The 266,077-nt window shown below is 40.3% G+C and overlaps 1 protein-coding gene and 1 pseudogene across 1 annotated transcript; one reads left to right on the top strand and one right to left on the bottom strand.

The window, feature by feature from the left end:
* Positions 1-40,444: 40,444 nt before the first annotated feature.
* Positions 40,445-240,133, bottom strand: PELI2 (pellino E3 ubiquitin protein ligase family member 2). Its single transcript, XM_036268352.1, has 6 exons — positions 239,784-240,133; positions 172,394-172,523; positions 55,951-56,052; positions 48,982-49,179; positions 47,300-47,488; positions 40,445-41,247 (listed from the first exon to the last, which is right to left on the bottom strand). Exons 1-6 carry the CDS (start codon positions 239,858-239,860, stop codon positions 40,681-40,683), a joined length of 1,263 nt encoding a protein of 420 aa, XP_036124245.1. The 5' UTR covers positions 239,861-240,133; the 3' UTR covers positions 40,445-40,680.
* Positions 240,134-250,664: 10,531 nt separating this feature from the next.
* LOC118623419 lies at positions 250,665-255,330 on the top strand (annotated as a pseudogene).
* Positions 255,331-266,077: the final 10,747 nt, after the last annotated feature.

Raw genomic sequence — 266,077 nt, 5'->3', positions numbered from 1 at the left:
TTGGGGGCATTTCTCAGGCAGGCTTGAATTTACTTACTGTTCATAATATTTCAAACCTCCCATTAAACCCAGGCCATTTAAATTTCTAATTATCTGACCATTATACATCACCTTAGTACTAATAACTCAGGACGCTGTGATTCTCTAATGTGCTAATAAAAAGAAAGTGTGAATCATTTTCATATGTTCCCTTTTCTGGGAGATGAATCAGAGACTCTTGCCCCAGTGCTTGTGTTCAAAGTTTATTTAAAACATAGAGTAATTGGAAGCATGTCTCTGTGGAAAATGTAAATGTTCTTATGCTGGAGCAGAAACATAAGTAAGTGTCACAGGGCGGGGAGCGGGGACCGTATTGGCTTGAAGCTGGGAGAGTCGGACCCGGCAAAGGGAAATGCTGTGCGCGCCTGCTCGGCGGGTCCTCGGCGAGTGTTCTCTCAACGTTTCCTTCACTTTCCTAAATCTTTTTTTATTTTTATTTTTTTACCCACCATACCCACTAGACTGCCTGCCTCCTTGTTGAGAGACAGTCCTCTCCAAGGTCTAGGTTTCTGTAAAGCAACATTCCTGAAAGATGGACTTTCATCATTGCCGTGTGTGGGATAGAAGCCCATGTCAACCTTGCAAGTTGAAGGAGTATTTGCATGAAAACGAGCAAGGGGCCTCGGTTCATATCCTTAGACTCAGTCCCGCAGGACCCTAACTGTGCCCTCGATGCCTCACCCTGCTCAGTCCAGCATGCCAGCGACCCTTCCGTAAGGGTCGTTGAAAAAAAATTCCAGATAATTGAGGAAAGGCAATCCAAATGATTAATAAACAGATGAATAATTAGCATGTGATTTCATCAGGAATTAAAGAACAGCAAATTCAAACAAAATTAAGATGCTCTTTTGCATGTGTGAACTGATTTGGAAAAGGTTTTTAATAATTATAATGCTGGTGCTCCGGTTAGAATGCTTTTAGGCTGTGGTAATGAAAACGCCAAACTTCTTGAATAACATGTGTAATGTCGTTTCAAGTGAAGAAAGTCTCAAGGAAGCATGGATCCTGGGTTGATTGTTTCAACAGTTCAGTGAATCCGTCCTTCACTGGCATTCTTGCTGGGCTGGCCTAGTTCAATGTCCAGTGAAAGAAGGGCGAGTGTTTCTTGCCTTTTTTTGAGAATAAAAACATTTACCCAGTAAACCTCACATCTCATCTCATTAGCCAGGACTGGGTCATGTGGCCACCTCTAAACCAATCACTGGCAAGAAAAATGAGATTACTGCAATTTGTTTAGACAAATCCAGATTGATCCCAGGGTGCATGGACGGCTGAACAGAGCAGGGTTCTACCAACAGGGAAAAGGGGAAGATAACAGCTCCTGGGTAGGCACCCTGTGGTGTCTCTTCTGACAGCTGAGGGTGTGGTGAGACAGGCCACAGACCCATAAATCTGGGTGTGTACACTGTCCATACCTTTTGACGTAGTAATTCTACTTCTGGGAATAAAGCCCATGGAAAGTGTACCTAAGTGCAGATAAAGCTTTATGTTCAAAGATGTAGCATCCTTTATAATAGAAAAAAACAAACACACAACAAATAAAACTCAAGGGTCCCAAGATAAAGAGACATGTATGTAATTGCAGTACATCCTTTTGATGGACTAGTCTAGCATTTTAAAATGATGTTTACAAAAAGTTTTGGAGAACAAGGAAAGATACTCATATTATATACAGTGTTGAATGAGAAAGCAGAATGTCAAATTGTATATATAATATAACTCTGTCTAGGTAAAATATTAATAGCAACCCTCTCCTCAACATCTACCATGAGCCAGGAACCCACACACTACCTCTGCCCTGCAGCAACCCTGAAATGCCCACTCTGCAATCTAGGCATCCAAGGTTCAGAGATGTTAGTAGGTTTTCCAGAATCACTCAGCTAGAAAAAGGCAGAACAGCGATTCAAAGTCTAGGTCTCTCTGGTTGTTTGAACCATGGCCTCAGAATTTAGGAGCAATCCTCTCTCTTTCCCTGTTTTCTGTTCTCCCTTCTCCACTTGGATGGGTACATGATTCATGAATTTAGCTGCATGAATGAGCCATACAGAATAGATAAACACAAGCATCTAGTGATGTGGAGTTGCAAAGGACAATGGGAAATTGTGGGGGACAGACAGATTGGAAAGCAGGATAGAGAGAAAAGAGAGGTCACTGGCGTGACCAGCCAGAGAACCAGGAAGTGACTATTCACCACACCTACCAGCATTCTTTGATTTCCCTTTTAGGTGAAATTGTTCTCCAAGTGCCTCAATCAATACACGGCCTTGCTGCTGTGGATGGTGCTCACCAATTCACCAATCACCAAGAGCCTTTCAGGCCTCCCGGTGCTTCCCCAGATGTTGGATCCTGGTCTAATTCATATGTGAATCAGAAATCTCTCCTACATTGCTGGTCAGGTTAGGAGGGGACAGTGTACATATGATCAGAGGGATACAGGTAGCAATCGATAACTCTGTGAAAAAGGGGGGTGGGGAGCCAATACATTAGAGATCACACATTATTTCCCTTAGAATAATACTCAGAGCCCTAAGCTGGGGGGTATGCTTGCAACTGATAAATGCAAATTATTGATTTAAGGAGTAAAAAAGGGAAGACATTTGTTGTGTCCATTGTGTCTCTCAGCTGTCTCTGCTAACCCATATCTACACGGAACCCTGTTAGGCACACTGGCTGGAGACACAGTCTGTTACTGCAGAATTGATCTAAATGCAGACAAGCTTTGTTTTAGTATTTATCTGATGACCGAGAGGACCCTCCATCAGGCCTCAGCGCTGTGTGTTTGCCACGGTTCCCAGACTGAAGCTGAAAAGCCTTGTGTCTCGGTGTGAGGGCTGCGGAATGATTAGCATCCCCAGCTCCCCTGTTTCCTTTGTTTGTTTGAGAAATGCAAGAATAAAACAACCATGCAAGAATAACGAGCATCACGTCTGATTTCAGAAAGCCGATTACAGTAACAAATCAGAACTGTCTTCAATAAAAATGCCTAGAGATAAGAATCACACAAAGATCAGTTCTTTTGCAGGGAACAATGTATACTTTGTGGGGATTTTTTTTTTTTTAATGCTGTGGTTTTTAAAAGCCTGTTTTTGCTTTCATTTAATATTCTCAGGTTTATTTACTATATCTGATATTTCATATCTAGCAATGCATTAAAAACGGGAAGAGAAGAAATCCTCGTGTGGCAAAATCGTCCTCTTGGCCGGCTTTCTATGATATGTCTGTGCAAGTCATCCTCCTGGCCAACTTTACGTGATATGTCTGCGCAAATCTCCCGGTCGGCATTTTATCTGCAAAGCCCTTCACAGGCATCCACCCAGACGTCACCGAAGCAGCACCAGAGTTCAGGCCTCCCTCCCACAAGTCCAAAGGAACATTCCCGGGAGCTTGGGAAAGTGCGATTATTTCTGGGCTCCCGACTTTAGGGATGTACCTCATCCCTGCCCTGGAGAAGAACTATGTCAGGGCCAGCGACTTGTGGAGAAGAGTGGTGGTGACCAGAGATGCAGACAGAGCCAGAGACTCGGAGCAAACCAGCTTGAGGGACCTGCCAATGGACAGCAGGGGAGGCCAGCTCAGCTCAGGTCCAAGGGCAAGTTTCGGGCCAAGAACAGGAAACCAGCCTGAAAGGCCGAGAGACACTGAGTAATGGCAGTGATAGGGCGGGAGAGGCGGGAATGAACCTCGAGGGTCCAGGGCTGGGCCCCCCGAGCTCCTTCTCATCATGTATCGATGACAAAGAGTGTGAGCGCGTCCCGCTGATTTAAAAGCCCCGTGTTCTCAGAGGAAACCTTTAAAACCACATTTGAAAAGCCAGGTGCTGGGTGCTCACTCAGATAATGTCCAGAGAGGATGGAAATGATGCCGACTTCTCCTCCAGAAGCTGTCGTAACTTGTCCTTACACTTTTAGTCTCCCTGAGGTTGTGCTGAAATGAAAACGTGCAGGTGAGCAGCAGGCTCCGCGACAGACGGCAGTGAGCAGCAGCTCAGGCCCGAGCTGAGGTGTTCTGTCAACTCCCGCCTATGTAAATTGTCACCACAGTAAGATTTTTGACATTTTCGCCTCAGAAAGGTGTGCTACCGTCAATGACTGCCATTCCCCATGAGTCGTCGGCTGTGAGGTGAATGGAATGATTGGGTGTGGAATCTGAGAACCAGGGCTGTTCCCCAAAGGGTAGAAGCCAGAGGGAGCCCCTCTCCCCCTGCATTTCTATCCCTGTGGGATCTGTGGAAATGAGCAATGCTGGCCGCCTTGACAACACACGGGGTGAAGGGGCAACACAGAGACGGGAGGAAAGGCCGCGAGGCAGGGAGGTAAGGCGTTATTACCCAAAAAGTGGTCTTTTTTTTTTCTTAATTGATTTTTAGAGAGAATGGAAGAGAGAGAAACATCAATGAGAGAGAACACTGACTGGCCGCCTCCTGCCCCCCACTGGGGATCGGGCCCACAACCTGGGCATGTGCCCTGACTGGGAATTGAACTGGTGACCTCTTTGTGCCTGGGTCAACGCTCAACCACTGAGCCACACCGGCTGGGCCTGAGAGTGGTCCTTGACCTCCCTCTCCCGCAGCCTGTGCAGAAGAAGCCTACCACGGCTGTTCCAATTTCCCCTCCACTCTGGTCCCGAGGAGAGTTTTTCTTTGCCAGACAAGTTCTTCTGGCACTTCCGACGTGGATCAGCAATAGTAGGACAAGCCTGGAGAGGTAGAAAGGGCTTCTTAGAAGAAGCGTAGTGACGACATGCACTGAAGAGCTGGGAAAGGGGAGAAGAGAGGTAGTGACAGTCACGGGCTGGGGTGGCGGAGGGGCTTCTGTTCTGCTCAGTAGTGAAGTCTACGGGAAGGGACACATTTCTGAGGGTCTGGTATTCCACAGAATTGGGAAAATGAGGGAAGGGGGTGCCTGAGGTGGTCACTTAGGTGTTCAGAGACTCAAGTCTCTTAAACAATAAAATTCCTTCTTGGGTAGAGCTTCTTTACATGTGTCCTGGCTCTGCGGCTGGACCACGTGGGCCGTAGCTTCAGTAAGGTTATGAATCCAATGATGAGACCCTGCCCTGTTCCAGCTGCTGACAAGCTGATCTTAGCCAAGTCACTTGACTCTCTAAGCTTCGGTTTTCTCATCTGTAAAATGGAGCAGCTAGATAGAATTGGTGTTTCTAAGTTATGCTCTGTAGGAACTTAAAAATTATCTGGGGGAAAAAGTATCCTAAATTAAATACATTTTGGAAACCATGGGTTAAACATATTTAGACCCGCTTGTTACTTCAACAGCTTCTGAGAGCCTTTGAAAGTTAGCCAGCGAGACTTGGGAATTGACATTAAACTTCCCCAAACTTGTTTGATTGTTGTTAACGGGCTGAATTGTGTTCCTTCCAAATTCAGACATTGGACTGTTAACACCCAGTACCTCAGAATGTGACAGTATCTAGAGATATGGTCTTTAAAGAGTTTAAGTTAAAATAAGGTCATTGGAGTAGGCCCTAATCCAATTTGTCTGGTATCTTTAAGAGAAGAGGCAGTGGTGTGGCTCATTAAATAGAACATCGGCCCATGCCCCAAAAGGTTGCAGGTTCGATTCCCAGTCAAAGGCACATATCTGGGTTGCAGGTTCGATCCCCAGCCCCGGTCTGGTGAAGGAGGCAATCAATTGATATGTCTCTCTCATGTCAATGTTTTTCTCCCTCCCTCCCTCCCTTCCACTCTCTCTACAAAAAAAAAAAAAAAAAAAAAAAAAATCAATAGAATAATATTCTTGGGTGAGGATTAACAAAAAAAATAGAGAGGAAAGACTGATGTAAAAGTCAGGGAGCAGATAAGTCAAGGAGAGAGGCCTCAGAAGAAACCAACCCTATTGATACCTTGGTCTTAGACTTCTAGTCTCTAGACCTGTGAGAAAATAAATATTTATTGTTTAAGCCACCGAGTTTGTGGTCCTTGGTTACGACAGCCCTGGAAACCTAATAGTTGTGGAATCCTTTCTCCATAACAGCCCTTTCTTCAAGGTTTCTTAGATTACACTTTGGGTAAATGCTGAACTAGATGTTCTTTAACTTTTTTTTCAGCTCTAAAATGCCATGATTTTAATCATGTCAATCAATGTAAGACATCATATAACTGATCATTCAGGAAATATATTTTCTGAGAAGTCATCCAAGTTAGAGATTGGTGTTGCCCTAGTTGTTAGTTAGGCTTCACGAAGCACATAGCAGAAAAGCAAGCCTGGAAGGGAAGGCAGGCAGGGAGGGTTCAGAGGACTCGGCAGGCGTCAGTAATTCTCCGAGTTGCTGAGTGCACCTGCCTTTGGAGTGGCCAAAATCCTCATGTGCATTTTGAAGATCCTAGTTGTGAACATTAAGAACCTGTATGTCTTCCTGGGATGGTAGTTGTTGTCAACCTACTGTCCATGGTCTGTTGGTACCAATCAGCACCAACAGGAATCCCCAATTTTGGGTGCGGTGAAAAAGAAAACTATTTAATGTAAAACAGCTCAATTGTGATACAGCATGGCTATGAGAACAGCACAGCTACGAGGCAGCCCTGGGGCCAGGCCCCTCTCTGGAGAGCCAGCTCGCTCCCTGCGGTCTGCTGTGTGCTGCAGTGGTCTGCTCAGCTCTGCTCCAGATAGACCTCTTCAGTGTCTCATATCAGCTGAGGAAACTCAGTCTTTGGTGGAAAGGGAAAGAGCTCTCTCCAAACCACAGCAGAGCTGGCTTATATAGACAGAAATCCCACCCCTGCTCCCTGATTGGTCTGTCCTCATGCAAATGAGGATTCCAAATCCTCACAATTTGATTGGTCCAAAAGGACTTGTCAGAATAGAGCCACTCTGATTGGCCAGTGAAGCAGCTGATGGGGCATAGAGGTGCACAGCTCCCACCGGATGAGGAAAGCTTCAGTCTTATTGGTTGAAATAGGATTCCAAGAACTCCTTTATAAGGACTGACTCAGAAGGCAGAAACAGTGTAGGCAGGCAGTTCAGAGGCCCCTGTGTAGAAATGGGTTCTAGGTTTTTTGTTTTTTTTTTAATTTGAGCCCTATTAGCCACCGGGAGCCAGTTTTACTAGGTATTTTCTTTCTCAGGGTCCACATTGTCAAGTAAAGGAAGAATGTATCTTACAGGGTCAGGAACTCTGCCACCAAAATCTTCATTTACAAAATAACACAAAGTGAGCAATGAATAAGACATCATTTAAGGTGCTGCATAAGCAGCACAGAGGGATGAAGGTTCTCAAAAAAAGAGGGATGAATTCCCATACCTCTCTCGACACCTTCATGCTTAGAAATCCACCACAGGAATCTGGAGGCCCAGGAACGTCAAGATTTCTGGAGTCTAGAATCAAACCCTGACAGGATCAATGTAAATGGACGGCAGGGACGTTTATTTCCTGTGGGACACCACAGCTTCATATTGGCAGCTCTAAACAACTAGACTTACACAAGAAAACAAAAACAAATCAGGGCAGAAGTGGACACAAGCTGCTTTATGTACTTCCTACTGGAGTCTCCTTCCTTTTTTTAGGGGTTTGATTAGAGGCCACTCCACAAGAAAAGATAAGCCAGGTCCCTGATGTTTGTTACGAAGTAGTTTTTACTTACTTAAGTCCTTGTTATCAAAAGTAATTTTTTCTAAAATGCATGTACTACATAGCTTCTCAGTTGTAAAATCTGGCGAGATAATCAGACACAAGTACTCTCCTCATTTGCTCTGTGGAAAGATCTTGTTTCTAGCATTCTGAGGGCCTTGCTGAGCCTACAGCACATCAGATACTGTACCACCCTCATTTGCTGCTTTGCAAACACATGCCCTTAAAAAAAAGACAGCAATTCCATAACATCGTTAAAACAGCAACTGAGGAGCAAAGCCCCATGGCCAGGACTCACCCAAGCAGAATGCATTGCTATTTTTATCCCCGGAGCAGAGCTGCTGAGGGAATACAGAATTACTTTTGTGATTAAACGTGGCCAAAAACCTCGCAAGTGTTAATCTCTGGAAATCTGTTACAAGTTGGATGGCAAGCGCAGGCAAACTGCTATTTTTTAAGTCTAAAAATAATTCTCCACACTCTTGTGTGTAAGTAATGCAGCAGGAAGAAAATTTAATGTAAATGGCTGGAGGGGTTTGATTTTTAGTAGTCAATTCCTCAATTCCTAAATAGAACAGTGGGAATGGCTCTGTAAGAGCCTACAAATGAAGAGAGGGTCAGATGGGGGTATGGGCAGAGGTCCTGGCAATTCTTTGCATTTATAAATCCTAGTCATTCTGGCCCAGAGAGCTGGGCTCTCGAAGCTGAAACACTTCAACTTCATTCTTTTTTTTTTTTTTAATAATTTGTGTGATTGTGATGGAAATAGGGTCAGACCTGGGCAGTCAGGATGGAGGATTCACAGAGCAGGGGGTACTGTCTGAACCAGTGGTGAGTGTGTTGGCCATCTAAAGTCAGCCTGGTCCCATTTTCTCTCGTTTTGTCCTTTTGGAAATCATATTCTATTTGTCCTGTCACAGAAAGGAGGGGGATTTTCAGTCAGGGTCCATGGCAAGTGGCTGGTGCCAAACCAGCGGAGGCATAGTCATCTTGGCACCCCCATGGGACAGCACAATCCTTCAACCGTCCGAGTGCAGGCCCGTCACAGGCACCTTTCCAAACACCTGCTCCGGGGCTCAGCCCCTCATTACCTCTTCGTTTCCCGTCCACTTCAAGGAGCCCAGCCACACTTTGACAGCTTCCTTTTTGCTTAGGTCAAGACCCTAGACCCTCTCATGTCCACTGATGTTCTTCTTCCTCCCTTACTCAACCACTTCCAGCGTGCCTGGTCCATCTGCCTGGGTTTCTGTTCTGTTTCTGCACCACACTCCCATTCTGTGCCTACATTAGCTTCCTGGGATGCACCTGAAGCCTACCTAAACTCTGGCAGCCTTCTCTCCCTACGGCTGGGCCCTACCTTCTCACTCTGTCTTCCAGCAGGAGTCCTGCTTCAGTCTGGATAGACTCCCTTGGGACTTAAGGACAAGGATCTCCCCTGCCTGGAGCCTCCTGGTGCCAGTCCCATCCAGCAGCATTTTCTCAGGATAGCGCAGACTTTACAGCTACCCTGCCTTTCTGGTATTAGATGTATTTTAGGGCTTCCAACTAGTTGACAAGGGCAAGCTTTTCTCTATAGAGTTCCAGCTAATAAATGTAGAAGGAACAATGGAAGTAGAAAGTCATCATTTTGGAACACCCAATTTAACAATGGGTCTATTTTGGACAATGACCAGTGATGGGGAGTTTTATAATGGATGGATCAAGTTGGCAACGACTGATTTGAATGATCAGTCTTAAAGGCATTAGTGGAAAGACAGGCAGACATGATGAGCCTTTTGATGTGATTCATTGGGAAGTCATAGGCCAACCTACCAGGTATATTAAAAAAAACAACTGAATCTGAATTTAATTAAGCCTTTAGATGTAAATTCCAGTTTACAAAATTATGGGGAATAGAGAAATATGTTAAATGTCATCATGTGGACTCATCAGCCAAGTCTAGATTGAGATTCTATCACAAAGTGAATGACCTAGTTTCTTTAATAAAAAACAAAAACAAAAAAACCCAAACAAACAGGTTAACTGTGAAAGATTTTAAAAGACTTAAGATTGCATCAACCCAATGGAACATATGAGTGAATGTGCTTCATAAATGGTCATGTTGTTAAATATTAGGTATTATCACTATGACTGTCGTCCTGCATCTCAGTTCCAGATTCCACTGTTGGAAAAATTTGTCATTAAAATAAACGTAAAAAAAAAATTGTGCGCTTTATTTTTCAAAACTTGTCTAGAGTATTTGAAGAACCTTAGACCTGAGGAAAGCATCGTTCCCTGCTGGGCAAGGGAAACTATGACAAACAGATGAAGTAATACCTAGCCTAAACCACCAAGCAATGGCAAAACCGAACTTCAAACCAGGTTATGATATGTTTGTAAACCTTCACATACTTTTTAAAAAACGTCTGTTCACAGAAAAATTTGGATGACCACATATACACACCCATAAGTACTCACTTCAAACAGTATGGAAATGTTCTATGCTTATATATGAGCACACATATGTTGACACAATTTGCTAACATATGTTCACGTATACACTTACCTCGTAGCCATCAATAGATAATAAATATTTTTATTTTTTACTCTTTCAAGTAAAATCTCACATAGTAAAACAGGGGCTATGGGATACTCATGGGAAATGAGTTCATCTGGACGATTTTATCTCTTTGATCGCCAGTTTTAGTTTTTGTCTTTCTGGATGGCAACCTTTCTAAAATGTACGTCCCTCTTCCTTGAATCTTAAAAAGAGAATTTCAAGCACTTCCTTGATACCTTGGGGTGGTCACTGTGAACTGATCATACTAGAATGTAATACATGCCCTTGAAGTTATTTGAAGTGCTGGCTGTTGTTTTCCAATATGTGAAATGACCTCAGCCTACTGTGTTCTTTCAATTCTTATTTTTACATTTATAACATTTATTTCTACTCCTGTGTTTCTGCTTGCATCTATAGTAGCTGCCTAGCCATCCCTTCTGATTGCTGCTTCCAATCTGTTTCATAACTAGAGAATCAAGCTCATTGATTGAGTAAAAGAGGGGTGAAGAGGCGCTGCTGAGCACCTGAGATTTTTTTTGTAGGTAAGTGCACGGCCTTGAGTACCTGGACTTGGTGAACATTACTTTGCTGCTAAGAGGTTTGTTTGTTTTCTATCAAGTTCTGAGCTATGTTTCACATAACTGAAAGAGGCTGCCAAAAAAAAAAAAAAAAAAGTTCAGAAACACAAGATAAAAATGTATTCTTGGAGCGTACTTGAATTGGAGGCTTCCATGAATGCCATTTAGGAAAACTATGACTTAGTCCCGTGGAAAAGTGAATATTGCTTTTCTTAAATTCACAGTGAAACTCTATAACACCATTATGTGGAGGCCTCAAACTCAGATTACAAACTATCCTTTTGAAGTGAAAACATTTAATATCTTCCTTAGATCTTATTTGTATGAGTTCCCTGTACATACCAGACCTTTGAAGAATGCAAGTTTACAATGGCTATACATATTTGAGTCTCCTTCACATGCGAATACCTGGCAGTAATATGAGCATTTGATACTCTTGAATGATTTTCTGATTAAAGAGAGAGAATTTTCTTGGTTCAATTGGAGTGATGCTGGAATATAGTTAAGGTAGGCCTGTGGAAGGGATTTTCATGAAGTACCTGGTTGAAGTGTATGATTCTCGCCCTCTCACCCTGTATGGACCTCCCTCCCTCTCTCTCCCTCGTCCACTGTGTGACTCAGCAGAGGTCCCCACATCATATCCCCAAACCCAACTGCTTTCAAGTAGATCTTGGTGCCCTTAGTTCATCCAGACTAAATACATGAATAGTGTAAGTGCTGGGAAGTAACAACCAGAACTCTTCAGGTCCTCTCCTTTATATCCACTAGTGATTTCTGCTACATCAGACCTTCGTACTCATCCCACTTACAATGGGCTCACATCGTTCCTTGTCTAAAGTGGAGCGTCTGTGACTTTCGCGTGTGCACAGAGCAATGGCTGTGTGGCTTAAGAGCACCGGCTAGGTAATCCCTAGGCTTCTCTGAGCTCAGCAGCTCAAACGCACGCAGAATCCTGAGCACATAACTGCAGGATCAAAGCACCTCCATGTAAAATGAGATGTCCATGAGCAGCACTCTCTCCTCTCACAAGACTGGAGAACTCACCCGGCCGGTGTGGCTCAGTGGACTGAGTGTCATCCATGGACTGAGAGGTCCCAGTTTGATTCCTGGTCAGGGTACATGCCCGGGTTGTGGGTTTGATCCCCAGTAGGGGACGTGCAGGAGGCAGCCGATCAATGTTTCTCACATTGATGTTTCTATCTCTCTCTCCCTTCCTCTCTCTCTAAAAAATCAATAAAAGCAAACAAACAAACAAAAAACTGGAGAACTCACAAGAGGAAGCTGAGCTGATTTGATAAGACCTAAATCTCTTTTAATTAAGGCGAATACCCTAGCTATTTTTTTTAATCCTCATCCAAGGACATTTTTTTTTTTTCATTTATCTTCAGATAGAGCGGGAGGGAGAGAGAGAGAGAGAAACATCAACGCGAGAGAGACAAATCAACTGGCTGCCACCCACACAACCCCAACCGGGGCTGGGGACAAACTGCAACCGAGGTACGTGCCCTTAGCGGGAACCGGACCCAGGTCTCTCTGGTCTGCGGGCCGACACTAACTACTGAGCCAAACTGGCAGGGCCCTAGCTCCTATTAGTATCTGAGTCAAACAACTGTAAAACAAACACCACTCAGAAGCCCTTTCTCTTAAAATGACAAATACCTTTATAGCAACAGACTGTTCTTAATCTGGGGAAATAGAAATTCTCAAAACATATCTCCTGCATTGTTGGCTCACCTCTGGGACATTCTGCTTTTACTCACATTTTAATAATGTATAGTGGGTGATGAGAATATGAAAATTGCAAAAGATTTTTGTTTTCAGGATCAAGAGTATTCCCATTATTTTAATTTCAAAAAGAATTTTCAGGCTCCCAGTTACCTGTCTGCACATATTACACCAAGTTAACTGAATTTACTTTTTGAGATCTAGAGAAAATTCTGAGCTTGTAGAGTGATCTGAAGGATTGGAATTACCTCATTCAGAGCACCTTGGTTAAGGAGATCAAGGCAAACGTTTAACCTCGGTAGAACCCGTGGTCCTGACCCACTCATCCCGAAAGCCTATGTTCTATCGCTGGTGGCCACATGTCAGGTCTACCCTTGAATACTAAGGACTGCACAGACCTCATTAGTATGAGCCGATTTCAGATGGAGGACAAGAATCAGTAATGTGCAGCTGCTGAGCACCTAGACCTTGCTGTCTCTACACCCAGCTTCAAATTCAGCTCTACCCCTTAGTAGCTGGGTGACCTTGGGTGCGGCATTTAACCTCCTTGAGCCTCATTTGCCTCATCTATAAAGTGGAAATGAACATAGCATACGTGAGTATAATATAGGAAAAAAACCAACATTACAGTATTTCAAGCAGAAATGGCTCTAATACAGGGAAATAGTGCTGACAAGACTGGAGGGTGGGCCGGAGGGTGGTGGTCGGGTGAGCCACCAGCGGACTGCAGACTCCAGGGCACACCGCGCTGCAGGAGTCCAGGGGCTCCGAAGACACTGCTGCGGCCACCACTGTGCTCGCCCCACAAAGCAGGTGACCTGACGTTTAAATATGAAATTCCCAGTGGCAAATACACGCATCCACCTGACCTTACTCGCTAAAATAGTCACCACACCGCTTCCACCCTCCAGATCTCGGGCCGTCGCCTCTCACAGGCGGAATGTCCTTGCATCCAGAATCCTAGCTTCACGGGAATCTGGAACAGGCAGTTTTCATCATTCCCAGACCAGCAACATAGGAAGGCACATAGAACAAGATGTAAATGATGTTAAATAGCAACAGACCATATCTAGCTCATGACATGGGCCTCCTTGAGTTAGTTGGTGCAAGATTATATAAGACAATCGTGTACAGTGCCTGGGACACAGTGCCTGGGACACAGCAAACACTCAGTAGTTACACGGCTGTTTCTATGTATACGGTTGTTGTATTATGGAAGTGAGGCAACTCCTGAGCATGAAACGCCCCTACTACACAGTTCTTCCCTACTCGCAGGATCTCTCCCTTCGTGGACAACTTTCCCAGCATCATTTCCTCAGCGTCCAAGGTCCTGCCTCAAAGCCATCTCGTTTCCCCGGCCCTAACCTGCCCCGGGCTTTTCTCCATACCCAGCTGGACCTACCTCACCTGGCAGATGTATCTGCTTGTTCTTTACCAATACAGTCCCAATTATTAGCAACCAACCCGCAAACAAAAAGGGATCCCCCTTTCTCAAGCCAGAGCGGGCTTAATCTTCAGTGTTCCCAGGGTGTGGGAAATACTTACTTCCTATCTGTCTAAGGCCGGAAAGAGAGGGGAGAAACATTAACCCGTTTCCTACCGAAGCATACTGAAAGGTCACATCCGCCGAGCAGTTACTGTCAAATCGCAATGGGCCAGCATTTCTTTTTCTTTTTTTAATTTTTAATTTATTTTTTTTGTTACAGATTTTTCTCCTTGTTTTACCCCATTGGCACCCCCTCCCCACCCCACGGGCCAGCATGTCTAAGGTCTCTAAATCAGACCCTGACCCAGGCGCCACCCGCCACCCTGCCCGAGACTGCGAAGCCCGAGATCATCAGGAGTTCAGGTGGTGTCTCCCAATTCAAGATGGTAAATTGAGCATATAGAATCTCCTTCTCTTCCTCTCAAGATTTGATTTAAATGGTGGCAAAGTGTAACGGGGGAAAAACTGTGGCAGTATTGAAAACAGTAAGGCACTATATGCAGATCAGAGACTTTCAATGAATTCCTGGAGAGAAAGTAACTGGGGATTATGTGAATGGATACACTGAACCCACAGAAGAGCAATGTGGAGCGTGGATGGAGGGCTGGCAGGCAGGAGAGCTGTTCGGGCAGAGCCGGGCCCACCTGGGACAGCCAAGGCAGGGGTGTGCTTCCTACATCTTGGCACTGCCCTGCCCGCCCCCCTACCCCCGGCTGGAGCAGAGACCTGCAGGAACTGACAGGAAACAGGTGGGGAGCTCTGCTTGGAGGAGGACGGTGTGAGAGGGATCCCCAGGGAACTCCGGATCTGCAGCAGAGGAGGACAGAGACGGCACCTCTCTCGAGGGAAACCCACCAGAGAACTCCCACACCTTCGACACAGGCGTCAAGTCGGCTTTATTCTGGTAGCTGTGCAGGTGTTCTCTGCCCTCGCTCCTTCAGTGGGGCCATGTTGTTGGCATGACCCCTCCACTTTCAGGGGCGCCGAAGTCAGCCAGCCACTCAGGTGAGAAGCCAGAGGACAGAGAGGACCTCACACATCATGGCCCGTCAAAGGTCGTCAGGCATTGGAGGAAACCAACAGCGTGGACTAAGAAGGAATATTAAGAATAAAAAGAAGAAGAGAGGGGAGTAGGGGAGGAGAAGGTGGAGGGAGAGGAAGAAGAGGGAGAGGAAGAAAAACACCTGTTCTGGAGAAAACAGGATACTATCAGATACAGAAAACAGTTTGAAAATTTAAATTTGTATGTCACAGTGTTGAGAGAACTTTGCATCCATAAAACAAGAATATTCCGCTATGGAAAAGGGAGCAATGAAGAACAGGAAACAGTCTTGGGAAGTAACATTATTATTAAAATAATGTATTAGAAAATTCGGAAGGCTATCACCTGGAGCACAGTAAATACCTAAAGATGTAAAATATGACAGAAAACAATAAACATGGCAGACTACTCTGAGAACTTCAATATTCTACTAGTAAGAGTTTAAGAAAGATGTAACAGAAAATTAGGGGGGGGTGATTCTTTTTAAAAATAATACAAGAAAGCCCTGGCCTGTTTGACTCAGCGGTTAGAGCATCGGCCCGTGGACCAGAGAGTCCCGGGTTCAGTTTCCACTAAGGGCACGTACCTCAGTTGCAGTTTGTCCCCAGCCCCGGTTGGGGTCGTGTGGGTGGCAGCCACTTGATGTGTCTCTCTCACATCGATGTTTCTCTCTCTCTTCCTCTCTTTCTCTCTCCCGCTCTATCTGAAGGTAAATGCAAAAATGTCTTTGGGTGAGGATAAAAAAAATAATACAAGAAAATTTCCCAGACTTGGAGGTTATTGAGGATTTCATACCATCAGAAACACCGCCAGCTTGGACGGACAGAGGAGATGAATAAAAGGTTCTCAGACTCCCATATTGTGATTTATTCTATAATGCTAGTATTTTTATAATAACCAGCTAAATACATGTTTTATGCTTTAACTTTTACCCTCAAATGTAAATAAGTTCAGATGAACCTGGTGGAGCAAGTTCTACTCCTGGATCCTAAAAGGCTCCCACCCAGCTCTTGCCTCAAACTGGTGAAAATTTCCTAGTCTTTCTAGACCTTTCAAAGGTAGCCTCATGCTCTTGGCTGTGCTGTCTTCCTGCACAAAAGCGCTGCAGAGATGAAACAGAAATGTCTGAGAAAAAGCACCGCATCCCAGCTGACCGTGGCCCATCACAGGTTCAGACACATTCATCCTTCTGCTGAAATGTACATTTCCAGCCCACTGGGTTGCTTGATTAGCCCTCAGTTACTTCCAACCCCGACTTCAAGAAGAATTAAGCCCCAGAGATGTTGGACGAGTATCCAAAATACACGGTGAATTTCCTAACAAGTAAGAATGAGCCAACGCTGCAATGCTGACTCCCAGGCCCGTGTTCTTCTTAATGACTGTCGCTTTTCAAGGCCACTGAGTAGTCTTGGCAGTCAGAGGAGTCTGGGTGCTAGATTTTTGGGCACCTGAACCTCACACTTACTGTAGCCCGCAGTTAAGACCTCACATTCATCCAAGCCTTGGCTCTGAGTAGCTGGTTTGAAATAGAAACATAAAGGGTGCGTTGGGCGACTGGGGTCCAGAACCGCAGGGCTGACAGGCTCTAGGGTGCCATGCCCCACACCACGCTCAGCGTGGCTCACTGGCTCAGGATGGGGCTCTGGGCAGACAGGCCCGAGTTTAAATTCTTGCCTGCTATTTCTGAGCCATGAGATTGTGCGCGAGTCACGTAGCCTCCCTGAGCCTCATTCTCCCCATCTAGAAAATGGAGACTATTAATAGCATCGATGGAACGAATTTGTTAGGATTAAACAGAATAATGTTTGTATGTGCATGCAAAGTGGCTGGCATACAGTCATTGAATGGTAGCTTTTAGTACCAACAATGTTATTTTTGCTGTTATTACAACTGGCATACTGATTAATCAGATTTATTAAATTGCCCAGGAGACAGAAGAATGCATAAGCTCCTTAGAAACAGGGAGAGTTAAATCCAGAAATTGATCCCTTCAATGGGGAAAGCGTCTCCACGCAGATGGTTTGGAAAGAGCGCTGCATCATTTGGATCGCACCCAGCTTTCCATAATCACAGCGACTCTGCACGGGTCATGCGAAGGCCATCCCAAAGGAAGAGCGAGGGGGCCCAACCCCAGCCAAAGCCAGGGGTGATGCTCATGGCACGGAAAGGCCCTGGGAGGGGGTCGCCGTCCGGGGGGGCAGACAAAGCACTGGGGCTTCCCAAGCAGCTATTTTTATCTTGTGTTTTGAACATCTGACTCAAACTGGGTAAAAAGGTTTATTTTCTCACTTGGAAAGTTTTCAAAACACCAGAAGGATTTGGTCAAAAGGGAAATACACCCACTCCAGCCGAATCTTTTTCAGTGGTCAAAACAAACAAACAAACAAACAAACAAACAAACAAACAAACAGCAAAACGTGAACGGCAGACCTGCGCGGGCACTACACGGACCGTTCGGGGAAGCTGCCTGTTTATCAGGAGCAGACAGCAGCTTCCTGCAACCAGCAGCAGCTGCCACCCTGCAAAGGACGCGCTCCATTTCCACGAAGAGCAGTGAGAACTGTAAGGCAGAGCAAATGACAAAATATTTGACTGCATTTATCTGTCTTTTGGCTATTTTTACCCCTCTGCCATGCAAACACCTTACACACTTCGCTGACTTTTTATCCACATCTTGCTTAGCAGCCAAGGCACAAGTCTTGCATTGACATTTTACAGATGGAGAAGCCGAGACCCTGAAGTTTAAGTAACATGAACACAGGAGGGCCAGGCAGAGCGAGACACCACATCGTGGTCCACTTAACACGACCCCAAGTCCCATGGGAGAGACAATGACCTCGAGGGAAAGGGGACAGTTCCGTGACTGCCGTCTTGGAGCAGGGCAAAGTGGTAAGTGTGGTGACCTAGAAAAAGAGCCTAATCGATGCTCTCTTCCCTGATGAAGGCTTGGGGAGCACTCACAGCATCATCTGTTTGCAATGCGTGACTTTTGTTTTCTCAGCTAAGAATAGAGTAGGAGAGCCTGCGTTTCTTGGTGCTGTTTAGTCCCCATAATTCCTTAAATTTTTTTTAAAAAGTGTATTGATTAGAGAGAGAGAGAGAGAGAGAGAGAGAGAGAGAGAGATTTGTTGTTCTACTTATTTATGCATTCATTGGCTGCTGCTTGTATGTGCTCTGACCGGAGACTGAACCCATAGCCTTTGTGTTTTGGGAAGATACTCTACATAACTGAGCTACCCAGCCAGGGCCCAAAATTCCTTTTTATGTGTTCATAATCTGAGTAGTGTTTTTCACAAGTTTCTGCCAGGCTATGGAGTTCTTTCTTGAACAAGATTTACCCTATTTTGCTAAAGTGCCCAAACCCATTCATTCATTTATTGACTTTATACTGTGTCCCTGCTATGGGCACAGGCTGGGAACCTGGGGACACAAAGATAAATGAGTCTCCATTCTTGCCATCAAGGGGTCAAAATCTACCAGGCAAACTGATGTGGAAAACGTAGGTAGATTTCTAAGGAAATACTCTAGGACCAGCGGAAGTGACCGCCTCTGACAGGCGAGGGAACGAGGGAAGGCTGTCCTCTCATTGGGCAGTCTCGGGGTCTCACTTTGACCTCTCACCTCTGCCCTGCCCCCCTTTGGTGTTGCTGTTCCCTCTCACATCTCCCTCACTGCACTTCAGACCTCCAGCACCCCTGCAAGTTTTCGTTCCAGGCCACAGAGGACAGGTTTGTCCACAGAGGACAGACGTTTCCAGATGTCTTCCTCATAAGTTCTTTCATTGAGTAATCAGTGCCAATTCTGTTTTTTTTTTAAATCCTCACCTGAGAATATTTTTCCATGGATTTTCAGATAGAGGGGAGCATTGGGGTGGGGGAGAGTGAGAGAAAAACACCCATGGGAGAGAGACACATCGACTGGTTGCCTCCTGCACGACCCCGACCAGGGCCGGGGGTTGAACTGCAACCGAGGCACGTGTCCTTGACTGGAATTGAACCCTTGGCCCTATGGTCTGCAGGCCGACGCTCTAACCGCTGAGCCAAACCAGCCAGGGCAGCGAAATCTTTTTTCCTTGAGCACATCAGAATCCAAAGATTGTGATCTACGAAGAATACTAACCGGAGAAAGAATTCCTGGGCCTAGCTTGTTACTAATTTTCAGGCGTCCGATTTATAGCATTGATAGGTGTGGCAACATCCTCCTCCTCTCTGGACCGAGGACGTGCTTGACAGCCCATCCGTCAAGCAAGCTGTCAGAGCACAGCGCCTCACAGAGCGGCTGAACAGAGGTCCAGCTGGTTAACACTTCCAGGAGATGAGGAAGGAGAGCGTTCACCTCAGCGTCCATAGAAAACCACTTCTCTCGCACATAGCAATCAAGTCAGAGGTAGTCAAATGTAAAGACAAATTCCAAACCTCTGTAATTCTGCTTCCTTTATGATCCTGGAATTGACCCCTGGTGAGACACACTGGTAAGTAATCTCACTGAAACGCGAATCTATCTTCATTAGCAAATGTAACACAAATTTATGTGTAAATACGGGCAGAGCAAACAGCGGAGAGGTGATGCCAAGGCCACAGCTGTCCTGTCCACTGAGGAGCTGGACCGCAGCCAGACGCCTTCCGCACGCAGGGGCGCGAGAGGACAGCGGCCACTTACAGCCGCACGCAGTTTGGTTAAACAGTTTTAAGCATGTGCAAAAAAAGCAACTAGCGACTAGGCTTAATATATTTTATTTCTTTTCTTTCATCATCTTCAACACCTTTGAACAGTTTTAGATCTTTCTGAGTTGGAGAGAATGGAGTTCCTCCCGGACAGAAAGAGGTTGCATGAGGCCACGGGAGATTCGCAGAACGACCTCCCTGAAGCCTGGTTCGGGGACACAGCCTCCCCGCACAGTCTCCTGGGTTGAGTCTTCAGTGGTCTGAGAGATCCTGGCCATGCCTGGGGTCCAGAAAACAATTTCTAGGAAGAGGCCAGTGCAAAAGTAATACAACAAGACAAGTAGTAACAAGTGTCGGAGAGCTTGTGGAGAACAGGGAAGCCGCATTCACTGCTGGTGGGAATGCAGACTGGTGCAGCCACCGCGGGAGGCGATGTGGCGGTTCCTCAACACACTGAGAATAGAGCTACCGTGTGACCCAGCAAACCCTCTTCGGGTATCCGCCCGGAAGACATGAAACCATTTATTCAAAAGATATCTGCACCCCTATGTTCACTGCAGCACTATGCATGGTGGCCAAGACATGGAAACAACCAAAGTGTCCTTCAGGAGATGTTTGGATAAAGAAGGTGTGGTACATGTACACTATAGAATACTACTCAGCCATAATAAAAGTTGAAATACAGTGATACCTCGGTTCTCGAACGCCTCGGATTTCGACCAAATCGGTATTCGACCAGGAGATTCGAGAAACTTTTGTCTTGGAATCCGAACAAATATTTGGAACTCGAACTTCCGAGATGAGCCGAGTTGAGCCGAATGGCGTTCATTCGGCCCAGCGCCTTGCTCGCGTCATCAGTGTGAGTGCAGAGAGAGAGTCACGCTTTGTGGAGAGAGTCACGCTTTACACTGAATTTAACCCTTAGACATACTGTACACTTTTATTTCTTGTTGAGACTTATGTTTTTCTACATATTATATACAAATTAGGCCAGTAAGTAGGCATTTTCTGGGGCTTGGAACGAATTAATCCAGTTTCCATTATTTCCTACTGGGTTTCATTGCTTTGGTTCTCGAACAATTTGGTTCTCGACCGTCCTTCTGGAACGAATTATGTTCGAGAACCGAGGTATCACTGTACTGCCATTTGCAACAGCATGGATGGATCTTGAGAATATTATGCTAAGTGGAATAAGTCAGACAGAGAAAGCTAAGAACTATAGGATCTCACTCAGGTGTGGGATATAAAACTGCAACTCATAGGCACAGACCACAGTGTGGTGGTTACCAGAGGGAGGGGGGATAGTAAAGGGAGCCAAATATATGGTGACGGAAGATGATTTGACTTTGAGTGGTGGGCACACAATGCAATATTCAGATCATGTATCACAGAAATCCACACTTGAAGCATATAATATTAACCAATGTCACCCAATAATTTTAATTAAAAAATTACAACATTCTCCACCCCCAACAAAACAATAAAATGTCAGTCTGTGCAAAAAAAAAAAGTCCTGTAAAAGGGCCCCAGTCGGCAGGTGACAGTACAGACCCGGGCACACTCTATAACGGCCTTTACTCACCGCTCTATCCAAAATGTTGTCATTCCCTTTGACTGTCTTCTCTGCCCTCACTTGACTTGGCTGAGTCATTCTACACCGTGTCACGTATGTTGGGGATGCAGCAGGAGACTCCAAAGAAGCCGGAAGCCCTTCAAGCCCAGGGTCCAGGTTAACTCGTCTTCTGGGGACAGAGCGGCAGAGGAGGTCTGTGTTTTCAGGGGGTAGTCCCAACCTGATGATGATGTAGCTAAGGGTAGACCTCAGCCTCTCTAAGTGCTTGAGGATTTGAAATACATTTCCTGTCCTCTCCCAGTCAATGGCTCCAGGGTCCACATCGCCTCTCCAAGTGCATCTCCCTAAAAGGTTCCAGGGGGGCATGCTTCACCAAGGTGGCAGTGGTGGCCCCAGGGCCTGTCTGTGATCAACCTCAGAAAACTCAAAAAGAAGGAGACCTTCCATCTCCACCTGTGTCTGAACTAGCCTCGAGGGGAGAGGAGGGGGGTGTACCACACCCCCCAAAAGAAAACCTCCCCTAAAGAGAGTCTCTACCGGAGTGTGTGGCAAGGTGGGGGTCCCAAAGAAGACCCCTTAGTTGCTGGGGAAAGATGGAGGTGTTGGATGGCTTCAGGTCAAAGGACTCACATTGGTGGGTTGAATTCTAGAGGATCAGAGGAAGAGAATAAGAAAACACCGGTGGGGAGAGCAGGGGGCTGAGGACAGAGGGAGACAAGAAGGCGGGACTTGATGTTTCACTGTGCAGGTGATGGACTCTCCGCTCTGTCTTCCACCACGAGCCTGTAAGAGCGACACTCCCGACTCGAGCCTGAGCAGCTCTGTTGAGGGGCCGGGATGGAGTGGAGGGGCTCAGTCTTTGAGACGGTGCCTGTGAGTGAGCAAGGGCTGCCCAAAGGGCTAAGCCTGAATGGACAAGAGGGCCCAGCGAACAGGGGGTGAGGGCCGGCACCGCCAGGGCCTGTCATCGCTATGGCCTGGGAGACTCCAAGGACACAGGGCTGCTCTCCAGGTGAGCGAGAGACACACCACAAATGTCTCTCAACCACCTCCGCCACCCTGCTGGTGACCTGAGAACAAAGGGGCCTCTCAGGCGGGAAGCAGGAACTTCATAGATTCAATGGAAGCACTTCTCTCCATAGGCTGTTTTAAGGCCACCCAACGTTGGGTATGAGGGTGCCATGTGACTGTACGACTCAGGCTCAGATACTTGCTTATCTAGTGGCTCTCTAAGTGTGAGCCCTGGACCGTAAACATCAGAATCACCAGGGAACTTGCTAGAAATCCCAACTCGGGCCCCTCCCAGATCTACCAAACCAGATGCTTAGGAGGCAGACGCAGGGATTTGGTTAAATAAGTCCTCTAGGTAATCCCTACACATGTGACATTGGACAATAACTGGCTTACGTCATGATTCTCAATGTTTAGGGGCACCTGAACCCCCAGTGGAGCTTGTGAAGTATGGAGTCACTGAATTTCTGGCACAGACACTGTGGGTTTTGGCTGCATGGTCCTGGGGTGACCTGGGCAGCCTGTGTTTAATAAGCTGTGCTGAGGACAGAGTGCCCATCCAAGTCTGGGGACCAACAGAGTAGCAGCAATAAGAAAACCGAGTCCCATAGCCTGAAAATTTTAGCCAATATTAATGGCAAATTCAATAAATATTGAAGCAATTGAGGCCCTCCAGGGCAGACGAAGGGGCGTCATTAGTGATCCTAGCGAATACAGGTGTCCTGCAGCCCACGGGCAGGACTCTGGAGATCACACGCAGGGAAGAACTCTTCATCCACAAGCCCACAGCTCCACCCGAGAGAACTCAAGCAGCGATGGAATGGGAGCCCGAGAGCCACTCCGAGCCTTGCTCACGTCACACAGGGCAGCAGCTGGCCCGAGTGTTCGGCCCGGATGGGACAGGGCACTGTGCCTCAGCATTCAGTGCCCCAAGAGCGGTCTTCAGAGTCACACTGGAGATCGTTACAGGTTCAGATTCAGACCCCCTCCCCCATCCCAGGCCTGTTGAATCAGCTGTGGGATTGGAGACCAAGAATCTAAACTCTCCCCGAGTACTTCTGGTGTCTCTGGTGTCAGAGAGCCACTGGTCACTGAGTTTGCACAAGGACGAGTTGGCATCATTTACATTTGCGTAGACGGCACAGAGAATTGAAGTTCCAGGACCAGAAGCCTTGTCGCCTGAACGGAGATGCAGAGGATCCCTGTTTCTCAGTCCCACCCGGGGAAGGACAAAGGGTCACTGGTTGTGGTGAGTCCACTTATAAGTTACTGTTTCCATGTGTAGGCAAAGCACGGAAGCTGGGAGACATGTACTAGATAGTATTCTAAGCACATTCAACTTAAAATATCTCTGTGGGAAGAGTGCCTGTCTGGTATTTAAAATATTCCCAAGAGTGCTGGGAATGTAAGAAAAAGCCTGGCCAGCGACATGCCATAAAGTTTCCTGGGGGAAATTGCCGTGATGTCGCTATAAGTATGAGATTTCCCATAATGTTTAATTTCCTCATTTCTTGTTCTTTTCGTTAATCCCATTTCCTTCCGGTGCCCAATTGAAAAATTCATTAGGTATTTAAAAAGAAGTGATTGAGTGCACATTTTGGAGACAGCAAAGAAGGGGTGCGGTGGGGGAAGCGGGAAAGTGCGTTCCTTCTGGTGGGGTGTGCGGGAGGGCGGCCAGCAGCGGAGGACAGCACGGCCAGGGCAAGGAAGGCGTGCCCAGCTCCGGGGGCCCAGGAGGGAGAAACGTCCGAGCCCCCCACTGCTACCCCACAGGATTCTTTCTAGCAGTTGTGCTTGGCTGATCCGCAATTTAAATTTGTCACAAGTTACACAATTCTAACAGTAGGTGTTGGAATACACACGCCTGTCAGTGCCCAAAGTTTCAGAACCAACCAGACACCTTCCCTGTTTTCCCCTAAATATTTGCATGTCTACTTCTACAGTAGAAACTTGTAACGCCAGTTGGCCTTCTGACAAGCATTTCAGACTCTGATTATTCCACCAAAATCCATTAAACACATAAACTTTCGTATTGGAACCCCCAATTAAACCTCAAGTCTCATAAAAGAAAATAGGGTGGTTATGGGAAAGGGGTCGAACCCTGCAAAGTTTTGGAAATAACAATGCTGGGATTTATGCAGTGCCTTTGCTCAAGGAGCTGAAAGCATTTCCTGACCTTTGTCTGCTGGCCTTGGTTTTGATTCCTGTTTTGTTAATTATTTGACTTTGCATATATCCACATTTCTCCACCCGTAGAATGGGGACATGAATAACTGCCAAACCTAAGACCCAGAAATAATGGGTGTAAATGTTTCATACAATGGCAGGGAATAGTCACTGTTGCTGTCGTAAAAATCAAGGCCTGGCGGTTCCTTCTTCGTTAGGCTTCAGACTTGGTGGTGTACTCGGGGGCCACTTGGAGACGAGGGCAGCAGCACAGAGCAGCTAATGACAAGTCTAGTCTCTGCCATAACAATGGCCAAACCTGCAACGTTTCTGGTGCACTGGATGACGCTGTACCAACCGAGCCCCCTGGCCGGGGCACTGGGACCTGTTCTTTGGCCATAACATTCTAGTCTCTTTTCACTCAGGAACAATGGGTTCCTTTCGGACCTTCTCAGCAAGTGTGTCTGCTCCAATGCTCCACGTTTTTTGCTGTCCACATCTTGTGTATGGATTTCTCAAGGGACCCCCTTAACATCAAAGTTCTTTATGGAGAATGAGGAAACCCATCACCTGTTCCAGGGACTTTGGCAACAGAATATGTATGGATTTGACCTCCAAGGACCAGAAGATAATTAGTTTGTCTAGTTCTAACCTAACCTAAGGGTTTACTTGGAATGGAAATTAGTCTTGGATTGGACTTACTCCAAGTCATATTCATTTTCATTTCTACGTTATGACATGTGAAATGGGGGGAAATTAGCTTTTGTTAATGACCCACACAGCCTGTGGAATGAAGGCTCCATTCTGGAATGTGGTTGACTAATTGCTCTGAGTCCTTTGAGGTGTCAGTCCCAAGGAGGTACTGACACTGTGCTGACCCCGAGCAGCCGAGCACACGAGTCAGATGCACACAGCACGGCACTTGTTTGAAAGAATACTCTTCTTAGGTACAGTATCTTAAAAAAAAGGCTCAATGAGCAGAGCTGAACTATAAACAATTCATTTCACTCCAGCAAACCCTAAGTGTCCAAAGCTGACAAGAAGTGATTCAATGAGTGAACCAAAGGCAGAGCAGAGCAACAGGGCAAATGCATCTTTCAGTTAGCAGAGAAAATGAAGAACCAAAAAAATACCTAATAGATTTCACTGACAAATGTGTCTAGGGAGATGGCCTAGGTCACATTTCACTTAGTCCGTGCTTTATTTGTTGTGTGTGTGCTGGTTCCCTCCTCACGGGGCTGGAGGCGCCCATTTATTCTCCGCACTGAGCGTGAGACGGTGTGTTCAAGGGGAGGGTCGTCTCCATCTCCGTCTCCTCCCTCCTCTCAGTTCTCCAGCCACGTAGGAGTTTCACGCGTGATAGAAAAGGCACATTACTTACCCTAGAACATGTTTCCCAGCATCCAGTCAAGTCTCTGTCATTTTAATAGGTATTTTTATTAATCCCAGGGACCTTCCCACTCCCAGAAACTGAGTCTATGTGTATGTATTATGTTTGTAATGGGTGGCACAGGTAAGCATCTTGCTTTATTTTCATTTTTTAGAAGTAATTGCAAAACTTAAAGAAGTGTGTGATTTTTGGAGAAGTTTCCTCTTCCAGGTCTTCCAAGGGCCTCGCCTTCATGCACCCAGATTTTATGTGCACACATGCATGTCTAGCGTGCAGCCGTGTCATAGAACATTATACTGTAAATAATTTTCCAACTGTCACGCATTTTCACGTTAAATGTTACCACGTTTTAAGGCCTCATACCAGTGCAGAGTTGACATGCCACTGCAACCCGGGAAAGGGAAGGGATGTTTGTGAGCAGACAGCACGACAGTTTGTGGAGAGAGTCCCATTAACGTTCCAGACACCCAGGCTCTCATCCCTGGGCAGGTGCACTCATCAGAGAGCACATGACGCACTGTCTGGGTCTCAGCTGGTTTTGAGACCCCTCTTTCTTCCTTTCCTGTATCTTTTTTTTATTTTTTTATTTTTTATTTTTTTATTTTTTTATCCTCACCCGAGGACATTCTTCCACTTTTTGTTCAGGTAGAGTGGGAGGGAGAGAGAGGAAGAGAGAGAGAGAAACATCGACGTGAAAGGGACACATCGAGTGGCTGCCACCCGCACGACCAACCAGGGCCGGGGACAAACTGCAACCGAGGTACATGCCCTTAGCGGGAACCGAACCCGGGTCTCTCCGGACCGCAGGCCGACGCTCTAACCGCTGAGCCAAACCGGCCAGGGCCCTTTCCTGTATCTTTTAAGGGGCAAGAACCTCTGCAAAAAGCCCCCCAAAAAAACAGAAAACAGCTGAGATGAAACAACTCACCCTGCCTTCTGCACAGTGGCGGGAGTGAGGGCTAGGTGCCCTCTGACACCCCGACACACACGCACCCCACTTCAGTAGAGTCACAGCGGAGAGGGGATCCGGGACCTGACGCGAAGGGCAGTACTCGGGACCCCGACTTGGCCGCTGTGTGCTTGCGCCCTGACTGTCCTCGTTTGTGAAACAGGATGTAACAACAGCATTCACTCCAACCTCCACGTTGTGGGGATCACATGAGGTGCCATACACACATATAAATAACGGGGCTTGGCCCTGGTAACCCCAGATGAGGGTTCGCTGTTTTCACTGCTTTCCCACTCACAGGTCAGCCCCCCGTGGACAACAGTGCAGGGTAGAACTTCCAGGGCAATCCTGGCCCCTTTACCTGTATACACTTGTTCGATAAGAATTTCAATCCAGGGACCATGCCTGAGACTCGGCGTGTGCATTTTAAGCTCAGAACAATTCCTGACGGTTCAAGCCTTGGTTTCGACGTCATGCACCTGGCCTGTCTGAATGAGGCGGGCATTTGGTTAGGACAGGACTGTCATCTCCACTACTGCCTACGACGTATCATCACCGACCACACGCCAGGACGCTACCAGACACTCCACATACCTGCAGGTGGCGTTCCCAGCAATCGGATGGGCCAGGTATTATTATTATTAATCATCATCATCATCATCATCATCATCATTTTAAAGATGCTGGAACTTGGGGCCAGACAGGTAGTGATTTCCCTGAAGTCGAGCGGACTAGAACGTGGAGCTGAAGCCCAGTTCTGTGTCCCTCCTGTCCGTCCTTCCCGCGGCTCCGGTGCTGTGCGCTGGCACGTGGGCACCAGATGACCTGCGCCTGCGGCCGCGCTGCTGAGCCGGTCAGCGCCCCCCCCCCACACCCCTGCGTCTCCCCGCGCCCACCCCTGCCCTGCAGCCCCGGCACCCGCGTCCTGAGCCTGCCTCCTGCAGCCGCACCTGCCCGTGAAGAGCTGTGTCCCCGACCGCAGACGGTCAGATGTAGCCTGGGCCCTGCTCCTACCTGTCTACCCTTCCGCCCCTTCCCCAGGCTGCTGACCGGTGTCACGCATGTCCTCCTCAGCCCGCCTTACTTTGTTCTTGCTGAAAGATGGCTTTGGGGTGTGTGCAGGCACAGGAGGAAGACCCTTCCCGGCAGGCACTGGGCACCCCCGGAGGTGCGCGTGCGCACAGCGGCAGGGGCGCGAGGCGGGGAAGGAAGCGGAGGGGGGCCGGGCCGGGGCCGGGGCCGGGGCCGGGCTGCTCTGCGGGCTCCCGGCGTCGGGCTCTCACTCTGGCCCATCCTCACATCACAGGGCGAGTGAACGCTGCCGTTTGGGGGCTGACTTGTGCCCCTCCTCCCAAGTATCCATATGTTGAAATCCTAACTCCCAGCACCTCACAATGTGACCTTATTTGGAAGCAGGATCGTTGCAGATATAATTGGTCGAGATGAGGTCAGCCTGGCGTGGCCCCTAACTGAGTGACTGGTGTCCATGTGAAGAGACGACCTTTGGACACAGCCGTGCCTACAGAGAGACGAACACGTGAGGCGAAGGCAGAGGTCAGGGTGCTGCCACTGAAGGTTGGCACAAGAGTGCGGGCAAACCTGCAGAGCTGGGAGAGAGGCGTGGGGCAGCCCCTCCTCACAGCTCTGGAAAGCCACCTGCCCCCACCTGGATTCAAACTCTTGCCTCCAGAACTGTGGGAAAACACATTTTGACTGTGCAAGCTCCCCCGTGTGTGGTGCTTTGTGATGGCAGCCCTAGGAAGCGGCTGAGCTGGAGAGGTGCCCCAAAGTCCACCGTGATGGCTACGGGCTTCCGAGAGAATCAAGGTGGTGGGGATGCTTTCTGGACTGGCTCCGGGGCCTGGCTCATGGACAGCCCCACCCCCCCTGGCTCTCTGGAGGCAGTTCTAGACCAGGAACAGCTCACCCTCACCCGATGCCTGATGCCACCGCCCGTCTCTGGTGCCTGCCTGTGGAGGCAGAAGTTAGATTTTAGGCCCAGTTTCCTCCACCGTAGAGATGCTCTGTGACTTCCATAGGCCGTGGGCATTATGGTATTTGTGGGCTCCTTCCCCCACTTAAAAATAACATTAAAGCCCTGGCCGGTTTGGCTCAGCAGTTAGAGCGTCGGCCTGCGGACCAGAGTCCCAGGTTCTGTTCCCGCTAAGGCCACGTACCTTGGTTGCAGTTTGTCCCCGACTCTGGTTGGGGTCATGTGGATGGCAACCACTCGATGTTTCTCTCTCTCTCTTCCTCCCTCTCTCCCTCCCGCTCTATCTGAAGCTAAATGTAGAAAATGTCCTTGGGTGAAGATAAAAAAAAAAAAAAAAAAAGAATAAACTCTGTTTCACATACTCACAAATGTACCCCTACTTTTGCCCATCCTTGCCTTCATCACTATTGTATTCATTTTTATCTTCTGACTGGGAAAGTAAAACATGTCTGTGGGCTCCTGGCACTGTACCCACTGTTCCTACTGGATGTGTCATTCCTGCCCCACGGATGAAACGAGAGAACTGCTGGGGAGCAAGCCTCCTACCTCTGCTGGGTGATCTGCCACCAAGAAGCCGAGTCGGGAGGATCTGTGAACCAGTGTTGTACCTCAACTGTCCCTCCACCCTTTAGAAGAGTTGTAATCATGGCACAGGCTGCATTTCTTATGTCAAAAAGCCCATAGTTTGCCTTACACTTTCCCTTCACCCCAGGATGAACCAAAAAATAAATACTCCCAGGTATAGACAGAGAGCTCCAACATATTAGTGCCACCACCTGCACGGATGAGACCGTAAATCCACACCCCTCGGCGAGGCAGCCGCGGTACGCTGTCTGGACCATACATAAAACATGCCCCGTGCACTGTATTATCAGCCTTTCTGATTTACTGTATATACTGTCTCCAAGTTAAATACCAGCAGAAGCCCCCGAAAATATATTCTCGTGCAGTCCCTGTCGGAAAACCGCAATGCCCAAGTAATGTCTGCTCATTCATCACTGACTTCCCGATGCCCGAGTCTCATCCTCGGAAATACACCCCTACCAAAGTGCCCCGTGAAACTCGTGAGCACAGAGAGGGGGAAGCAGTCTCCAGATTTAAGGCTCAGGCATTTGAAAGTGAGCATGTTTCAAAAACAAGACTAAGTATTTCAAACAGTTGGTATCTGGCTCCCCCTTAGTGGGCCTATAGCGCCTTCCCTAATGTAGTATTTGAATCTCTCTTCCTTTTAGGCATCCCTCCTAGCAACAGGAGCAGTGATAACACAGTGAATGAAAAAGCCCCACACTAAACAGTTCTCCCCAGAAGCCACTAGGAAGTGTCTGTGTTTATGCAGAATTCCAATCGCTTTTTGAGGCAGATCCAGGAGCACAGATTTCTAGTCAGTACCACACACTGGAACACAAGAATCGGGGGCCAGGAGGCAATCCCCAGTTACAGGTTATCAGTACAAAAATGGGAGCGGCACGGTGGAAGTGTACTGCTTTTGAGGATTGAACTGGGTTTGAATATTAGCTTTACAGCAACTATTTGGATGACATCTTGGAGTGCCTGGCTCCTCATGGACACCGAGGTGGCCAGTGTCCATTGGGAATTCTGTCTCCATCTCCTCCTTTCCAACAGGCACCTGACCTTGTTTAGGTAACTACCCACCCAGAATTGACTTCATGGGCGTGTGACCTATGCAGTCTACAATCTTTAAAAGATAATGTATGGCCCTGACCGGTGTGGCTCAGTTGGTTGAAGCATTGTCCTGGACACCGAAAGGCCGTGGGTTCAATGACGTGTCAAGGCATATACCCAGGTTTCGGGTTCAATACTTGATTGGGGTGCAACTGATCAAAGTTTCTCACATCGATGCTTCTCTCTCTCTCCCTCAAATCAATTTATAAAAGATAATGTATAGAGGTTGCCACGGTAACTCATCAAGTTGTAATTCTGTACCTTCCTGGGCAACAGCCTAGAAAGGAGAAGACAAGCAATTTGGGAAGATAGCAGCACTAGAAGTCAAGTTCATCTGTGACTCAAGTACTCTGTGATTTTGTGTGCTAGCTACTCACCACGTGGAGGAAAATCAGCGTAAGGCGGCATAAAGATTTCATTTCAAAGCTCCCTAAAACTGCTAGCTCCGCTCTGTAGCTGATTCTCAGCAGAGTAGGAAATGGGAGAAAATGCAGGGAGGTGACGCTGTCAGAAAACTATGAGCTCGGAGGAGAGAGTGGGATCACTGCTTCTGAATGGCAGGAAGCAGGCGCTTCCCCAGGGCAGGGATGCGGTCTAATCCTTAATTAGAACTCGCCCTCCATTCAGGGGTTCAGGACAGCTACCAACCTGGAACAGTGCAGACGCAGAACAATGCAGTTGCAGACAACCCATCAGCAAATAGGGTAAATCATTTCTTAATTCCCAGGACAATTGCAGTTTTTATTGGAGTTACACTGGAGACAATTTCATTTAGTAGGAGTTGGTTCACAAGAGGAATTTATTCAGCTTCCTAACTTCGCACTGGGGAGTTATTTATGAAACAACCAATGGAGGCTGGGACGAGGCCTTGATGTGAAGTTAACTGGCCAAGGAGGGACCAAAGGGTTTGGGACAGTCGGCTTTGCAACACAAACCAGCAGCGACTGCTCTGAGCCCCAGCGGGAGTGAAAGCGGTGCTACTGAGTAGACGGCTGTGGCGGCCGCTGCGTGGGGCGTGGAAAGGTGCAGCAGGCGTCCTTGCAAGGGATCACTTCACCCTGGATTCCACAGGTACCCCCAGCCCCCTCTGACCGCATTCACCAGAGGAAAACACGAGGCGCATGGACTTCATGCCACTGAGTGATGCACTTAAACGTGACTGAAATGGCAAGCTTCACGTCATACATATTTTAACTCAATTAGAATGTACTTATCAAGCTTTTTAAAAAAGTGATTCTATGCATATGATATATAGGAAGGATATATATATATATATTCATATATTCCATTGGTATGTCTTTTTTGAAAAACTGTCTATTCAGTTCCTCTGCCCCCTTTTAAACAGGGTTGTTTGTTTCATGGCTATTGAGTTATATGACTTCTTTAATATTAACCCCAAATATGATTTGTATATACTTTCTCCCATTCCGTAGGTTGCCTTTTCATTTTGTTGACAGTTTCAAGTGAGAATCTGAACTAAATTTGTAGCCATACATTTTCCTCTGTTGTCGCAAAACCATTCAACCTTGCCAATTTTTAGTCTAGCAGGGGCTCAGATGATTAAGAAAGAATTTCCTTTTCTGTCACAAAACACGAATTCTCTGGAAGCTCAGAGGGAATGATTTCATGCACTCTGGTTTTTTGTCATCGCTGCTTCAAAGGTTGCGATACAAACTCCCAAAGAGAAGACTGTGTTTTTCCCCCCTAAAACCTTAGTAATGAGGGTGGGAGCAGCAGGGACAGTCCTTCGGCCAACCCTGGGCTTATTCTTCAAGTGAGACAAATGAGCCTCGGGTGGCCGGGACCGGGCTCCCAAGGCCAAACCACAGAGCCCGGCGCTGAGAAATGATCTCATTCTCACTCCAGAGCACTTCAGGGTGGTTTCCCCTCCTGCACACGATCTTTACTCTTCCTGGGAATGAATCCACCTCGATACTGAGGGTTCTGAGGGAACTGTGGAGGCCAGGCGTGCAGGCTCCGAGGCTGGGGGTGCTGTCTCCGCTGACACCCTCCGTCTCCTCTTTGACCCTGGCGATTCAGCCACACTGGCCAGAAACGGACGCACACCAAAGCTCACCTACGTCCTCACTCGAAGACAAAGTTATGCTTTTCACAAGCTACACGGTCTACAAGGATTTTAACCAGTCTCCCAGAGGCTGCATCGGAATCACGTAGGGTGGTTTTTTCCCTCCTAAACTATGACCAGTCCCCCCAGGGCGGGTAAGCACCGGCCCCTCACAGAGATGACTGAGGCACGTGTGGCAGAATTTGTATGGGATGACCAGTTCCCGGTGCTGGGATTTGCATCCCATCCACGCGGTTCCCTGGGTTTCACGGTGGAAACCAGGAGGTGGGGTCCATCCTGGTTCTGCCAACTCAAGGCCAGGTCACCTCACCACTCAGTCAGTGCCAGCATTTGGGGTGTTGGGAGGGCCGGGAAGACAACAGGGTGCAGGCAGATTGAGAAATGCAAAGCACTAAATGTAACTTGTTAGCATATGAGTAATAGTTGTATCCAATATGAGCACTTACGCAGGCGCAGGGCAAGGTCTGGAGACAGAGGAGGCTGGATGTTAAACAGTGACAAATGATGCCCTGCTTTATGGGGGGAAAGCTTTCATTTCTTGCTATAGAAGAGAGAGAACAAGTGGAATAAAGAACATGAGTAACTTTAAGGTAAGCTGCTCTCTGAGTTCAAAAACATGTATTGAGACAGAATCATCATACCTTGGTGAAAGAGAGGTGGCCATCTCCTTTCCAAAAGGCACTGTGAGCACCGGGGTTTTCTATTTGATTTCCTTCCTTCGTTTCCTTCTGACTTATTCTACTGGAGAAATTATGCGGGTTATCATAGAGAAAGGGGAAAAAGACAATACCAGTATGGAACAGGTTGTGATAACGGAGCAGTGGCATGTAGAAGTATGACCAAGCCAGTTAGATTCTGTTAAGGACTTGGCATTGTCTTTTGATGAGATGTCACACCCTATTTTCAAAGACAATTTCATGAGCTTTTCAGGAATTAAAAGAGCAAAGCAAATACATTAATGCCTACGCAGACGTGCTGGGGTTGTTTGGTATTCTTGGACTATTTTAAGCCCTCTGCATAATTGGATTAAACAACACCAACATGTAACTCCAGAGCTCAAGGCCACTGTCAGACCAGGAAAGAGACCAGCATTAGCACACAAATGAATTCCTGGGTGACCAGAGAGAAAGGAGTTAGGCTTTGATCCAAGGTTTATTATTTTCAAACCGTCTCCCACTTAAAGACGGATCTCCTGGAATAAATCACTGGAAACCAAGATATACATTGCACCCCCTTTGTCATCGCTAAGTGTCCCACAGAAGGTAACATACTGTTGAAGCTGCTGACCTGCCAAGTGAGAAAGAGCACATTGAACAAGCACGGGGAGAACTGACGCTCCATTTTGAAAGAGTTTGCCATCTTTTTCCTTTTCATGACCTTGGGTGAATGACTTCAGCACCTTTGAGCAAGGTGCTGCCTTTCCTGCACTATAAAATGGCTATTGTGTCTATCGATCATGCAGAAGTGCCACGAGGCTTAATTTATTAGTTAATGTTTGTGTTACATTCTGCAGCTCTCATACGGAAGGCGTTACAGAAACGCAGAGCAGCAATGGATTATCTAAACATCTGCCTCCTCAAATAGCTCTCTAGAAAGTGTTCATTGCTTCAGCACAAATGATTCCTCCAGAAATGGATGATTTTGTCCAGGTCTTTCTTGGCCTATAAATCATTTCCCTCTCCTTTCAGTACACAGACTCTCTGTGCAGACTGTACTTGTGTGGCTGTGCTTCTCGTTCCTGGAATGGTCACCATGGACGCTGCACCCTTGTGTGTTACTTACAGGTCACCCTTTTCACCACATCTGCCCTCTTCATTCTTGACTCCCAAAAGTTATTATAATTTGGCTTTTCTTTTGATGCTTACTTTTTCACCTGGGCATGTTACATCAGACCCAAGGGCTTGTTGTTTTCAAATCTGGCAGTTAAGAACGAGAAATCACTTAAAAGGTTCTTGCAAATACAAGAAAATGCAAAAAACAAAAAAAACCTAGTCTAAGTTTGAACATGTTTTGATAACATTAAACTAACTGATGAATTGTTAAAGATGATCTTGAAGATTATTTCTCCTACTCTGAATGCTGTTCATACTTTTGTTAAAACTCTGGCAAGTACCTGAGAACACATGGATATTTATTCCTACAGAAATTCCAGTCCCAATATGTATCTGCTTGGATTTAAGTAACTTCTTTTCCAAACACAAATAGACAAAGAAAATGAATAATAAATTATGTCAACATATTGTTTACAAGAATTTTCCTCTTCCCATCTTTTTACTTCCATTCCAAGTTTAAGAGTATATATTTCTTCTCTGCTTATTCTTCTTCAATGCTATTGCCTGTGGTTATGAGAGTATCTTAAAAGGTACCCAGGATGTGCTTAATCAGGTTATTGTCAGATGCCTGTTTCTGATATAATGTATGTGACCTTTCGTGTCTGGTTTTTTTCACTTAGCATGTTTCCAATTTTATTAATGTTATGATATGTATCAGTCTTTCATTAATTTTCATAGCCAAATAATATTCCATTGTATAGATATATTTCATTTTGTTTATCCATTCATCAGTTGATGGGCTTTCAGGTTGCTTTTTGGTAACCACGAATAATGCTGTTTTGAACATTCACACACGTTTTTGTGTAAAAACATTTTTAATTCTTTTGGGTATATACCTAGGAATAAAAATGCATGGTAATGGTATATTTTACCTTTTGAGGACCTGCCAAACTGCTTGTTCCAAAACAGTTGTACAATTTTATAATCTCACCACCAGTGTATAAGGTTCTAATTTTTTGACAGACTGCCAACACTACTTTATTTTAGTCATCATAGTCTATGAAGTGGTAACTCATGGCGTACAGTCCCCTGATGGCTAATGATGTTAAAACTCTTTTTATGAGCTTATTGGTCAACTGTATATTTTCCTTGGAAAAATATCTATTTGAATATTGGGACCATTTTTTATACTGGGGGGTCTTTTTATTCATAAGAGTTATGAGTTCTTCACATATTCTAATACAACTCTCTTATCAGACATATGATTTACAAATATTGTTTCCCATTTTGTGGGTTTTTTAACTTTGTCTCCTTTGATGCACAAGACATTTTAATTTTGATAAAATCCCATTTATCTTTTTCATTCGTTGCTTGCATTTTTTGGTGCACTTGAGAAATCATGGACTAACCCAAGGTCATAAAGATTTACCCTGTCTCCTTCTAAGAGTTCTTCCGTTTCAGCCCTTTGATCCGTGTGTTAATCTGTGTGTGCTGTGTAAGGCAGGTGTCCAGTGTCAGGCTTCTGCACGTGGATATCTCGTCCCAACTCCCTTTGTTGAACACTGTTTGTTCCCCATGAATACTGCACCCTTGCTGAATGGGATTATCTTACAATTTTAACTTTTTATCCATAATAACACATCTTACAATTCATGGCATGTTAGATTTGATCAAGTATGGAACACTTAACTCCTGAAATAAAAGCCCATATAAATATGCCTTTTTTTTTTTGGAAGTGAAAAATCTATTTGCCTCAACAATACTAAGATTCCTTAAATATCAATGTGATGGAAAAAATGATCATAAATACATATTTTCTTACATTGGTTTAAGGCTTACACACAATCCTTATGTTGCTAAATGTGAATGAAGATTGTCACAAAAGAAGCAATATGACTTTAATGATCAGAAAGAAAATCCATTAATTCTACAAGCCAGATTAAGATCTCCTGGAAGTTAGGTTTATTTGACAGTGAGGTAATGTCACAAGAAATAGTATATAAGCACCAATGAAGGTTTTTTCAATAAGAAAATTAAGGGGATTTTTTAGTATCCAGATTTTAATACGTATGCCTTGTGTGAAATAGAAAATAAGCTTAAAAGCAAAAATCAAAAGTCTACTTTTGTATTAACTTCCCAGTGAATGTCCTGATGAACCCATGCAAGCCACAGAGTCTGAAGACAACCACTCATAAACACACTGAGATCTGTTTAATAGCTTTTGAAGATTTCCCCTGTAAAATGGCTTGTATTTCCACAGGTACAATAGTGAAGAAATAAATTTTTCAATTTGACATGAAATATAAAAGAACAATTTTACAAATATAGCCATAAAATTTAACTGCTTATAACACTATACATGGTAAATATGACCACCCCTTAACTTCTAGACTATTTAATACAGAGAAGCAATCTGTCATCTCAGCTAAAAAAACAAAAAAACAAAAAACAAAAAAAACCCTTTCCTTTCATTGAGTTTATTTTGTTTAGAAACAGTTAAATAGAACTGGAAAAATATTTGTTTTTCCCTATCTTCCTCTAGGGATTGTTCACAAGGGCTAAAGTTTACTTCAGAGAATATATGTTTTTATAAAAAAGAAATACTGAAACTTCTTGTTTTACTGCTTCAATAATTCTTACATTCTTTTCAAAAGATCCTCGAGTTTTCATTGGCCTTTGACTGGGTCACAAAGAAACGATCACAGGGCTGTGCTCTGTTCCCAGCACTGAAGGAGGAACTGCATCCCTCAGCCCCTGGAGGCTGGGCGATGGGGATGTGATTGACAAGCAAGGACACAGAGCTGGACTGGCTTCCAGTCAGGGTTCTGTGGTTTGTCTATTAGAAATTCCACTGTCACAAGGCAGCACTGCATGATGGTAACTAGGTTTTAGCCAGCACTACCAATGGTGTGATCAGAACCCTGTCATGCAAATCTAGAGAACAGAATGGCTTTAAGAAAAAAAGCAGATCAAAACCATAGAATGGCAGGTAACAATTCTGTGACCTAGGTCACACATAAATTAAGAAGGGGGGAAACGGTTTCCATAAACTCTCAAAAGTGCCCAAACAAGACTGAGCTCCCACATAACAGGGGTCTAAGTTTTTCTGTATAAGCAAAAATAAAGCACTGAAGATTTATGAAGAAGAGTTCTCCTCAACTTTCCTGATACAGCATATGTAATAACTTAAAATAATCCCCCCACTGATACTGGAAATAAATTCTGCTACAATCATGTGTACGCTAGTTCCTGGCATACTTCTGCATCCAGACTCACTAGTCTCCTTAGTGGGGCCCATCGTTTTTCCAATGGCTTTCTCCTTTCCCTAAACCTTAACCCTGAAATTCTATAACCAGTTATATCACGTGGCTTCCCTGAGGCACAAAGGTACCAAACTCTATAACTATCGAGAAATGATAAATACACTCTCTATTTATATTAAAAGATTTTAATTCTTTTGGGCCACAGTGGGAAAAAAAACCCAGAAAGCTTAATACTTACTCTGCAGTGTAAACTGCAGCCCTTTTTGCAAAAAGCATAACCAAATAAGGGAAATGTTAAAAGTTACAGCATGCATGACCCGGCAGCACCTATTATTAACAAAAAAAAAAATTCTGGACTAGAAAAATATTGAGTTGCATCCCATTCATTCTGAATCATTTTTTTATTTTTGGTAGTAAACAACTGAGAAAAATAAAAAACCCTATTGGAAGACATCACTGGGGCTGGACTTCAGGAAACCTATTCTACAAAAGGCATTTCGGTCAGGCCAGGATGGGGATGACTGGTCAGTAATTTCCTATGAATACACATGGGAGAGTGAGACTCACCCTTTAATGTGATGGTAAGAAAAACAAAACAGAACAGAAGTGACCTTAGAGAAGTTACCTTTTCTGAACTATGTTACTCTACTTTGGTGAGCATGAGTTCTTTATTCTTACAAACGAACTTGTTCTCAACTCTGAAAAATAAATCTCAATAGCCAAAATTATAAGGGGATCTGAATGGAATTGGCCAAGACGAGCATGGTTTCCTGTTTACAGACTGCCCCCTCTGTGGTTTCTTAAGCAGGTGGGAGGTGACCTCACTTGGAGGTCAAAGGACCAGATGTAGCGCTGGCAGAGGGTGGTTCACTGTTACCCCTCTTCCAAGAGTTTGGAATTTATTACCCAAATTTCAACTTACATTTAGCTGAGTGTGCTGAAAGTCGGAAACTTTTCAGATTGAAGATCATTTTATTTTGGGGGCATATGTTATATGCAGAACGGCTGGCCTTATATACAGTTCTTAAAATGGAAAATTTTATCAGAGCATAACTTTCTGGAAAAAGAAATGTTTTTGATAGGTAAAATCCAGCCTTTCTGGACACAAGAGACCACTGACCTTACAAGATGCTTTCAGGACATCAAGAGTCCTCAAACCACCTTCTAGCTCTGTAGCAAGAAAAGGGATCTGTGCCTCCTTTATCCTTTTGTGGAGCCCACAGAATCACAGATTGAACAGACACACTCTATCAGTGAAAGCTAATCATTGGAGACTCTGTCTGGCTAAATCAAGAGGCATTTTGATGTATTAGTTAGGCAATTCCATTGTTTCCTTTTCTTTCTGGAGAGAGGACGATACACAGGGTGACAGGATACAGTAAGCGATCAGTAAGAGGCCCGTCAATGGATTTCCATATCGCTTAAAACCTACCAAAACAAAAACATCTCATCCTAAACAATAGTCTCCATTGAAAAGTAAAGCTATTTTATAACTGTGAGAATGAACTTTTTACATATTAAGTCAAATTAAGCAGCAGCAATCAAGAGTAATATATCTTACCACTTTAAGGAAAAAGACATTCAAAAATGGGTTAGAACAATTGAAAATAGGCAAAATATTTGCCAGTAGGCAAAACATGGAAAAACCAATTCAAGTACGGATATAGTATATTAGAACCATATAAATTAGGTATCTTTACAAAGGTTACAAAATGTAGCACGAGTGTGCAATGGTCAATTTAAGAGGATGTTAGTTTAAATAAACACTTTGTCCACATGGCAGAGTCCACCTCATCTCAGCCAGCTCCGTCCTGAAGTATCTGTCCATTCTGAAAGCGGTACTACTGGGATCACACAGAGTGAGCGCCCACAAATTATCATTCCAAGTGAAATGAAATGAAATTAAAATAACAGGGTGAAGGAGCACATCTGAAATGTTGATTTAATTATTCTTCAGTAAACACTCATTTGCTCTCTTGAAATCATAAATTTCAAATGATCTCTGCAGATGTACCACTTGGTATTGTGTATATCTAATGATCACATTTAAATGTAGTTTGATTTGCAAACACTTAAAAAACTTCCAGGGCTCTCTAAGCTGTGAGGGAAGGTGACAAATGGTGGGAAGGGAGCAAGTAAAAAGTGCCTGTGTCACTGTGATGTGTTGCTTTGAGGTTCACAGAGGTTTCACTTTAAGGAAAAAAAAGTTATGAAACCCCAACAAGTAGTTTCAAAAAGTAAAACCTCATTTATAATTTCTCTTAAATCTTAAACAATTCAGTAAGCAAATAAACTTGGTATTATAGGAGCTATGCCATGTTTACTGCTGTAACAATCACCTTTTCAGTAAATGAATTTTTTAAAGTTGCTACATTTTAATCAACTGCACAGCGTTGGCCATGCACGATGAGTATCAGGGTCAAAATATATTAGAAATGACAAAAGGCAGACTAAAAAGTTATAGAAAATTCGTTTGAAATGCCAAGGTGTTCGGTGAACATACGTATAAAATAATTAAACTCCAAAATTACTAAAAACAGGACAACGTATGAATATTATCCCCCCCCCCAAAGAAAAATAAATCAGAAAAAAGCCCTAGATTTCAAAACCACTACACGTGCCTACGGTCTCCTGTCCGCCAACAGCGTTCTGCAGAGCTCTCCTCTGGTGCCTGGTCAGCATCCAGCCTGTGGGATCGAGTATATCCAGGCACTGCATGTCTTTCAGGTAACACCTACACCCCACAGCACAGAACGTGGCATGTTATGAGCCCAAAACTTTTGAATAATTTTTTTCATTTGTAAAATATGATTTAAAGTTTTGTCCAAGGCTACAAAGGAAAAAAAAAACTTGTTTAAAAACCCAAGGTTAAAATAAAAGCATGGCGTTTTAAATTCAATCATTACAAAGATAGTGTGGTTGAACTAGGCAGACTTCAATGACGATGCAGCTGTTTGGAGCATGCAACACACCACCGATATCTGTTAAACTCCTAGCGTGTTTCATCACTGTGTTCCTCCCAGCCTCGAGATCCCCTCCTCTTAATAAACAACATTATAAAAAGGTAAAATCGAGAGTTAGTGGCAAAAATCTTCACAGTAACTTGTTAATAAAGTTGTAGATGGCTGTCAAGGGCATCAGTCAATGGGACCCTGGAAAATTAATTTGATGCAGTTCTGTTCCCCAGCCAGCTGCGTGGCACAGAAAGGGCAGGCAGCGTGAAATGCATGAGTTCCATGAGGCAGTGGGATCTGAGACCAGTATTTTGCAGACTTCTCTGAGCACACATGTCCACACGGGGTGAAAGCATGTGTTGGCGGTCCTGCGTCCACGTAAAATCCAGCCTCACAGCCGAGCCACAGAGGCACATAAGGGCCCACAGTCCTGCACATGGGACACTCCCTCTCGTTGGCCTCGGTGTCACTCCGGTGGCCCCAGTTGTGGTACCCGTGCACGTGGCCACAGCTGAGGTAGGCCCAGGGCTGCTTTTCCTCCACCACTTCCTTCCTGTTGATGCTGGGGAAGGCCAGGGTGTTGAGCCCCACGGGGCACTGTGGCCGGGCCGCGTTGATCTCCTGCCGCAGGGCTTCTATGTGTTTCTGTGTTGGAGCATGAAAAAGGCCATCTGCTGTTCTCCAGAGAAGAGTGGCCCCGCACAGGTCAATGAGGGAGCCGTCCTGCAGCACATTGGTCTCACTTTCCACCTAGAACAAGTGTGATAGACATGCCTTTAAAAGAAAAATTCGTGAGATCACTGACATTCGTTCCTCCCAAAACAAACAAGTCATTTTGGAAGTAAGGACAGAGAGGAGGTTCACCGCACTAAAGACAGGACTTGGGGAGTAACTTATCTCCCTGAGCCTCCATTTCCTCACTTGAACACTGGATGTAATAAATATACACCACAGATGCAAAGCCCGAAGCACAATCTACGTAGCTGGGTGTGTTTAATTAATGTAGTGGTAATCTCAATGAGCACTACTCTTAGATTTTTGTTTTTCCTCCTTAAATCAGTAACACAATTATTCTCTGATCTCATCAGGAACAGGAGATGTCCTATCAGTAAAGAACACACTCAATTTGCCACAGCAAATCCAGAGACCCACCCCCCCCCAGGGGCTCTGCTATCATGACTGCAGTGTGCATGTAGCTCCTGGTGACCCCGTGACCCTAGATTCCAACAATCTGTATTTTATCCTGCACTCGTAAGGCTTGGAGCAGAAGTGTTTAGTGAGACCCTCTGCTTTTGAGAGGATGGCTGGGCTAAGAACCAAGGTGCTCACAAGACTAAAGAACAGCTGACAAGAAGGACAGTTAAGGTCAGCAGGAATCTGACCGCTGCCTCCACCTACCACATGTGCTCTAAGCCCTGGGGTGTAAGACCAATAAAAGCTCAGCTCCATCCTGAAGAGCCTTGTTCCTTAGTAACGGGAACAGGCAGGCTCCAGCTGCAGGTCAATGAGGTGATGCATGTGCTATTCAAGGCCACATCACCACAGCGGCTGTGAGCGTGGATTCTGGAGCCCACAGCTTGGGTCTGAATCCTGGCTCAGTCACTTCCTAGCTCTGTGACCTTGGGCAGTCACTTAAAGTCTCAGTATGTCAATTTCCTCTTCTGTAAAATGAAGATTAGGGGATTGTGAGGCTTAAAAAAATTATTACAAATAAAGTGCTGAGAACAATGTCTGGCATGCAGTAAGCACCGTGTAAATGTTTGTTACTGTTACTTAGATGATGGCAAAGCCAGAAATGGTTTCTAAAAGGGTTTTCCTTGAACAGAGATTTGAAAAAGATATTGTCAGGAGTCAGCAGGTGGGAGAGGAGGCACACCAAAACAAAGCATGAAAAGGCCAAACACCATGTATGTTCAACAAGGTTCAACAGGTAGTTGAATGGGGCTGGATGGGCCACAGGGTGTAGGGGCAGGACAAGAGGCCCTGGAGAGGTTGGTTGGCCTCGGTGCCCAAAGGGAGCCAATGGGGAGTTTTAGGAAGCTATAAAATAACAGACTTGCTTTTCCAAAAGGTTCCTTCCAGAAGTGTGGAGGACAGACTGGATGGGTTTAAGACTGGAGGTGGGGCCCTGGCCGGTTTGGCTCAGCGGTCAGAGCGTCGGCCTGTGGTCCCGAGAGACCCGGGTTCGGTTCCCGCTAAGGGCATGTACCTCGGTTGCAGTTTGTCCCCGGCCCTGGTTGGTCGTGCGGGTGGCAGCCACTCGATGTGTCCCTTTCACATCGATGTTTCTCTCTCTCTTCCTCTCTCCCCCTCCCACTCTACCTGAACAAAAAATAGAAAAATGTCCTCAGGTGAGGATAAAAAAAAAAAAAAAAAAAAAAAAAGACTGGAGGTGGGAAACTGGGAGCTCTCTCTCCAGGTAAAGAGGGTGCATGCAGCTCAGCAAAGAGTGTATCGGTGGCAACAGACAAGAGGCACGGGTATTAAACATGGAAGAATTAAACTCACAGACCTTAGCTCCTGATTCAGAAAGAAAGACTTTTACGTATCTTGCTCCACTGTCTATACAGAATGGGGCTTTCCATGGAGAGATAATCTAGAACAAATGGCAAACTTTGGGGAAAAGACAGTAGGGTCAGCGATGGGTATGTAGGATCTGTGGTCTGTGCAGAGGGTCTGCAGTGTCAGAAGGCACGTGGGACTGCAGCCTCTGAGACAAGTGTGGCTCAGAGAGGCACATCTGGGAGGGAAGGGAGGCTGAGGACAGAGCCAGGGCAACCAAGCAGGAAAAGAACCATGTAAGGGGAAGAGAGGCACGGGATGATCAGAAATTTTGTCATTCTCTGGCTTAAAAGACTCTGCTAGTTCCCCATTGCTGTCAGGATGAAGCTCAAACTTCTTAACATTTATAATATGGCCCCTCAACTTCTGTCGTCGTAGCTGTGAAACAGGGTGCATGGAGTTTGAGTCTTTGAATGCACTGAGCTGATTGCCCATAGGCATGCACACAAGGGCCATTTGAGTAGAGTTCTCCATCACACCCCGCCCCTCTCTTGGTGAATTCCCACTCATCATTCGGGTCTCGCTGGGATGCCACTGATTAAAGAGTAAAGCTACTACGTGGAAGAACTAGGACTGGAACCTGTGGCCTGACTTCAGAACCAGTAATACATAGTGGCTGCTCAAAGAGTAGCCTGTTTCCCTCTTCCTGTTATTTCTTATGTGCTACCTCTATCTGTGAACAAAAGGTGTAGCTTTTCTCCAGAATACAGTGTGTGGGGGGCAGCATGGTGAAGATACCACTGTGCAAACACAAGGGTTTTTATTTTTATGTTTTAATTATTAAAAACAAAAAAAAAGGTGGGGGGCAAGGAACAGATAGGGTTGTGGAAGTGAGAGACAGTTAAAACCTAATGGCCCCAACACACCAGATGGCTAAACTTAGAGAAGGGAAATCAAATTCTCATTGGCCACTTATAAGCAAGCCCTGGTTTCCACATCTATAAATGGTAACAGTAACAATACTGACCTCACAGGGTTGCTCTGAGTGATGTCTGAGAGAGAATTAACAGGAGCACCTGGTACTGCCTACATGTAGTAACACTACAGTCATTTTTATAATTTCACCTAAAATTAGGTAAGTAAATCAACTTAACTGAATTTACCTAATTTTACACAAAGCCAATATAGTTTAATAAAATACCTCAAATATAATTTGATAAGATACTCAAGAGTCTACTAGAGTGATATTATAAATGTTACTATGTTATCATTAACGAGGTAAATAAGTAGGACACAATTCACAGTTCATTCGCCTATTTATTTACTCAGTTATTAATCTCCTGAAAAAATGTCTCTCCCACATTTAATTATGGGGATCAAGGGTTTATCATATGCTGTAACAATGAGCAACCGCCATGATTTGTATTAAACACATGAGTATATTCATGCACATTAAATGCGGAGTATGATGTTAATATAAAACCTTCTACTAGGAGGCATCGACTACTGTCATAACAAATATCCTGGACTTCTCGCTGAGCACTTTAGTCCTCATATTTTCATATTAAATTAAAATGATATCTCCAGACAGATATAATTTATATCAACTGCTACCAGTAACATGCATAGGACCAAACAGTCATACATTGGAACAAAACTGCAAAGAATCAGCAGGTTTTCACCTCAGAAACTGCTCTCCAAGTTAACAAGAGGGGATTGCAGGGAGGATGGGTCCCTTTATCCCCATGGCGTCACCCACAAACCCAAGATCGGACTGACAGAAGCTGGAAACCTTTATTGTTGGTTGGGTCAATCCTATATAATCAGATAGTACGGCACAGCTATACACAGGTCTAAGGGTCACTTACAGGGAAAACTTTAAAATAAGTCTATTTAATACAATCCATTCATACAAGTTATTTTTGGAACTGTTTCCATAGCACTGGAGACTTCTCTGGCACACTACAGAAGTGTGAGCTGGGTTACTACACAATTATCAGAATGGGCAGGACATGCCCTCCTGGACAAACAAGCCCTTCATGGATTGCTGGCTATGCTTTATATTATTTGCCCAGGAGGCAAATGCTCTGGTGTGAACCACGTCAGGTGAGAGCCCGATGTGACTCCCCACAAGATGGTACCAAGTGGTGCCCAAGAGTCCAGACTGTCAATAGGATGACTGAGTTTCAATCCAATCTGGTGCTTCCTTCTAACTCTGTGACACTGGGCAGTATTTAACCTCTCTATACCACACCTTCCTCATCCATACAATGGGGACAATTCCACTTCCCTAAATGGGGACAATTCCACTTCCCCGACAAGGCTACTATGCAGATTAAGCTAAGAGCTAATGATGTCTCTGAAATGTTAATGTCTTGCCTACACCCCACAACCTTTTACTGACTTCTCACTGTTGCTATGAGTGACTGACAACCAGTTGGCCAACCTAGGTTGTGTAACATTATCTGATGATCACAGACAAAAAGTTATTTGGAAAAACTGCTTGTACATTCTCTTCCCTATACATAATCTTATTGAAAGCATTTAGATAAAGTTTATTGAATTTGATTGGCCCTTCTTAGAAAACGGTTCTCATGTTTACTCAGCCATGATGCTCCAAGACTGGGCTTTATCATCAAACAAAGAAGTTGTACCTGAAGCTGAATAATGTAATAAAATAGAAATTTTTAAAATTCCCTGGGGGAAAAAAAAGCCAGTAGAGAAAAGCAAAGCAGGTTAGTGAAACAGTCCCCCATCTTCTTTTCCCATCTTAAAAATATTTGGTAATCATCTTTCTCTCTGAAAAATGCTACATCAATCCTCTATTTCCCTGTATTTTTTTCTATGGGAGTTTTGAAGGAAACATTTGTTCTCTCTTCTAACAATTAATTAAAAGTACTGGAGCGTAAAATTTACTAAGAACCTTTAGATAATTTGATTTAAAAAAAAAAAAAGCTGTGGCCCTGGCCAGTTTTGCTCAGTGGTTGGAGCATCAGCCTGTGGACCAGAGAGTCCCGGGCTCGGTTCCCACTAGGGACAGGTACCAAAAAAATAAATTAAAAAATAAAGCTGTGGTACATTTACACAATGGAATACTACTGAGCTATAAAAAAAAAAAGAAGAAGAAGAAAATCTTACCTTTTGTGACAGCATGAATGGACCTGGAGATTATGATGCTAAGTGAAATAAGGCAGTCAGAGAAAGACAAGTACCATACAATCTCATATGTGGAATCTAATCAACAAAATTATTTAACAAACAAAATAGAAACAGAAGCATAGATACATAGAACAGACTGACAGCTGTCAGAGGGAAGGAGGTTTGGGGGGCTGGGTGAAAAAAGGTAAAGGGATTAAGTTAAAAAAAAAAGAAAATATATATCTATATAAATAAAATACACAGACACAGACAACAGTGTGGTGATAGCCAGAGAGAAAGAGGGGTGGAGAGGTGGAAGTAGGCAAAGGGGGGATAAATGGGGACCAAAAGAGACTGCTTGGGGTGGCAGACTCATGATGCAGGGTGCAGATGAAGTTTTATTGAGTTGTACACTTGAAACCTATATGGTTTTATTAACCAATGTCACCCCAATAAATTCAATACAGAAAAGAACCTTGTATGCTTGCCCCACAGCTGTGGCAAGATCAGAAATCCAAAGCTTCTCATTTAAGGTATTATAATCATTCTCCACAGAAGAAAGGGTCAAAGAATCAACTGGTTTAGGGCATTTGGGATAAGTAGTAAGAGTTCCAGGAAAATATCAGCATGCTTAGTCAATGCATTATATAAATTATTTCAAGTAAAAAGCTGTAACTACAATTTTGGTGAGTTAGATAGGGAATTATGTATTTATTTCTTACTATAAACACAAAAAAAGCTAACTCAATTACCTTTTAGTTCCAGAAAGTCTAGTAAATAATTCTGTAAATCACAATTTTCACTAATTAGTCAAAGACTGCTTAAGATTTTCCAAATTAGTAAAGTTTTATAGTAAAAATAAGGTTATTCTTCTTAAAGTAAATTTAAGTAGAATTTTGTGGTGAAGGATGTAATAAAAGATTATGCTCTTAAGGTTGGAAAAAGCAAAAGATAATTTCTCCTGTTATGAGAAAAGTTTGTTAAAGGAAATAAGACCATTTCTCTCTTGCATCCAGGGGCTTGCAGGATTCTCATCCTCCTGGGTCAGTGGTACCCAGCACTTGTACCTGTACAAAGGTTCTGAATTGCAGAGGAGGAAAAGGACAGTCCTTGCATCAGGTTTTTGTAGTGTGTTGCATTTTTCAGACTGAAGTCTACTCACCAGCTTTCCCCTCTGCTGGGCTGACCTGGTTTCTCGCAAGGTGTACACATCTCCACAGACAGAGATCTCGCGCCAGACCCCAGGCTGGGACTCCTCAGTGAAACCCCCTCTGGGATGCATCACCAGGACCCCATTTGTAGTGAGCCCATCCATGTGGCCATCAGGGTTTTTCCATTTTGCTGCCTTTTCCTGGAGAGCAGAAAAAGCATGCTAAGATCATGTTCAAAATGAGGGATTCTAGAATCTCTTTAAAATATTGGGTAGGAGCGGAGGGGACTAAAGTGGTGAATTTTCATTTTCTATTTAAACCTAATAATCGGAAGGATGAAATAGGCAATTAGTCCAACAATATGAAAGAAGTGGTAAAATGGATGAATAATTTATCTCCAGAGACACATATGTTGATCTTGGGAGCTTAAAGAAAATAACCTTATGATGCCTGGGCCTTTCCCTCAGGATTCTTTCATACACCCCCACCCCCCACCAGTCTGGTGTGTCTTCTTCAGTTTATTTGTGCAGTGCTTTCATCTCAGAGTCTAAAGATGCTTTGCATGAACTCATTATCAGGAAAATGTGCAGACGAAGGGAAAACATTTCTACTAAACATACAAAATTTCAACAATGTGAGGCCAGCAATTTGTAGCCACTATGTGGAAGGCACAAGCAGCTTGATATAATGGCAGTACATTCACTTGGATGCCTGCACCATAGTGTTTCACTCTTCTCTCTTGGGGACAAAGCCAGATATTGTTCACATGACTCAGGAATAAATCCTGATTATGAAAAGCCAGTTATGATGATCCCAGCCCCTTCCCAATGACTGGTTTAGGGGTGTGCATGTGGCTGAGTTCTGGCCAATGGGACCTTGAGTCTTCTGGGAAGCTTCCTGGAAAGGTTTCTTTGCTCCCCAGGGATAAGGGAGAAACAGGGCCTCCGCCGCCTCTGCTCCAGCAGAGGATGTGTGGTAGTGCAGGACCATCTGTCACCCATGAGGAGACCTCGTGTGAGGAAGCTAATGTGCCCAGAGGGGCAGAGGGCAAGACAGACAGCTCCTTGGGTGTCACAGAACCACTGAATTAACCAGCCCTGCAGCTGGCCTTCCTTGGCACTTCTTGCAAAGTGGAATGATATATTTTTATAATGGTTTAGGCCATTTTGAGTATTTTTATTTTCCCTACAAAAATATCCTGATTCCAAAGAGAACTTTATGAAGACTGGATATTCACTAAAACTTTTGGGTTTAATTTACAAGGAAACCCTGTGAAGGCAGACATTTTTAACATTTTGCTCTCTGTGATATCACTTCTATGACTCAATATGGAACATAGCAAATACTCAATTTCTGAATGAATAATTAACATTTTCCTTTGAGTCCTAATTTTCTAGATTTGATCATTTACTTTTCCCTATGAAATAAACCTTCTTAAAACTACCATAAATACATTATGCATGATATTAAGATATATACTTTCTAAAATTACTGTAGCAAATAAAACAAATAACAAGCAATGATTATTTTTAGACTTTTAATAATAGCTTTTCAAACTGGCCATCTGAAAACTAAAATCTCAAAATTTAAATAGTGGCATCATGTCAAGCAAATCCTCTGGTCACAATTAAATGTCATATATGATAATAATGGGTGTTTTTCTTGAAACAAGGTACTTATTAATAGTACTTACTCCAAGAAATATGTTTTTGGAAGAGTCGAACCCAGCTGCGAATATCCGTGCGGTATAGGGTCCATTCCTGTCACAGACAATCCTGCAGGCAAACCTGGATATGGTGCTTTGTGTAATCTGGGCTTCGTCACTGTTCTGACCACCAGAAACAGTGTCTGTGACCACGAAGTCGATAGGGCTTTCGGTTGATCTGCCCACCTGAGTAAATCAACACACTCATAACTCACTGGAAGCATTCATGTCACCATACTTCGCTCAGATGGAGTGACTGTTCAGGACCCCTTCGGCATTCGTTATCTCTGCTCTGAAGGTCAGAACTTAAGGAAAAGATTCAGTCTGCTCCTTTTCTTGTTGAACTAAGGGAGATGTTATGGTAATAACCAACCATCAAATTTTAAATGTTAGAAGAAAAGCTCCCTTTTCTATTCTGGAGGAAGGAGCTCCTACCCCAAAGAGATTGTATGTCTTAGATCAGGCAGAAGCATTACTTTCATGGCAAAGAGTGAGTGAGTGTGAGTGTGTGAGAGTGTGTGTGTCCCAGGGACTGGTTGTGCCCACTAACTCAATTCACCAGTGACTCATAGCACAGAACAAGACAGCTCTAACCCAGATATAAGAGCAAATACCTGTTACTATTCCTCATTTTAAGAAGGATGTAAAGGTCTATACAAGTCAGCCCAAAGTTTGGATGCAGTCAAATTAAAGATTTAAAAAGCTGGTCTTAGCATTTCAATTTTGGGTTTTGAAAAAACTCTCTTGGGAAAGTCTAAAAAGTTGCTAGTAATATATTGGCTTTTTTTCCTTGGTAAGTTTAAATGCTGCCAGAAAGACTGTATTTCATTGGCCAGATCTTACAGTTCTAATAAAGCTTTTCATATTCAATAAATCCTTAAGATAGGTACTGCTCTGTCCTGTAAACTGGGACAAGTATTTGTTTACAAATAAGGAATCTCAAAACAAAATAGTAACATGTTCATGTAATGATGTTCTAACCCGAAAATGGTGATACATGTTATATATGCCAGAGACTTCTGAAATTAAAATCATTTATATGTAAACAACTTCTTCCTAAACATATTAATGTTCTAATAGTGACTCTGATTCCAAAGCTGCCAGTAGGAGGAACACAGATGTGTACATGTAAGGTCCCCAAAAGTCAATTTCCCAGGTATCTTTATACTGATCTCAAAATTCTATATTAAACATAAGCAATGTGATACACTTTTTATCCAAATGCATAAAAGGGAAAATATTAATGTATCTTGTATAATAATTTAGCTCTGCTTGCTTCCTGGAACAATATTAAATTTCTTTTGTACATCTCACATACACATTCTCATGCACAGACTATCTCAAACCAACCAACAACAGACATCTATTTTCTCCTGTGTTTTAATAAACGGTAATTTCTTGTCCTAATGACATGTGCCTGGAATAAACTAAACCACTGGGTTCACTGGGCTCACTGAAACTAATCATATTAACTAGATGCATATTGCTTGAATGTATGCATTTCAGGTTTCTAAAACCTGTAACTTGTTTAAAAATGCAACATAAAATGTAAATTAGAGATATTACAAAATCAGAGTATCATACAATTCATCTTTCTGAAGTTGCAGAATCTTCTCTCTGCTATATTCATTTAAAAGCTGGGTATGTAACTTAGAAGTTCTAATTCAGACCATTCTACTTTAAAAAAAAACCTTTTTTAAAGCTATTCTCTTATCTACTTTCATGTATATAATCAGTATTATTAACTATAATCACCATGCAGTACATTAAATCCCCAGAACTTATTCATCTTACATCTGAAAATTTGTACTGTTTGACCAACATCCCCATCCCTCCCCCACCCCCACGTAACCACCACTCTAGTCTGTTTTTATTATTTTGATTTTTTAAAGACTGTACATGTAACTGATATTATATAGTATTTGTCTTTATCTTATTTCACTTTAAAAAGCTTTATTCAATTAAAGAAGTAACAAAATACTTATGCAAAATATTTCACAAATATAGGAAAGTATAAAGGAGAAAATAAAGGCTACTCCAAACTCAAACAAACCCCTCCTGAACCTCTATTCCAATGAAACAGGAGTACGATGTGAAAAGCTCTAAAACTGCCTGGTCACCACACAAACCTCAGAGTTCTCACGACAGTCTCTGACCGAACTTCTGTCCCCTCCATGAAAGAGGGTAATGCCTTTTTAAACTCTGTTATAAGCTCAAAGCTAAAGCCATGCTCTAGTAGAATGTCACACAACTGCTCCTTGTCTACAGAGATTATTGTCTTCAAGAAAGGCCTTTTTGATTTTATCCCAATGTATTAAATTAATGTCTTGATGAATTAACTGTAATTTCAGACTGTAATACATGACATTTTATTCCGACTGGAACATACTGCTAGGATCAATTGTTTCAAGTCATGATACTTATCTGACTGGTCATATAAGATTTGTTTATCAATTCACTTCCACTTAAATTTAACCTGCACAGTGCTAGTATAATTTTATACTGTAGGACACAAACTTCATGGTGCTTTGGCCAGAAAAAAATTGAGCCACTTTCCTGTTGAAAACTCACCCACTGTGGAAAACTCGGTCCTGTCCTTTCTTTTGTTTACTGAATCAACTCTACATTATTTTAAGGGCAGTCATGTAGAAAAGTAATGTTTCTGTATTTCATCTGATAGTCATACAGTAGTGATATTCATACAGTAGCCACAGGGAGAATTTTAATCCCCATTACTGATACAGATACAGCATCATTCAGCATTGTAAATTTTAATATATATGAGAAAAGTTTGGGTTTGCCTGCCTGTCAGTCAGTCAGTACAGGGAAGACAGTACTGGAACACCTGAAAGGAAGGGCCTCCCTCACGTTTCCCAGACCAATCCTTCCCATGCCCCTGCACCTGTAATGTTTGCTGACTTCCCTCCTGTGACAAGGATGAAATATTGCTGCTGTTCTTCAGGACTAATCTCTCCACTAGCCTGAGATCCCAATATTCTCCAACTCCTAAGGATTTTGATCCTGATATTTGCTCCTGCCCTGTCCCCCTCCTCTGAATCATCAATTTCTCTCCTGAGACTGGATCATGCCATCAACTATCAAACACATTCTGAAGCTTCTCAGACTGTGCCTCTGTGGAGTAAAGAACCCATTTTGTTTGTTTGTTTGTTTTTTACATTTCAAGTTTCCAATACCTTATAAAAAATACAAAAATGAGTATTAGAAAATGATCACCTGTTTCGATGTTTCAGGAATACCAAACTGCTCTAACAGTTTCCAATTTCCTACGCATCTTGCTCTGTCCTGTTAGCAGACATTTCGCTGCTCTGCTGAGTAGTTTCAGTAGTACTATTCTAGACTAGTCTCTCATTTTTAAAAATCACTTTTCTTTACTTGCAGGCAACCCTCAAACTATTGCCTCATTTCTCTGATTCACTTAACAGCAATATTTCTTGAAAAACCTGCCTCTAGTTACTACCTCCATTTCCTTACCTCCCGTCACTTCTCTCCTCGACCCACTGCAACTGAGCTTCTCTCCCCACAGCTCTACTGAAATCACTCTTACAGAGGTTTCCAGGGCTTATAATCAGCCAGCATATTCTGGCACATTTGTACCTGGTATTCAAATAATGAAACCTTTCCAGGCTAGTTGGTAAATAGCTCCTTTCCCTTCTCTTTCTGTTCTCTCCCTGGGTAATCTCATGAAATCCCATTTATTAGCCACAAAGCCTTGATTTCTCCCCCAGGCTTCTGACTAGCACACCCAATGTCCACCTGGATGTCTAATAAGCATCTCAAATATAACATGTTCCAAACAGAACCTGGATCCCCTTCAACTTCTAGATTCCCTATGTCAATGACTGACATTCAATTGGCTCAAGCCAAAAATCAATGCCCAAGAATTATCCTTGACTCTTCCATCAATACCTACTTAGCCCTGTTTAAATCCTATCAACACTACCTCCAAAACACATCTTTCCCCACCTTAATTCCAGTTACCATCAAGTCTTACCCAAGTTGCATTACCTTAACCTCCAAACTGGTTCTTCAGTTTCACACTGGCCTCCTACATTCTCCTCTATAGACAGTGTTTGGAGATCTCTTTTAAGTACATAAATCAGATTATACCTCTCTCTCTTTTTTTATCCTCACTGGAGGATTTTTTTTTTTTTTTTTTTGGCATTTATCTTCAGATAGAGCGGGAGGGAGAAAGGGAGGAAGAGAGAGAGAAAAATCGACATGAGAGAGACACATCGATTGGCTGCCACCCGCACAACCCCAACCAGGGCTGGGGACAAACTGCAACTGAGGTACATGACCTTAGAGGGAGTCGAACCTGGGAATCCCTGGTCCGCGGGCCGATGCTCTCTCTAACCGCTGAGCCAAATCGGCCAGGGCTATACCTCTCTCTTGCTTAAAATCCTCCAACAGCTTCTCTCAAACTCCTAGAATAAAACTCAAGTTCTTTTTTTTTTTTTTATCCTCACCCGAGGACACTTTTCCAATTTTTGTACAGATAGAGTGGGAGGGAGAGAGAGAGAGAGAAACATCGACGTGAAGGGACACATCGAGTGGCTGCCACCCGCACGACCAACCAGGGCCGGGGACAAACTGCAACCGAAGTACGTGCCCTTAGCGGGAACCAAACCCGGGTCTCTTCCGACCGCAGGCCGACGCTCTAACCGCTGAGCCAAACCAGCCAGGGCAAAACTCAAGTTCTTTACTTAGCCTAAAGGCCCTACCGCTCCAGACTTCTGTCGACCTTTCCAAGGTCATCTTCTTTCATTTTACTCCTTCACTCTGTTCCTGCCTTGGGGCCTTGGCCTCTGCCTGGAATGTCTGGTTATTTGTGGTCTGTTTGCCTCCTCTAGAATGTAGGCTCCATGAGAGGGAAGCCTTAGCAGTGTATGTACAGGAACTAGATGTGTATCTGACACACAGTAGTCACTCAAGAAATTAAGCTGATGAACAGACGATTATGATAGTGAGCATGAATGATGTGAGATAAACACACACACATTTTAAGAAATAACTATTAAAAAGTGTTGACATTCTTAAACATTTTTCTCAATTATATAGATGCTAATGTTACCATCTAAAACTACTAAGAGGTTATATTTGGTAGAATGAGAAGAAAAACCATTTGGAATATTATAAAATGAAATGGCAAGAGAGTAAAACCACTTAATATTTTGTCTAAATTTGATAAATCCTAATTCTTTTGAATTCAAACTAGCACTTAATGATGTCTATACCTATGATTCTGACTATGGCTCTATCTATCCATTTATCTATTTATTTACCTATAATTATTTAGTTGTTTAAAAAAATAGGTAACACATTCACGATTCAAAAAAATCAAAAAGTATGAAATACTTCCCTCTATGTACCACCTGTCTAGTCCTCTTCCCCACAAAGGCAACTGCTTTACTTAATGCATAAAAGCATTAAACATTTAATTATACCAATTTAATATTTAATGATTAACATGCTATTTAAATTTTAATATATTTAATATTATTTTTGTTAACATTCAACATTAAGTAATCTTAGTAGAATATAATACTATCAATGACTCAATATATTTAATAGTATTAATATTTAAATTTTAAATATGTTTGGAACTCTTTCTGTGTCTCCACATAGAGCTTTTTCTTACTCTGTTTTATAGCTTTGGAGGCTCTGACTGTATGGCTGTCCCCAAAGTCACAGAACTAGTCCCCTACTGAAGGGTATTTAGGTTGTTTGTAATCTTTTATTATTAAACCATGCTTCAAGCAGGAACTTGATAAAAATATCATTTTGTATGTATGCAGAGGTAGCTCTGAGGTAAATCTCTAGGAAGTGAAGAGATCTGGGAGACGAGCTGAGTCTAGGAGTGTAAGCATTTTGTATTTTTAATTGGTATTTCCAAATCACCATCCCATAGAGGTCCTATCGTTTTATAGTATGTAGGACTGTGTCTCCCACATCTTTGACAAAACCTTTTGGATTTCTGCCAGTCTGAGAAGTGAAAAATGGGATCTGTGTGATTTGAATTCACATTTCTCTTTTCATAATCAAGATTGAGCATATTTTCTTATTTGTAAGAGCTATTTATATCCCTTTTTGATGTCAGAGTCTATAATACTTTTTTGACATTTGTTTCAACATCATTTAATTAATAATTTAACTCTCCATCTAGAAATGTAAAGCCTCGTGGTTTCCAATTTGTGGTTTCTCTTTTATTTGCCTTAATTTTGATTTTCTGTTGTTTTAAAGTACCAAATCTTGGATATAGTAATTCCTTTTTTAAATTAATGATTTTTTTTCTTTACTACTTTCTTCCTCCTACTTTCTTTTGATGTATATCTGGACATTGTAATATATACCACTAGAACTATTCCTAAACTTGTCCTCTACGTTTTTACTGTCATTTTTTAAAACAGAACTTTGAGATAAAATGTTTTGTTCCTTGACCCTTTGTCCCTCCACTCCTTCCTTCCTCCCTCCCTTCCTTCCAATTAATAAAAGCACTTAAGTTTTTACATTTCTTTTTTTAGTATGCTGTCAATCATATCTCATAAGTTTTGCTATGGAATGTTCTCAGTTATTTTTTTAAAGCCTATCATTGTAGTGTTGATGTCATCTTTGATTCAAGTGTTATTTAGGAAGTATTTTAAACATGTTGGCTTTTAAAAGTAGCTGGCAATAAAAATTTTATTCTTGTTACTAAAATCTATCTTTATTACACTGAGATCTGAGAGAGTAGCCTTTATCATTTCTTTTGCAGTTTTAGAATTAAACTTTCTTAGTCTTTCAAAAATCAAACAGGAATAATCTTTATATTATCCGCACATCTTTCCCTTTGGGCATCACCAAAAGGTAATGTGCTAGAAGTTCTGATCACATATCAAAATACAGAACTGAAGGAATCATGTCCTAAAATTTCCATTAAAAAAAAAAAAGAAACATTACCTGAAACATATCCGTATCTGTATCGTGTGTGTACTCAACCACCACAGTCTGATTCCTGGACAGAGTGTACGATATACTATGTTGACCTTTGCAGCTGACAGCCTAACAATGAAATAAAAAAATATACAAATTCATTAAAATTTCATTTTAACAACTTAGCCACAATTCTGTTTGTAGTCAAGAGACATCATTCTACCAGCAAAACCCAACACAAGTCAGCATTTTCCTAACACACAGAGCCTGTCCCTGTGATGTGCCCTGAATTCCAGAGCAACCAATAGTCACAATTCTGGTTTTACAAAAGATTCCATCTTAATATGAATAATATTTTCATTATTTCAATTCAAAGCTAATTTACTAGTTTGAAGGCTTGATTTAATCATCTTCCTAGAAAAACATACTTTCTCTATATTATCTTAACTCAGTGATAAAATTTTTAGACTAAGATGATTTATTTAAAATTTTAAAACTTATTTGACACTACAACAGGTAAGTCAATAACATTTTGTTATGGTATTCTCCTGTGTAATAGAGATTAAAATTATAGTAAAAGAAAAACTGAAAAAATGATAAATGTTCTGTAAGAATTCTATAAAATAATGTACTTTTCAAGCTGATAATCATACTTATATTCTTTTCTACATCTTATTTAAATCTTCAATAAGCAATTGCTTAACCCAGATAGTTACTGAATAAATAAATAAGGTAGCTAAGTTAGTTTTATCTTTTATATTTTTAGACTAAAGTTAATAGTCTTTTTCAAAAAAATCTAGAAACCAGTAATATTGGACCTATTTTCTCCATAATGACATATTTGAACACATCTTAAATTGTGGTCACATACTTTTAAATTTCCAAATTAACAACAAAATGTACTTAAATTGTACTCCAAATTATTTCAATGACATTTTATCCATTCTACTTTATCTTCATTTCTACTCTTTTACATTAAGTAAAATAAAACTTTAATAAGCCTACTAGTTGGATACTTACTAAAGATGATACTGTATAAAGAGCAAGAAAGCATTTTGAAGTGGCTGAACATACATAGCACATTAATAAAAATGTCTAGACAGTACAACATTCCAAATCAAGTCTGAAGTTAGCCTGGTTCATCTCGTGCTTAGTCATCTGCTCCGAGAAACTGCATAATTGAACTCATGTTTTGTTGTATGTGATTCATTAAGATAAGAACAAGTATTAGAAATAAAAATGTATATATTTAATATAGTCAGGAACTTAAAAAATTCTTCTGTTACTCAACTTCAGCAACAAACATAATCTTAACTTTTTATTGGTTGAGTGAGATAAATTAAGTGGTATTGATAAAATGACATTTTTTGAAAGCCAAATTAATATAGAACTATTTCTAATTTATAGTTAAGTGAAAAAAAGCCACTTTAAGAAAAATAATTTTATTAAACTCAAACTTACAAAACTAATAACCAGGGAATAATTATTTATACAATAATTTATTTTAGGGTTCCTTAAAGAATATTTATTACATTTACAATTATTCAATTTAAAAAAAGGCATCAACTCAAATACAACTTTCTTGGCACACATGTTACATAAAATAAGAATGTGCGAATGGATCAAAAAGCTGTGGTACATATACACAATGGAGTACTACGCAGCGGTAAGAAAGAAAGATCTCTTATCCTTTGAGACTACATGGAGGGACCTTGAAAGTATCATCCTAAGTGAAACAAGCCAAACAGAGAAAGACAAGTTTCATATGATCTCACTTATTTGTGGAATATAATGAACATAACAGTTTGAGGAATGGGGTAGTCCCAGAGACGCGGAAGCAGGGTACAGACTGACAATCCCCTAAAGAGGGGGGAGGTGGGGGAGGGATGAACCACAGAACTTATATGCATGTATGCATGAACAGTGGACATGGACAACAATCTGGGGAAAGGGCAGGGAGGGAGAGGGAGGGGGGAATCAGTGGGGGAAAAAAGAGAAACATCTGTAACAAAAATTAATCAAAAAAAAAAAAAAAAGAATGTCTGTGGTTTGCCAGTTATCTGCAGAATAAGGAGTAACTAACGCTATAATACAACACCTTTTAAAAAGCTATACATTTTTGTACGATGGTACTTTCTTAAGCACAGTGTTTCTGAAACTTCTATCAAAGTTGCCTTCACTGAACCCTTGGAGATGCCTGGGACAGCAGCCCTGAAGTGAAGCTTCTCATGCATAAAACATCTTACCTTAGAATTATTATAAACTGTATTCTATACTCTATAGCATGCCTGTACTTTTTTTTTTAAATCCTCACCTAAGGATACTTTTCCATTTATCTTCAGATAGAGTGAGAGGGAGGGAAGGGGAGAGGGAGAGGGAGAGAGTGGGAGAGAGATGGAGAGAGGGAGAGGAAGAGGGAGAGAAAGATAGAGGTGAGAGAGATACATCAATTGGCTGCCTGCTTCCCGCATGACCCTTCGGTCCACAGGCCAATGCTCCAACCACAGAACCAAACCATCCAGAGCAGCATGCTTGTAGTTTTAACATTGAAACAGGTCTTCCAAATTTGCTGGGACATCAATGCCACAGGAAGACTTGCTGTATTCACTCCGTGCCATTGCAGAGCCCTGGACATGTTCCCACCACTTCTGTGCAAATCTGACAGGCACCAGAAATTGCCCTTTTATAGGCCCTAAGCTGTTAGTGAACCCAATTCTTCAAAGGTATTTTATTCTAAAGTTATTCTTCTGACTCAAACTATTATAGGCCTATGAAACATATTAAAAAGTCTATTGACAGAGAAAGTGGCATCATACCTGGGAACTGCCCACAGCAAAGAGAAGCACAAAGATGCAGGCAGACCCCTGCTGGCCAACCCCAAACAGGAAGAAAGCTCAGGGACTCTGAGGCCTTGAATGCTTGACCCAGGATACCTTGAATGTTGAGTCCATTCAAGAAAATGTGTAATTTCAATTTCAAACTTCTGCCTATTTGTTTTTTTTTTTTTGTTGTTGTTGTTGTTTGTTTTTTAAATGTGGCTAATCCTGAATCACCAGGGTTAGTAAGGGTGGATACTTTGGGATTAGAAAAACACTTTTTCTGATTTTTTTTTTTTTTTTTTTTATCAAGGAAGTCCCAACTGAGGGTTCCTTCCAGAGCCTCTGGATTTGGGGAAAACTAGGAAGTGGGAAAAGAGGTTCTGCAGGAAGAAACAAGTCCCCAAAGTTGGTGAGTGTCCCCAGCCAGCAGGCAATGCACTTACTCCCCTGTAGCAGGGATGGCAGAGAAATGAGGTGTGCCAGTCACCTCTAACTCAGTCTGGCAGTGAGTCAGGCTTCCCTCTGTTACTGCTGAGCTGGAAGAGGAGGCCTGCCTGTAAGGAGCCCTGAGTGACTGCCCTGGGGACCAAACAGGCTGCCTCCCCAGGAAGGAGAGCCACGGTGGGGAGCAGGCTCTAGAAACCTGGGATTGAATCCAGGTTTGAGACTGGAGCAAAAGGTGGCCATCAAAACCAGGACACCTAAGGCCACCACTGGGAGAGGTGCCCAATTCCCCTGATGACATGAATTAGGGCTCGCATATCTTGTTTGCATATTAAAGTCTAGAGTGGGACCAGATTTTTGTGGTTAGGGGAAGCTGAGAGGAGAATTTAAGATTGACAACAGGTTTTGCTTTCTTTCTGGAAGTATATGAGACATTAAGCTTTTTTATTTTGGTTAGAAATATCAATTTTTCAACAATATTTTTAAACACTTAAAACAGGACTTTCAGAAATAGAGCTTTTAGTAAATTACAGATTCCCTGACTTTAGTCAATCTTTGCAGGCATTATGGAAATAAAAATTTCCCCAAGGCATCAAGTTGCTTTGAAATCTATTTCTAAAATATCAGAGTGGATACAGCCTTTTCTTGGCACTCACTATAATTTAGTTAAAACACAGTTACTGTAACATCATGTGATTTTACTATACCAACTCAAATTTGGAAATTAAACTTTATTATTTTTTAAAACTCATCATTATTGTTGAATGTATTACAGATGTTTCCCCCTTTTTATCCCATTGACCCCTTCCTCCCCATTCCCGCCCCCTCCTGCCTTCCCCACACTATTGTTGGTGTCCATTGGTTGTGCATATATGCACAGAAGTTCTTTGGTTTATCTCATCCTACCCTCCCTCCCCAAGGAAAGCCAGGCTTCCCTTTGAGGTTCATCAGTCTAACAAACAATTTGTACCTCTTAAGTCCTTCATCTTTTTCACCCACCCCCCAGCCCCCACCCATCTGGCAAACAACAAAAAGTTCTCTGTATCTATGAGTCTGTTTCTGTTCTGCTTGCTCATTTTTTTTTCCTCTTTTTCTTTTCTTCTATCCTCATCCGAGGACATTTTTCCATTTTTTGTTCAGATAGAGTGGGAGGGAGAGAGGAAGAGAGAAACATCGATGTGAAAGGGACACATCGAGCGGCTGCCTCCCACATGACCCAACCAGGGCCGGAGACCAACTGCAACCAAGGTACATGCCCTGAGCAGGAACCGAACCTGGGTCTTTCTGGACCACAGGCTGACACTCTAACCGCTGAGCCAAACCAGCTAGGGCATGTTCTGCTTGTTCATTTTGTTTGCAGATTCAACTGTTGATGATATTATTAAACACTTTAAAATTATAAGAAAAACCAACCCAACCAGCTTGCCTGGTAGACAAGAGTGATTTCCCACTTTCATATCATGATGAGAAGGCAGGGCTGCTGACTCCCTCACACAACACTGCCTCAGAGGCAGCCCTGGTCTCCTCTGTTCTTCCATCCCCAGCGCTGTGAGCACGCAGGCTTTCAGTGAACGTCAGAGAATGCATAAACTGCTCCAGATACAAGATGTGATTCAGAGCTTCTTTCCTCAGGTCTTCCCCTCCACATCCCAGTTTTCATCAGCAAAGGTACCATTGGTGACACTCTCAGTCCCTATTTATTACATGTGAGTTTTATCCAGTTAAAATATCATAATTGGCCCTGGCTAGTTTGGCTCAGTGGTAGAGCGTCAGCCCGCGGACCAATGAGTCCTGGGTTAGATTCCAGCCAAGGGCACATACCTCAGTTGCAGTTCATCCCCGGCCTTGGTTGGGGTCGTGCGGGAGGCAATCAGTTGATGTGTCCCTCTCACGTCGAGGTTTCTCTCTCTCTCCTTTTCTCTTCCTCTCTACCTGAAGATAAATAGAAAAATATCCTTGGGTGAGGATAAAAAAAAATGTATCACAATTGGACAATTACAGACTAAACTATTACAATTGCAGGTCCACAGAAGACAGGATTCCAACTTTATCCAGCTTAGGAACTTAAGCACTACTCTGCCATCTCAGATGCCCAAACCATATCTTTTCTAAGCCAGGACACTTTCTTTCTCTAGCTGAAGATCTATGTTTTCTGAGTTTTATCCTGCATGTGCCACGGGCTCAGCTCAGCTCAGCCATCCTCTGCCATACAGGGAATAGCTAGAACTGGTTGTCCTGGTTCTGAGCCTCCAGACTCTAAAACAAACCTGGTTCATAATGTCTATGGAATTTTCTTCCTCTTACAAGCTTGTATGTATACACACACATAAAGGCATTTATGAAGATGTATAACGTGTAATGATACCAGAAAGGCAATCCTGCAAGATGCATAATGGGATGGATACATGTCTTCATGGCAGCCAAAGAGCTTTCATTCGTATTTTCAAAGTGTAAGGGAAATAATCAAATCTTTTATTTGTAAAGAAGCAGCGGGGTTAGGTCTCAATCACAAAGTAAAAGGGAAAAAGCCCACCAAAAAACTGGTTTCTAGAAAATACTATTTTATCATAGTTATGATTTAGCCCATTTAGTTCAAGCTCTATAAGGCTGCTAAGTGAGCCTTTAGCCACCGTGTAGGGAGAGAAAATGGAATTCATCACTGTGGCAGACGTTGCTGTTTCCCTACCTAATGCCTTTCTCCCTGTTAGCAGAGCTGGCCTCCCATGAAGCCTGAATGTGCCATGGCCAGCTCTGCCCGTCTCCTCTGAAGCCAGCACAGGGAAATGTGTCCTAATCCCGACCAGTGGAGTTCTTGGGGATGGGAGACATCAAGAGAGATCCTTTCCTTCCTCTGTCAATAAAAAATTAATGTGATGCTTGGAGCTGAGGTGGCTATCTTGCAACATGAGAGGAAGGTCAAAGACTCTCAGAAAAGCATATGGGGCCCTGACATCTTTGAGTTGAACCAAATCTGAAACTACCTGCCTCAGACTTCTATGAAAAAAATGAGGGTTTTAGGTTGCCTTTGGTTGGGTATTTCATTACTTGCAGTAGAAAGCAATCATTACATTGTTTGGCTCAAATGTGTTTTTGTTTTTGTTTTCTCCTCCTGGGTTTCCTATTTCAGTCAAAAGCACAACCACATTCCCAATCGCACTGACTTACAAGCTTTTTTCACCTCGGAGCCCTCTCTAGCCACTGCTGTCTATACGCAATTAGCATTATTACCATCACACTTAATCTAATGGTGAGTCAAAGCCAGGCTCACTAATTTTACTGCGTTAAGGCAACAATCAAATTCAATGTAGAAGAAACCACATGCAACATTTCACTTTTTCTCCTCAAATGCAAAGTAGTTGTTGGACAACCAGTAATTATAAAACTGATTTATTCCCCAAATAAGTTTTATAATTGGCTTCTTAACATCTCATAACTTTCTGCTTTGGAGATTTGGTGTAATCTAATTCATCCTCCCTTGAATCTGGGCTGCCCTCAGTAACTTGTTGACCAACAGAGTGCAGCATAAATGCCACGTGGGACTTCGAGGCTAGGTCAGAAGAAGCCTTGAAGCTTCCCCTTGCCACTCTTGACACTCACTCTTGGAATCCTGAGCCATTACATAAGAAACCCAAGCTAGGAGGAGAGTCCCTGGAGACTGAATTGACATGTGAGTGAAAGAGCCACCTTGGGAATGAATCCTTCGGTTTCAGCTGCCTCAACATTTGCCATGCGGATCAGAGACAAACTGCCTAAATGTCCCTTCCCAAATTCCTGACCCTCACAAAATTATGAACAAAATCAAATGGTTTTTGCTAAAGCACTAAATTTTGTAATAGTTAGATACACAACGAAAGACAACAGAACCAATCAATTTTCAAGGCCTATTGGTGCCAGGGCAGTTTTTCTGGTTTGTTAGTATTTGTAAGTCACATAAGACATTATGGTGATCTGGGTGTTCTCCTTCCCTCGCCCAAGTGCACGGGTAGGTGGCGTAGCAGAGTGCTTTCACAGAGCAGAAGCTATGTTTCTCAAGGCAGTTTCATGTGCTCCTGATGCATGTTAAAAGGTTGTCTGTGGTGAGAGCAAATATATATTTTTACTGAGATCATCTTCAGTTGTTGGATGACAGACATGTGAAGAAAATTTTATATTAGTAATTATATTATAAAATTAATATTTATAGATTAATATATAAAAGGAATCCAGATAGCATTCAAAGCATTTTCAGAGGAGGCAAAAGCCACAGAGCATGTCTCGTGGACAATTTTTAGCCCTTACATATTTGCAGCAGGAATAGAAGAGATACTAGGAAGAGAGAAGAAAATAACTAGTTATGTTAGAAGGTATGTAGCCAAACTTTGGCAAACCACATGTATCATGTATATCAATGGGGCATTCCTTATAAAACGACTCAGCCTCATTTAAGGGAATGCAACGTGTGTGTGCGTGTATGTGTGAGAGTGAGTAAATGAATCTTAGTTTCAAATGAAATGAATTTTTTTTCTTCAAACCCACATCTAATTTTCTGTTACCATGTCTTAGAGCCAAATGACTCAAAGGCTGAACAATCCCTCTTGTCTAGATGTCCTGGATGCTGACTATTACAGAACTGTGGCCACTGCTCCTGGGTAACACAGCATCTGACTAAATGAAATGAATGTACTTTAGGAAACAGCTTACTTTCTCTCCTCCATTAGTAGATATAATTAGTGTTGTTTTTGCCTCTCAAAAGGAGGGCCAGATAACCCGGTGTAGTTTATGCGTTGAAGGACCATTTCCAGATGAATCTCAAGTTTTCAGAGCTGCTCTGAAGAGCTTTGCAGCATGTACCCGAACAGGGCAGTAGTCTGTGATGCTCTTCACTGAACCCCATGCTTCGGTGTCCAACACAACACCTCAGAAAGAAGTCGGAAATGCTCTAATAGTCCACCTGCTGGGGACAGACCTAGGAAATGTCCTGTACACTCTCCTTGGGAAACATAATATGAGCTTGTGTTCTCACTAGCCTTCTAAATGATGCCCACAACTTGCACTCTTAAATAAGGCATGGTAAAGTACCAGCTCCCCAGCCAATTATTCTGCAGGTTTTAGGCAGGTTTATTTCAGCCTCTTTAACTGTTAATTCTAATTTATAAGTTAATATTTCAGCCCTTTAAACAATTTAAATAAATAACTTCAAAACTACTGCTGCAGAAAGGACCTGATAAAATGGAAAAATAACTACATTGGCCTCTCACAGCCATTCTGGTTACTAAGTACAAACATTCTATGACGGGGTATATTGCTACAGAAACAACATTTTAATTGGTGTGGGAAAACATAATAATGGAATCTGTTTAGGGGTAGGACTGAATGAGGCCAATGAATCGAACCTTTTTCATTCAAAAACAACTTCTGATGTTTATGTTTATGGCAAAAATGTGCACACTTATAAGTGAATGAGTTTGCTGTGAGAACTGTGGCGCAATTTGGAAATAACTGCTGAATGACTTTACTGTGCAGCACTGGGTACACTGTGGTGCTGGGCAGTGGGGTGGGTACTAGAGGCTATTAGCATACATGGTCACATGATAGCTGCCCTTTGAGGTCACTGGCAGTGCATAGTTTCACTGCGCTACCCACAGATAATCCAGCACATGGCTGAATGTCGGGCAAAAGAAAATATTCACGCCAGACAATTGTTTCAGTATGACTCCCTGGTTTATCCTGCTGAGTGCCAAGTTTACATGTACTTAGGAAGACAGAATAAGACCATGTGTGGACACTGCATCTACTTGGTTGGTGGATTCTGATGTTAAGAAAACAACACACTGGATTCCAGGTTTGAATACAGTTGCATCACTCACCGATTGTAACCAAATCACATAAACTCTGAGTTTTTAGTTATTACCTTGATATTTCATCAACAGAGGGAGTTGATGTCCACAGCACTAATTTCACTGTATTCAGAGCAGAGGGAACAATATGTAACATGGGATCATCTCTCCTCCAATACAAATCTGTACTGAGAGCGCTGCTTCACCACCCAAAGGGGTTTACCATCAGTTCCTCACTGTCTGTAACATATGTGTGGGAGATTACTTTCTTGTTTAGCTTTAAATATATTGACTATATTAATTAGATACTCCTGGTATGACAAACATGTTTTTCCAGAACTAATGACTTTTATATCAAGCTGACAAGTATAATTAGGCAATAAATCTTCAGTCTGGTTCAAACTGCTATAGGGAAGATGAGGGTCTCTGCTATCCTTGTCAATTTATATATAAAATATGTATGAGTTTTATTTCTAAACAGAGGAAGTGGCTAAAGGTATTCATAATTTATTTTTGCATGAACATAACTCTTTAAAATATTCTATCTTTTCAATAGTCCATATTTTAAACAACTACCAAATCATAGTTATGATTAGAAAGTCACAAAATGCTAACTTGGTTTTCATCAAAATCAACAGTGTTTTGTGCAATAAAAAAAAAGAAAAAGATAAGTCTATTTGTTACAGGCAATGGCTTTGAACTAGGCACTGGGTCATTCCAATGCCCATATGAGAACAGCTCACTGAGGTATTTATTCAATAAACCTTGGCAGAGAACCTACTACATGCACAGTGTCGGACAGAGGCTAGGGGAGGCGGCAGTCAATCAATACACACAGATGGCAGAGAGGGTAAGAACATTTGAGGAGACCCTGTTTCTAATTTGGAGTCACTACCAATCCTAACGAAGGTGGAGATGGTCGGTGGTGTACCAATGCACAAGGGATGACTTGACTCAGATACAGTTCAGGAAATAGGACACACTGAGTGCTACAGCTGGACAGCTGGGTAAGAACACGCTCATGTGCCTTGTGAAGACCTATCCCAGAATTTCACCACTTACATTGGATGAAAAGCTCCTTGAGGGCAGGAACTCCTGGTCTTTTTAAGCCAGCCTTCAATTCAGAGAGTGTACTGCATGGTTAACAGTACAGATTAGGCTGAACTTCCACTCCATCAATGAATGGCTGTGGGACTTGGCACATGACTTAAGTCCCCATGCCTCAATTTTATTATCTTACAAGTGCTGTCATGTGTCCAGGAAAGTCACTGCTGTCTAAGGGCAAAGATGTTTCAGCTATTTCTATATCCACCCAATTTATCACAAAGTGCTGAACAATCAAAAGTTCAGATTCAAATTTGTGTAGATTATTTCACTGTACTTTTAAAAACTATTAAGCTAGCCTAATGTGCAATCTCCTCTTTCAGTTACTTTGTCTCATCTCTTTTGTACGGAGGGGTGAAATGCAGTTTCCCCACACAGAGACACACATCTATATACGTAAGCAAGCTACGTTACCAATCACATTGCGTGCACTAGTCACCAAAAATGACAACCTACTTCTAATGGTGACTTTGAAAGTGCATACCTTAGTGCAGACCCTGGAGACATCTCCTCACATTGACACAGAGTGGCAGCTCCCACAAAGCAGGAAAGGATAAGGAAGGGGCACAGTCCTGGAAGTTCAAAGTAGTGCTCTGGAACTTCACCCATCTCAATGCACACAACACACATCAGAACAGCTGGCTACCCAAGGGTCTAACCTCGCAACAGAGACTACTCTATAGTCACATGGAAAAGGGTTATGGTACGAGGTAGAGAAACTGACCTCCAACAAATATCTCCTTATGGGGAGATATTGGTCATGGACAATGCTTTAAAGGACGCATGTGAATCTGTCTGCTGCAACATCTAGTATCTTCTAATCTGAATAAGTATTTGCATACTTATGAGCTATTTGCCACAGGAAACAAAGCTAATTAAAACAATGAACACTAATAAATAAGAATTATAAATAAAAACAGAGCATTCTGCAAAATGACAAAGTTGACAAAGTAAAATTCATTGTTCAATAATTCATTTATATACTTCTTTTTAAATAATGCATTTACTGATAAACAAGGTATACTTGTTTCTAAATAGAGTACTAGATAAAAAATGCATAAGTATCTACTATAAACTATGTGTCACAGTGAGTCAACAGAAAATGCAAGCCCTAATTTGTTGCCATGAGCAGGCAAACTTCCAGATGCTATAAACTGGATCTGACATAAATCGATTTTATACTAAGATACCCAAAGACCTGCCATATAATTATTTTAATACATAGGCCAGTTTATCAGCTGTCAAAGTGATCCCATGTGTACTGAAGAATAAAAACACTGAATTTACCCTTGCTCAAAATAAAACACGATACAAAAAACCCTACTGACTATAGTGACAGACGCAAAAGCCCTCATTTAAAAGAGGGGATGTTTTCAAATTTTTCCCTCAGTTTACTTGGATTTTATTTTTAAAGCTTGGCTTAGATTTAACATTTGTCCATCTGCTGAAGAATCTCATTTTCTTTATGGAATAAAACCAGTTCAAGAAGGCCACATCATAGTTATATAGAAACATGAAAATATTTACTCTCTAAAGACAACATTTATCTTGGCAGTTAGTATTTTCAAGATGTTGAGCCTCCTGGAATCATGCAAGTTCCACTAATATAAAAATTTTAAGTAAGATAATAGCTGTCTTTCCTTGGAAGTATAGGAAACATACATGTAACTAACTTGTGTGGTCTGTCACCATACATGCCATTCACAAATATTATGGGTAGAAGCTTGGATTTATATTTGGATGTTACTCCTCAAGCCTCATTTAACTGAACTTCTTAAAAGGGCTCTAATGATCTGTGTGTCCTTGAGTGACAGTGTGAATCTATTTCTTAACCTCTATAGTACTACCACTACCTTGAAGGGTTATTGGAAAAATTGAGATGATGTCTGTAAAGGACTCAGAGTATAGTGCCCAACATACAATAATTACTGTCATGTTAAGCAAATTTAAAATTACTAAAACATCCATAATCTCTATCAGATATGTTAATACTTAATTTTGTAAGGTCCTCCAGGTTCTTGATTGATTTCTAGGACAAAGAATATTTTTTATTAGGTGATATGTGCATAAAGTACCAAATGTTACCAGTGAGTAGGATGCGCCTTCCAATTCCAGTCCTGAATCAGAAGAAACACTATTACTAGTTTCATGTGGATCCTTTCAGGGAAAAGCTGTGCCTATACTAGCACCGTATATACATGAGAAACAATAGCATACTGTGCATGGTGTTCTGTTCCCTGCTTCTTTCACTGAACAGTACAACTTGTAAAATGGTCTGTATCCCTAGCTATTAGTGCTGTCTCATTCTTTTTGAAGCATACATATAGCCTTATTTATCTAATACATTCTGTTTTAAATTTAATTTAAAAATAATTATTTTGTATTTTACATTCATATATTCATTTTGCATATGGGAAGATATATGTATAGGATAAATTCCTAGAGATAAAATTGCAGGATCAAATGGTATGTGCACTTTTCATATTGAAAGTTCTTGTCAAACTACTTTTCACAGAAGTTCTATCTATCTATCTATCATCTATCTATCTATCTATCTATCTATCTATCTATCTATCTATCTATCTATCTATCTGCCTACCTACCTACCTACCTACCTAGTCCTCACCTGAGGATATTTTTCTATTTATCTTCAGATAGAGTGGGAGGGAGAGAGGGAGAGAAACATCAATGTGAGAGAGACACATCAATTGGTTGCCTCCCTCACAACCTGACCAGGGCCGGGAACGAACCACAACTGAAGTACATGCCCTTCACTGGCATTGACCCCCTGACTATTTGGTCCATGGGTCAATGCTCTAATTGCTTAGCCAAACCAGCCAGGGAAGAAGTTATATCAATTTAAATTCTCACTAGCTGTGTATGAGAGTGGGTTTCCACCCAACACTCATAGGGAATTATTAAGTGTTATGGTCTGTACTGCCTGGTTTGTGAAAAATGATGGCATTGTGCTATTAATTAGCATTTCTACTATCATGACTGAAGCTTAATGTTTTATTATTATTATTTTTTTATCCTCGCCTGAGGATATGTTTTTCTATTGATTTTAGAGAAAGAAACTCATAGAAGTTTCTTCACCATGCCCCTTTGAATTCATCCTTCCCTTCCAATCACTTCTCTTCATGCCCACGCAGCCAATGATTTCTTTTCTGTCACCACAGACTAGATTGCATTTTCTAGGATTTTACAGAAATGAAATCTTACACTATGTACTATGTTTTTGGCTTGGCTTCTTTCACTTATCATTATTCTGAGAATTATCTATGTTGTTGCATGTATCGATAGTTCGTTACTTTTACTGCTAAATAGTATTTCCTTGTAAGGGTAAACCACAATTTGTTCATTCATTTGTTGATGGACATCAGGTTTGTTCCTATTTTTGGCTATTGAAAATAAGGCTGTTATAAACATTTATGTACAAGTATTTGTATGAAAACATGCTTTCCTTTCTCTTGCGTGAATAACTAGGAATGGAATAGCTGGGCATAAGGTAGGTGTATGTTTAACTTTTTAAGGAAACTGCCAAATTATTTTCTGAATTGGTTATATTTGGCATTCCTGTCACCAATGAATGTGAGTTCCACTTGCTGCACATCCTGTCAACCCTTAGTATTGTCATCTTTTAATTTTAGTCACCCTATGAGTATGGAGTGATATCTCACTGTGGTTTTAACTTGTATTTCTCTAATGACTAATGACACTGAGGATATTTTCATGTGCTGATTTACCATCTGTATATCTTCTTTGTGAGAGTGTCCATTCAAATATTTTACTCATTTTTAAAAATTAGGCTATTTTCTTATTATTGAGTTTTGGGGATTCTTTATATATTTTGAATACAAATCTTTTATCAGAGATACAATTTGCAAATTTTTCCTCCCAGTCTATAGCTTGCCTTCTCTCTGAACATTCTCTTTCAAAGAGCAAATGCTCTTCATTTGTATGTCTAATTTATCAATTTGTCCTTTATGAATTATGCTTTTGGTTTTATGTCTAAGAAATCTTTAATAAAAAAAAATCACAAAAATAGTTCTATATTTCCTTTTAGAAGTTTTATATTTAGTTCTATGCTTCATGTTGAACTAATTTTTGTATATGGTAAAAGGTACAGATCAAAGTTCATATTTCTGCATATGGATATCCAAATGGTCCAGCACCATCTGTTTAAAAGGCTATTCATTTTCAACTGAATCACCTTTGCCCCTTTGGGGAAAATCAGTTGTCCATACATGTGTGTGGGTATATTTCTGGACTCTAGTCTGTTGATCTATTTATGTATCTCTTCATCAATACCACACTGTTTTGATTAGTGTAGCTTTAAAAATGTTTTGAAGTCAGTTAGTGTAAGTATTCCAATTTTGTTCTTTTTCAAAACTGTTTTGGCTCTTTTAGATTTTTTCATTTGCAAAGGAATATCAATTTTTAAAAAGCCTGCTATAATTCTGATTGGGAGCTTGTTGAATTTACAAATCAATTTGAGAAGGATTGATACCAATATTAAGTTTTCTGATTTATGCTTGCGGTATATCTTTTCACATAGTTAGAGATATGTTCTATCTCTCAGCAATGTTTTATAGTTTTCATTGTACAAGTCTTGCGCATCTTTTGTTAGATTCAACCCTAAGTACAGTCAATTCTTGTTATTTTCCATAGTTAGATTCTGTAAAGTTTGTTGCAAACATTGAATTAGTGAATACCTAGGGGAAGTACAGGTTTAGGTTCCTGAGAGCCTCTGGTCACAACATTGTTGTCAGCTGATCAATATGTAAACTTGTGCCCGTTTCTGTTTGTTTGTTTGTTTGTTTGTTTATTTATTTATTTATTTATTTATTTATTTATTTATTTATTTAGTTTTTTATCCTCACCCGAGGACATTTTTCCATTTTTTGTTCAGGTAGAGTGGGAGGGAGAGAGAGGAACAGAGAGAGAGAGAGAAACATCGATGTGAAAGGGACACATCGAGTGGCTGCCACCCGCACGACTGACCAGAGCCGGGGACAAACTGCAACCGAGGTACACGCCCTTAGCGGGAACCGAACCCGGGTCTCTCAGGACCGCAGGCCGACGCTCCAACCTCTGAGCCAAACCGGCCAGGGCCCGTTTCTGTTTAAAGGTACCTTGTTTAATATACATATTTCTTAAAAATAATTGTTTACAGTATGAGAGTTGAAACAAAAAGGCAGAGTGTTGCTTTGTCCAACCTTAGCTGGCAACTCAAATTTTTCATTATGCTGTTCATGCCCAAAATTGACTGGGAAAGTGCCACAAGTATTTTTTTTTTTTTTAATCCTCACCCAAGGACATTTTTCCATTTTCCCAGATAGGAGAGAGAGAGAGAGGGAGAGAGAAAGAGAGAAACATTGACGTGAAAGGGACACATCGAGTGGCTGCCACCCACACAACCCAACCAGGGCAGGGGACAAACTGCAACCGAGGTACATGCCCTTAGCGGGAACCAAACCCGGCTCTCTCTGGACTACAGACCAACGCTCTAACCGCTGAGCCAAACCGGCCAGGGCTACAAGTACTGATGTGAAGGTTACAAATAAATTTTAGTGAGTGGGCAAATTTGAAAATATGGACTCTGCAAATAATATGTATAATTACATGTTTGATGCACTTACTATGAGTGGTATTTTTTTAAAATTCAGTTTCTGAACTTCTGCAGTGCTTTTTAAAAACCCTTTCACATTATGATCTATGCTTCCTTTGCCTTATGTTCTGTATTGTATATGACTACTCAAAAGAGTTATATTTCTATTTTTGTGGTTACTTTTATACATATAACTACATAAACATGGTTGCACTCATTAACTGTCTAATAGTAACAACGATAAAATAATTTTTTCATTTCCTTTCTACCATCCTCCCCCACACACTTTTAATTGATTTTGTAATGTTTCTTGTTGTTTGCTTTTTCAAAACCACTGAGTACTTATATCTTCCTGTTTTAAATGATAGTTTTTGTCTTCCAGCTATAAAATCTGAGGATATTAGCATGCATACACTACCTCTCACCTTTTCTCCTCTTCCTATCTCACCTTTTATTTTATTATTTATTATTTTGACCTTGTCAGACTTTATAACATTTACATTCTATTCTGTGCCAATTACTCTTTCTTGTTTTAGTTCTACAGAGCACACTGAATTCAATGATTAGATGCTAGTTTCCTTGCCTGAGAGTCTCCATTCAACCTCCTATTTGGCTGAAATTTGTCTTCTGTAATTACTTCAGTAAGGCCTCATAAAAATTATATATCCTGAGTTCTTACATGTTCACCAATATTTGTCTGTTGTCTGTATATTTAAGAGAAATTTGGGATAAGTAAAGAAAGCTTGGGTCACTAGATTATTAAATCCTTGGGCAAGATTTAGAGCATTTAGCATTGTGAAATACCCTTCTGAACAATCCTCAGATAAAATGAGTCACTAACAAAAATGAAGAAAAGGTATTATTCACAAAAGAACTTTTTCCTGTGCATATTCTATCTTAAAACTTTTACATTCTGGCTATAGCTGATGAGAATCCAAATGTATTAAAAAAAAATAGGAAGATCATATAAACAAGAACCCAGTGGTGATGACGACAGCACTGGATGTAATGTGACAGTGGAGATGTCAGATCCAGAGCAAGTTTGAGGACCAGCCCCAGCACCAACTAACCAAGTTCTTAGGCATGTTACTAAAACCTAATACATGTGGTAAAAGAGGAAAACAATGGAAAAGATAAGTGCCATTTTCCATTGTAAGAATACATTTTATGTATGGTGAAGAATTACCTTTGTCATCCCCTGCTTAACCTCAGCTACTATTAAAATTAGTTTACATCCCGTGAGACATTTAGGACTAAAAGACAAGAATAGGGGTAAGGGACGTCTTAGAGAAAACAGTCTGATGTGGAAAATCTATAGATAATCCATTCATACATAATCAAAAATCACTAGGAAAGTAAAATGGCTTGATATTGAGTACAGTGGGATTCAGATCTGATTTGGTTATGAAGTCAATAAGATTATTACTATTGATTAGAAGATCTATACATGCAGTAATAACACAATGTTTCTCCTTGGGTGATACTATGTAACAAAACTCCTAGAACTTCAGCTGAAAATGACCAGGGTCAATGTTGTGTTATTATACTTGCTATCCAGCTAAAGGAAGACAAATGGAAGGAAAGATTTGTCTTAGGACTCTGCTTCTAGACTGCTGCTTAAAATAAAACAGTTCTGCATTTAATTTTTTGGGAAGAAACAGAATATAAATAAATTTGACCAGAAAACAAAAATAAGACAAAACATGTTGCTACCCAGTGGATGAAGCCTGTGCTGAATGGTAAATGCTAACGATGCCACCTATCAAAGCAACTTTTCAAGAATAAAACTATGCAACCAAAGTAGACAAGTCTCATTTACAGAACTTGAAAAGCCAACACTCTTCAGTCATATATTTATGTGTTACATTTAATTAGATTAGCAATCGACATGTATAAAATCCTCTGCTTGTATACAACTCTAAAAATAAGAAACCCGAAAGAGATTTATAAAATAAAAAACACCTGCACCTTAATAACCAATTTAGTAATAATTTCTGCATATAGATTACTTTCTCAAGGTAGAACATTTTCATGTATATTATTTTAATCATTTGGTGCACACAACAACCATAATGTAGGTATAATTTTCCCCATTTTGTAAAATAAGAAAACTGACCTGGAGAGGGTGATTTCCTTAGTGAACAGGAAAGTCTACACTGCAGTGCATACTCTGTCATTATAGTTCATTGCTTTTTTTAGAAAAAAATTTTCCAAGTTTTGGGGAGGGGGATTATATAAACTTTCATAATCTAATTTATGAGATCATAGCTTTGGGAATTCACTTTGGCAGCAATGTAGTTCAGTCACCTATCAAACCCTCTTTTCCACCACTGAAATGAAGGCCCATAACAGATGTGAGAGGAGAACCAGGAAAACATGGCTTCATATGCCGGAAAAATGTATTAAGAATGAGTTACAAAAACAAACAGTAATCAAAATTGTCAGCTGGAGCAGAGAGATTAAGCAGGAGAAATTAGGGAAGCCAACCAATTTAAGTCCTTCGTGCAACCACAGTATACAGTTTAAAAGTATTAATAGAAGTTGAAATTGAAGCATATTATTCAGAAGTTTTTAGAATCTCCTTGACAGCATGCCACCCTTGCCAATACCATGCTGTCCAAAAGTTGCCAGACATGAACAACTGGAAAACCTTTCCCTGTAGCCAGAACATTTCAGGTGGGGATGGGGGTGGGGATCCAAGATCCATACAAGAATCTAAAGACAGCTGGTTTGCACCTCACCTACAGTATTTCCTTCTCTTAATGAAACAGCTCTCGTTTCTTATTTTCTTCAAAACACATGGCTCCTAATCTCTTTATTCTCTTGGTTATTCTATTCTGAACACGGATCTACCTACCTACATTCATTTTGAAGTCTCCATAACAGAACATCCCAGTCTACATACCGGCTGCTGTATCACCTCGGCATAAGATTATGTAAACTTCTTGAGCTACTCACCATACTATTTACTCCCATGAAGATTATCATCAAATCCTCAAAAATGTAGTTTATAAAGACCTGTTTTGCATACTTTAAAAATCAACTTTACCTGAGTATAATTTACATTTAATAAAGTTCACCAGTTTTAAGTGCACAATTAGATGAGTTTTGAAAAATGATTATCATCATGCAACCATCTCTTCAATTAAGACATAGAAAGGTTCCATCATCTCCATCCCCTCAGGACTCCTGGAAGCCAATCCCTCTTCCATTCCTCTTTCCCAGTAACCACTGATTTGCTTTCTATCATTAGAGTTATGTCTTTTCTAAAATACATAAATGAAAACTTAATGTACAGTCTTTCTTTAAATTACCAAAACCCTTTTGAGATATATCTATGTTGTCTGTATAGGTATGTAGTTTGTTCCTTTTTCTATTTATTAGTGATATTCCATTGTATGGATATACCATGATTTGCTTATTTATTCAGTAGCTGATAGATATTTACATTATTGCCAGTTTTTGTCTATCATGAACAAGGCTGTGAATACTGTTTTCATTTCTCCTGGGTAAATACCTAAAAGAGAGTTGTTGGGTCATATAGTGAGCAGGGAAAGAACTCGTTTCTGTTATTTCTTTATGCTCGCTTTTTATCTATCTATTGAGATGATCATATGGTTTTCTTTTTAGTCAGTAGATATGGTAAATTACATTGACTGTTTTTTTTTTTATCCTCACCCTAGGATATTTTTCCATTTTTTGTACAGATAGAGTGGGAGGGAGAGAGAGAGAGAGAGAGAAACATTGACGTGAAGGGACACATCGAGTGGCTGCCACCCGCACGACCAACCAGGGCCGGGGACAAACTGCAACCGAAGTACGTGCCCTTAGCGGGAACCGAACCCAGGTCTCTCCAGACCGCAGGCCGACGCTCTAACCGCTGAGCCAAACTGGCCAGGGCACATTGACTGTTTTTTTAAATAATAAACCAACCTTGCATTTCCAGGATAAACAATGCAAGAATCTTACAATTTCCTCCCTCCTGCCCTTAATGTTTTTGTCATACATTTTACTTCTATATGTGTTATAAACCCCATACATTATTATTCATTTGCTTTATCTAGCTAATTATCTCTTAAAGAGATAAAAAATAAGAAAGGTCTTTTGTGTTTAACCTCATCTTTACCATGGCTAAAGTATTTTTTGAAAATCCAATTTCCACTGGTATTTTTTTCCCTTCTGCCTGAAAAACCTATTTATATTTTTTGTCCTGGAAAACTTATTTATAGTTCTTGTGCTGATTTGCTGGCATTATTTATGGATTTGTTTGTTTAAAATAGGCCTTTATTTTTCTTTTAGTTTTGACAGATATTTAGGTTAGGTATAGAATTCTAGGTTGACGGTCTCCTGTTTTTGCTCCATCCTTCTGTCCTTCCCCCCTTCCAGTACTTTAAAAGATGTCAATCCATTATCTTTTGGCTTGCAGTGCTTCTGATAACATTTTTTACTTTTCATTCTTTGTTCCTCTGCACATATTCCCTTCCTTTTCTCTGGGTGCTTTCAAGATTTCCTTTTCATTTTTATTTTCAGCAATTTGACTGTGGTGTATCTTACTGTGATATTCCTTATGTTTCTTCTCTTTGGGGTTCATTGGCCATATTAAATCTTGGATTTATCATTTCCATCAAATTAAAAAAAAATAATGGCCATTCTTTTCTTTGCTCTTTTACCCCCCATTTTTCTAAGACACCAATTACACATATTTGAGACCACTTGATATTATTCCACAATTTACAGTGGCTCTCTTCATTTTTTTAGATAGTTCATTTTCCTTTCTCTGCCTTATATAGATACTTTCTATTGCTGTTTTTCAAGTTCACTGATCTTTTCTTCTTCACAGTTTCCAATGTGCTGTTACCTCAACCAGTACAATTTTCCACTGGAGATATTTCATTTTTCACCTTTGGAAGTTTTAGTTGGGTCTTTTGTACTTTCATTTCTCTCAATATGTTTATGTTTTCCTCTATACTCTTGATCATAAGGAATATAATTGTAGCAGTTGTTTTAATCTTCTTGTCTATTCATTTCACCTGTAATTTCTAGGTTTCTTTAATTGATCCATCTCACACTCTAGGTCATATTTTATTGCTTGTTTGCATTTCTAGTAACTTTTTATTGCATGCCGCACATTTAGTTTTATGTTTTTAGATGCTGGACTTTGTTAAAGGTGAATTTGTTCTGTCAGGCAGTTAAGTTCAGATCAATTTTCTCTCTCAAGGCTTGCACGTAAGCTTTGTTAAGGCAAATCCAGAGCAGACTTTAGGATAATTCAGCTTCATTACTTAGGTGATACTCTTTTGTAGATTCTATCCTATTTCCCTTGTTTTATAAGGTCTTTCCACTCTGCAGGTGGGAACATGAACTAATCCCCAGTCCTCTGTGAACTGCAACAATGATCTGACCTACTGCTTTCCAGTGGTTCTCCCACCTTGTGGAGATCTGTACTACACATGAGCAAAGCAGTACTTAGCCAAAGGCTCAAGGGGCATCCTCTGCAGCCATCTCAAACCCCTTCTCCCTAGGGAGCCTCCTCACCACTGGTGCTCTCCCTCCAAATCCTACCTGCCTCAACTATAATCAGTGAGATCACAGGGTTGTGTGGTTCCTTATCCCTGGTGTGTGTGTGTGTGTGTGTGCCTAGAAACTGCCTTCAGGCAATAAGATGTGGGAAGGATGCTTCCTTCCTTTATTTCCCTTCTCTTAGGGATCACAGCCCTGAGCTGCCTGTTGTCCAATGCCTGCAAACAGTTGTTTTTTTTAAAATCCTCATCCGAGGACATTTTTCCATTTTTTGTACAGACAGAGTGGGAGGGAGAGAGAGGAAGAGAGAGAGAGGGAAACATCGATGTGAAAGGGACACATCGAGTGGCTGCCACCCGCACGACCAACCAGGGCCAGGAACAAACTGCAACAGAGGTACATGCCCTTAGCGGGAACTGAACCCGGGTCTCTCCGGACTGCAGGCCGACGCTCTAACCGCTGAGCCAAACCGGCCAGGGCTGCAAACAGTTCTTTATATATTTTGTCCAGGGTTCCAGTTGTTTAAAGCAGGGGGAAGGAGAGAATTCCTGTAGCAGTTAATTCTCCATGGGTAGAAACAAAACTCTCTTTCGCATACATTTAGGAAATTTTGAGGAGGGTTTAGGGGATAGAAACTAGTATACTTGAAGTGATGACAACTTTAAACTTAAGCAATTCAACATCTTGAGTTGTAACACATCAGTAGTACTCTAGTAGTAATATAGTTCTCGCTAATTATTTTATTTCCTTCTGGGCACTTAATATTGATATTTATTTTATTATTTACTGTCTTCTTCCCAGCTCACATTAGAAACTGAGCTCGGAGAGGGAGGGAACTTTTTCTATGTTGTTCACTGCTTTCATCTCCAGTACCTAGAATAGTTCCTGGCACACACACAGTTCAAACTAGTTTATATAACAGTTGTGTACAGCTACAGTAGAAAACGTACTTATTTGCTATAAAGCTAATTTTGGTTAAATCATATACTATTCGCCCTTGATCATCTACTATATATTATTAAAATAGGGCCCAAGGAAAATATAAAGAAAAAAATAAACACTCAAACGCTTATTTTGAAAGGAAAAATAACACCATATACATTGATGTTTGTCAAAGTAAATAATACGTAATAATGCAGAGCATCCAATGGAACTATTCAGGCATCAGGTAGGTACCTTTTAGCAGCCTGCACTAGTACAAATATTAAGTTAAAGGCTATGTACACAAGATAGAACACATGTTCTCAAAAGCTGTCACTTTAAAAGGTATGACCATACTAATCACAGCATATGGAATGAAGGGAGATCTGTCTGACATCTGTATCTATCTACCTATAATAAAATTTTTGATATTTAAGTTATAGGCAAGGCTAGCTAGTAATTTCATTTATTTTATATATTAGTTACTTCCTAAGACATTCTAAAGTTATTTTTATTTCTAACTTTGTACTAAAGTGTTTTTTTTTTTATTTCTAACTATGCAAAATTTATGTTAAACAAGAACAGCTAAACTTTAAATTTCAGCCTCAACATAAAACCTTTGCTAAAAGATTTGGGAACCAATTGAAGTTTATTTTTATATTCAATAAGATTTCAATAAATGTTTTCTAGATATCCTCTTTCTCCAGAACCACACCTGACGTCTGACATTTCTAATTAATTTTTATTTTGAACTGAGTGATAATTTTTGTCTTACCTAACCCAAACTGACTCCATCATGACCACCAATACCCTTCTTATAATATGTTACAGGTTAGATGTATTTTCACATAGATAATATTATGATTGCATTTTCTAAGGCTTCTTTCAAAGCTTATTGAGTTGGCAAATGACAGGACTGGGTTGTAGTACTTCACATGTCATAGGTGTTCCAATAAAGACTGTTGTGTTAATGAATGCAATGTAAAAACATCTTTGCTTTGGTTAGCCTTACTTTAAATTTTTTTTTTTTTTTATCCTCACCCGAGGACATTTTTCCATTTTTTGTTCAGGTAGAGTGGGAGGGAGAGAGAGGAACAGATAGAGAGAGAGAAACATCGATGTGAAAGGAACACATCGAGTGGCTGCCACCCACACAACCGACCAGGGCCGGGGACAAACTGCAACCGAGGTACGCGCCCTTAGCGGAACCGAACCCGGGTCTCTCAGGACCGCAGGCCGATGCTCTAACCTCTGAGCCGAACCGGCCAGGGCTGGTTAGCCTTACTTTAAAACAGGGTTATGCTACACTTAGCTAAAAACATAATTTTAAAGGCCTAAATTCCCTTTCTCAAAATGTACTTATCTATACATTGTCAGTTCCTTACTGTATGGTGAGCACAGCGCCAGAACAGAACACTCGAGTGTTTGCCAAACGAATCCATTATGGAGCCAGAGTACCCTATCTTCCCAAGCACTCTAGATGTCCAGGGTATTATTACCCTGTGTTATTCTCAACTTAAATTAATTTAACAATTCTCAAAGTTCTAACTCACGATCCATTTATGCCTCCTATAAAAAAAAAAAAAGAGAATTATGGTACACAGTACCTGGAGTCTCAAGCTGTCATGTCAATCTAGACAGTAATACAAGATGAACATAAACTGAATAATTAAAATATCACAAATGTGGCTGCTCCTGATGCAGCAAACCCAGAGCTTGAACAACACAGCCTGATACACTATGCTAGCTTTAAACAATTGAGATATGTAAAATTTTATGCCAAATGGCCCCTTCGTTTATGGTTAGAGGCCTATTTCCAAGAGTTGTAGGTATTAAAAACTTGGGTTTTAGACTTGATTTTGCCTACCCACTGCAGAGATTGCAGGGTGTGGTGGGACTACAGCAGGTGTGGAGTTAAGCAGGCTCCAACGCACACCAGCTCTGAGAACGCAGGCATGTCACTTACCTCCCCACATCACAACTTCTGAGGATAACAATGCCCACCCCATAGGACTGTTGCAAGGGTCAAACAGAGTACCCAGTGGAAACTACTGCTACTTGACCTGAAGTCACTTAACCTTCACATGTTACTATGTTTTCAACTGTAAAATGTTAAAAACTATCCTACTTACCTTACATGGTTTTTGCAGAAATATAACAACAAAAAATAAACTTGACTTTTTAAGTTCAAAGTGCTACGTAAATATTACACAACTATCTTTTTAGGAGGGTGACTCGGAAGGAGATATACTAGGGTGAACAAGTACAAATGTCAGCTTCTGTTTATGAAGACCGCCTGTATCAGTGAAGTGGCACAGGGCTGGCGCGCCAGCCCCACCGCTGTGGGGAGTGTGGGCAGCGGGTGCTGGCTACTGATGGTTCACAACTGAGCCCTTCTCTGGGGACAGTCCTTTGAACCACCTAGTTCAGAATGACTGGAAGATAATGCTCTTTCTTCAGGAGCAGCCTATAGCCTATAAATAATGAAAAAAGAGTGAGCCTCTGTCACAAAGTAGACAACTGCGTGGTCTCGTGCTTCAGAGTTCCCTGGGATAAGGATGAGGCTAGGCTCTGACTAGAAGCACATTTTCTCAGCTTCTTCCCTGGCTCTCCCCTGCTCCCCTCACTTCCTACTGCATTCTTCTGACAGCAATTCCTCAACAAACCACTTACACAGGCTTTGCTTCTAAAGAACCTAATCTAAGAAGCCACCAATATCTACTACTGACTTATCTGGCTAACGTCTGAAAACCATCAGCAAATAGAAAGGCTTCCGGGGTGGCCCAGGCTTTTGTTGAGTCCTACCCGTGCATCAGGATAGTGCACCACAGTGCTGGTGGCTACTGGAAATAAGTCAGAAGCCAAAGTTTGGGTAGAGTATGTGGTATCACAGGTGGGATAGGATATACCTGCTTAGCGCATCCTCAGAAAGGGAAGGTAGAATTTTCTAAAGCCTGTAGGTGAAGGAGGCTCTGTCCCCTAGTGAATTCTGGAGAACAGCCACCTCACACCCTCTGCAAAACACCCCTCCTTTGATCTAATCACTTCACAAAGGTCACACAAATCTCCCAGAAATTTTTCCCTCCTTCAAAAGCACTGAAATGATCTCAAGATTCACATACCCAATGGGCCCAGATAGCTGTTGACCACTGCAGGCACTCAATGACCTTTGAATGAAGGATTCAATGCACACATTCTAAAGCGACAGGACAGTTAGGGACACATTCCCTGTCACTGTTTCCAGTCTCTACCCTCTCTAATTCCCATAAAACTGAGCACAAAGGCCACATACCCACCCAAAATGCTGTTTAAGTCTTTGGTATGTGACTATATATTGCTTCCTCAAGAGAATGTAAGCCCCTTACTTCCTTACAAGACATATTGGGAGCACCTGCTCTTCTCAATGCTGAGGTTTAAAGATGAAGTCAGATAGCCCTGGCCGGTTTGGCTCTGGTTAGAGCGTTGGCCTGCAGTCCAGAGAGACCCGAGTTCAGTTCCCGCTAAGGGCATGTACCTTAGTTGCAGTTTGTCCCCGGCCCTGGTTGGTCACACGGGTGGCAGCCACTCGATGTGTCCCTTTCACATCGATGTTTCTCTCTCTCTCTCTTCCTCTCTCTCCCTCCCTAACTGAATAAAAGACAGAAAAATGTCCTCAGGTGAGGATAAAAAAAAAAAAAAAAAGATGAAGTCAGATACAGTTCTTGTCCCCAGGCTACTCACACAAGTTCTTGTATCTGAATGCTCCAGAAGGATTTGTTGGATTAAACTGACTGTGGCTTGGAAGAGATGGACAAGAATTCTGGGAAGAAGTGGTCTTTGAGGGTGCTGCTGAGGTACCAGAATTTAGATAGAAAGAAAAAGGGTATCTTGGGGGAGGGGAAGGCATTCACAATGATAGAGACAAGATGCGTAAATACAAATAACCAAGCACGGTGACAAGGGCTGATAGACAAATATAGAACATAAGTAAATGATGCCAAACAGAGGAACTATATAAACTGCCCAAAGGACTTGGATTTACTTTTCTTTCCTCCTACCCTGACAGGTACCTAGAACACAGTAAATGCTCAATATTGTTTGAATTTTAGCAGACATTAATTCCTCAAGCTTAGAATTCTCATATGTAAATTTCTGGAAACTAAAAGATACCCATATCAATCTTTTAAAACCAATAAACATGTCTGAGCATCAAATAATCCATCTCTGATGACCAAGTCATGGAACTACTACTACAGGTGTAAACTGATAAAAGCACTCACACCTTCATGAGATAGGCACCAGGGAAGCATGGATACAGAAGATGAGGCAACAACTGGGAGAGAAAATTGTGTATTTTATTTTTGAATTGGCAATTAACCATGCTTATGAGGTATTATTCAGAGGAAAACCCTCTGGTATGGTGAACATAGACAACTAGCACATGGTTGTCCTTCCCACAGGCACTGAAACATTTGTGGTTTTCAAACTAAGCCTCGGAATAGTAAGTAGCAGCAGGTCTCTACTCTGTTCCTGGACCCATGAAAATTATTCTCCTTCCTTGAATCCTCTCAACTGGCTTCCTTTTGTTACAGATGCAAGCCCAAATTCTTGACCTTGACATTCAGGACTCACTAAGATTTGGCTTCGCATTCCTTTTATGGCCCAATCTCCCAATATGTGCCAGCCACTCTGCTTTCCAACCCTCCTGAATTCTTCTGTGCCTCTCCACCTCAGCCCCCTGCTCCGTCTCAGGACACTTTTCACAATCAGCCCTTAACAAAATAGTAAGCCCTGGTTAAAAACTACCTCATGTGTGAAGGTTTTCAGGACTCTCCTGATGATCAAAATGAATCGCTCCTTTTTCTGGGCAGTTATTTTATTTCTCTGTGCTTCACTTTCTTCAACTTAAAAATGGGAATAATAATCTGTATTCTGTCACTTTAGAGTTCTTGAAAGGTTCCAATCAGGGATATATGTAGCTTCAAATCTCTAAAATCTTAAAAAGTTGAAGAATGAATAAAAATGTGCACAAAACGTAATGCTTTTGCTGACTATGTTCAATGTAGCCACGTGTTTAGTTGGATCATGTGACATGTTCATTGCACACTAATAGCATAGTAGACATTGAAAATTATTTTTATACTCTTTCATATTCATGCAACCACTTTTCATGGTTTAAATCAACCCAATATTATGGAGAAAGGGGGACTCTAGTACACTGCTGGTGGGAATGCAGACTGATGCAGCCACTATGGAAAACAATGTGGTGTTTCCTCAAAAAGTTAAAAATTGAACTGCCATTTAATCCAGTGATCCCACTTCTAGGAATATATCCTAAGAAGCCTGAAACACCAATCAGAAAGAATATATGTACCCCAATGTTCATAGCAGCACTATTTACAATTGCTAAGATCTGGAAACAGTCCAAGTGTCCATCAACAGATGAGTGGATAAAAAAAGTTGTGGTACATACACACAATGAATACTATGCAACTGTAAGAAAGAGAGATCTCTTATCCTTTGAGACGACACACAGGGACCTGGAGAGTATTATGCTAAGTGAAATAAGCCAGTCAGAGAAAGACAAGTATCACATAATCTCACTTATTTGTGGAATATAATGAACAAAACAAGGTGATGAACAAAACAGACCCAGAGACATAGAAGTAGGGTTCAGATTGACAAACTTCAGAGGAAAGGGGGGGGGGAGATAAACCAAAGAACCTATGCATGTAAGCATAACCAATGGATATAAACAACAATGTAGGGGTGAGGTGGAGGGAGTGAGAGGAGGGGAAGGAGGGTGTTAATGGGGGGAAAAGAAGAAAAATCTGTAACAAATATAAATTTTTAAAATGCAAAAAGAAATCTAAATTCAACAGTAAAAAAAAGAAAATATATTTTAACCAATTATATTAAATTTGATCTTCAGAAATAATTTCCAAATAGAAATTTGGAAACGCCTGTGCCAGTTATGTGGCAGCTAGCCTAACTGAATCAAAACAGCACTCATACGGGTGTGTGTGTGTGTGTGTGTGTGTGTGTAATAAAACTGTGGGCATTTTTAGACATTTTTTAAACATGTGCCAAACTATAGACATCTGTTATTTATATTTCAAGTTTCCCCAAATGTAGAGTAATTTATCATTCTTCCAGACTGGGTAGCAAAGTCGACTCACTAATCAACTACTTTCTTAACAAGATTTGATGAAGGCATTTAATAAGGTCTGCCATTAAATTTCTGTACATACAATGGAGAAATAGAAGATAATTTACATCTTGGTGAATGACTATGCCTAAAAGATCAGTTTCAACTGAACAGAAGCCCCCTGGTGGCAACTATAGAATTCTGTTCTAAACTCGGCTGAATTCAACCTTTTTTAATCCATGATTTTCAAGATGTCAAGGAAAGTAGGTTGATCATAAAATAAATAAATAAATAAATAAATAAAGAGATGTAAAACCAAAGACAGTGAATCCAGGGTGAAAATTTATCCAATGACAATACATTATAAAAACAGGCCACATCAATCAAGACAACATATTCTTAAGAGACAAATGTAAACTTCTATGTGTAGGTTCAGACAATCAAGTCTTGTGAATAAAGATATATTTACAGACTGTTATTTGTTATTATTAAGACAACCTAAATATCTATTAACAAAGGGATAACTAAATAAACTAACTGAACATACTTGTAGCTATAAAAACAAAACAAAACTACAGTATACTGACATATAATGATATGAAAGAATATCTAAGATACGTCTTGGGTGAGCAAAGCAGGGTGAGGATATTATATACAGACTCCCCCCAGTCTTTTTTTGTTTTCAAAGAATTCCACCTATATGTATAGTTTTTCTTTTTTTAAAAAAAAAAATTGGAATATCTATCATTGCACTGAATTCATTATAGTTACTTAGATATAATTATGCCTTATTTACCTTCTTACTCCTTGCTTTCTATTTGTCCTACCTGTGGAAATGTTACTATATGTAGCTAGTTATTTATAAACCGGAGGAGAGTAAGGGGAGTCACAGACATTGCTGAGCCTAATGAGCTGGGACACTGAACCTGTTTGCTTCAACAGGAAACAACTGCTTCACACACTCCCCATTCCCCACAGAAAACTAGGGGAAAGGATAGAACACAATGGGGAAGTAAGCTCATGTGCAATAGAGGTCAAAATGGTACAGGGGGAAGGTGCTTGATCATAGAGGTCTGTCAGTCTAACCTGGGGAAAAGATCATTGGCTAGGGGGTAGACCCAATGCAAGCCCTCAAAAGCTGGGGAAGTTGATTGGTCATTTATTTATTTTTTTATTCTCACCTGAGGACATTTTTTCATTTTTTGTTCAGATAGAGTGGGAGGGAGAGAGAGAGCAAGAAACATTGACGTGAAAGGGACACATCGAGTGGTTGCCACCCACACAACCCAACCAGGGCCGGGGACAAACTGCAACCAAGGTACGTGCCCTTAGCGGAAACTGAACCCGGGTCTCTCTGGACCACAGGCCCATGCTCCAACCCTGAGCCAAACCGGCCAGGGCTGATTGGTTATTTTGAAAGAGCTCCTGGTTATAATCCCAGGTGAACAAAGAGCTCTCTGTCACCCACCCAGTAGCACTCATCTCACTGTTCACATTCTCTCCCACTGGGGAACACACAACCATATAAGTCTAGCAGCTACAGGGCCCACAGCAGACCGCACAGGCTCCAAAGGACTAAGATGAAGCAGAAACTCTGGACACTGGCTTTTGTCTTGGCCTTGCTGAAAACACAGTTGGACTTTTTCCATGGAAGGACAAACAGAGATGGAACGTGGGAACCCAAGAGGGGAACTCCTTTGAATCTGCATCATAAATAAATCACCTTGCTACACCACAATTTCCCCATGCATGGATCCATGAAATGCTTTTCTTGCAATCCCTGGAAGAGCCTAATTTCAACCAACAACAGTATATTCTTATTTTAATAACTTGTTAAGCTTTATTATGGATTGAGTAAGCAGTTTTTAAATTATTCTATGACTTCTTTTTATTCTGGACATTTTCCTATCATACCAATTCTCATCTGTCTCTAAACTACTCATTTACTGAGGCTGTTTTTATCTATCTATCTAGCTAGCTAGCTAGCTAGCTAGCTTTTAACAGAAAAAGTTTTATTAGCCTGATGTGGGGAAAACCTTTCTATTTTTTCCCTCGGTTCCAAAAGAGATATAATTAACATATAACATTGTGTAAGTTTAAAGTGTACAACGTGTTGACTTTATATATATATATATATATATGATTACCACAACGAGGTTCGTTAACATATCCATCACCTCACACAACTACTGTTTGTTTGTTTTTAAAGAACATTTAAGACCTACTCTCTTAGCAACTCTGAAGTATATAATACAATATTGTTAACTAGAGTCACATGCTTATAGTAGATCCCCAGAACTTATTCACCTTATAACTGGAAATTCATTCCCTTTGACCAACATTTCCCCAGTTCTCACACAAAATAAACTACCATTCTGTTTCTATGACTTTAGCCTTTTTTCAGATTGCACATGTAAGTGATACCATACAGTATTTGTCCTTCTATCTGACTTACTCACTTTGCATAATACCCTCAAGGTCCTTTCATGTTGTTTCATACTGCAGAATTTCCATTTTTTTATGGTTGAATAATATCTCACATCTTCTTTATCTGTTCATCCAATGATGAACACTTAGGGTGTTTTTGTCTTGGCTATTGTAAATAATGCTGCAGTGAACATGGGGGTGCAGATAGCGCTTCAAGATGGTGATTTCATTTCCTCTGGACATATACCCAGTAGTTGGAATGCTGGATCATATAATAGTTCTACTTTTAATTTTTTTGAGGAACTTTCATACTGCTTTCCAATGGAAATTTCCATTTCTACCAATAGTGTACAAAGATTCTTTTCTCCACATCTATACACATCTCATCATAGTTTTGATTTACATTTCCCTGATGATTAGTGATGCTGAGCATCTTTTCAAGTGCCTGTTAGCCATTTGTATGTCTTTTTTGGGAAAAATGCCTATTCAGGTTCTCCACCTCTTTTCAAACTGGATTATTTGACTTGTATGGGTTCTCTACATATTTTGGAGATTAACCTTTTATATGATACATGGTTTGCAAATATTTCTATATGTACACTGCCTCTTCTTTTTTTGTTGTTGTTTCTTTTTATGCTGTTCAAAAGATTTTTAGTTTGATATAGTTTCACCTGTGTACTTTTGTTGCTTGGGTTTTTGGTGTGATATCTAAAATACTGTTAGCAAGACCACTATCAAGGAGCTTTTTCCCTATGTTTTCTCATAGAAGTTTTATGGTTTTGCATCTTATATTTAAGTCTTTAACCTATTTCAAGTTAATTCTTATGAATGGTGTATGACAGGGTCCAATATCATTCTTTTGCACATGGCTGTCCAGTTTTCCCAACAACATTTATTTAAAAGGCCATCCTTTACCTATTAAGTATTCTTGGCTCACTTGTCAAATATTAGCTGACTGTATTGTATTTATTTTCATATACATGAATATCTAGGTATTTGTAAAAATAAGAGCAACTAACACACGAGCTCTTATGTGTTCTAGATACTATTCTATGTGTCCTTTATATATATTAACTTGTTCAATCCTTATAATGAAACAGATATATATTCATATTTCCATTTTATTTAGATACAGAAATTAAGTGGTGGAGAAGAATGTAAAAAGCAATCACATTTCATGCTACCAGTAGCATTACTGGGATGGAGAATGGTTTGCTTCGTATATTTCTGTATAATTTAAAGGTTTTCAGAATCCATGTAATACTTTTTTAATTCAAAAAGGATTTCTTACACTTTCTTAAATGTAAGAAAGGTTGTGCAATATGAGTCAATGGTGCAATGAAATAATAAAAGGGAACAGAAGACAATTGTGTTACTTCCTGGGTAAGTTACCCCGAGCAATTTACTTAATATCTGAGTCTTAGTTACCTTATCAGTGCACTGTTGATAATCAAGCCTACTTACAAAGTTATATGGGTTAAATAACACAGGACTATGCCAAGCCCACACTTCCTGGCACACAGCTGACCTGCCTCAGTAAACACTACTTATTACATAACAACAACAACAACAAAAAATCATTTAAATCAATACAGGTAGACCACAACTGTCCTGAAGAGCACTGGAATTGAATTCAGAGACACTGGAGAAAGAGAAAAGGGAAGGAGATGTGAAACAGACAGAAAGAAGGGTTTAAAGAACCAGAGCAATTTGCCCTGGAAGTGGTATCTTAGAGGAGGATTAGTAGCTGACTTTAAATAATTAAAAAACTATTAATTAAAAATTAAAAAATTTTTTCTTTGGCTTTCATGGCCAGAACAAAAACCAATAAATAAAGGTTACAGGAAAGATAAATTAGATTCAAGTACAAATATGTAAACCTTCTAAGAGTTTCAGCTGCTGAAAATGAAACTGAGTTGCCCAGCACTGGACCTGCTATCCTTCCCACATCACAGAAGCTTTACTTGCTGTTCCCCCCACAAGAGAAAGTTCACAGAGAGAATGTGCCAGATGTGCTACAGGGGAGATTTGTGCCTATTTAGGAAGGACGCATGAGATACTCCTAAAGTGCCCTGCTACTTTAAGATTTATAGGATCTCTGACATTCAAAGGAGCTCTTCAGTTTAAAAAGTCTATCAGTTTAGTAAGTACTAATATTTTAGTGAGTGAAATACCTGGTTATTCTCATTTTTATAGATGAAGAAATAGTTCCCAAAGGAAGAAAATTTGCCTATACAGACTAAAAAATACAGATCGAATACCAGACCAGAATAATAACTTTCTAACTGCTAAGGCAGTATATCTCAAATTTACCAGCTGTGAGTTCACTCTGTGGACATATGGTAGCCATGCAGATGAACAATAGTAATAAAAATTTTTTATATGCTCATAATATTCAAATATCAATAAAACATAATATATAAAAATTAATAATAGGTATTCCATATTAGCACATTCTTACATCCAGATTCAATGATACAGTTAGCTTGAGCAGTACTCAGGATCTAAATCTATGTTTTAATTTAAATAAATAAATTAGAAAAACCATAACTCACTGTGATACAAACAGCTGGGAATGGACGCCATGTTTTGTTCCAGGAGGTTGTATAGATATGGGCATTAAGGATAAACCCAGGTATCATGGAGAAACTTCTTCAGGGTTTTGGCATCTATTAGAAACCTAAGTCATCCTTAAAAGCTGGGAAATCGAATGTTTCAACCTGGGAGGAAGTGGTGAATGGCTTCTTCACTCACTGTTTTGTGTACACTTCCTCAGATTTTTTACATATGCTCATCATTGCTTTTTTGGATGAAAATCAGCATATTCTAGAAAAGAGTCATATTGGTGATCAAACTGTCGGCATCATCATCCAGTTTTTAAAAATTCTCAGTATCTGATTTCTGTCATTAACTAGGAAGACAAACACTAAATTAGAAAAGATAAGACCTGGCTGGGTGGCTGGCTGAAGCATCATCCCATATTCCAAAGGGTTGTGGGTTCGATTCCCAGTTGGGGCATGTGCGGGAGGCCAATGATCAATATTTCTCCTTCACATTGATGTTTCTCTCTCGCTCTCTCTCTCTCATTCTTCCTTCCTGTCTCTCTGAAATCAGTGAAAATCTCCTCAGGTGAGGATTTTTTTAAAAAGATAAAAATGTGATATACTACCTGACTAAACCAAGTGATATCACAGAAATGGTTTTTACTCACAACAGGTCCATGAACAAATTTTTTATCTACAGCTAGATAAATTCAAGGTAAAAAAGCTGAGATATTTACTTGCTGAATATATCTTCATACAACCTAGTGGAAAATATATATTTAATGATGGAGCCTTCATCACCCTCTTGGTGGGCTGTGGACAATTATTTGCAGAGTGACATCTTCCTGGCTGCTTGGTAACTGGTGCCCTGTCATCTAGAATGACAAGGAACCTTTCAACTGACATCAGCACCCACAAAATAAGCAACTAAAAACTCTCTCCTGACATAAGAGGACTCCAAACTGGCGGCAGAGTGAATGGAAGCTACACAGACCATCTCCCAGGACCAAACTGGAATTACAGCTAAAATAAAGAAAAATCGATGGGAAAAAGCAACAGAAAAGCAGCTTGCGAGGACTACATAACCAGGGACCCTGACTCGATCCTGGTAGGATTGCGAAGGCACGAGACGGGGGCTGGGAGCCCATGGTCGGCAGCTCAGCAGCAGCCTTAGCTGTGAGCAGTGCCCTCAGGTTACACTCCCAGGCGGCTCCACAGCGCAGAGCCGGGACAGAGGCTAAAATAGCCACAGCCACTCACCTTGGGCTCTGGCAGAGGGGAGGGCAGACTGGAACTGTGTGGGGACACTTAGGATTTGGAGGGGGCTCAGAGTTTTTGCTGAGTTGCAGCCACACAGGACGGTGGTCATCTTACTCCTTCCCAGGGCTCTGGGGAGAGGCGGCGGCCCCGCCCTTGGAGATCCAACCCACCACGTAGCCACTGAAATGCAAATTGAGGCCCATTAACAATCAGCATCTGCCCCACCCTCAGGAAATCCTCTTAGCTGAGCACCTGAGGGAGTTTTTCATTCAACTGAGAACCAAAAGCTCTTCAAGTAACCTCTACTGCTAGCCTCCAGGCAAATTCTAACCAGGGGAGTAAGACTTGATAGTGGTGTTTAATGTGGGTCCTCCCTTGCTCATCCAAACCCAGGAGAGGGAGCCACAAAGAGCAGAACACCAACACCCACAGGGAAAATTTGGCAGGCTCCAAAGCCCACTGTGATAACCAAAATGGTGAAACACAGAAACAAAAGCCAAATGAAAGAACAAAACACCTCTGCCGAAGATGAGATAAATGTGGAGCAGTTAAGTAAGTAAACAGAGCTAGATAGAATTCAGAGCCATGATCTGAGGAAGCTCAACAGCATAAGTAAGGATATAGAGATGTTGAAAATCAACCAACTGGAAATTTAAAAATCACCAAGAAGAAATCAGGAATGACAGTTCAGAAATAAAGAACACATTGGAAGACCTAAACAGCAGAGTAGAGGAAGCTGAGGCCCAGATCAGTGAATTAGACAGGGTAGAAAAAAATCAACCATTCAGAACCAAAAGGAAAAAACGATTAAAAAACAGGAAGACAGCTTAACAGAATTGTGCGACAATTGAAAACGTAATAACATTCACTTCATAGGATTCCCCAAAGGAGAAGGAAATGAGCAAGGGTTAGAGAATATATTAGAAGAAATAGTGACAGAAACTTCCCTAATTTTCTGTGAAGAAAGAAGGCCTTCAAGTTCAAGAAGCACAGAGAGCCCCAAGTAAGAAGAACCCAAACAGGCCCACACCAAGACACTTAGTAATTAAAATGTCAAAAATAAAAAACAAAGAGAGATTCCTAAAAGCAGCAAGAGATAACCAACAGGTTACATACAAAGGAACCCCCATAAGGCTCTCAGCTGACTTCTCAAAAGAAACACTACAGGCCAGAAGGAAATGGCATGAGGTAATCAAGGTCATTAAAAACAAGGATCTGAATCTAAGACTACTCTACCCAGCAAGGCTGTCATCTAAAATAGAAGTCAAATAAAGAGCTTCCCAAACAAAAAAAGGCTAAGGGAATATACTAGCACCAAATCAGCACTGCAAGAAATGTTAAAAGGACTGATGTAATTAGTAAAAAAAATAGGGAGGAAAATAGAACCACACTAAACAAAAATGGCAATAAATAAGTACATATCAATAATCACCTTAATGAAAATGGATTGAATGCTCCCACAAAAAGACACAGAGTAGCTGAATGGATAACAAAGGATGACTCAAATATATGTTGTTTACAAGAGACCCACCTCACAACCAAAGACTCACGTAGGTTGAAAGTGAAGGGATGGAAAAAAATCTTCCAAGCAAACAGAAGGGGAAAAAAAGCTGGGGTAGCAATACTCATATCTGATGAAATAGATTTCAAAATAAAGGCCATAACCAGAGACAATGAAGGCCACTACATAATATTGAAAGGATCTATCCAACAGGAAGATATAACCTTGGTAAACATATATGTACCCAATATAGAAGCACCAAAAAGTATTAAAAAATCTTCTGGAGGACTTCAAAGGAGAAATCGACAACAATACAATCATAGCAGGGGACTTCAACACCCCACTGACATCACTGGATAGATCCTCTAGACAAAAAATTAACAGAAAATCACAGGCTCTAAATGAAGCACTAGACCAAATGGATTTAATAGATATCTACAGAGAATTACACCTCAAAACTAGAGAATTCACATTCTTCTCAAGTGCACATGGGACCTTCTCAAAGATAGACCACATATGTTAGGACACAAACTAAGTCTCTACAAGTTCAAAATGATTGAAATCATATCAAGCATCTTCTCAGATCACAATGACATGAAACTAGAAATCAATGCAAGGAGAACATGCAAAGTCATTGGAACACATGGAGGCTAATAGCATGTTATTAAACAATTAATGGCTTACTGAGGAGATCAAGGAAGAAATTAAAAATTTCCTGAAAACCAATGAAAATGAACACAGAACAACACAAAATCTATGGGATGCAGTGAAAGCAGTTCTGAGAGAGAAGTTCATAGCACTACAGGCCTACCTCAAGAAACAAGAAAAATTTCTAATAGACTATCTAACCTCACAACTCAACGAACTAGAAAGCAAACAAACAAACAAATCCCAAAGCAAGTAGAAGGAAGGAAATAGTAAAGATCAGAACAGAAATAAATGACATAGAGACCAAAACCACAATTCAAAGGATCAATGAAACAAAGAGCTGGTTTTTTGAAAAGATTAACAAGATTGATGGACCCTTTGCTAGACACATCAAGAAACAAAGAGAGAGAACCCAAATACACAAATCAGAAATGAGAGAGGAGAAGTAACAACTGACACCACAGAAATACAAAAGATCATTAGCAACTACTCTGAACAATTATATGGCAAAAAATTCGACAATCTAAGCAAAATGGACAAATTTCTAGAAATACACAGTCTCCCAAAACTGGACCGGGAAGAGACAGTAAACTTGAACAGACCAATAATAACTAAGGAAACTGAAGATGTAATCAAGACTCTTCCTGACAGGACAGCTTCATGGGAGAGTTTTACTGACCATTCAAAAAAGAACTAACACTCATTCTCCTCAAACTATTTGAAAAAATTCAAGAAGAAGAAAGATTTCCAAACTCGTTTTATGAGGCCAGCATAATTCTAATTCCAAAAACCAGAAAAAGACACTACAAATAAAGAAAACTACAGGCCAATATCCCTGATGAATATAGACACCAAAATCCTGAACAAAATACTAGCAAATCGGATCCAGCAATACATCAAAAAATCCTTCACCATGACCAAGTGGGATTCATCCCAGGGATGCAAGACTGGTACAATATTCGCAAATCAATAAATGTGATACACTACATAAACAAAATGAAGACTAAAAACCACATGATCATATCAATAGATGCTGAAAAAGCATTTGACAAAATCCAGGATCCATTTCTAATAAAAACACTCAGCAATGTGGGAATTAGAGCAATCATATCTCGACATAATAAAGGCCATATATGAAAGACGTACAGCCAACATCATACTCAATGGGCACAAACTAAAACCATTTCCCTTAAGAACAGGAACAAGACAAAGATGCCTACTTTCTCCACTCTTATTTAACAAAGTACTAAAGTCTTAGCCACAGCAATCAGACAGGAAAAAATAAATAAAAGGGATCCAAATTATAAAAGAGTAAGTGAAACTGTCATTATTCGCAGATGACATGATATTATACATAGAAAACCCTAAAGACTCCATCAAAAATCTACTAGACTTAATAAATGAATTTGGCAAAGTAGGAGGATACAAAATTAACATCAAGAGATCGATGGCATTCTTATACACCAATTATGAACTCACAGAAAGAGAAACTTAAAAACAATCCCATTTACCATCACTGCAAAAAAAATTAAGATACCTAGGAATAAACTTACCCAAAGAAGTAAAGGACCTATTTGCAGAAAACTTCAGGTCATTGAAAAAAGAAATAGAGGAAGATATAAAAAAGTGGAAGCACATACCTTGTTCATGGATTGGAAGAATTAACATCATTAAAATGTCCATATTACCCAAAGCAATCTATAGATTCAATGCAATCCCCATCAAAATACCAACGACATATTTCATAGAACTAGAACAAATACTTCAAAAGTTCATATGGAACCAAAAAAGACCCCGAATAGCCACAGCAATCTTGAAAAAGAAGGACAAAGTAGGTGAATCACAATACCAGATATCAGGTTATACTACAAAGCGACTGTAATCAAAACAGCCTGGTACTGGCACAAGAACAGGCATATAGACCAGTGGAACAGAACAGAGAACCTAGAAATGAACCCAAGACACTATGCTCAATTAATATTTGACAAAGGAGGAAAGAGCATACAATGGAGTAAAGACAGCCTCTTTAATAAATAGTGTCAGGAAAATTGAACAGCTACATGCTAAAAAATAAAACTAGACCATCAACTTAAACCATGCACAAGAATAAACTCAAAATGGATAAAAGACTTAAATGTGACCCGTGAATCCATAAAAATTCTAGAAGAAAATTTAGGCAACAAAATTTTGAACATATGCAGCAGAATTTTCACTGATACATCACCCAAGGCAACAGAAACAAAGGAGAAAATGAACACATGAGTCTACATCAAACTCAAAAGCTTCTGCACAGCAAAAGAAACAATCATCAAAATGGAAAGGCAACCTAGTGTATGGGAGAACGTCATTGCCAATGATACATCAGATAAGGGGTTAATTTCCAATATATATAGAGTGTTCATACAGCTCAATGAAAGGAAGACAAAGAACCCAATTAAAAAATAAGCCCTGGCCGGTTTGGGTCAGTGGTTGGAGCATCGGCCTGCAGTACAGAGAGACCGGGGTTCGGTTCCCACTAAGGGCACGTACCTCGGCTGCAGTTTGTCCCCGGCCCTGGTTGGTCATGCGGGTGGCAACCACTCGACGTGTCCCTTCACATCAATGTTTCTCTCTCTCTCTCTTTCTCCCGCTCTATCTGAGCAAAAAATGGAAAAATGTCCTCGGGTGAGGATAAAAAAAAAATGGGCAGAGGAGCTGAACAGACACCTCTCCAAACAGAACATACAAATGGCCAAGAGACATATGATAAAATGCTCAACATCACTAATCATCAGAGTTATGCAAATTAAAACAACAATGAGGTATCACCTCACACCTGTCAGAATGGCCACCATCAACAAATCATCAAACAACAAGTGTTGGCGAGGGTGTGGAGAAAAGGGGACTCTAGTGCACTGCTGGTGGGAATGCAGACTGGTGCAGGCACTATGGAAAACAATATGGTGTTACCTCAAAATATTAAAAATTAAACTTCCATTTGATCCAGTGATCCCACTTCTAGGAATATACCCTAAGAAGCCCGAAACACTAATCAGAAAGAATATATGTACCCCCATGTTCATAGCAGCACTATTTACAATAGCTAAGATCTGGAAACAGCCCAAGTGTCCATCAGTAGACGAATGGATAAAAAAGCTGTGGTACATATACACAATGGAGTACTATGCATCTGTAAGAAAGAAAGATCTCCTATCCTTTGAGATGACATGGAGGGACCTGGAGAGTATTATCCTAAGTGAAATAAGCCAAGCAGAAAAAGACAAATACCACATAATCTCACTTATTGTGGAATATAATGAACATAACAGTCTGAGAAATAGGGTAGACCCAGAAACATGGAAGTAGGGTACAGACTGACAACCCTCAGAAGAGGGGGTAGTGGGGGGTGGGAAGAGATAAACCATAGAACTTATATGCATGTACGCATAACCAATGGACATGGACAACAAAGCCAGGGATGGGGAGAGGGGAATGCGGAGTAGGGTGTCAATGGGGTAAAAAAGGAGAAACATCTGTAACAAAAATAAAATGAAAAATAAAATGAAAAATAAATAAAATAAAACCTCTCTCCTTCTGAAGGAACTTTTTTCAATGAAAAACCATTGAACACTTCTCCCTGCTATGTGTTATAAGACATATGCTAAGGGCTGACTCACATCAGTGAGTTCAATAAACTATAAAGTAAAATACTCCTTCACATACACATGACTGCTCCCATACTACCATACCACTCATATTATGTGACAAGCAAGTATAGCATTTGATAAAGGGGTTTTTCTATAAGTTTGTTCCTCTTTCCCTTCAAGTATGTTTGCCATCAGCTTTGAGGTTGATGTTGCAAACTTCGCAGCAAATCTGCTTTTGCTAGGATGAATACAACTTGGATGTCTCTGAAGTTTTGTTCTATTGTGGGCCGCTAGTGAAAAAAAATTAACCAATTTCATCCTGGAAAACATTATTTTGTTCTTGATCTGGGAATAATCAACTGCTTTACTAGAAAGTCCACTGTAGTTCACTTGAAAATCACTCAAAAGTGTTGAGGGTCTCATGCTATGATCTGACAAAGTCTCTTAACAGAGAAAGCACAGGAGGCTATGAACAAATCACCTGCAAGTAATTCCATTTTCAGAGAGTCATCATAGCACTTTCTGTTTAAAATTCTTCTTTTTCTGTTACTTGAGTATAATCACCAAACTGGTAGATCCACTGGTCCCTGGACATTAAGATTCACATTCTATAATTACACTGAGTTTCTGTTCACTACGTTTATGATGTTATTTTCAGCTGTAGTGTTTTATTCCTATTTTCATCATTCCTTTTTTACTTCAATGAATCACTTCTGAATTAGTGATCCTTTTTTTTTGTAGACTGAGTAAAGAAAACATAATAGTAACAGCAAAAATTTCAAAGGTTAACAAAAGATATTAAAATAATGTACAACTGTATGATTACTATGTGCTATGTACTTGTTGAAAGATTTAACATATATTAACTGATTTACTCTTCAAAACCATCTTAAGAAGGAGGTAGAATTATCCCATTTTATAAATGGGAAACTGAGGTGTTCTTCACTTGCCCAAGGTCAAAGAACCAGGATTTGGGATCAGGTAGTCCAGCTCAAGAGCCTGTATTTGACCCACACTGCTCCCTCTCAAATAGGGGAAAATGTACTGCAGAGTTCAGAGCCTGTTACTTAAATGGATGCACTGAGGTAGTCCTTGTAACCCAAAGGTATTCCTTAGAAGGAATATGTTTAAACACACTTGCCCTAGAAAGTCCTGGAGAGCTCCTTCAGGGACCACAGCGAAAGCCATCCCACCACCCTCAGAGGCAAAATCTGGTTAAAGTCAACAATCAAAAGATTCACACTGGATAGAAATTACAGACTTCTTCAGTAAGTTGGCTAACCTACCAGTGTATTCTTTCTTGATTTTTCAGTTACATGTTAGTGTTCACTTCCTATTAGTGTTCACTTCCTAAAGCAAGCCTTTAGCTTTCTCACACAGACTCCCCCCTCTCACATCATGCTCATATAAAATAATTTTTATTAAATTGACAGTCACTGTTTTCATGCTTATAACTATGTATATAATGTTCACAGCTGAGTCTGTAGTATTCTATGAGTGTATTTCCTTTCTTAATAACTTTCTCTACTAAAATTAACTATAACTTTATGTTACTTAGTTTTCTATTTTTCTACCACTAATTCACCCCTAAACCTTCTGACGTAACTATAAAACTCCTCTCTACAGGAACCCATCAGGGAATCTATCAGCAATTCCTCCTGATGCCCATATTCCTCATGTAGAGTCATTCCTTCTAGAGGCCTTGGCCTCCCTGGGTAGGCTGACCTCCGGGACCATGACGTAGTTGTGTGTGCTCTCATCATCCTGGGAATTCCCTTTGCTTTCCTCTTGTGTTGGAGCTCTGGTTTTTTGGATCACATGTCTTCTTTTTTTTATCCTTTACTCCCTCATTTTTGTGGAGTACATCCCCAGCAGGTAAAGTTTTTAGTTCTTATATAACTAAAACTGGCTTAGTTCTACCTCACACTTGATGGTTTGACTGGGCACAGAGCTACAGGTGGAAACTCATTTCCCCTCATAAGTAGCATATCACTTTAGCATTGAGAGGTTCCATGCTACCCGAGTCCTGATCTTTAAAATATAACCCGATTTTCTCCTCTCTGGCCAATTTCACTATCTTCCCTTTATCCCTGGTGTTCTGAAATTTCACAGTAAAGTGCCTTGGTGTGAGTCTTTCTTTTTGTAATTAAAAGGTTTTATTGCTTTCATTAGCTTTCTTCCCCCCAGATTTCCAGAACATGCTTTCTTTTTTTTTTAAATCCTCACCCAAGGATACTTTTCCATTTATTTTCAGACAGAGTGGGAGGGAGAAAGAGAAACATTGATGTGAGAGACACACATCAATTGGTTGCCTCCTGCCAAAACCCGACAAGGGCTGGGGACTAAACTGCAACTGAGGTAAGTGCGCTTGACTGGAATTGAACCCATGACTCTTTGGTCCATGGGCCGAAGCTCTAACTGCTGAGCCAAACCAGCCAGGGATATGTTTCCTTTTTAAAAATTTATTTTTATTGTTGAGAATATTAAAGATGTCCCCCCACTCTTCCCCTCCCCCCGCTTTTGCCCAATTGCAATAGAATGTAAAATCCATGATGGCATTTTTAATTTGGAGGCACATGCATTCTACTGAATTACATCTTTGTAACTTCCTCCTTATTACTTTTTCTGAAACTCACATTAGTTGGGTGTTGAATTCCTGACCCGGCGTGGCTCCCAAATGTTTTTTCTTTCTCATTGTTTTATCTTTTGGGAGATTTCTTTCACCTTTATCCTCCTATCATTGAAAGCTGCTTTAACCTTTGGTTACCAAATATTTAGTTTTTAGTTCTTTCTTTCATTCAGGGCTAATGCTGAATAATCAAGAGTCCCATCCTTTGTTTCATCGAAGGAGACAGAATTCTCAAACTTTGTTATTTGTAAGGCCCCTTTCCCTAGGTTCCATCTATTTCTTCAGAGGAGAATTCTTAAGTCTCTTGGCTATTATTGGTTTAGCTCCCAGTATTACAGGAGCCAAGTAAAGGAAGGCAATTGACAAGCTCACTATTCAGCATGTGTGTGTTCACTTGGTCCCCTTTCTCAATAATGTACCATTTTGCTGCTCTCAGCACACACTCCTAAAAAAGAACATGAACCTACCCTTGAGCCAGCTTTATTTCTCCCCACAATGATTATGGACCCTGACGATGGGCCATGGTCATTATATTAGCCCAACCTATTTCTGTGACTGTGAGTTTCAGGGAGCAAGGGATGGACTTAGTCCCTTTTCTCCCAAGAGGCCGCTAGACTCTCTATAAACAATATATGCCCATCCCTTCTCCAGCAACCATCAAACTGTAAAATCATTATTTCCTCCCTGAAAAATGACGTCACACTGACTCACCTGACACTCTGAGACATCTGGACTTACACATACCACAGTCCAAATCACATGTGATTTGTTAAATGGAGATACAATACTGTCGTGTGTGTGTGTGTGTCTGTGTGTCTGTGTGTGTGTGTGTGTGTGTACACAAGATATATGACAAACTAATGCTCACTCTGACTCTCAGAGCTCTTGTGGAAATCAAAAAGAGAAACAGGCCAAGTCCTCTATACATTATTAGTAGTAGTAACAAAGACATGTTTAAACATAAGGTCTAGAGCATGCTTAACTAAAAAGAGTATTTATAGCATACTCTTTAATAAAGTCAGTTCTCATCTATCAGATAGGATACCAATCTAAACTGAAATCAAGTTAGAAAAAGTCAGGCATCCTCCTGTAAAGCCCATCAAGAATATCAGAAAGCAGATATTCTAAAGTATTCTCTTCTTGAGGATTATTTCCCTATTCTCAAATTCAAAGAGAACACACAGGATAGTCTTGATATTTCTAGATTATCTAAAAGTAATAAAGACAAATATTTTGCAGTTTTGAAACTATACAGACCAAGGCAGGTAATAAATATCATTTGTGGTTTAATAACTAATGTTTCCAATTATTTTAGCCCCTTTACTAAGATGAATTTACACTTTAAAATATCTCATGTCACTAACAGATATTCACATAAAAAGTCCTCTCCAAAAAATGTGATACAGCTTAGAGTTAATTCATGCTTCCAATCAAAATCAATGAAAAGCCCTGGCTGGTTTGGCTCAACGGTTAGAGGGTTAGAGTATTGGCCTGCTGACCAAAGGGTCACAGGCTCGATTCTCAGTCAAGGGCATGTACCTTTCCTGGTTGCAGGTTTAATCCCCAGCACTGGGCAGGACACAACCAATTGATGTATGTGTCTCACATCGATGTTTCTCTCTCTCCTCTTCCCTCCTTTCCACTCTATCTAAAAATCAATGGAAAAATACCCTCAGATGAGGATTAACAAAAAATAAATTAAAAAAATACAAAACCAATGAGAAAACATTTGTCACTATTAATAAGGTATGTTTAATTTACTGCTTGAGTTGCTTTAATCACTTCAAGAAGTTTTCACCTACTCTCCTCACTTGTTACTCTATTAACCTAACCTCTTTTACCTGTAGGCAAGGATTTTTTTTCTCATTCACTGAACAAATCCTTTCATGTGAATCTTAAAATAACTTTAACCCGCAAATCCTCCTGGTTAACATCTTTGTCAAATGTGTTCACATACACTGAAAGTACCATTCAGCTGGTTTTTGGACACATGCTTTATGTCCTTATACAATTAGCTTCATAAATCATCTCAGTAGCTGATTAAATAAATGCCAAATTCATTGCATAAAATTTAGAACAAATCTTGTCATAAATGTAATTAGAGTAAGTCTACACAGCTAATGAGTCCCACAATGAAAATTCACAAAATCACAACAGAAAAATGAGGAACCTAGGTTTTACTTTGAAAAAAGCAAAATAACTATAGAGATGGATTAAGAAAATTAAAAATCTCTAACTGCCACTACCTTTGCTAGAACAGCCTTCTAAAATATTGATGACAAGAATCTAAATTATAACTAATAGATTTTTTGATATATTATGTACTGGAAGACTGAAATCAGCATGAAATCTAATTAATGCAGTAATATAAAATAGCAATTGACATCAAATGTTGGAGAAAATGCGATTTTTTAGAACTTTAATCTCTTCCCTTAAAGATAGTAAATGAAACTCTTCTGTAAAATATCTTAAGAGCCACTATAACTGCAAGAGGCACATTAGTTCAATAGATTTAGTTATTTTTAATTATAACTGAATAACTATCAACTTTGGCAGACAGAATTGATTTGTATAACATCAAGTAAAAGTGCTAGGTTTTAAATCAACAATGTGTTTTTGAGATTCTAGATTATTTTCTATTCAAGTAAATTATTCTTAACCAAAGATAAACAGACATATCAGGGTCTTACTATGCCCATTCCAAAAGGAATCAGATAACAGCACATCCTTTACCTTTTAAAAATGCTTATTATTGAGAATTTCAGGATGAATAAGAGCTGACTTAAGACAGTTCACATTAAAAGATCAGGGTTGGAGGGTAGGGGGAATAGGGAGTTGGGAGGGAAGAGTTATTAGCTCAGTGAATTGTAATGAACCATAAGAGCTACTGACAAATAGCCACAGAGGACACTGAGAGAAGTCTCTGGGCAGTCCATATACTGTGACACGGTCCGGCCACATTTGGAATATTTGATGCAGTTCTGAATATGCAATGCCTGAAGAGCTGACAACTAGATACCAAATAGAGGGGATTCATCAGTGATCCTGATATGTTTGAGGATGGAGATCTTAAGTCATATTTCCTGAGAAGTGATAGGCACTGAGGGCCTTTAATCCAAAAAGCTTAGTGTGGTAGGAAAAGAATGAAGAAGGAACTACCTAAAGGGCTACCATATGGAAGAGAGATTTATCTTGTGCTGCTCAAGGACCAGAGTATTCAACAACTGGAAGAAATTAAAGGGAACTAGAATTTAGTTTCATGTAGAAAAAAGAGATCTGGAATGGAATTCTGACCAAGTAGTGAGCACCGAATATTATAGTGGGATCTGGATGCACCTCAGACATGACTTCTGTAAAAGAACTGTCAGCCCTCCAGTGGGCTCAATACAGAAAGGGTCAGGGCTATCTTAAGAATTAACAGAGGCCTTCTACTTTGGGGGTGGGAGGTTGTCCAAGTAGGTACTCTGACTAATCTTAAGTGAAATAAGTCAGTCAGAGAAAGACAAGTACCATACAATTTCACTCATATGTGGAATCTAATGAATAAAATAAACTAACAAACCAAACAGAAACAGACTCATGGATAGAGAAAAGGCTGACAGCTGTCAGAGGGGAGGGGGTTTGCAGGGCTGGGTGAAAATGGTGAAGGAATTAAGGAAAAAATAAAAAACAAACCAAAAAACAAGAAACAAAAAACTCATAGACACAGACAACAGTAGGGTGATTACCAGAGGGAAGAGGGAAGGAGGGGTCGGAGGAGGTAGAAGAGGGTAAAGGGAGGATAAATGGTGATGGAAGGAGACTTGACCTGGGGTGATGAACACACAATGTATGGAACTGTAACAGCTGAAAACTATGTAATTTTATTAACCAATGTCACCTCAATAAATTCAATAAACAAGAAAATTAAAATGGTTAAAGTTTACAAGTAGATAGATATGACCTGTCTGGTTAGTAATGAATATTAGAAGCCAAAGATTAAGTGAAGGCAGGAATCCTAAAAAGTAAGCAGGGGACTAAAAGTGGTTTTGCCATAGCAGCATGTGCTGGACCAGGTAGCCTTCAGCTTGTGTTTTCAGTCTCACAGTGGTGCAAGAGGCAGGGACAAAAACAAAACAAAACAAACAAACAAAAAACCCATGGCCTGCCCAAAGTGGAGTGTTTGGGAGAATTAGAATTAAATTCAGACTTTAGGACTATAAACATAATTACCTGTCTCAATCTTGATGCTAAGTAAAGTGGGGAGACCCCTGCACCTACAAGAATTTATAATCACTAGCCAGCCCTTATACAAATGTTAGCTTAAAATAACCTGAGGTCCAAAAAACCTCAAGAGGAGAGTTGAGTTTCCAGCTGTCCAGAGGGGTAGGGGTGGATGAGGTCAGGAGCCTCCGGTCACCTGGGAGAAGTATAGGTAATTCCCCTTGGGGGAACCCACCCTTAACTGTGGCCTCAGAGAACTTCCACAGATAAAATGCTAAGAAATATGAACTCATAGTAAGAACTAAACAAAAATACACACAAAAGCAAGGCACCATGAGTAAGCAAAAATAACAGAGAGTACAATCAGAACCATAAAAGCTTTTGCACTGCCTTTATCAGAAACAGAATGGAAACAAAAAGGCAAGCATAAGCATGCATCACACACAATACTCAAAGCTGGCTAGGGCTCCGATATACTGAAATTGCATTCATTCCTCAAAAGCAACTTACTATTGGAACTGCTGTAAAAGTTGATACAAGAATCGTAATTAAAACCTAAGAATACATCTCCTCCTGGTATTCATCAAACACAGCTTATCTCTGTACAAAGAGTTGTGGCTAAAACAATACTATGTCTGTATGTGTTTTAAGACATCAGATAGGCTCATTCTGAAACACACTAGCATAGCTAAAAGTGGTCAAATTTATAAACTCTAAAAATTTAATTCTATCAACCTCACAAAAGAGTTAACTAAAAACAATCACAATGAATACAAGTTAGTTAAAGTGATACATGAACTCTCAGTAGATACTGCCACTTGGAAACTATAAAATCTACTCTCAACCCGTGTCACTTTCACAGCAGAAAGCAAGTGAGGGAAAAGGTGGGAAATAGTCCTATTGGTATGGGCTACAAGGCAGAGTCTTCAGACTACTGTATGTGGAACTAACAGAAAATTAAACACTGGGAAATTTCACTGCAAAATGGAGAGGTTAACCAAAGTTTAAAATAATATACAAGTATCTTCATCCTGGCCAGTTTTGTTCAATGATTAGAGCATCGGCCCTTGGATTCCGGTCAAGGGCACGTACCTGACCCAACCTTGGTCAGGGTCATGAGGGAGGAAACCAATTGACGTGTCTCTCTCACATTGATGTGTCTCTCTCTCTCTCCCTCCCACTCTATCTAAAGATAAATGGGAAAATATCCTCAGGTGAGGATTTAAAAAATAAAAGTAAATAAACAAACAAACAAACAAGTATACGTACTCTTTTTCTTTGATGCTCCATTATCCAATCCTCTATCCTTAGCTTCACACTTGAGTGCTAATGTAAATTTATTTCTTTTTTCATTCTTTTGTTAAAGTATAGCTGACATATAATATCATATGAGTTTCAAGTGTATGACACAGTTATTCAATATTTATACAGGGTGGGGCAAAAGTAGGTTTACAGTTGTACGTACATGAAACACAAATTTAATAAAGCTACTGCAATACTCATTACCTGCATGTCTCTTTCCATATGCACTGTAACCCTATTTTTGCCCCACCTTGTGTAACTTACAAAGTGATCACTGAAATTAATCTAGTAACCGTCTGTTACCGTGCAAAGTTATTATGATACTATTGACTGGATTCCATATGCTGTACATTACATCCCGGTGACTTACTTATTTTATACTAGGAGTTTGTGCCTCTTATTCTAGAGTGCATTTATACATGTGTCAGGCAAATCAGCCAAGGACAGCATCTCTCTCATCCTTCTGGGTTTCATGACCTTATGAAGAGATGTCTGATGCTGCTAGAAATTCAGGGCCCCAGATTGCCTCATCTGTTTCCTTCTCTAGACAGGCTTGTCATGGTCCAGACACTAACTCTACTATTAGTTTCCAAGTTGATGGTGATGAATCAGAGGGATGAATAAAAGCAGGTTCATTAGACTATCTGATGCCATACACATAGGAACAAATGTTAAATCAGAGTTTCAAATCTGTCAAAATGTTCAATCAAGATTAAAAGGTTATCCAGCCACAGCTCCTAATGCAACCTCCTTCAGTATCTCACTAAATACATAGAAAGATGCAGAAAAAGAGATGTGAGGGGGTGGAATCCCACTAGCACTAAAACAGAAGCAAAAGCAAATTCCAAGGACTCGAACTACTTCCTGCATTTGATTCCTTGTAATCATAAAACTAATAAAACTAAATTAAAAAAAACAAACAAACAAACAAAAACAATAGAAACCTAAGCCCACCATCTAGAAACAAGATACTCCTTTGTGCCTGAAAGTATGCAGAAATGTCTCTCCCTTCATTGTCTTCCCCCTGGTTTAAAAGCAGGCATTGCATGAGCCAACAACAACAACAAAAAAGAAAACGGGCAGACAGCTCTCTTCTGCTAGGGAGATGGCTTCTGTATTAGAAATGCTATAAGGAAATGAAACATTTATCTTCCATTCTTTCATAAACCTGCAAGATTCAGATCTGCCATAAACAGGATGCTCCATGAATAAGTACGGCTTCTACCACACCACTGCCTTTGTGGCTTGGCTTGGACTACAGGAATGGCAGGGCCAGGCTTTGCACACAGGTGACCACAGCAGGCCCAGCAGTCTGTATCTAAAAATCACCTAAGTGAGATGCAGACATGCCACCCCTTACCATTGAGAGAAGATGAAAATTGGCAGTGAACCGGTGTTTCAGAAACCTACATGGGCCACATCTAGGCTGATGGCACAAGAGTGGAGAACTACCTAGCAGAGAGATAGAGGGAGAAAGGAGACCTAAGCAGGTTCCCAAAGAGAATCAGCAAGAACTAAAGAGAAGCCCAGCTGCATCTGAATTCTCCCAAGACATCAGTGATTACTTTACCACCCCTTGTCCTCTGCCAACCCCAGCTGACCTAGCTCTAGTGAGTTTCTACTGGCATCAAAAGAATCCTAACCAAACACAGCAAACAACCTTGGAATCTCCACCTGCTTTGTAGCCATCACACAGGCCAAGATCATCACCAACTGATATATACTGATGATATACAAAGGATTCTATTCAAAGAGGAGAGAGAAGGACCAGAGTAAACACTCATAAATATCCATTAATATTTGATTCAGTGAATGCAGGAAATTATCAAGTGCTGGGGGACAAAAACAAATAGTCATATTATTTTTCAGCAAAGATGGGAGAGTTTATTTGGACAGACTGGAGTTGGGAGTTAATTCAGCTCACTAACCCAACTTTTGAAGACAGAGGCAGCTTTTTTAACCTGTATGCTGAGCCATCCCTTGGCAACCCAGCCTAGGGCAGTCGGTTCCTATATGGGCTAAGGGAGTGTAGACTAGTATTATAAGCATAGATCCTGAAACCAGACCGAGTTCAAAGGCAGGCTTCACAGTGCATAACCTCTGTGCCTCAGTTTGCACATGACATATGGATCCTAAACACCTGAATGGGGACTGATGAAGGATCCCCTTCCCCACCTTGGGGAAGTGGGGGACCATGGGTGGGCAGCTGTTGCCAAGTGGTTTTGGGGGCTGCCCCAATTCAGAAGTCTTCTCTGGATGGGTATCCACCAGTGGCCCTCTTTGGTAGCTTCTGCCTCCTCAAAACCAAAAGAAAAAAAAAAAAGAGAGCCCTGGCTGGTTTTGCTCAGCGGTTAGAGCGTTGGCCTGCGGTCCGGAGAGACCCGGGTTTGGTTCCCGCTAAGGGCACGTACCTCAGTTGCAGTTTGTCCCCGGTCCTGGTTGGGTTGTGCGGGTGGCAGCCACTCGATGTGTCCCTTTCATGTCGATGTTTCTCTCTCTCTCTCTTCCTCTCTCTCCCTCCCACTCTATCTGAACAGAAAATGAAAAAATGTCCTCGGGTGAGGATAAAAAAAAAAAGAGAGAGAGAGAGAGAGAGAATGGAGAACAACTGAAGCAGGCAGAACTCTCCTGAGAAAGGACAGCCCAGCTCCACATTTCACACAAGCTCAGGACCTCACTTGAAAGTTTGTTCAGTTCTTATCTCACATCACTCAGGGAGTGCCAGGAGAGGCCAGGGTATCATATGCCTCATCTAGAGTCTCTTTCTTTATTGGTTCGTCTTCTAGCCCTTATAGCCTTCAGGTCACTGTCACTTCTTGCAGTTTTACCCCCTTTCACACTGTGCTCAGTTTGAGCTTCTCGGAAACCCAGATTTCTGGAGAAGCAAGCCTCTCTATCTTGCTTCAAAATTTTTCTCCTAACAGTGGTCTGATACCCAACCTGGATCTCCAAAGTCCCCAAGTTCACACAGCTGCTATTCCAGATTCTTATATGGGCCTTATCCTTTCCCCATCTGCCAGGGTCAGACCTCTATTCTTTTGGTCATTTTTAGCAAACATGATTACATATGTATGTGTTTATTCACTCTCCACTACAAGCACCTTGCATACACCAAAGATACACAGATATGTGCACATACCAACATCTTCAAAATAGGCAGAGCACCAAGGAAGAGACCAACTGGCAAGTCAGCAGTGTGGCTGCTACTATGACAGGGTTATGCACAGAGTGCCGGGTGACCCAAAGAAGGCAGCAAAAGCAGACAGAAGGGTGAATGTGCGGCCAGGTCTTTACCTTTCCATTCAACTATATTTTATATACTGACATTTTCATGAGTCTCCCAAGACCAATGAAGGAAAGGCTGCCTTCTTAAAATACACTAATACAACAAGCCCTGCACACATGTAGCAAAACCTTCTCATTCCATTTATACACATAGAAATTAAACTATTACACATAAAATATATTACTTAAATTCTGAGTTGCTTTTGTGGATTAGTAATGAAAACAAATTTTTGACAAAAAATAGAGGGTGCACTTGTCTATGAGCTCAGTTTCTAAAAGGAGAGAAAGATATAATATAAAGCATATTATATTATGTTGTAGGATTTCTGTCCCTGCTGAACTTTGAACAGATGACCCTTTTCTCAAGAGCAATAATTTTACCAGCTCAGTTGGTTGGGCATAGTCCCATACATCAAAAGGCTGTTGGTTAGATCCCTGGTGAGGGCACATGCCTAGGTTACAGGCTCGATTCCAGGTAGGGAGGCAGCCAATCGATGTCTCACTCTCATATCAATGTTTCTTTCTCTCTCTCTCCCACTCGCTCTCTAAAATATAAAATAAATTTAAAAAATCTTTTTGAAAAAAAGAAAGCCACCAGACAGCAAGAAAATGGTGGACTCTCCAAGTTAGGAGATTCCAACTTAACAAAAACTATTCAAAAGTACATAAAGTCATAGTTACTACCTGGTGGAATATGAGATTTGGGACAGATTAAGTATATGAATGCCAGAGCAGAGAATGTGCTCTTCCCTGAGTCTAAATCACAAGTCTCTATGTTTGAAAGCAATAAGAAATCACTTTGCTGAAGTAAGTATTCTGACCATGGAGCACTTTACGTGAAACCAGTCCATTCAAATTAATATCTACACCATCAGATATTGCTCTGAACCTACTGTGAGTTCTAAACCAGAACTTTTAAAGTGCATACATACATTCTTCAATCCCCTTTCTTTTCTTTTTTAAAAAGTAATGTTCACCCATATTCCCACATAAGACCAATTTATACTGCCTCATTGTTTTGCAGACTATGAAGTAATTTTTTTTCTAAGAAATACACTAGAATAAATTGATCTCACATCTTACTACATTTACATTTGCCAAAATGAGGCTGAGAGGAAAATGGGTATTATATGATACAAACTGGCAAATTGATCTCCTGAAATTTTAGTAAACAACATCTATTTATTGTGAAATTAGAGTAAATAATTTCCAAACACACACACACACACACACACACACACACACACACACACACACAAAGAATAAAATCCCTAATGTGATTTCTTTCACCCTTCTGCAGCTTTAGGAAGTTGTTATATGTGGTTTCAAAATCTGTGCCTGGCCTTCAATAAAGTTAGTGACAAATATTTTCTAGTATGAAAAGAAAGAAAGTAATCAAGATGTGTGTCTAACTATAAATAGGCTTTTACAAGTAGATTTTCCTTTTTCCACATCCAATCCACATCTGCTTCTATATTTTGTGTTCCTATTATTAGGATTGCATCCAATACATAATTTTGGCCTTTCTCTGCACATCTGCAATCCACAGAGAAACAGGATAATATGGGAGTAGAGACCAAGCTGTTCTTCAAAGACCAAGGGCCAGCTCTCACCACCTCTGGGCTGAAGAAAACTCAGTGGAAGGGAATCCGCAAGGGGGAGAATGCCAAAGCTCCAGTGCAATTCACACCAACCCTCCAGTGTCTCTAATTCCTTTGCCCCCAGAAGTCTTGGGAACCTAAGAATAAGCTCTGTGTTTAAATCTGCAGTTAGAGAAGTTAAGACCAGTGCAGGGAGTTAAGGAAAGATTCCCCTGGTGGCAGGGTGGATGTAAGAGCAGTGTGACTTTGCTGGATTTTGCAGAGCCCTTTCCTTTGAGTTTTGACCACAGGCCCTAGAGATGAATGGGGCCATGGGCATCAGGGTCACTTCGAGGACCAAACTGCTTTACTAGCCTTAAGCAGAGGCAGGCTGCAGCCATTCTCCCCAACTCCCGTTCTGAAATAATTTCTTTGATTGTTTGCCAGTTTCCATTTTGCCCTGTACCTGTTCTCTTCTCCCACACTCATTCTATGCCCTTTCTTCATCATCATCTTTGCTGCCTCTTCCACTCCCCTTGCCCACACACACCTGGGCTGCTGTGTAGTCAGGGCAGGCTGTGTAATGCACAAGGGAGCACAAGGGTCTGAAAGCCAGCTTGCACTGAGCTCCCTGAGCCACACAACCTGGTGACGGGCTGTCTGCACCAGAGAAAGGGAGGCCGTTTCCTATTTTGCACAAAAGCATCATCCATTCACCAAGCCTTGTGCCCACAAGGCAGGATCTGCCCAGACAGGGCACCATTTTCTCATTTGTTAGGCTAACACTAGTTCTGCCCCTGCCCCCTTAGCCATCACTGTGAACTAAAAAGATAGTTCTTCCATCCAAACAAATTATGTTTTAATTATCTTTGTTAAGAATATTTTTCATTTTAAGACATGATATTACATTAGTATGTCTTTTCCCATGTACAAAGAGTTCCTATTTAAGTTCACTAGAGCAGTTTTAACTGGAATGAATGAATGAATGAATGAATGAATGAATGAATAAATAAATAAAGCTTTGAGCAGTGCCTGGTACACAGTCACATAGTGAGCTCCCACTAAGTGTAAGACATTGTTATTCTCGCCTTTTAAAGTGACATTCAATGCTGGCTTTACCTAGCAACTCAAATATTTTTAATAGTGATGTGAGGGAAATCTACCTTCAACTAATTAAGTGAACAAATTCTGATCCATATCAAGCACTGAAATAAAAAAAAAAAAAAACTATCACAGCTGCAAAATGTATTTAATTAAGCCACACCAATGAAGAGAACATCTTGCTATGAAAATTAAATGAAGTGACATAGTTAAAAGCTTCTAGCTTAATATAGCAGGAGCTCGGTTAACTTTTTTAAAAAGTTAAGAAAAGGAGGCAATTTAAAAGCTGTCCAAAACTAAAAAAGAATAGCAGCCTAGGGCTATTATGCATAGAGAAAATTTATCCCAATACAAAATAATTGTTATTCCAGTTCGTGACTTCTTGCTCTGTATTCTCTTTGTGAGAGGGATGAGGTGGAAGCTCACCTTTATCCAGTTCCTTCTAGGGTTGCCGTATCTTATCAGACATGTATAGTAAGCTCTTCACAATTCTATTAGCTGAACACTGTAACCCCCCTTTCACAAAAAGGGAAATAACAAATGATCCCAAGGGAGGACATAATCATCCAAAAGATTAAAATAAAATTTAATTGCTTACATCATCAACTATTTATAAAACTCCTCTATACAGAATCACTCATCTACTGATGGCTTCAGATAGCTGAAGGTGTCTTTCAGTAAAATTTCCTTTGCTCATCTACACAAATGCAAAAGAGGGAAAACTCTTAAAAATAGTATCTCTGGCACCCATGGGTTTGTGTTTCAGTCTTGCCCTCTAGTTGTTAAAGGTCTTGTTATCTTGGCAGTTAGGGACATTTTAGAAAAATACTCAATCCCAGTTTGGGATATGACAAACAGAAGTCTTCTGCAATTTGTTGTATCAAATGAAATGACCATGCCTGAGCACTGTAAGTAGGTAGAGATTGGGACATTGAAAAATGTGTACCTATTTCCATATTTTCGCTTCAATAGTTAGCAGGCACCTCAAAAAATTAAAAATTGAACTTCCATTTGACCCAGTGATCCCACTGCTGGGAATATACCCTAAGAAGCCTGAAACACCAATCAGGAAGAATATATGTACCCCCATGTTCATAGCAGCACTATTTACAATAGCTAAGATCTGGAAATAGCCCAAGTGTCCACCAGTAGACGAATGGATAAAAAATCTGTGGTACATATACACCATGGAGTACTATGCAGCGGTAAGAAAGAAAGATCTCTTATCCTTTGAGACGACATGGAGGGACCTGGAAAGTATTATCCTAAGTGAAAGAAGTCAAGCAGAAAAAGACAAATACCACATGATCTCACTTATATACGGAATATAATGAACATAACAGTCTGAGGAATACAGTAGACCCAGACACATGGAAGTACGGCACAGACTGACATCCCTCAGAAGAGGAGATGGGGGGTGGGGGGGTGGGAAGAGATAAACCACAGAACTTATATGCATGTATGCATGACCAATGGACATGGACAACTAAGCCAGGGACAGGGTGGGGGGGGGTGCCAATGGGGTAAAAAGGTAAAATATCTGTAACAAAAAAATAAATAAAAATTCATAAACCAAAAAAAAAAAAAAAAAAATAGTTAGCAGGCAAAGCCCTACGATCTGTTGCCAGTATCACAGGTCCTAGGCAAGCTGAGACTGGGAACCCACCTCTCCACATTCTCCATGTGACAGCCTCTGCTCATCTCACTTTAACCTGTTCCATCACTCAGCCTATGGCCTGAGCTGCTCCTTTTAATATCTCAGGGACTGAGTGATGCTCCCTGGGCCCAGATTCTCTTTAGGTAGGCTTTTCCCTCTCCTCACTCACCTAAATTAAGTGTTCCACATAATGCTTGTTATTTTTAGGAGCAGATATTAGAAGTCTCAGGTATAGTCTATGAAATGCAACTTCAGCTTCCTAGAAAGCATGGCCAGTTGTGAGAAAGACTTTGTTGCAGGTCTGCTTCTGATTTATAAAGTAGGTGGGTGAGGGATGCCTCCTCTCTCCTTCATAGCACTGGTATAAGGACAGGATCGTGTGTTTCTGAAAACTCTGACTAAATGTAATATCTGTACAACCTGAACTATGAAGCTGCATATATTTTCCAGAAATCCTTATAGGATCTGGGGTTCTAATCACTGAGGCTGGCACCATTGGGTGACCTTTTATCCTTCCTATTCCCCATTTTCATGCACACTTCCTTTTCCTCTCACCTTGGCAGTGACTGTCTACCAATTATCATGTAGAGACCTGGATTTTAAAGCTGTGCTCCCACCCTGTCCTCTGCAATCACAGGGCAGGTTTCTCCCTCACTCCTTTTTCCTTTGCATTGTCACACTCTTAGAAGTTTCAGACCAAAAGAGCCCACAGCTTGATTTTGCATCTCATGGCTGTGGCAAAATCGGCAAGCAGTACTGAAACCACTTTATACAGTATGGTCCTTCTATACAAACTGTTACATAAATGCCAGAACACAAGAAGGGTACACTTCTAGGTTTCTGGGTGTTTTTCTGGGGTGAAAATGTTAACTTTTTTGGAAGAAAACTATAGATCAATACTGTGTCTTATAGCTGTTAATTCAAAACTATTATTTTGTTTTCAGTTATTTTCTCTCAAACACTAGCTTCCAGCCAGATTGTCATCTGTGTGTCAAAAAGTAAAACACTCCCCTGCCCGTGCGCCTTTGCACAAATGAAAGTCATCCAATTTCAAAGCGACAGAGAGTTAGGCCATTATTTCTGTGGTGCAGCCCCCTGTAGTCACCCTGGCTGGTGACCATGCTCTGTCACAGGGAGTCAGCAGCTGGGAAACATCTCTGGTGTGACTCTTGTCCAGTGCCTTATAAAGACAGCAGAGGCAAGGAACATGCCATAGCTAAATGTCTGCAGCCTGCAGATAAGAAACATATTTAGTAAAGAAGGAAAGTTCTCAGTGTCTGTTGTTAGCTTACTGTTTATCTGGACTGCTTATGATAGGATTCCCATGGCAAGTACTACTGAGCAATAAAAAGTATTAGCAGAACACTTAAGTGATCTGTTCTGTGGCGTGAATGTTTTTCAGTCCAGAACTTCTTGATGGAGCCTGTGTCCAATAAAGACACAATAAGGGACTCTTTCTATAAAGATGTCAATGGCCTCAAATGCCTTGCAGAATGGGGCAAGGTAGAACATTCATAAATAAATAAATGAATCTAACTGAATAAAATGAATGAATGTTGTGTCACTTTTTTTTTTTAAAACCTTTACCCAAGGATATTTTTCTATTCATCTTCAGATAGAGTGGGAGGGAGAGAGGGGGAGAGAAACATCGATGTGAGAGAGATACACCAATTGGTTGCCTCCCTCACGATCCCAGCCAAGGCTGGGGACCTAATCACAACTGAGGTACGTGCCCTTGACCAGAATCAAACCTGCGACTCTTTGGTCCATGGGTCAATGCTCTAACTGCTAAGTTGAACTGACCAGGACTCATGCCACTTTTTAGCTTACCAATCTAAGTATGATTTACCCCATCTAATTTTCTGCTTTTAAATTGGCTACAGAAATGGAAATGGAATAATTGGTCAGTTAATAATTGCCTATAAACAACCAATGAGTCCTGGGAGGAGGGCGAAGAAACCTCTTATGAGCACTTGGCAGCTCAGAGACCTCTGAGCTGATTTCTTTGCTGAACATGACTGTTCTGGCCTGTTCAAGATTGATGGAGGATTTGCTGCAGGAGGTGAGCTATGACTGTAATAGCTGAGTGCTAAAGGGAAAAACAAATCATCTTGTACTTACTGGGACAGGGAAGGATAACAAAGAGTAGGGATGTGAACTTTAAAAACAACCAGAATGTTAAAAATTAAAAAGTTTTTAACTTTAGGTAAGTCCCTATTAATTTTTAAAAACCTATTAAGAGTTAAGAAACACAATACTTAAAAGTTACCTTCACTTCTTAGGAATCTGTTTACTATTAGAAAAAGTGAAGGGAAAGAATGAGAAACTCAACCTAGTCATGCCCAAGAAAGTGTAAGGACCAGGCATCTTGTAAAGTCCATGCTAAAGCACTACAAAAACGTTGTCTGCTGCCTTAACATGTATCACATGACCGCCCCTTCATATTTATCATCTTTGAGGACTAAACTGTCACATATAATTTTACCAAATTGTTTGTGTCTGTAAACCATATGGCATGTTACAGATACACCACAGTTTCAGGCAAACAGCTTTTGGTAGCTCAGTTGTAATCTCTTGACTAATCAAATCCTCTCTGTCTCCCTCTCTCCTTCCCCTTCTCCTCTTCTCCCTGCCCTCCCCTGCTCTTCTTCATCTTCTCTTTTTCCTCCTCCTCCCTCTTCTCCCCCCTACCCCCCAGTCTTGGATCTGATTTTCTAAACATACTGCCCACAAAATAAAACAGAATAACATTGCCATCTCTTGAGAAAAATAAAGGAAAACTTCTGGGAGGTAGCAATAAATTAGCCTTAAAATTTGCCACAAAACATTAACTTCTATACAACAGAAGGTTTCTACACAGTCCTCAAAAATGTCCAAATTGGCAATGAATAAAGTAGTAGTAGTGTTGGTTACACCACTAGTAATTTTATTATTGCAAAATCTACCCGGAGTAATTTCTCTGCTTTACAATCATAAAGCTATAAATAATAATAAGATTAAATTCTCGGCTTAGGTTTTAAACACTAGACTAATTCTGCTTGATTGAATATCAAAATAGAAAAAAAAAAATCTTTAAGTGCAAAAGCCGCTGGCTATTAAAAAACAAAAACAGCCCTTGCCGGTTTGGCTCAGTGGTTAGAGCGTTGGCCTACGGTCCCGAGAGACCAGGGTTCGGTTCCGCTAAGGGCATGTACCTCAGTTGCAGTTTGTACCTGGCCCTGGTTGGGTTGTGCGGGTGACGACCATTCTATGTGTCCCTTTCACATTGATGTTTCTCTCTCTCTTCCTCTCTTTCCCTTCCCACTCTATCTGGACAAAAACGTGGAAAAATGTCCTCAGGTGAGGATAAAAACACAAAACAAAACAAAGCAAAAAAAACAACCAGGTTACAGTCTCTGAAAGGAGATGTTCCAGAAGATAATGAGAAAGCATAGTGACTGAAACTGCCAAAGACTAGGACAGAATCAGTCCGCTCATTTATGAGACCACTGGCTATGGAGTCAGACCAAATAGGGTTCAAATCTCAGCTCTGTCGCCCCTCAGCTGTGCAACACTGGGTAGGTTTCTTCACTACACTTACTTTTTCATCTATAAAAAGGGATGGCTAGAACCAGCTGATAGGGTAGCTGGGAGAAATCATAAGACATTGTGTGAAATGTGCTTAGTTAGCAAAGTACTTGCCTGGCAAATGACCCTTAATAAATAGTAGCTCTTCATTAGCTAGTTGAGCATGAGCTTGAGTACACAAATAAGTATTGGCTAAAAGCGATGTGACATGGGCAAGATCACCATGGGTAAAGGACAGGCAGAAGGCAGAGGCAAAGCTACCAAGGAGAAACACCACCATATTGGACCAAAACAGCCACAACAAAAGAGAACAGGGAAATGCCTGCCACAGTGTTAAAATCTCAAAGGTTAGACAGTGGTCAAATAAGTGAATTGCCTTTTTCAATACATGTGTTTTTGGTTTTTATTCTTTCTGTAATGAAATATATGTCTAGCTTTCAGTGTGGAGCAGAATAAAAGGATATCAAATGTTTTGTTTAATCCAAATGTCAAAAATGGCACTAATGAAAGGCTCCCTGGTGAAGTGGGGTGGGGGTGGGGGGGGTGATCTTGGCCTCAGCTATCATTCACAAAGCGGCAGCCGGTAACATTTACAGCTATGTGGAGCTGGGCAAACCCACTGCCCCATCAAGGCATCAGTTTCCTCATCTGTGAAAAGGGGAGAAACACCACTAGTAGTTCTGCCTCACAGGACTGTTATTACTGTCAAATGAGCTTTGTGTGACACAATAAAGCAGCAAAAGAATATAAAGAATTCTACTATTAGAAATAACAACCTATTTGGAAACACTTTCCTTAACGTATTTAACACACTATTATGCCCACAGCAAATGCTTAAAAAACAAAAACAAAAACAGAAGTTCTATAACTGAACTGAGATGCTGACAAAGAACTGGGTAACTTAGGATATGTTTGAAAATAATTAAATTCTTTAATTATTATATAAATAGCAAAATTATTCTTAGGGACATTGTAACACTGCATGCTAATAATTAGCCTCAGGAGAAGCAAGAACTGTCAATAGCTCATGGCAAAGGACAACTGTCTGCTGGATAAATAAATACCTAAAGAAACAGAATTAGCTTTTTCAGAGGAGCCAGAAAACAGCCATGATGACAGGAATCCTGATATCCAAAGAGCTCTGAACACAACATGGCCCCTGCCTGCAGAATTCTGCCCCTTTCTTCCTTCTGAATTAGATTAAAATGAATGCAATCACAATTGGTTTATAACTGCTTTAGCAGTGTTCACTGAAAAACTATCATCAGATGTATGAAAACTCAGACACTACAAATATGACATTTGACAAAAATTATGTGAAATATCTGTCTTCAGGGGCTACTATGTTTGCAGCAAGAAAAGTCTCTCTCTTGTTGGGTATGAATATGTATATTTTACAAAATAATAGTCCCACCTGAACATCCAACAATACTACCTCATGTGCTGCTGAACAAGTACTTTAATATACTATTATAATAAACTTGGAAGTGAATCTAGAGTATAAGATTTAACACAGGGTAACTCCACACTGGCTTAGAAGGCACAAAACAAAACAGAAAGGAACCTTAACAAATAACACTACAACTGAAAAAGCCCAACTGAGAGTGACTCCAACACCATGAACAGCCTCCACCCACCCCCTCCAGTCAAGAACCACACACATTCATGAAATCAAACCAAATAAAAGATAAATTATTTCATACGTAAATCAAAAGCAAATGTATCAGCAACTGCATACAGTTTCTGTTTTTATTTTTTAATAATGCTGATTAAATAATGAAGCAAAATTAAATGCAACCTTGACAGTTCAGAGTTGAGTTCTTTGCAAAATATAAACCGGATTAAGCAAGATCTCAAGTAGTGTTAACATGTATTTGCCATATAAAAATAAAATAACAGGAGAGAAAAAATGGTGGGGGAGTGAATGGAAGCTACAAAGACGATCTCCCAGGATCAAACGGGAATTACAACTAAAATAAAGACAAATTGTTGGAAAAAAGGAACAGAAAAGCAGCGGGAAAGGACCATATAACCAGGGACACTGGGAGGATCTGTGGAGGCACAAGAAGGTGGCGGGCTGAGGGCTCAAAAACATCAGCGGTCTTAGCTGTGACCAGCGCCCTTGGGGATAAAATAACTAAGCCTGCTCCACAGCACAGAGGGCCGGAACTCACCTAGGGCACAGGCAGAAGGAGGGCGGGCTGGACTACAACTCTGTGGGGACACCAGGGATATGGAGGGTGCTCAGAGTTTTCGCTGAGTCATGACCACAAAGGACAGTGGCCAGCTTGTTCCTTCCCAAAGCTGTGGAGAAAAGCAGCAGCCCCTCTAAAAGAGATTCAGCCCCTTCCAGGTGAGGCAAAGCAATGCAAATTGAGGCTCATTAACAACCAGCATCTGTCCCACCCTCTGCAAATCCTCTTATACAGAACACCAGGGCTATATTCCAAGCCCCTGAGTAACTAAGACTAATAGCCTCCAGGCAAAAAGCTAGAGGATAACTGGACATTTCCTGGGCTTGCAACTCTACCCAGGAAAGTAAGACTTGACAGTGGTGTTTAACGTGAGCCCTCCCACTTTCATCCAAACCCAGTAGAGGAAGCCACAAACAACAGAATAGCAACACCCACAGGGAAAATTTGGCAGGCTCCAAAACCCACTGAGATAGCCAAAATGGTGAAACAGAGAAATAAATCCCAAATGAAAGAACAAGAGAACTCTATCAAAGATGAGATAAATGAAATGCAATTAAGCAAGTTATCTGAGGTAGAGTTCAGAGCCATGATCTTGAGGAAGCTTAACAACATGATCAAGGACATCAACACCATGAATAAAGATATAGAAACATTGAAAACCAACCAAGTGGAAATGATGAATGACATAGCAGAAATAAAGAACACATTAGAAGGTCTAAACAGCAGAGCAGAAGAAGCTGAGGACCATATCAGTGAATTCAAAGACATGGTAAAAAAAATCAACCATTCAGAAAACCAAAAGGAAGAAAAACAATTAAAAAACATGAAGACAGATTACGAGAACTGTGAAATAACTGGAAACGTAATAACATTCACTTCATAGGAGTTCCCAAAGGAGAAGGAAATGAGCAAGGGTTAGAGGATATATTTGAAGAAATAGTGACAGAAAACTTTCCTAACTTGGTGAAGAAAGAAGGCATTCAAGTGCAAGACGCACAGAGAGCCTCAAGTAAGAAGAACCCAAACAGGTTCACACCAAGACACTTAGTAATTAAAATGCCAAAAATTAAAGACAAAGAGAATCCTAAATGCAGCAAGAGATTAGCAACAGGTTCCTACAAAGGAACCCCCATAAGGTTCTCAGCTGACTTCTCAACAGAAATATTACAGGCCAGAAGGGAGTGGCATGAAGTAATCAAGGTCATGAAAAACAAGGATCTGAATCTAAGACCAGCAAGGCTATCATTCAAAATAGAAGGTCAAATAAAGAGCTTCCCAGACAAAAAAAAAAAAAAAAAAGGCTAAGCACCAAACCAGCACTGCAAGAAACATTAAAAGAACTGCTGTAATTAGTAAAAAAAAAAACAATAGGAAGAAAAATATAACCACACTAAACAAAAATGGCAATAAATAAGTACATATCAATAATCACATTAAATGTGAATGGATTGAATGCTCCAATAAAAAGAAAGAGTAGCTGAATGGATAAGAAACCATGACTCACATATATGTTGTTTACAAGAGACCCACCTCATAACAAAAGACTCACATAGGTTGAAAGTGAAGGGATGAAAAAAAATCTTCCAAGCAAACGGAAAGAAAAAAAAGCTAGGGTAGCAATACTCATATCTGATAAAGTAGATTTCAAAATGAAGGCCATTAACTAGAGACAAAGAAGGCCACTACATAATATTGAAAGGATCTATCCAACAGGAAGATATAACCTTGGTAAACATATATGCACCCAATATAGAAGCACCAAAATATATTAAAAATCTACTGGAGGACTTTAAAGAAGGAATTGAAAGCAATACAATCATAGCAGGGGACTTCAACACCCCGCTGACATCATTGGATAGACTATTTAGACAAAAAATTAACAGGGAAACACAGACTCTAAATGATGCAGTAGATCAAATGGATTTAATAGATATCTACAGAGAATTACACCCCAAAACTACAGAATTCACATTCTGCTCAAGTGCACATGGGACATTCTCAAAGACAGACCACATGTTAGGGCACAAACTAAGTCTCTACAGGTTTAAGAAGATTGAAATCATATCAAGCATCTTCTCAGATCACAATGGCATGAAACTAGAAATCAATTGCAACAAGAACATGCAAAGACATTTGAAAACATGGAGGCTAAATAGCATGTTATTGAACAATGAATGGGTTACAATGGAGATCAAGGAAGAGATTAAAAACTTCCTGGAAACCAATGAAAATGAACACACAACAATACAAAATCTATAGGATGCAGTTAAAGCAGTTCTGAGAGAGAAGTTCATAGCACTACAGGCCTACCTCCAGAAACAAGAAAAATGTCTAATTTACTACTTAACCTCACAACTTAAAGAAATAGAAAGCAAACAAAAAGAAAACCCCAGAGCAAGTAGAAGAAAGAAAATAGTAAAGATAAGAGCAGAAATAAATGACATAGAGACCAAAAAAACAATCAAAGGATCAATGAAACAAAGAGCTGGTTCTTTGAAAAGATAAACAGGATTGATGGACCCTTAGCTAGACTCACTAGGAAACAAAGAGAGAGAACCCAAACACACAAAATCAGAAATAAAAGAGGAGACATAATAACGGAAACCACAGAAATATAAAGAATTTTTAACAAATATTATGAACAATTATACAGCAACAAATTGACAATCTATGTGAAATGGACAAATTTCTGGAACACAGTCTCCCAATACTGAACCAGGAAGAGATAGAAAACTTGAACAGACCAATAACAATGAAGAAAATCGTAGATGTAATCAAGAGTCTCCCAGGTCTGGACGGCTTCACGGGGGAGTTTTACTGACCATTCAAAGAAGAACTAACACCCATTCTCCTCAAACTATTCCAAAAAATTCAAGAAGAAGGAAGACGTCCAAACTCATTTTATGAGGCCAGCATGATTCTAATTCCAAAACCAGAAAGAGACACTACAAATAAAGAAAACTACAGACCAATATCCCTGATGAACATACATGCCAAAATCCTAAACAAAACACTAGCAAATCGGATCCAGCAATACATCAAAAAAATCATTCACCATGACCAAGTGGGATTCATCCCAGGGATGCAAGGCTGGTACAATATTCGCAAATCCATCAATGTAATACACCACATAAATAAAATGAAGAATAAAAACCACATGATCATATTGATAGATGTTGAAAAAGCATTCGACCAAATCCAGCACCCATTTCTGATAAAAACGCTCAGCAATTTGGGAATTAGAGGGATCATATCTCGACATAATGAAGGCCATATATGAAAGACCTACAGCCAACATCATACTCAATGAGCTGAAACTAAAAGCATTTCCCATAAGAACAGGAACAAGACAAGGATGCCTACTTTCTCCACTCTTATTGAACATAGTACTGAAGTCTTAGCCACAGCAATCAGACATGAAGTAAATAAAAGGGATCCAAATTATAAAAGAGGAAGTGTAACTGTCATTATTCGCAGATGACATGATACTATACACAGAAAACCCTGAAGACTCCATCAAAAGTCTACTAGAGCCCTGGCCAGTTTGGCTCTGCGGTTAGAGCGTTGGCCTGCGGTCCAGAGATACTCAGGTTCAGTTCCCGATAAGGGCATGTACCTCGGTTGCAGTTTGTCCCCAGCCCTGGTTGGTCATGCAGTTGGCAGCTGCTTGATGTGTCCCTTTCACGTTGATGTTTCTCTCTCTCTCTCTCTTCCTCTCTCCTCCTCTCACTCTACCTGAACAAAAAATGGAAAAGTGTCCTCGAGTGAGGATAAAAAAAAAAAAAGTCTACTAGACTTAATAAATGAATTTGGCAAAGTAGCAGGATTCAAAATTAATGTAAAGAAATCGAGGGCATTCTTATACACCAATGATGTACTCACAGAAAGAGTAACTAAAAAAAACAAAACAAACAATTCCAGTTACCATCGCAGCAAAAAATTAAAATACCTAGAAAGAACCTTAACCAAAGAAGTAAAGAACCTATTTGCAGAAAACTACAGGTCATTGAAAAAAGAAATAGAGGAAGATATAAAAAAGTAGAAGAACATACCTTGTTCATAGATTAGAAGAATTAACATCATTAAAATGTCCATATTACCCAAAGCAATCTATAGATTCAATGCAATCCCCATCAAAATTCCAACGACATATTTCACAGAACTAGAACAAATACTTCAAAAGTTCATATGGAACCAAAAAAGACCCCAAACAGCCACACTAATCTTGAAAAAGAAGGATAAAGTAGGTGGGATCACAATATTGGATATCAGATTATACTACAAAGCGGCTGTAATCAAAACAGCCTGGTACTGGCACAAAAACAGGCACAAGAACAGAGAACCCAGAAACGGACCCAAAACATTACGCTCAATGAATATTTGACTAAGGTGGCAAGAGCATACAGTGGAGTAAAGACAGCCTCTTTGATAAGTGGTGTTGGGAAAATTGAACAGCCCCATGCAAAAAAAATGAAACCAGACCATCAACTTACACCATACACAAGAATAAACTCAAAATGAATAAAAGACTTAAATGTGACTCGTGAATCCATAAAAATTCTAGAAGAAAATGTAGGCAACAAAATTTCGGACATCATACACAGCAGAATTTTCACTGATATATCACCTAAGGCAACAGAAAGAAAGGAGAAAATGAACACATGAGACTACATCAAACTCAAAAGCTTCTGCACAGCAAAAGAAACAACCACCAAAATGAAAAGGCAACCCACTCTATGGGAGAGCATAATTGCCAATGATACATCAGATAAGGGGTTAACTTCCAATATATATAGAGTTCTCATACAACACAACAAAAGGAAGACACAGAACCCAATTAAAAAATGGGCAGAGGAACTAAATAGACACCTCTCCAAATAGGACATACAAATGGCTAAGAGAGATATGAAGAAATGCTCAATATCACTAATCATCAGAGAGATGCAAATTAAAACAACAATGAGGTATCAGAATGGCCGCCATCAACAAATCATCAAACAAGTGTTGGTGAGGGTGTGGAGAAAAGGGGTCTCTAGTGCACTGCTGGTGGGAATGCAGACTGGTGCAGCCACTATGGAAAGCACTATGGTGTTTCCTCAAAAAATTAAAAATTGAACTGCCATTTGACCCAGTGATCCCACTTCTAGGAATATACCCTAAGAAGCCTGAAACACCAATCAGAAAGAATATATATACCCCCATGTTCATAGCAGCACTATTTACAATAGCTAAAATCTGGAAAGAGCCCAAATGTCCATCAGTAGAAGAATGGATAAAAAAGCTGTGGTACATATACACAATGGAGTACTATGCATCTGTAAGAAAGAAAGATCTCTTATCCTTTGAGATGACATCGATGGACCTGGAAAGTATTATCCTAAGCAAAACAAGCCAAGCAGAGAAAGACAAGTATCATATGATCTCACTTATTTGTGGAATATAATGAACAGAACGGTCTGAAGAACAGAGTAGTCCCAGAGACCTGGAAGTAGGGTACAGATTGACAATCCCCAGAAGAGGGAGTGGTGGGGGATAAACCATAGAACTTATATGCATGTACGCATAACCGATGGACATGGACAACAAAGCTGGGGACAGGGCCGGGAGGTAGGGGGAGGTGAGTGTCAATGGGGAAAAAGGAGAGACATTTGTAACAAAAATAAATAAATAAAAATAAAATAACAGCACAAATGGGACATATGTTCCACAGCCTCATAGCAATGTGACACATGACTACAAAATAAAATTGTATGATTTCTATAAGCCAATGCAGTGTCATTAGTTTATAGTGACATTGTGGATGTTTGAAGCCTCTGACAGATATGCACAAAACTTTGGTACCTAAATTCCACACCAGTGGTGAAAGTGACAAGAGCTGACAGGTATAATTAAACAATGGTGAATTCAATTAAAGTTTTTATTTGTAAAACTGGGCTACATTTCAAGACTCTGATTCTTAAGACCCAGTTAATTTTGAAAATGAAATGCTCCATAACTTGTGTGCAGCTACCAAAATGTAGACTTCAGTTAAAACATTATTCCAGTTTAACACCAAACATGAACTTTTCAACAGATGTAAGTTATTTTGTTTGTAATAAATTATTTTAGTCTTGGTTCATGAACTAATGTTGTTTTTAAAAATCTATATATAAGTCAAATCTAGAAAACAAATATTGTGTCCTTCTAGGCACCTATTTGAGGAAATCCAAGAGTGCGTGAAAAGAACAGCAAAGTATATTCACTAAATATGCAGTCAGCTACATTTCCCTTCGGTTGGTTTTTCTGTGGGTCGTTTTGCTAAAGCAATAGTACAGGAGGGCATTTATCCTCAAATGCCCTTTCCCAGACCCCTTGTACTCCATGAGAAGGGCTTAGCCTATAAGACATGTTAAAGTCTATCACTACAGAATTTCTTATTGAGCACATATACTTCTGAGGATAAGAGAACAGCTGTTGAGTCTTAAAACAAACAAAACAGATAAAAATCTATTTTGGTATCATCTACACCACTCAGATAATCACAACTGTGTGATTCATGAATGAGCTATGGGCTGACATCTTGAAGTTAAGTGGAAGCAAATATTACTGATACCTCCTCTTCTCAAATTACTGATCAAATCCAAAATTTTCAAAATATAGGTTTAAGTGAAACAGTTAGCATTCTGAATTAAAAATAAAACAAATGATGTTCAGGTAGAGTACTAACCCCAAGCAGTTCCTCCATTTGAGGTACCCTATCAAAGCTGACTGATAACACAGCACTATACCACTTATCTCCTGAGCCATCTCTCCTCAGGCTGTGAACCCTGAGGGTAAGATGTGTCTTAGCTTGTCTATCCCCAGTATCTCACCTAGGTTCCTGACACACCGCAGGTAGCAGCAAAGTCTGAAGGGACACCATCTACATATATGGCACCTAACACATTCTCAGGGACTCCCTGCCTAAGTCTACCCTTCTGACCAGACTTCTATCCCTCTAACCAAACTCAGTACTTCAAAATGCTGGTTTCGGTTTTTATTTAATATCTCAATATATGAGTATCTCACAGGTGCAAAAAATATATTACGTGTTCCACAAACAAAAGCTGAATATATATCTCATGAACTCTGGAGGTTGCCACGCCCACCGGCCCCCTCCAAAGCTGTGACGTTCATTTCCCTCTAGGTCATGTGGGTCTGAATCTTCTTCCAACCAAGAAGAAACCTCTTGAAAAAAATTCATCCCACTGGACATGCTCAGGAAGACTGGGAAAAAGAGAGACTAAAAATGAGGATATTCTACAAAAGCAATGACCATGGGCATGTTATCATTTGTAGATATTCCAAACAATATTCCCTAAACCCAATCAATCCATCTGGTGAGAGCCATTAACATCCAAAAATGAATTCAGAGAAAAACTAGCATCACCTCCTATCCCAAACTCATCCCAGTGCCTGTCAAAGTCACAGCATAGAGCACGATGCCTCCTACCCTCTTTCCCTGCACTGCCGCTGCCCCAAGCCCCGAGCCTCACAGCAGCAGACTCCCACCTCTGTTGGCTTCCCTAGTCCCTGGGCCAAGGTGAGAGAGCAAGACAAATTTTCCGGCTCTACATCCCAATTAATTTAAGGATATACTGTACATCCCTGTAGATTCCAATTTTGGAATCTGTGAGTTTTACTGAATTATACTATAGTGACATTAGGACAAATCTTATGAGTCCTTAAAAATTACCACTACATGAGGTACACGTTTGTCATTTAGAAAACTGATATATCCCCCAGAAGAAAACCAACTAAATAAATAAAACGAAGCTTTCTGCTGGCATCTTCCTACCCATTATCAATACGTTCACTATAAGCCCCTGCGCTACTAATTCAATCGCCTTCTCTCTACCACTGGCTTATTAAGCCTTACTCCCAAACTCATTTTTTTGTCCCTACCATCCTAAAAACCACAATCACCATAATTAATTTTTCCCTTCATCATCAAACTGCCAAACTTTTAGGGTTTGAATCCCAGTTCTTTTCTCATTTATTCTTTGCAATCTGGCCTTTGCCCCTCCTTCTCTGGGAACTGCCCCACACTGCCCAGTGAGTCTTCTCTGAGCCTCCCCTGCTAACTGACTATGCCCTCGATGCCCCTGAAGTAGGCTGCTCCAAGACTTCCAACAAACTCATTCCTTTCTGGATCTCCTTCTGCCTATACAGTGCAAAACCTCTGTCTGGGCCCAAACGGTAGGCTGCAAAACATATCAAAATAATTCATAATGATACAAGTTGTAACTGCATCCACATATTTTGGAGGAGAACACAGTTATCATTACCCAGGCTGTGTCTCTACTTCCTGAGGACATGATAAGGATGTCTCCCAAGGTTGGAGTTCATGTTCTTTATAACCTGAGACTCTAGGCAGTCTGCCTGTATAGTCAGTCTCTAGTTTTAGAAATACTTCTAAGGATGGACTAGAGTCAATAAGAAGAGCGAAGGGCGATGGCTGGCAAGCTGCAGGTCAGAGAAGAGGCCCCTGCCATCCACTTTCAAGCCAGGGCTCTGGAAAAAGGTACATGCAGCATGTGTGGAGCCAGGATGTCCTCTGGACTCTGCCTTCCAACCTCGTCTTTTGCCCCCAGCACCTCTGTGCATCTGGCTACACGCCTCAGCTTGGTTTCTCAGCCATGGTTCATGCCTCACCTCTCGTGCAAGGCAGGTGTGTGCTCAGCCCGTGTACATGCCCAACCTGGCCACTAGACATGTGTATCACTATCCTGTTCCAGCCCCTGGGACACTTATAGGTAAGGAGGTGCTGAAGGAAAACCAAGAGTCGTGGTGAGCCTTACTGCTCCCCACCACAGCTTCAGACACTGACTGCATGAGCTTGGTGCTGGAACTCCTCCCACCTGCATGACTGGGACAGGGCATTTCAGAGTCAGACTCCTCTTTGTCCAAAAGCAGATCAAATCCGGCTGGTGTAGCTCAGTGGTTGAGCATCAACCCATGCACCAAGAGGTCACCAGTTCGATTCCCGGTCAGGGCACATGCCCAGGTTGTGGGCCAAATCCCCAGTGGGGGACATGCAGGAGGCGGCCAAACGATGTTCCCTCTCATTGATGTTTCTATCTCTGTCTCTCCTTCTTCCTTCCTTCCTCTCTAAAACCAATAAAGGGGAGAAATATTTTTTTTTAAAGCAGATCAATAAGGCAGCACCAAGGAGCTTCACTTGTCCTCAGAAAACCGGTCACCCACCACCCCTTCCTCATCTCATGTATCATATCTTTCAACTCCCCTGCTCAGCTAAACCTGTGCGGGCTAAGGTTCCAGGCACAGAACCTTGGCCCTCAGAGAGAGACAGGGGCCCTGCCTGCCAGGGAAGAGAGGAGGGGATGCCTGAAACAAGTGGTGTCTGGGTCATGGCTTCTTAAAGAGCAGAGAGTAGGGTCTGTAACCCACTGAAAGTTGGCCCTGGCAAGAGAGTTCGGAGGAAATAGTGAGAATTTATTCAATGAAAAAATAAAATGTGGCACAGTAATACCTGCAAAGCAAAGCATGCAGGGCAGAATTTTAAAAATCAGTTATGCTCAGAACCTAACAATATGAGAGAAGAAATATTTTGTGGACTTCAGATACAGCGCCTCCCCACCCATTTGTTTAGTCACATATTTAATGTCCTAAGAAAACTGTGTCTCTTTCCTGTTTCTCCTCCAGCTGATTTTACTGCCTCGCTCTTCTTTGGTAACATCTACAACTGGTTTTCTGTCATTTTTATTTTTTGTTTTTTTTTTTTTGCCCCAAACAGTGATCGCCAGGGCTATTCCTAGCACCTAATAGGCTCTTCTTAATACAGTATTGCTGAGTAGATGAAGATCCTAGTCAGCTATTTGACTTTGAGTTTTTTATTTCAATGCTCCACAGAATTACACTTCTCCCGGGGGAAAGCCAGCACGTATGCATTTATATGAATTCCTAAATTATGGGAGCATGGATGTTTCCTCTTACAAAAAGAAAAAGAAGTGACTTGGCTAGATCCGTACTTTTTAAAAAATAAAGAGCCTTTTTAGTAGTATCCCCATCCCACCTGTGATGTGGACTTCAGCTGTCAGGCAACATGACCAGCTGAAAATCACAGGTACAAAAACAACACACTTGTTTAATACTTTTATATTAAAATTTCTCTAAAATTTGTTATACGTCAAATGCCTGTCTTATTTATATTCACCCAGCCATCCACCCCCAAAATATATATTGCTTGCTAGATGTTAAGTACTATGAGTAGAGCTTAAGATACAGACATCAGTAAAATATGTTCTCTATCCTAACAAAGTTGTAAAACATACCTAGATATATGTACCATACAAAATACAAGATACTCTAGAAGAGATGCACACTAAGTACTATGTGAGCATTTAATCCAGCCAGTGGATGTCAGGGGAAAAGAGGTGGCAACTTGAGGGCAGGCTTCTCAGGAGGTGACAAACTGGCCATAACAATGCAGTGACATCTCAACTCAGAGGCCCACCTACCAACCAAAAACCCCACTCACATCGTAACACCATGACAACCTTCCCAGAGGCCAGAACCAGCCAGCAACTATGCAATTCACATACCCTGGTATGTGACAGACATATCTTTACATGCACTTCCCATTTATTTCATCATGCATCATAAAAAGATGTGTGTATTCAGCTTTGAGATTTAATTTAAAAAATCACGTTTACTGTTTCAACAAGTGAAATCGCACATTTTTTTTTAACTGCAGGTGCTTTGTGGCAATGAAGAATACAATGACTAGTTTGCAGCCACTACCCTGAGTTGTGCTAAGGCGCCAGCAGTTTTATCCACCTTTGCTTCTGCACCATAAGTGCAAATGTCAACCCAGAGGGAATGGGAAGAAAGGCAAAGGCTAGGGTCTCCTAACAGCCCCTCTCTTCTACATACACCTTCCTGTCAAATGGAAAAGTTCTAATTCTAGAAAATTTTGCTGTACCTATCTCAACAGTCATTCCCCCTCCCCAATTTATTTGGATGTCATCTCCTCTGGAAAGCCCTCTCTAACTCCCCGAAACCAGGCTAGGTTGCCCTGCTCAGAACTTCCACACGCCTGGAAACTATGCCAAATAATGATCCTGAGAATCCCTTCCTACTGGTGCCTGCCCTCCCATCATGGCAGGCACTCAAGAATGACCCTTTTTCTTACCAGACTGACTCCTAAACTGTTAAAGCTCTCCCTGAAAAGCTGGTTGATACAATATGACAACACAGCACTTTGAGTGTAGGCATCAGTGCCATGTCTGACATTTTTATTGCCTCTATGTCTGAAAAATATGAGAGTTGTACGTTTGCCTTATGAATCCTACTCTTGAATTTCTAACCACCCCCAATGTGTCTGGCATCTAGATAAGGGCCCAGACTCCATCCAGAGAGAAGGCATGATGGCCATCTCCCCAGGATAGCCTAAGGCAACAGGGTCCATTCCCAGTCGGGGCTACTGCTCTGTACTAGTGGATTCTGCCAAGTCAGGCACCCTCTATCCTGTGGTGAGACAAGGAAGGGCTTGATTGTCTGGACAGCTGACCCTTCTCAGCCATTAGCTGGTGCTCCAGCCTACTGGAGTGCCCACTGGAGCGATGGCACTGAAGCTCTTCCAGCTCTCTACTGCTAGCAGTCACACCACCCTTTCCCACAAAGGGTCTATGTGGCATTAAAGCTTAATTGTGCTTTATCCACACTGTGTGATAATGTGTTTCTTTGGAAATGCAATCTGCTAAAGATAAATGAACCTGCTAGAAAATCATTCCTTATTCCTGACATGCCCTGGAACTATCATGCTCTAATGGGATTCTGATTTCCTTGCTAGGATCTTCTACCAAACTATTAATTCCTGAACAGTAGTGAGCATAATGTTCTCAGTACTTACCATAGTACCTGGAATATAGTAGGTGCTCAAGAATTATCTGCTGAGGCACTTGAATGAGATCATATATAAAGTTCTTAGCGCAGTGACTGAGAGACAGTCAGGAGCCCACAGTGGAAGCTGTTCTGATTTGGATATAATGACAATGTCAACAATATTAGGATTCACACAGAGCTTATTTAATTGATTTTTGCTCTAGTGCCCTCATTAGCAATGTGCAAAGAATATTATTTATTAGGATCTAATAAGCTTACCATGTGTCTAAGGCTGACAAGAAATTATGTAGTTCATGAATCCTAAAACCCTATGTCTGTTCTGCTCTTGGATGATAATGTTTTTTGTTATTAATTTCTGCTGCCTTCCCAAGATTTCACTGCAGAGCACAATTCAATAGCTATGTAATCACTGCAAACTAAGGGCCCTTATTTGCTAACCTGTTGAGCACATTTTGATTAGGCACAGCCAACAAGCATTCAGGCACGGCACGTCGTCCTCACATAACACGCAGCAAACCCCTGAGGATAGTTCCGACAAGTTTAATAAAAGGAGAGGTAATGATCGAGGAATTTTGGCCAACACTTGACAGAGTTCCACATCAAAGGTTAACAGCCAGTGTAGGAGAGCTCTACACTGAGAGGGAAACTGGTGTCAGATGATAAAACACCGGACAGCAGGAAACAAAGAAAACGTTCAAGGGGGAAGGAACAAAGTCACAGAATATTTCATGGGCTAGTGACAAATTCTAAGATTTTTATGTTATCTTAAAACATGTGAAGAGAAACCACTCTGTGTATTCTAGAAATGATGAACCACTAGGGGAAAAAAGTGGCCTCCAGTGAATGCTGGGAACAGAAATATCGCATCCAGTGAGCGCATGAACAAAGTCACTTACTGAACTCTGAAATGACGACGCACCAGAGTGCTTGGAATGAGCAGGAGAGCAACGAGAACCTGGAAGGAAGCTCTTAAAAGGTTGACAAAGTATAATCCACTTGGGGAGGAGAATGTTGTAGGATGAAGACAAGCTGAGAGATTTTTTAAAAGAATAACTTAAAAATGTCCTTGAAAGGAGAATGGAAGGGTGACATGAAAATCCACATTTTAGTATAATTTTTGTTTTTCTCTGATTAACTCTGGTAACAAATCACAACTAATCTATTTCAATCAAGAGAGGTAATTTGAGGCACTGACCCTGTAATTCAGAAGACCAGAAAGTTCCTGTAGTTACTACTTGTTCTAATTAGGTCCCTTCCTCCCGCAACCACCCCAGTAAATGAGGTGTGTCACCTCAGTACCCAGCCTTGGCAAAGAGAGTGAACTCCAGAATGGCTGCCACATTTCATGCTGGGGAACATTTGCTTGCAAGCTAAATACTATTTGGTAAGTTATCTGTGATATTTTCATGCATCAAAATAATGGTTACTGATTAGTCCACAGGAAAAAAAGTCCAATTCTCCAAGTATCCCCTTATAAACATCCATGATACGTAGAGCAGCTATTCATTTCAATTGCACTTAATTACCCACTCCCTTCCTTCTCCCAACTACTTCCTAACTCCAAGATCCAGCACCCAGAACCTGGGGTGTCCCTGAGCACAGGTGCCTGCCAGTAGTCCCAGTGATCCCGGGGTCCATCCCTGGAGTGGTGCTTTGCGCCACAAGGGCATGTGCCACACCTCATGAGCACAAGTTAAAGGTACAAAATTTTATTTACTTTCAAAACCACTGAATGGTTTTTTTCTTTTTCTTCTTCTTCTTCTTTTTTTTGTGAATCCTCACCCCAGGATATTTTTTCCACTGATTTTTAGAGAGAGTGGAAGGGAAGGAGGGGAGGAGGGAGGGAGGGAGACAGAAACATGAGAGACACACACTGATTAGTTGCCTCCCACATGCACCCTGACCAGGGCTGGGGATCAAACCTGCAACCCAGGTACATGCCCTTCACTGGGAATCAAACCTATGACCGACCCTTTGGTTCTTGGGTGAAGACTTTTATATTTAAAAATATATGAATAAGCCCTTCCTTGACTCCATTCCCCTACCGATGTCACACTGGCCTCTCCTGTGTAGTCAAACTGCACACATCGCCTATGCTTGCTCTGCGTCTCCACCTCCGCCCCCCCTTACAGTCTGTCCCAACACCATCACCATGTCTCCATGTTCCAATGAAATAGCATGTTAAGGTCCCTCTGACCCTTGCACGGAGAAATCTCATGGGGCTTTTTCAGTCCTCTCTTTGTTTGACCTTTTCACGGCCTCAGAGACTGCTACCCATTCCCCTGGTCCTGAAGCACCCCCATCCCACTCACTTCCCATCCTCCAGAGCCTCTCTACCAGGTACTTCAAATACAACCCGTATTCTTATAAGTCTAAAAGCTCTCCCCAGGGGTGAGATGTACTCTCTTTTTCTAAATACCATCTTGATGCCAATAACTCCCTAATCTTGCCCAAACCTCACTTCTGAACTTCAGACCCATGCATTTCACAGCCTTACGAACACCACACTTGTAGGTCTCACAAATTCATTGTGTCCAAAAATGAAGTCTTTTCTCCATCCTCTTTCTCCAAGAAAAACAAAAACCCCACGGTCCACTTTCAGGATCACGCCATCCATCCATGTCCACAAGTCAGAAGCTCGGGAGTCATCCTAGCCTTCTCGTTCTCTCACTCGCCACATTCGACCAGTCTAAGGATTGACCCAAGCTTCTGGTCAATCAAGAGCCTCGGTCCACTTCTCTTGTTTCCATTGCCACTACTCAGTCTAAACGTCACATCCTCTTGCCCAGATTGCTGCAACAGCTCCTGACTGACTTCCAAATTGTCACTGACTTTTGAAATCTCTGATCATTTCCACAAAGCCAAAGTGATCACCAATGTGACTGCTAAATGACAATCTGATCCCATCAATCCCCTGCCTGATATTCAGGGCTGACATCTCCTTTCAGGAGCTCAGCCCTTCTATGTATGGCTCAGGTCTCTAACCCCAACTCCTCCAGCAGCAAGAGTCGCTATCATCCCCTCTTGCCACAAGGCTTTGCACTGGCTTTCTCCATTCCACACTTTCTCCATTCTCCTCTCCTGCTCCCTATTTAACAGAAAGGGGGCTAACTAACTCCCTGTCTTTCTTCATAAGACTCAGTTGAACAGTAACTTTTTGTTGAAGCTGATTTTCTCTCCTCTCCACAGCAGGGTGGGCGCTCCTATTATACACAGTCATAATCCCTTTCAGAAACAACACCCATAGGTATTCATATGATCTTACACCCGACTGCAAAGTCGACTAGGACGAGGACTTGATCTAACAAAAGCAGGTTCCCTTATCAGGTGCCCAGTGGATCTCTGTTAAATAAATTAAGAAATCAGTAAGTGGCCTCACAAACATCATGTTTTCACTGCACTTTGTCTAACTCTGAGAAATGAGCATTAATGTTTTTATAATAAATCAAACAATTCCCAGTGTTTAAAAATTTCCTCAAGTGTTTAAACATTTCACTTTAACAGCACTTTTTAAAACCCACAATCCGAGAAATGATCGCACACTGCATTTGACTGTCCCACATCTCTCATCTCCTTAAATAGGGAACAGCTCCCCTACCCTTTATGTGTTTTTAAATGTTCTGTTCTTCCATGATAAAGATTTTTGAAGAGTCCAGGCCAGGTGTATTATAAAATGCCCATGATCTATATGTGGCTGGCTGTTTTTCAAGTCAGAGTCAAGTTAAAGTTGTTGTCAAGAATATATCTCAGATGATTTGTTGTGTACTTATCACAGCATCACATCAGGAGATACAACCCCCCAAAGACACGGCGGTGTCCCTACTCAACCACAGTGCAGGTAAGCCCATACTGCAGAAGCCCCCACCCCATCCCTGTACCCAGATTCCAACCGCCTTACATGAAAACAGACATCCAAGCACCACCAGATACGTAGGAAAGCCTCCGAAGACAGACAGACAGACAGAGAGAGAGAGAGCGAGAGAGAGAGAGCGAGAGCGAGAGCGCGAGAGCGAGAGAGAGAGAGCGAGAGAGAGAGAGCGAGAGAGAGAGAGCGAGAGAGAGAGAGCGAGAGCGCGCACGCACATGCAAGCAGGCCTGAAGAGCAACCAGTTCTGAATGAAGTGAACAAGGGCAGGTTCCAGAAAGGCTGTCTCCATTCAGAAAAAAAAGAATGTGACTGACAACTGATGACTCAGATGATGTAAAGGAGAGATTTGGAGGGAGAGAGAGAGAAGGTATGAAGCCATTACTGAAAACTAAGCAAAAAGAAAAAAAGGAAGCAATTATCATCTTCAAGATTATTTTTATATTTCACGCAAAATTTCCTAAAATAATTTTTTGCTAAAGGGATGATGTTCTATCTACTTTTCCCTTCCATTTTCTATAACCATCCCCATTGTTATTTGGTGACCATAAGAGAATACTACTTTACCAAAATAACTCATATGGTTCCAGTTGGCTAATTTTAAGTTGGTTAATAGTGTGGACTTTGCAGATCTGGCACTGTTGTCTACTAGCTGTGTGACACTGGCAGGTTACCTTATGCATCTCTGTGCCTCAGTTTTTTCATCTATAAAATAGGGGTAGTAAAACTTAACCTGGGTGACTACAATAGGACATGTCAAGTGCTTAGAATATAATGCATAGCACAGAGTAAATGTTCAATACATTTTGCAATCATAGTGGATATTATTAGTAATGTTGGAATCCTATGGTTAAGAAGACTATTTTAACTTTAAAATGACTCAGTAAAAAGGATTCAGCTTCTGCAGAAAACGAATATGTACTAATTGACCATAGGTTCATGGTATTATTTAAGTAACTACCTAGTGGAATTCTTGGTTAAACATTCCTAGCTGCATCTCAATAAACCACAGTGCAACTGAACCACCCACTAAAATAGGAGAAAGACTTTAGCAGCTCAAATGCATCACTGCACTTTACCATATGGTTTCTGGTGGAGTTGAACAATACGAGTCAACCAAATTATACAGGGAGAAGGTTTCTTATTTTCTCCTTAAAAAATAACATCTATATGGTAGGCCTTTAATAAATGTTAGCTGAATGCATGCAAAATCTGCTGTACACAGGTACATGAAATTAAAAGGAGAGTGCCACTGCTATACTTTTAACAACCCTAGAACCTGGATGAATGTCACCACAGGATGCATTAGGTGCAAGATTCCAGGATGAAAGACTATCTTATATTAAGGAGAAGGCGCCTTGTAAGACTACTTAAAAAAAAAGAAAGAAAAACATCTGTCACAGGTTCCAGCTCATCTTTCTCTATATTTCCTACCTTTCTCCTAAGTAACACTCCCATGGAAAAACCACCAGCAAATCCAGAATCATCCTTTGATGAATTATGAAATGTAAAAAACTACATGGAAACAAGACTTACTTACCATTTCATTTTCCAGCTTCCTCACTGCAGCTCAGAGAAAGTCAGTCATTTATTTAGAGTCCCAAGCAGGCAGTAGGTCCCTGACCTCCAAATTCACAGGCCAGTGCTCTGCCTTGGGTTTATATTTAAAGACTGAAGCTTAACGTGATTTTATTTGCTGTTTTATGCCTAGATCAGACATATTTTAATATAAAAATAACTGTGTGCCTTTTTCATGTAAATAAAAAGAAGGCCTGTTAAATCCAAACATAATTGTGAAATCCTTAGATAGCTTCATTTAGTAACAATCACTAATGGCCTCTAGCAGGCAGTGAGCCAAACAATCAAATGTTTGAAATGCAAATACAAGATAATTAACGAACATGCCAATAGTTCTTTTGCTAAAGCCTGCTAAGATAGTAAAAACTAGACTAAAAGGAACTTTAACAAGGACAGACCAGAGTCAGGAACTCAGTTACTCTTTCTTTTGAAGAATCATCTTTGCCTGACTTGTAACCGTCCAAAAAGCTAAAATTCAGTATTTCAACACAGAGAAATGTATTTTTAGTTGAACTGTGGTTTCATTGATTATTTCTCCATCTTTTAATAAGATTTCTTAGTCATCACTTCCAGTTCCAGATTACACCTCCAGGGTAAGAATACAGAGTGTGGTTGTTATGAAAACAGGCTTGGGCATCAGACAGATCAGGTTTGAGTCTCCAGGCCACTTCTCACCAGCTATGTGATCTTAGGGAGTTTACTTAATCATTCTGTGTCTCAGATTCCTTATCTGAAAAATGGGGATGATAAAAGTCCTACTTCAAGAGACTGTTTAGAAGAAAAATAAGGAAATATATCTTAAATATATCTTATATTCTCTGGCAGACAGTAAGAATTTTAAATTTGAGTTCTCATTATTATTATGGCAGTGTGGTGTGACAGCAGCAAAATGTAGAAAACCATTCTGTTTTACTCAAGTAATAATTACAAATATTTAGAAAATGCATTATGAACTAGATTACAAAGGTTATAAACACTATATCCTTGAGGCCTTGAATTCTGACTTTAAATCACTGTTCCCTGTTTGGTATGAACTCTCATTCTCTGTTAATCACTTAAACTGCTCTCTGCCAGAAAACCTAGTTGATACAAACCTGTCTGTCTACCAGGTTGAGTGTACCACAGGTTGCCACATGTAAGGTAGACTTCTACAACAAGGGTAAACTGCAGGGATATTCAATCAACATGAAGTCAGGAAAGATTTCTCAATCACTACTTCGAAAATATATGGCATGACCATAATAAGCAGAACCTGCAATACAGCAGAATTAAATTCCTGGATCCCAGTAAGCTGAGTTCCAGTTGTACATAAATATTGTATAAAATAGCTGAGAGACTGGTTTATCATATATGTTCAAATATTTTAATTTATCAAGACAACTTTTACTTGTCTATGTAACCAGTAAGGTTTGGGTGTGATCAGAATAAATGGCATTAAACTGCCCATTAAACTTAATTGTTTATAAGGAGGTCTTCACTCAGACTTGCCAGTTATAAACCCTGGTTCTTTGCTAAACACATCCTAAGAAGCCAACAGAAAGAACCATAAAGCATTGGGTGAATTTAATAAAATTATTTAAATATAATCTTTCATTTCAATATTCCTGATAATAAAGAATAATTTTAATTAAGTTTGGAAATCTACCATCTGTGATTAGTTGGCCCCTTTCACTCTCATAGTTCTCAGTTCTTTAACTAGATTCCACCTCGGCAGCAACACAGGAAGATGAGAAATGACCCAGACTAAACTGTTTCTTGTATAAACACAAAAATAGAATAGAAGCAAATGGCTTCTATTAGGGCCCAAGCAGAACTGAGACATTCAATTTCCAAACATGGATATGTGGAGACATTCAGGACAGTCACTAAAGGTGACTCAGAACATCGTGTGATTGCTCTCATGAGAAAGGCTAGAGCAGCAAGATAGAAACTTTTGGCTCATACTTGATAATAATAAAATTGTTTTTGTTTAGAGAATTACTGTAAAAATAGAAGAGAAATTTATGAGCTACAATGAATAAAATTTAAGAAAACAAGTGACAACAGAATAAAATGAGTAAAGTCAAAAGTTGGTTCTTTGAAAACACAAGTAAAATTAAAGATAATACCTAAGTGGGGAAAAAAAAGAGAGAGAAACAAAACTATACAGCATTAGGAATAAGCCTGGCTGGTATAGCTCGGTGGTTTGAGCATCAACCCACGCACCAAGAGGTCACCAGTATGATTCCCGGTCAGGGCACGTGCCCAGGTTGTGGGCCCAATCCTCAGTGGGGGGCATGTAGGAGGCGGCCAACCAATGTTCTCTTTCATCAATATTTCCCTCTCTCTCTTCCTCTCCCTTCTTCTCTCTCTAAAATCAATAAAGAAAAAAAATTTTAAACAATATTAGGAATAAAAAAGGGGACATAATTATAGCCATGAACGATTAAAAGAAATGTGTATGTTATATATAACTTTGTTTGTAAATCCAGAGCAAAGGGAAGGCATTCAAACAAAATATTAGATTATTAATCTTGAGCCCTGGCCAGTTTGGCTCAGCAGTTAGAGTGTCAGCCCGTGGACCAGAGAGTCCCAGGTTCGGTTCCCAGTAAGGGCACGTACCTCGGTTGCGGTTTGTCCCTGGCCCTGACTGGGGTTGTGTGGGTGGCAACCAGTTGATGTGACTCTCTCACGTCAATGTTTCTATCTCTTTTTTCCTCCCTCTCTCCTTCCTGCTCTATCTGAAGATAAGTGTAAAAATGTCCTCTGGTGAGGAATGAATGAATGAATGAATAAATAAATAAATAAACAAACAAACAAACAAACTTGATCAAAGACTAGGTAGAAAACAAAAACCAGTTATATGCACATATGCATAGAAATCAATAGCAGTTTATTTTATAAACAACAGAAAACTACAAAACATACTTTAAAAACAGATGTATTTTATGATAGCAATGATAACCATAAGTTACCTAGGGATACATTTTTGTAAAGAGACAGAAGATCTCTATGGAGATAAAATGTTAAAATCATAAAAGGTGACTAAATAGCCCTGCCCGGTTTGGCTCAGCGGTTAAAGCGTCGACCTGTGGTCTGGAGAGACCTGGGTTCAGTTCCCGCTAAGGGCATGTACCTCGGTTGCAGTTTGTCCCCAGCCCTGGATGGGTCGTGCGGGTGGCAGCCACTCGATGTGTCCCTTTCACATCGATGTCTCTCTCTCTTCCTCTCTCTCCCTCCCGCTCTATCTGAACAAAAAATGAAGAAATGTCCTCGGGTGAGGATAAAAAAAAAAAAAGGTGACTAAATAAATAGAAATCGTGTTCATGGATAGGAAGATTCAATAATGTACAACTTTTACCCCAAATTAATCTGTAAATTACAATTCCTATTAAGACTCTAACATGCCTTTTGAGGAGACCTGGCAATCTGATCCTAGAATTCATATAGAGAGAAAAAGACTAACAACAGTCAAGACATTCCTAAAAAACAAGGTGAGTGGGACTTATCTTACCAAACATTAAGATTTATCATAAACTTGTAGTAATTAAAATAGTGTGGTATTAGTACAGAGACAAACAGAGAGAATAGAGAGCTATATATGTGGGTCCACATGTTTATGTAGGAATTTAGTATATACTGAGAAAGCTAATGGGGGAAAGAGCAGAGAAAATCGGTTATAGCCAAGGAAAAGCAAAACCGGATCTTTACTTAGCATACAATCTAGACAAAATAAAGTCTACATGGCTTAAAGACCTAACTATAAAACACAAAACTTTAAAACTCATTAAAAGACAATATCAGAAACAATGTCTATGACTTTAGGGTAGGGAAAGATTATTTAAATTAAGGAACATAACAGAAAAGCCAAAAAAGGTGTGTGTGGAGGCAGAAAGACAGAGTTATCTGACTGCATTAAAATTAAAGCCTTGAGACTTCTGACTTCCTGTATGATGAAGAGAGGCGGTCAACCAAATCCTCTCCCAAAATTCAATGATCAAATTTGAAAACCTCAAGTATTTGTACGAATGTGGAGAAATAGAAACATATATTGCAGATAGTCATATAAAATGATACAAGCACCTTGGAGAACAATTTGGCAATAATGACACCGAGGGTGAACACATTTTGTCTTACTGAGCAACTCCACTGTAGGTAGTAGGTCTAGAGAAACTATAGCACATATGCCTGAAGGACACTGCTCTGCCCCATAGTAAAACAGTGTGTGCCCACAAAGCAAAAGGCAAAGAGATCTGGGGAACAGAACACAGGGCCAAAGAGGGCTCCAAGGATTATATGGAAATTTAATATATGGGAACAGTGGCAACTAAAGTCAGTGAAGAAAAGATGGCCTGCTCAATAAAGGATTGGGGTACTGGGGTACAACTGCTTCTGCTGAAAAATAATACATTTGAACTCCTTACCTCACACCATATACATAACCTTTCATCCATACAGATTACTTGCTCAAACCTCTTCACCATAGTTCCTGCATGTGTCTGATTATCCACCAGTACTCTTTTCATCAAACAGAAATTCCATCTGTCACTTTAACCACTCTTGTTAAAATTCTTCCCCCTCTGTCCTGCTTGTCAGACTTGAACCCAATTTTATTCTTTCTCTACAGCTGCAACCAAGTAGCAAAATATTTACACTGGGGAAACAAAGACAGACTACTGTCACTTTAAATCAGTCTCAACCCTCAAGTGGGCTCTCAACACTACCCTAGCGATTCTGCTTCTTGAGTTAGCTTTCTTTACCTACCTCTTTCTTCAAACTTCCTTCCTAGTACTCCATTCCCTTTTATCATAGTGAGAACAAAAGCCCATCAGACGGCAGCTCTTTCATCCTCAGCAGCAAATATGCACACCTGCCTGCAGCTGTGCCATTTTACTCCCCTCCCCTACTATATTGTGACTCCCACCATCTACAGTTACATGTTTTCTGAGACACATATCTGTTTCACTTTCCTAAGGACCTGTTCCTTCAATTACACCCTCTCTCTCCTTGTCAGCAATCTGCTTTACTTGATCATCTCCATCAGTATATAAACATGCCTTCCAATAATTTATCTTAAAAAGTAAAAAATAAGTATCTCTCTTGACCCACAAATCCCCAACTACCCCTTCCCTAAGTGTTACTGTTCCCTATCACTGTACATCTTGGCTAAAGAGTTGCCAAAGGCGGGCTCTTCACTTCCTCATCTCTTGTTCACTCCTTAGCCCACTCCAGTCTTGACTTTGCTCCTGCTACTCTATCACCTTTGCTTTAGCAAATGTGACCATTCATCTGCAAGCTGCCAAATCTGCCAAATTTTTAATCTTCATCTTACTGGACCATTCCGTGGCATAAAATGTTGTCAGCTACCTCCTTCGGCTCTAGTGACACTCCACTCTCGTATTCCAGGATGCCATGCTCTCTTGGTTCTCCTCCTGGTTTTCTGCTTACTTCTTGTTAGTCTTTTTCTAAAGGTTGGGTTCTCCAGTACTCAGCTTTAAATCTGCTGCTCTTCTCTACTCTACTGAGTTCCAGAATCACATCTCCAATTTGTGTCCTCAACCCTTCCACTCAGATCTCATTGGCACCTCACAATGAAGAGGTCATAACGCAACTCTTGGATTTCTCCTCAAATTGGCTTTCTGTTGCCTTCCCTTCACTAAATGGCATGACCATCCACTCAAGTACAATTTATTCCTCTTGGTGAGTCCTGTTATTTCTTCCTCAAAAATATGTTCACTTCTCTGATTTCCACTACCACCACCTCTGTTGTGTTGGTCAGGGTTCTCCAGAGAAACAGAATGAATCTGTGTGCGTATATATAAAAAGACCTTTTTCCCCTTCTTTTTAGGAATTGGATTATGTGATTATGGAGGCTGGCAAGTCCAAAATCAGCAAGGTGGACCAGCAGGCTGGAGACCAAGGAAGAGCTAAAGCTGTAATTCAAGTATGAACACCATCTGCTGAAGTCCATCTTCCTCAGGGGAGGTCAGTCTTTCATTCTATTCATGCCTTTAACTGATTAGATGAGGCCCACCAGCATTAGGAAGAGCAATCTGCTTCACTTCGAGTCCACTGATTAAAATGTTAATCTCATTGAAAAAAATACCTTCAAAGAAACATCCAGAATAATGTTTGACCACATATCTAGGCCCCATAGTCCAGCCAAAATGACAATAAAACTAGCCATCTCACTTGTCTAAGCCACCTCATCTTTGGTCAAACCTATTGTAGTAGCCTCTAAACTAGTCCCTCTGCCCCCATCCATACTCTCCGTATCAACAGCACAAAATTCTTTTCAGTCAAAAATCTCTTGCTAATCACCCCTTCCCAAAAACTTCCTACTGCATTTAGATCAAAATCAATGCCTCTTACAGAGAATTGTAGGATCTGTTACTTCCATTCATCTCAGATCCAACTCTCTGCTAACCAACTCTGACATCTGTTGCTGGTTACATTTTTCTCCCTCTCTCTTTGTAAGGCTAAATTCTATATATCCCTTCATAACTCAGCATAACTTAAGCTTGTGTCCCTGGCCTGCACAGTATTCATCATTACTGTAAGTTTCATAAGCACATATAAAAATTAAATATTTGTTTGGTTAGTTATTTATTGCCTGACTCTGCCACTGTAATCTTCATTTGTGCATGGACCATGTCTGTTTTACTCATCCCAGTGCAGAGCCCAGGACCTGGCAGATAGGAGGTGCTCAATCAATATTAATTTAAAAACAACAACAGTAAAAATTAAATGGAAGAAATATCTAAGTATAAAAAATAAAAGTATTTTAAAAATAGGATGAGATATGAATCTTGGGATAAGTATTTCTTAAGCAAAACAGGAAACTTATAAACCATAAGAAAAAAATGCCAGACATAATTACCTCAAGGTTAAGAAAAAAACAAACACAATTATGAGATTAGACACTATGAACAAAGTTAAAACATAAAGAAAATATATGCAATGTGTATAACAAAGAGATCTTAACATTTTTTTAAAGTTGCCCTGACCAGTTGCTCAGTGGTTAGAGCATCAGCCCACAGACCAAAGGGTCACACAATTGATTCCTGGTCATTGGCATACCCGGGTTGCAGGTTCCATCCCCTGCCCCAGTAGGGGTCATGCAGAAGGCAACCAATTGATGTGTCTCTCTCACATCGATATTTCTCTCTCACTCTCTCCCTCCCTCCCACTCTATCTAAAAAAATCAATGGAAAAATCCTCGGGTGAGGATTAACAACAACAAAATTTTTTTTAAAAGTTAACACAATTCAAAAAGAGGCAAGGATTTTAAACATTAGATATTTAATAAATGCCAGGAAAATAACAAAAATTCTGATCTTAACCCATCACATTGACAAAAATTAAACATTTAAAAATAAAAATAGAAAATATTTTTAAAAGATTGAAAATAATGATTTAAAAATGGTTCACGTGGGCAGTCGTGTAATTACAGTACAGTAGGCCAGACAGCTTCAGCAAGAGAAAGGAATGTAGGAAAGCAAGGGGTAGAAGGTTTTTTTTCCCTAGAGCCACATCTGCAATGAATCTAGTTTGTTTGAAGTACAGGATTACACATTTTCCAAAGCAAAGATTAACCAACCCAAAGACAGTGACATAATTATAGTCTCTTCACCAGATAGCAAGTTATCAAGGACTAACATTTTTCTGAGGCTCAAATTTCTCAGTAAACACAGACTCAGAAGTACCTTCTTCAGAAATGAATGCCAAACACATTAGTTTCAAGATTCACAATTTGTACCCCCACCTCCAGTGCTTTGGAAGAAACACAATTATTTAAAGGAAGGAAATCACTCTTAAGGAATCTCTTTTTCTCTCTAGCTTGGTATTAATTTTTTTTATAGAATATAATTTCATTTGGTATTAATTTTTTTTATAGAATATAATCTCTACAATCCTGGAAATCGTACTTAAAAATCACAGTTAATATTTTAAGCATTTTTGCATTCTATTTACTCATCTATTGAGATAAGTAAATACCTAATTCTACCACAGTCTATCCCCCAGCCCCCGCATTGGATAATCATAAATTGACATTTTGAAGTCAAATAAAAGATATATTTCACCAACTGAAAATATATTTGTAGAAATGGCCCTCTTCTGTCAGGTGCACCATTCACATTCTGCCTGACAACAACACATGCCAAGCACAGCTCATGTAGGTCCTCAGCCTCCAATAATGGGTGTCCAGAAGTGCCAGTTGAACAGATTAGACTGTTTGACATGTGATTCACATCCCCGGCTTTACTGAGATATGGTTGAAATATCAATTGTGTAAGTTTAAGGTATAGAACATGTTGGCTTGATACACTTATATACTGCAAAATGACTGCCAATATACCATTAGCTAACACCTTCATTATGTCACATAATTAAGATCTACTCTCTCAGCAACTTTCTTTCATCACCATGCTATACACTAGAACTTATTAGATCCCTAGAGTTTACCTTGTAACTGAAAGTTTGTACTCTTTGACCAACATTTCCCCATTTCCCCCACCTTCCACCCCTGGGTAACCACCATTCTAATCAGCTTCTATGAGTTTGGCTTTTTCAGATTCCACAGAGAAATAATATACAGTATTTGCCTTTCTCTATCTGACTTATTTCACCTAGCATAATGCACTCATGGCCCATCCATGTTGTTGCAAATAGCAAGATATCCTTTTTTCTCATGGCTGAATGCTATTCCATCATGTATACATATAGACCCCATCTTTATCCACTCATCTACTAATAGACACTTAGGTTGTTTCCATATCTTAGCCATTGTAAATAATGCTACAATGAACACAAGAGTGCAGATATCGCTTCAGAGACTCTTTGACTATATACCCAAAATTGGGATTGCTGAATCATATGGTAGTTTTATTTGAAATTTTAAAAGAAAACTCTATATACTCTTTTCCATAGTAGCTGCACCAATTTACAATCCCACCAACATTGCACAAGGATTCTGTTCCCCACATCCTTGCCTCTTATCTTTTTGATGATAGCCATTTCAACAGGTGTAAGGTGATATCTCATTGTGGTTTTTATTTTTATTTCTCTGATTATTAGTGATGCTGATCACCTTTTCATGTACCTGTTGGCCATCTGGATGTCTTCATGGGAAAATGTCTATTAGTTCCTCTGCCATTTTAATCAGATTGGCTTGTTGTTGTTTTTGCTGTTGCACTGTATATGTTCCTTATACATTTCGGATATAAATCCTTTATCAGATACAAGATTTGACAATATTTTCTCCCATTCTACAGGCTGACTCTTCATTTTGTTGATAGTTTCCTTTGCTGGCAGAAAATTTTTAATTCGATGTAATCCCACTCATCGTCTTTGCATCTGGTATCAAATCTAAGAAATCATTGCTGAGACCCACATCAAGGAGTTTAACTTACCCCCTATATTTCCTCCTGAAAATGTTATGGTTTTGAGTCACACATTCAAAAATTTAATTCATTTTGAATTGATTTTTGTGTATGTTGTAAGACAGGAACCAGTTTCATTCTGTTGCATGTGGCTGGTCTGGTTTTCCAAACACCATTTATTGAAGAGACTATCCATTCCCAAGTATTCTTGACTTCTCTGTCATAAATTAATTGGTCACATATGCACAGGTTTATTTCTGATCTGGGCTTTCTATTCTGATCTTATGTGTCTGTTTTTATGTCAATACCATCTGTTTTGATTACTGTAGCTTTGTAATAGAGTTTGAAATCAGGATGTGTAATGCCTCCAGCTTTGATCTTCTTTCTCAGAATTGCTTTGGCTATTTGAAGTCTTTTGTGGTTCCATATGAATCTTAGAATTTTTTTTCTATTTCTGTAAAAAATGCCTTTGGAATTTTGATAGGAGTGCATTAAATCTGTAAATCGCTTTTGGGTCCGATTCACATTTAAACAACCAAAATGATCCCTGTGAAACCACGCCAGTATCTAAGAAGTGGTGAAATAAAAAATAAAACAGCAAAGGTGGGGAAGTTTCTTCTGATGAGTGATCTGTAGTATTTTAACATAAATGTGGTGGCATTTAGAGGAAAGGTATGCCCATGTGTTTCATTAGTGCCAATTTTCATAAATGAAAATATCTTCACTGCCACTAAAGCCTTTAGCTAAATTGCTGAAAGGTCTTTCACACTGTAATTCTGTTTTATGGCCGTTAATATGCCCAAGTAGCTTCCTAACTGCTTCAGCTTCACACCAGCTGTGAGGTGAGAATGGCTGATGCCACTGGAGCGCCAGACAAAAAAGAGAAATGGCACCTCAGCAGAGTGCTAACTCATGAGAAAGTGAAACACAACTCTCTCTTGGTATCTCCATGTTGTCTCTTCACACCCATGTCTCTAACTAGAGAATGAGGGAATGGTGAAATGGTAAGAAGAAAACATAAAGATACAACATTACAAGTAAACAGTGAGAAGACTGAGCCACAATAGATTTTTAGAAACATGCCTCTTTTCTAGGCAGAGAGTCCCCTTTATAGGGATAAATACAAAGAATACTAAAAAATAATTACATTCACTTTCTAGACTCATTTATCTCTGGCTTGCATGCATGCTTCCACCTGCATGGATGCCTAAAATCATTTTTACTGAAAGTTATAGAAACATGTGGCAAGAGAAAACAGTAAATTAATGAGCATCCAGTTTACAGCTTTAGATTTAAATCTCATCAGTGGAAACTAAACTTTCCTGCATTCATTAGAACCATCACTCCATACAGTGAGTGCAGGGATAGCTGAAATTCACACAGCTGGCCCTTGAATTCTAATAACAGAACCAATGTGAAGGACAAAATCTTAAACATACTAATCCTCTACAATTCCCCACTGGCTGAATTTCGAATGCCAGAAATTTTGTCTTTGGGGTTCCCATGGCTAGTGGAGAAAGGGAGGCTGGAAATGTATGGGAGCCAGTCTGTGAAAACTGTCACGTGCCAGTCTCTTGACTTGATGCTGTGTCTCGTACATGATGAAGAATAATTCAAGCTTTCAACTGGGTGAAGTGATGTCACTGAGTACACATGGCAGTATGAGGAAGAGATAGCTTTAGCATTCCCTTAAAAGTGTATTTAACACTTGAGTTACATCTAATATGCACAGAGAGACTATGGCCTGAATTATTATGGGAAAACTATGGATGGGTCCATCCACCATCGTCCATTCAAGAACCACAGTAAGTGTCTGCACTAGAGACTGGTAATGGAATTGGGGTGAAGATGAACATGGGGTTAGTGTAATTGTAGATTTTACAGGATCTGGAGACTCTCTGAAGGTGGGGGGGATGCATTAAGGGAAAGAAAAAGTTAAGCATAATGACAAGGTTCTTATTTAGACTACAAGGCAGGTGGTGTTGGGACTAGAAGAAAAGGCAGGAAAAACAGAAGAATCAGATGGAGAGAAGCAAGATTGGGAACAGATGCTAAGGACAGAAACAAAGATAATGTTCTATAAGGGGGAGGCAGGGACATACTGAAAAATGCTACCACTGCAGTGGGAATGCTCTTGGTCAGGAAGGCAATAAAAATATCTTATACTCAGCTGTGTTTTTATTTATTTATTTTTTAAAAAATTATTTTCCTTTATTGATCTGAGAGAGGGAGGAAGGGAGAGAGAGATTGAAACATTGATGAGAGAGAACATCGATTGGCTGCCTCCTGCATGCCCCACACTGGGAATCAGGCCCATAACCTGGGCATGTGCTCTGACCAGGAATCAAACCGGCGACCTCTTGGTGCATGGGTCGATGCTCAACCACTGAGCCACACCGGCCAGGCTCAGCTGTGTTTTTTGTTTTTAATTTTTTTCTCTTTATTGAATTTTAGAGAGAGAGGAAGGGGGAGAGAGAGAGAGAGAGAGAGAGAGAGAGAAACATAGAAGGGAGAGAACACTGACTGGCTGCCTGACTGGGGACTGGGCCCACAACCTGGGAACTGAACGGGTGACCTCCTGGTGCAATGGGTTGATGCTCAACCACTGAGCCACACCAGCCAGGCTCAGCTCTGTTTTTATAAGTACTTTTTACAGCATAAGAGTCGACAAAGTTCAGAAACTGACTACTTGAGGGAAAAAAAATAACCCACAAGGTGGTAAAGACTTCTATCAACTTCTCAAACCACATAAGAATACAACAACAAAAATACTAACAGAACTAAGAGACTTTGGCTCAAGTTAGCCAAGCAATTACAGAGATCCTATAACTCTAGGCCTTGGTTTTGTTTTTCTAATCAATTTTTACTTTTCAATTACCAAAAATAATAATAATAAAGTGGCAATAAATATATATCTATCAACAACTAAATCTATAAAAACAAAATAAATGAACAAGCAGAAGAGAAACAGACTCACAGATACAGAGAACATTTTGATGGTGGCCAGATGGCAGGGGTGTTGGGGATGGGTAGAAAAGGTGAAGGGATTAAGAAGTACAAATTGGCAGTTATAGACAGTCATGGGAATGTAAAGTAGGCCTCAGTTTTCATACTGGGAAAGTGACCAGGTAGAAGTAGAATCTTCCTAATGTAACAGTGAAAAATGGGAGGGCAAATTATATACGTCTTCATTTTAACAAAAAGGAAGCTGATTTACCTTTTAAAATCTTATATTAACTTACAATGTATTTCTAAACTGAAAAGTCCTATTCTTTATCAAAAGTGTGTTTTAGAAGTCAGAAACTCAATATAATGTTGAAAGAATACCCGTCATTAAACCATTTAAAATTAACTCATACACATTTTTAACCTACAGACAAAGTGTATTTCAACTGCATGTATCAACACAGGAAACACTTTGCTGATTTAAATGATTTCCAGTCTGTTTGGTATGTATGACTACAAACAGTATGCAACTCCTTCTTCCCTCTTCATTTTCCATTCTTAGATCTTAGAGAAATTTTTTGTCTTCAAAAATATATTTAGTTGCTCTTTCTCCTTCTCCCCCACCCAAGCTCCTCCCCCTCTACCCTAACACTGCTATCTGTATTATATAAAACTAGTAACGACTGCCAAAATCAAGGTTTTGGCAGAATGCATTCATCCTTTTCAGATTAGATAATGGGTTAAATTTGAGGAGGAGGGAGCTTCAATTGACTGAGGTTATTTAACAGAGAAAATCAGAATTCCTCCCAGCCCACACCCCATCCTGAAGACTCTTACCACCCTCTGTCCTGGGTTGGGGACAGAAGGTCTTAATGTGCTCCTAACTCTGGGAAGAGATAGGCTCCAAGAACGGAGACCAGAGCTGAGACTAGCTCTTTTTAATCCAGGCCAAAGACAGATCAACCCCATATTGAAAGTCAATTTGTAAGGCACCTCCTCTTTCTCCACAAAGCCTGATTTCAAGCAATGGTTTCTGCTAAGCAGCACACCTTCACTGAAAGAGAGGGAACATGTCAGAATCTGGTATCAATTCGCTTTGCCTCTCTGCCTATAAGAGAGTAAGGCAATGCAGCTTTTATTTTATTTTAGCATTTACCTTCAGACGGAGGAGAGGGAGAGTGAAACATCGATGTGAGAGAGACATGTCGAGTGGTTGCCACCCACACAACCCCAACCGGGGCCAGGGACAAACTGCAACTGAGGTACGTGCCCTTAGCGGGAACTGAACCTGCGACTCACTGGTCCGCAGCCAACGCTCTAACTGCTGAGCCAAACTGGCCAGGGCAGCAATGCAGCTTTTAAAAATAAAGATTAATCACTGAAAAACTTTCTCAATTATGATTTCCCCTCAGGTCTCCATTCTGTGACACAGTAAAAATGTAAGAAGCAATGGAAGGAAGGAGGGAAAGAAAGATGTAATAGTACAGCCAGTATTCTTCCTCCCCCACCCCACCCCCCACCCCAATGTCCAGTATTCTTATAAGCAGTAATAATTATCATGGTTAACAGTGACTGAGCATTCACAATGTGCCAGGTGCCATTCTAAAAGCTAAGAATTTTGCATGTATCATCAACTCCTCTATTTCAACTTATGAGTTGAGTGATATCATTTACTATCACTTGAGAGACAAGAAAACTGAGGAACAGAGTTACCAGAGAAGTGTTGGGATTTCACCCATGGGAATCTTACTCTGAACCAGATTTCATCCTGACTGGAGCTTAGAGTCTAAATCAGTGGACCTCATCTAGTCTGATTCTGCCCCTAAGGGTATGACATTTAGCAATACCTACAGATATATTTTTTTAATATTAATTTCTTTTCTTTTTATTGATTTTAGAGAGAGAGAGAGAAACATCAATGAGAGAGAACATTGACTGGCCACCTCCTATGCCCCCGACTGGGGATTTGGCCCACAACATGGGCATGTGCCCTGATCGGGAATCAAACCGGTAACCTCTTTTTTTTTTTGTTAATCATCCTCACCTGAGGACATTCTTTGTTCAGGTAGAGTGGGAGGGAGAGAGAGAGAAACATCGATGTGAAAGGGACATATCGAGTGGTCGCCACCCGCACAACCAACCAGGGCCGGGGACAAACTGCAACCGACGTACGTGCCCTTAGCGGGAACTGAACCCGGATCTCTCTGGACCACAGGCCGATGCTCTAACCGCTGAGCCAAACCGGCCAGAGCCAAACCGGTAACCTCTTGATGCATGGGTCGATGCTCAATCACTGAGCCACACCAGCTGGGCGGCCCTGCAAACATTTTGGTCATCACAACAGGGAGCAGGGGATGCTACTGGCACCAAGTGGGTAGAGACCAGGGATGCTGCTAAACATCCCACAGTGTACAGCACTGCCCTACAACAACGAATGATCCAGCCAAACAATAGTATCAAGGCTGAGAAACTTGGCCTTCTCGATAATCTCTCTCTCATTTACCACTGTAAATATGATGCAAATTAGACAGTAATGAAGAACAAGAAACATACACTAGAAATACACCAGTGTAATAAAAGACTAAGTGGAGCCCTGGCCAGTGGGTGTTTCTCAGTGGTTAGAGCATCGACACATGCACCAAAGGGTCACAGGTTTGATTCCCAGTCAAGGGCATGTACCTGGATTGCAGGTTTAATCCCCAACCCTGGTTGGGGCATGTGCAGGAGGCAACCAATCAATGTGTCTCTCTCACACTGATGTTTTTCTTTCTTTTTCCCTCTCCCTCCCTCTCTACCTTCCACTTTCTCTAAAAAAAAGAAAATCAATGGAAAAAATATCCTTGGGTGAGGATTAACAAAAAAAAAAAAGACTAAGTGGAAGAAAATTCAGAAAATCAGTGCTACATTTTTTTAAATCCCCAAGGATATGTTTATTGATTTTAAAGAGAGGAACAGAAAGAGAGAGGGAAACATTGGTGTGAGAGAAACATCAATTGGTTGCCTCTTGCATGTGCCCTGACCAGTGACTGAACCCACAACCTAAGTATGTGCCCTGACCAGAATCAAGCATGCCGTCTGTTGGTGTATGGAATGATGTTCCAACTGTCTGAGCCACCTGCCCAGAGCTCAGTGCTAAATTTTTTATTCAATTTTTCCAAAATAAAACTAAAATTACTTCCCTTTAAGTAGAAATAAGAATGTTGTATTCTAAAACAAAAATATTTCTTTAAAAAGGAGCCAAAACTTCTTTTAAAAACACAACTGATTTTGTTTCACAATTCAAGTAGAAATGTTTTCTAAATCACAGTTTGGGTTACCAGATTTTGAAGATTTCAGTGAGGCAGTGATACCACCAGAGGAATTCATGTTGTCTCTGTCTTACCTCTAAAGGGTGGCAAGGACACAGAGCCATTCCTCACGAGTACTGGCAACACCCTTCAGGCAAGGGCCCTTCTACCAGCTGGTTGCAGACAGTCTGAGCTTAGCTACTGATGACTTCTCCTGCTTTCTCCTTTACAGCATGTCCACAAAGTCAACACTTCCACGGTGGAGTTGCAAGCCTTTGTTGTTGGAGACCCACTACTCAATCCTAAACTCCCACCCAATCAACTCATCCCCAACCCCCATCCATGTGAATCTCTGCTACAATCAGCCAGCCACATTTCATTTTCCCACCTGAGGATTCCATTCAGGTATCAGCTAAAGATTAATTTTCACAAATTAAAAAAAAGTACATTTTAACCAATTCAACTATCTGGAATGCTAAAAATACATATTTTCTGAGAAAAGCTTTCATTTGTCTCTGAGCAGAAGTTATTAATCCCCTTTGCACTTTCAGGAAATCATGTCAATTGACTGGGAAGTAACAGATTCTAAAATCATGGATGACTGTTGTTCACTCCGTCAGTCCCTGAACATTCTCCTCGGCACCACCTGTAAAGGCAGGGTCTGCTCTCCAGGAGCTTGCAGTCCACTGGTTACACAGGGACAGGTCTAATGCAAGCCAGGGAGAGTGGCACTGAAACACAGATTCATCAGGAGGGAGCACCTGAGAACAGTCACTCCTCTTTCAGAATAAAGTTTTAAAGATGCTTTTTTTTTTTTTTTTTTTTTTTTTGGTGTGCAATTAAGTAAGGATTTAAATATTAAGGATGTGCTTATATTTTAAAATACTGAAATCTATACAGCCAGTGAGAATGAGCATCTTTGGCACTTACAAAGGGGAATCATTTTAAAGTCTTCTCAATGTTTTGCTGAGTAAAAACTGCTATACTGGAAGGGTACAAAGTGGCTTTCAAAAGGCCATATGATTCCCTTGTGAGGTAACTAAAAGAACAGTTACTAATTCCCAAGAGCCTACCCTGGCCAGGAGGCGTGTAGCGTGTATACTAACCATTCTGTCTAAAACTCACAACTGAAAGGGGCTGTTACACCCAGAGGGGCTCTGTGGCTTGTCCTGGTCACATGATTAGCAAAGGAAAGAGCCAAGACTCACGTCAGTAAGGTTCATCAGAGTCTGTGTTCTCCCTGCCTTCTACATCAGGTTGCCTCCTACTTTACAAATGCAAAAACTAAGAAAAATGTAACATGCAAGCCCCTAGCCTGCATGTTTCAGAAGAGGAAAACAACACACCATAAAATTCAAAGTTCAGTGTAAAATTAGAGTTCTTCACTGAAATATTCAATTCTACAATTACTGTTTTAACAGGGAAGTCAGTTTTCTAAGTGAGGTTATAGTTTTAACTTGTACAATAAGTAGTTAGATTTCAAAGTGCTAAAAACTATGAATGTGAATGCTGGTAGCTAGCTATTACTGACTTGTTTATTTTGACTTCATATCGTGAAGTAAAATAGCTAACTTTGAAAAAATACCTTTAATAATTTACAAAAACTCAAGGTTTTAGTGTGATTAAATCTGTAAAGTATACTAGATAACAAGATAAATTCACACAACAGAATACTACATAGCAATGAACAACCTATAGTACAGAACAAATTTTTATAATCTACAGCACTGGGTCATGATGAAAGTTAACTGATTACTGTGGGTGGGGAGGTGTCTGGGCCTGAAAACAAGGAGGTCCTAGGGGTACTGGTAATGCTGTTTCTTGATCTGGCTACTGATTAAAAGGGTGTATAAATCATGAAAATCCATCAAGTTCTACATTTATTATTTGTATGCTTTAAAGAAAGTCTTAAAATAAAAAATGCTAGGTTAGCTCTGTTTGCCAGAATTCTCTTTCTTTTGCATTTTAGGGAAACCAAATTTAACAATATTAGTTCTACCTGGCTTATAAAACTTAAATATCAATTATATTTATAAGTTTAAAAATATGGTATTATTGGATTTATGATACTAGATTACAGAGTAAAATAGTAAAAATAATTTATTTTAATACTAGAAGGAAATCACTGATATTTATATTAATAATTTGAAGCAGGCTAAAAAGTTTCTTATTTAACTATTCATGTGAAACAAAGGTTTAATTCTACATTAGAAAATGTAGAACTACTCCTTTGTTCAAAAAACAAGGCATGAAACAAATGTTGGCAGTTTTGAAGAATGCATGGAAAACCAAAAGCGATTTAGGCCAGATGCATTTTCATATAAGAGTGCCTTATCAAAATGTTCTGATTCGTAAGTACATTATCCAGTGATGAAATATAGTGACTTTCAAAGTTAGTGGGTTCAGTATTTCAGAAACTTTCATTATTCAACCTCCAATGCTGTGATCCTAAAGAAAGTTAAATTGTAAAGTTTACAAAGAAAACCTATATTCAAATCATGGAGCTTCAATTTTAATTTTTAATCTATCAGTACATTTTAAATATAAGTTTTTATATAATCAAACTGCCAATAATTAAGTATGGATGCTAGGTTTTATCATATCTTGGACCTATTTATAGTTTCTTACAACAGATAATTAATACTTTTCAGAGGAACCAATCACTAATAATATTAGCAAAAATTAATTAATCACTACCATGTACTAGTCATATGATATGTTCCAAGTGTTTCCCTTCATGAGTCACCACCTGGAGGCAGAGACTATTATTTGCAAGTATTTGATACCTCTCCCTGCAAAAGGATTGTACATCCTCTAACTTTTAATTCACTTTACTTTAGCCAGTGAAATACAAGCATGTCACTTCCAGGTAGAAGCTTTAAGAGCTATATTCTCTCTCTTACCTTCTCTATGATCTTTGAAGTTTAAGTCAAGATGCATCCTCCATCACCCTGGGTCCCTGAATTTTCACAATGAACACTGCCCCCATGCTAATCCAAAATTGCTCATGCAATGTGAATAATAAATATGCTGTGCTGTAAACCCATTGAGATTTGGCGGTTGTTACTGCAGGGTAATCTGGCCTATAATGACTGACACCAATGTGTTTTCTAAAAATAAAAGGTGAGCCACAGAAAAGTATTTTGCCTGAGTCGACAGTTAGTAAACAAGGGAAATTAAGAATTCAGAAAGTCTAAACTCCAAAGCTCACACTTTCATTCAATTCTCATTTTCATAATTTACAAAACTTGACTATTTCTTCTTAAACTGTCAATAACAAATATGTGAGTCCTGAAATCAGAAGGAAAAAACGATCAGAGATCCACATAAGTTTTTGTATAAAGGTGGTTATCACGATAGTATTTATAATAGAGAAATTTTGGAAACGATAGGAAAAGAGTAGTTTTAATTTACCAAATGTGCCTGAATTTTAAAATGACCTGTGCATGTACCTGTGGGTTTACAGAATACTAACACATAAGTTACTAAGCCCATTTGAACATCCAGCTGTTCTAGTACATGCCCTAGGCAGGGCACACTATTTGGTTACACATTTGAGAAAATTGTGCTGGGCAGTGGGAATACAGACAGGAAAGAGTCTCTGCCTTCAAGAAGCTTGTTGCCCAGAATGACAAGAGAGTAGGACAACCCCAACACAGTGCCAGAGCACTTGCAGCACTTCTTTTTTTTTTTTTTTAACTTTAGTTCATAAAAGGACTTCTCACTGAAGCTGACAAAGAGAACAGTGTCAGGGGAGTTTCTAGGAGGAAATGACAACTAGGTCTTATTTAAAAGGTTACTGTTAAGAGGCTGAAGCACTTTCTAAGGATAAACAGCAAAGCAAGAATAAGTTATCTATCTGAGACCTTCTATGCCCTGGCTCCAATAAGCTCCCATCAACCCTAACTTTGTAAGACAAAACCAAAGGTTCCCAGAGCCCTTCATCCATGCCTCACCAGTGGCATGGGTATGATCAATGAAGAGCTTGTAAGTATCCCTGTGAATCAGTCAGTAGCACAACTTCAAAGAGGCCAAAATACTTTTTCACAAAAGAGGTCATTGTTGTACTTTAATGTAAAAGGCAAAGGTGTAACAAAATGGGTCATAACCAATTCAAGTCAGTAGATGATAACTCTGTGACCCTCCCTTGTAGGCTATGACTTTGTTCAGCTGTACAGAATTTATTTTGATGTACTTTTTACTCCTTACTATCATGACTACCACTGCAAACAAACCCGCTACTTCAACTCAAGCCTCCATCGTTGTTCCATTGGTTCAAAGGCTCTTTCTGAACAAAAGTGATTGAAGACTGGACAGCTTATCCTAAGAGGGCCAGTAATCCTAAGTCTACAGAGCAAGTTTCATTTTTACTAACAACTTTATTCATTTGTTTTATATTTACAACAGTCCTAGTTTGGAAATAAATGAATTTTCCAAGTCACACTCCTGGGAGATGGGAAGATCAGGAGCAGAACCTAGCTTGGTTCTCATTTTTCTAAGCACTTTCCACCTGCCGCCTGCAACAGCAGACCAACATTCCTGGGTTCTGAGCAACACACATGGCTTAGTGACCGGAGACTCCTTACTGGGCTTCTCTGAACTTTCAAGTTCCTCATTTAGTCAGTCTGAATAAGTTCCTTCCAATGTTCATGTTCAATGGTTTTACAAAGGAAAGTTATAGCACAAGATTCTTTTCCTCCACAAAAACAAATAAACAAGATGGGTGTTAGTGCCTGAATAGGGTCATAATTCAAGTAAGGTTGAGCAAAGGCATAATGATAAGTATAAATACAAGTATTCTCCCACACTGAGATGTTAAAAGCAACTCTTTGATAAAATTATGCTTTAAGGACACATGAATTAAATGTAATTTTTCCAACTAATAAATGCATCAAAAGTCCATAGTATGATCATTATATATCAGTAATAAAGAAAAGTACACTGATAAGTAAGTTATTGAGTGCTACAGTCAAGCTCTCCTGGTCCGAACACTCTGGATCCAAAAGAATTTATAAAAGAAAAGAAACACAGACCTCTTTCCCAGTCCCCCAATTCCTTCATGGCTTCCCCCATCCTTTCCTTTCCCCCAACACAAAGTTAAGAGCTGCTTAGTAATACAGGATAGTTGATATTTAATTTCTCTTAAAATAGCATATATAGCCCTGGCTGGTTTGGCTCAGCGGTTAGAGTGTGAGCCTGCAGACCATAGAGTCCTGGGTGCAGTTCCCGCTAAGGGCATGTACCTTGGTTGCAGTTCATCCCCAACCCCTATTGTGGTCGTGTGGATGGCGACCAGTTGATGTGTCTCTCTAACATCAATGTTTCTCTCTCTCTCTCCCTCCCGCTCTATTTGAAGATAAATGCAAAAATGTCCTCAGGTGAGCATAAAAAAAAAAATAGCATATATAGGGTTTCTCTTGCTGCTGTAACAAATTACCACAAAACCTGGCAGCTATAAACAACACAATTTAGTATCTTACAAAACTGGTGGGTTCTCTGTCCAAGTCTCACAAGGCTGAAATCAAGGGCTGTGTTCCTTTACAGAGGCTCTGGGGAAGAATTTGTTTCTAAGAACATTCAGGTTGCTAGAAGAACTGAGTTCCATGTGATACAGGACTAAGGTCTCTGTTTCCTTAATGGCTGCCAGCCAGAAAGTTGTTCCTAGCTTCCCAAGGGTGCCCATTTTCCTTGGCTCATTGTCCCTTCCACCATCTTCAAAGCCAGGGACAGCAGGTTGAACCCTGCTCATACTCCAAACTTTACTGTACCTTCTTCCAAAGCATCTCTGTGAGTCTTCTACCTTCCTCTTCCACTTTTAAGAATTCAAAAGTGATTACAAGGGGCTTACTCTGATAACCTAAGATAACTTCCCTATTTTAAGTTTTATGCCCTTAATACCATCTGCATAGTCCATTCAGCTGGGAGGTGACATAAACACAGGTCTCAGAATTTCAGTGGTGGGCATCTTTGGGGGCCATTATTCTGCCAACTATATCATAAATATATATATAAAAAAAACATAAATTTCTCTTTTACTAGAAAACAATGAATAATAATTCTGCCCACACCACACAGCAGAGCAGAGATTTATGCTAAATATCAATGAACAGAAATGAAGAAGGCAATGACCTTGTGATTATTTTGTACACACAAAAATTCCCATTAGTTGTTAGTGCTTGCAATAATAAAACTATGTTAGAAGAAGGGTCAGAGAAAACAAAATATTAGTATCAAAATATATTACTGCAGAAACTAAGAAAAATGTAATATTCTGAATCAATTCTTCAACTTTCTGGAATCATTCATAATAGGCACTGTGAATCATACTTCAAATTTTAATTTTAAAAATATACTAAAATATCTTACAACCTACCTTAGAGACTCACACAAATCTGAAGGAAAAATGGTGATAAATAATTATGCTGCTTCAGTGCATGTCAAGCTGTCTAACTTAAGCACAGCAGTAAAAATCTCACTGTTTTATTTACGAGATTTGAAGGAAAATGTGAAAGCATACTCCTGTTACTTTGTGAACAATAGAAGTCAAAAACTAAACCAAAACTATAAAGGGAAAATAACAGCTCCAAATTCCTAAAGTTACACTATTTGCAATGGCAAAACTATCAAAAAACGTTATCAAAACATAAAAGTAGTAATTAGCCAAAAGTTACAGAAATGTAGTATATAGTTAATAATAACCAATTCTTTTTTTTTAATCCTCACCTGAGGATGGATGGAGATATATATATATATATATATATATTTTTTTTTTTAGTTTTTATTTTTATTTTTCTTCTATTTATCTTCAGACAGAGTGGGAGGGAGGGAAAGAAAGAGAAACATCTATGTGAGAGAAACACATCGATGAGTTGCCTTCTGCATGACCCCGACCAGGCCAGGACAAACCACAACTGAGGTACCGCAACTGAGATCCCTTGACCGGAATCAAACCCACGATACGTTGGTCCATGGGCCAACGCTCTAACCACTGAGAGAATCGGCCAGGGCTTAATAACTAATTCTTGATGTTAAAATTCATGCTATGTGAAACCTAAAATGAAATAATCACCTAATCACAGATATATTTATGAAACTTATTTATGTCAGGAGCAAAAATATTTAATACTTAGATTAATAAAATATATTATATTTTAAAATAACAAAACATTTTAATACATTCCCATTTTATCTCTAAATAATATAAACTACACATAGTATAAAATTGTACCCAAGTGATGCAAGTTCGAACAGCAATGATTCATCAGATCATGCTAATAATGTCCATGTCATCTGTTAAATGTTAGAAATTATTGGTGTAATCCTTTATTTGCTGTATCTGTCACAAGTTAAGCAATGTCTGAGTTTTTTTTAAATAACAAACCAAACTCTTCTAATAGCTTCCCCTATTTAATTGAAAGACAAGACAATGGGTGACCTGAGTCTTGATAAATACAGATTTTTCCATAACAAAATATTGTTCAAGGTACATCTATTACCTTCTACTGAACTAATGTCAATTAAATTCTATTTTTTCTAGCTCTAGTAAAATTGAGATTTTTATATTCACTATTTCTATTATCACCTAAAACCATGAAAAAATCACTTAGTGGACTGTCATATTTAATCATCTAGCTTAATTTTACAAAAGTTTGTTTACCTTTATGGTGTTTTCAAAACTTCAACTGGCTAAATTCCAATACTCAATACATTAAAAGAATGTTATGACAAGTTAATTATATTCTTCAGATTTGCCATCAAATAAGTGTATTTTCACATAACTTGTTGGATAATTTAATAGTTTTTCTCTTGGAATATTTTGCTTTATTTCAAATTTGTTTCTCTAATATTCTCTGCTTCTCTATCACAATTTCCTGTACTTGGTTTTATATGCTCCATCACCTATTCATTGTCAAATAAATCTGCTTATTTTAATTATTGAAAATTTCTTCTTCTAAAACCAAAGAAATAAAAATAACATGTAATAAAACCAAATCTCTAAAAAATTTATTCAAAATTCTATTTCACAATTTCTATTTAAGTGAATGAATATTACAGTCTTTATATGATTTCAGAACTGAGTTTGCATCAATAATACCATAGGCTACCGATCCAAAGGGAAATACTTCATTAATTCAATTCTAAATTCTTAGATATATTATTTAACTTGATGGCATAGATTTGATATGAAATAAATATAAAAATATCAAGAAAACTGTTAAGTAGTTTATTTTTATATTTCTATGGCATCACACAGAGATAACTAAATATAGTAAAAAAGCATCATATGAAAATATCCAAAAGCTCTTCTAGAATTTCAGCTGAGACAACGTTTTTCTAACACTAAACTTGCACCATCTGCATAAAATACATAAAGTTTTCAGGTAAATATTTCTCACTAAGACAATATTTCTTGATTATGACAATAAAGTTTAATATATCTCAGATGTTATTCCTTCCAACTCCATAAATTCAATAAAAACCATCATTTATCTTCAAAGTCTTAAACATTACATGTTAAATAAATTAGTAAACCATTTATTTGTGAAATGGTTGGAGCTTTGTCAATAATGATGGAAATTTCACAGCCTTGCTTTATGTTTTCTAAAAATTTTCAGATCTCAATAGATATGTTGTGAAATAATCAGGACCAGAATGCTAAACTGCCGTGATATATTTACATAAAAAATACTCTTAAAGCCTAATAAGTACTTTAAGTCAGAAAATTATTTTAAATTTAATTTAGAACTAGAGAGTTTACATAGAAATGTATACATTAATTCTACCACTTCCTATAGTTACCATGACATTATTCACTAACTGAGAAAGAAGACATTCAGTATCTTATAAACCAGGAGAGCCAGTCCAGTGCAAACAGCTCAAGAGTATTCCTGGTTATAGCAATCACATCAAATAGCCCTAATTTCTCTCTGAATTGTCATTTTATTTATATTTTTTAATTTTTTATTAATTTATTTTTGTTACTTATGTTTCTCTTTTTTTTTCCCATTGACTCCCTCCTCCCCATCCCACTAACCTCATACCCGGCTTTGTTGTCCACGCATATAAATTCTGTGGTTTATCTCTTGCCTCCCCCCACTACCCCCTCTTCTGAGGGTTGTCAGTCTGTACCCTACTTCCACGTCTCTGGGTCTACCCAATTCCTCACACTATTATGTTCATTATATTCCACAAATAAGTGAGATCATGTGACATTTGTCTTTCTCTGCTAGGCTTGTTTCGCTGAGAACAATACTTTCCAGGTCCCTCCATTTCATCACAAAGGAAAAGAGATCTTTCTTTCTTACAGCTATATAGTAGTCCATTGTGTATGTACCAAAGCTTTTTTATCCATTCGTCTACTGATGGGCATTTGGGCTGTTTCCAGATCTTAGCTATTGTAAATAGTGCTGCTACAAACATGCGGGTACATATATTCTTTCTCATTGGTGTTTCAGGCTTCTTAGGGTATATTCCTAGAAGTGGGATCACTGGATTAAATGGCAATTAAATTTTTTAATTTTTGCAGTAACACCATAGTGTTTTCCTTAGTGGCTGCACCAGTCTGCATTCCCACCAGCAGTGTACCAGAGTCCCCCTTTGTCCACACCCTCGCCAACACTTGTTGTTTGATGATTTGTTAATGGCGGCCATTCTGACAGGTGTGAGATGATACCTCATTGTTGTTTTAATTTGCATCTATCTGATGATTAGTGATGTTGAGCATTTCTTCATATGTTTCTTGGCTATTTGCATGTCCTGTTTAGAGAGGGGTCTATTTAGTTCCTCTGCCCATTTTTTAATTGGGTTCTTTGTCTTCCTTTTGTTGAGTTGTATGTGTACTCCATGTATTTTGGAAATTAACCCCTTATCTGATATATCATTGGCAATTTGCTCTCCCATAGAGTGGACTGCCTTTCATTTTTATGATTATATCTTTTGCTGTGCAGAAGCTTTTTAGTTTGATGTAGTCCCATGTGTTCATTTTGTCCTTTGTTTCTGCTGCCTTAGGTGATGTATCAGGGAAAATTCTGCTGCGTATGATGTCCAAAATTTTATTGCCTACATTTTCTTCTAGGATTTTTATGAATTCACGAGTCACACTTAAGTCTTTTATCCATTTTTAATTAATTCGTATGTATAGTTTAAGTTGATGGTCTACTTTCACTTTTTGCATGTAGCTGTCCATTTCCCAACACCATTTATCAAAGAGACTGTCTTTACTCCATTGTATGCTCTTGCCACCTTTGTCAAATATTAATTAAGCATAATATCTTGGGTCCATTTCTGGGTTCTCTGTTCTGTACCACTGGTCTATATGCCTGTATTTGTGCCAGTACCAGGCTGTTTTGATTACAGTCGCTTTGTACTATAACCTGATATCCGGTATTGTAATCCCACCTATTTTATCCTTCTTTTTCGAGATTGGTGTGGCTATTCGGGGTCTTTTTTGGTTCCATACGAACTTTTGAAGTATTTGTTCCAGATCTGTGAATTATGTCGTTGGTATTTTGATGGGGATTGCACTGAATCTATCAATTGCTTTGGGTAATATAGACATTTTGATGATGTTAATTCTTCCAATCCATGAATAAGGTATGTGCTTCCACTTTTTTATATCTTCCTCTATTTCCTTTTTCAATGTCCTGTAGTTTTTGCAAATATATCCTTTATTTCTTTGGTTAAGTTTATTCTTAAGTATCTTAATTTTTTTGCCACATTGGTCAATGGGATTGTTTTTTTAGTTTCTCTTTCTGTGACTTCATCATTGGTGTATAAGAATGCCATCGATTTCTTGACATTAATTTTGAATCCTGCTACTTTGCCAAATTCATTAAGTCTGGTAGATTTTTGATGGAGGTCTTTAGGGTTTTCTATGTATAATATCATGTCATCTGCAAATAATGACAGTTTCACTTCCTCCTTTCCAGTTTGGATCCCTTTTATTTTTTCTTCCTGTCTGATTGCTGTGGCTAAGACTTCCAGTACTATGTTAAATAAGAGTGGAGAAAGTGGGCATCCTTGTCTTGTTCCTGTTCTTAAGGGAAATGCTTTTAATTTTTGCCCACTGAGTATGATGTTGGCTGTAGGGCTTTCTTATATGGCTTTTATTATGTCGAGATATGATCCCTCTATTCCCACATTGCTGAGCGTTTTTATCAGAAATGGGTGCAGAATTTTGTCACATGCTTTTTCACCATCTATTGATATGATCATGTGGTTTTTATTCTTCATTTTGTTTATGTGGTGTATCACATTTATTGATTTGTGAATACTGTACCAGCTTTGCATCCCTGGGATGAATCTCACTTGGTCATGGTGAACAATTTTTTTTGATGTATTGATGGATTCGATTTGCTAGTATTTTGTTCAGATTTTGGCATCTATGTTCTTCAGGGATATTGGCCTGTAGTTTTCTTTCTTTGTAGTGTCTTTTACTGGTTTTGGAATGAGAATTATGCTGGCCTCATAAAACGTGTTTGGAAATCTTCCTTCTTCTTGAATTTTTTCAAATAGTTTGAGGAGACTGGATGTTAGTTCTTCTTTGAATGTTCGGTGAAACTCCCCTGTGAAGCCATCCAGGCCTGGGCTGTTTTTGTTTGCTGGAAGAGTCTTGATTACCTCTTCAATTTCCTTAGTTGCTATCGGTACATTCAAGTTTTCTATCTCTTCCTGGTCCCGTTTTGGGAGACTGTGTGTTTCTAGAAATTTGTCCATTTCGCTTAGATGGTCAAATTTCTTGCCATATTATTGTTCATAGTATTTGTTAATGATCCTTTGTATTTCTGTAGTGTCAGTTGTTACCTCTTCTCCTTCATTTCTGATTTTGTATATTTGGGTTCTCTCTCTTTGTTTCTTGGTGAGTCTAGCTAAGGGTCCATCAATCTTGTTTATCTTTTCAAAAAACCAGCTCTTAGTTTCATTGACCCTTTAAATTGTTTTTTTTTTTGGACTCTATGTCATTTATGTCTGCTCTGATCTTTACTATTTCCTTCCTTCTACTTGCTCTGGGGTTTTCAATTTGTTTGCTTTCTAGTTCGTTAAGTTGTGAGGTTAGATAGTCTATTAGAAATTTTTCTTGTTTCTTGAGGTAGGCCTGTAGTGCTATGAATTTCCCTCTCAGAACTGCTTTCGCTGCATCCCATAGATTTTGTGTTGTTCTGTGTTCTTTTTCATTGGTTTTCAGGAAATTTTTAATCTCTTCCTTGATCTCCTCGGTGACCCATTCATTGTTTAATAACATGCTATTTAGCTTCCATGTGTTCCAATGACTTTGCCTGTTCTTGCAATTGATTTCTAGTTTCATGTCATTGTGATCTGGAAAGATGCTTGATATGATTTCTGTTTTTTGTGTGTGTTTTTTTTTAATCTTTATTGTTGGATGTAAAATGTATTACAGATGTTCCACATTTTTCCCCATTGACCCCCTCCTCCCCACTCCCGCGCCCCTCCCACCTTTTCCCACACTATTGTCTGTGTCCATTGGTTATGCATATAAGTTCTTTGGTTTATTTCTTCCCACCCCCCCAACCCCTTTCCCTTTGAGGTTTGTCAGTCTAGCAATGAATTTGTGCTTCTTAATCCCTTCACCTTTTTCACCCATTCCCCCAACCCCCCTCCCAACTGGCAACCAACAAAATGTTCTCTGTATCTATGAGAATGTTTCTCTTCTACCTGTTCATATTGTTTGTAGATTCCATTGTTGATAAAATGTATGAACAAACAAAATGGCAATTAATACATATCTTTTTCTTCAAAAAAACCCTTCATCATTTCATATAATAACGGTTTGGTAGTGATGAACTCCTTTAATTTTTTCTTATCTGGGAAAGTTTTTATATGTCCATCGATTCTAAATGACAGCTTTGCAAGATAGAGTCATTTTGGTTGTAGGTTCTTGGTTTTCATCACTCTGAATATTTCTTGCCACTCCCTTCTGGCCTGCAAAGTTTCTTTTGAGAAATCAGCTGACAGCCCAATGGGAACTCCCTTGTAGGTAACTAGCTGCCTTTCTCTTGTTGCTTTTAAGATTCTTTCTTCGTCTTGAACCTTTTGCATTTTGATGATGATGTGTCTTGGTGTGGCCTCTTAGGGCTCATCTTGTTTGGGACTCTCTGTGCTTCCTGGACTTGTATGTCTGTTTCCTTCACCAAGTTAGGGAATTTTTCTGCCATTATTGTTTCAAACAGGTTTTCAATTTCTTGTTCTCTCTCTTCTCCTTCGGGCACCCCCAAGATGCGAATGTTGGCACGCTTGAAGTTGTCCCAGAGGCTCCTTACACTATCCTCATTTTTTTGGATTCTTTTTTCCTTTTGCTGTTCTGATTGGGGATTTTTTGCTTCCTTATATTCCAAATTGATGGTTTGCTCCTTGGATTTACGTACTCTATTATTGAAGCTGTGTAAATTATTCTTTATTTCAGTTAATGCCTCCTTCAATTCTAACTATGTATCCATGATTTCTAACTGGTCTTTTTTTATGCTCTTGAGGCCCTCCCTAAGTTCACTGAGGTTCTCACTAAGTTCATTGAGCATCCTTATAAGAAGTATTTTGAACTCAGTATCTGTTAGGTTGCTTATCTCCCTTTCGCTTAGTTCTTTTATTGGGGTTTTGTTCTGTTCTTTCATTTGGGACCTGTTTCTTTGTATCCTCATTTTGGCTGCCTCCCTGTGTTTGTTTCAGTGTATTACTTAATGAGAGGTATGGGGCTCGCTGAGACCAGATGCTGCTCGTTTGAAAGAATTTAGGAAAAACCTGAAGAAGGATCCAAGACCAGCCAATCCTATGGTTAAGCAAGTGGCAACAGCTTGGGTGGGCTTGAAAGTTGGGTGGGGTGGGGCGGGGCGGGGCGGGGCCTCAGGGAGTCAGGAAGGCGGGGCTACCAGTGTGAGCCAGGTTGCTGGAGTCCCAGATATGGAGACTGTCTGCCGCCCCAGGAAAGGGCTCACCAAAGGAACAAAGGCCTCTTACAGCACGTTTGTCCCCGAGAAAGCCCCCTCTCCAGCCCTCGCTCCAGTGCCAAACAGCTCAGTTCTTCCCTGTATGTCTCTGGCGCCCCTTGAGCTGCCTCCCCTCCAAGCTTACAGGGAGAGAGTCCGATAAGTCCGTGTGCAGGCCCTTTAGGGAGCTGCCTGGGGCTCCAGCCGCTTCAGCTTCCCTGAGCCTCAGTTTCCGCTGGTTTTTCCAGCCAGAAGTTATGGGGACTTCTCTTCCTGGCACTGGAACCCTGAGCGGGGCACCTGGTGTGGGACGGGGACCCCTCAGTCCTCAGGAAGGACCTTCCCAGCCGCAGGAGCCTCCTGATTTTTATCCGCCATATGTGGGTGTGGGACCAGCCCATTGCGCCGCCGCCCCACCTACCAGTCTGGATGTAGCTGCTTTTTTAAATTCCATAGTTGTAGGACTTCCATTCAGCTTGATTTGAGGTGGTTTTGAATGATGTTTGTTCTGTAGTTTAGTTGTAACTTTGATGTGGTTGTGGGAGGACGCGATACCGCGTTTACCTACGCCACCATCTTGACCAGAAGTCCCGATTGATATGATTTCAATCTTCTTGAATTTGTAGAGACTTAGTTTGTGCCCTAACATGTGGTCTATCTTTGAGAATGCCCCATGTGCACTTGAAAAGAATGTGAATTCTCTAGTTTTGAGGTGTAATTCTCTGTAGATATCTATTAAATCCATTTGGTCTATTGCTTCATTTAGAGTCTGTGTTTCCCTGTTAATTTTTTGTCTAGAGGATCTATCTAGTGATGTTAGCGGGGTGTTGAAGCCCCCTGCTATGATTGTATTGCTGTCGATTTCTCCTTTGAAGTCCTTCAGAAGATTTTTTAATATATTTTGGTGCTTCTATATTGGGTACATATATGTTTACCAAGGTTATATCTTCCTGTTGGATAGATCCTTTCAAAATTATGTAGTGGTCTTCACTGTCTCTAGTTATGGCCTTCATTTTGAAGTCTATTTTATCAGATATGATTATTGTTACCCCAGCTTTTTTTTCCTTTCTGTTTGCTTGGAAGATTTTTTTCCATCCCTTCACTTTCAACCTATGTGAGTTTTTTGTTGTGAGGTGGGTCTCTCGTAAACAACATATATGTGAGTCACGCTTTCTTATCCATTCAGCTATTCTGTGTCTTTTTATTGGAGCATTCAGTCCATTTACATTTAAGGTGATTATTGATAAGTACTTATTTATTGCCATTTTTTGTTTAGTGTGGCTATATTTTTCTTCTTATTTCTTCTACTAATTACAGCAGTCCTTTTAACATTGCTTGCAGTGCTGGTTTGGTGCTAATGTATTTCCTTAGCCTTTTTTTTGTCTGGGAAGCTCTTTATTTGACCTTCTATTTTGAATGACAGCCTTGCTGGGTAGAGTAGTCTTGGATTCAGATCCTTGTTTTTCATGACCTTGATTACCTCGTGCCATTCCCTTCTGGCCTGTAGTGTTTCTTTTGAGAAGTCAACTGAGAATCTTATGGGGTATCCTTTTTAGGTAACCTGTTGCTTATCTCTTGCTGCTTTTTGGATTCTCTCTTTGTCTTTCATTTTTGGCATTTTAATTACTATGTGTCTGGTGTGGGCCTGTTTGGGTTCTTCTTACTTGGGGCTCTCTCTGCTACTTGAATTTGAACGTCTTCCTTCACCAAATTAGGGAAGTTTTCTGTCACTATTTCTTCAAATATATTCTCTAACCCTTGCTCATTTTCTTCTTCTTTGGGAACTCCTATGATGCAAATGTTATTACGTTTCCAGTTGTCTCACAGTTCTCTTAAGCTGTCTTCCTGTTTTTTTAATCGTTTTTTTCCTTTTGGTTTTCTGATTGTTTGATTTTTTTTACCCTGTCTTCTAATTCACTGATCCGGTCCTCAGCTTCCTCTATTCTGCTGTTTAGTCCTTCCAATGTGTTCTTTATTTCTGCTATGTCATTCTTCATTTCCTCTTGTTGATTTTTCATTTCCAATTGGTTGATTTTCAATGTTTCTATGTCTTTACTCATGGTGCTGTTGTCCTCACACATGCCGTTGAGCTTCCTCAAGAGCATGGCTCTGAATTCTAGCTCTGTTAACTTGTTTAACTGCATTTCATTTATCTCATCTTCGGTAGAGGTCTCTTGTTCTTTCATTTGGGATTTGTTTCTTTGTTTCACCCTTTTAGCTATCTCAGTGGGTTTTGGAGCCTGCCAAATTTTTCCTGTGGGTGTTGGTGTTCTGCTGTTTGTGCCTCCCTCTTCTGGGTTTGGATGAGCAAGGGAGGACCCACGTTGAACACCAAGGTTAAGTCTTACTTTCCAGGGTAGAGCTGCAAGCCCAGGAATGGTTATCCTCTAGGTTTTTGCCTGGAGGCTATTGTAGCAGTTACTTTAAGAGCTTTGGATTCTCAGTTGAATGAAAAACTCCCTCAGGTGTTCAGAGTAAGGGGATTTCCCGAGGGTGGGGCAGATGCTCATTGTTAATGGACCTCAATTTGCATTTCAGTGGCCACTGGGTGGATTGAATCTCCAAGGGAGGGGCCACCACGCTGCCTCTCCCCAGAGCCCTGGGAAGGAGTAAGATGACCATCGTCCTGTGTGGCCGCAACTCAGAAAAAGTTCTCAGCGCCCTCGAAATCCCGAGTGTCCCCACACAGTTCCAGTCCAGTTCGCACTCCCTCTGCCAGAGCTCAAGGTGAGTGGCTGTGGCTATTTTAGTGTTCTGTCCCGTTCTACGCTGTGGAGCCTCTTGGGAGTTTAACCTCAGGGTGCTGCTCACAGCTGGGGCGCTGATGTCCGTCACTCCCTGTCCCCCCCTCTCATGCCTCCGCAATCCTACCAGGATCAGTTCAGTGTCCCTGGTTATAAGGTCCTCTCAAGCTGCTTTTCTGTTGTTTTTCCCCTAACGATTTGTCTTTATTTTATTTGTAATTCCCGTTTGGTCCTGGTAGATGGTCTGTGTAGCTTCTATTCACTCCACCACCATTTTGGAATCCTCCTGAATTGTCATTTTAAAACAACTGATATTTTCCATCCTGAAATATGCCTACTGGAACCAAGTGATATTCAGTTACTTTTTAAAAGTAAACGTAACCAAAAAAGGAGACTTCCATACAACACAATCTAAGAAGAGAAAATCTAAATTTAAATCATGTTGCTATCAAAATATTCACCTGTCAGGCACCATTCACCACCATCACCACACTATTTACCAATTTTGTAAGAGCAAAATAGTTGCCCCGCATCATTAAAAGTAAATGAACAAACATAAATCCATCATGTCCTTCCCGTCAATGTTTTCCCTCAGGAAAAAAATCCGAATTCTCCAACCACACTCACAAGGGCTCTAGATCTGTGCTCTCCTGGCTAATTCCTCCTTACACCATACAGCTAACAAACCACTTCCTCAGAGTTTCTCCCTGTTTACCCAGCCTCAACTCTGCACCCTCTTTTCTCACAGCACCTTCTTCTTTTCTGCCACTGTGCTTTTTCACAATGTGCAGTTAAACACATGATCACTTACTATATACCTACTGCTAAACAATTAGTTCCATGCAGGCATGTTTTGTTGACTGTAGTGTATCTAATAGCTAGCATGATACCTGGCCATAGAAAGAGCTAGCTAGATAAATATTTGGTGAGTAGATGAATGGATAAATAATTGCTAAATATCCTATGCCTGTGTAACACAAATGCCAAAAGTAAAACAGGACTTAAGGGTGGTTGTTTTTTAAACACATTATATAATAGGAGAAATATCTTTGAGCAAATATGTGCCAACTAAAGATTACACAATAGCAAATACTTGCCATCCTTATCTGACTTAGCTTGGATACTGGCATGCATGAAGACCAGAGGTCCCATTTCCAAGCTGCTACCACCATCAGCAAAGAGGTACTTCCTATTTTGCCCCCAGACTGTGAGGCAGAGGAAATGATTATGGCTGAGGGAAGAAACAGCAGTCAAAAGGCCAGTGTTCAAATTCTAATTATAGAAACCACACCCACCCTTCTAGCTCTCACTTTTACAACTCCAATCAAAGATTACCAATACTGCAGAATCAGAACTTTGAGGCAGACAAACCACTTTTTTTTTTTTTTATCCTCACCCAAGGACACTTTTCCATTTTTTGCTCAGGTAGAGTGGGAGGGAGAGAGAGGAACAGAGAGAGTGAGAGAGAAACATCGACGTGAAAGGGACACATCGAGTGGCTGCCACCCGCACGACCAACCAGGGCTGGGGACAAACTGCAACCGAGGTACGTGCCCTTAGCAGGAACCGAACCCGGGTCTCTCAGGACCGCAGGCCGACGCTCTAACTGCTGAGCCAAACTGGCCAGGGCCAAACCACTTTTGATTAAGGTCTAATCGCTTTTGCCAAGTAGCACACATGGGAAATGGAGTGGACAAGAAAAGTAATCCAGCAAGGCCTTGGAAGGGCCCAGAGCCATGGGCTCACAAAGAGCAGGTGCCAAAGATACCAGAGAAAGGGAATCTGGGGTGAAGTCAACAACATAAATGGAAAAGCCAAGTGGGCTAACAACTGGGGTAAATAAGAACAGGCCAAAGGGCCAGATGTCTTGATGGAATAAGAAAGTAAATGTAAATGTAGAATGAACTGGAGATTATAGTCACTTTCAAATGACAATGGGAAAAGTGGAATGGAAGTGACAGTCACTGAAACTGAGTTAAAGCACCATATGAACTATGAGGTTAATAATGTTTAAACAGGGGTTAGGGAAACGAGACTGGCCTGGCTAGGTAATGAATCACTGAGACATGCAGAAGAGTGAATTGTAGGTCAGCGAGGTCAGGAGTCAGGTTATTAGCTTAAGTTAATAGTGTAGAGTTAAAAAGAAGAAACTAAAATGGAAAACAGAATAGTCATTTCTAGTTCCATGAACAGAAAGAGATACAAAAAAAAAACAAAAAACAAGTATAGTGATAAAAACCAGGATCAGTTACAGTAAGGGAGTAGGGAGAACATCTGAAGAAAAATTTAACTATGTAAGAGATTGTGTCAAGGGGGCCAACAGAGAAGGTGACAGCTGAAGTGGTAGAGCAAAGCTGATTAGGAATGAAGTTTGAGTGGGACCAGGAGTGAGGGATTTGTAACTAAGGTGCTAGGTTCAAGGAGAATGGAACATTAGGTGTGAGGCCCTCAACCTACAGCACTAAGGTGAGTAAGATGCATAAGGGAAATGCAGTATGGGGTGTTTGATCAGTTCGCAAGAAATATGCCTGGTCTACTCATTTCCCTTGGTCATGGCTGACTGATCTAGACTGGGCCTTTCAGATTCTCTTTCTTGAAAATTTAAAACCTTTAAGAGAGATAAAAGGTAGTTGGAGCAAAGTCACTTTATAACACCCTTGAAAGAGTATCCATGTTAATTCCTATGGATACTCTGGTTCCCACAAAACCTAGTTATTCAATTTTTCTCCCCAATTCTGAGAGCCGTCCTCATCCTATCCTTTAATAATCTCTGCCTTTTTGCTTCTTTTTAAAGCCAGAATCATTTGTGTTCCTTATCACCAAAGTACCTTATCGGATTCAGTGTGGCTCCTGCATAGAGCCAACTCTTTCATTTTGTAAATGAGGAAACAGAGGCCCTGAGAATATATTTTCCCCAGTTTATAAGATGAGAAGATCAAGACCAAAACCCAATTTGCTTTACTACTAGTACTGCAAGTGATATTTTTAAGCAAAGAGTTAGAAAAACAACTACCAAAATATTCACAATATAGAAAACTTCAGGTAAAATGTAGGTGTTGATATAAAACATTACAGGTTAAAACTGGAGCAGATGAAGATGGGTAACGAGTAACAACGAGCCACTGACCTTCCAATAGTACCTAATTCTCATATTCTATCATAACGTAAAGCCTGAGCAAAGAGTTCTATTACATTTTTTAAAATATCTAAAGTCATTGTATTAATATAAAATCTGAGATTTTTTTAAAAGTATATGTAATTAAAAGGTACAGAGCCAGCCCTGGCCGGTTTGGCTCAGCGGTTAGAGCGTCGGCCTGCGGTCCACAGAGACCCGGGTTCGGTTCCCGCTAAGGGCATGTGCTTTGGCTGCAGTTTGTCCCGGTCCTGGTTGGGTCGTGTGGGTGGCGGCCACTCGATGTGTCCCTTTCACATCGATGTTTCTCTCTCTTCCTCCCTCTCCTTCCCGCTCTATCTGAGTAAAAAATGGAAAAATGTCCTCGGGTGAGGATAAAAAAAAAAAAAAAAGATACAGAGCCAGAGGAAGGAAAGGAAAGATAAATGTCAACACAGGCAAAATTATAAGGACCATGTCTACATCCAAATATTTTTGCCACTCATCCCATGCTTAAAAACCTTTGTCTTGGTCCTTCTTCACCAAATATTTTTGGACTATAAAATACTTCTCATATATCCTTGATTTTCTCAGATTCTGTTAATATTTCATCTCCTCCATTTCTCAGAATCTTCATAAGCCTGATTTCCTATTTTTCCCCACAAAATGTCCTTCCCTTCCTAAAATTGACTTTATTCCCCCTTCTCTAGCCCAAAACTTTGCCAGTAAATATTCATCTTTCCTTTGCTGTTCCTTGATGTTTGATATCTTCTTGTCTAGCCATTCCCTCATTAATATAAGACCATCTTAACTCGTACATTCTAGTCAACTTTTCCCAGGCACTGCTTCAGAAACAACCAGAGGAGCTTTTTAAATAAAAACATTAACAAAAGTGATCTGTTTCTAAGACTGAGGATAAATACCACATGTGCTTCCATGAAGCCATTCACTTCTCTCTGAACATGGGTTTTCAGTAAAACTGAGAATCAAGTCTCTCTTTTATTCCAGATGGTACAAACCCATTATGATAAATGTGTAGAGCCAGAGCCCCACATGAAATACTTCAGGTAAATATACTTGTTTTATAGAAAAAAAAAACTATGTTATACATTAGAGAATGTATTTAATTAAAAGGAAAATTATCATAAATCTAACAGGTAGACTATATCAACCAAAATGTAAACTGAGAGTTTTGGCCCACTTATATATCAGAGAATATATGAAATAATCCCAAAAATTAAAATTTTATTCACTTGAAATATATGAGAAAAAATGTGTAGACTTCTTACAGCACTGAGCTCTGTTTACATCCAATATTTCTAATTACACAAATTCAATTCCACATACACATAGATTATGTAAAAACACTCACTTCTCAATTAACAGAAGAAAAATAACAAATCATAAAGTTTATACCAAGATTTAATTTAAAAAAAAAACTCCATAGAATATAAAAAAAAAATCATCATCATTTAACTTTCAACCACAACTACTCTATATTGATAATGCTAGTTTCACTATAACCTAAAGCACTGGTTTATAATGAGGTGGGCAGGAGGGATTTGTTTATCTCACCCCACCAGGAGACATTTGGTAAAGTTTGGAGACACTTTTGGTTGTCACAGTGTTGGTGGCAGTTGGCAGTAGCAAGGGACTGATGTGCTACGGGCATCCAGTAGACCAAACGATGCTGCTAAATATATACTACAATGCACAGGACAGACCTTCACAACCAAAAATTATCCAGCCTCAAATGGTTGAGACACTTTGTACTACAGAAAAATATGACGAAAAGGGCCAGTAATAACAAAGAATCACCATGAGTCACTGTCTGCTGAGACCCTCCCAGTGGTGCAGGAACACCTACCTTGGATGCCTGTGGTGTGGATATCACGTGGACAGTGCTGGGTTTGACTCCGTTAGCCTTGGGTCGTTTATAGAGAGCAAATCTGCTTTTCCTCCGGCCTCTGTCTCCATTAGGTAAAGCACCATTGTACCTATAAATGAAGACAAAGAGTTCACTTATTCAAAGACTTTTTTTAAGTTTTAAGAAGAAAAGTTAGATAGAATAAGAGAAAAGATGGGAATGTTCACAAAGAATTGCCCACTAGCCTGACGAGTGTAGCTCAGTGGATTAAGTGTCATCCCATGGCCTGAGAAGTCCTGGTTTGAGTCCTGGTCAGGCACATGCCCGGATTGTGGGCTTAATCCCAGTAGAGGTCGTGCAGGGGGCAGCTGATCAATGTTTCTCTTGCACATCAATGCTTCTCTCTCTCTCTCTTCCTTCCTCTCTCTCTAAAAAATCAATAAAAACCTACTTAAAAAATTGCCCACTAAACATCCCACAAAAGGAAAGGGCTGGCTGCAAAACAGACGTCAGCTGTAATGAAAATTTGAATCAAATCACTTCCAGAAACTTAATTCAGGAGTGATGTACAATGTAATTATAGGTTTCCTATTCTATAAAGTCAGACTCTTCAAATCTTTTTGGAAAGAGACAGTACAAATAAGCAAATGAGAAATCTACAGAGGCTGTATTAGTGCTGGCTCAATTCAGCAAGCATCATTGAATGGACCCCAGAGAAACACTCAAGAGATACTTCTAAAGGAAGTAGTTAGAAAATAGCATACTAATTAAACCTCATCTCTCACTCCCAAATTATGTTAATGTCTGTAGAATCTTTATTTGTAAGAATACCAAATTTAGTTCCTTACTTTCTTAAAAGTTCTGAATTCTCTACACTCCTTTCTGGTTGAACCTACACTGTCAATTTAGACAAGAAATAGCTTGCAAAAATTATACATAAAATATGACTCTACCAGAAGGTTGCCTATAAAATGACCCTGAGTTGTTTCTTTTTTTAAAAAAAAAAAAGAGTTTTAATTCACAAACTGTCAAATAACTTAAAAAGTCACCTGGAAAACATCTGATGCCCTTAAGCAGATTTCCTGTATTAATAACTTAAGTGTTTAAAATAAATGCAGAATTGCAAATGGTGTTTCTATTTTCAACTGTATCTTTTAACTCTGAATTAACGGGTCCTTGTATAGTCTGACCAATGTCTCCAATTGCCACAATAACATGACTATTCTCCACCTCTCCAGTGGTGATTATTTTCAAGAAGAGAAAGCAAAGAAGGTCATATTTACATGGATAAGTAAGTATGACAGCTCCAAGGTTCCTTCCGAACACCAAACAAAGAGCAGCACATTTGGTGGCTTGTCCCTGTCCAAACACTCTTTTGCTGCTAGTCCCCTCACACCCAGAAGAAGGTCACAGTGGCCAGTATGGCAGAGAGGGGAAATGAGGCCCACAGAGAAGAGTAAAAGTTGAAACCAAGTAGTTTTGCGTGTTTGTTTTACAATTGGGTAGCTACAGTATGACAATGGACTTAAATTATAACCAGAAGTTTATTCCTGCTGTTTTTTTTGTTTTGTTTTGTTTTTATAGAGTGGGAGGGAGAGAGAGGAAGAGAGAGAGAGAGAGAAACATCGACGTGAAGGGACACATCGAGTGGCTGCCACCCGCACGACCAACCAGGGCGGGGGACAAACTGCAACCGAAGTTCGTGCCCTTAGCGGGAACCGAACCCGGGTCTCTCCGGACCGCAGGCCGACGCTCTAACCGCTGAGCCAAACCGGCCAGGGCTATTCCTGCTGTTTTTAATCTGTTATCATTTCCATCACAAAGGAATGTCAGCTATATAAAAATGTCTCTAGAATACAGAGATAATTTATTTTGCCCTGGCCGGTTTGGCTCAGCAGTTAGAGAGTCAGCCTACAGTCCAGAGAAACCCGGGTTCGGTTCCCGCTAAGGGCAGATACCTCGGTTGCAGTTTGTCCCAGGCCCTGGTTGGTCAAGCGGGTGGCAGCCACTTGATGTGTCCCTTTCATGTTGATGTTTCTCTCTCTCTCTCTTCCTCTCTCTCCCTCCCACTCTATCTGAACAAAAAAATAGAAAAATGTCCTCGGGTGAGGATAAAAAAACAAACAGATAATTTATTTCAAATCTATTCATCTCCTTTTTCTGAGGCAAGAACAGAAAAATGTACATTACTTTTAAAACATATTTGTGATTATTAGTATAATGAACATACCCATGAGTAAACAACCATTATAAACCCATTTAATTTTAATATATTTCCATATAATTTAAATCAAGATGAATATTTGGTATTAAGAGAACATGTGAATCAATTAAAGCCAGGACTCTAAACAATTCAGAGGAACATTTTTTTTATTAATTAATTTATTTTTGTTACAGATGTTTCTCCTCCCCCCCACCCCACACAGATTCCCCCGTCCTTCTTCCCACCCTCTCCCCAGATTTGTTGTCCATGTCCACTGTTCATGCATACAAGCATATAAGTTCTGTGGTTTATCTCTCCCCCACCACCCCCTCTTCTGGGAATTGTCAGTCTGTACCCCACTTCCATGTCTCTGGGACTACCCCATTCCTCATTATATTCCACAAATAAGTGAGATCATATGATACTTGTCTTTCTCTGTTTGGCTTGTTTCGCTTAGGATAATACTTTCCAGGTCCCTTCATGTCATCTCAAAGGATAAGAGATCTTTCTTTCTTACAGCTGCATAGTACTCCATTGTGTATATGTACCACAGCTTTTTGTTGTTGTTATTTTATTTTTTCTTACCGATGTTTGTCCTTTTTTACCCCATTGACACTCTCCTCCCCATCCCCCCCACCCCGTCCCCAGCTTTGTTGTCCATGTCCCTTGGTTATATGTATATGCATGTAAGTTCTGTGGTTTATCTCTTCCCTCCCCCCCCCCACCCCCTCTTCTGAGGGTTGTCAGTTTGTATCCTACTTCCATGTTTCTGGGTCTACTCTATTCCTCAGACTGTTCTATTCATTATATTCCACAAATAAGTGAGATCATGTGGTATTTGTCTTTTTCTGCTTGGCTTCTTTCACTTAGGATAATTCTTTCCAGCTCCCTCCATGTCATCTCAAAGGATAAGAGATCTTTCTTTCTTACAGCTGCACAGCCCTACACTGTGTACATGTACCACAGCTTTTTTATCCATTCGTCAACTGATGGACACTTGAGCTGTTTCCAGATCTTAGCTATTGAAAATGGGGGTACATATATTCTTTCTCATTGGTGTTTCAGGCTTCTTAGGGTATATTCCTAGAAACGGGATCACTGGGTCAAATGGCAGTTCAATTTTTAATTTTTTGAGGTAAAACCACATTGTTTTCCATAGTGGCTGCACCAGTCTGCATTCCCACCAGCAGTGTATCAGAGTCCCCTTTTCTCCACGACCTCGCCAACACTTGTTGTATGATGATTTATTAATGGCGGTCATTCTGAAAGGTGTGAGGTGATACCTCATTGTTGTTTTAATTTGCATCTTTGATGATTAGTGATGTAGAGCATTTCTTCATATGTCTCTTAGCCATTTGTATGTCCTGTTTGGAGAGGTGTCCATTTAGTTCCTCTGCCCATTTTTTAATTGGGTTCTTTGTCTTCCTTTTGTGTTGTTGTATGAGCACTCTATATATATTGGCAATTATGATATATCATTGGCAATTATGATCCCCCATACAGTGGGTTGCCTTTCCATTTTGATGATTATATCTTTTGATGTGCAGAAGCTTTTGAGTTTGATATAGTCCCATGTGTTTTCTCCTTTGTTTCTGTTGCCTTAGGTGATGTATCAGTGAAAATTCTGCTGCGTGTGATGTCTGAAATTTTGTTGCCTACAGTTTCTTCTAGGATTTTTATGGATTCATGAGTCATATTGAAGTCTTGTATCCATTTTGAGTAATTCTTGTGTAGGGTATAAGTTGATGATCTAGTTTCCCTTTTTTGCATGTAGCTGTCCAATTTTCCACAAACTATTTATCAAAAAGGCTGTCTTTATTCCACTGTATGCTCTTGCCACCTTTGTCAAATATTAATTGAGCATATCGTCTTGGGTCCATTTCTGGGTTCTCTGTTCTGTTCCACTGGTCTATATGCCTGTTCTTGTGCCAGTACCAGGCTGTTTTGATTACAGTTGATTTGTAGTATAACCTGAAATCTGGTAATGTGATCCCTCCAACTTTGTTGTTCTTTTTCAAGATTGCTGTGGCGAACCTTTTTAAAAACTTCCATCCAAAAAATGGCGGCGAAGTGAATGGAGTGACACAGACCATCTCCCAGGACCAAACTGGATTTACAACGAAAATAAAGGCAAATCGTCAGGAAAGGGCAACCGAAAGACACCTCGGAGGAACACATAACCAGAAACACCCACTCAATCCTGGTAGGCTTGCGAGGACGCGAGAGGGGGCCAGGAGCCCACGGTCCCCAACGGCCTGGGCAGGGGCCAGGGAACTCAGCGGGAAGTTACTGCTACCACCTCCCTTGCGACCGTGCATGGGCCCTGGGAACTCTGTTGCCTGCTAATCTCTCGGCTGGTGCCGCACAGACTCGTGGGGACCAGGGGACTCAGCGGGACCAGGGAACTCGGCGGGAAGTTACTGCTACCACCTCCCTTGCGGCCCTGCATGGGTCCTGGGAACTTTGTTGCCTGCTAAGCCCTCCGCTGGTGCTGCACAGACTCGCGGGGAACCAGGGGACTCGGCGGGACGCTGCTACCAAGGCTGAGTCCAGCGAACTCTGCGTGCTAAGCCCTCGGCTGGTGCCGCACGAACTCGCGGGGACCAGGGGACTGTGCTGGACACTACTGCCACCTCTGCAGTGTCCCGCTACCGCAGCTCAGTCCTGGGGCTTCTGCTGAGTGCAACCCCCTCAGCTGGTGCCACAGCTGCGGCCGCCCTTGGCTGGAAGCAGTGCCCTTGGCTGGAAGCAGCGCCCTTGGCTGGAAGCAGCGCCCTTGGCTGGAAGCAGCGCCCTCGGGTTAAAAGTCCCATGCGGCTCCACGACGCAGAGTACAGACAGAGGCTAAATTGGCAGCAGCCACTCACCTTGGGCTCCGGCAAAGGGAAGGCAGACTGGACTAGAACTGTGTGGGGACACTCGGGATTTGGAGGGTGCTAAGAGCTTTCGCTGAGTGCAGCCACGCAGGACTGTGGTCATTTTACTCCTTCCCAGGGCCCTGGGGAGAGGCGGCAGCCCCTCCCTCAGAGATTCAACCACACCCGGTGGCCACTGAAATGCTAATTGAGGCCCATTAACAACGAACACCTGCCTCACTCTCAGGAAATCCTCTTACACTGAGCACCAGAGGGAGTCTTTCAGGCAACTCAGAAACCAAGGGTCTGCAGATGACCTCTATTAATAACCTCCAGGCAAAAAAAAGCTAGAGGATAACTACTATTCCGTGGGCTAGCAACACTAACCAGAAAAGCTAAGACTTGAAGGTGGTGTTTAAAGTGGGTCCTCCCTGGCGCATCCAAACCCAGGAGAGGGAGCCACAAACAGCAGAACACCAACACCCACTGGGAAAATTTGACAAACTCCAAAGCCCACCGTGAAACAAAAAATGGTGAAAAACAGAAACAAAAGCCAAATGAAAGAACAAGAGACCTCTACGAAAGATGAAATAAATGAGGTGCAGTTAAGCAAGTTAGCAGAACTAGAATTCAGAGCCATGATGTTGCGGAAGTTCAACAACATGTGTAAGGACATGAGCACCATGAGTAAAGACTTAGAAATGTTGAAAATAAACCAGCTGGAAATTAAAAACCAACAGGAAGAAATGAAGAATGACATATCAGAAATGAAAAACACATTGGAAGGTCTAAAAAGCAGAGTAGGGGAAGCTGAGTACCGGATCAGTGAATTATAAGACAGGCTAGAAGATTCCAACCAATCAGAAAACCAAAAGGAAAAAACGATTAAAAAACAGGAAGACAGCCCTGGCCGGTTTGGCTCAGCGGTTAGAGCGTTGGCCTGCGGTCCGGAGAGACCCGGGTTCGGTTCCCGCTAAGGGCATGTACCTCGGTTGCAGTTTGTCCCCGGCCCTGGTTGGTCGTGCGGGTGGCAGCCACTCGATGTGTCGCTTTCACATCGATGTTTCTCTCTCTCTCTCCCTCCTGCTCTATCTGAACAAAGAATGAAAAAGTGTCCTCGGGTAAGGATAAAAAAAAAAAAAAAAAACAGGAAGACAGCTTAAGAGAACTGTGGGACAACTGGAAACGGAATAATATTCACATCATAGGAGTCCCTGAAGAAGAAAAAAAAATAAGCGAGGGCTAGAGAATATATTCAAAGAAATAGTGACAGAAAACTTCCCTAATTTGGTGAAGGAAGAAGGCATTCAAGTTCAAGAAGCACAGAGAGCCCCAAGTAAGAAGAACCCAAACAGGCCCACACCAAGACACATAGTAATCAAACTGCCAAAAATTAAAGACAAAGACAGAATCCTAAAAGCAGCAAGAGATAAGTAACAGGTTACCTACAAAGGAAACCCCATAAGGCTCTCAGCTGACTTTTCACAAGAAACACTACAGGCTAGAAGGGAATGTCATGAAGTAATCAAGGTCATGAAAAACAAGGATCTGAATCCAAGACTACTCTACCCAGCAAGGCAGTCATTCAAAATAGAAGGTCAAATAAAGAGCTTCCCAGACAAAAAAAGGCTAAGGGAATACATTAGCACCAAACCACCACTGCAAGAAATGTTAAAAGGACTGCTGTAATTACCAGGAGAAATGGGAAGGAAAATAGACCACACTAAACAAAAAAGGCAATAAATAAGTACATATCAATAATCACCTTAAATGTAAATGGACTGAATGCTCCCATAAAAAGACACAGAGTAGCTGATTGGATAAGAAAGCATGACTCATCTATATGTTGTTTACAAGACACCCACCTCACAACAAAAGACTCACATAGATTGAAAGTGAAGGGATGGAAAAAAATCTTTCAAGCAAACGGAAAAGAAAAAAAACCTGGGGTAGCAATACTTATATGTGAAAAAATAGATTTCAGATTGAAGGCTATATAATTAGAGACAAAGAAGGCCACTACGTAATATTGAAAGGATCTATCCAACAGGAACATATAACCTTGATAAACATATATGCACCCAATATAGGAGCACCAAAATATATTAAAAAACTTCTGGAGGACATCAAAGGTGAAATCGATAGCAATACACTCATAGCAGGGGACTTCAACACCCCACTCAGATCACTGGATAGATCCTCTAGACAAAAAATTAGCAAGGAAACAGAGACTCTAAATGAAGCACTAGACCAAATGTATTTAATAGATATCTACAGAGAACTACACCCCAAAACTACAGAATTCACATTCTTCTCAAGTGCACATGGAACATTCTCAAAGATAGACCATATGTTAGGGCACAAACTAAGTCTCTACAAGTTCAAGAAGATTGAAATTATATCCAGCATCTTCTCAGACCACAATGGCATGAAACTAGAAATCAATTGCAAGAAGAACATACAAATGGAAGCTAAATAGTATGTTATTAAACAATGAATGGGTCACCGAGGAGATCAAGGAAGAAATCAAAAACTTCCTGGAAACCAATGAAAATGAAGACACGACAACACAAAATCTATGGGACGCAGCAAAAGCAGTTCTGAGAGGGAAGTTCATAGCACTACAGCCCTACCTCAAAAAAGAAGAAAAATCTCTAATAGACTATCTAACCACACAACTTAAAAAACTAGAGAGCAAACAAAAAGAAATCCCCAGAGCAAGTAGAAGGAAGGAAATAGTAAGGATCAGAGCAGAAATAAATGACATAGAGACCAAAAAAACAATTCAAAGGATCAATAAAAGAAAGAGCTGGTTTTTCGAAAAGATAAACAAGATTGATAGACCCTTAGCTAGACTCACCAAGAAACAAAGAGAGAGAATCCAAATACACAAAATCAGAAATGAAAGAGGAGAGATAACAACTGACACCACAGAAATACAAAAGATTGTTAACAACTAATATGAACAATTCTTTGGCAACAAATTCGACAATCTAAGCGAAATGGACAAATTTCTAGAAACACACAGTCTCCCAAAACTGGATCAGGAAGAGATAGAAAACTTGAACAGACCAATAACAACAGAAGAAATTGAAGATGTAATGAAGACTCTCCAGCAAACAAAAGCCCAGGCCCAGAGGGCTTCACGGGGGAGTTTTACCGAACATTCAAAGAAGAACTAATACCCATTCTCCTCAAACTATTTCAAAAAATTCAAGAAGATGGAAGACTTCCAAACTCGTTTTATGAAGCCAGAATAATTTTAATTCCAAAACCAGAAAAAGACACAACAAAGAAAGAAAACTACAGGCCAATATCCCTGATGAACATAGATGCCAAAATCTTGAACAAAATAATAGCAAATGGGATCCAGCAATACACCAAAAAAAATTATCCATCATGACCAAGTGGGATTCATCCCAGGGATGCAAGGCTAGTACAATATTCGCAAATCCATAAATGTGATACACCACATAAACAAAATGAAGAATAAAAACCACATGATCATATCAATAGATGCTGAAAAAGCCTTCGACAAAATCCAGCATCCATTTCTGATAAAAACACTCAGCAGTGTGGGAATAGAGGGATCATATCTTGACATAATAAAGGCCACATATGAAAGACCTACAGCCAACATCATACGCAATGGGCAAAAACTAAAAGCATTTCCCTTAAGAACAGGAACAAGGCAAGGATGCCCACTTTCGCCACTCCTATTTAGCATAGTACTGGAAGTCTTAGCCACAGCAATCAGACAGGAAGAAAAAATGAAAGGGATCCAAATCAGAAAGGAGGAAGTGAAATTGTCATTATTTGCAGTTGACATGATACCGTACATAGAAAACCCCAAAGACTCCATCAAAAATTTACTAGACTTAATAAATGGATTTGGCAAAGTAGCAGGATACAAAATTAACGTCAAGAAATCGATGGCATTCTTATACACCAATGATGAACTCACAGAAACAGAAACTAAGAAAACACTCCCATTTACCATTGCGTCAAAAAAATTAAGATACCTAGGAATAAACTTAACCAAAGAAATAAAGGACCTATTCGCAGAAAACTACAGGTCATTGAAAAAAGAAATAGAGGAAGATATAAAAAAGTGGAAGCACATACCCTGTTCATGGATTGGGTGAATTAACATCATTAAAATGTCCATATTATCCAAAGCAATATATAGATTCAACACAATCCCCATCAAAATATCAACGGCATACTTCACAGAATTAGAACAATTACTTCAAAAGTTCATATGGAACCAAAAAAGGCCTCGAATAGCCACAGCAATCTTGAAAAGGAAGAACAAAGTTGGAGGGAATCACAATACCAGATTTCAGGTTATACTACAAAGCCACTATAATCAAAACAGCCTGGTACTGGCACAAGAACAGGTATATAGACCAGTGGAACAGAACAGAGAACCCAGAAATGGACCCAAGGCAATATGCTTAATTACAAAGGTGGCAAAAGCATACAGTGGAGTAAAGACAGCCTCTTTTATAAATGGTGCTGGGAAAATTGGACAGCTACATGCAGAAAAATGAAACTAGACCATCAACTTACACCCTACACGAGAATAAACTCAAAATGGCTAAAAGACTTAAATGTAACTCATGAATCCATAAAAATCCTAGAAGAGACTGTGGGCAACAAAATTTCAGGCAGCAGAATTTTTACTGTCACATCACCTAAGGCAATAGAAACAAAGGAGAAAATGAACACATGGGACTACATCAAACTCAAAAGCTTCTGCACAGCGAAAGATACAATCATCAAAATGGAAAGGCTACCCTCTGTATGGGAGAGCATAATTGCCAATGATATATCAGATAAGGGGTTAATTTCCAATACATATAGAGTGCTCATACAACTCCACAAAAGGAAGACAAAGAATCCAATTAAAAAATGGGCAGAGGAACTAAATAGAAACCTCTCCAAACAGGACATACAAATGGCTAAAAATCATATGAAGAAATGCTCATCATCACTAATCATCAGAGAGATGCAAATTAAAACAACAATGACGTATCACCTCACACCTGTCAGAATGGCTGCCATCAACAAATCATCAAACAACAAGTGTTGACGAGGGTGTGGAGAAAAGGAGACTCTAGTGCACTGCTGGTGGGAATGCAGACTGGAGCAGCCACTGTGGAAAACAATATGGTGTTACCTCAAAAAATTAAAAATTGATCTTCCATTTGACCCAGTGATCCCACTTCTAGGAATATACCCTAAGAAGCATAAAACACCAATCAGAAAGAATATATGTACCCCCATGTTTGTAGCAGCACTATTTACAATCGCTAAGATCTGGAAACAGCCCAAGTGTCCATCAGTAGACGAATGGATCAAAAAGCTGTGGTACATATACACAATGGAGTACTATGCAGCTGTAAGAAAGAAAGACCTCTTATCCTTTGAGATGACATGGAGGGACCTTGAAAGTATCATCCTAAGTGAAACAAGCCAAACAGAGAAAGATAAGTTTCATATGATCTCACTTATTTGTGGAATATAATGAACATAACAGTCTGAGGAATGGGGCAGTCCCAGAGACGTGGAAGCGGGGTACAGACTGACAATCCCCTAAAGAGGGGGGTGGTGGGGGAGAGATAAACCACAGAACTTATATGCATGTATGCATGAATAGTGGACATGGACAACAATCTGGGGAAAGGGCAGGGAGGGAGGGAAAGGAAGGAATAAGTGGGGGGAAAAGGAGAAACATCTGTAACAAAAATTAGTTAATAAAATAAATTAATTAATTAAAAAAATAAAAAATAAAAAGATTGCTGTGGCTATTCGAGGTCTTTTTTGGTTCCATATGAACTTTTGTAGTATTTGTTCTAGTTCTGTGAAGTATGTCATTGGTATTTTGATGGAGATTGCATTGAATTTATAGATTGCTTTGGGTAATACAGACATTTTAATGATGTTAATTCTTCTAATCCATGAACAAGGTATGTGCTTCCACATTTTTATATCTTCCTCTATTTCTTTTTTCAATGATCTGTAGTTTTCTGTGAATAGGTCCTTTATTTCTTTGGTTAAGTTAATTCCTTATAAACTTAATGTTTTAAATTTTTTTGCCGCAATGGTAAATGGGATCGTTTTTTTAGTTTCTCTTTCTGTGACTTCATCCTTGGTGTATAAGAATGCCATCAATTTCTTGATGTTAATTTTGTATCCTGCTACTTTGCCAAATTCATTTATTAAGTCTAGTAAATTTTTGATGGAGTCTTTGGGGTTTTCTACGTATAGTATCATGTCATCTGCTAATAATGAGTTTCACTTCCTTCTTTCTAGTTTGGATCCCTTTTATTTTTTCTTCCTGTCTGGTTACTGTGGCTAAGACTTCCAGAACTATGTTAAATAAGAGTGGAGAAAGTGCGCATCCTTGTCTTGTTCCTGTTCTTAAGGGAAATGCTTTTAATTTTTGCCCATTGAGTATGATGTTGGCTGTAGGGCTTTCTTATATGGCTTTTATTATGTCAAGATATGATCCCTCTATTCCCACATTGCTGAGCGTTTTTATCAGAAATGGGTGCTGGATTCTGTCGAATGCTTTCTCAGCATCTATTGATATGATCATATGATTTTTATCTTTCATTTTGTTTATGTGGTGTATATCACATTTATGGATTTGCGAATATTGTACCAGCCTTGCATCCCTGGGATGAATCCCACTTGGTCATGGTGAATATTTTTTTTGATATATTGCTGGATTCAATTTGCTACTATTTTGTTCAGGATTTTGGCATCTATGTTCATCAGGGATATTGGCCTGTAGTTTTCTTTTTTTGTAGTGTCTTTTTCTGTAGTGTCTTTGTAGTGTCTTTAGAATTAGAATTATGCTGGTCTCATAAAACGCGTTTAGAAATCTTCCTTCTTCTTGAATTTTTTAAAATAGTTTGCGGAGAATAGATATTAGTTCTTCTTTGAATGTTCGGTAAAATCCCCCCATGAAGCTGTCCGGGCCTGGGCTTTTGTTTGCTGGGAGAGTCTTGATTACACCTTCAATTTTTTTTTGTTGTTATTGGTCTGTTCAGGTTTTCTATCTCTTCCCGGTTCAGTTTTGGGGGACTATGTGTTTCTAGAAATTTGTCCATTTTGCTTAGATTGTCAAATTTGTTGCTGTATAATTGTTCATAATATTTGTTAACATTCCTTTGTATTTCTGTGGTTTCAGTTATTATTTCTCCTCTTTCATTTCTGATTTTGTGTATTTGGGCTCTCTTTGTTTCTTGGTGTGTCTAGCTAAGGGTCCATTACTCTTGTTTATCTTTTCAAAGAATCAGTTCTTTGTTTCATTGACAGAGGAACATTTTCACCACTGTGGCCCATAGGCTAATGGTACCAGATCTGGCAAGGTTTCCTGCACCCTTCCAGTTTCCCTGGCTCTCTGTTACATCTTCCTCTCTACCACCCACTGCTAGCCAGTATGATCTAACCTAGTAAGAGCATGGTAGACACTCTTTAGGCATCTGCTCAGAACAACACTCCCTTCTTGGGAACCTAGGTGAGCCCCAGCACCATGTGCAAATTAAATGCCAGGCTAGCACCCTCCACCGCAACCTGGCTGGAGGTCCAAGGTGGCCAATGACATTCTTATTCCGGAAAACACAAAAATGGGATGGAGAGAAAACCAGCAGTCTCTGGATGGCTAGAGCTATAAAATTTAAGTATGAGAGCTGTAGGGATGTCACATCTGTTATGTGGATGAAGAAACAGAGAAAGTGAAGAATGGAGCAGATGAACAGAGACAAGTGGCAAACAGAGATGAAGAGATGATACTTAAGGGCTTCCATTGGCCCAGATACACTCTGACCCTTGATCATGAAATTCTTTTTAGTTTCAGTGAATTCAAGTCAGTTTCTGCTACTTACAAGCCATATCAAATGTAAGGAGGAAAACACAAAAACCAAAAATATCAACCTTAAGATATGCAGAAACATTTTAATTTAAATTGCCTGAGCAAAGATGCAGATATTACAGGTTAAGCAATATGCCTGTCTACTTATACTGACTACTTAATACATTTAGATGATTATTGGTGAAAAATTCTATTGGAAATAACTAAGGTGGTAGTGGAAAACCAGTGTTAAGATGAAACAGGTTTCTAATTAGGTTAAGCTACATGGTCAGTCATTCAATATTTATAATGCCAAGTACTAGGTCTACAACAATGAGTGTCAACTTTCCTGTCTTTACAGAGGGCAGCTTCACAAAGGAGACACTGACTGAACTGTTTTGAACTCTGAACAAGACTAAATGTGGAATATAGAGCAATAGTATATAAAAAGGCAAGGAGACCTATAGGTAATTCAGTACTGCCAGAACATAAAGTTCAAGAGGAGATCAAATACTGAGAAAGGAGGGTAAAAGGTAGGCAAGAGCCAGGTTATAACAGTCTAATACTCCACGATATGGGGTATGGCTTTTTATCCTCAGAGAATGGAGAATCTGGTAAGATTTAAGCAAAGGACTAACATGATTGGATACACAGTAAGTCCTCATGTAATGTTAAACAGGTTCTGCAACTTTAAGCAAAACAACACATAATGAAACCAATTTTACTATATAGGCTAAGCTAATTAATATAAACAAGGGTTAAGTTTCTGTGGTATTTCATCAACATCATAATGAAATGACCCTGAACAAAATGACAGTATTCAAAGATCTGCTGTATAAAGTAGCTGAAAGCCCAGTGTAGGACAGACATTCAGATTAGAGTCAAAATGATCAGGTGGGGAGAGCGATCATAACCACAGGAGGAGTACAGTTGACTGAATAGTAGCCACCAGAAAGATATGTCTATGTCCCAGACCTATGAATGTGACCTTATTTGGAAAAAAAGTCTTTGCAGATGTAGTTAAAATAAGGATCACAAGATAAGACCATCCTGCATTACTGGTGGGTCCTAAATCCAGAAACAAGTGTCTTTATAAGAGACTCACAGTAGAGAGACACACAGGGAGAGAGAAGAGATACCTGTGTGAAGATGGAGGCAGAGACTGGAGTTGGTAATCACAAACCAAGGAATGCCTGGAGCTATCCGAAGCAGGAGGAGGAAGGCTCCTCCCATAAGGCTATCAGAGGCAGCATGGTGCTGCCAACACCTGGATTCATCTTGAGGCCTCAGAACAGTGAGAGAATTGTTACTTTCAGCCATCATGTGGGTGGCAATTTGTCATGGTAACTACAGGAAGCTCTAAAAGCCTAAACCAAAGTAGCGATGGTAGAAATGAGTTAGAGGATTAGAGAAAAATTTTAGAGACTTGTTTTCAATGCTAGGTGAACATCAAAATCACCAGAGACCCTTTATAAAAATAGGCATGCCTAAGTCTCAAGAAATTGTGATTCAGTAATTTTGGGACAGAACTCCAGATATGCACATTGTAAAAGGTTCACAGGTGAGAACCTTGGATTTAATGGCAAAAATCAATAGTACATGGTAACCTGTTTAGCTACACAGAGCAAGGGAATGTCACATAGGCTATGGCCTAGGCCAGGGTGACAGCCTTATTTAAAAAGGAATGGAAATTACAAGGACATCCAGGGTAAGACATGTAGGAGCTAACAAAAGTTACAGATTTAGGTGCTTTCACTATACAAGTAGCAGTTAAAATCATGAGAGTAGATGAGATTACTGGACAAAAAGATACAGAATAAAGTAAAGAAAGCAAGGACAGATCCTGGGAAATACGACCATTTAAATAAATAACTCCTTCTTAGTCACAGGCAAAAGGATGAGGACCAGAGAAAGTTGTATCACCAAAGACAAGAGAGAATTTCAACAGTATAAATCAGTTAGTAAAACAAAAATGCACAAATATGACTTGGAAAAGATCAGGACCTTGGTCACCTCACCCATCTTCGAAGCACACAAGCAAGTTAAAAATAAGTAAACCCACCCTGGCTGGGTGTCTCAGTTGGTTGGAGCACTGTCCCGTACACACCTGTTTCAGCTGCTAAACAGGGGTACTTAAAATCAAACCCACAAGTTGCCTATCAAGGTTCACCTTTTTAAAAAATATGGAGACTTATCTAGTAAATGTGTGATGAAAACTGAACTATTCATATAGGCAGAGCAAATAGTTGGTCTTCATAGTAAAGGTATTTGGAGGCTGCAAAGAAAATTGAAAAACCTGTGTAAGAAACCTCACAGATTATAATAAAGGGTTTTCCTTGAATGAAAATTCAGAGTTTATGTATTAATTTTTTTAAAAGCATTTGCTTTGCATTTACTATGTATCAAGAAACCCTGAGAGGGAGGTGTTATTACTCCTAGTGGACAGACAAAAGGTTTGAATGGTTGAACACACAAATTTGAACAACTAGGACAGGGCAGACAGGACCCAAATCCACACCTGATTTTGCCTGACTCCAAATATCATACTCTTTCCAGTAGACGATACTGATAATTTTTAAATTCAAGGCATTTCTTGGAATACAACACAAAGAATCTTGAGAAGATGCCTGCCATCTAAATGCATTTGTTAAAAGGAATTTATATAGGAAACAACAGCAAGGGAGGGGGTGCTAGGGGATTCCCAGTCACAATCTGGAGACATCACATTTGATGTCAACTAGCCTAAACACACAGAGCAGCATCCACGTGGCACTGGGAAAGAAAATGTGAGCTACAGAGCGGAGGCATCAAATGATCATGTTCCACAGGCAGCCTGCTTTCTCATTACTGACTAAAGCCTCTGCCCTCCCTCGAAAGCAACATCTCTGTCACAGATAAATCACAAGCAACTACTGTAACTGAAGTAGACTGTATTGCAGATGAACAGATCAGTGACACAAGAGACTACAGACACAAAGGCAGGGCACAGAGTCTGATAAACCCCTGCAACGTGGCACCTGTCTTGAGGGAGCACAACTAACTCACCAGAATAGTGAATGCATGATTGCAACTGTGTGTGAGAAAATGCACAGAAACCAGTAATTGCCTGACACACACTGTACATCATTATGATCCCAACTTCTCATTAGTTAATCCAACATCTACATCTGGACTTGCCCTGCCCAAATGGACTTTACATATAAAGCCCAGAGATACAATATTTATTTCGCCGTGCTTAACAAATGCTGCATACTGTAGTCTCGTAAAATAAATATTAGGCTTTCATTTCTTGCCAGAAAGCTAACGATGGCAGCACCATAACAATCTATCCCCTTTGGTGAAAACCCGCTACAGCCTTTTATCTATTTTTATTTTATTTTGTTTATCCTCACCTGAGGACATTTTTGCATTTATCTTCAGATAGAGCGGGAGAGAGAGAGGGAGGAAAAGAGAGAAACATTGAGCAGTGGGGCGTGGGGACAAATCACAAAGTGCCTTTAGCGGGAAGGGAACCGGGACCCTCTGGTTCGTGGGCCAATGCTCTAATCGCTAAGCCAAACCAGCCAGGGCCTGCTACAGCCTTTTAAATATCAGTTCATTCAGAAAATCTTCCTAGGCTTGGCCTCAACATATAAATAAATTCTCAATGTCCCATTTCTGGTTGGAAATGGTCTTTGCTCCAAGTAACTACTTAAGATCTATTGAATATGAAAATTCATATATTCATTCAGAATGCATCTGATGAAGTGCCTCAGGTGAGTCAGGCCCCAGGGCTGGGTGGTAAGGGGCAAAAGACACAAAAAGACATTTTCTCTTTTGATGACTCAGTCTGGTAGAGAAGACAGACAAGGTAAAAAAACTATAAAACAATACTGATAAATGCTAATGAAAGTGACTAATAAAACACAATGGCAAAAACATAAATCAGAACAGTAAGCTTTGAATCAAGACACGACCCTGATGTCTTGGGTTTCCTACACATAATTCCAATCATGGAACCTTAATGACAGTCTTCTATACCAGATCTATGTGACAACAAAGGTTAATCTTTCATTGATCTTACACCATTTGGACTGGATACTCTCTGAGAAGATTTCAATTTCTCTTCATTCCCCCCTTCACTCTGCATGGTACCTTAAAACTGAAGAGAAGCTTAATAAAACAGTCACCACACAATATGGAAATAATGATAACGGTATAGGGATCAAAACATGAATTATAACTCAAACGCTTTTCCTACCTGGTACTGCAAGCTGACCTAAGATGGGCCTCAGTTTCCTTAGTCACAAGTTAACAACACAAAATTACAAATTCAGTTTTAAGAAGAGATTCCCAAACCTCTTTAAACACTTCAATTCAATATGGACACAGAAGGCATTTTACCCAACTACCTGCATCCTGTTCAAGAAAGGTGAAGGCTGTGGTTATTTTAATTACTAGCTACAGTTCCAAGACTGCCACATCCTGCAGCAGTTGATATGTGGCCACTTGTCTTTCTTTAATCTCCAGGTTTTCTAGTTTCCCCATACAAAGTATTTCCCAAGGTGAAACATTGCAGTCTTTTATATCAGAAACACAGTACTATCCCCATGCTCAGAAGATTTTAAGCTGTTCTTCCAGGGTTTATACCCCTACACACAACACATACACACACTCATCTAGCCCCCTGCAGCAAAACACAGGGTGTGAAGGCAAGAGGGGGGCCATATCCTGGCTCTGTGTCCAATCCCATATGTGACTTTGCACAAGTCCCTGAACTTCTCGGAACCTCATCACCTTCCTTCCCATAAAGCCGGAAGGCATAACATGCTATAGTTTGTATTCTGGTACAGTGCGGTGTTGGGAGATGAGGGCACAGCTACCTAGCAAAGGAGAGGCCTGGAGGACTGACCCCAGCCTCAAGAGTACCATACCTACCCTGACCCCTGGGCAATCACTGTTCTTTGTTGCATTTATTCAACATCTGTGGACTCAGGAGGATCATGCTCTTCCTCCAACCAGGCCAACAAAAGACAAGAACACACAAAGCAAATCCAGTCTCCCTAAAAAAAATAAACTGTTTAGGAAAAGAATCTTTATTATCTAACAGTCATTTGCTCCTTTGAAGTTTTTTCCATTTCAAATTGGTACTGTTACTGAACCACATATGATAAACTTTTTTTACTGTACTGAATCTTTGATTTTTTGAACATTGCTAGAGGTCCAACAACAGAGCTTTTTTCACTGAACACGTGAAGGTACACAACGAATCAGGATTATGGAAGACTACTCCTAAAACTTGTAAGACTACTTATTTTATTCTGCCATTGGCTCCAACAGTCCAAGATACTTCTAATTAAGTTTGTATTAATATTATATGAATGCTGTATGTCAACGATTCTATTTTTTACCCTATGGGCAAAAATTATTTTTTAAGTATTACCCTGCAGTAACTTTTAATTCCTAAAAGAGGAGAAAATATCACACAAAGAAACAAACCCAATAAATGAATTTGATACAGTGTAAGATTTTTACAAGTCAAGAACAACCCGTTAAGATTCATCAGATCTTATTCTTGATTTAGTACTATCTTACTCCACATTTCTTTATATATTTTGCCAATTCTAATTATTAAAAACAAATGAAGTCCCACATATTCCTTCTCCATCACTTTAACATGTGCTTATTTTAGCCTCTCATCACCTAAATTAAGATGGTCAGGTGTATAAATTGTATGTGGTAGACTGAACTACTGGTCCCAACTCTTCACTCCTCCCTGAAGACATACCCTTCGTCATGACTTTATCCTTACAGTTAATTTCCTTGCCCTGGACATTAGGTGGGGCCTTGTAACTTTCTTTGGCCAATTAACAAATATGATCCAAGCAGGGGCTTGAAATGTGCTTGGCAGCTGGGATTATCCCCTGGTACCTGTGCCACAGCCATAGGAAAATATATCCAACCCAGCATGCCAAGGAGGTCAAAAGGCACGTGGAGGAGACCCAAACCACTTAAATGCAAAGGGAAGCACAGCCACTAAAGCAGACACATCGACCAACTCACAGATTCATAAGAATAAATGATTGTTGTTTTAAGTCACTGAGTTTGCAGATGACTTGTTACACAGCATTATATGGAAAAAATTAAATGCTACCCTGCATTTCAAAAGCAAATTAAGAAACTTCCTTAGTACCTAAAGACTTTGTGATAAAAACATACACAATATCAAATATATACCCATCAAAATTTTTATATAGAATACTTTTTCATTCTGAAGGAAGAAGTCTAATTGAGAATTTCAAATGGGTCCGTTTTTAGATTGACTATAAGAAAATAGGATTTTTAAAATGCATACTTCTTTGAAGAGGGAGAGATGAAATATATAATTGTACATCTTATTTTTTCTTTTCAATAAATCATTATTTGAATTAAAATCTGTCATCCCTCAAATAAGCTATATAATGTATATACAAAGGTCTTATTCTCTAAAAATTAAATTTAGATATAAAATAGTTAGGATAAAATTAATAAGTATTTGGTTGTTTATATACAACTTCTACTATAGTAACAGGCCTCTAAAAAGTGAACATCTCAGAAGCTGCCTAAAAAGGAAGCATTAAGGCTATGGGCATTTCAAATAAAGAACTTGATGGTACAAAGAAATTTGATTATTGGACCAAAGTCTGAGTAAGTATTAAAGCCAGAAATAAAAACTAGCATTGGAATCTCTTCTATATCATAGCTTATTATAACTATTCCTAACTATAGAAATAATTACTTCCAATCTCATTTTCTTTTTTAAAATTTCATGGCATGCCTCTCTTATTACTCCTAAAAATAATCACTAATATCTACTTTATTTTAGTAATATTTATTCACTTTAAATTTTTAGAGTATGCATAGAGAATTTTCAGAAATTCCTGGAAATACTGATGGCATGCCTGAGCAAGCAAATCCAACTTCCAAACATTACTAGCCAATGCCCTGACAAATTACTCACTAAAAGATATATAGTTGATATTGTACACAACAATTAAGTCCTCAAGACACTCTGTTATAAAATATATTAGCTTTATTCAATTACCCATGACAGAATTGGGTGGATGGGGGAGTAATTTTATACTAAATAGAAATAGTTTTTAATGAAATACAAATCATGACAACATTCATGGCTCTATACCATGTCTAATGGTGATACATGGATTCACCCCCTTTCATATAACTTTCCTAAAGAAGATTTTTCTATTTCTAGGACACCTACATATAGCTAATAGCTAACACAGAAGATTAAAAAATATTAGAAATAAAAATGTATAAAAAATTCAAGTTTATTTCAAGAAATGGAAGCACTCTCTAAAATTTCATTTTATAACAGCAAAGTAGTTGGTGAATCAGGTCAATTATACAAAAGGGCTTTCTTTGAAAAGGTTGCTTTTTGTAAGAACCAACCCTTCAGTGCTACAATACATATTATCAATAAGTTAATTTTGGTTTGAAGCATTAAGCCATCAGCTGCAAAAAAGAAAAAGAAAAAAAAACAAAAACAAAAAAACCCTTCATATTCACTATGAAAATATATTAACTTATCAATTACCATAAATAATACATTATTTTTACATGGATATAGAACCCAGTCAACAGCCATGTGTACATAATGTGAATACAAGGAGTATATTGTCAATAATTTAAGAATGAGAACACATCAGAGCCTACCCCGCCCCCACCAATCTCCCAATTTACAGTCTTAAAATATAAGCAGATTCTTAGGAAATTTCTAGCCATATTCACAGAAGCAGTTTGAGAGCTATAAATGACTTTAGATATATACGTATTCATTGCATAGTTTCTGCACTGTGCAATATAAAATCAAATTCACATGAGCTGCATTTCAAGTGCTCAACAACCACATGTAGACAGTGGCTACCACACCACATGGCAGAGCTACAGAACACTTCCACCATCAATCACAAAATTTCTACTGGACAATGTTCAAGCAAGCCAAATGTAGAGGTACCTTCAAGGTCACACAGCCAATTAGTAATAGCATTCTGAATCCTATTGCAATTCTGCCCTCAAGATTTCTAGAATTTGGCAGTTTTTGGACACTGCATTCCTAAAAGAAACGGAAGCACTCTCTAAAATTTCATTTTATAATAGCAAATGAAATACAAATAATGCCAAGAACTAGAAGACATTCTCAAACTCCATCTCTTGCTTGAAGATGTTTTTCTCTCTATACAGTAATTAAGAAATTGTTCTACTGCTTTTTTTAATTTATTTTTTTATTAATTAATTTTTGTTATAGATGTTTCTCCTTTTCCCCCCGCACTGATTCCTCCCTCCCCCTCCCTCCCTGCCCTGTCCCCAGTTTGTTGTCCATGTCCACTGTTCATGCATACATGTATATAAGTTCTGTGGTTTATCTCTCCCCCACCACCCCCTCTTCTGGGGATTGTCAGTCTGTACCCCACTTCCACGTCTCTGGGACTACCCCTTTCCTCAGACTGTTATGTTCATTATATTCCCCAAATAAGTGAGACCATATGATACTTGTCTTTCTGTTTGGCTTGTTTCACTTAGGATGATACTTTCCATGTCCCCCCATGCAGTCTCAAAGGATAAGAGATCTTTCTTTCTTACAGCTGCGTAGTACTCCATTGTGTATATGTACCACAGCTTTTTTATCCATTCGTCTACTGATGGACACTTGGGCTGTTTCCAGATCTTAGCTATTGTAAATAGTGCTGTTACAAACATGGGGGTACATATATTCTTTCTGATTGGTGTTTCTCTACTGCCTTTTGAGGGAAAGAAAACAGGCTGACATCAAAAAATATATTTTGCTCAAGGCCAAAGTATTTTGTCTAGGGACACATTTTGGAATTCGCAGTGCAAGTTCTGGTAAAGTGTGATTCACTTATAAAAATTCACTTCATAAACAACTTCTAAATTCAGGCCTAATACATATACTTAAAAGGAATTTGATAAAATTCTTTATCCATTCCTAATTAATGTTTTTAAGAGCCAAGAATTGGAGAATATTTCCTTCCTATAAGATATTTAAAGATAAAACATTAAAGTGTTTATATTAAAAATCAGGAACAAAACAAGGATATTTCACTATTACTACTTGTACTAAACACTGGTCTAAAAGTTCTAGCCTAACCAAAAAAACAGTGAATTATAAATAAAAGATATAAACTAGAGGAAAAGAACACATAAAACTATTGTTATTGCTTTAATAATTAAAGTAATATATTACTTCTGAAAACTATAAATCGATGGAACAGACACTATTCTTTCCAGAAATAGACCCTTAACTATATTAGAATATAAGAAAGTAACATGATTAAGAAAGGACTACCAGCCCTGGCCAGCTCAGCGGTTAGAGCGTCGACCTGTGGTCCAGAGAGACCCAGGTTCAGTTCCCACTAAGGGCAGGTACCTCAGTTGCAGTTTGTCCCCAGCCCTGGATGGTCATGCGGGTGGCAGCCACTCGATATATTCCTTTCATGTCGATGTTTCTCTCTCTCTGTGTCCTCTCCCTCCCACTCTACCTGAATAAAAAATGGAAAAATGTCCTCGGGTGAGGATAAAAAAAAATTTAAAAAAAAAAAAAAAAGGACTACCAGTCACTAGAAAAGAAACTGGATTATTCAAGTAATTGTGTGCAGAAACTGACTAGCTACTTTGAAAGGGAAAACTGTTTAGAGCTGCATCTTATATTCTACCACAAAACAAAATCTAAAGTACTCAAAAGGTAAATGTGAACAACAGTCATAAAACTAAAGAAAACAACGCTGAATGTTTTTACTATCCCAGAATCAGAAATAGTGTTTGAAATATAAAAGCAATGGGAAAAAATTACAAAGAAAAAGATCTTAAATACATAAAAATCTGAAACTTCTTCACATCAAGTTATAAAATTATGCATGCAACAAAACTAGAAAAATATTACAAAAACATGACAAAAGCTTAGTATCTTTAATAGGTAAATGTTTTTACAGATGAAAGAAAAAACACAGATAACCCCAAAAATACACAGCAGAAAAACAGGAAAGAACATGAATAGAAAATCAGAGAAAAAATAACAGTAGCTAATAAATATTTTTTAAATGTTTAATCGCATCAGAAATTAAAAAAATGCAAATTAGCCCTGGCTGGCGGCTCAGTGATTAGAGAGTCAACCCACGGACCAGAGTCCTGGGTTTGGTTCCCACTAAGGGCACGGACCTCGGTTGCAGTTTTTCATGGCCCCATGGGGCTGTGTGGGTGGCAGCCAGTTGATGTGTCTCTCTCACATTGATGTTTCTCTTTCTCTTCCTCTCTCTCTCCTTCCAGCTCTATCTGAAGATAAATGCAAAAATGTCCTCGGGTGAGGATTAAAAAAAAAAAAAAATGCAAATTATGCAAGATTTCATTATTTGCCAATAAAATTACCATACTGTTGAAGGGACTCAGCACTCTAATACGCCACCAATGAGCATCTTAACTGGTATAATCTCCCTGCAAAATAATTTCCCAACATGTATCAACACCCTTATAAAAGTATTTATGTTCTTTGACCTAGTAATTCTAATTTGAAGGATCTATCCTCAGCACACAGTGCTTAAATATAAGTCAAATTTTATACATAAAGATGTTAAAGTACATCATTATTATATAATGGTAAAAAAAATTATAAATAACCTATATGTTCAATACTAAGGATTAAGTAGATAATGTAATTCTACATGGTGAAATTATATTTACCACAAATTCTTAATAGTGATAAAAAAAAGTATTACTAAAACAAGAGAGTACAACAAAATGTACATATGATATCACCAATATTTTCAAAATATTAAATACTCATAGGAAAAACTGAACTATACCAAATTATTAACAATGGTTATTGATAGACAGTATAATTATGTGATTTAATTCTTATTTATATTTTTCTATATCTTCTAAATGTTTACATTGAATATTTTTAAAAATTAGAATTAAACATTTTAAATAGCATATATTTAGTTAAATAAGGTAGCCTCATTTTTTAAATTTCGAATAGTACAGTTGTGCTTATTTTGGATCAGAAACAAGACCCAGAAGTAAAATCAAGCCTTAGGATGGGAAGAAAATATAAATTTATACTCAATAGAAGGCCACAATGTGTCTAAATTTTGTTAAACGGATACATTTACAAACACCATGTATGCATGGATTATCTCTGGCAGACAAGCAGAACTGAATTTTTCACAGTTGCGAAAACTGTCAATCCACAAAAACTCTTCGTATCTACCATTTTGTACTTTTTAAATTTAAAAAGTCCCATTTTCTATTTCTACCACAGATATTCTTCTTTCATATAGAACCTTATTCAAATTTTTAACTCATGTAATTTATTATTCAAGTATAAACAGACCTCTGAAAAGTTTTAATCTAAAAAATCTGTTTCTGGATTAATTCCTAGAGGAGAATTCTCAGCACCACTAATTAGGCAATGTCAAACTTCCATTTCCCTCACATGAGACGGTCTTCCTGATTGATACCTTCTCTCCAGATAAACAGGGTATTGGGCTTCATATTTATACCTGACTCTAATGAGAAATAAGAGCAGGAATTTCAGCCAACTCATAGAATTAGCAGCGTGATATGTTAAACTTTGAAGTGGTCAGCACTCTTCATACTGTGCACAAACCAAAATACACAGAACCCTGTTTTGCAGAATAATTATAGTACTGGTACTCAAAAGCCAATACATCAAAAAAGTTCATTTTCCAAAGAGTTTGTAGGTGAGCTAAAGAAAATTAAACAGGTTTTTCTGCTATCACCCTCCTCACAATTTTAATATGCTAATATGCCCTATGAATCTCCAAGTGGCAGATAGAGCATGCAGTAGTTCCCAAATTTATTTGACCTAATATTCTACTATCATGGCACATGCACACTATTTCCTAGAATAATGTCCTGAGCTGCAAAGTTTGAGAACTGCCAAGGTTGATGAGTATATAGACCATGCAGCCAACTGTGTTACTAAAAGATATGAGATAATAATGTCTTGAAGAAAAACGAGTTAGAAATAACTGGACTGCATATTGCCTTTCCCATTAATACAGATTTTTCTCATTGACATCGACTGGAAATAGATTTCAATAAATGAAACTTCACTTTACAGTCATCTTTTTACTGCTATATATACTATAAAGAAGAATGAATGTTATAATAATAAAGTAATACAATTAAAAATAGAATGTTTCCTTTAATTTACTTCCTTGGTATATACATGGTAAGCTACAGTGAAGGAAGAGCTAGAAATGAAAAATTGAGAGGTCAAAACCCTAAACACAGCTCATAAACCTTTCTCATACTGACCCAAGGAGGCCTAAAACCTGTGTAAGATAGGAGCCCAAAAGTTCCTGGGACCTTACCGCAATTACAATAAAGCTGTGGCCACTCAGAAGCCTCAGACAGGGTAGGGAGCCCCAGGGTCTGGTTTTCCTCTCATGGAAGATGACTGTTCATTGCCCCAGATACTCATTCTCCCTTCTTCCTTTTAGTAAGATAATAGTCACAATCACTGACAATTAAATAATGCTTCCTTGTGCTAGGCACTGTCCTGAATGCTTCACATGTATTAACTTTCTGTAATCCTCACCATAACCCTGGGGTACATAACTCTTATTACCCCATTTTTTTTCTTTATTGATTTTAGAGAGAGAGGAAGGGAGAGGGAGAGGGAGATAGAAACACTGATGAGGGAGAACATGGAATGGCCATCTCCTGCATGCCCCCCCCCCCCAGGGGATTTGGCCCACAACCTGGGCATGTGCCCTGACCGGGAATTGAACTGGTGACCTCTTGGTGCATTGGTCAATGCTCAACCACTGAGCCACACCAGCTGGGCTTATTACCCCATTTTAAAGATAAGAAAATAGACACAGAGATGTTAAGCAATTTTTTCAACATCTCACAGTCATTCAGTGGCAGAGCTGGGACTCTTAGCCAGTCCATAAGAGGGAAGGCCCTTAAGTTTCCCTTGTAGCTAGGTGTGGTCATGTTACTGTATGGGACAATGGAATAACACCATAAGTGATACATACAACTTCTGGCTCCTCTCCTTAAAAATTAAACCACTTTCCATTTCATTTGTGTTGTTTTTAACTGCATTTTACCAGATGTTTTGATGTTATCACTTACGTTAATAGTAATTCCCTCATGTGTTCATTTTATTTTCATGTTTTTCCTGCCATGTATCAATATTCACTTGACTAAAATCACTCAATAAATGATACTGCAGGTTAAAAAAAGAAAGAAAGAAACCACTCCCTGACCTTGTTCTTCCCTGAGGGATGGAACACAGATGGGAGATAGGACAGCTTATACTATGAGACCAACCTCCTGAGAGTAACAACATGAAAGAAACCTGGATTCCTGAATGACCCTGTGGACTACAGCAATTGTGGACTATTGAGCTATTCCATGAGAGAGAAAAATGTCTATTAAATTTCAGCCATATTATTTAGGTGATTTGGGAGGTATCTTTAAGAGAAACTTAGACACTTGCTGTCTTCTTAAATAAATTCCATTAATAATTTGTTTCTTAATAACTTGGTTCTTAGCTTTGGTCCAAATAATAACTAAAACTTATTAAATGCTTAACAGTTGTAAGCACTTTACATGTATTAACTCATTTGATCTTTTTAATCCTGTGGGGGAGGCCTTGTTAATAACCTTATCCATTAGATAAGAAACTGAGCAAGCTGTCCTCTATCACAGAGCTGAGATGAAAATTCAAACACTCTGACTTAATGTCCTAGCTGAACAAATATGTTCCAATGGTTGAGGTATTATCAAGTTCATGTAACACGTTTAGCAAGTTCAATCCCTTGAAAAACGAGTAACACATACAGAGTGTTGTTCTAAAATAAGTCTGTATAAATAACAAAGTACCAAGGATAGGGCACCTGGGGGCAGTTAAGTATGGGGTATACAATGGTCAAAAGAGAGTTCATCCCTGGCCAGTTTGGCTCAGCAGTTGGAGCTTCGGCCTGTGGACCAGAGAGCCCTGGGTTCAGTTCCCACTAGGGGCACGTACTAAAAAAAAAAAAGAGTTCAGAGAGAAAAATGTAGAGCAATGCATTGGGTAAGAAGTAAAAATTCACCAGGTAGGTGGGGGGAGGGGCAGAGAGGAAGGGAAGAGACTGTGTATGCAAAAGCCATGTGACACTGAACCCCTGCAATTGCTCTCAGGGTAGACAAAGATGCTTCAAAGAGGCTCCATGGGTACTGAGGGTGGGTGTGGACATACAACGCTGCCAGAAAACTGGTTAGCAGCATCCAGTTTATCTTCAATCTCATTTTCACTTTTTCTTTCTAAGCTCTAGCTGTAAACATGACAAAGGTGCTTGAACCTCTCATTTCCTTAAGTTCTTAATATCCAAGAGGTAAAATCATTTCATCTTTTCAGTCTTCTTATGTGTAAAGTTCTATCAAGTAACTCAGGATCTAGAGTTGAAGAAACTGTGGGCATCACCTGGTCCAGCCTCTCCACTGCCACCAAGAGTCCACTCTGCTGTCTCTGGGACAGAGACCACACCAGCTGTCCACTACTGAAACATGGTCACAGGGAAAACCCACTCAGGTGGGGCCCATGTCTCTGGTAAATGTCTTCTTCGTGTGAAGTTAAATCTGGCTTCTTTGTTGTGTTTGTACCATGTCTTTTCAAGCAACACAAATGAGTCCACCCCCCTTTTCTATATGACAATCCTTCAAACATTTAGAATCATAGAAATAAAAGGTTGTAAGATATTTTCCAATCCTATAAATACCTCAAAATATATTTAAACACATATGTAAACATTCTTATTTATGTAAAGTATCTACTTCTAAAATTCATTAATAAATACTCCACTACACAGTATTTATCAGATATAGACTAACCTGGAAAAAAAACTATTTAAAAACTATCTTGCAATAGTAAAAAACTTAAACAAAAAGGGTAAGAAATAATAAATTGGATCAATTATAAGATTACAGTGGATCAATAAATATGCATGGCACCATTAAAATTCATCTTCATTCTTAAACACTGTTTAAATGAATTTGCTTAATTTGGCTATATGTGGGCAAATGGTTTCCTTCAAGTTGGCATCTTGGCACAAAACACTGAATCTTAATGTTAACCACCAGACACACTTGACAGTTACATAGTGCTACTTTTGCCAGGGACGTATCCCCATAACATTTCCTCCTTAAACTGCTTTGCTTTTGAGATCAAAGCACTTTATTTAATTTATCCTTACACCTGCCTTGAGAAGGAAGATAGCAAGCATAATTATAAAGGTCTAAGTTTTAAAGTTTTTTCTTAATAACAATATTGGTATTGACTATCCCATGAATTTCTCGAAAAGCCATCAATTTTGTCCACAATGGGACCAGCATAGAAAGTTTCAGGGAACTAAGACCTGCTAAAGTTCCACCATCACCAAATGAGGAAGAGGGTGGGAAAAATATGTCTTCTGTACATGTGATGAAAGGCATTAAATGTTCTTTAAGAATAAAAAAAAAAAGGCAAAATATTTGCATTATCCCAACAGACACTTGAGTTCTTAGGCCAAGTACAATAATATAAGGTATACAATATTTTAAATAGAGATCTTAACACATTATTCACAGATGCTTCAAAGGTATGAGAAGTGATACAATCTGGAAATGAACTACGGCAGTATAACTCCTGAAGTTCAGGTTAAAATTAATCAAGCAGAATGACAAAGATTCTTCACAACTGTGATGCAGTTTTTACAAAAAAGTAAAAGGTGGGCTCCCATCTCCAAAGAAACTGAACTATTGAAACCAAACGAAGAACTACTTGGTGTATTCTTACATTTCTTCCTTCCTAGTATTGTCTTCATGGACTTCCATGCTCCTTCAGGCAGCCATTCTTTTATAAAGCACAATTCCACATGTGATCATGCTTGGCAAGTTGTAGAAATAAAAACGGACAAAGAACAAACTGTGGCATCTAGAGTATCTAACCAGAATAAAGCAGAGCTACACATCAAAAGAAAGTTAAACAGGAAAAGAAACATTGTATGTAAAACCCTTAGTTTTCAATAATCACGGGTATGTTGTTTGAGGCTTATCTAATAGGTTCACCCATTTTGGCATCTAAGTTCACAATTCTCATTTCAATTTTATTACAACCCTAGCGTAAAGGGTTTTGGTAAAATATAAGCTCACGCTTTCTAAGCATGAGGGCTTTTGATTACTGAAACAATTCATATTAGGAGGTGAAGCGCTATCAATCAGTGGATTGAGTCTAATCCTGAAAGATGCAAAGTGACCCAGCATGCCTCCTTGCGAACTGATGGCCTCTCACCTCCCACAAGTATCTGTCACTCACCTCCACCTTTAGCTCAGACTCCTCAACTCTCTCTTTTGCAAATCCTCACTGAGTGCACACTTGGTGCCATGCACTGTACTGGAAGTCCGAGTCACAAACATGTAAGAAAATAAGCACACAGTCCAGCAAGGGGACAGAGGAACAAGCACACTGTTACAGGACCCTGGGACAAAGTCAACTACATAGAGAGGTTTGTAAAAGTGCTGTGAGGCAACAGGAAGAGACAGGTGAGGAAGAAAAGGTGTCTGCGAAGGTGTCAGGTAGCCTGGGCACCACTATGTCTTGGGAGGATAAATGTACGTGTTCAGAATGGACAAGGATAGTGAAGGACAGGGTCTCTGAGACAACCAGAGCAGGATCGGCAAAGGCTGTGCTCTCCAGAAAGCCAGGGACACCTGAGCAGCCACAAGCAGCTCTGTGAGGCTGTAGGCTGTATGCAAGGAACCAAGGGAGACAAGCAGGCAGGCAGGCAGGCCCTACACTGTGAAGGCCTTGACACCATGGAGAGTTTACAGTTGATCCTACAGTCAATGCACAGGCACATACTTTTTTATATAAATTCTAAAAGGGTCACATAAACTGTTTTTCATTGTTAATGTATCTCTTTAGTAGCACAGAGAAGGATGGACTGGATTGGAGAAATGATAAAAAGAAATTAGGAGGTGACAGACATGGTGGGGATAGGAAAGAGAAGTCAAACTAGAAGTAAAGAAAAAGGTTTTTAAAAACTTAGTGACCCATACAATGTGGAGGTGAGGGGAAGAGTTAGGCAACCTTCCTGGTTCTGGTTGGCATGGCTTGTGGTGCCAACACCCAGAGAAAAAATCAGAATGAAGAGTAATGAGAGATACTGATCTTGGTGCTAAACTTTATATTGTGATCAAAAGGGATGAAGTAATCTGTACTTCCCATCTACTTCTGTTAAAACATTAAATGTCAACCTGTCTGTTCCTGGGCTATTTACACATAGAACATACATCTCTTACAAATCTGATTCCAAGACAACTTTTCACATTAACACGTTGTGGTCAAAATACTGCCCAGGTAATGATGACATAAAAATATTCTAGTTTTCCTTTTCAACACACATCCAAACCACATACTTTAAAATATACACTCACCCTCCTACACATTTCCCACTTTTCCCTCACTTTCTAAAAGCTTGGCCAGAGGATTCCATCACAGGACAGACAGTTAAGGGGGTGTCACTTTAGCCCAGATGGAGATCACTATAGAGGTATTTTTCAAGATGCCAGTGTCTGACAAATAGTTCACATAAAACCAGAGTTCATAAAGAGAAAAAAGAATTATATTAGCATTAAACAGAATGAAAGCAATATCCTCAGAATACCATCCTGTGCAATTTGGTGCTAGTACAGGAAATCAGAACATCAACTGGGAAACAAAGAAACACCCATCCCACCACAGTGACTGTCATCTTCTCCTTCCCTCTGCCCAAGTACATGCTGCTGTCTCCATACCTATAAATGACAATTTTTTTCCAATAAGACTACACACTCAGTAAGATGGTACAGTATCTTTGGAAATTGCCGGGCAGTTTCTTAAAAAGTTAAATAGACAGCCCTGGCTGGTTTGGCTCAGCGGTTAGAGCGTCGGCCTGCGGTCCAGAGAGTCTGGGTTCGATTCCTGCTAAGGGCACGTACCTCGGTTGCAGTTTGTCCCGGCCCCGGTTGGGGTCGTGTGGGAGACAGCCACTCGATGTGTCCCTTTCTTTCTTTCTTTCTTTCTTTTTAAATTAATTAATTTTTGTTACAGATGTTTCTCCTTTCCCCTCCCACTGATTCCCTCCTTCCCCTCCCTTCCCACCCTGTCCCCAGCTTTGTTGTCCATGTCCATTGTTCATGCATACATGCATACAAGTTCTGTGGTTTATCTCCCCCCCTCCCTCTTCTGGGGATTGTCAGTCTACACCCCACTTCCACGTCTCTGGGACTACCCCATTCCTCAGACTGTTATGGTCATTATATTCCACAAATAAGTGAGATCATATGATACTTGTCTTTCTCTGTTTGGCTTGTTTCGCTTAGGATAATACTTTCCAGGTCCCTCCATGTCATCTCAAAGGATAAGAGATCTTTCTTTCTTACAGATGCATAGTTTTTTTGTTTTTTGTTTTTTTTTTTTTGTTTTTTAATCCTCACCTGAGGACATTTTTTTGATATTTTGTTCAGATAGAGTGGGAGGGAGCGAGCGAGCGAGCGAGAGAGAGAGAGAGAGAGAGAGAGAGAGAAACATCGACGTGAAAGGGACACATCGAGTAGTTGCCACCCGCACAACCCAACCAGGGCCGGGGACAAACTGCAACTGAGGTACATGCCCTTAGCGGGAACCGAACCAGGGTCTCTGGGGACCGCAGGCCGATGCTCTAACCGCTGAGCCAAACCGGCCAGGGCAAGATGCATAGTTTTAAAGCTATTTCTTAGGTAGTTTTTTTTTTTTTTATCCTCACCCGAGAACATTTTTCCATTTTTTTGGTCAGACAGAGTGGGAGGGAGAGAGAGGAAAAGAACATCAATGTGAAAGGGACACATCCCTCTCCCTCTCCCTCTCCCTCCCCCTCCTCTCCCTCTCCCTCCTCTTTCTCTCCCTCTCCCTCTCTTCTCCCTCTCCCTCTCCCTCTCTTCTCCCTCTCCCTCTCCCTCTCTTCTCCCTCTCCCTCTCCCTCCTTCCCACTCTATCTGAACAAAAATGAAAAAATGTCCTCAGGTGAGGATTTAAAAAAAAAAGTTAAAAAGACACATTAGAAGACCCAGTAATTAATTCTACTAAGTATCTACCAAAGAAAACTAAAACACATGTCCACACAAAGATATGCAAGCAAATGTCCATAACAACATTATTCAGAAAATCCAAAAACCAGAAACAATCCAAGTATCCATCAACTGGTGAATGGATAAACAACCATCCATAAGATGGAATATCATTTGGTCATAAAAAGGAATGAAGTATTGAAACATGCTACAACATGGACGAAGCTGAAAAACATGTTAAATTAAATAAGCCAGACAATAAAAGACTACACACTGTATGATCCTATGTATATGAAACTTCTAGAAAAGGCAAAATTATAGTGTCAGAAAGTGGATCAATGGTTGCCTAGAGTTGGAGGGTGGGAGCAGGAATTCACAACAAACTGGCATAAGGGAACACTCTGGGGTGATCAAAGTGTTCTAAACTGCATTGTGGTGATGAATTTATAAATGGGTATATAAATTCACTAAACCATTCAACTGTATGCTGAAATAGGTAAATGGTATGGCATTTAAATTATACCTCAATAAACCTGTAAAAAAGAAAAACAGACTACTCATCAACAGAAAAATGAAGGCTTTAATCTCAGAGTGTTATAACATTAACAAAATTTATCTTTCAGTTTGTAAACACCAGAATTCCATAATGAGGATTGTGTGAGAATGCTACTAGCAACTTCAAAAGTTCTCCTCTGTAGTATTATTCATTAGTACCAAACTACTGATGCCACCAGCTCCCATGACCATCTACAGGCTGTTGGCTCTCTAAAGTCTTTCTCACCCTTCAAGTTTCACCTAAATGCTGACACCTTGTCCCATCATCCCAGTATACCTGTACATATATCCAGTGTTGCATTCAGTCATCATGTGATACCTGTATGTGTGCACACCTCTCTCTTCACTGAACCAATGTTTCTCCAATGGGGATTCATGGTCACATTCTTGGGGGTCTATAATAGATCAAGCAGTGTACTTTCTATCTTCCTTTCCAGTGAACCAACTTGTACTGCATTTAGAATCAGGATGGGTCTATTACCATTTTAATTATCTAGTACTAACAAGAAAACAACAGCAGCAGACCTACTATGCAGATAATGCGTGTGGATTGACAGAGGCCAAATGAAATCACACTGCACTGTATAAGAACAAAGACTCCGGCAGTTCCAAAAGGGAACTGCTAGTGGGAAGACTGAGTTGCCTCATGGTCTCATGGCAACAGAGGCATGTCAAACTCAAACACCTTGGCCTTTATGAGTCAATGCAATAGTTTGTATCATAAATGGCGCTTTGTTTTAGCAAAACAATATCATCCATCACATTAAATGAATATAGTTAATCTGGATCCAGTGACTCTGTAGTTTTATATTTCATTGAAAACTGGCTTAAGTTTATAGATGTAAGCATAAGGTGTTTATTCCTAGTTACGTGTACATCCCTAAGTAACATTATTACAAAAGTATGTAAATCGACACTAGGAATGCCAATAATTTTTTCCTTTGAAACAGAACCATATATTACCCAAGAACTTTATTAGCAAAGTCCGTATCTTTTTCTCCCTATAGTCAAAATGCCTAGTATAGAAAAACACTCATAAAATATGGTTGAATAAATGACTATTTGCATTATGCTGCTACTAGCCCAAAACAGCAAAAATGTGCATTGCTACTGTCTGGTAATGCCCTCAAGCAACCTATTTTGAAGGTTTCTGCTATGGAAAGTTATCCTTTTCTGAAAGGCAGAAAAACTAACCAAGCAGAACTTATAGAAGGAGTTGGGGGGAGGGGTGTTAAGAGGAGAAGAAAGAGCCAGCAGATATTCTGTGAAAGGAATGGCTTTTCATCTTTCACTGAAGTATTTCAGTACTAACTCAAAGTAAACAGAACACTTGTAAAATATTTCCTTGGAATACAGGATTTAACCTAACTCCCACCTTTTGGTCTCTTTCTGCCCCTTCCAAACTGGATCTTCCACTTAACTCTTCTCTCTTAATGCAAACATTGGCAGAGAGGAAAGTTGGTAAAAAAAAAAAAAAAGAAATAATAGGATGAGTGACCTTGTTCATTTTGTTAATTCAACAGCTATTCACTGTACCAGACATCGTACCAAATCTTGTGGATACCAGGCAAGACTGAACAGGGGTCAGTGAGGAAGACAAACAATAAACAAGCTTATAAATAGCAGGGGGAACTGGAGATTCTGCCAAGTGCTATTCTATATTCACTGTCACCTCTATAGATTTTACACAGAAAACAATCTTTAAAAACCTAACTGGGATCCCATATCTGTTTCTCACAGAGGTATGTGTTAGCAATTCTGTAACAACTTCATGAACATATGAAGTGTGACGGTCAGTTTCATGTGTCAATTTGGCTAGATTATGGTCCCCAGTTATTCAATCAAACACGAATCCACTGTTTCTGTGAAGGTATTTTACAGATGTGATTCAAGTCCATAATCAAGTCATTTTAAGTAAAGTAAATAGATTATCCCAGATAATCTTCATGGGCCTCACTCAATCCATTGAAAGGCCTTAAGAGCAAAATGGAGGCTTCCCTGAAGAAGAAATTCCACCTGTGGATGGCAGCTTTACCCTGTGCCTTCGAGTTCCAGCCTGCTGTGCCTGATGACATACCCTAAGGCTTTCTGACTTGCCAAGCCAGCCCCCACAATCACATGAGACAATTCCTTGCAATTAATCTTTTAATGTATCCTCCACTGGTTTCATTTCTTTGTTTGAACCCTCAATGACACAACAGGATTGAACAAATAACTAAATATACTGTAGATAATGAGAACCGGGTTTCTTATTGTCTAAGAAAGAAGGTATGAATAAGGAAAAAGGGGAAAGCTAGAATGAACCATGTGGTGTTGGATTATAATCAGGGATATCAGTCAAACTAATGGTTTTACATATATATTTATATAAATAGATATAGAAATATAGTGGTGCATGCTAGCATAGGTTAGTATACATCTGAATTTTTCCTAGCTCTGTCCAACGAAGGGCCTAGGAGTGATGAGCTCCCTTAACACCCTGATCTGGGTTTCTAATTATCATTCTCCAATAAAAGGAACCAAGGTTTCTTGGGAAAATGGTTGATTCCAGGGCTGGGAAGGAAAAAGTCAAGATGAGCATGAACATCTTGTGGTGCCAGAAAATAAGGAAGTGCTCTACAAAAAAATGGAGCCAACCTGAAGGGGTTCCCAATGACCAAAGCTAGAACAACATGAGCAAAAAAAATAAATATTACCACTTTCGGATTGGAACCCATAAAACAAATATCTATAACTTCATTTTTTTAATCCTCACCCGAGGATATTTTTCCAAATATCTTCAGATGGGGTGGGGGTGGAGGAATAAACATCACTGAGAGAGAGACATATCGAATGGTTGCCTCCTGCAAAAACCATGACTAGGGCCAGAGACAAACTGCAACTGAGGTACGTGCCCTTGACCAGAATCGAACCCACAACTCTTTGGTCTAAGGGCCAACGCTCTAACTGCTGAACCAAACCGGCCAGGGCTCCATAACTTGATTTTGGTATGAATAATAAAGTCATATGAAACAGAAGAGACAGTTTTACAGAACAATTTCAATTAACACATGTAAGAGAAATTAAGGAAATACAAAATCACCATTTGGCAAACATTACAGTAATAACTATGCAGGCAAGATCTACTGATGGTTACTAAAGTATAGTAAGTTATCCTTTTCTCAAAATGGGCAAAGTTTAAGGAGAAACACAAAAATTAGTCTCAAAGTGTCCCCCCAAAATATTTAGTAATTAAAAAGGAAAAAAAATATCACCTTTACAGAAGAGAAATTAAGCAGCATCACAAATGATCAAAGTATGGCATTCATCTTTGTGTACTCCTGATCATACACTAAGAAGTGCACATTACTTCTGTAGACTTCTTAATAAAACTGCATGGAGAACACATTAGACCAATCCCGAATGAGCGACAATCTACAAAATAACTGACCAGCACTTATCAAAAGAGTCATAGTCATCAAAGATTGAGGAATTGTCAGAGACTGGAGAAGACTGAGGAGACATAATACCAATGCAGTGTGAGCTCTTGGACTGGATCCTAGAACAGAAAAAAATACATTAGGGGATAATCTGGTGAAAATGTAAGATCTGTGCTTTAGGTACTAGTAGTCTATCAGTGTTAATTTCCTGGTTTGGATCACTGTTCTATGATTATGCAAGTTGAAAACACTAGAGGGCCCTGGCCAGTTTGGCTCAGCAGTTAGAGCATCGGCCCGCGGTCCAGAGAGAGCCAGATTCGGTTCCTGCTAAGGGCACGTACCTCAGTTGCAGTTTGTCCCTGGCCCCAGTTGGGGTTGCGTGGGAGGCAGCCACTCAATGTGTCCCTTTCACATCAATGTTTCTCTCTCTCTTTCTCTTCCTCTCTCTCCTTCCCACTCTATCTAAACAAAAATGGAAAAATGTACTCGGGTGAGGATTAAAAAAAAAAACTAGAGGAAGCAGTGTAAAAGGTGTACATGAACTATACTATTTTTATAATTTTATGTAATATTAAAATTATACATTATAAAAAGTGAGAAAAAAGAGCTACTGTTTTTTAAAAAACATCTAAATCTGGCCCTGCATTTTTAAAAAAGTCTTAAATATAGTGTAGTAGTCTGGATCTTGCTAATTTAAAATAGGAAGACTGTATACTCCCGTATTTTCTAAAAATAGATATTACAAATATCAATCTTTAGTGCTTTTTTAAAAAAAAATATCATCATAATCACACCCTCTATGTTTAAAGGAAAAAAGAAAACAGAATTTTGTAAATAATTTTGTTAAGAACAAATACGTACATAATTATGCATACATGAGCATGCAAAGAAAAGAGCCTGAAAGATTCATTCATTCATTGCTTAATAAATTTCCATTAAGTCCCTATAATATTGCAGGCACTTGCCAGGCTCTAGAGATGCAAATGTGACATAGTCCTCAGGCCCAAGGAGCACACCTTCTAGTGTGAGAGAGACAAAAACCAAACAAACAAATATAAAATACACACTAGGATACAGTCTATCAGACACAGGATGCTGTGATAGAGACTAAGGGGTGGGGAGAGGAAAACACATACGCACCCTGGCAGCCACTGACCAGTTCAAGAGGCATATTGCAGGATCAGATTCATGTTGGCCCTCCACTACTGTGTGGGTCTGCCTTACGGAGGAGCACAAAGGGACTGTCAGGAAAACATTGCACAGGTGGCAACTGTCTCCTCCGTGTGGTGAGACCTGTGAGGTGCCTTATTTCCCTCTTCGTACATTTCTGTATTTCCCACATCTTCAACAATGAACATGCTGAAGCTTACTTAAGAAAAGGTAATTATTTGTAAAAGGACATTAGGAAGTATTTCAATTTTCCACTGCTGAATCTGTAGTTTCCTGGTAACCCTGAGACTTCCTAGTGTAACCCTATCTTCTATTAATAGTGTTCAGAAAAATGATAGAACAGAAAATTTGATTTTCATATTTGGGAAGACATGGCTGTCTCTGTAGGAAACATGTTCAAAACTTTCTGAAATCTCTTGGCTAAGAAGCTCAGAGTCAGTAGACACGCTATTAGTTCTAAGCATTAAATTCCTAACTCTGAAAACTTGCTGACTGTGAGACATCTGAGGACAATCACTGGTAAATGGGAGCAAATTCCTGGTGTGAGCCTGTGCTGTGGGTGGAAAACCCCATTAGAGAGAACAACACTGAAGACATATCATGTCCCAATTTTCCCCAAAGATTTATAAATGGGTAATGTATGTATTGCTCATTTACTTGAAGAAAACTTGAGGTTGTTTTAACATTAAAGGGTGAGCAAATATTTTAAAGGCAGAACAGAGACCAATATCAGTATCTGTGAGCCCAAAGCTACCTCTTAATTCAGAGGCCACTCAAGAGGTTTGGGCAAGTTCAAGTCACAGTAAATTAGAGATGACTGCTCATGAAAGAACTTAGGAAGAGGTGACAACTCTGCTGATTGGCCATGTCCAATGCATCTGTATTTGTTTAAGCTTTGCCAATGCCTTTGTTCAATGCTACAAAGCATTTTCCTTGTAATAAAATACTTCAAAAATCCATGAATATGGTCCACGAAACAAATTACCTCCTAAAAACTGTGAGGCAATTTCCATTCAGAAAAATCTTAGAAAAAAGAACAAGTGTTTATTTGCCTAACTGGCCATTCTGGGGCCAGCTAGTCCTCTACATACATTCCTGAGGCAAGAGCACTGAAGCACAGGGAAGATTCTGTCCAACAACATCTATGCCTGCGTTTAATTTCCCAGATCTATACACATACTAGAACGAATAATGCCCAAAAACTGTTACACATTTTCATTGTTAATCAAATTATCACTGTCTTCAACTGATTAAAACAAGTTATACTTTTATATGAGGTAATAGATGTTAACTAAATTTGTGATAATCATTCTGTGAAAAATGTTAAGTCCTTATGCTCAGTATACTCCTTAAACTTAGTGTGCTGTCAGTTATATCTCAATAAAACTAAAAGAAACACAAACAAACCAAGTGACTCTTATCTTATCCAAGGAAACCCCAGATTGACAAGGGAACAGTTCAATACCATGCAATTTCCATCCAAGCCTGTCACCAGCCTTTTGGGTTATGAGCAAACTAGACAAGACTGCTGTTCTTATATTACTGAACTAAGGCTCTCTTCAGGTGATAGGGCAACCAAATGACAAAGTACGAGGGAAAAGAGGATAGACATAAGCACTCAGCTGCTGTGTCAACTTCCACATGCTCTGGGCAGCAAACCTGCCAACCTCCATGTACCTGCCCATTCACTTGGCCTTCCCTCCAGTGCCTACAGGAGAACTGTCACCTCCTGATAACAAGTCAACTGCCCACTTATCCACTAGATCCCACTGGCTCTAGTTCTTGGATCATTAATGTTTCACTGTCTTGTCGTTGAAATAAAATTTCAAACTGAAAACACAGTTAAGTCCTTGGCATCAAATTTAAAACTAAAAATAATTTTAAGCTTTGAACACTCTCTTTTCCTGCTGTCATTCCATAAGGAGATGTTAACAAAGACCCTCTTAAAGAGGGTTAGTGATCTTGCTGAAGGCTGTGCTGTCTGCACAGGACGCTTTATTGTAAAACTCTTTACTCAGAACTAAATAACTTCTTTTCAAAGAATGAGTCATTTTCAAAGGTTTGCTTAAATTTAATGTCCCTTTCTCTTTAGACCTCACTGTAAAGGTAAAATAAAAATTAAGGATTCATTACTATTGCATTTACTGCTGCTGTTACTTCTGAAATATTAGATTAACTTGAATCTAACAAGAATATATTCATATGGTTCATTTAAAGCAACCATTGGTACTGTTTTAAGTCGTAACTGGGACTGGAGGAAGGAGTTGATTTGTTTGTGTTTGGGGAGAAGAGGGCTGTTACTAACTATTTTTTACAACTCCTAAAGACATTAATGGGAAAGATGCATCAGTTCTGTAAAATTACAAACTTTTCAGAGATAAGTATACTCAACTGAGATACTCCAAATTACCCACTTGTGGCATTATGCATGATTTAGCCATAATCCACAGGACTGTATTTTCATTTCATTCATACATGTGCTAAGAAGTTAACAAGGGAGGAAACGGAAGGGGGAAGGGGAAAAGACCCATTTTCGTTCAATTTGTAATTGATTTCTGATGAAAGCTAATTTAAACAACAACAAAATGCCCTACCAATGACCAGTCTCAAATACTAAAATTCCATTTCTCCCTCATAATAATGAAGTTGGTTTGCATCACCCTTTCCAAAGAAAGGAGCTCAATTTTACCAATCAGAAGCTTGCTATACGGAATGGATGTGTGATAGATTATTGTCAGGACTTCTCCTGGCCCTAGCTTTCGTGTTCTTCATCTGTGCTGATGAAGTCTCACTGGTTACCAGAATTCTATTTTTAGAAAACTAACTTAAAAAATAGTTTTGCAACATGGAAGAACAGCAATAACAAAAAAGGGAATCTGAAACATAAAAGGCAGTAAGCATTTTTAAAAGGCCCTACGGCAATTGACTAAAAAGTAATCTAAGATTTTAAAAATAAACCAAAATAGAAATGTACCCAAAGAAGAGAGAAGAAGAGGTAAACAATGGTAAAAGAAGGAACAGATAGGGAGAAAAGGAGTTAGTTCAATAAGAAATGAACTTTAAAAGCACTAAACAAAAAAACTATAGGGTACTCTGCTTAGAAAACAAGCAATCGAATACAAAATATAAATATACCAATTTTTAATATAGTTTCATAATTAGCCTAAGACAATTAAATCTTGAAACTACCAACTACAAAGAAGACCCAAAATTTTTCAACCCCACTCTATTGGTAGTCCCAGTCTTCTCGTCTCACCCTCTCTCCTACCATTCCACCTTTCCTGGCCCATCTGTCTCCTCTACCTTCCTCCCTCTTTCTCCTCCCCATGCCAGCCCCAAACCAAGAAAAATAACTGGGTATATAATGCCCTATCATTTACAGTGTCCAAGAAGCAAGGCATGCAGTTAGATAATTAAGGATTCTGTGACTTATCCAATGAGTCCACTTCCACCACCTGTCCCTGCAACTGTGTCACCTACATTCTGAAAATCCCTCCAGCTCTCTGTGGCTGGACCAGCTTGAATCACTTGTAACCCCCACTTTTTCCCATCACCTTCCCACATGTTCATCAACTCTGTCAACAGGAAGCAAGCAAAAGCCAGGTTGGGAAAAGTCACCTGAGAAAACAAACACACCAACACAGGAGAAATAATTGTTTCAACATGAACTAAGTATTTCCATAATCATGCTATTTAGACTTCAAACTAGTTGAATAAATGAACCATAGATATTATTAGACTGGCAATATATTGAAAACGATTTTCTCACTCTATCTTTTATTTACGTCACAAATCAACTACAGTCAGAAATAAAATAAACACTATTATTAATTTGGTGAGTAAATCTTTAAAACTGTAATATTCCATCATTATTCGTATATCCCTAACAATTAGACCTGACTTTTTCTTAAATGTGCCAAATAGATCATTTTACAGTTTCGAAACTCAGAGCTATAGAAATTCAAGTTTGTCAGATACCCTATTAGATAATATTCAGTCCTCTTAAGAAGTTGAATTTCACAGTATTTTCCTGTACAGATATTATAAAAAATAATTCATAACTATTTTAGTCTTTGAAAGACAAAAAGAACCTCAGAACCACCTACATTTTGACTTGATTTAAAAGTTGCAGGGGATTCCAAAGAAAGGAAATGCTCAAATCCTGGAAAATGCCTTTTCTAATTCCACGGGTAGGACTAAAACTTCAAATGTAAGGTACTTTGTGTCAAAACTTGTATAAAAACACACTATCTATTTTGGGACTCAGCACATTTTACTAACTACATGTACAATTTTCAAAGACTACTCCTGAAGTCACTTTTAGCTTCTCATGAAAAATGACTACTCTAAACAAAAAACAGCCAGTCCTTGGAGAAAGCAATTTTCTCAGCATTGTAATGCTCTGGTGAGCATATAACAGTGCAGGCTGCCCTGGCAGAGAGCAGGCGGATGAGAGGCAGGACGCGTGGCCTGGCCACTCCAAACATCTGAACACTCGACAGTGCCCAAGGCAGCGTCCTCTGGCAGATGTCCGCAGCAAAGGAGCAGGGTTGAAAAAGCATCCTGGAAAGTCCCAGAACTATACAAGAAAGTAGGGATGGATGATAGGAAAGGACCTGCCACCCAGAGCAGATCAGCTCACTGTCCCCATTTCAAATAGAAATGTCTGGAATCAAATAACATTTCAATGAGAATGATCCAAGCATCACTCTTACAGGTTTCTGAACTCTTCTGCAAAGATGAATCTATGTTTGACTCCCTAAATAAAGAACATAATCAACTTAAATTAATTCAGAACAGTTTAAGATCTTAAAACCAAACCACTACACAATCTTGTCTCTTAAATGACTGATGAAAATGTTTAGAGACCACATATTAATGTGAGTAGTTATCTTTCATACACTAACTATACTCCTCAACATCCTAAAAAGGAGGATTTTGTACAAAACCACTAACTTATCTATACGTGTGCCTAATCGTCTGCAAAAGAATCAAACCTAAGATACTCAGATCATCATTTCTGGAGGTGATAAGGAACCAGGCTACCTTGAAGGGAACCTGGAAAGGTGCTGTCCTGGCTACAGGACAGGATCTAGTGGCTCACTGAACCCTGAGTAGCTTAGGTTTTCATTCTTTTCCTACACTTTAATCCAGATACGAAACAATTACTTGTTAATGTGGCCCCCAAAGCCCCTTTTCCTCTTATTACTCAATCCAACAGGTGGAAAGGAATTCTCAAATTTCACTTGAGAAAATCATCTTACTAGACATCTCCCAAGGAAAGAAAAGTTACTTTAGGATTCTTATGTTAATAAGAAGCCATAAACCACTTTCTGAAAGAGGTTATAGACCCTATCTTGGACTCCTCCCTGTAAAATTGATGCCCTCATCTTTAGTGCAATAAGCAAATGAAAACAAAATTTCTACTGGGTGGGTGAAATTCACTTTGTTATGCTAACACCTAACCAAACCATCCCAGCTTTGCAGGACCAAACACCAATCCTAATAACATTACCCTCTACCCAGAAGGCAAGGATGTGTGAAGTGGCTTTTCAAGGGGGAGCTGGAAAATAGACTGATTTTACACTGGCAGGTTCTTCTCCACAGGATTGTCCTACAGGAAGTTGCCAAAGGCAAACTGCCAAAGTCTTCTGAAAAGAAACGATCTCAGAGTGAACACCTACAAGAGGAGGAGAAGGACGAGAAAGAGGAATGGAGGAAAAAAAGAGAAGACACCCATTCAACTTTAAAGTGAGACCACTGGCTGGTGTCCCATATATACTCTGTGCCTTATGCATCAATCAAAAACACTTAGCATTCAGTAATTTACATCAGAGGATGCCACAATTATCAAGGTCAGTGGACTGAAGGAGTCAACTATTATGTTTGTACTTATTTAAACAAAGGAATCCCTCCAAATAAACAGCCCTGGAGAAGGATATCTCACATAGGACACTCTCAAGCTTCTTTCTGGTACCAATTACCCTCAGCTGAAACTCTGATTTAATCTCATTTTCAACAGCCCAATGCATTAAGAGAAACCACCAGTTACAAGGTTAAAAATATAATCTGGCAGTTAACGGTGATGCTTCTAAATTATATGTTCCACAGAAGCAAATATGTTTGCTGCCACACTACCTAAATCCAGAGCCTCAGGGCATAACCAAAGAAGCTGTGGCCCGTGACACTCCACCACACAGTTGAGGAGATAGTGAAAAACCCAAAAATGCAGAACGTAGGTGAACCAAAGCAATCCTTGACCAGAAGGCATGCCTTCCCTACAATCTGCTCTTACAGAGAGCTAAGTTGCCTTTAGCATAGAATTTGTATTTTCAAAATTTTATTTATAAAAATAAAATGTTTTAAAAAAATTTTCAGAGGACTCCCTTGGGTCCCAGTTTTCTGCCTTTTAAATTTACAGTGTTATTCAATGATAACTAATTTCAGAAGGATCAACAAGGAAAGCCTAAGCCATCAAAGACAGATTCAAGTAGACACCATATATTGTATTTTAACAAAATCCTCTACATATCTTAAAAGTTCTCATCACAAGAGAAAGATATTTATAATTTTGTACAATGATGGATGTTAAACTTACTGTGGTGGTCATTTCGCAATACATACAAATATCAAGTCATTATGTTGTACACTTGAAACTAATATAATGTTATATGTCAATTATATCTCAGGGGGAAAAAAATCCTCCGCAGAGATTTCTACTTATCATTAGTTAACCTAAAACTTTGACAGTGCAAAAGTATGACATGCCTGAAACATTCTGGTTAACTGAAATCCTTACCATATAAAGCTGAGCTTGTTAACTACTTGGCCAAGTTTTCTTAATAAGCAGAAAATGCAGCACACTATTAGAGTTTTTTTTCTTCTTCTTCTTTTACCCAGTTACATCTGGCCCAGGAGAGACAAGGGTTCCAGCTTTAGGAATGTTTTCTATCAGAAAAACAAAGGCTATTTTTAATTTAATAACAGTCACCAGGTATAGCTAATACATTGATAACAGAAAGCTAAAAATGTCAGATCTTGGATAAATCTCACTTTAGACCTATCTTCGCCAATAAACTGACTTCAACCACCAACATTTCACCAAAATCTCTGGGCTACCATCCATGAATATTATTTCTCATTTTGAGAAAATATCTGCAATTTCTGGATTTTTTTTTTACAGTTGAGAACAAGAGAGAGAAAAAATGGCGGCGGAGTGAGTGGAAGCTACACAGACCATCTCCCAGGACCAAACTGGAATTACAACGAAAATAAAGACAAATCGTCAGGAAGGGGCAACTGAAAGGCAGCATGGAGGACCACATAACCAGGGACACTGACTCAATCCTGGTAGGCTTGCGAGGACGCGAGAGGGGGGCGGGAGCCGCGACCTGGGCTGGGACCAGCGGACTCGGCTGGGACCAGGGGACTCGGCTGGAAGCTGTGCCCTCGGCTGGGTCCTGTGGCCTTGGCTGGGACCAGCGGCTGTCTCGGCTGGGCCCTACGAACTCGGCTGGGCGCTACGCCCTCGGCTGGGCGCTACGCCCTCGGCTGGGTCCAGCGGCCTCGGCTGGAAGCTGCTGTCGCCTCGGCTGGGTCCAGAGACCTCAGCTGGGGCCAGCTGCCATAGCTGGAAGCTGCGCCCTCAGCTGGGTCCTGTGGCCTCGGCTGGGACCAGCAGCTGCCTCGGCTGGGTCCTGCTGCCACATCAGCTGGGTGCTACGCCCTCGGCTGGTCCTGCAGCCTCAGCCACCCTTAGCTGGGAGCAGCGCCCTCAGGTTAAAGTCCCAGGCGGCTCCACGACGCAAAGCCCGGAGAGAGGCTAAATTGGCAGCAGGCATTCACCTTGGGATCCGACAGAGGGAAGGTAGACTGGACTGGAACTGTGTGGGGACACTCGGGATTTGGAGGGTGCTCAGAGCTTTTGCTGAGTGCAGCCATGCAGGACTGTGGTCATCTTACTCCTTCCCAGGGCCCTGGGGAGAGGCGGCGGCCCCTCCCTCGGAGATTCAACCACACCCGGTGGCCACTGAAATGCTAATTGAGGCCCATTACCAACCAGCATCTGCCCCACCCTTGGGAAATCCTTTTACACTGAGCACCTGAGGAAGTTTTTCAGTCAAGTCAGAAACCAAGGTTCTTTGGGTGACCACTACTAGTAGCCTCCAGGCAAAAAAGCTAGAGGATAACTACCATTCCCTGGGTTAGCAACTCTAACAAGGAAAGGTAAGACTTGACAGTGGTGTTTAAAGCAGGTCCTCCCTACCTCATCCAAACCCAGGAGAGGGAGTCACAAACAGCAGAACACTAACACCCACAGGGAAAACTTGGCAGACTCCAAAGCCCACATACCCAAAATGGTGAAAAACAGAAACAAAAGCCAAATGAAAGAACAAGAGACCTCTACCGAAGATGAGATAAATGAAATGCAGTTAAGCAAGTTAACAGAACTAGAATTCAGAGCCATGATCTTGAAGAAGCTAAACAGCATGTGTAAGGACATGAGCACCATGAGTAAAGACATAGAAATGTTGAATATCAACCAGTTGGAAATTAAAAACCACCAAGAAGAAATGCAGAATGACATATCAGAAATGAAAAACACATCGGAAGGTCTAAAAAGCAGGGTAGAGGAAGCTGAGGACCGGATCAGTGAACTAGAAGACAGGGTAGAAAAAAAATCAACCAATCAGAAAAACAAAAAGAAAAAAACGATTAAAAAACAGGAAGACAGCTTAAGAGAACTGTGGGACAACGGGAAACATAATAATATTCACATCATAGGAGTCCCCGAAGAAGAAGAAAATGAGCAAGGGCTAGAGAATATATTCAAAGAAATAGTGACAGAAAACTTCCCTAATTTGGTGAAGGAAGAAGGCATTCAAGTTCAAGAAGCACAGAGAGCCCCAAGTAAGAAGAACCCAAACAGGCCCACACCAAGACACATAGTAATCAAACTGCCAAAAATTAAAGACAAAGAGAGAATCCTAAAAGCAGCAAGAGATAAGCAACAGGTTACCTACAAAGGATACCCCATAAGGCTCTCAGCTGACTTCTCACAAGAAACACTACAGGCCAGAAGGGAATGGGATGAAGTAATCAAGGTCATGAAAAACAAGGATCTGAATCCAAGACTACTCTACCCAACAAGGCTATCATTCAAAATAGAAGGTCAAATAATGAGCTTCCCAGACAAAAAAAGGCTAAAGGAATACATTAGCACCAAACCAGCACTGCAGGAAATGTTAAAAGGACTGCTGTAATTAGCAGGAGAAATGGGAAGAAAAATAGAACCACACTAAACAAAAAAGGCAATAAATAAATACATATCAATAATCACCTTAAATGTAAATGGACTGAATGATCCCATAAAAAGACACAGAGTAGCTGATTGGATAAGAAAGCATGACTCATCTATATGTTGTTTACAAGACACCCACCTCACAACAAAAGACTCACATAGGTTGAAAGTGAAGGTATGGAAAAAAATCTTCCAAGCAAATGGAAAGGAAAAAAAAGCTAGCGTAGCAATACTCATACCTGATAAAAATAGATTTCAAAATGAAGGCCATAACTAGAGACAAAGAAGGCCACAACATAATATTGAAAGGATCGATCCAACAGGAAGATATACCTTGAAAAACATATATGCACCCAATATAGGAGCACCAAAATATATTTAAAATCTTCTGGAGGACTTCAAAGGAGAAATTGATAGCAATACAATCATAGCAAGGGACTTCAACACCCCACTGACATCACTGGATAGATCCTCTAGACAAAACATTAGCAAGGAAACAAAGACTCTAAATGAAGCACTAGACCAAATGGATTTAATAGATATCTACAGAGAATTACACCCCAAAACTGCAGAATTCACATTCTTCTCAAGTGCACATAGGACATTCTCAAAAACAGAACACGCTAGGGCACAAACTAAGTCTCTACAAATTCAAGAAGACTGAAATCATATCAAGCATCTTCTCAGATCACAATGGCATGAAACTAGAAATCAATTGCAAGAAGAACATACAAAGACATTTGAACACATGGAAGCTAAATAGTATGTTATTAAACAATGAATGGGTTACCAAGGAGATCAAGGAAGAAATTAAAAACTTCCTGGAAACCAATGAAAATGAAGACACAACAACACAAAATCTATGGGATGCAGCGAGAGCAGTTCTGAGAGGGAAGTTCATAGCACTATAGACCTACCTCAAAAAACTAGAAAAATCTCTAATAGACTATCTAACCTCACAACTTAGAGAACTAGAGAGCAAACAAAAAGAAAACCCCAGAGCAAGTAGAAGGAAGGAAATAGTAAAGATCAGAGCAGATATAACGACATAGAGACAAAAAAAAAAAAATTCAAAGGATCAATGAAACAAAGAGCTGGTATTTCAAAAAGATAAACAAGATTGATGGACCCTTAGCTAGACTCACCAAAAAACAAAGAGAGAACCCAAATACACAAAATCAGAAATGAAAGAGGAGAAGTAACAACTGACACCACAGAAATACAAAAGATTGTTAACAACTAATATGAACAATTATATAGCAACAAACTCGACAATCTAAGCGAAATGGACAAATTTCTAGAAACACATAGTCTCCCAAAACTGCACCAGGAAGAGATAGAAAACTTGAACAGACCAATAACAACAGAGGAAATTGAAGAAGTAATCAACTCTCCCAGCAAACGAAAGCCCAGGCCCGGATGGCTTCACGGGGGAGTTTTACCGAACGTTCAAAGAAGAACTAACACCCATTCTCCTCAAACTATTTCAAAAAATTCAAGAAGAAGGAAGACTTCCAAACTTGTTTTATGAAGCCAGCATAATTCTAATTCCAAAACCAGAAAAAGACACTACAAAGAAAGAAAACTACAGGCCAATATCCCTGTTGAACATAGACGCCAAAATCCTGAACAAAATACGACCAAATCGGATCCAGCAATACATCAAAAAAAATTATTCACCATGACCAAGTGAGATTCATCCCAGGGATGCAAGGCTGTACAATATTCACAAATCAATAAATTTGATACACCACATAAATAAAATGAAGAATAAAAACCACATGATCATATCAATAGATGCCGAAAAAGCCTTTGACAAAATCCAGCATCTATTTCTGATAAAAACGCTCACCAATGTGGGATTAGAGGGATCATATCTAGACATAATAAAGGCCACATATGAAAGACCTACAGCCAACATCATACTCAATGGGCAAAAACTAAAACCATTTTCCTTAAGAACAGGAACAAGGCAAGGATGCCCACTTTCGTCACTCTTATTTAACATAGTAGTGGCAGTCTTAGCCACAGCAATCAGACAGGAAGAAAAAATAAAAGGGATCCAAATTGGAAAGGAGGAAGTGAAACTGTTATTATTTGCAGATGACATGATACTATACGTAGAAAACCCCAAAGACTCCATCAAAAATTTACTAGACTTAATAAATGAATTTGGCAAAGTAGCAGGATACAAAATTAACATCAAGAAATTGATGGCATTCTTATACACCAATGATGAACTCACAGAAACAGAAACTAAGCAAACAATCCCATTTACCACTGCGGCAAAAAAAAAATTAAGATACCTAGGAATAAACTTAACTAAAGAAATAAAAAATAAAAGACCTATTCGCAGAAAACTACAGGTCATTGAAAAAAAGAAATAGAGGAAGATATAAAAAAGTGGAAGCTCATACCCTGTTCATGGATTAGAAGAAGTAACATCATTAAAATGTCTATATTACCCAAAGCAATCTATAGATTCAATGCAATCCCCATCAAAATACCAATGGCATACTTCACAGAATTAGAACAAGTATTTCAAAAGTTCATATGGAACCAAAAAAGACCTCGAATAGCCACAGCAATCTTGAAAAAGAACAACAAAGTTGGAGGGATCACATTACCAGATTTCAGGTTATACTACAAAGCCATTGTAATCAAAACAGCCTGGTACTGGCACAAGAACAGGCAGATAGATAAATGGAACAGAATAGAGAATCCAGAAATGAACCCAAGACAATATGTTCAATTAATATTTGACAAAGGTGGCAAGAGCATACAGTGGAGTAAAGACAGACTCTTTAATAAATGGTGCTGGGAAAATTGGACAGCTACATGCAAAAAAAATGAAACTAGATCATCAACTTACACCATACACAAGAATAAACTCAAAATGGATAAAAGACTTCAATATGACTCATGAATCCATAAAAATCCTAGAAGAAACTGTAGGCAACAAAATTTCAGATATCACATGCAGCAGAATTTTCACTGATACATCACCTAAGGCAACAGAAACAAAGGAGAAAATGAACACATGGGACTACATCAAACACAAAAGCTTCTGCACAGCAAAAGATACAATCATCAAAAATGGAAAGGCAGCCCACTGTATAGGAGAGCATAATTGTCAATGATATTATCAGATAAGGGGTTAGTTTCCATAATATATAGAGTGCTCATACAGCTCAACAAATGGAAGACAAAGAACCCTATTAAAAAGTGGGCAGAGGAGCTGAATAGACACCTCTCCAAACAGGACATACAAATAAATGGCTAAGAGACATATGAAGAAATGCTCAACATCACTAATCACCAGAGAGATACAAATTAAAACAACAATGAGGTATCACCTCACACCTGTCAGAATGGCCGCCATCAACAAATCATCAAACAAGTGTTGGCGAGGTCGTGGAGAAAAGGGGACTCTGGTACACTGCTGGTGGGAATGCAGACTGGTGCAGCCACTGTGGAAAACATTATGGTGTTACCTCAAAAAATTAAAAATTGAACTTCCATTTGACCCAGTGATCCCACTTCTAAAAATATACCCTAAGAAGCCTGAAACACCAATCAGAAAGAATATATATACCCCCATGTTCATAGCAGCACTATTTACAATAGCTAAGATCTGGAAACAGTCCAAATGTCCGTCAGTAGACAAATGGATAAAAAAGCGGTGGTACATACACACAATGGAATACTATGCAGCTGTAAGAAAGAAAGATCTCTTATCCTCTGAGATGACATGGAGGGCCCTGGAGAGTATTATCCTAACCGAAACAAGCCAAGCAGAGAAAGACAAGCATCACATGATCTCACTTATTTGTGGAATATAATGAACATAACATTCTGAGGAATGGGGTAGCCCCAGAGATGTGGAAGTGGGGTACAAACTGACAATTCCCAGAAGAGGGGGTTGGGGGAAGGGATAAAGCACAGAACGCATATGCATGTATGCATGAACAATGGACATGGACAACCAAGCTGGCGACAGGGTGGGGAGGGGGAAGGGGAGTATCTGTGGGGGAAAAAGAAGAAACATCTGTAACAAAAATTAATTAATTAAATTAGAATAAAAAGAACACATTGCATTGGCTAAACAACAAATATCATACATACATTATAAACACAAAGCTGTCTAAAAAAATCAAAGGACAGGACTAGGAAAGAAGATGCAGAATGAAAAAAGCACAGACCCAGCCAGCATACGAACACAAAAGCCAACTATGATAAGCATCAGGAAAAAAATAATGGAAAGAATATTTATCTGTGAATGCAGAGTGAAAAGATAAGACACCAGAGCAGCCAATTTTGACTAAAAAATAAAGATTTGTCACTGTCAAAACATGTTTCGGTTTGTTGATCTTTCTAGGGAGTTTTTTTAATACTACACACTAAGATCATTTAAAGCTAAAATTACTGTAAGCTTCAGACCACATCCCTGTACTCATCCACTTTACCCTTCTCTTTCTTAAAGTTCAAAAGGAAAAATGAAAATTCACCACCATCTCATTTCAAAGCCAAACAATTATCAGTGAGCACCCATCATGTTTATGTGCTGAAGAACTCTGCAACTTGGAAGATGCAAACAGGACAAAGCTAATTAAAGCAATATACATAAACCAAATACCTATTTAAAAGTTAATGATACATTCTTTAAAACCAGAGCAGGGAGCAAAAATAAGGGGTTAAAAAGCCATCCACATTAGAATGCTTGTATTTCCAGGGCAGCATTTCTTTATCCACTAGATGAATATCCTTGACCTACACAAGGTGCTAGAGAGAGCGCAGGTGAGTGAAACCTGGCACTGACCTGAAGGGGCTCCTTAAGAAAGGGACATTTAGCCCTGGACGGTTTTGCTCAATGGTTAGCGTGTTGGCCCGAAGACCAGAGAGTCCTGGGTTCAGTTTCCGCTAAGGGCATGTACCTCGACTGCAGTTTGTCCCCGGACCTAGTTGGGGTCGTGTAGGTGGCAACCACTCGATGTGTTTCTCTCTCTCTTCCTTTCTCCCTCCCACTGTATCTGAAGATAAATGCAAAAAAAAAAAAAAAAAAGAAGGGGACATTTATAAAGCACAGGAGCTCATCAGAAATGAATGCTCCAGGCTAGAAAAGAAAGGAGGAAGAGTCAGAAAGGACTTCACGCTGGAAGTGACACCTGAGCTAAATCCTAGCAGGTGAGCAGGATGGAGCATAGGGAACCTCAGTGCAAAAGCACAGAATATGAAGAAAAGAAGAGGAAAAAAATTCTATGAACATGTTGTGGGGAGCAGAGAGATGGGCCCAAAGGGCAATAAAGTAAATTATTTTGGGCTGGACTGGGTGAGATATGTTTAGAATTCAGTGTCTTTCAAAGTGTCCTTTCTTCTAAATACCTATGAAACTTAATTTCAGAAGCCATGCCCTTAGCACACATACTGGCCTTTCAGAGATCTTTTAAAGATCTCAAGCAGTGGATATAATAAATCTGTATTTCTCCTCTCATATATCCTATTTGAACAGATAAGAACCTTAGAAATCACATAGCAATTCCTGCTACTTCACCCCACCCCCAAAAAAGAATTTGTGTTAGATAATCTATTAAAACATAGCTTCTCTAATCAAAAAAATATTTATCTGGCTTACTTGAAATGTTTTTCTGGCATTAATCAAATTCTTAAAATGAAGATCAGTTAGCTAACACTTTAAAAAGCAGGACAGCCTAGCTGGTGTGGCTCAGTGGTTAAGTGTCGACCCATGAACCAGGAGGTCACTGCTTCAACTCCCAGTCAGGGCATTATGCCCACACTGTGGGCCAAACCCCTAGTGGGGGGCACACAGGAGGTGGCCAATTGATGTTCTCTCTCATCGATGTTTCTATCTCCCTCTCCTTTTCTCTCTCTCTCAAAATAAATAAAGAAAAAAAAACATATGTTAAAAAAGCAGAATATAGCCCTGGCCGGTTTGGCTCAGCAGTTAGAGCGTTGGCCTGTGGTCCAGAGAGACCTGGGTTAGGTTCCCGCTAAGGGCACGTACCTAGGTTGCAGTTTGTCCCCGGCCCTGGTTGGGTTGTGCGGGTGGCAGCCACTCGATGTGTCCCTTTCACATCAATGTTTCTCTCTCTCTCTCTTTCTCTCTCCCTCCCTCCCTCCCTCCCTCCCTCTTGCTCCCTCCCACTCTATCTGAACAAAAAATGTCCTTGGGTAAGAAAAAAAAAAAAAAGCAGGACATATATTATATAAAATGAAGTATATAAAATATGTTTGTACATAGATAATAACAAAATTTTATTAACATTTTTTATATATCATATTTTTAGCATACAACTTTTTAAATTAATTCTGTGTTAGCTGAGGTCTGCCTTAAAATTTTTTTCATTTACAAATCTGTCAGTGGAAAAAAGCAAAATGATTAGTGCTGACATCTAAAACTTACAAGAGTCTATGACATATAACTTAAAAGTGTTTTAACCCGAGGAGAAATTGGGATGAAATTACTACACAAGCAATCTCAAAGAGTATGGGATTTATGGTAACTAACATAATGAGTCTTCAAGTGGATAAAACAAAACAATTAGATCAGAGAAAAAGTCACTTCAACTGAGTTTAAGGGGCCCTGGAGAGCCCTTCTCCGGAGGCAGTAGAGTGCTATTGTCCACATTTGACCTGAATGGAGGTAACAGGAAAAACAGGGGCAGGCATCCTCTGACCCTTTCCGTGGGCCTGAAGGAGAGGAACATAAAGACAAGTGTTAGCAGACAAAGCCATCAAGCAGTGAGAAGGGGCTGGTCCCCACAGGGCAATTGCCTACACCACTGTCCACCCCATCCCTGCCAGTCCAGCAGGGAAATAGCCAGCATTTCTATTGTTATAAACACAACATCAGAACCTAATGCCACACAATAAGAGCTACACCTTTCAGATCATTATCAATTTATTACTGACAGTGATGTAAGATTTATATAGACTGTAAGAAATGTAATATGCATACATTTTAGAATCTGAGACCTGGATTCAAATTCCAAAATTTCAAAATCCTTTAATAAGTAACAACTGTGCAGGCTCATAGGAGTCACTCAAATCTCCCCTCATCTCTGCTTTCCCATTTCTCTAATGTGGATGACATCTCATCCTCCGAGGCCCACTGAGATGGAGCAACTAGCACATGGCAGAGGCTTTTTGGCCCCCTTGCAAGCTTCTCACACCATGCAAGGGACCCAAAATTCTGCTTCCTACAGTCAATAAATTATTCAGGAGCCAGTAGCACACAGTAAGGGGAAAGGCCCTCTGCTCAGACCTCATTCTCTACAAAGAGAGAAGCATCACTACCCAGCTGCTCCTGAAGAACAGGTGAACAGGAGAACCACGTTCTTCTCTTCCTGGGCAGGACAGTGGGTGGGGGGTATGGGGATACCCCTCGGAGTTAAAGAAGCCTGCAGGCTTGCCACCAAGGCTAAACCATACTCAGCACAATTGAGGAGCAGTTTGATTTCTTCTACAACACAGAGTCTATATGCTTAATTATCTGGAACAAGATTTCCAACTAATAAACCCAAAACATGAGCTCTGGCAGTCACAGGAGGAGGGGGGTGGGGATGGGCACACAGTTTATTAAGGTGATGAGACTGGTGTCTTTTCTCTTGCAGCTGTGGAAAAGGTGAGCTTTTATTTTTTAAATATTTAAAATAGTAGTATATGGGCAGACAACCATTTTAAGACAATAATTCAATTGAAGGGCATTCTAGTGTGCGTAAACCACTCAAGTTTCACCCTTGTGTGGTTTATTACATTATCAGAACCTCCTGATTGAATTACTTCCCTGCAGCACTTCCAAGTCTCTGGTTTTTCTCCATATAACATCTAATATTGCTTATCAAGATGCTGTATTTGTCCTTTGGTATTTTGCTTTCTGATATCTTAGGACACATGTTTATTAAGATTTTTTTTTTCCAGAAATTATAAGTCCCATGTGCCTCTCCACATCTGTAACCGAAAAGGCTTAACTGCCTTCACAGGAAGGTTAAAACCACAGCATGAAGCTATGCCAGCTTCCAGAAGGGTCTAAGTCAACAGTTCCATCAAAGCCTTAAAGTTGGCATCTGGTCTAAGTTAACACTTAGAATAAACAAATAAAAGGCACTTTTCCTGGCCTGTGCTTTTCGGATTAGCTGAACTAGTGCCACTGCCAGAACAAGTTGTATCAAGTACTGTTAGTGAGGAGATGAAGAGGAGCTATGAAGGTTTTTTCCCTTAATCAATACCAACAGGAAGATCAAGAGATGGGAAAGGAAAAATCAACATGCAGAGACATCAATATCCAGGCAAAGACAGACCTTTACTTGAGAAGACAGTGCTTGAAGCCCCTTTCCTAAGCTATAAACAAAATATAAATGCTAGCCTAAATTATCACCAACAACAACAAATGAGAAAAGAAAGATTTCAGGGGGCATGCCACAACTAATGAGATTAAAGAGCTGTTCTCCAAGAAGAATGCCTCAATGAACAGCTTCAAAAACAGAGAAATAAACTTTGAATTATTTTGAATTATAAAAGCAAGTTTTCCTTGAAGCATTAATTTAACTGGAATATAGTCAGGTGAAATAAGAAGGCAGATATGAAGAGAACTCATATTTTTACTCTCTGGAGTTATATTATATATATATTAAATACACTAGAAGCATAATACTTAAGTGGGCAAAATACATAGGTAGGCAAAAGTTCATATAAGTTATAAACATTTTTTTAAAAAATTTAACTTTACTGGTAATTTCATTAAATGAATGAAAGTTTTTCGTTGTGTTTAATGAGAATACCCAGTATGAAAAGGATTTGGTTAAAAAATAAAGTGCAAAACCACATACACAGCAGAGGCAGGATTTATGAACAAGGGTGTTGGGGGTCAGAAAGGCCTGAGTTTGAATCAGGGCTCCGTCACGTAACAGTCCAGCAAACCTGGACAAGTTTCTCAACAGCCAAGCATGAGTGTTGGTACCCATTGCCCTTGGTTAGAACATAAGGCCAAGCATGAGCAGCACTTTGCAAAGGACCTGGCTAAGAGTTAGCACTCAATACAGGATATGAAGACATCATCTCTGTGCACCTCCCCAAAGTGAGAAAGAACCAGGCCACTAGGTAGCAACAACCTCGTCAGAATTCCTCATTCTTGCAGGAGAGAAAGAGAAAGCTCAGATCCTGCTGCTCCCTCTTTAATGATGATTTTAAACTGTAGGCTTCTGACCAATGACCTGCACTTCAATTCAAAAGGAGCAGAAAGCCCTGAAGATGAGGCAGAGGTTGACATGAGAGCAATGGGCAAGTAGGGAGAGCAAAGAGGACAGTGATCAGAGACCCCATACCTGCTGCAAACATCGCAAGAATATAAATCTGCCCTGCTCTCCTGGCAACAGGATCAATACACCACCAGAGGGGCTGTTCTATGCTGCTGCTGGCACTTCTGCTGCTGGCACAGCTGAACCTGAGACAGCCAAGAGAAGAAGCACCATTATTCCTCCCTGGTCTGCAAAAATTGGCCTAGAGGAGGAGCACCTAGTTATTCCTCCCCCAGGGTGATCATGGACGGTTCTCTACAGCTAGGGAAGGAGGGCCGTGGGGCTGCAGATCCTCTCTGTCAGTGGATCATGCACATGGGACAACATCACTTGGGCGTCAGGGAAAGCGAGGCTCCAGAGGACAGCTAGCTCAGAGCATAAAAGTTCTTTGATCTCTGATTGCCCTGCTGGGTGGGGTTCAACCCCAAAACATTCGTAGGTTCCAGCACAAGTTTCCAAAGCACATTCCTGAAGGAATGGTGTCTTTATCCCACCATGACCATCTCTCAGGGGAGGGCTAGGGCCAGTATGAGCCACTCCCATGGCTGAGAAAGGTAGGAGGAAATAAATGACAAAAAAGAAAATGCAGACCTTTTTTGGAGATTTCAAATTAAGAGCTGTCCTGCCAAGTGGCTAAATTGGTTAGAGCATCATCCTATACACCAAAAGGCTGTGGGCACATACCTAGGTTGCAGGTGTTATCCCTAGTTGGGGTGTGTACAGGAAGCAACCGATTGATGTTTCTGTCTCTCTCTCCCCTTCTCCTCCTCACCCACCTTCATCTCTAAAGTCAATAAAAATATATCCTCAGGTGAGGGTTTAAAAAAAAAAAAAAAAGACCTGTCTTGAGAAAAGACCCGTCTTCTCAGAAAGCTGAAACTGTGCCTGCAACCTCCATATGGAATAACCATTATAAATGAGCTTTTTGTCATTTTACCCTCCAAACGTAGTGTTAAAACATTCTTCTGGCCCATTCACCACCTTGTGCCTGTGTAGATGACCTCCCATACTCAAACCTGTTAGTTGTATTTCATGTCAGGTAGCCTTTAAAAGCCTGCAAACTTGTGTCACACATTAGCTGTCCTGGGTTAAAGCTGCTTATATTCGAGTCTCCCAGAAGCATGGTTCTCAGATAAGCTAGGCCATTCTTCAACTGCTCTCAATAAATTTCATGGGATAATACTGATTATGGAGATTAACAAATGCAGAGAGACTCATAGGTGACTTGCACATGATAAACTTATTCCACAAATGCTTTTGTTAGCTAAGATTTTCAGACCACATAGTATTTAATATTTGGAATAACTCACCTAAAGAGCTAAAATTTGCTTATTAAAATAATCAGTAACCTGAAGAAAATGGAAACTCAACAAGAACTCAGTGAATTATTTTGTATTAGTCTGTCCACTCTGACAACTGAACCACAAAAAGATGGAATGTTGTGGTGTCTGAGTTGTCTACTGCTATGTAACTAACCATCCAAACATAGTGATTAAAACAACTGGCACTCACAAGTCTTTAATTTGTCAGAGCTTGATAGAAACAGCTCATCTCTGCTCCTCCAATACAACTAGTGTCCTAAGAAGAAAAGGAAGGGCCACCAGGGTGAGTGCACATAGAGAACACAGCGAGAGACAGCCGTCTGCAAGCCAAGCAGAGGCCTCAGGAGAAACCAAACCTGCTGACCACCTTGATACTGTATCTTTAGGCTCCAAAACTTAAGAAAATTAATTTATGTTCTTTAAGCTGGAAATTAATTTTGGTTATGGCCATTGTAGCAAACTAATACAGGGACAAAAACAGAAGTCACCCTTAAGGCAATATCTCAAAGTCACAAAGCTTCATTTCCTTCATGCAGATTGGTCAAAGCATATCACAAAACTAGCCCAGATTCAAGGGGGAATCTGTTATGGGAGGTCCAGCATGCATATACAAGGAACTACTGCAGACTGTCTTTTTTTAACATTTTTTTTTTCTTTATTGATTTTAGAGAGAGAGGAAGGGAGAGGGAGAGATAGAAACATCGATGAGAGACAACATCAACTGGCTGCCTCCAGCACACCCCCTCTGGGGATATGGCCCACAACTGGGGCATGTGCCCTGACTTGGAATCAATCCAGCAACCTTGGTGTATGGGTTGATGCTCAACCACTGAGCCACACCAGCCAGGCTACAGACCGTATTTGAAGACAACAGGGGAAGAACAAAATGGGATCAAGTCAAAGCCCTGAGTTCTCTTATCTGATCTCCAATTAGCTGCAAGACCAACTGGGAAATCTGGGTAATGTCCACCTCAATAACATGGCCTTTAGGTACAATCCTTTCATTAGATGATTTTAAGCAGGGGTGGGAAACTTTTTTCTGCCAAGGGCCATTTGGATATTTATATCATCATTCACGGGCCATAAAAAATTATCAACTTAAAAATTGGCCTGCTATATTTGGTCAGGCTAATTTGGTAAGGTGTGTGATGTTAGCTGGTATTGATTGGGGGGGGGGGGGGCTTATATGGCCCAAGGGCCAGGTATTCCTCACACCTGGTTTAAGGGTCAAACAACTGAAAGCTTATTAGGTGAAAATAGTTCAAGTATGTGAAAAACTATGCTGAGAAGCATAAACAACTGACAAATACATGAAACACATCGAGAAAAAATACAGATTCCATTCTGAATTCTATCCAAAAGCATGTAATAGCAAAAGCACCCAAACTGTAATGTAATCTAATGTACTACAGCAAAGATCCAGTCTAATTTTCTGGGATCTGGTGTGAAGCATACACCTTTGTGTCTATAACTCTTGTGCAGAAAGAGCCTTTCCTCAAGGCATTCATTCAATCAATCAATCAAGTGTTCCAGAAACCCTTACTGCTCACCCAACATGAGTTCCATGTCCTATAACTGTGTGGCAAGAAGCACAAGAAGATGCCAGGTATGGATGGGAAAGGAGGACGAACTTTTGAGGCTCTCTGAGGCACTTGGTATTAGGAAACAACCATTTTGTACCAAAAGCCTAGAAGCAAAACACACAACTGCCTGCTTTGGTTGGATTCTGTTAAACCAGCATTAATTACAATGGAAGTACAAAGCTTGAAATAATGATTCTTATCCTGAACACAGATTCTGCATGAGCAGAAAAGGAGGAACAAAAAGAGCTAAGTATTTGAGAGTGAGAAGCATTAACTGAATGGCTTGGAAATAAAACCTCAATAGAGACTGACTTGCAATAGTCTTAAACCTGCTACTGAAAATACCCCTGATGCATATTTATTAGGTTTGTTATCCAAGAGGCTTGTATTCCATAGTATTTCCAGCCATCATTAGCAGGCACTAATGACCACAGCCTTTCAACGCCACTGTGGTGCACTGCAATGCAGCTCAGAGCAGCTGGTGGAATCAGAACAGATGGCCTGCTTCCCTTCAAAGCAGAACTTTCTGCAGGTGACAAAATGACTGTTAGGTGACTGACAAAAAGAAAAACAAACAAAGGTTGAAAATGGAGTATCTGATGTCAGTCAAGTAGGTGGTTAGTACTGCAGGGAGCCTGTAACATGGGCCCTAAGGTTGGGAGGATTGTTTAGAAAGCTGCAGCTGTGCTACAGAATCTGGTCCCTTTGCCCCAGAGACACCTCAGTGCCAAGTGAGTGCTGGAGTGTGCCACAGAAATCCACTCCTTCAAGACACTCATTGAGTACCTACCATGTACCTGAAAAAGTGCCCCTGCCCTCATTAGATGGTCCCTGCCCTCAAAGGGCAAACTTCAAAGGAAAACCCAGATAGTTTCAATGAACTCTAGTAGGATGTAATTACCACTCCAGGCACGTGGCGAGCAGCACAGCGGACTGAACCCTGTTTGTGTCTTGGGATAGTAAATACATGTCCTTATGTTTGCTCACACTTCTATTTTCCCTTTGGTAAACTGTACATACTTCCTCCTTAACTAATGGAAAACCTGGAATCGTTTGACTGGAGGAGCAGAACCCCGCAGGGTGGCTTAAACAGAAAAAAGTAAATAAAAATTGAAAAAGGTAGGTGCTCTCAGAGGACATGGGACTATTTTCTGAGAAAAATTTTTCCTGAATATTCTGTCTACAAGGGACCCCCACTACCTTATCCCTAGCACTGTGCTCCTATAGACCCCACTCCCACTCACCTAATCACCTTCTTCTCCTTTATCCAAATTTATTTTCTTCACAGCACTCTCTGAGATTAAATGTTTTGTCTACCTGTTTGCTAGCTCTACTGCCACGCAGGTAAGGTCAGTCTATCTCATTTGCTGCTGTATATGGTCAAGTGCCTAGGGAGTGCTGGTCACTGAATGAATGAGTGGCCGATCAGACAGAACTCTGGGCAGGAGATGCAACAGTCTCACGAGGGACCAGAACCGAAAACTGGAACCAGGAGAGCTGCCTGCTGGCTCATACTCCTTTTGCTCTTTGCCTGTCTCTAGGGCCCCAGACTCAGCTTCTCTCTTTGCTTTCCCCACTCCCATTTCAGAGCTGAAAACAGATACAGTCTCCCTTGCCCTTAGGGTAAAATTCAAAATCCTTCCAATAACTTCATGACCTTGTCACCCATTCTCATCTCTCTCGTTACTTCATTTAATCACTCTTTGCTCTGGTCCTCCGAGGAGCATTTGGAGCACTCACCTCTGCATCTTAGAACAGGGTGTTTCCTCTCCCTACAGCACTCTTTCCCTCTCCCCTCCACAAGCCATCGTCTTCTCATCCAGGCACAGGGTTAGATGACCCTGCTAATGTGTCCCCCCATCATAGATTATGCTCTAAATTGCTTTCTATCTCCCTAACTGAAATGCAGGCTCCACAGAAAATGACCAGTCCTGCCTTGCTCACCACTGCATCTGAGTACAGGATATAGATGCTCATATATTTGTGGAATAAATAAATGAACTGTATATTAGTAATGGCTGTTCACTAAAGGGCTGTGACAAGAATAAGATAACAATTTCGAGGGCAGAGAACATGTCTGCCTTGCCTAGCTGTATTCTCCATGTGTGGAAGAGTAGACACCCAATAAATATTTGCTGAATGAATGAATTTCTGGCTTGACTAACGTAACTCCACCTCTCGCTCTCCCAGTTGAGAAAACATATCAGAATGCAAGTGGGTAAAAAATGGCATTATTAAAGGGACATCTCTTAATCATTTGAAAAATCCACACTTTATTATTTATTACTTGTCATAAATTACTAGACACTTACCTCAAAATTGATCATCACATATGTAGTTGAGACAGTGGTTTAAAATAGCTGATTTAGATAAAATTAAGAAATATGAAGCACTCTGTGTTCTCATTTTATTTTTTAAAAGATAAAGGTGACAATAAGTCCAGTAAAAACTAGTAATGGAATCACTCTTACCCTCACTTTTCTTTTTATAAAACAGATTCTGCACAACCCAGGAGAAACCTTTAATTAAATCAAAAGAAGTTAAAAATACCTTTTCCTCCCATACCAATGAAGTCCACAAAGTTTCCGTGGTCTCCATTTAAAAGCCAACCTACAGCCTTACATATATACTTCAGGGAGGCTACTGCTGCTCCCCCACACAGCAGATACAAAACCACTGCCCCAATGTGACAATATTAGTCTTCCTCAAATATAGCAACTGGTATGTTTTGGGGTTTTTTTGCTGTTGTCTATGTACATGCTTTATCTTTTGCATAAAAGATGTTTGGCAAAGTTTCTGGGACCTGAATTAACCTGGTTTTATTTTTGTTTACATAAAACATCCCCAAACATTGATCACATGATGAAATACAACCAAAATTGAAAAGTCCTAGTGAAGGTTTCTGTCTTGGTGTGTTAAAGACAGAAACAAATAAATCTGAGCAAACCAGACGAGAAACCATACAGACAGCCACATACTCCAAACAAGGCTAAAGTTAGTAAAGGAATATATAGCAACCCAAAGCCAGGAACATCATGACCTTTAATAGCCTACAGAATTAGACACTCTATCCACACCAACAGATCTGAGCTCTTCAGATCACCCCACACACCAAGTGATGCTGATTGACAGTAAAGATTTTATTTAAAAAAAAAAAAATTCAAAGGCCTTTTAGTTATTGAAGGATACTAGTGTTTGATGTGTTTGGGCCCAAATTAGAGAGGAGGATGAGAAACGGGAAAGTGTTAAGGTACATTTTAAGGTTTCTTATTACTACCAGGGGGAGGGGGAGTTGGGGCAAAGTGCCAAGGTTAAAACAAAAACAGCATCTAGAAATCAGGAGCTATTTATCTGAAGAAGTAAAAAGCCTGGCAGGTGTGGCTCAGGGGTTGACCATCGACCCATGCTCTAAGAGGTCTCTGGTTCAATTTTCAGTCAGGGCACATGCCCAGGTTGGGGGCCAAATCCCCAGTGGGCATGCAGGAGGCAGCCAATTGATGGTTCTCTCTCCTCTATATTTCTGTGTCTCTCTCTCCCTCATCCTCTCTCTCTAAAATCAATAAAGAAAAAATTTTTTTTTTTTTTTTTTAATATTTTTTTTTTAATCCTCATCCGAGGACATTTTTCCATTTTTTGTACAGACAGAGTAGGAGGGAGAGAGAGGAAGAGAGAGAGAGAGAAACATCGACGTGAAAGGGACACATCGAGTGGCTGCCACCCGCACGAAAAAATTTTTTTTAAATAAAGAAGTAAAGAGCATAAACTCTTCAAGCAACAGTTCTCGTTGTCTTACTTGATACAATGCTGTACCATGGAAAGGAAGAAAAGCAGGTACTCCCTGACCTTTATGTAGACCTTGGTCAGTTTCCACTAAAATATTTCATTTGCAGGCATATTTGTAAGCCTTCATTTGTAGAGGTTTTTAACCCTTTGTTATGCCAGGGATCTCACTGGCAGTCTGGTAAAGCCTACTGAACCCTTCTAAGAAAAATGTTTTTAAGTGCATAAAGTAAAATACAAAGGATTACAAGTGAAGTCAGTTATACTATATGTAAGACAGTTTTAAATTGTGATAAAATAGTATATATTCTGTATTAATGCAGTAAATAACAAATCTAGCAGCAAGTCTGTTCATTTCCTATTCTCATAATTGAGTTAAATGCTAAATTTCAGTTTGAGTTATAGTGAAAACAGAGATGCAATTTTTCCCCCATACAAGTTCCAGGGCTCCCTGGATTGCTTCTGTGGACCCTAGGGTACCAAGACCTTTGGTTGAAAGAGTCAATGAAAATACATTTGTGAAATATCAAATGAAAAGTAAAGCCTTGCAAAAATACACTATCCATTCAACTGTGAGGTTAGGGAAACTAAGAGTATAAGCAATATTTTCCCCAAAACCATGATGGGCCATTAGTCAGCAAGAGTACTGCATGCTTCAAATTGAATCCAGAAAGGAATTCAGCTCCCCTCATGCAAGTTACAAGAAAAATGAAGCTTTGGGGAACTGACAGCACTGAAGTGGGGAAGCAGTGACCTGGCAGTGTGGGGATACAGCTCAGCCATTAACTTGGGGAAAGAAAAAAAAAATCTCCTTCCTTCCTGCAGCCTCAGTTTCTCTATCAGTTAAATATATATATGGGCTGAACATGTACCATGATGTCTTAGGCTCCTTCTAGTTCTAATACTCTATCAGGTTATCTCTTCCTTATGCTAGCTATTTCAGCCTACTTCACTTAATTTCAAAACATCATCGGCTTTCTTAAATTTGGAAAAGAAAGTTTTACCAAATTTAAATGCCTTCATGTACAACCAAACACCAGTGAGCCAAATATATGGATACTACAACTTAAAAAAAAAAAAAAAAAAAGCCTGTTTTGCACATATCTCCTTCATAAAAAACAATCACAGTATTGGTCTTTTCCGCTATTTAGATAAAGTTCCCATTCAAATTCTAGCACCATCAACTTGAGAATATTCAAAATCAACACAAACCAGGTTACCTAAAACATGTTTATACATTTTCCACTTTTCAGCCAAAGAACAAACAGTATTACAGAGTATGAACCAGGAAGGTCGTTGATGAATACCAAATCCAATCATATTTCATTAGTGCTAAAGAAAAAGAGACAGAGTGAAGGACTAAGCCAAAATCACAAAGCCAGTCTGCAAGAAAGCTATAATAAAACCCAGGTTTCCTGACTGGACTTTTGTGTCCTTCCCACTATACTGTGGTGCCTCTCAAATCCTGACACACTTCCCTAACTTTCACAGTGTAGTGAGGTTTAGAATAACCTGGACAGTTTGGCTCAGGGGTTGGAGCGTTGGCCTGCGGTCCAGAGAATCCCTGTTCGGTTCCCGCTAGGGGCACGTACCAAATAAATAAATAAATAAATAAATAAATAAATAAAATAGCAAAAATACCCCAACAGTTAGACCAATAATTTTCTCTACCTTCAATTACATCATGGACACAACAAACAGTGTGACTATGATACATTCACTGGAGTCATGAAATAATTAAATTTCACTTACCTGCAAAGAAAGTGATGATCCTACTAAAATCCTAACTACCTGGAAATTCCCTTAATATTGTGTAACACATGAAAAGATGCAGAATTATTTCTAGATGGATATGGATATATACTTATAAAGCTCCTCACAAATACATATATAACTGTAGACATATCCTCAGTCTGAGCTCCAGGATTTCTCAGTGACATTTTACTATAAAATTTAGAAGAGAAAAAAAAAGGACAGTCATATAACGGTTTCAAAAAAGGAAGGCACTGTATTTTATAAGCAGAAGCTTCTATTAATATTGAGCATTTTTAGATTTCAAGATTAATTTTACCAATAAGGACATCTACAAGAAATTCTCTAATTACCAATATTTATGTTCTAGATCATCAGGCATGCAAAACTGATATTAATTTCTATTTGATTGTTATTGTTGCTTTAAGAGAGAGGAGGGCACTCTCTCAAGTTCTAAGGGTCTTTTTATTGTTTTTTTATCCTCACCCAAGGACCCTTTTCTCCACTTTTTGTTCAGATAGAGTAGGAGGGAGGGAGGGAGGGAGGGAGGGAGGGAGAGAAAAACATCGAAGTGAAAGGGACACATCGAGTGGTTGCCACCCGCATGACCCAACCAGGGCCACAGACAAACTGCAACCGAGGTACGTGCCCTTAGCGGGAACCGAACCCGGTTCTCTCTGGCCTGCAGGCCGACGCTCCAACTGCTGAGCCAAACCGGCCAGGGCCTAAGGATCTTTTTAAACTCTACCTACCCTCTTACTATTCCACCAGCATTCTTCTATGTGTTCAATATTGCTAGAGAGTTAAAAACCTACTCTTAAAAAGAAAAGAAGAAGAAAGAAAGAAACCACAATTCTCAAGTATTCAAAAACCAAACTAGCATCTTCTTAGCAGTCTTTTCTCAACTCACATTTCACTTCCTCAGAGAGAGACCTGCCCAGGCCTCCTAGCCAAAGAACTCAATACCTGCCTAGAGCAGACATTTCCTAAGTTAACCCACTTCTGTTGAGCACTTGGCAGCATCTGAAGTTGTTATTTATTATTCATTTGTTTACATGTTTCTGTTTATGCCTGCTGCACCACACTATAATGAAAACTCCTTATTCACTATTGACCCTCAATGCCTACACAGTGCTTGCACATAGTAGGTGCACACATAACTGGTGTGTGCCTGTTAAGTGGCAACTGTATCATACTCAGGGTCTCCTGGAAAAGCTTTAGTAAAGGACCCTGTTATGTGCCAACTATGTCATACACAGGATCTCCTGGAAAAGCATTAGTAAAGGACAGAGCACATGCAATTGGCCATGCCTTTACACAGCCTACTTGAGTGTAAGCCTATGATACCAGGACAATTCAGGGTATAAATCTTTCCCTGGGCTTTGAAATGCCCTGAACTTCCAGCTATGAACACAAAACCTCTCCAGGCCCACTCACACATTGCTTTTCTGAAACATCTCAACAATGATTTCCTCAAAAGGAAATAATGAAATAAAGTTCTGGCATAAGTTAATCTTTCCTGTCAGGTTCACAATGTTAAACATACTTTGAAGCCAGCCACAGAAACAAAACCAAACTCCACAAAATTAGGTTGGGCTGAGGTTACATAAAACAAGCTAAACTCTGGCTTTTTTCCTGTCATCCTTCCCTCCTTCCAGTGAACCCTAACATCTGTCTTTTAAGTGCAACTGGAGGCAGGTGAGAAAAAAAACGCTTATTAGCACACAGCTTCAAAATAGGCAATGAGATTTCCAATACTATTGCCCCGAATGTTGTAGCAACAAAGTGAGGACTAGACAACTCTGGGCTGTACCTTGTCTGGAAGCTTCTCTTAAAAATTCTTCTCCAAAATTGTTTCTAAGTCAGCACTTTCCTCAAGGTGTTCAGTTATCAAACACTCCAGAGTTCTGAGTTTTTCCATACTAATGACTCCTCACACGTGTGCTAACCCTACTTATCAGCACCTAGGACATTCTGAATACAGGTCCTTCAACAGAGAAGGACGAAAGCGCGGGTTCCCGGGAGTGACACATCCAAAGGAAAAAATAACTCTTTCTCCTCCAGTACTAAACCCAAGTTGCTCCTTCTCCCGAGTTTCCTGCACGCCCCCCCCCCACTTTACCCCCATTCTGCTCCCCTTGCCCTGCCCACTTTATCCTGCCTTAATCCCACGAAGCCTCCCTCCCGGTTTATTAAGGGTAAACAATAGAAATGTCACTGGGAAACTCAGGAAGTAGAAGAAGTCTCTAATTGCTGCCGTTTAACGATTGTAGATAATTACTATCTTCAAAATGTGGTTTCCACCAGCGGAGAGGGGGGCGAGGCGGGCGAACTCCCGCCGCCGGAGGACATCGGCGAGGCCGCGGCCCTGGGCGGAGGGACCGCGCGGATGCGGCCCGAGCCCGGCGTCCCTGCCCCCTCCGGACGCTCCCGGCGCGGATTGCCGAGAGCCGAGGGCCGGCCGGGTCACAGACAGTTCACTGCCCGCGGGCTGCGCTGCCCGCCGCGGCCACCAGAACAATATGCACAGGGCTGCCCGCGGACGCCCGCCACGCAGACCCCCAGCCCGGGGCAGCGGCCGCGTCGGCTGCGTCTCGCTGGGAGTTCCGGGGCCCCGGGCCCACGGAGAGCGGGGACAGAGGACCCCCGGGGCCCGGCCTCGCGGACCTCTCAGTTCCGCCAGTCGGGGGTCTCCAGCGACACAGCGAAGTGCCTGCGACGGTGGCGCCTGAGCCCGGGCCCCTACAGACGCCCCGCGGCCCGGCGCGCTCGGGGAAGTCGAGCCCCTGCCCGCGGTTTTACCACAGACTCGGTCCCCGAGCGCTGCGCCCCACGGGGCGCGGAGTCGCCCCAGTCCCCACCGCCGCCTCCCGGGGCCGGCCCCGCTCCTCCACTTCCTCCGCCGTCGTCCTCCGTGCGGAGCGTGCATCCCGGCTCCCAGCTCCCGCCTCCCACCTCAGCAGCCGCCGGCCCAGGCTTCCGAGCCGCTCCCGCCGCTCCCAGCGCCCCGGGGTCCCCAGAGAGCGCCCGAGCCACCGCGCTGGCCCCACTCGGGGATGCGGGCGCGCGGCGGCCACCCAGCCCGGAGCGCTCGCCACCCGCCCCAAGCTCGCCGAGGTCGGGGATGCCCGGACTCACCCCAGTACCACCAGCTCCCCGTATTTCACTGGCTCCTTATCGGGGGCGCAGTGCTCCTCCTGACCGGGGGAAAACATGGAGCCCCGCTCGGCCGCCGCCGCCGCCGCCGCCGCCGCGATCCCCGCCGAGTCCGCGCCGCCGCTACAATCCCATCCCGAGAAGGGGGTGAGCGCGCCGGGGAAGGGCACGGCGGCAAAGGGGGCGCGGGGCGGCCAGTCCCGAGGCTGCTCCGTCGTGGCTGCGCGGCTGCCCCGCCGGGCTCCCCGGAGCTCCGCGAGTCGCGGCCGCCCGGAGCTAGACTAGGCAACAACTGGGACGGGCAGCAGAGAGACCTGCCCGCGCCGAGCGCCGCCGCCGTGAAGCCCCGCGGGAGGGAGGAAGGGAACAGGCGAGCGAGGGAGGGGCGGGGGCGCAGCGGCCGACGGGGGAGGGGCGGGGGCAGGACCGTTGAGCAGCCCTGCCGCGCGGGCAGGTGGGAGCCGCCCCGCCCCCCGCCGAGCGCCGGCATCCCCGGCCCACGCGGCGCTCCCTCCCCCGGTGCGTGGGGCCTCCCGCGCCCACTCCCCGCCTTCCCCTGCCGGGCCCCGCGGTGGATCGGCCCCATGTTATGTAAACATAGAGTAAAAGGGAAAGGAAGTTCTTAAAGGAGCAGTTCTATTTTTTTCCCCCTCGCCTCCTTTCCTAAACTTAGAGCGCAGGGTCCTCAGCCCTCGCCGCCGAGTTCTCCGGCCGCTGAAGGCTGCGCGGATCCGAGAGCGCAGCGTCGAGGTTCCTGGGTAGCCTAGTTTCCCGGGTTTAGATGTAATCAAGAACTTCCTCTTGGGATATGAGAGCATTTGTTTTCCTGGTGTCTCGGCATGCATCTGGAGGTGTCGCACACACGCGCCTCCTCTTCCAAAACCAAGTCCTTCCAAACCTGAAGACGTCTAAGAAATGGGAGGGCTTTGCTAATTGCTGCTGGATTAGAGGGAGCTTTGAAGGCACTTGGAGCACCCGCCTCTGTGCAGGATGTAGCTACCCGGTCCGTCGTCAGCAGGTTTCCACAGGGTTTAAAAAAAAGAGAGAGAAAGATAAAAGAAAAAGTTGTGTGGTTGTTGTTTTTTTAAATCCAAGCTCTCTTCACTTTTCCCATACTTTTTCTCAATTCCTTAAGGAGTTTAAGTTACCTGGGTGAACTTTTCAGTGAATATAAATGTTCCTTTATTACGATAATTAACTCAATGCACTGTTCGTTTTTTTATACTTTTCTAAATAGTTACTAATCTGGCTTTTAAATATTTTAGAGTGTAATAGGTTTACTGCTGTTTATATCATGCAGGATTTTATTGTTACCATTTATTAAGCATTCACAACATGCTAGAAACTCTACATATTATTGCCAGTCACTGCCTCTCAAGACTATTAAATATTTAAAGAAATAAATACTGCAAAAGCTACCTTATACATAAACAGTGACTGGTTGCCCATGACCCTAAGAAAGGGCTGGGAAGAAAATAATTGCATCTATAACCTTCCATTCCATATTCAGCAGCCTTAGTCTAACATTCTCTGACAGGTTATTACTGTAGTGACATGATACTTCAGGAAATTTTACTTTAATTAATAACTACTTTTTAAAATTGAGGCTTTAGAAATAAATTATTCCAAAGTAACTAAAGCTACTCCAATGATAAGCCTAAAACAAAACAAAACATTTTAAATGATTAACTTATTTCAGCTAAGGATAGAAATTCTATTCTTCAACTGAATTCAGCTATCAAAGTTGGCCTGTTCTCTATTTTTTATGCATATGGTTATAGTTTTAATCAACGGTCTCTCATTAAGGGTTGAATTCTTTCCCATGACTAGTGTCTGGGTGTGAATTTGTCTGAATTTCTGCTTACTTCATGCTGTCTTCATCTATCTGTTCCTGCTTACCATATAGATGTGTGGCTAGAAAAGATTTGTCAGAATCATGTCACAATTATGCAGTCCCCATTATTGTAGTACCTGGTTCTGTCATTCTAACCTCTAGGCTTGTTCTATTGCTGCTCCTGCTCTCTAGGCTACAATTACTTCCTCCCTCCTTCTCTCTTGGCATGCTGTGCTTTTGTGCATTGCATTACACTGTTCTGGCTCCATTTCCTCCTCGCTGTGCTCTGCATCTGCTCTTAGGAGGATGGAAACAAATATTTATTAACCTCCTACTAAGTTCCAAACACTAGACTGTGAGTTTCCCTTAAGATGGCTCAGTCTTTTAAGGCCCTCTATTCTAACAACTGTCCATGGCACCTCTGACTTCCAGAGAAGCCTCTATCTCTCTTTCTACTTTCCCAGATTTTTTTTTTTCAAATCCTTTCCTGAGGACATTTTTGCATTTATCTTCAGATAGAGAGGGAGGGAGAAAGGGGGGAAGAGAGAGAGAGAGAAACACAGATGTGAGAGAGAAACATAGACTGGTTGCCACCCACAGGACCCCAACCAGGGCCAGGGACAAACTGCAACCAAGGTACGTGCCCTTAGAGGGAACTGAACCCTGGACTCTGGTCTGCAGGCCGACGCTCTAACCGCTGAGCCAAACTGGCCAGGGCCTTTGAGCATGTTTATAATGCTTAACCAGCTCTGTCTTTATCAGAGTTACTTGCAGAAAGTGTTGCAGTGAATGACTTTTGTATCAGAAGAGGCTTTTTATACTTGGCAGCTCAGGGCTGGTACACAGTTTTGTAAATCTGTCATGAAAACCTCAGGAATATGTGAATGGATCAGCAATGGAAATGCAAATGAGCTGAGTGAGGACTGTGGCAAATTGGTGAACCTGTGCCACCTAAAAAGGGTTATCTGTCACTCGTATCCAGCTGATTATTGTCATTTGACAATATCAGCTCACTGTTGCTAAATTTAATTTTTAAAACCCCAAATCTTGATTTTTATGGCAAATGTCTCCATTTTTAACTGTCGTCAACTTATTCAAGTTTTTTGATTTTGAGGGTTTGTTTTTTTTTATACACAACATGGCCCACCGAAATCACTTCTATTTTCTAGATTGAACTCAAGATCCCCAAATTTGCTTTCTCTGATTTCATGGAAATATATATAAGTGAAGGTAAAAGAACACATCTCATGTGAGATTAAATAGCAGGACAGGAAGGGAGCAGAGTAGTGACACATAAACTTGATCTTCTCCAAGAGTCAGTTTTTGTGTCCCCATGGAGGCCACCGTGTAGCTTTCTCTGCCCATCCCTTATTAGAGTTTTTTGCTCATAATTTAAGCCAATTAGAATATTATCCCATCATCCTCAGCTAATATTAGGAATCTGATTGTAGCATAAATTTATCTCTTCTTGAATGTAATTGTTTTAGTTAGTAGCTCCAGGCTGGTGGGACAATCTGGCTGTGCCATCTGCCAACCCACTGAAAGCCAGAGTGGGTTTGGCTGACCTGGCTGCCAGGGCAGACCCTTCCTCTCCCTCCCAGCTTGTCATTCCATTTCTGTCTTCCCTAAACCACCCTCCTGAAGTGGATGACCCACCCACAGCACCCCAGAGGGAGTTTATGCAGTTTCTTGGACGAGAGGCCGTATGTTTACTACACAAATAAATAATGTAAGGCTTTCTCTTGATTTTTCTCCCTATTATATCTACCTCTTTTAAGTTAAAATGAAATGATTTGGTGAAAAAGTTTATGTTTATCTTAACCATATATTAAATGAAATCAATCAAATACCTTCCAGTATTTTAAGGATGAAAAGTCTAATTTTTGGCCACTCTGCATTTTATCTTATATGTTTATATTTGCAAAGACTAAAGGGTAATTTAGTCTTGCAATATATTTTTAAAATATATGTTTGGATAAACTGATCATATTTTTCTGGAAACCTATATCACATTTCATTTTTTAATTATACCTGTTTTCCCTAATTGAGAGAGTAATATGAGCTGTTTGTCAAAAGTTTGGGAAATGTGGGAAAAAAAGGGGGATTTAAATATTTTTTTATTTTAAATATCCATAGTCTCACTACCCAGTAGCAACCCCATATAACATTTTTGTGTATTTTCTTCACCTTCTATATTTTGAATTTTTTGACATAGTGGTGATATTACTGTCTAAAATCACCCTTCACAATTTGTTATCCTGCATTTTTATACTTAATATTATATTCTGAGCAGTTTTATCACTAAAACTTCATAATATTTTTGTTGCTTCATCATATGTATCAACATTTATTAACTCCTCCCTTATGGAATGTTTGGAAGATTTCTAATTTGGGGTCTTATAAATAGTAAACATATTTACATTTGTTACTACTTGATGAGAACAGATTCCTATAAGTAAGATTATTACATGAAAGGGTATCAACATTTTAAGACCCTTTGATATATATTTCTGAAGAATTTTTTTAAACAGTCGTACCTGCCAATTTATACCGTGACTAGCAGTAAATGAGGGAGCCTGCCTCAGGGAACTCTCACCAGCATTTTTAAATCTTGACTAAAATGACAAGTGGTAATTTTTTTATTTGCATTTCTTTAATTGCAATTGTGACCTACACTCACTTTTTAAAAATTGTAGTAAAAAACACATAACATGAGATCAGCCCTCCACAAATCTTTGAGGACAGCACAGTACTGTTAATTCTAAGCATAACATTATACAGCAGATCTCTAGAACTTTTTCATCTTGTATGACTGAAACTTTACACCCACTGAACAGCAACTCCCCATTTCTCCCTTTCCCCAGCCCCTAGCAACAACCTTATACATTCTACTTCCATGAGTTTGACTACTTTAGATATCTCATGTACAGGGAATCATGCAGAATTTGTCCTTCTGGCTTCTTTAGCAAACTGCCCTCAAATTTTTCCTTATTGTAGCATATGCAAGAGTTTGTTCTTTTTATAGATGAATAATATTTCATTGCATGTATATGCCATATCTTTTATCCAACCTTGTTTTGTTGATTTTTTCTAGACTTTTTCTATTTTCTATTTTGTTTATTTCTGCTCTAATCTTTATTTCCTTCCTTCTGCTAACTTTGGGCTTAGTTTGTTCTTTCCTTTCTAGTTTCTTGAGGTGCAGAGTTAGGGTACTTATTTGAGATCCTATTTCTTTTTTAATGTAGGCGTTTATCACTACAAAGTTTCCTCTTAGTTCTGCTTTTGCTGCACCCCTTAAGTTTTGGTACATTGTATTTTCATTGGTCTCAGGTATTTTCTAATTTCCTTTTTGATTTCTTCTTTGATCCATTGATTGTTCAAGAGTGCAGTTTTCAAGTTTCTGAATTTCCTTGCTATTGATTTCTAGTTTCATTCTGTTGTTATCAGAAAAGATACTTAGTATGATTTTACTCTTCTCATATTTGTGAAGACTTGTTTCATGACTGAACATGTGATCTATCCTGAAGAATGTTACCTGTGCACTTGAGGAAGATGTATATTCTGCTGCAGTTGGGTGGATGCATTTACCATTTTTTTTAACAGCCATGTGGTTGGGTCATATTGAGCTTGTGGTCAATAAAATCTTAGGTTTTTCTCAGATGAACTGCTTTTAAGTAGGGTCCATTTCACCAGGACCTGTACAATTGAATTATTGAATATAAGTGAAATATTAAATATTTATTCTTGTTACATTTCAATTTGTAAAGTTTGAATAATTCAATGAGTTCTTTTTTTCATTCTTTTTAAAAGGCTTTAATTATTTCAATAGGTATTAATACAAATGATATGCGACTCAAATAATACAAAAGAATGAAAATTCTCTTAATCTAACTTTCAGCCTGCAGTTTTCCCTAGTGAAAACTACTGCCATCCATTTCTTATGTATCTTCCCAGTGTTATCTCTCTGTGTGTGGTTGTTTGTGTAAATAATCTTTAAGAGAAATGGCAGCACACTATATACACTATCCTATACTTAGCTTTTTTCACCTTAACAAGGAGCCCAGCAAAAGACACTTCAAGAAGGCCCTTGAGCAGATGACTGAATGACAAGACAGTCACCTGTGCAAGATTTCAGGGATTTTACAATATTCCATCCAGCAGGTTTAACAAGAACAAATACTCAAGGTAGCAAAGAGCTTGGCAAAAAAAAACTCCGTGTCGCTGGAGTTTACTGAATGAGCAGGAAAGGGGTATGAGATAGAGTTGGAGAGGTAGATAGGAGCCAGATCATACAGGACACCAGAGTAATGATGTTAAAATTTTATTTTCTTCTCTTTGATATTAGAATTCACTGGAGAATTGGGGATGGTTGCTGAAACAATAATAAAATAAAATCATCTAGCAATTTTACCTACATGGATATCATGAGATCATAAAATGCTTTACTGAAATCAAGATGCACATTTTAGAAGCTACATAATAAATGATTTTTGAGTTAAAAATTTTATTTTTACATTCTTAGCCCTGCAAACAGTGAAGGGAGCTTGTAGCAATGAGATAGTCCTGGCAGAGGGCCTCCCTGCTCTCACTCACCGCTGAAACAGGACTGGAGGAAAGAGGTTAAACAGGCTATTCTACAACAGTAGAGAAAGGGCTAGTTTAGGAGAAAGACCTCAGTTCTGTATCACAATCTCTTTATGCCTGCCTCAGTTATCCCATTTATGAAATAGGAATAATAATATCCTACCCATATATCCCACAAAATTTTTGAGAAAATTAAATGACATAATGCATGTGACAGTAACTTGTGTACTACAAAGTATTAAAACAGGAATAGTATTGCCATTTTTTGAATAACACTACAGGAACGATATTGTGGGAGGGAGGATGTACAAATATGAAATAATGATGAATTAATAAATATGTGTTGAAAGCTTCCTGTACTTGCTTTGTGCAGCCCTGTGATAATGCATCCATCTGATAAATATTTATTTCGGACCTATTATGTTAAGGCACAGTGATAGATTTGGCAAGTAGCACAGCTGCAAGTAAGGCAGCAGGAGACCAGGAGTCCCTGTCCCACTGGGTAGGTAAAATCCTCATGCCAGAATGAGAGACCGCGAGGGAGGGTGTGGAACTCTGGCTGCAGAGTCTGCACAATCTGTGGCTTTTCTATTAGTTGTGAAATGTTCTAGTTGTAGCAACTAGGACCTTGGAGTCTAAATAAGAAGTAAACCCAAATGAAAGTGCTTTCTAAACTGTCAGGCTCTATACAATAGCATGATTCTATGAGGGAAGTACTAAAAGATGAGCTGATATCAGGAAGCTAGATCTCAAATTTTGATCTAATGTTTCATCCATCTCCAAATTGCTTAGGAATCTTAAATGATATTGAATCACTTGTTTTATTCTTACCTTTTCATAATCTTTTACATTCAGTGTTGCAACTGCACAGGTGGAGTGATCCGGTATGTTTAGCTGCAAAATCAACACATACCGCAGAGTGACCTAATCTCCATTACCACGTGCTAGTTCACACGAAAAATTCAAGGGCAAATTGATACACACAGCTCAGCACAGATGGAACTGACCTCCCCGTTAACAATTAAAGCAGGAACAAACACCAAATTGGTAGAAGTTATAACTACTCCCCTAAGCGAATTATTAAGACAAAATGACATTTTTCATTCCTTTGAAAAGACCTTAAACCGAGGTTGCAGCTTTATTGTAGTAGCAGGGGAATTAAACATGTTAAGGCCCACAAAAATCAAAACTGTTAATTCACAGAATGGTCACCTGCCTGGTAAATTATATTTCTATTAACCTTTCTCTTTGCTTGGTAACTAGTCAATTATATTAAAGAGTCTTTCCCCTCTTTTGCTTAGTCCAATATACCAGAAAGAACTTGCTGTTGACCAAAAACAAGCCACAAATACACAAGGGAAGTAAAGAATCTTGCTGAATGAACCAATTTTATTTTTTCTATGAAATTATGAACATCTTATTCAATGTTAAGCATTTTATTAACTATATCTTTTTCTATGTCCAGAACAGCAGATGCTAAAAGCCTGTAAAAAAAATCTTAAAAATCAAATCTCTTGCCCTCTCCCTTCTCCTCTAAGCACTTTAAAATTTATAATCTCTCTGGCATTTATCATAGACCTACCATATGTTAGGTACTATACATAATATTCAACATATTCCTTATGGAAGCTTCTTGCATTTCATAATTTTTTGTAATAAAATCATATGTATATTCAGTTGAAATGTCTATAGCTCTAAGTATATTTTCCATGCACAATTACAGATTTTATTAAGCAATTTTTAAGTATAATGATAAAATCACCTATTACTACAAAAGAAAATACCCTGAAACTTAGTGGCTTAAAACAACAACAAAAAAAACACCCTTGGTCCTATCAGCTTGAGTTAAGGGTTAAGGTCATGAATCAAACTCAGCTGCTATGGAGCAAGTTTTGGAAGAGATGGGATGTGGGCTCTAAATTGTCAACTATAGCTATAATTCCAGTGGAGAGAAAGCAGGACAATTTGAGTGTAAACAAAGTGTTAAAGTATAGAAGGAGTTATATTTAGTACTATGTGTGGGATAAAAATGAGTAAGAAGAGCACAGCCAAAGAAGATACATTAACTGAAGTAAGCAAGGAACAGTGAAAGGGACCAACTAAATACAAGGAGATATGAAAGTTCACCCCAGGTGAGATTGCTGAAAGGTTTGAAATATAGGATAAATAATTTAAACTTGAAAAGAGACATCTTATTGAAGATTTTGAGACAGGAGGTGATGAGGTCAAAATGCAGGAGAGAAGTTGACCTTCAATTACTGAGAATAAGTGAATAGACAGTGAGTATTTACTCTGTGCCAGACCCTGTGCTGAGCCCCGGGATGTTTCAGTGGTGTGGTTCTAGAGCATCTGAAGGGCATATGCTGCCTGGCGTGCGGCCAAGGGATTCTACTCCTGTGTTATTGCAGAGAGAGTGACAGCAAAGTCAGAACAGCTCAGTGACTAAAAAAAAAAAAAAAAAAAAAAAAAAAGCAAATAAGCGACATCACTTTAAGGCAAAATTTTACTTTTCATTCTTTAGTTTTCTCCATTTGTAATTGAGGATAAAACATGAGTAACATTTTACCTCCTCACAGAGGCATGAGAAGTGAAAAGTTTAGTTTTATTTTAGAATGTTAAAAAAGAACCAGTGTTAAACAGGAGCTTTGTGGTTCATAGCATGGTCTCCAGTAAGCCTCCACCTCTCTATGCCTTATACATGGAGTGCAGTAGAGAATAATAATCAGTAACACCGACTGAATGTTTATTACGCGCCAGGCACTGTTGAACAAGCTTCACACAAGTTAACACATTTAATCCTCACAGTAACCAAATGAGGTAGATACTGTGATCATCATCCCCATTATACAGATGAAAAAATTGAGGTATAGAGAGTTTAAGTGCCTCAAGTTTATACAGGTAGTAAGCAGTGGAACTGGGCTTTAGACGCAGAATATCTGGTTCTAGAATCCATGCAATATGCTATAGTGCCTCTTAATTGCTTTTTAAATTTTTAAGTTATACCTATTGGCCATATCTGCTGACTGTCCTTTTAGTATATGTGTTGCCGAAGTGAGCACGGCTGACTGTCCTTTTATATGTCTGTCACCATCAGTACTTCTAGCATGTAGAACCACTTGACTAACTAGATGTACATCCATCTCCCAAAGTAACTAAAAGCACAGGGCCAAAGATGCCTATTCTTAATACACTGTGGCGGGGAATCATAACCTGTCCTGCTTGACCCTTTAGTAAGAGCTTAAAGCTCTTGAGGCCATTTAAGGGATCCAAAACTCATCTCTGCTTACTGTTCTGCTGCCTCAGCACCACACACACACACACACACACACACACACACACACACACACACACGCTCCACTCAGGGTGAGGCAGCCTACTTAGTCTCCTCATGGTCACAGGGGGACTGGCACATCCAGCTTTCCCCAGATCGCTTCCGCCCTACCTGCCAGAGTGACTACAGTACTGTAGATTACTCCTATGATGCTGACTAAAAGCAAGCTTCAATTTCAGTGCCCTTCTGACTCCTCACACTTAGGATGGGAGTTCATGGTTTTGCCAGGGAACCACACTGCTTGTTCAAGGAACTGGAAAGGCATCTCACCCTGGGACTGGAGTGGCCCAGTCACCTCTGAGCAACACAAATTTTGTCATCTCTTTGTTGGTGGCTGTGTCTGCTGTAGCTGAGTCCTCAGCCAGATGCTCAGTTTGCCTACATCAGTGTGGGTGGGGGAGAGGTCCAAGCTCACCACTCGGGAAAGCAAGCTAACATAAAAGCATCTTGCATAGCTGCAAACCCCACATTTTTTTTCAAATTTCACTTTTCAAAGGTTCAATGTCAGTATTACAAATATCAAAGTATCAAGTTGCATTGTCTAATGTAAGTTGGCAGCCCTTGGCCTTTTTACATGAACCCTGGATAAGATGGTGTTAAAGTTAGGCCTTTTGAGTTACAGGAAACAGAGAGCCTTAGAAGGAGAGCTTGGCTGTAAGTCTCCACCTGGATCAAAAACAGAACTGGGGCAGCGCAGGGGACCACTGGGCTGTCAGTCCCTTGGAAGATGCCTGATTGCTAATGTGTTGCTGCTTTTCTCTTTCTCTGGTGGGTTTTCTCTGCTATTATTTTCTTTCCTCTTTGATTGTTGCAGAGCACGCTGGAAATCAAGTCCCTCTGAGTCATAATGGGTCAGCTTCTGCTCCCAATAGTACTTCCTCAGTTCCTTCTCTTGACATTTCTTACTTCACATTTCTGAGAGGGAATACATATCTTTTGAACATCAGGGGTTATAAGTTAATTTTGGGTGGGTCATCTTTCCTGGTTTACTCTCTCTCTCTCTCTCTCTCTCTAGCTCTCTCTCACTCTCTCTCATACACACACACACACACACACACACACTACTAGAGATTGCCTCACTAGAAGCTACTATGGACTGTCAGGTACTATAAACATGTCTAATGTAGATGGGATATTTGAAGTAGAATTGAAGCAAGTTCTTGGTAACAGGTTATTAACATTATAAATTGTCTACTATTAAATTAAAATGACACCATTTTTTTAAAAAAAGTTTAATGTTCAAATTTATAACCATTTCCAGTCAGCCTTTATTTTAATCTTTAAGATGTAAGATTATCCATATTTTACAAAGTTAATTCTTCAATAAAATCACATACTATTTTTGAAGAAAGCAGACTTTTAAATGAGTAAATTATCAAAGAAAAATTCAAGACTACTTACAATCTCTTTCATCTTTTTAAGCTTCAAAAGTATCCCCAGCTTTTTCTATCTGTTCCCTGGAGTTTGAGTTCCACTATCTCCAACCTTACTTTAATTTAGCCCTGATGATCATTACAAATGAAACTGCCAGAAGCAACAAGAAACGTTTGAAGGCATTATCCTTGTTATTTGTCTTCTAACTTAGGACCTACAAGGCCAGGGTTCAAAAAAATTATCCTCTAAAGATAATTTTTGGGAGACAAATAGCAGATCAGGAGATGAAGATGTATTTTAGCAATAAAAAGTGAAGTAGCACTAGCTACAAAGAAGGAGAATGAATTTTCATCATTTTTATTTTAAATGTTCTTACCAAAATCTAATCAGATGTATCTCCTTCTTCCAAAGACAAATTTCCATGATAATTTTTGAAACGTTCTGTTCTAGATACATCCATGTTTCCTCTTGTCCACACATGCTTTTTGGAGAACTTTTCCTACTAACATCCCTGAAGGCGTATGACTCATCCCCTTGGAGAGTGAACCAAGAGTGGGCACGTGAGTCAAATGAGGCCATTCAAATTCTCCCAGAAATTTGGTAAATTTAAACAATAGAGACGGAATCAATCAACATTTCAGGCTCCAGAGCCATAAGATCGTATATAATAATTGGTAATAGAATTGGCTTTATGGCCAAATTAAAAACGTAGCTAAATGCAAAGTTAAATGCAGCTGAAGTTATGGGGAAGGTGACCCTAAAAGGCCTGTAGAAGCAGCTGATTTCTCCAGGAAAGATGGAGCCAGCATACAAGGAAAAGTAAAGAAACTATTCTGAGAAAGACTAAGAGACATAATCTGCCTGAAGATGAGTTCCCATCATTCCCCAGCTGTGTCATCCGTCATAGGATTTCTTCAGACCCTTACAATAAATTCCTCTTTATTTCAACTCGCCTGAGGGTGTTTTTTTCCTGTAATGAGATTAAGATAATTCTGGTTTTTTGTTTTTGTTTTTTATCCTCACCAGAGGACATTTTTCTATTTTTGTTCAGATAGAGTGGGAGGGAGAGAGAGGAAGAGAGAGGGAGAGAGAAATAATGACAGGAAAGGGACACATTGAGTGGCCACCTCTCGCACAACCCCAACCGGGGCTGGGGACAAACTGCAACTGAGGCACGAGCCCTTAGCAGGAACCGACCCCGGGTCTCTCTAGACCGCAGGCCAACGCTCTAACTGCTGAGCCAAACTGGCCAGGGCAAGATCATTCTGTTTTTTATGTGCATATTTTTCATCTGGACGAAGACTGAATTTAGTATGCCCCAGAAGCCAGAGGCAATGGCCTCCACCCCTCCCAGTGCTCCCTGAAGAAAACCGAAGGCAAACACCAAAGCGTGCATATTTTCAACATTTGCAAAGAACAGCAATTTCACCCAGAATGGGATTTGATGAGTAACTCCTGTGACTGAGATGGAACTTAATAGAAATGCTTTTCTTAATAAGATGAATGATTCAGCCATTGCAATCATTCAGCAAATTATACTGAGTAGCCACTATATGAGCTAAGTCCCATGAACAGTTCTGGAGCCCTGAGGCAGAGGCTCTCCACCTTCCCAACGCCGCGACCCTTTAATACAGTTCCTCATGTGGTGGTGACCCCCAACCATACAATGATTTTCATTGCTACTTCATATTGTAATTTTGCTACTGTTATGAATTGCCATCGGAAATATGTGTTTTCCGATGGTCTTAGGCGACCTCTGTGAAAGGGTCATTCGACCCCCAAAGGGGTCGCGACCCACAGGTTGAGAAGCAGTGCCTTACGGTGATTAGGCGAGTTATAAGTAAAGTTTCTAGTGGGACTTCAAGTAAATCACGGTTATTAGATAATGTACCTTAGACCACTGAATACTAAGGATGATTCCAAATGGAGAACACTGGACTGGAGATTTGAGATTTTTGAGCCACACAGAAAAAAATTTAGCCCTTTCTTGCTTGAGTTTTTCTGACAAGGGATTCCATTTTTAAACAAAGCCCCATGAGTAACTTTCCGAGGTAATTCTGAACAAGCAATAAACATCTATTAAAAATGAACTACATGCTTAACACTAAACATATTCTAAGATAAAGACAACGTTTTGAACTAGAAAGCAAACTAAAAAAACAAACATCCAAATAACTATAATATCCTGATAAGAATTATCATTTACTCTCTAGATTCCTGTTTGTATTGATGCCTGAATGTTGTGTTGGTATATTCTGTAACTGTCTAAGGTCTTTGTGACTTCTACTTGGTCTCCTGTAATTAGTTTAAATTTGATCCCATTAGGAATAGATATGATCCAAAATAATGCTTTTCTCACTTGATACGAGCATTGATAATTGAAAACCCTCAATTTGCTCTATGGATAAAGTCCACTAAGTCCTAGCCCTGGAAAGCATAGTGTCAGTCTTCAAGCAGTGATATATTTGGTGCCATTTTTGCTGTTGAGGAAAAGGGCCAATAGTATAATCCTCTGAATCCACAGCTCATGAGCAACACATCACAGAAAGTGAGTCCAAAGAGAGCAATGTGGCACCAGAGCAGAAGCTGTCCATCACATCAGTGACACAATAAAGGGCATGCAAGTATCTTTGGATTCTAAAATCAAATTGTCTCTTTCTTCCATGACAGTTCAAGAAACCCTCTTAGAATCAGTTAAGGGCTTCAGCACAGTTGGTATTGGAGACTTAGAGAGAAAAGCACAAAATAAGAAAATATTTAGAAAGCATCTTGCAGATATATCCTCCCTAAAAGCTTCATAATCATAATGTTATGGTTGAGTGCCTATCAAATTATAGCGGAAGATTATAGCAAAACACAGACATTTTCAGAACAGTTACAATACTCTTAATGGTCTGATAGGACAAAGGATAAATTCTTGAAAATGTCAGGTATTCAATGAGTCACATTCTTAGAGAGAAAGAAAAAAAAAAAATCCTTCCCGAATGCAGGATTATTACATAAGATAAAGTTCATGGGTCCTGTCCAGCAGGAATTTACAAAGACAAACCGTATGTTGCAATGTTAGTCCCCAAAGCTCTGTAATCAAACCAAGGGATTTTAGCTGCTCTGACTATGTCAGCTGTGTCCCCCAGATGCCATGCTATCAAGAAGCAAAAGACTCCAGTGGGGCCTTAGGCTTTGGGGGATGCCCTACAACCCTCAAAGATGATAATCCCCCACCACAAGTCACCAGCCTTGCTACTGGTATGCTGTGCAAGTTATCGGCAGCTACTTTGCCCCAACTGTTGAAAGAGATGAATTTCTAGTAGCTGAAAAAAATCAAGACAGAACTTATTCGACAAAGAAGAGAAGCAGATGCTGCATTGTTTTCAGAACTCCATAGAAACTTCCTTCACAGGGAGTTTTGAAAAATAAATGATCAACTCTCCACCTCTTGCTGAGCCTTATTGGAGATCCATGCAAACAGCCAAACAAAGTTTCAGCTACGGCATGTTATTTGCCCACACCAAGAGATGCCTACTCAACTCCCTAGTACTAGGCCACACCTCAGACTCTCCCCGGAACTCCCAGGATTGCAGCCCCAGGCAGGGGAAGTAGCAGCACCAGCAGTCATCAGCCAGCGTCCTATCCACCCTGGGACGAGAGACGGTTGTCCACAGCAGTTGGGGTCACGTCTTGCATGGACTTCAACTGCAACCCAGCCTTCTTTACAAACTGCTACCTTAAAAGGGATCCCCAACACGGTTTCTGGCAATATGACAAGGTCAAGGAGAGATGAGGAAGTTACTGAGGCAGCCCTTGTCAGGGACATTTGGTACATATTCCAGGGCACAGATGGCAAAGTCATCAAGATGAGCAACACTGAGGCTTGTTACTAAGCGAAGGGAAAGGCAAACCTAAATAAATCTTTGAGGGATACCACAGTCAGACTTGCTAAGTTGGGAAGGTTACACAATAAAATCAGAAAATACACGGACCAGAGGGGGTTAGACCGTTCATTTGGACTTCTAGGTCAGATCTCCTGTGTTGCCTTGCACCAAGAACTCAAAGATTACTGCCAGTTACTCTCTGTTTTACATTCCCAGCTACAGTTAGAGGATGACCAGGGTGTGAATTTGGGCCTTGACAGTAGCTTAACACTTTTGTGCCTCCTGGTTTGGACATACAATCCCAAGAGAAGACTGAAGACTCTCGCAGCCCTGATGGACCACTGCCAAGGAAGGAAAGGAGGTGAGCTGGCCTCAGCCGTCCACACCTACAGGAAAATGGGAGACCTGTATGGGAGGTCCCTGGGGCAGCACATTTCTTAGCTTGGTGTCACATCCTGGCTTGAGCTTCCTTTACCATTGGATATGCCACCGGAGCTCAAGGACACTTACCACAAAGTAAGGGATGCTCCTTGATTATCAGACTCAAATTTAAGAAGCATTGGCACTCAGTTACTGTTTTTTCTTAGCAGTAATGCCTCCACACTTCATTTAAATGCTATGCATATTTTGTACGGTGCTCTGAAAGCCACTATCTCATTTATCAGCAGAGCTGCATTTGGTCAGTGGAAAATTGTTATCCCATTTTTAAGAGTGGGAAACTCAGCAAGGTCAAATCGGCTTGTCCAAACTTACTAGCAATACCAAGTTTATGGCAAAGCTAGAATGTGGTCTCCTGTCTTAGTCCAGTTTTCCTTGCAGAACAGTAGTATATGTTCTGTTGCTTTGTGTGATTACATGAAACTACACTAACTGTGGTGCTAACAATTTTATGAAACAAGTTACTTGTGTGGGTACCCACTGAAATATAGTTAGTTCTGCTATAATGCACCTATGTGTTCCTAAAAAATCACAGTGCTAAAATCACTGAGTAAAAACAGGACTTCTGACAAAAAGTTAAATTTTAAAAGTATAGCAACTTAATAGAAGTTGTAGCACAGTTTTAAACACACATTAAATTGTTAAGAAATACATAAATTCTAGAATAAATATGGCATTTACCTTGAAAATGCCCCGATGTTGGCTTGCAGACATGGCAGGAGGCTTGTCTGAAGTGGATCAGACAGTTGTGGCTGCTGACACACACAATGGATAGAGGTAGCTGGTGGGTTTGAGATGTGTCTGTGTGTGCGATTTGTGGATTCCCATGAGGCTGGTTTGCTGTTTTCACCTACTTTCTCATGGATGAAATTGTACTTAAGCAATCATGAAATTTGTGTTATGCTCAAACAGTTTCCTAATGATCAGTTGTGCCATAACAAGTTGTTATAAAAACAAGCACGATAGCAAAACCATTGTTTTGTAGGTGCTTCTGAAACACATCACTGGCATTCTCTATGAGCATATGTATTGCCCAAGTTGCTTAATATGTCTTGTAGCTCCTTGCCTGTGGTATTTTATTACTGCATACTTTATTACTGCATATTATTTTACTGTATGAACATATATTTTATTTAGCCACTCTCCTATTGATGGAGATCATATTCTTTGTAGTTTTAATCCTTATGAAAATTATTAAAATGTACATCCTTTAAAAGGAGGAGGAGGGAGGAGGAGATGAAGAAGAAGAAGACAACAACTCCAGAGTGAATGATTTTGAATGGACTCTGACACAAAACCCCTTGAGAGTAGGTAGACTGTAGCTTTGGAAATATGAGAAGAGCAGGTAAATTGAATAAATATATAGGTAAATATGATTTTGAATCCCAAGGCCATCATTTGCCAGCTCTGAGACTTTGGGCAACTTACTTAACAACTTTGAACCTCAATGCTCTCTTCTGTAAGATGGCAGTAAAAACAGTACCTATCTCAGAGTTATTGTAACATTGGAGCATAATACCTGGCATGTGGTAGGCAATCAAGAAAGATCCGTCCCCATTCAATTTATAGTTTGCTTTTCATTATACTTGACCTATTTCTCTCATTGGATTGGAGAAATAATATAGTGAAACGGTTAAAGCACACAGCAAATGGAGTTGAATTGCCAGGGCTCAAAGCCTGGTTTTATTGATTTCTAACTGTGTAACTTCAGGCCTGTTACTTAACCACTTTGCAACTCAGTTTCCACTGAGGATGAACTGAATTAATATAGACACTTGGACCAGTGTCTGGCACACAGTGAACACTATAAGATTTAATTACTATCATTATTACTATTGTTGATGGTTATATCCTGGATAAAATATGTATATATCCCTTCAAGAAACTTAGTCCAATTAAGTTTTTCCTTCCAGTTGTCAACTTATGTCTTGGATAATGTGCATCTTGAACCATTTTGGCACTTCTTATTTTTATGTCAGATTGTATTTTTCCAAAGATGACTGCAACAATAATTCCCATCTCACGTGTTCTTCTGTAAAGTGACCTGTCTCTTCCCTTTGTACAGGTGGTGTGTCCCACTCCCCTTGAATCTGGGTGGAATTTGTTACTGCTTTGGTCAATAGAATGTGGTGGGAGTGATGCGGTGGGTCATAACAGGTGATTCAGCTTCCGCCTTGTTTGCCGGAACACTTGAGTTTGGAGCTGAGACGGCCAGTGTGCGAGGCTGCGTGTAGGTGCTCTGGTCACCAATCCCATATCTTAGCCTCGGTGCCAGATGTGGGAGTGAAGCAGCCCCCACAGGAGTGCAGCCCTGGTCTCTGAACCAGTCTTTGAATCACCCTTAGCTTTTTAAATTTTTATTTATTTTTATCCCCACCAGAGGACACTTTTGCATTTATCTTCAGATGGAGAGAGAGGGAGGGAGGGAGGAAGAGAGAGAGAGAAACATCGATGTGAGAGAGACACATTGACCGGCTGCCACCCACCCAACCCCAACCGGAGCTGGGGACAAACTGCAACCGAGGTACATGCCTGGGAACTAAACCCAGGTCTCTCTGGTCCGCTGGCTGACACTCCAACCGCTGAGTCAAACCGGCCAGGGCTGAATCACCCTTAGCTTTTAAGCAAGACTTCCAGCTGAGGTCTCAGATATCACGGAGCAGAATCAATGCATCCCTTTTGTGCTTTATTCAAACTCCTGACCCATAGAATCCACAGCATATTAAAAAATGGTTGTTGTTTTAAGCTGCTGTATTTTGAGGTAGTTTATTCTGCACCAATAGTAACTGGAACACTTTCTTTCAAGGAGAAAGTTCCATTATTTTAAACTTTCCTGGAATTAACAACATGTGAAAAAAATTATTGTTTGATGAACAGAAAATATGGCCCTTTTCATAATTCATAGGAGTAACTTGAAAAATAGACATTTTAAATCATATTTTTCTTTTATGAGTTGATGGGCAGGGCCTGGAACCGGTGTTTATATATTACATGTCAAAAAGGTCTGCATGGTTTTCCTCCTCCAACACGTGCACAATTATTTTTCTAGAACCAGAGTTCCCAAGAATAAATTCTTTTTTTTTTTTTTTTTTTAACTGGAGCAACAAAAGTCTCTCTGGTGTTTCCTAACTCTGAAATAGAAATCATTTAGAAATGTTCAAGCAGCTGTATTCAATTATCGCTGAGCATTTTAAATAGCGAGTGGTCTCAGATTCGGAATTATTCACAGCAACTTGTTAAAATGGTGAAAGGGTCTCTATCAACTAGCGCTTATATGTGCATTTGAATTCCCGTTAGCCAGCTGTGCCGCTCTCTGCGCAGCATCGCGAGGAGAGGCCAGCCTTCCATGGAAAAGGCTGAACACTTGCAGCTAGGTAGAGACGCAAGACTCCCGACAATAGGGTTTGCGCTGTGTTAAATAAGGACACGGAATCCCGTATCTTAAAGGACGCTTTCCCGAGAACAACCATCTGTCCTGTTTTGTTTTGTTTACCCCAGGCTACCCTGATTTCAAACCAGAAGTTTTAGTAAGAGCTGACCTGAAACGCATCCACACTGTTAGCTTCTAGCACCTTCCCAGCTCCATTCTGTCCCGTCAGCACTTGAGAGAGGCTGTGCAGCCTGCAGAGGACACGGAAGGCCGGTGCTGAGCAGCGACAGAACTGTACCTGCCATGAGGTCTGAAAATACTCTGAGCTCACTTGTTCGGTCTTTGAGTCCTTGTTCCTTGTACGAAGCTTCTTTCTGGCTGGACCCCTCCCCAGTTCCTTCTACTGTGCAAACTTCTTGCCCCAATACCTGACCCTCCCTGTCAGGGCAGTTGTAGCTGATAGTAAGGGCTTTGCAGTTGAGACACTGGATTTGATTTCTGGATCCGCTACCTACTAGCTGTGTGACTTTGGGCAACTTTCTTAAATTCTCTGGTCATTAGTTTCTTAACCTTAAGAGCAGAGACAATAATATGCCTAGCTTGCAAGATTCTTGTGAGAATAAAATAAATAATGCATTATAACCACCTAGAACAGTGCTTCCCTGCAACCTAATGTCCACTGCACATTAGCTATTATTAAGAATAAATGAATGTATATAACAAATATCAGCAAGGAAGAGCTTTAGAGTCCAGATCCTCCTTCCCAAGCTGCCCTTTAGATTTCAAAGCTATTTCAGGAGTGCTAGGAATAGGCAGAGCTGTTGAAGTCCATGAAAATGTCCCCAGAGATCACCTACAGCCTTTCTGATGGGCTTTGCCAAGATCAAGCCCCTAACAAGGTCATGCATTACTGGTTTGAAAAGTACTGTGAGTTAGTGCAGAGTCCAGCGGGATTACACACACGAAGCGGCTACCAGATAGCATCCTTGTCCAGGCTCAACACTCTAGGTCCACCCTTGCTTTCTGTTCATCAGAGTGAGGAACGCTAACAGTTCGTTATGTATACTCACATACATTCCGCCCTGTCACAGGGGTGGCTACCTGATCCAAACGTACACTTGTTCTTTAGGGAGCTCAGTGTATCTCACTTCGTGCTTATGTAACAGGTCAGACCTAAGCTCCAGGTGGCACAGTGTGCCTAAGCAGCACTGACTGAAGTCATTGTCTGTGCCCCATATAGCAGCAAATGCCGGGGCCCCAAGAATGAACATAAGGAAGATGATGTTTGTCTTTAACTTCCTGTTCCTCTTTTCTCCCCTGCACCCCTCTCTCAATGCCAGGACAGGTCCCAGCCTCGGCCAGGATCCCCATGTACCACCAGGATACTCCACGCTCATCTCCCCTCCTACAAGAATCCCAAGCTCCAAGATGGCTCCTCCTCAGTTCTCAGCAGAGCAACTCTTTCATTATCTTCACATACATTTGTTATCTGGTTAGACTAATTCACAGTAAGCCTTGAATGACCAACAAGTCTTGGGACTTGTGCAGTAGGTTGAATAGTGACCCCCTGCAAGATATGTCCAAGTCCTATCCCCAGTAGCTGTGCATGTACCTTATTTGGACAAAGGATCTTTGTAGATGTAATTGAGTAAGAGATCTTAAGATGGAATCATCTTGGATTAACTGAGTGGGCCCTACATTGAATCATAAGTGTCCTTACAAGAAGAGGAGAAGCCAGGGACGTGGAGGAGAAAGACATGTGAAGACAGACAAAGATTTGAGCAAAGCACCCACAAGCCAAAATATGCCTTGAGCCACCAGAAGCTGAAAGAGGCAGGAAGGATTCTCCCTGAGAGCTTTTGGAGAGTATGTGACCTGCTGTCATCTAGACTTTGGGCTTCTGCCCTCCAAACCTGAGAGAGAATACATTTCTGTTGTTGGAAGCCACCCAGTTTGTGATCATTTCTTACGGCAGCCCCCGGAGGTGAGTGCGTTCAGTACCCCAGGCCCCACAGCCCCAGGGGCCTGCTGAGCACCTGAAGTCCAGAGAGTTTTAGTCACTTGCTCTTGTCACAAAGCCAGGACTCAAACAGTTCTGGGCCTTTCCTTTCTGCCAGTTTTCCTAAGGAATGATTGCTGTTGGTTTGAGTTTTAAAGAGGAGCCAGTGGTTCCAAATGCATATTTGACTGGTACAAACTGCTCCCTAATTCCTTCTACACCCCCCCCCCATTCTGCACTGTCTCCATCGCTGAAGCCCCCTAAGTCCCGGTTTTCACACCAGGGTTGACTCAGAAGAAGCGAGAAGGCAAAGCTGCCTGGAGTACCATTCAATATAAAAACCTAACTACTTACAGTTTGTAAACTTTTTCTTCCCACGTTCTTTTGTCCAGGCTCAACCGACACCCCTACCTAGCCCTTCTCCAATTTGTGAATGAACACTTAGCAGTGCTATTAATTGCATCACTGTCATCTGTGTTTAAGTGTATTTTTTAATTGAATGACATTATCAAGTTTGGGTCACCGTTCCCCATCCTCTAATTTTCAATGGCAATTATGCTTCCAGTTATATATTTCAGTGTCTCAGAAATGTTTGTTTTGTTTTTCTGCCCTGGCCAGTGTTGCTCCATGGTTAGAGCATCGGTCAGCTGACGGAAGGATCGTGGGTTTGATTCCCGATCAAGGGCATGTACCTGGGTTGTAGGTTCCATCCTGGCCCGGGTCAGGGGGTGTGCGGGAGGCAACCAATTGATGTGTCTCTCTCTAAAAATAAATAGAAAAAATATCCTTGGGTGAGGATTAACCAAGAAAGAAAGAAAGAAAGAAAGAAAGAAAGAAAGAAAGAAAGAAAGAAAGAAAGAAAGAAAGAAAGAAAGAAAGAAAGAAAGAAAGAAAGAAAGAATTTCTTTCTGGTGAATTCTCTGGGATTCCCCCTTCAATTTTCCACAGCAATCAGTAGCTGCCGTCAGATCACACCCTAACTTACAGAAGATGCAAGCAGCTTGGATAGTAGCAACAACCAGCCCGTCACTCTTGCCTCCTTGTGCTCATCATTCTCATCTACTCCTCTCCGAAGCCGCTCAGATGTTCCAGCATCTTTATGCGGCGCAGAGGTACTGAAGCAGGCACATATTTATCAAGCGGTTCCTCCGTTTATAGTTCTGTACTCCAGTTGCTATAGAAATAAGCCAGAAAATCTAACTCTGGATTCTTATGTTTCACATATTCAAATTGAGATGAACTGTGATGTGGCTACAAGAAAAAAAATGCTATCTTCCATGAGCTAGACATGCAATCCTGCAGTTTCATTGGCTCTTTAAACTGATAAAGCCATCATGTAGAGACAGAAGAAATCATCTGTCTGTTCTATTTTATTTTCTCTAGACTTGAGGGAGCTTCATTGATAGTGAAAACTTAGTCTTGGGTATTCTAACTGCCCTGAAACATAATGGAAAAGGGGAGAAATATAGAAGAGAGGACTACCATGGAGTGGTATGGCATACTTTCCTAGTACTTTAGATGACAAACTACTTTTGTTTTTCTAATATTCTAGCACAGAAATAGAATTCATTTGGAAACTGGCCAAGACTGACTGCTAAGCCTAAGGGGTAGTACAGGTGAGGCTGTAGTCCAAAATGTATACCAAGATTTAAAAAAGAAAAAAATGACCCAAACCCAGTACAGAGTGTTGAAAAATAGGCAGAATGCTCTATGTCTGATTGCCCTTCTTGTGAGCCAAGCTTTCTTATTTTCTCTTGAAAATAAATTGAAAATCAATCTGGTACACACACTACTCTTTAGCCTTTGTTACTGTGTAAAGCGTGTGTTCAATTTAAAAGTTGTATTGCTGAGAATAAAGCTACTGGGAAATGCTAAATGGGATGGAGAGAGTGGAGAGAGGAGAAACTGGAGAGCATTAAAAGTTTTAGATCTCATGACAATAAGTTGTTAAAATAGTACTGTCCCTTTAACCCATGATGCCCAGGAAAACCTGTACTTGGAAAAAAAAAAAACACTTGAATAAATCCTTCCTCTGTTGAATTACAAATCCCATGTTGTGATAGTTGATAGGGAAATTGATTGACAGGAGAACAGTAAGAGAGGGCTTACACACATTACATCTCAGTGATTTGTGCCTTAGTGTCTCAGGTCACATGGTTGATGGGTCTAGGCTTCTGAGTACCACAGGTCACATATCTCAACAATGAAGGTGCCCAAATATAAGGGTCTCATTGCGAGTTGGATGGGAATTTGGAGATGTTAACTAAGAGGTGTAGAGACCATAGCACTTACCTTTGCTATTATTTCCTTTGAAGAAGGAAGAAGGTCACATTGATTGAGCTTCTAATTGCCCAGGGTGGTGTATGTGACAGCTGAGAGTTTGAAAGGACAGTAGGAGACATTTCAGTTGATTGTTAAACAAAATGTTTCTCACAAGAAACTAGAGATAGTATTTAAAAGACCTTCAAATGACTGACTGATGTCTTCGCCGTAGTGTCCATCTGGGCTCTCCCTTCCTGGTCATGTGAGTCAATAAAATAGAGCAACCATGTTCTATACAGAGGCAGTAAAAGATCAGGACTCAACGCTTCTACTTTGAAATCAAGTAGATGGAGGTTCAACTCTACCACTTGACAGCTCATTAAGCTGAGCAAGTTATTTAACCTTGCTAAGTTTTCGTTTCTTCCAATGGAAAAGAGGGACTGTAATAATACTGTGCACCACTGAGGGCTCTGGTGAGAACTATGTAAAATGATGTGCAATAAATGCTAAGCCTTGCATCTGGAACATAGCAAACATTCAAAATATATTACCGAGTATTGTTGCTACCACGGTTATTATTTCAACAGAAGTAAGACAATAGCCTACACTACTCCCTTCTCCTTTTCATTCATATCTCATGTCAGTAGGATATAACAACTAATAACTATAACTAGTATAATCATATGGCCACTGGCCTGTTACTACTTTAAGTTCTTCACGAATTGCAAGTGAATGTCTCTGAAACTTGCCTACATATTTCATGTCCCAGTTGACCTTTAACCTACTCTACAGTATTCCCCAACCTGCTGCATTCTGCAGCACTTCGCTGGACTAATGTCAGCTTTGGCTTCACAACACCAGGAACACACTATCTTTCCACTGCTAATTTGCAGTTTCTCTTGGGTCTTAGGACTTTCAAAATTGGATATGGTCAATTTCATGACTAGTGGTCTGTACAGTCGATTTTAAAATCATTAATCTTTGTAAATTCAAAGGTGCCCTCATCAGTAAAGGTTCTTGCAGAGTTTTCATTATTTTGGACTACAGAGTGGATAGATATATGGGCAAAATCCCTCTCACAGAAATAAGATCAACATAACATAACAGAGACATGGTTATCCGCTGCAAGCGATACACTACTCTTGCCTCCTTACTGGACTTTTTAAATAAATGTTGCTGAAAATGAGTTGTTGGAAGTTATTAGAAGCACCCAGCTAATGAGGTTTATGCATGGAAGCCCCAAGAAAAGCCAGGAATAGATTTGGTGGCAAAACCACAACAACAAAGAAGAAAGTGCAGCTTCCCTGCTCAGTCCTAGGAAAAGGCACTGATTATGGAACCGGTCTGACAAGTCCATACCTTTGCTTACTCATTTTTGGAATCCATACATGGGATCTGATAAGAGCCACACACTGTTTTTGTTTTCTTGTGTATGTTTTTCTGTTTATTTCCTTTTTTTCTGGTTTTTTAATCTCAGGTACACATGATTAAACATGAGCAATGCTGCCTGAATAAAAAAATAAACAAACAAACACACATAGAAACAAGAAGAAATTAGTTTCCCAGTTCAGAAACCATTATGGTGACAGAGAGGGTCTCCTGGCCGTTTCTCCAAGAAAAGTCAGTCCCCAATAAATCAGCTTTTGGAGGCCTGGCTCCTGTACATCAGGGAAAAATGAACAGAGGTAGATGGAATAAAGAGAAGCTACTGTAACTTGCGGTGCTAAATTTAGATCTCGTTTGCTAAGATTCTTCCTGCATGGTTCAGGGTTTGAGGGAGAATCAGCTTAACAAAGGAAACAGAGAATGTAACGGAACCCAGGATGGGCTGCCTGCGCAGAAGCCAAGCCCTGAGACAGGTGCTTGCATAACTTTGATCACTAGATCGGTAATGTTAAATCATGGTTACAAGAATCCTCAAATCCGGGAGCTCTTTAGCCAGCCCATGACAAAAATATCATGGAGGAATAGCCCTTACAGAGTCAACAACAAAAGAAATGTGATGACAAGAATAAAAATCTCCATAGTTTGTTTTCCTGTGAAAGACCAAATAGGAGTTCCCTGTGAAAGAAAAGCCTTCGCACAGGACATTTTGGTCATCATTATTTTCACAGCAGATGGGGCCAGAGTCAGCTCAAGCTTGCTCATACGCAGGCACCAGTCAAATTTGCCACTAATTAGCACCGTTCCACGCTGGTAACGGCCTCTCCTTCCATTTGCGGGCCAAACCCTGGTGACCTGCGAGGCACCACCTGAGACCACCACTCAGCGGTCACCGCCTGTAAATCATCCTGCAGTGGCCACTCACGGCTGCGAATGTGTGGGTAACAAAGGAAGCCAGAGGAGGCTTTAGTGTTTACTTATTATTTTTCTATTTTGACTCATCCAAACAAAATTCCAACTTCTCAAAGGTCATCGGCCAAAAAAATAAAAATGTTTGTCTCACCACCTATTTTTCCTACTTAATATTCCTTATGCCTCTTTTTCACAGAAAGAAATGTGAAGGCTGTTTTTCTCTTAAAATAAGGGCAAGGGAAAGCTTTCATTTATTTTTCTTCTGCACCCACATGATAATTTTCGAGAGTGCGTGTATGTATTCATAATTTGTTTTACACTATTTGAGGGACAGGCTATCTGGTCAACCCTCTGCCAGGCAAAACGAGTGCACGCGGCTGGCAGCAGCTGCCGGGCACACTTCGCCTGACCTTCTGCGCTGGATGCTGGCACAGACCAATGGATCAGTAGGAACTGGAGCCTTCAGGGTTTCATCTCAGCCCCTAGGCCTCCCTGTGTCCCCAGGATATGACTGGCTCTGTTAAGTCTAGGAAGACAAAACTTTTATGTTTTTAAATCCCCTTTTCAGAGGCACCACCATCAAGAGAAACATTTCAGCAAATCCAGAAGTAGCACAAAGAGGGAGCTGTTCTGGTCAGAGGATAATCCATTCTCCTTCAGATTGTGTGTGTGTGTGTGGTGACTGGAAAAATTTTATATTTGCACTTACTTTACAGCAATGTCCAGCACTTTTTAGAAGTTTCTTCTGCTACAGTATATTCAAATCAAAAGTAAATAATGATGTGTTTCATTAGGGTAACCCTAGTACAAGCCTAATGTTATCCCAAATTAAAATCCCTCAGTACCTCTAATTGGCTCTTGGGATTAAAACCTTGACTTTCCAATATTTTATAATTTTAAGAAGAATGGAGTGGTTA

This window comes from Molossus molossus, unplaced genomic scaffold (genome assembly GCF_014108415.1).
Source record: "Molossus molossus isolate mMolMol1 unplaced genomic scaffold, mMolMol1.p scaffold_m16_p_1, whole genome shotgun sequence".
Classification (NCBI taxonomy): Eukaryota; Metazoa; Chordata; class Mammalia; order Chiroptera; family Molossidae; genus Molossus; species Molossus molossus.
The sequence above is the reverse complement of the archived record's forward strand: the minus strand, read 5'-3'. Positions and strand labels throughout refer to the sequence as shown.

Coding starts and splice junctions, on each gene's coding strand:
- PELI2 (XM_036268352.1), bottom strand. CDS start 239,860: ATGTTTTCCCCCGGTCAGGAGGAGCACTGCGCCCCCGATAAGGAGCCA. Junction 172,524..239,783: donor GGGGAGCTGGTGGTACTGGG/GTGAGTCCGGGC, acceptor CTTCATTTATAG/GTACAATGGTGCTTTACCTA. Junction 47,489..48,981: donor CCAAAAACATATTTCTTGGA/GTAAGTACTATT, acceptor TCTGCTCTCCAG/GAAAAGGCAGCAAAATGGAA.